General features: G+C 42.5%; 1 protein-coding gene and 2 long non-coding RNA genes across 3 annotated transcripts; 1 reads left to right on the top strand and 2 right to left on the bottom strand.

The window, feature by feature from the left end:
• Positions 1-56,443: 56,443 nt before the first annotated feature.
• Positions 56,444-62,086, bottom strand: LOC123636409. The gene is made up of 3 exons (XR_006734520.1): positions 62,063-62,086; positions 61,687-61,804; positions 56,444-56,547 (listed from the first exon to the last, which is right to left on the bottom strand). It is a non-coding gene; the product is annotated as an uncharacterized LOC123636409 (long non-coding RNA).
• Positions 62,087-124,381: 62,295 nt separating this feature from the next.
• On the bottom strand, positions 124,382-139,511 carry LOC123636408. Its single transcript, XR_006734519.1, has 4 exons — positions 139,373-139,511; positions 125,152-125,256; positions 124,742-124,878; positions 124,382-124,480 (listed from the first exon to the last, which is right to left on the bottom strand). It is a non-coding gene; the product is annotated as an uncharacterized LOC123636408 (long non-coding RNA).
• A 5,384-nt stretch (positions 139,512-144,895) lies between these two features.
• MBOAT2 (membrane bound O-acyltransferase domain containing 2) lies at positions 144,896-272,471 on the top strand. The gene is made up of 13 exons (XM_045549001.1): positions 144,896-145,062; positions 193,541-193,686; positions 201,152-201,229; positions 233,584-233,679; positions 242,824-242,879; positions 247,714-247,768; positions 252,846-253,029; positions 257,545-257,737; positions 262,133-262,236; positions 266,231-266,295; positions 267,707-267,839; positions 270,214-270,365; positions 271,690-272,471. Exons 1-13 carry the CDS (start codon positions 144,988-144,990, stop codon positions 271,913-271,915), a joined length of 1,563 nt encoding a protein of 520 aa, XP_045404957.1. The 5' UTR covers positions 144,896-144,987; the 3' UTR covers positions 271,916-272,471.
• Positions 272,472-288,358: the final 15,887 nt, after the last annotated feature.

The following is a 288,358-nucleotide window of genomic DNA, read 5'->3' as shown; positions in this document are numbered from 1 at the left end:
GAAAGATGGAATCAGGAGAGAAAGGTACTATCACATATTCTAGCAGGGTTGATATAAGAATTAGAGATTATCTAGGTAAAAATACCTGAAACATAGTAGTTGCTCAATAAAATATATTATTAGTTGTATATTTTATATCCTATCCTTGAAAAACTTATGTGATTCTATAAGAAATAAATCTTCCTTTGGTCACTTAAAAAAATGGTCAAATAAGGCCTTGTTAATCTCTCAGGAAGCAAACTCCCAAAACAGAGCTAAAACAGAAGAAAAACATACTCCCTCACATTATTCATGCCACTGGAGGACCCAACTCTCTGCTGCTTCTCTGCCTCTGACGTCTCTTCCCCTGACTTGTTTTTATTCCTCCAGCTGGTAATTGAAGCTGTCAGAGTAGCCTCATGCTGGTCAGTATCCCGTTGATGAATTCCAGCTGGGACTAAACAGCCCGTTGCTGACTTGGAGAGAGATGGGGGAGGCCCTCAGGAAGAGCCTGCACTCTGAGGCAGCTTCCAGGCAGTTTGGTTATTGACTCTGTGTCCAGGAAAGTCTTCCAGGCCATGCATTTAAGGCCCTGGCCTGAGGAGTGGAGCGGCTACAGAAAGCTGCCTTGAGAATAAGCCACTGAGATGAAGTTAGGATACACTGCGATTCCTCTCACAGGGCTGAGCATTTCCTGATGCGTTAAAGAGAAAATTAGAATCAACTATTGCTCTGGTTGTAGGTCTCTTAGGAAAGTACGGTTGGTCATCTCCATCACAAAGCCAGGAGCCCTAAAGTCAAATAATATAAAGGGATCCAATTCAAAGCCAGTCGGCCAACATTCACAGATGACGTACCATGTGCCAGGCACTGTGCTGGACTCTGGTGACACGGTGCATGCAGGGGTGCTCAGCCTTCATGCCACCCCATGCGAGGGGAGCACAGAAGCAAAGGAGGTGTCCTGAGAGGTGTTCTTTGGCCGTAGAACAGGGGGCCAGGGGGGCACGGAGACAGAGGCCCTGAGCTAAATGGGATATCCGCTACTTGCTGCCAAGATGAGCTGGGTGTCAAGGGCCTCTACAACCTCCCCACAAATAGATTTTCTTCTAACTCTCTAGACTGTCTAATTTATTTCTTCCTGTCGCTAAGTCCTCCAATAGGTGCTGTCCAAACAGTCCTGTAGTCACGATTCCATCCGAGCAGCAGCAGCCTCGTTTAGAACACACTGTTCAGGGACGATCTTCTTGTGAACTTTGAATCCCCCACTTCTCAAGCCTGCTCTGAGTGGCTCTTTCTCCCCCCGAGAGCCTTCCTCGCTGCTGTCATCACGCCCAGCACAGGTCCCTGCGGTCACACGGGCCAGTGTCAATGCTCACCTGCTGGGGGTGTGGTGGAAACAACCCACCCCATCTGTCGGTGCCTCTAGGCTCAGAGGCATTGCTGACACTTGCCTAATCATGAGGATTTCCAGGAACCCTTTTAAAAGCCTAGATTCCAGAAGGCCCTGCCATGGGCCTACTACATCAGTCTTCAGCGGAGGGGCCTGGAAATCTGTATTTTTAATATGTGCTTAGGAGATTTTACATAAAGCAAATTTAGGAAGCTTTATCTATGTTTTTAGAGGAGAAACTCAAACCCAAGGATTTTGGATTTCTTTACAAGTGTGAGAATGTGTGGGGCAAATCTAGAGGTGAGTGAGTTTATAAGAGTTTATAAGTGAGTTTATCCCTTGCATAGAACACAGACTCTTTCGGGTCTCTGGGGAACCACTGACAAACCCACGGGCGGAGAGAGAAATGTCCTGAGGGATCCGAAAGTGCCGCACATTAATTCTGAAAGTGGTTGCTTGACCACCACCCAGAGAGTGGTCGCTTGGCCCGTAGGATTTGGATCTGTGGTTACTTTTCTGACTCTAAGCAGAAGTAATAACCCTTAGTCACATAAGAGACCTAGTCATGGCTCGAAACAGAGACTTCATTTTCTCAGTTCTGTGGAATTCCCAGGGTCTGCAAGACCGTATGTGTGACTCTTTGCCAAGAGTTTAGGAGTTGTTTTCTAAGGTCTTTTAACTTAGTTAAAAGTTGGGGAGCAGTGTCTAGTGAACTTCGTCGGGCAGCCCAGGGGCCAGATATCAGACCGTGAGCCCCCTCGAGATTTGAAGCCAGGCCCTCTTCCTCCCAGGGTTCCTTTTTCTGTTGGTGTTTTTAAAGCAGGGCTACACCCTGGTTACATTTGCTGCAGCGTTCCCTTCCTTCCTCTCCCGGACTCTCCCACTCTGCCTGAGGTTCTAGGCCAAGGCTGACCTCACTGGCCGACTCTGCATTGCATTTTGGTGAGTCCCACTTGCCAGTGCCAAGAAGCGAGCAGTGTAGTTTGTTCAGGCCCTGCTCAAACTTTCCGTGCGGCTCAGAGCATAGCCACTCCGGGCCTGGGCTTCCAGTCTGCACCAGGATTCTGTCCCGAACCTGCTACTTGGCAGAGCCTAGAATGTGGCAGGAGGGGCCCTGGCTGGGCCAGACCCGCGGAAACAGCCGGTTGGGCACTCGGGGTCAGTCTGAGTGTGCTGGGGTCGAGGCACAGCAGAGCAGTAAGGAGGGATTGGGGGCAGGATTGCCAGTGATCAATGCCTCCTTTGTGCCCTGCTCCCGAATGTGACACAGCAATCCAGTCTGGAGCTCTTGGAAGCAAAGAGCGCTCCTTACAGATACCTCCTCACCACCCTGAGTCAGGTCGAAAGCTGCTGATGCTGTAATAGGATAGGATTGGTGCCCTTGGTTGAGAGGGTCTCAGAGCCCACCTGACTTGCAAACTGGACTACTTGTGGTTCTCACACTTCTAGGTCTAAGAGTCCCCAAGCAGGGCAAAAGAACCACAGATACTCCAGCTTTCTTGCTCAGAAAGGCTGACCAGAAACAACAGAAAACATGGCATTCTTGGATTGAGAGCCCTGCCAATGTCAACCCAAAGTGAATTCATCATTCACTTCATGGTTCTATAAATTTAATTTACTCTTCTTCTTCATCTTTTTGTCCAACCAGAAACTTTGGCACCATTCTAAAGTCCTTTTCCTCCCTCGTCCTGCAAATCCAGTCACCAGATCTTGACAATTCCGCTTAGTAGCCACAGAACTGTTCCCCTTATTCGGTCCCCATGTCCCTGCATTTCTGTGAATGTAGTGCTATAACAAGTCTTCCCATCTCCAGCCTAGACAGCTCTCCAATTCATCCTGCTTACGCGTGTGCCAGAATTATCTTCCCAACGTGATTATTCAAAAATGCAAATCTAGTGTGGCACTCCCTTAAAAATCCTTCCGTGACTCCCCACAGTCTGTGAGTAAAATCCTGATTCCTTAGTGTGCTATATAAGGCTGTTCAGCCTGATTTCCCATCAAACTTCAACTATATCCAGAGATACTGTCCCATTTAGCTCACGCACTCACTCATTCACTCATTCTCAGTTCCTGTCATGCATCAGACCCTGTGCCAGCTCCAGGAAGCTACAGTCCCTGACCCCCTAGCGCTGGCCACCTAGAGGGGAGGGCAGACTCTAACAAGAAGGTACAATCCAGTTCAGTGGGTGAACGTACTGGGGATGACACCCAGCGTAGGGCCAGGGAGAGCTCCCTGACCCAGAGAAGTTAGGGAGCAATGAGGAGCTTGAGCTGAAAGTTGGTGGTGAGAGACAGTTTGTGCAAAGAGTCAAAGGTGAGAGAGGGCTTAGTGTCTCCACATGCTAACCAAAGGACAGTGTGGCCTGTGACTGACGACAGAGAAGCCAGAGAGGCAAGCAGGAGCCTGCACATGGAAGAGCTTAGAAGATTCCGGGTTAAGACTGTGACTTTACCTAAGGCTAGTGGAGAGCCACAGAACCATTTCAAGCAAATCTGCATTTTCAAAATATCTCTCTGGCTGCAGTTTGGGGAACAGGTGGAACCATTCATGGCTTCCCAAATGACTTTCACCCCGGTGCCCTAGCACAAGCCTATCCATCCCTCTGGGAGGCCCCCTGCCCCTCGTCTAGCTGGTGAGTCCTTTTCCACTTTCCAAACTCAGCTTGAAATCTTTGAACTTCACGCAGCACCCTCCCCACTGCTAGGTCCAGTTAGGCATATCAGGACCCATGCGATTCGATTCCTTGCTTCTGTTTCATGTCTTCTCTCTCCATGGGAGGGGTCCTATCTCCTCCTAGACCCAGAAGTCTCACAAGGGCTTCAGGTGCCCCAGATGCTTGTTCTTTCACACATAAGACATTTCAGCAAACAGGCTCCTAAAGGAAAAGAGGAGGATTGTAAACATCCTTTGAATCTTTTGTGGTGGGGAAACCCTTGGCTTTGTACCTAAGTTTGGGCAAAGGCCTGATGAGGAAGTCTGAACTTACGGTGGGTTTCACTGAAGTGGCCCTGGGTAGGTTACGCAGAGTGCACAGTGCGGGGCTCTGGGGCCCCTCCCGCCAGAGTCATCATCCAGCTTTGGCTGGGGGACGGGGCGGGTGGCAGCAGAGAATCTAGAGGAAGGGGCACCTTCTCCCAGTCACACCAATAGCTCAGCATGGTCTGGAAGCAGTGAGGATGCTATGTAGTTTTGATCAACTAGATGGGGTGTGTCTTTAGTGAAGATATAAGAAACTTGGTTTAGTTTATAATTTGTAAGCAGCTTCCAGCAGATTTCAGTTAGGATTAACTGATTGAAGGAAGAACGGGCTTGTTTTGGGGGGGAAGGGTTTTAACATCAGCTAGACAGAGGTGTTTGGTTCACATCATCCACCCCATGCTGGGGGCTAAGGCTCTGGACTCTTGCAAGCAGTAAACACCCTTGCTGAGGTTACAAGCAGTTTTTGTTCCTATGGGCACATGGGTGAAAACTGAGATTCATTCATTCACTCAGCATATTTATGAAGCATCTCTTTTTTGTGCCTGGCAACGTGCCATCTACGTTACATGTATCCTTACAAAGCCCTTATTATGCACGTTCTGTAATTCCTATTGCACCACGTAATAAGCTAAATAGGAAAGGCTGTGTCAGGTGCTTAGAGAGGATTTGGAAATGCAAAGAGGGGATGAGAGCCCCTCTCGCTACACCCTGCGATGGTGGTTCTAAAGCTGCTTTTGAGCTCTAACCGTTAGAAGGATGTCAACATCAGGAGGTGGTGCAGATGAAGGGAGGGGCAGCAAGGTTTAATTATGCTTGGATCTCTCTTGGCACAGACCCATGAAGAAGTAATCAAAATCCTGGCCCCTGCTCCAGTGGGCAGCAATTTAAGAGGCAAACAAATGGCCCCATACCATGCAAGCACACACAAGGTAGGAGAACATCAAATTAGCAGAGCAACATCCAGGATCAAAAGTAATGTTTGATTTTATCTTTATAAGCAATAAAATGTGAAGCCCATTCTTGAGCAGCAATCAAAAAGGCAGACTGCTGGCTTGTCACAATTCTTTGGAATTTTATATCATGTCAGTTATCAGAGCATTTCTTATAGTACAGACTCCACACCTTGCGGTGGGGCAAGGTGAGTGTGCAAAGTGAAATGTGGGTGAAATATTAAAGCCTGTGACACAGCACTTGGCCCTCAAGCTGTCCTGCCTCTTCCAAGCAATGTTCGGTTAAAGACTATCCCAGGGCTCTTGTGGGAAATGATTCTGTTTCTTTGGAGATCTGTTTTACATGAAACCAATTATGATCCTGCATCTAATGTGGGGTGGTGTTGTTGTGAGTACTGTTTCAGTGTGGTCGAGTCTACGTCTATGGGGTTAGTTACTTGCAGTTCAAATTTATTATGCTTTCAAAAATACCTGTCACACATGATTGCTTTAAATTTTATTATTTGATAGCCATCTATTGAACTGAGTTTAATATGTGTATTAAATAACCATCAGTTATATCCTGATGACGATCCCTTTAAGAAATAACCTGTTACAATTGATAGTTCTTATAAAAAGTGAAAATAGTTTTGCCTGGGTCTGGAGCAGGCGTGGCCCAAGAGAGAAGACCAGTCTGTTTCACGGAAGCATTTTTAGTGCCGAAAAGGACTGTGGCAGCTCCTATGTCTTCAGAAGGCTTTCTTGAAGTGACAGGACTTTAGGATAGGAGAACACCTGTGATGAGGAACAGGAAAAGGCCCTGGGGGAGATGGACCAGTTTCCTAAGGGAGAGTCTTCTAATGACTCAGGTCCAAAGCCATTTGTTCCTGCCATGTTAGCAACTAGACTGTCCCTCCTGGCCTGCTGGGGACCTAGACCAGAGGGACGGATCCCTGAGGACGGAGCTGAACAGGAGGAGAGACGTGCTGGTCAGGGGAAGGCCAGTGCTGTCGTGTGGCCAGCTGTCACCTGACTGCTGGCTGGAATGGCCAGGTAACCAGGTGGACATTATGCCCAGAGAGAAAGTCCAGGCCACTAATGTTACTGGTTCAGTGGCCTTACGAAGGACGAGGACTTTCCAGGACTAAGATGGCTGAGAAAATAATAAATGAAGCAAGAGCTGCCACTTTTAACCCCAGAAAGGCAGAGCTGCTTCTTTATCTAAAACTATAAGCACAGTTTATTCTTGTCGATTCGTTTTGGGGTCAAATAGTTTTGGACATTAAAAAGGGAAAGGAAGTAACATTTGTGAGCACCTACTATGTGTTAGGTGCTTGACATGCATAATTTTTATTTAATGACTCTAACACCCATTTTATGGATGAAGAAATTGTGGCATGCGGTAAAGTTCCCCAGCCGGTAAGGACAGAGCTGGGACTACAAACTTGGAGTCACTTGACCCCAAAGCCCACATGCTTCCCACTGTCCCTGTGCCTTTCTGCGAACAATCTTTTCTAAATCTGATTGCAGCGGCTGGAGGCAACAGTGCAGACCCCACCTTTGCTGCAGACAGTAGGGCAGCAGCACCTGTGCTGAAGTAATGCGTCCCTTTAAGTTTCTAGAAATACGTGGCGTAGCATTCACACTAAGCCAGCTCCACATCACATCTTCCCCATCAGCAAAAACAAAACAAAACAAAACAAAACAAAACAGACTCATGAATCAGAAGGGAGAGCAGCCAGCTGTCTTCTATTTACCTACAGGAAGAATATGCCAGATTCCGCCTGGGGTCCATACGCTTGAGGAAGGCACTTCAGAGTCCTCCTCACCAGAGTCCCCCAGGAGCACCTGGCCAGGAACAGGGATCCAGCCACCTGGACTCCTCTCTCAGAAGAGGGGCAGCGCCTGCGGGTTGCTCTGCAGCCCAGCCCTCCTCCCTTTCCTGGCCAGGCAGCTCGCAGGAGAGAATACCTTTGTGGAAGATTAAAGGTCAAACTGAGTCTAGAGTCACACAGCTGCTTTTCTAGGCTGACCAACGTGGTGCATGATCTCAGCTGGGCCTCGCCCGCCCGGGCTGCCCCGGCCCCTCAGCTGACGCGCCTGCTCGCTGGTGCTGCGCAGAGAGGGGACCCGTGCCGCCTTCATGGTTGTCGGGCAGACACCTTTCTCCTTCCCTGCTATTAAAGTTCTGGGTTTTCGCTATTCTTTCCTGGGCCCAGATGGTTCGGCAAAAGTCACAAACTAGAGGAAAGAGCCTGGGACGGCCACAGAGTGGGTCGTGGGCTTGCAGCAGAGCCACTTGGGGCCCACGTGCCCTTGGGAAGCCCAGACTCTGGGCCCTGGGGAGGATGAGGCAGCCAGGCCAGGCCTGGCCCGGCCAGGGAGGCAGCATCAAAGTCTGGCAAGGTCTTTGCCAAGGACCCGCTAATAGCTTCCATCTATCATCTGGGGAAACGATTTCTGGGGTTAGATAATTGACTTCTGTTCGTTGTGACAGATGAAGTTTTAAACCGCCCGAGTCCACACCTGTCTTTTTCATTAGTGACAGGTTGTGCCTTGGGAGGGCAGCCCCGTGGCAGGAGGGAAAATGTATACTCAAGCTTCCATCCCGTGCAGGGGAGCAGGCGGGGCCCGACTGAGACCCCAGCAGCTATTACCATCGTTTAGGAACCAAATTCCGATTGTCTTTATAGTTATCCCAGGAATATTTGATGATCCCAAGGTTCTAATCCAGACAGTTAACACTGCTTATGTTAACACAGAGATTGTTAATGCTTTTACACAGTGTATCCATTTTTATAACAGTTGTAATAACCAATATGCATATGGCATGTTATAGTTTACAAAATTTTACTCTGTCATCCCGTGAGGCAGGAGGAGCAAGGAGGGCACCATTACTGTCCCCTCTGAAATTCAGAAGAGCGAAGCGGTGTGATCAGCGTCACAGAGATAAGAAAGAACAGAGCTGGAACTTGAATCCCGTCTCTTAAGTACTGTCCCAAACACCATCGCTCCTAATCAACGACTTGCGAACACACCGTGGCATTTCTCACTGCTTTTTGAACAGATGTCCAGACTCGACATGTCTAAGCTAAACTCACGTCCCCCTCACCACCCCTGCCAGTGTCCCTGCCGCTGCTCATGGCATCACCCCTCTCCTCTGCTCCGCATCCAATCAGCTCATCCCCCACCTTGCTCTGCGGCCGAGGGAGCCATTTTCAGGTTACTACACCCCCAGCCCCATCTGCAAATTATTTCCTTCCCGTTGAGAAGACAGAGTCCAGGAAGAGCAGGGCTGCCAATAGCCCTGAATAACTCGCCGCTTATTTGCCTGGAATCAGGGCCCTGTGCCAGAGGGGTGTGTCCTGTGCCTTTCACCGCTGTGATCTTGTCAGTGGTTCCTCTTTACCAACCACATGGGATTCCCCCAATTTAAAGAAACTAAAGAGAAGTGACCCAGTGTTGCAAACCACCCACGTTTCCTGGAAATGTGTCTGTCCCCAGGACTCAAAGCTAGGCTCCGGGGTCACAAAGCCAAGGCAATATAAGCAGCATGAGATTGATAGTGCCCGTAAATGTCCGAGCACTTCTCTATGCTTAGAGGGGTGCCGTGCAGGTCAGAGCTGATGGATTCCTGTTGGTTAGTTGTGCATGTGTGTTTGTGTGTGTGTATGCATGCACGTGTGTGTGCATGTTAGGAGCCCATATATGTGTATATGTATATGGGGGGACACTGTCAGTTCAGACCATTCTCACAATGAATTGCTGAGTCCTAGAGGCCTCCTGGATCCTTGCCTGCTTTTTCTGCTACTCCACCCAGACTCACAGAGACGGAAGGGCTTCTGGAGCCTGGGACAGCCAGGTGAGGCCCGTGGAGATTGTGTGGCTCTCCCCTCGGATTCAGATCCTGCTTGTGTCTGCTAAGGGCCCACTCCCGTGGCTCATCCTCCCGCAACCGTGCCAGAGAAGCATTAACCTCAAACTGCAGAGCAGGCAACCAAGGCTCAGAGAGGGGAAGTGACTTGTCCAAGGGCACACAGATCCTAAGGGGTAGAGCCTGGATTCAAATGTGAGAAGTTCTTTTTTTTTTTTTTTTTGAGACAGAGTCTCACTTTGTTGCCCGGACTAGAGTGAGTGCCATGGCGTCAGCCTGGCTCACAGCAACCTCAAACTCCTGGGCTTAAGCGATCCTCCTGCCTCAGCCTCCTGAGTAGCTGGGTCTACAGGCATGTGCCACCATGCCCGGCTAATTTTTTCTATATATATTTTTAGTTGTCCAGATAATTTATTTCTATTTTTAGTAGAGATGGGGTCTCGCTCAGGCTGGTCTCAAACTCCTGACCTCAAGCGATCCACCTGCCTCGGCCTCCCAGAGTGCTAGGATTACAGGCGTGAGCCACCGCGCCCGGCCCAAATGTGAGAAGTTCTTTCCACCACACAGAGCCCAGACTCTGTAGCCAGGCTACCCCGTTTGCACCCCAGCTGTGTCCCTTACTAGCTGTGTGGCCTTGGGCAAGTTACTTAATATCTCTGTGCCTCAGTTCTTCATCTAGAACCCTATGAGAATTAAAGAAATTACTATACATACATCTGTGTTTAGCACATAGTAAGTGCTGTATAAATGGATTCTTATTGTCTTAAGATGATTACATCACACTGCTACTGAAAATGATTTGCCCGGAAAAACAGGAGACTAGAAGAACACGGAACCCCAGTAAGGTTAGTCGCCTTGGGAAAGCTGGTCTTCCCTTCCCTGCCTCGGTCGGTAGGCTCCTCACCGGTGTGCCCCGGCCCAGGACAAGGTCAGCCTGGAAGCTTTGGCGGGTTTGCCCTCACTGGCCTAAATTAGATGGTCTGATGGCTGTTTGGAAAAATGCACTGCATTCTTTATGTATTTTCCCCATCAAAACATGTCTGTTTCGTTCCCTTTTAAAGGGCGCCCGTGAGTCATTCGGCAGGAACAAAGAAGCTTCAGTCTGAAACTTCCATGAGAACACAGTTTAAACAGTGTGGGCTCACATGATTTTTCTGAAATCTGAAAACATGCCTTAGAGGTGCCGTTAAGTACCTGATAGCAGCTGTTCTCTCTCGACAGCTGGATTCTAAATGTAAATATTATTTGTCAGAACGTGTCGGAATCATTTGCATGCAGATGTAGGCAGCCAGATGATGGGTGTGTTGGGGAAGCCATTTTAAAGCACTTTCTGCTTATTCTATCTGAAAGAACACAGCGTGAGTCCCCACATTGGTTCACTATCTCTTCTTAGGGCAACTCTCCTACTCTCCTGTGCTATCCCCAAGTCACCAAGTGAGGCAAAGACCCCAAAGCCAAGGGGCTGAGAGAAGAGCCCGAAGCAAAGTCCAACAAGTCTCCTGAACCCCTGACACCTTCACGCCTCAACAAAGCCCCTAAGGAAGTGACTTCTGAGCCGAAATCTAAATGTTGAACCAGAGTTAAAGGGGTGTGGGAACATGGCAGTCAGAGATGACCTGGACAGAGGCTGAGCCCGCCACACTCCGTTCCTCTGAGCTTCTGCCCAGGACCCCACTTTCTTCACCACCTTCTCTACCAGTTCTCCCAGGCTCGGCTCGGCATGACCTCCTCTGGGGGCCCTTGGGCCTCTTCCCCTCACCCAGACTGGGGTCATTATCTCGCTCTGAAGTTCCCTCCGCCCCTTGAACTCACCTCTACCTGGTGGCTGACTGCTCTGTGTTTTCCTTGTTCACCTGTCCATCTGCACCAGACTGTGAAGCCCCTTTGGGGCTGAGGCGCTTCTTCCCCGTGGCGACTGACCTCTCAGCTGAGGGCTTCAGACATCGTCCCCCGTCACAGAAAACCTTCTTGAGGTCACCCGAGTCCGGTGATCGGTAACTCAAAGGGGTACGCGTTCTCGGTCCCCTTTTCTCAAGGCCATTCCTAAGGCCAGGCAGCGCTCAAGGTCCATCCCCATTCTAGGGTCCTGGGCTTGGCTGGAACCTGTTGTGGCTACATCCTGCATCACAGTGGAACTCATCTGCCCAGCCCTGCTCCCGTCACTCCCTCACAAGGTGTCGGTCCCTGGGGGATTCCCTCGCAAACCTCCTCCAGGAGAATTGTTCGGTGTGTGTGTATTACATGGCATGTATGCACACACACGATGTATTACATACAATGGATGCCGTGTGTATGTGTTACACAAAGTGTATATAATTAATGCATCACATACAGTGAATGTTTTAAGGCATTAGGGCTTAATGCGTTGGAATCCTTGTGGAAGGGCTGCCCGGGTGTGTGTACCCACCTTTCCGGCCTAGAAAGTCTGTCTGAGAGTTCATGCCCAGCTCCTCTGACTTGGGTCTGCTGCCCGTGGCCCACCCTGGAGGTGCCACACAGCCCCCCTGTCCTGCTCTTTCCCTGGCTCCCTTCACATCACTCTTCTGCTCCTTGGGCCCCTCCCTAGCTGCTGTCTTGGGCCTCTGGGCTGTGTCGCCATGGCTGTCCTACAGGTTTCTCAGCCGCTCATTCTGTAGTTGTCTCACTGACTGCAGGAGGGACTATTTATCTAACCCTGGGAAACCTCGTTGAGTTGGCAGAAACGGACTGCTTCCCGATAGCATCAGGAAGAGAACTTCCTCCATGGGGTGTCCTCTTCCTTCTATTCTACAGAGGCAGGGCCACAGTCTCGCAGATAATAGAAAAGTGCATTCTTTGCGCTTTTGCTTTTAACCATTTAATGCCCGCCACAAGTGGGTTACCTCATCACATCAGAAGATTTAAAGAAAAAAAGCTTTGACAACTAACTTATGGCCTGGAGGCAAATAGTAATGGCTTACTTGCTGAGTGGGGATTTCTGGTGCTTTGGGCCTGCCCGACCCCTGATTTCCATCCAGACCTTTAGATCATGGTCTTGGGATGTAAAGTATTTTGACATTCCTAGACGAAAATCAGCGCAAGATAAATGTCCTATGGTAAAAAGAATGCTCAGAATTTCTACCTTTCTGCCTATCTCATGGGAAAACAAATCGCCTAGATTAAATACGAAAGGCGTATCTCACGCAGTGTTAGAAGAGTCAACGGGGCATCTCTTTAGATTTTTCAAATGTTGGTCGACTCACAGGAAACTATGTGAAGTGTTGCATGTCCTTGTGTCTTTGAAGTCACAGTTGACAGCACAGCCCAGAGAATGCCGTCCTTCCAGTGACCGGCCAGCTAATGATGTGCTCAGGGACACAGACTGGAAGGCGCTGACTTATTGTTGTGCCGAATATTGACGGAGGGTCAAGTGGACAGAGCTGAAAGCACAACATTGAGATGAAAGGCTCTTGTTCTGCAAACAGACGTTGTTGATAAAAGGCAGGCAGAGCAGCAAGTGGCTGACAGATTTCATTAAATCCTAGAGCCGGAAGGGAACTTTAGGGTCACTGCGTCCCGAGGACACTGGCATTTAGTGACTTCCCCAACATCAGGTAGGCAGCAGAGCCATGGTGAGAACGAGGCCTCCCGGCTCCCCACCCAGGGCTCACTCTGGCCGGCCGGCCCCTGCCTGCTGACAGCGGCTGTGCCCGGTGGGCTGTGAAAGGTCACACGTTGACTCAAACAGGCCAGGGAGGAAGAGGCTCAGGTCCCTTTCCTGACTAACTTTCCCACTTCCACTAACTCATCGTGTGGCTTTGGGCAAATCACATCACCTCTCTGATTAGGATCCTTTCTCTGTGAGTGAGGACACTGGCTTCAAGATCTGGCTCTAGCCTTCCAACCCTCGCCTTCTAGAATTCTACTTTCCTAATATCCATCAGGTTGACCTTGCTGCACAAGCAAACCAAGAAGGAGGTGGTGACAAGCCCAGTTCTAGCCTTGGGTTTATGAGGCCGCAGGGGTCACACATTATCCCAAGTGGTGCGTGGAATTCTCAGGGCAAGAGGCATTTAAGTCTCTTTTATTTCTCTATGCTGCACAGTGCCCTTAGGATGGAGAGTGACCTCTTCATTAGACAGTGGACGAGGGCTACCTGTCACTTGTGCTCTACTCTCTTCTTGAACATCCCCGACTCCTCCCCATTCAAATCTTAAAATGCCTCAAGAGCAGCTGGCCCTGGGGCCATGGGAGAAACAGCTGCTTGAGCCCAAACCAGGAGCAGATAGGAGCTGCCTGCTCTGCTGTGATTCATGCCAAGAACCTAGGACTGGCACTTAAGAGAACTGGTTCTGGTCCATTTCTGCAATTTACTAATTTGAGGAAGTCCCTACGTTTCCCCTCTGAAACTAAAGGAGAACCAGCTCTCGAGATGTTCAGGCCGTGGCCTGTCCTTCAGGCCCTTCCTACCTTCTCCCCTCTTGGGTACAGAGAAGCTCCCATCCCTGCAGGCTGGTTCCCAGGCTCTGGTGTCAGCTGCCTTCCGGGGCGCTTGGCCAGTGGGAGGCTCTGGTGGGAGACAGGAGGGGGTTAGAAGGCAGAAGCCCGGCTATTTCTCCCACAGGTCTGCCTGGAGCCGCCTGCCTGCAGCTAGGGCAGGTCCCCACGGCTCCAGCTGCAGCGAGTGGGTGTGCTGTGGCCCTAACCTCTGCCACAAGACCTGGCCCTGCCTCTGCTAATGTCACCCAGAGTGATAGTGGCTTCCTGTGGTTGCCAGCCTTTGGATTGCCTCGTGGTTGTCTGTGAGCCAGTGCTGCTCCTCTGTCTCCTATCCCTGGTGGGTCCTGACTGATGACCACAAGGTCCCCCCCTCCCAGAGCCAATCTCTGTCTTCCAGAATCCTCTGTGAATTGATTGCTCTTTAGCAAATCCCTTCCTCTCTCTAGACTTCGGTTTTCTCATCTGGAAGTGAACGCTCTGTCCTTGTGGTCTTCAGTCGCTTTTCAACATGAGAGCTCTATTCCTACAACTAATCCTGCAGGCCCATGCTGAGGATTTAAACTCACCATTTAGTCCAGTGGGTCTTAAACTGCAGCGTGCACAAGCGTCACCTGAGGAGCTCATTGAAAATGTAGGAATCTGGGCTCCAAACCCTCGGACTATGATGCAGTCGATCTGGGGTAAGGCTTGAGAATCTGATTTTCACCAAGCATCTCAGGGGATTCGGGCACTGGCCCTCGGCTGTCGTTCTTCTGGTGCCTGGGGCTCCAGAGGCCGGGAGACGGCTTCAGGAGGAGCCGGGCGGCACTGCTGGGCTGTGCTCTGAAGGGTCGACCAAATTCCTTCTCACCCCTGCCTCTGACTCTTGCACCAAGCAGGTGCTTCATTTCAAGCAAACAGAACCCAAATCTAGCTGACGGAAGTAGAACGGGGCTTGTCTGCCGACGAGGGGAGACGCACGGACTCTCTGGAAGGGCTGGTGGGCCAGGCCCAGGCTGCACAGCCGGAGGGTCCTCCAAACTGCAGGGCAGCAGGGGTCTTCCCAGGACACTGCGGCCCCTGGCTCTGGTCAGTGGATGTGCCAGGAGGCCACCACTAGGGTAGAAATTTGATCTCACAGTTAGCTGCTGCCACTGCCAGAGGGAATTCTCTCTGCTCCTTTCCTTATGAATTCGCAGTTCAGGATCAAGGCCACCTGCAATGCACAGGCTACGAGGGATGTGCATGTCTGGCTTTCAGCTTCTAAAAACAGAAGGGGCTTTTCTCACGTGAAGACTCATAGGTGGGAAATTCTCTAAATACAGGCAGGGCATTCAGCTGTTGTAGGGCCACAGAGAAAGAATTGCCTGCTGCGTAAACCTTGTTCCCACCCCCCATCCCCTGCCTCCCCGCGCCGCCCCCCACTGCCCGGCTTACCTTCCAGAGACACGAGGCTTCTGTGCTGCAAGGGTAAATTGTTATAACAGAACCTGAGAACAAAGGTGTTAGATTCTCGATTTTAAAGCTGTGATTTTTTGTTTGGCCCTGGATCCATATTAGAACCAGCTGAGAGATTTAAAAAAATACCCATGCCTGGCCCAGCACAGACCCAGTGAATCAATATCCCTGGAGCTGGGGCCTAGATACCAGTATTCAAATAAAAATCTCCCCATGTGATTCTAACATGCATCAGGGCTGAGAGTCACTGCTTTACAGTTTGAAAAGCTGTGACGGAGTTGTGAAACAGGGTAGGAGGGCTCAGAAGAGTATGTGGTTGGGCAGAAAGAAGTATAAGTTCTTCCCACCCTCCCGGCGCACCAGGGAGGAGGGCACCATTGTGGACCTGCCCCTACCCTCCTCAGGCTGAGCCCCAGGACGGGATAGGGCTTGGGGGAAACTTCCAGATATGTTCATGATCGAGGGCAGAGGGGCTGCTTGCAGCTGCTGAACAGCCCAGCCTGCAGTGGCCTTCCAGCCTGCCCCTGCCCCTGGGCGTGGAGAAGCTTTTGCTCGTGTGTCTGGACGTTAGAATTAGAGGTCCCGGAGGATCCTTACGGCCTGGAAGGAGGAATGTGGTAGGAACCTCAGGACTGATGGCTGGGTGGGCAGAGAAGTTAGGAGCACAGGCTCTGGTGCTAGAATGTATGAGCCTGAATCCCAGACCCACCACTTCTAGGTCTGTGACCTTGGGCAAGTTACATAACCTCTCAGTCTCCTCATCTGTGAAATGGGACTAATGCTGTTGCCCACCTGGTAGGGTAGTTGTGAGGGTTACATTGGTTGGTATCTGTGAAGCATGAAGAACTGTGTCCAGTAGGCGCACAGCTAGCTCTGCATGGGAGTGTCCTGCAGAAATACACACGTGGGCAGCAGGCGTCTTTGTGATACCAGTGCAGAGGGAACCAGATGCCTCCCCTCGTGCCCTAATGCTAAAAATGCCCCACGGAAATTAGCTGAAACTCTAGGGAGAAAGTAGGGAGCAGAAACACATAAATTATCTAATTTTATCATGAGTCAACCGAAAAAATTTCGAATTGGCAAGATTTTATTTTCTATGACTAAGAGGAATGGGGGCTAAAGATAGCAACTAAGTCTAGCTCTCTAAAACTAAAGAAAGATACATTTTGCATACCTGAGTATGTGGCTTAAAATATCCATTCTCCACATTTTCTCTGGAATTATAAACTTACAGGAGACTTTCTTTGGTCACCACAAACACAAACACATTATTGATATCTTAGTCTGTTTTATGTTGCATATAACAGAATACCTGAAACTGGGTAATTTATAAAGAAAAGGAATTTATTTCTTACAGCTATGGAGGCTGAGAAGTCCAAGGTTGAGGGGGCACATCTGGTGAGGGCCTTCCCGCTGGTGGGGACCCTGCGCTGTTGGACGGTGGTGCAGGCATGACATGGTGAGGGGCTGAGCTCACTAACGTGCTAGCAGAGGGGACAAACATTTGAACCATAGCATTCTGGTACAGGAAATATTGATGTTTATCCACTGCCATGTTCTCTAATAAAGCAAAAGCTTATATGTGACTAAAATATCCAACCACCAGAGAATGTCTAAAAATATGACAGTTTTCAACATGTAGCCTTTTAAAAAAATGATCATTTCTAAGAGTATGTATAAACTCTTAGAAAAAAATACAATTTTTTAAAAGCAGACTGCAAAAATATAAGCAGGTACTATGGCAACAACATGGCAATGTTCATATGTGGCAAAGAGTGGAAGACATGTACAAAAGTGGAAATAGTTTTTGTATTAGAATAGTGAGATTATGATTATTGCCTCAAAAATTTACTTTCATGTTATTATATTGTTCTTGAAAGAAACAAGTCCTTTAGGCTCTGGCCCTACCTGCATTAAGGCACATGACATGGACTGCATTGGGAAATTCTTGATGTGCGGAGTCCCCGTGGGAGAACTCTGATGGGAGCTTCTGACATCTGTCCTCAGTGGCCTGGACAGTCACTCTGCAGGACTCTGGGGTCCTTGCCAGCCCTTCTCTGTGGGGGCCTGGAGTAAAGAGCTCTGCCAGAAGCTACTCCTGCCAGCATCGAATAACTGTGACATTCCTGATCGGTGGAGAGGTTTGGATTATTCTATAAAGGATGTTGGGTAAACATGTCTATCTATTTTAATTAAAAGTAAAAATATATGTATATATATGAAGGATGTTGGGGAAATTAGCTATCCACTTGGGAAAGATAAAATTTAACTTCTGTGTTATGGTGGGTTTCTTATAAACAGACCCTGGGATGAGGACTGCTGAGAAGGGGGTTTATTAAGAAGTGCTCCCCCGTAAAACTCAGTAGGAGGGCAGGGAAGCTCGGCTGGGAAGGACAGAGGCCAAGCAAGGGTGTGGGGTCAGCAAAGGCCCTGGAGGGCGGCTTTGGCTCAGTCCTGGAGAAAGCTCTAGAGGCAGCATAAATCACAGAGGGGTTCAGGCCACCTGTCCCCTGCACAGGTTGGCTGAGGGCATCCCTGGGGCGGGGGAGTCTCAGCACGCCAGGAGGCTGCAGTGCTGACAGCATGTGCTACAATGTCTGCCGCCAATCATAAACAAAAATAAAGTTTAAATAAATTAGGGGTTTAAATGTGAAAAGTAACTATAAAATTATAAGAGGAAATTTTAAAAAATTTTGTGTAGGTTAAGTTTTCTAAATCATAAATCATGAAGAAAAGATAATCTAGTAGAAAAATGGGAAAATAATACAATAGAATAGGCATAATAAAATAAGAGAAAGACAGAATTAAAATGACCAATGATGTGAAAATATGCTCATCTCCACAAGTAAAAATGCAAATTAGAATAATGAGAGACCATTTTTTATTTATAATATTGGGAAAAATATTTTTAATGAAGTATGTTGACTATTGGAGAGTTTATAGGGAAGTGATAATTTTTATGCACTCTTATTGAGGGCATATGTTGGTACAAACTTTTTGGAAGGCAATTTTGCAATATCTATCAAAATTTCAAAAATGCATGTCTTTTGCACAGCAGCACTACTTCTATGAATCTAGTCATAAAAATACATACAAAAATGTGCAATAGATCTAATGCATGTATGTATGCACTGACATAAAGCACAATATAGAATGTACAGAGGTATGTGTATACTCATGTGTGTATGTGTATGCTAGTAATAACAGATTTTATAGTAGCAAAATATCATAAACTAAATGAATAATAATATGAAAATAGTTAAATAAATTATGATATATTCATATAATGGAATGTGATTCAACCAGTAAAGTAATACAAATCTAAGTGTACAACTGTTTATCCTATTTTTGTTTTTAGAAAGCTATTAACTACCACATTGAGATATCACTGAGCATCAATCAGAATGATTAAATGGAAAATCGTGGCAACACCCAATGCTAATGAGGACTCAGGTAAGTAGAATCTTTCACGTATTGCTGGTGGGAATGTGCAATTGTACAGCCACCCTAGAAAACAGTTTCGTAGTTTCTTAAGAAACTGAGCATGCAACTACTGTACGACCCAGCAATTGCACTCTGGGGCATTTTCCCCAGAGAAATGAAAACTTATGTTTATACATAAACCCGTACACAAATTACTCATAATAATTTTATTTATAATAGCCCCAAACAGGAATCAGCTTAGGTGTCCTTCCATGTGAACGTTTGAATAGAACATGACACACACACGCTACGGAATGCTACTCAGCAGTGGAAAGGAACAAAGTGCTGATACATGCAGCAACTTGGCTGAATCTCTAGGGAATTCGGCAGAGTGAGAAAAATCAATCTCAAAGACGATGGGGCAAGGGGGTGGGGAGAGAGGTGGGCGTGGTTATTAAAGGCCAACAGGAGGAATCCTTGTGGTGTTGGAACACTCTAGGATCTTGACTCCGGTGGTGGATATGTGAACATAGAAAGGTGATAAAATTGTACAGAACTTAGTCCACGCCCAAACCCACACAAATCAATACAAGTAAAACCGGCAAAACTCTGACAAAGACCGCTGGGTTGTATCAGGGCAGCAGCCTGGTTTGTGAGATTGTGCTATAGTTTTGTGAAATGTTACCATTGGGGGAAACACCATGACATCTCTCGTGACTGTGTGTGAATCTGCACTTATCTCAATAAAGATTTCAATTAAAAAATCTATTAACTATGGTGTGTATATATGTTTACATCTGCACCGCAAAATTTGAAAAGGTGAAAATGAAGCAGTTAGTGGTTACTTCTGAGCTACAGGATCAAAGGGGAATTCTTAATTTCATACACATTTTACGTGAATTTTTACAAGCATAATTTACTTTAGTAATTAAAAACAAAGTTTGTTTAAAAAGTAAATAAACCATTTGGTATTCATAACAAAGTTACTGAAGTCTAGCCCAGTAGATTGATAAACTAGTCTAGTTTATGAAAAGAACGACAAGGCAGAGATTTCAGTAGCAAATGAGGACTTCCAGGTCCCTGGGACTAACTGCCGCACCTCCACCTGGGTTAGTGCTGGTTGGCTTCGGGAGACACGTGCAGCCAGCACCAACGGCCCAAAGGATGCTTGTATTTCACGAGTGAGAAGTAGTTGCTTGTCTTCGTTCTTCTGATCTCACATCCCCTGAAAGCCTTCAGATTATTTGTTTATTTATCGGCTAAGTCGGTGTTTGCATTTTCCTGTCGGGTCCGTAGCCTCACGCTGACTTTCAGCCTCCTCTCCCCAACACCAGTCTCGCCCCAGAAAGCCTCCTCCACTCCATCTGGGCCAGGTCCCGCACTGCCGCCAAACGTCACGTTTCCCCTCCCCCTCAGGGGTTCCCTCTGCCTGAGCGCTCCTTCCCACCCTTCTGCCAGATTGTTCTCTCCTCTGAATTCCCACGAGCACTTTCATCCTGCCCGGGGCTGAGCAGCGTCTGCGAGACAAAGGCCAAGTGTGCGGGACGTGTGGGCCGCTGGATGGAAACTGTGAGGGGCTCAGACAAGTGCTCAGCTCTCAGGGCAAGGGCAAGGTACCGGGGCCCGGCCGCAGCACCAGTGTCCACTCAGACTGCAGGTGGGGTGCGCCCGGGAAACCCAGCTTTCACTGCGTCCAGTCTGAACCAACAGGGTCTTCCTCTCAAATCCCACCTCGCCTCTGCGGGAAAGTCTAGTTCAGCTTGTCTGGCTTTGACAGCTTGAGCTAAGAATTTCCCTAGGCACATACCATCTTTGCCAAGTGGAGGGAGGCACGTGCATGTTTATTTCCAGATCTCAGGAAGGTGGTGTTGCCCTAACAGGTAGAGGGTAAGGTGATGCTGTTCCACTCCTTCAAGGCGCTGCGAGTCTCTTCCATCCATCCCTCCATGCTGATTTGTCTTTGCAGCTGCAGAGCTTTGGTTGTGATCAGTTTTAGGGTCAGGCCAGTGTGCAAAACGACTGCAGTTCACATTTTCCAAAATCCCTCAAAACAAACAAAAATGACACCTTCTTCTGTCCCCTAGGATAAACTCCCGGAGGAGCACTGTTTGCTAGGTTTCCTGAAAGGAGGTGTCTGGTTTTTATTTAGGGAAGAGCAGAGCTTTCTTTCATTAGGGGCACTGGCACACAGATACACCATCAGCGGGAAGGCTCCCTGTTTGTGTCGCAGCCTGTGGGGCGTGGACAGAGTGTATGGGGTCACACCTACCGGGGTGGGGCCTAGGATGCTGTCTTCAACCAGCCCCGCAGAATCTGGTGCTCGACAAACTCTGGAAACCACCACCTGAGTGTTGTTTCCCGAGAGCAGTACGGTCATGCTGGCACTCTGCTTAAGCACCGCCTCTCCTGAGAACAAGCCCTGATGTGACGCACTTTCCACTTCAGTGGTGTCAATACTGCTACCACGGCTGGTTTCCAGCCACCCACCACTGCACGTGAACTTGGGCAGGGGGCACCATTTGCACTTGCGAGTCTCGGCTCGAGCACAGCTCTGCGAGTGTCCCAGGACTTGCTCTAACGTAGAGATTCCTTTTCAGCTCCCAGCCCGACCTGTGAGGGGTGAGGGAAGGAGACGTCATGGCAACCAACCCGCAGCAGCCGGTCAGTGGCCAAAGGAACAACGGGAGAGCCAGTTACAGAGGTGGTCCAGGATTGAGGTGGTCCGAGATTGAGCACAACATGTGGGATCTGGGATCTTCCCCTCCAGGACTGTTCGCAAACTCCAAGACAAAGCTGTCTCTCCTGCTACGAGGAATCCTCCCCAAGGAGGAGGAGATGTCATCCTCCTCATCATCTGGCCTGCAGCGATGAGGGCGGGAAGGGGGAACACAGCTCCAGCGGACCTCCGGGAACTGACAGTTATGGAGATTATATCCCACATCACATGTCAGCGGTTGTGTCTTAGTCCTACTGACAACTCCATGAAGAGACATTAGACCACCGAGCCTAGAGGAAGCTGAGGGAGTGGCCCCAGCTTACCCAGCTGGTAGAACAGGTGACATTCCAAGGACAGTTCAACACAGGGGCTGTTCACAAAGGACCCAGGGGAGAGTGGGTGCGGGGAGACAGCCTGGACGCTGCAGGCTCCAGGGCTAGGACCAGCAGGCCTGACGAGGGGAGGGCAGGGAGTTGCCAGAATGTGGGAAGTGAGAGTGGCGAAGGCCACCCGTCCGTGAGACAGGAAGTAAATTCTCTGATCTCACTCTCCTCCTCCCTCTGATCTCCTACCTGGGCTCCCCCTTGGCTAAGCCCAAACAGAAGCCAGAGGGCCAGAGAGACCAGGCCAGCCTCTGCAGGCGGAGAGTGGGATGGAGGGGGTGGAGAGGGAGGTGGGAGTGGAGCACACAGGTGTACGGAAGGAGCCCTGGGCGAGGCCCCACCTCGATGCTATCTTTGTGACCTTGGGCAAGTCCCTTGTTTGCAGGCCTGTTTCCCCGGGTGTGGTAAGAAGAAGGCGGACAAGACGCTTTCTAAGAATTTTTTCCTATTTAACATGATCATCTTGTTGCCTCGTTAATGTCATTTGGCTACTCCCTTCTCAGATTCTAGAGACTGAATTTGACTGTACATAACAGATACCAAAATTAACAGAAGTTTAAAGATAGGGATGTCTGTTTCTCTTATGCAAAAGAAGTCCGGTGGAGAGTGGTCTCAGATGGATTTGGCAGCTGGTCAGAGACCCAGTCTCCGTGGGTCCTCCCTCACAGCCACACCCAGCGTGGGTTTGTTGCCCTTCGTGGTCACAGAATGGCTGCTGGAGCTCAGCCCTCATGTCCATGTTCTGGGAAGAAGGAGGGGGAAGGTTAAAAGGCAGAAGGGTATTTCCTGGAAGCCTCACCTAAGACCTTTCATTGAATCTCCTTTGCAGGAACTGTGTCCCAGGACCATACATCATTGCAGAGTGGCTGGGAAATTTAGCTTTTCAACAGGCCACATTGTTTCCTTGGATTAAATCTGGGTTTGGTTAGTAAGGAAGAAAGAAAGAATGATTATTGAGTTGGTCTTTCTCAATCACTGTCACAAGATACTAGTCCAGAAGAGAAGCCAACGGCTAATAATAGCCCCGGAGGAGAAAGGGACTCAACACCCAGGACTTGATTCATTCCCCAGCAGGTGCCGGTGTGGCCTGGTGACCACGTTACTGGGTCAAGCTTCTAGGGGAAGCTACTGGCTCCTCCTGAGGCCCTGGGTTCCAGCTGGCACGCTGCCTCCCAGCAGTTGCCATCCTGCCGTTCTGCCCCACATCTGAGCCGTCCGGCCTGGAACTCCGAGTATTGCCACCCCTCCCTCTTGAGGACAACAGGCATTGTATAATTGGAGACTCTTTGAATGAAATTGGTTCCTTTTTAAACTCTAAAGTGCTTGATTTGTTGATTTAAAAAATGACTTGCAAAAGGAGCCCGGTTTGGTGGAGTGAAAGGGACTTCTCCCTGGCTTTGGACAGATTTATTCCTCTCTGGCCCCAGACATGACAAAAGCCGGCAGATGGAGACAGATGTGACACGGAGAGCACAGCCAGCGCTCTTCCCAGAAGTGGTTACAGCCAAACCTCGGGGGAAAATCGATCTGATGCAATTTTTAACTAATTGATGAATTGCTGTCGAAAGTCCATTCATTAAAACACGCTGCTACACTGATGGAGCCATAAAGCTGCCGGAGCCCAGCCGGGGGGCCGGGAAGCGGCCCAGGGGGAAGGGCGGGGCCTGCAGGACAGGCCCAGCGCTTTCCCCGTGGGAAGGGGGCGGGCTGGGGGGCAGAGGAGCCCACAGTCTCACTCTCAGTCCCGTGGATAAGCGTATTCAGGGACTCTGAAGCCCTTTTAAATGGAGAGGCTAACGCCACCCGACAGGATTACATGATGTAATGTATATAAATTGCTGCTGCATAGGGGATTTATCAAAATCTGCTTGTCATGATTGAATCTTAGGGGTTGAGTTGGGAAGGAAGAAGCAGGGGTCAGGCCAGCTCTGTGAGCTCTTCCATACGTGCTGTTGTTAAGTTTCCCTCCTCTTGTGAAGGAGAAGCCAAAATCGCACTGGCTCGTTTGGGGTCCAGATGGTGCCATGAAGATGACATCCCTGTTCTGGTCAGTAAAACTTCAGTAAAAGGATGCTTTATCCACTAACCTTGTTTCCCTAATCGGGGGAAGTAGCTGAGCTAGTTAGTCATTAGACACCTCGGTATTCTGATGAGGCTTTGGGGACAATGAGGGCTAGAGGGAAACCCAGCCTTTTGTCTTTTCCCACCATTCAGGAGCTGTCGGGTGGCAGAGACCCCTACCAGGGCATCTCCGGCTGGGAGCCCTGCCCTGGACCCATCCTGGCCAGCTCAGGCTCAGTCTCTGCTCGCACAGGAAACCCCACCGCACCCCTCACCAATTCTATCCATCCCCAGCTTGAAGATGTGCTTTTAGTGAACCAGAGAGAGTATGGGGACAGGTGATTGGGGCCATTTCCTTCATTGATTGCAGCACTCAAATATAGTCCTCCTTTCCTGGTGAGCGAAATACGTCGAAACGGGCAAGTAGGCAGGGAGGAGGTAAGACAGGGCCCTGGGGTGGGTGTGTTGGGGTATGTATGTTGGGGCTGGTGGGTGTGTGGGGGTGTAGCTTGGGTATGTGTGTGTTGGGGTGTGTATGTTGGGGCTGGTGGGTGTGTCAAGGGTGTAGTGTGGGTATGTGTGCGTTGGGGTGTGTATTGGGGCTGGTGGGTGTGTGGGGGTGTAGCGTGGGTATGTGTGTGTTGGGGTGTGTGTATTGGGGCTGGTGGGTGTGTGGAGGTGTAGCGTGGGTATGTGTGTCAGGGTGTGTATTGGGGCTGGTGGGTGTGTGGGGGTGTAGCGTGGGTGTGTGTGTTGGGGTGTGTGTATTGGGGCTGGTGGGTGTGTGGAGGTGTAGCGTGGGTATGTGTGCGTCAGGGTGTGTATTGGGGGTGGTGGGTGTGTGGAGGTGTAGCGTGGGTATGTGTGCGTCGGGGTGTGTGCCCCGGGTGGGGGTGTGGCAGAGCACTGAGCGTCTGTCCGTGGGCTCTGAGCAGCTCCCTGGGTCCGTCATCCTGGATTAGTTTGTGGTCAGTCCCGGGGAGGCTGGCATTGAGGAACTGGGCATCAATGTGTCCGTTCTCCCTACTTCCATGACTCCTTGTCTGTAGGGGAAGCCTAATATTTTCTTCTTTACATTATATCTGTGTTTATTGAATAGATAATATGTTCACTTGTTTCAACATTTCAAAAGTACCAGAGTATGACAGCGAAGAGCCTCTCTCTTGCCTTAATTCCTAACGACCTTAACCATCCCTGGTTCCCTCTCCAGAAACCAATTTCCTGGGCATCCTTCAGACATACTTGCATATTTTTCCCACTTATTAGTCCCTATGGCTGCCTAACAAATTGCCCCAAACCCTGTGGCTTAGCGTCCGCTGTGCCGCAGTTCCTCTGGGTCAGGAGAGTGGGTGGCTGGGCCGGGTCCTCCGGCTCAGGGTCTCTCGTTGGCCACAGCCACGCTGATGCCGGGAGTGTCCCCTCTGCTCACTCGGGGCACTGAGAGGCTCGGGTCCCCGCGGCCGCAGCTGCTTGGGCCTCGCCACAGGCAGTTCCCGACCAGGCAGTGGCCGCCCTCGGAGTGAGTGGGAACGAGGGTGACAGAGGGCAGGTCTGACTGCAGCCACGGTCGGGTTTGACCTGGTCTTACAAGTGTCACCCCATCACCTGCACAAGCGCGTGTCAGGGTCATTGGAGACCACTGAGGAGGCTGCCTACCACATCCACCTTTTTTGTTTCTGAAAACGGTAATAGATCACATTCTGCATTTTTCTCTTTTAACATTTCTTGAAGGGTGTCCTACCACAGTTCGTGAAGAATTTTTTAATACTCGTGTAGCATTCCATGCACCGTAAGTATTTAACCATATCTCCACTGATTGGCATTTAGTTTTTGTTACAAAAAATGCTCTAATGAATGTTATTTCATGCATGTCTGTGATATCTGTGGGATAAATTCCGGGTGTCATTCTCATTCCTCCTTTCCCTCATCGCCACCCAATCCGCCACCACACCCCTTGCACCAACCTCCAAAGTGAGCCTGGGCTGGCTCCTGAACCGGCTCGCAGGGCTGGGGTCTGGCCCCGTCTCACCTCGCCGCTCCTGGTGTGCACCTGCCCGCGGCTTCCTCACACAGGCCCTTGATTCATGCCTGGTGTTCTCACCAGGTCTGTCCTCTTGTCCTGGGCCAAACACTCCTTAACATTTAGGATTTAACTATGCATCACGACCTCCAGGCAACCTGTGTGAATTTCCCTGGCTGAGTTGAAGGTCCCCCATCAAGGTGCCTTGATATCCGTGCAGGGCTGTATCCTGAACGTGGAAGCTGTTTTAGAACCATCTGCTGGTGGCACGTGTCCGCCGTGGCTGGAGAGCGCCTGGGGGCAGAGGTCTCGCCTGTTCCTCTGAAGCTTTAGGGCCTCGAGTGGTGCCTGGCACCTGGGCTCTGCACTCTGATATTTGATGCATGAATAATGGAATAAATATGTCCCAGAGATAGCCATTTAAAGTCGAATTTTCTTTCATGATTTGGGACAAACAAAAGGCACAATTAGTTCTGAATATTATGCTCCCAAGCCTGCTGAGAAGTGTAATTTTATCTCTAGAGTTTCCCCCTCAGGTTCTGCATCTTTTTCCAGACAGTACTGGGGCACAGGTGTGGCCACTCGAGAGCTGCTGCATTCTCGTCCTTTGCCAGGTCCTCGGCAGCCACCTCCTCCTCCCCAGGCTGAGTGACAGGGCCAGCTGCCGGCTCTTCTCTGGACCTGGACAGTTTGGCCTTCCCCAAGGCCCTTCCCAGGGCTGCCAGGGCCATGCCACGGCCAGCTGCAGGGCGGCAGAAAAGCAGTTTGCCTCAGTGGCCACTGGAGCCTGTCCTCTCGGAGGAAAAGAGACTGATAATGACCTTCTTGGAGCCAAAATTCTAGGGGTCAGCATGTTGAGGAGCAGTAGGGCAGGTGGGGAGCGAGCTCCATCCTGAAGGGCTTGGGATTGACCCTCCCAACTCTGTCCCCACCTGGAAGTGTGATCCTGGGCAAGTTGCTCACCCTCTCTGAGCCACCATTTCTTTAGCTGTAGAACAGGTTTCAAAGACAGCCCAGCCCACCCTGCACCAAGCCTCAGTCAGTCCACGCTTAGAACCTCGTTCCGCCCCTGCAGAGCGTGCATCACCGTGGGTTGTAATTTTATATTCATTGGAGTCAGTCCCCTCTTGGCCACCGTATCCAATTTCCACACTGGAGTATGAGCTCCGTGACAACAGGGGCCGTTCTGGCACAGCCTTGGTCACTGCCTGAGCACTGGGCACTCCACAGATATCTGTTGGGTTGACAAACACTAGTTCCCTTCCCCTCGACTGACTTGGCACCTTCCTCTGCACCCAAAGATCCTGCACTGGCTGTTGGAATAATCACACTTTGCATTCACGGGTCCTTCCTCCATGCCAGCAGTAGTTTAACCCACATTTAATCCCCACGGCCACTGTGAAGCAGGTACTGTTGTCCCCATCACACAGATGAGAAAACCAAGGCATGGGGAGATTAAGTAAATTGCCCTAAATCACACTCTTTGCAAGTAGGAAGGCCAGGATCAGAGTGATCCCTGGCCTATTCCAGAGAGAGGTCCAGTTTATGACCTCCACATCCCTAGTCTCTCCGAGTGGAAGCCGCCTCCTGCCTTGGGGTGCTTATCGAAGCTTCATGTTCTCTGTAGCTGGCTTGCCCGGGGGCGGCGGGACAGGGAGCCCACCGATGGGGTAGCGCTCCCAGGGGGTCGGCAGGAGCTGGTCAGCCCTGTCCAGGCCAGCACAGAGCGCAGAGCCACTGAGGGTCCCCCCAATCCCCGCAACCAGGGGGCTGCCCTGGAGATGGGAAAGTGGCCCCAGGGACTTTGCCTGGTTAGTGTCACCTGCTCTTTACAGGAAGAACCTGTCCCAGCCTGCTCTTCCCAAGGGGCTTCTTAACGCAACAGTTGCTCAGACAAGAACACCACAAACTCCCGGGAAACCCTCTCCTTTCCCAGTTAGGCAATCAGTAGAGCAGTGGCAGCAGTGACTGCGGTGGGCGTGGGGGCCCCAGAGTACCCTCCCTGGCTGGCAGCAGTTGCTGGAGCCTGGGTGAGCCCGACACCCCCGCCCTTCGCTCTTGGTGCTGCCTGAAGGGCTGCGTGGGGACTGTCATTCCCAGGCCGTGCAGCCAGCGCCTTAGCAGATCAGACACTTAAAGCCCGTCTGGCCTGGGCTGTGTGCAGCAGCAACGTGTGGGGAGTCCCCGTCAGCAACTCAGCTCCCCAGGCTCGTGCAACTCTCATCGGTTGTAGGCATCACTGTCCGTGGAGAATAGTTGGTAATTTTACATTCGTTTTGTGCCAAGGAAGACTGCTCTGGGCAGTGGCTGTGCTTGGCATGAACTTCAGTGTTGGAAGCATTCATTCATGCTTTGGTGTATTCATTGGATGCCGTTCACTAGCTGTGTGGTCTTGGACACATTACCTAATTTCTCCAAGTTTCCTCACCTGCAAAAGGAGGATATGAAAAGTACCAACCACGTAGGGACGTAAAATTGCGATAATGCTTGGGAAGTGCTTGGCACCAGGCTTGGCACGCAGTGAGTGCTCGGGGACACTCTGTTAAGACTGAATGCGCACTGACCACCTGCATGTGCCAGGGATGGGGTGCGCCAGCGTGTGCAGAGGTAGAGACACGAGCAAGAGGCAAAGAAACTCCTGGAAATCAGCAGCCACGACAAGAAAGTGGGCAAAGGGTGGGAACAGGCAATTTATGGAAGATTCCCCCAAATGAAACAAGCACAAGAGATGCCCAAGTTAGTTAGTAATACATTAAAACTAGGAGATAGCACTTAAACACTATTAGGCTGGAAAGACGTAGACCCCCTGCATACGCCCAGGTGTTGATGGGGGGCGGGGATAAAGCAAGTGCCTAGGCAAGAGGCTGCACTTCTCGGGCCGCTGTCAAAGCAAGTGCACCTTTGTTCTGTGACCAGTCGTCCTACTCCTGGGGGTAGAGCTCCGTGAACTTCTCACCTAGACCCATAAGGGGCATATACGAAGGTGTGCCCTGCAGCTTTGTTTGTGGCAGTGGCAGTTTGAAAGCAATCCCGGAGAACGGACACATAAAATGGTTCTACCCCACACCGTGGAGACTGCACAGCAACGACAGCTAGGTAAGTCTGCAGAGAGCAAAAGGAAGGTGTCTTGAAACACCGTGTTGAAAGACTATGGTAAGAAACAGAGTGGAAGATGTGAAACAATACCATTTATAGGCATCACACGTACACACACAGGAAACCCCAGTAATAAATACTTTGCAAGACCCCCCAAAAGATATATGTTATTCATGTTAACATTATTGCCGCTGGGGAGAAGGGAACTGGAGTGGTCTACGGAAATCCAAGAGATAAAATAGGTCATTAGAAAGAAGGGGTCTGGCGCGGGGCAGTGCTGGTATCGAAGAAGCCTCTTGTACCTGAAGTGCAAAGGGAGGGGGAAGAGCATCGCGTGCTGGGGGAGCTGGCGCTGAGTGCCCGAGAGCAGGTGTGTGGGGAGGTGCCTGGCGGGGCTGGAGCAGGCAGGGCCAGATCTTGCAGGCCATGAGGGGCCGCTGAGTCATCCTACCTCACTGAATGATGTGATCAGACGTGGAAGATGGACCAGAGCTGGGTGCCAGGTACAGCGCCGTGGGCACAGTCCCACAGCTGCTCTACGTTCCCCCTGCCCACCGGGCACCTGTGCACCTGGGAGGGCCCACGCCGCCCCCGGCTGGGTGGGCCCTGGCAGCTCAAGCCCCCCAGCACATCCCATTCCCTGGCTGTGGCCATCGGTTTGGGGTTGGGCACGTGGCCCAAGAAGTCCAGTCCAGGTGAAAGTCAGGGCTCCTGCCTGCAGTCCTGGCCAGAAGCTTCTCTCTCTCTCTCTCCCTCTCTCCCTCCTTCTCTGATTACAGTTGTCTGTGGCTATGAAGGCTGAAATTGCTGTCTCGCTACCAGCCACACGTGAAGAGGGCAAAGCCAGGGGCCCTTGGTGAACGGAGCCAGGGCTGGGGCTCAGGCGGGTGCTGCGTCCACGCCAGCCCTCAGGTGAGGTGCTGGTTGCACCGTCATGGCACATGCGTGGTGGGGTGAGGACGGCTCTGTGCGGGGAGCATGGACGGAGTGTGGAGAGACAGTTAAAAAAAGGAGCCCACACAGGAGACCAAGAAAAAGCCACGGAGGCCCATGTGGGAGGAGCTCCGGGGATGGCCGGGAGCTTCGTGCTGCCAGGCTGCTCAGTGGGACCCAGCAGATAGAGAAGGTCCTGGGACTTTAGGGCCACTAGCGAGTGGTGGGGGCAGGAGCCAGGCTTCTGGGGCTGCAGTGCGATTTGGAGTTGGGGAAGCAGAGCTCAGGGCTGTGAGGCTGGGGCACAGTCTGGGGTGCAGGTGGGGGGGACAGGTGAGGGGGGCTCTGGAGGCCTGGCCCAGGTGTTCTCAGCAGGGAGCCTGAAGTCCACGGGCTTCTCAGGTTCAGCATGGCCCAAACCCAACCCAACCGCTTCTTCCTCCCAACTCCCTGCCGGGGCTCCCAGCTTCCCAGACTTGAGGTCTCGGACTCCCGCCTGCTTCTCCTGGTAGGAAGAGACTGGCCCACGGCCTAACAGGCCTCTAAGCTGGTCTTGGCCACTAGGAGTTGAGAAAGTCACCTCACCTTTATGAGCCTGTTTCCTGGTCTGAAGGTGCAGGTGGAATTCCTGCCTCTCTCGCCCTTCCCAGCTGTGGTGCCAACCCGCTGAACTGGTGGGTGCGGAGGTGCTTAGAGCTCCTGCCTGGGGTGAGCTCCCACCAGCGTCCTCCCCCTCACCCCCCCCCCTGCAGGCTTCATCACCTCCCACCTGGCGCCTGTCTCCAGGCCACTCTGTGCCCCTTTGTCCCACGATCTGGCTGGAGAAAGCTGTTCTTATCCTACCCTTCCTGAAATGACCGTGACAACGCCTTGCGTTATCAAAGCATTGACATCACACTCACGTGTGCCGGGTGCCGTGCTGAGCACTCTGCAGAGATGAGCTCAATCCACAGTTGTAGCACGGCAGGTGAGCGCTATAACTCGGTCTCGTGGATGAGAAACCAAAGCATGTGGGGCCAGATAGCCTGCCCAAGGTCACACAGGTCGTAGGGCAGCACCAATTCACACCCAGCTGCCCTAAACCATCCGGCTCTTCAAACTAAAACACCTGCTCCATCTAGATGTTTCTCCTTGTTTTCTCACTGAAAGTCTTGTGGGGCAGGTATGGTTCATTCCCACTTTCATAGGAAGAAACGGAGGTGGAGAGTGCAAGTGACTTGTTGAAGGTCAGGTGGATGGCAGTGGTGGCGCAGCCGAGATTCAAACTGCCTCCAGATTCCAAACTCCGTCACATCCTCTGGTCTCTGAGGCACTTAGGTACAAGTTTATAAAAATTCAGATGGCAGAGCTCAGCCAAGGGGGGGAGAACTGTTGCTAGGGACACCCAGCCAAAGGAGGACGCAGACGGGAGGGCTGGGGTGGCAGGGACCCGCCGGGCATGGAACACGGTACTGTGTACTGTGTGCTACGTGAAATGCCTGTCGTCGCGTCTGATCTGAGGCATGACTTCCAGGGAGTCCTATCCCTGTGGCACAGAAGAGACGCTCAGAGAGAGGCAGTAACTTGTTCAAGGGCTCACAGCTGTAGATGGTGGGGCCTGAGAGTGGAAATTCAGGCTCTTTCTGAAGCTCCACCCAGTTCTCAAAACCAGAGGTTCAGGTTTTGCCACTTGGTTTTGACTGATTAGACACGGTCTCTCTTTTGACCACAGCTTGTCCGTCTGTCTTTAGTCAAATGTCTCAGCTCTCCTTTGCTCCTGAAAAGGTATGTGTTAATGTCTCCGTGAAAGAAGTGGAGTTGACACCTTCTACCTAATGAATTCTCTGTGTGCCGCATAATGGACCAAAGCACCTCTGAGCAGGTGCTGCACCGGGAAGGGGAAATGACGGGTGGCTTTTGTGTCAGGAGGGCTCCCTGATGTGAGTGGAGACGGGCCCGGGGCCAGGAGGCAGTCGGAGCCAGACAGGCCCGAGGCGAGGGGTCTGACTCAGGCAGGGGGTGCGATGGAGAGAAGGGGTCAAAGTAGAGAGACCACTGGGCTCGGAACCGAGGGCATTGGGGCGAGGGAGCAGGAGGAGCCAAGGTGACCCCAGTTCCTGGCCTGGAGTCCCTGGGGGAGCGCTGGGGACTGGGGGAGGATGACTGGGTCCCTTCCAGCCATGCTGGTCTGAGGAACCTGGGCATCTGGAGTGGCCAAAGGTGTGGGCTGGACACATACAGACGTGTGGGCATCTTTTTTTGTAACTTTTATTTTTAAATAATTGCAGATTCAGAGGAAATTACAAAATATGTACAATTAGGTCTCATGTGCCCTTCCTCTGGTTCCCCTCAATGGTTATTATCTTGCACAACTATAGCACAGTATCAAAACCGAGAACTGGACACTGGTAGCATGCACAGGGCATATTCACATTTCACTGGTTTGAGATCTCGCGCGCGCGCGCGCGTGTGTGTGTGTGTGTGTGTGTGTGTGTGTGTGTGTGTGTGTGTAGTTTTATGCAATTTTATGACCTGTAGATTTGTGTAATCACAGCAATCATTTATCCCTATTACTTTTTTGCCGAACGGCGTACTGGTGTCTTGGAGGCATCCTTGATAGATACTTAGGCTGTGGACTGGGAGGGATTTCCCAGGAGAGGTGCGGACAGAGAAGAGGCGGCGGCTGGGGCAGCAGGCGGGGTGGGGGGACAAGACGCGTGCCCGGCCCTGGCCCCGGGGAGTCTGGGGGGGAGGCGGGGTGTGGGGGAAGAGACCCGGGCTCCCCTGCGCCTGCCCTGCTGTCTGGGGCCCGCTCTGCCCCAGGCCTGGGGCTCTGACCCGGGCTTCTCAGACAGGCCCATTCTCAGACCTCCGCCCACCTGTCCCCTCAGTCATAGAAACGCCGGCACGTTGGTGCCGCAGCTGCCCTTCCCAGAGAGGAATCTGTATCTGGGGTGGAAAACGGTAGCTGTGTCGTGTACTACGTCAGTGCGGTGTGGCACCCGCGGCCGGGGGTCCCCGCTGCGGGGAGGGACACTGGGGCCTTTGCACCCCCGGCACAGGGCCGGGCGCACAAGCGACACTCCGTCGTGGCGCTCAGTTGTTCGCGGTCAGACTCCACCTTCTGGCATCTTCTCCAGCAGTGGGGAGCACGGCCACGCTGGGTCTCCCAAGAGCCTCGGCCAGTTAACTCGTACTGAGCCAGGGAGGACGCTTTTCCCCCGAAGGGAGGTGCCCTATTCCTGAGTATCGATTTCATGCTCTCTCTGTTTCTGTTCCGTCGTTTGTGCACGAATTCTTTCATCTGTGAACGCTGAAGCTTGAGATTGTGGCAATCACAGCGCGCGACACACGCCCGACGGAAAGCACGCCGTCCTTGCTCGGGCGGAGGCGGTGCCTGAAATGGCGCGGCGGCGCCCTCTGGTGGTCGGCAGCAGCGCTGCACCCCCGGTCCCCGGGCCCGCGGCTTACCCAGCCCCAGCGGCCGCTCTGCCTCCCACCCCGCCCGGGGACAGCCTGTCGTGAGAGAAAGACAGGCCTGGGAGACAGACACCAACGTGTGTGGACCCTGCTGTTTGTGCATCAGGGGCTGTACTGGCTGATGAGGGCCCAGAGACAATCGGGACATGGGCCTTGCAACCAAGCGCTCACACCGTGTGGGAGGAAGAAACAATGCCAGGAGCTAGAGACTGGGCTGGGCAGCTCGGGGTCGAGTTCTGGCTCCGTCCAGTACCGGCTGTGGGACCTGCAGCAAGCTACTTAAGCTCTCGGAGGCTCAGTTTTTTTACATGTAAACATGAAAACAGGGATAATAATTACTCCCTGGCACGGTTGTTGTTCAAAGACATACTTCGTGTGGCATGTGAAGTACGTAATAGATCACCAAGTGAAAGGCAATTATTCTTATTATTGATGCAATAACAACTGGTCAAAGAAGGGAGTACTGGGAAGTGTGGGGGTTCACAAATGAGGAGACATTTCAGCTGGGTTTTGAAGGATGAGTAGGAGTTTTTCAATCAAAAGGGGAAGGGCATTCTGGATGGGTGAACTCTGTGTAGGAAGGCCTGGTAGTAGGTAGTACTATAGCGCATTTGGGAAGCTCTAAATATTAATAGTTTAGTCAGGTCTGAGCCTAAGGTGGGAGAGATGAAACAGGTGGAACTCCAACTGGAATAGGGGAGCTTGATCCGTCTCTCAAGGAGTGGGCTGCAGAAATCTGTATTTAGTAAGGAAGTCCCCAGGGGATTCTGAGGCAGACTGTCAAAGGCTCAATGTCTGGAAAGCATCACTGTACCTGGCATTCTGCACAATTCTCTCTAATCCATGCCACAACCTGGCAAGATAGACATTATTGTCCTTATTTATACAGCAGACAGCTGAGACTCAGAGAGGTTAAGTAACTTGCCCAGGATCACACAGCTAATATGAGCCAAGATTCAATCTCTGGTCAGCTTGGCTCCAAAACCCACCACACAGTGAGTGCTTGGTAAAAGCCAACTATTACCCTGTGTGGTAATATTCTTCAGGCCCAGGCTGCCAGGTGTGCTGATGTTTCCCCGACTTTAATCCTGCCAGGATTTCAGGAAAGACAGGGCAGGGCCAGAGAAGCACACTCATGGGCCAGGGTCTGATGCTGCATATGTACAGGCTAGGGAGGTTTTCCTGGTTAGAATCGCTCACTGGGCCGGGCGCAGTGGCTCACGCCTGTAATCCCAGCACTTTGGGAGGCAGAGGCGGGAGGATCGCTTGAGCTCTGGAGTTTGAAGCTGCAGTGAGCTAGGATGATACCACTGCACCCCAGCTTGGGTAACAGAGTAAGACCTTGTCTCAAAAAGAAAAAAAAATTGCTCACTGGAGGAAGTGAGTCCTGCTCTTCTCAGGAATTTGCCAGAGACAATTTTGTGGATGTGTGTATAATTTTTTGAAATTTAAAACAATCTCAAACTTATAGAAAAGCTTCAACTGCAGCACAAATAACGTATTTTTCCTGGAATCATTGAGGGCAAGTTATCGACACCCCCAATACTCCCTCACCCCCCCCCCCCCCAGTGTATTTCCTGCAAATAAGGACTTTCTCCTACACGGCGGGTCCTACCACAATGTCCACCCACAACCGGGAAGTTAACATGGTGCGTTGCTGCTGTTCAAGTCCTCCGGTGGCCTGTGACTTCTTCCTAGTAAATGGATCCAGTTCAAATTGGCATGTGGCATTTGGTTGTCACGTCTCCTTAGTCTCCTTCAGTCTGAAGCTGCTCCTCAGTCTTTACTTGAGTTTCGGGCCTTGACACTCTCGAAGATTGAGGGCCAATTATTTTGCGTCCCTCCACTTGAGTGTGTCTGCTACTCCCTTGGCATCTGCTCCCAGGTTATCTGTCTTTGGCGGGAATATCTCGGAAGTGCTGTTCGACTGGCACATGATTTCAGTGTGTCCTATTAGTGACTATGTTCACTTGGGTTCTTTGGCTAAGTGGTGTCACTGGGCTTCTCCCCGTCAAGTTACTCTTTGCCTCTGGGAATGAGTGAGTACTTTGCGGGGTGGTATGTGGAAACTGAGTATCCTGTTGCTCAGCAGACCTTCAATGTATTCGTTTATACCAGTGTGGATTCCTCTTTAATTCAGTGGGTTCTAATATGTTACTATCCTTATTTGTTTGATGCTCAAATTGTCTCAGATTTGGCTAACAGGGAGCCCTTGAAGCTGGCTTCAGTGTCCTTCCGACATGCCCCCTCGTTCTTTGAGTGCCATCTTGCTTTCTGGGTCCATAAGATATTCCAGGTTCATCTTGTACTGCCCCTGCCCCAGCACTGGAGTCAGCCTCTCTCCCAGGGAGCCCCAGTTCCTTCAGTGGAGAATAAAATGTAAAGTCAATATCTGAGCATGAGCTGTGCTCAGTGCTGTGGGCAGTCACTGACCCAGATCCGCTCAGCGAAATATGTCTGTACCTGTGTGGGTAAATACACACGTGTGCATGTGTGCATTCACATTTATGCCTGTATTTCTACATCTAGCCATACATTTTTATATTTGGATCAAACATTTACTTATTTGACCAAGCCCCCTTTAGTGTTAAAGCCTCTAAAAACAATCCAGTCTGACCTCTCTGCTGGGCAGGTGAGGGATCTGAGACCAGGGTGTGGGAGTGACACGGCCCAGGCTCGAGAGTCCCAGCCAGGAGGGCAGAACTCGAGGGAGAGGCGGGAAGCACGTGAGGCCGACCCGACCCTGAGGGTGAGCAGGCTGCGTCCAGACAGATGGGCTTGTCTTCGGGGGTGGCAGAGTGAAGACCGACGGGAGGATGTCATGAGAAAGCAGGTGCTGGCCCGAGGCGAGGAGGGACTTCGTAGCAGTCAGAGAGCCTGAGTTGGAAATGGGGGGCAGAGCTGCGAGGGGTGAGCTCGCTGACTGACTGCCCCGGGGGTGCTGCCTGGGGACAGGCCCCCGCTTTGGCCTTTTCAGCTCCAACTGCTGTGAGCAGCCCACCCCTGCCCCAGTCGGCCACCTTGAGGACCCTGAGGGTCCTGGGTCTTTATACACAGGCCTCATTCCTAGCTCAATTCTTCTAGAACTCTCTTCTGCTCCAGGATCCTCCAGGGCCAGCTCACTCCCCTGAGCTCCGAGCACCCAATCCCTGGGACCCTCGGGAGCCTACTCTCCCTGCTGGATTACCTCCCCACCCCCACCCCCGTCCCCTCCAGCCTGCGAGCAAACTCTCCCTCACCCTGGGCTGTCACCCAGTTCAGAGGCGCCACCTGCCACGGGACTGGGTGTGGGGGAGTGTGGGACTGGGGTGGCCTCCCCCACAGGCTGCGGAAGTGCAAGGCCAGTCGCGCAGCAAGTTCCCCCGCCCCTCCTGGGGTCACCCAGACTTGTACCCCTTTGGGGTTGAGCCTTCCCCACTTTGGGGTTGAGAACCCCTCATTTAGTTTTATTTAATTAATTAATTATTTTTAATCCCAAGTCATCAAGCAAGGACTCCCTGACTTCTTGAGGGCGTCGGCCCTTTTGAGTCTATCTGTGGAGTTGCAGGTGGACTCCTGTGTGAGAAAGCTGTGGCCCCCTGTGAGGCTTCATTCCGAGTGTCCCTTCCCTCTGGGTGTCCCTCTGCTTCATCTGTCCCTCTGAGGATGTGGCCAGCCAGGTTCTGCCACAAATACCGAGGTGGCCAGGAGGTGGCGCTGGCGTGTCGGAGCCTGCACACTTCAGTGCAAATTAAGCTCAGAGGCGGGAGGGGTGTCGGGCACAAGGGAGGGGTGGGGACTGGGAACCAGAGGACGTGTGGTCCACCAAAACCATTCTGCCTGTGTGTGTGTGTTAGCAAACACACATACACACCAGCACACATGTACATCCTAGACACTGGTAAATATATATGTACACACGTATCCACATATGTCTATATATACACACATACATGCCAGTACATTTATGCACACATATGTGCATGGTAGTATACACACACGTATATACCAGTATATATATATACACACACACATATTTACAAACCAGCATATATATCTAACATACATAATATATACACACACATACGTACATACCAGTACACAGCACTACATGTATATGTGAATGTAAGCACGTGCATATACTGCATGCGTGTGTGTATGTGTGTACATATGCACAAGTCTGCACGTATGTGTGTGTGTGTATAAACACACATGCCAGTACCCAGGCTCTGCAGTTTGGGGCTCTGACTTCTGGCCTCTGAGGGTCGGGAAGGCAGCAGCTGCTCCCCGATCACACAGTCTGACTCCAGATTTCCATTCTCCTCGAAGATTTTTTTGGGTCACTTGTGAACAAGATCTTGGCCTCACTGGCTGCAGAGCACACCTCTAAGAGGTATCAGATAGAGTGCAGCTGGGGGTGAGATTTTCATAGCAATTACAGAGACACAGTAAAATATGCCTTCAACCACACAGGTGTAATTTATATGTTTTCAAATTTCATATGGAATGACTGTGGTTTTCCCCTGAAACAAACATTACTGACCCCTGGGTAGGAAATCAGGGTGGGTGCTGGGGGGAGTCTGGCTCCCGCCCCACCCGGCTGGGCAGCTTGCAGGTGGGTGTTCTGAGCACAGCGTGGGCTGCGACTGGGCACCCCTAGGAAGAGCGGTCAGTGTGCAGTGCTCTGTCACCACAGGGTTGATGTGTGGGTCCCTCCGAGGCGGAGAGGAGCCAGGAAGGCAGGAGGGGCTTGCGCCTGGCCTAGTGGCTCAGGCCTCCAGGCCACCTGGCCGTGAGCTCGGGACTGCACCAGGCTGGAGGGCCACCTTTCTCAACAGTGACACCCCTTGTTGGTGGCCACTACAACAGACTTGAGTTGGCTGGTTGTCTCCTTGAGGTGGCTTAACCCTTTGGGCTGAGAAGGGGCTTGGCGGTCTTGGAGTTATCATGGAAGGATAACCCTGAGTTGTGTTAGATCTAATCTGAAAAGCAGGAAAATGTGACCTTATTTTATGCTCCAAACAGGTGACGCTGGAATCTGGTTATAAATGTATCCATGCCTTTCCTGCTTGCCAGGTTCTTTGCTAGAGCAAGTGTGAGTGTGAGTGTGTGTGGGTGTGTGAGTGTGAGTGTGTGTGGGTGTGTGCGTGTGTGTGAGAGAGAGGGTCCGCTGGCCCAGGTGAGTGTTGAATGCTCAGGTCTCTGACGTATATTCTGGAAGAGCAGGCCTGTTCCCTGGAGGACACGTGGGGTCGTCTGGTGACTGGCGGGCCCCGTGAAGGAGGACTGACCGTGGGCATCTCATCACGGACAGGCTTCCTCCAGGCAGTGCCGTCTGGACAGGGTCGGGGAGCTGCTGTGCAGAGAGCGGGTGAGCACATGACTACACGTGAGTGCTGCGACTCCCCGTGCAAGTGGAGGCCCCGGGCACACCCAGCCTGAGGCTTGAGGGCAGATGTGGGGTGGGAGTCAGGCATATTTTAATAACAGAAGCGTCTGCCTGCCACGGAGTCAGTGTTAAGCTCTGCAAACATCTTGCAAGCTGCTTGTTCTCTTCTTTATAGAAGAGGCTTCTGTCTGACTCATGATTGAATTAAATGCTGCAATCCTGCTGCAAAGAAGTTAATGTCCTGGCTGTGCTGGAACATTCCTCAACCTTACTGGGTACGATTCTTAAAGATGCAGAGCTGAGGAGGGGCTGGGCCTTTCTGTGTGAAGAAGAAACAGGGGTCAAAATCGGAGGTGAGCTCGTGGGGGCCTGTGCCCTCAGGTGGCCTGGCTTTCTGCAGCAGAGGAAGCCACTGCAGCCTTTGCCCCTGGACAAATCTTGTGCCTGACACCTGGAGCTTCCCCCGGTGCTTGCGGGGGGCACCCGGTCCTGTCGTAGCGGAGGACAGGTGGAGGGTCAGCAGAAGGCTGCCAAGTGCTCTCGTCCATTCGCAGGCTTTGTCTTGGGCAAGTCATCGATTTCTCTGAGCCACATTTTCCATCTTTGTCAAATGGGGATTAATGCGACCTGCCCTTTGTCCCCCTGAGGCTGTTGGGAGGCACCCTGTGTGCGTGGAAGGGCTTGGTAAACAGCAGGCTGCACACCTGGTGTGGGCCATTATGCTCACACAGCCTGCGGGGACAGGTCGCGGAGGGTCTGGGGTGGGGCCGCCACTGATATCCCAGTTGGAGAGTGGGGCGGGGGCTCCAAGTCCCTGCCTGCTGACACCGCCTCCTAGAAAGTTCCCCTTCCCCAAACATGTCTGGGAGTTCTCGAGGGATGTAGTGCATTCAGTTCTGCTAGACTGCTTGTGTTCAAATGGGAATTTGTTCCAACACAACTGATAGATTAGGGAACAACTGGAGCATGACATGAATTTCAAAGTTCACATTTGCTCTGCACAAATTTGTCCTCAGAAACACGAGGTGAGCCCAGGGGACAGCACCCAACTGATCCAAGCTTAGGAATACGCAAGTGCAGGCACACACCCCAGCCTCTCCCAGTTCACTGAGTGCGTTCGAGCCACACCCACCCACCTCTGCTGCTAGAACTTTCCCCGAATTCCAGATCACCCTTCTTTCCCCAGCTCACAATGCCTACTTCCTTGAACAGACCGCAGGTCTTTTAAAAGGCAAAGTACCATATTTACTGCAGCGTTTATATATTTCTTAACTATTTAACGTGTAAAACTGTGCTAATGTTTTTATTATGTTCCTATCTTTTTTAGATGCATTAATGACCAAGTCCCTAACTCTGTTTTTCTCATAAGCCAAGTGGTTTTTATCACACAATTCTGCAGAGCACAGTGATTTTTACCAATGTCTGTGTCGCAGCATAACAGAACTATCTGTGACTTCATGGACTGGTCCAGGGCCTCTGCTGCAGCCAGAAGACACCCAGGTGTCAGGACCCTGCCTTAGGTAGCACTGGCTGTGCAAATTTTGCACAGTTTCTCTCACTGGGGGATTTCCCTGGGGGGACAATGGCAGTCAACCGCCACCAACTACCAGGTGCTGCTCTGATGGATGCTGGTCACTCACTGAATCTTCATGGCAGCCCTGTGAGGTTGGTACTCATAATATTTTTATTTTACATATGAGAAAACTGAGTCACAGACAAGATTGGTAACTCGCTCAAGGTGACATAGCTTGTAATTGGGAAGCCAGGATGTGAGCCGGCCCTACTGGGCAACGCCCACTCCATACCTGGGGGGGGCGGCTTTTCCTGCGAAGGACCAGATGATAAGTATTTGTGGCTCTGTGGCCAGATGGTCTCAGGTGAGGCTGCCCTTACAGCACAAAAGCAGCCATAAACCATGTGCAAACGAATGGGCAAGGCTGCATGAGGATGAAACTTTGTTTATCAACACTGAACTTTGAATTCCTCATCATTTTTGTGCATCAAGAAATGTCATTCTTTTAATTTTTTTAACAATTAAAAAAATGTAAAAACCATTCTTAGCTTGTACAAAAATAGGTGGTAGGCCTATGGGTCATCGTTCACCTGCGTGGATCCCTGCTCTAGAGTGAGAGAATTGGTCAAAAGGTGCCAGCATTTGAATGGGTCTCGAAATGTTCTGGAAATGAAACCAGGAGGCACATATTTACATTGTCAGCAGGGCTTTTGGTGTTTTAATTTAATGATAATTATTTTTAATTACTTGTTACTTTAACAGTTATAAAGCAAAGCCTTTCCTCCTTTGTTTTATTGGACTAATACACATAGTTGTACACATAATGTACATAGTTGTACAAGTCAAATAGTTATAACACTTCTAACAAAAATAGCCATCCTTGGTTTCACCCCTTCACGCCTGAATTCCACTCTTCAGAGGCAAGCACTTTCAACTCCTTTAACGGTGATATGGAATCTCCCCCCATATTTCTAATAATGTGATTCAGTACTTTTTCTTGACTTTTTTTCTATTTTAGGCATTACTGATTGCCTTCCTACTAATGAAGATCAGATTTACTTTCCTTATGCACAAGGAGAGCAGGGAACTTCACCCCAAAATATGTGGTGCCCAACAGGCACACATGTAGCCGTGGTAAGTGATTATGGTTATTTAAGGATGAAATAAAATATTTAATAAATATCTTTATTTAAATATTTAAATAAAATATTTAATTTTTGTGTAATTATTTTTGAAATGTTTACAAAGTTGTTAGAACACGAATACTTCAGTTGTTTGTGCCTAACTACCTAATAAATGGAACCTCTGTGAATTTCTTCTGGCCTAGAAGTGCTGTGAAAAATTAATGGAACATTAAAAGTGCTATCAAGAGAGATGGTTTGGGAGCCCCTGGATTGTGGCTCACAGAGAGCACTCGCTGCTTTCCAGCAGCAAACGTAAATCCTTTCTGGGTGACGATAACATAGCCAGAGACTCAATTATCTCTATAATTTTCTACACACAGGGTTTGAGAGTCAGTAAAAGAAACCCGGCGTAAGAAAAGATATAACAGGAGTGAAAACCTAGGGAGAAGAATTAGACAATCAGACAATAGAAACAGACCCCCAGGGGGGCTTGATAATGGAATTATCCATGATGAACATCCCCAAGGAATTTAAAAGGCAAGATTCAGAATTTTTTGGCAGAGAACTGGAAAGTATAAAAAAGAACCAAGTGGAAATTCTCACATTGAAAGGTACAGTAGCTGAAATTAAAACTCAGTTTGAATTTGAGGCTGACAGCAGAAAAGACGGAACCAGAAGGCATATGAGAAGAAAATCACCCAGAACAGAGACAACAGGGTGGAAATGCAGAAATGAGTTTAAGAGAATTATGGGATGTTGTGAAAAGATCAAACACACATGTCGCTAGAGTCACAAAAGGAGAGGAGGAAGAAATGGGGCAGAAGCAATATTTGAATAGCTGAGAATTCACCAGAACTGGCTCAAGGCATGCAGCCGTGGATACAGAAATCTTTACAGACTCCAACAGGATACAAAGAAAAGACGCCCATCCTGTTATCAGAGGGGCTATTACTGCTCCATTATATTCTCCTTCCTAACCCTTTGTATTTTTGTTGTCCTTATTACACTTTGTCCTCATATAGTTATCGATGAGTGTATTAGTGATCTAATGATTTGTGACAAATAATCCCAAAACATATTGGCTAAAAACCACAATAATCATCTGTTATGTCTCATGGTGTCTGTGGCTCAGGTACTCAGGAGAGGTTTCAGCTGGTGGTTCCGGCCTCTATGAGCCTGTAGTCGGCCGTCAACCAGGGAGGCTTTGCTGGGCCGGTGTGTCCTCTTCCAAGGGGGCAAATTGGTGCCAATGATTGACAGGAGGCCTCAGTTTCCCTTCACATGGGCCTCCCCACAGGGCTGCCTGCATGTCCTCCCGGCATGGCAGTGGGCTTCCTCCAGAACAGTTGAGCCCAGAGACCTAGGTGGAGGCTATGATGCCTTTGTGACCTTGACCTGAAGGTCACATGCTGACATTTCTGCCCTATTCCATTGGTCACACAGGCCAGCCTTGTTTTTTTAAATTGTGGCAAAATATACAGAACAAACTATGTCATTTTAACCATTTTTAGATGTGCAATCCAATGGTAGTAATTATAGTCACAATGTTGTGCAGCCATCACCATATCTGTTTCCTTCCTTCCTTCCTTCCTTCCTTTCTGTTTTCCTTTTCTTTTCTTTTCCTTTCCTTTCCTTTCCTTTCCTTTCCTTTCCTTTCCTTTCCTTTCCTTTCCTTTCCTTTCCTTTCCTTTCCTTTCCTTTCCTTTCCTTTCCTTTCCTTTCCTTTCTTTTCTTTTCTTTTCTTCTTTTTTTGAGACAGAGTCTTGCTCTGTTGTCCAGGCTAGAGTGCCGTGGCGTCAGCCTAGCTCACAGCAACCTCAAACTCCTGAGCTCAAGCGATCCTCCTGCCTCAGCCTCCTGAGTAGCTTGGACTACAAGCATGCACCACCATGCCCAGCTAAGTTTTTCCATTTTTAGTTGTCTGGCTAATTTCTTTCTCTTTTTAGTAGAGATGACGTCTTGCTCTTGCTGAGGCTGGTGTGGAACTCCTGACCTCAAGTGATCCTCCCACCTCAGCCTCCCAAAGTTCTAGGATTACAGGTGTGAGCCACCACGCCCGGCCACCATATTTATTTCTACAAATTTTTCACTACTCCTCACAGAAACTCTTTACCCATTAAGCAACAACTGCTGTTTGCCCTCACCCCACCCCTGGTAACCTCTAATCCACTTTCTGTCGCTGTGAATCCTGCCTGTCCTAGGTGCCTGGCACGTGGGATCCTGCGGTATTTATCCTTCTGTGCCTCTCTTATTTCACTTAGTGTGTTTCAAAACTTCATCCAGGTTGTAGCATGTGTCAGAATTTCATTCCTTTTTATAGCTGAATACTACTCCATTGTATGGACTTACCACATTTCGTTTCTCCAGTTACCAGATGGTAGGGCAGCCCCATGTTACAGAGGGAGGGGGCTCCATGAGGTGTGGGCATCAGGAAGTGAGACTCACTGGGGCCCCTCCTGGCAGGTGGCTACCATGGTGAGATTACATGTCCAAAGCCAGTCTCCCACTAGAATTCACCCTTCATGAGGCCAAGAGCCCAGTCTGCATTTGCTCACCATTGTGTCCCACTTCCCAGAGCAGGGCCTGACACGAAGCAGGTGTGCAAGACTGTGGAAGAGGCAAGTGACAAATGGGGGAGCTTTCAGAGGGTGACGGCCTGGATTGCTGGGGTCTAGCAATCCCCTGGTATGAAGGAACAACAGAAAGGACTGGGTCGGTTTGACTGGAGTGAGAGTGTGACTTCTGGGGATGAGGTGGGGATGTGATCGTGGTCAGCATAACAGAAATGCAGAGGTGGAAGGGACCCCAAAGACCACCCAGCCCAACAGCTGTATTACGTTTCAGATAAAGAGGGAGTATCAGTTTCCTGGGGCTGTTGTAACAAAGTGCCACAAACTACGTAGTGTGAAACACCAGAAATTTATTCTCTCACGGTTCTGGAGAATAAAAGTTCAAAATCCAGGTTTTGGCAGGGTTGGTTCCTTCTGAGGGCTGTGAGGAAGACTCTACTCCCTGCCCCTCTCCTGACTTCTGTCACTTTGCTGGCAATCTTGATGTTCCTTGGCCCATGGACACATTACCTGACCTCTGCTTCTGTTGTCACATGGCTCTCCCCTGTCTCTGTGTCTCTTCTCCTCTTCTTACAGGGACACCAGTCACACTGGACTAAGGGCCCACACTGCTCCAGTAGGACCTCAACTTAACTACCTCTGCAACAAACTCATATTTTCAAATAAGGCCACATTCTGAGGTCCTGGGAGATAGGAATTCAATTTGTATTTTATTTTATTTTATAATTTTGAGGAAAAGGAAACAGATGTTTATTACTTTGTCAGCAAAGGAGGAGGATGGAGACTACTGTCTGAAAAATGACAGTGTCCTAATAATAAGCAGAAATACAGAGCTTTTAAAGGCCGGGTTCTCAGTTTAGGCAGTTTCTGTTCAACTACAGTTGATGATTCTAATCCTCCTATCTCTGCTGAAGACAATTTCATGACCTCTACCCAGTGACCTCCACACAGGAGGGGCTGAGCCACCTCCTGTAGCACAAACAACTAAAGACTCACCTGCCCCTCCCAACCACGGGCCTGAGGCAGGGGTGCAGGTGTTAGTTCTCAAAAAGGAGTGGAGGATGTTTTAAAGAGACAGAAAATATTTTTGCCATTTTTTCAGGCCATTCCCTCTCTTACACATTCCTCACTGTCAATATTTCCCTTCCATATCTATGGGAGGAGGGGCGACGTAGTCATCGAGCTCTTTCCTGCTGATTTGGGGTGATGTCTCAGATGGAAGGTTTGTATCTGTGTATGTCATTGCAAAGCTTTGGCAGGATATTTACAACAACAGATTACCAGGTGGAAAAGGTTACGAGCAGTAACTACAACGTGAGGATTGGTGAGGCAAAGTGGACTGTCACCTTGCACACGATGTCTGACGCAGGGCCGGGCTAGGAAGGGACATGGGACCTCTGGGTGCAGAGCGATTAGTTGCACCCCGTAGATGATGCGAGAAATCACACACAGCACCGAACAAGGTTTAGGAGGACAAGCGCATCAGCAAGACAGATCAACAGAAGAGGCAACAGCCCCGGGGAAATTCTCACTAAGGAGCTGTCTCTCCATCCTATAGACAGAACGAATAATCAAAGAAAGGTTTGTAAAAATATCAACATTTTCATTTTTTTCCTTCTCCTTAAATATTTTAGATTGCCTAAAGGCTGGCCCCTCCATGGGGGCCTTGGGTTCTCTTCTTCCATGGGACACCTCTTTACTCTGGTATGACGGACTCAAGGTTTCATTTCTGACGATTTCCACGAGGTGCAGGTGTTACAGGTACTTCATAGGGTCCCTTCCACTTCTCTGCCTTCAGCTGGGGTGGGGACCTGCAGAGGCAGACTCATGCACGGTGGTCGCACCCGACCCGCTCGTCTGACACACTGCTTTCCTCCGCTTTCTCTACTCGTGCTTATGTTGCCACACTTACCTCAGGCTGCTAGGCTTGGTCTCCCATAAGCTATTTCTTGGGGGCTTAACTTAACCCTGCTTCTGAAGGCCACCCGTAACCCAAAGGAGGACAAGCAGCAATGCCGTATCCCACTCTCCTGCGGCAGTTCCGGGCTGCAGGTATTTTCCATTCTAGATGTGGGACTCTGTGTACTTGCTGGGCTATCTCTGCCACGGAAGGGTCCCTTATCACTCTGTGTGGACCACGGGAGCCTATGAACATCTTGACGACCTGTGGGGTGATCGAGTCCACCGTCTCTAGCTCCTTGGGGAAGAGGCTCACCAGGTTCCCACGGAGGCGCCACTCGAATCAGCATGCCTTTTTTAGAAGACAGTTCAAGCTGTGAGAGGGAGAATATGACCTGCTTAACTCTCACACCTAAGTCACTGCATTTGCAGAAGACCCAAGGCTCACTTCTGTCCGCCCCCGATGTCTAATTCATGCCAAATGATCATTCTTCTGCGTGAGATTCTAGTAGTATCCGGCTTGTCTGCGGTTCCTCTGTACCTGTTAGTCAGAAAAAGTCAGGCTTGCCTGATGGATGGAAAGAGGTTAGCTAGGTGTCAGTGTAGTGTGTTGTTTTCTGCAAGACAGCACCAGGCACTACAAACTGGGGAGAAAACATAAGAAAATTCTAAAGAAAAGTGAAGCTCTGACACCCTTGCCAAAGAGCCCTTCGGCTTTAAGCAGATATTTCCACTCCCCAGTACCTGGAGGGAGTGTTAATGGACCTAACTGTCCCTGCAGTTGACCCTTGGCAAGCGAGACTGTGTTTCTCAGGCAAAGAAGAGGGCTGCAGTGTCAGCCAAGAGATCGCGGATCTGCAAAGTCGGAAATGCTGACGGGTGCTGGGTCAGCTGCCCGAGAGATACATGTGCACAGGGCAGGTGCTGGGATGCCGGGTCAGGGAAGCTCGTGCCCCGGCCAGGAGAATCCACTTCTTGCTGGAGCCGGAGAGTGGAGTCACTCAGTGGTATATCTGCTCTGTGCTAGGTGTTTGTGTGATGCGCTGGCGTCAGGGATATGTGACCTCTGTGGTCACAGTCACACAAGGACCTGCACTTAGAAAGGCCCTGGGCTCAGTTTGAAGCTCTGCTGTTGCCGTTTTGAGATTCTCCATGATATGTGAACCAGGCGCCTGCATTTCCACTTTGCACCAGGCCCCTGCAAAATACGTAGCAGGCTGACAAGGCGTCTGTCTCAGTCTGTCGTCCTCACTACTTGGTTATTTGTGGGGCAGTTGGTGCCATGGACAGTCTTAAGCCCACACTCTGATGTCTCAGAGAGAGAACCCACAGCCAGAGGAAGACGACATGAAGCTGGAGGTCAGGGCCCCTGAGACTTGAGTTTCAATGCTGCCAGCAACTATAATGGCCACAAGATCTTGAACAGGGCATTTAGCCTCTCTGGGCCTCGGTTGTTTCATCTGTAAAATGGACATGCTGATGATAGCTCTGCCTACGTCAGGGAATTGCAGTTCCCTGAGAGTAAGAACTCGGCTTTTGCCGTTTGGACCCCATGCAGAATCCAGCGCAGCACTTTGCATTTAGTAGCAGTGCACACTTGGTGACCATTTAAAACATGAGATAATGGGGGGGAATCTCTTAGGCAAAGCCGCGTAAATGGCAGACTGGCATTACGCGTTGTCATAACACACTACCTGATGTCTTGTGCAAATTTGCTATCTGGACTCTGCTGCTCTGAGGTTTCATACAAGAGGAGACAGGGCCTGCTCACTTTGGGATGTGCCCTTGAAAATCTTTCCCTGTGGATGCCTGGAATGCCGAAACGAAGGTCTTACAAGAACACACAGGGCCGGGCGTGGTGGCTCATGCCTGTAATCCTAGCACTCCGAGAGGCTGAGGCGGGAGGATCACTTGAGGTCAGGAGTTCCACACCAGCCTCAGCAAGAGTGAGACCCTGTCTCTACTAAAAATAGAAAGAAATTAGCTGGACAACTAAAAATATATATAAAAAATTATCTGGGCGTGGTGGCACATGCCTGTAGTCCCAGCTACTCAGGAGGCTGAGGCAGAAAGATTGTGTGAGCCCAGGAGTTTGAGGTTGTTGTGAGCTGGGTTGACGCCATGGCACTCTAGCCTGGGCAAAAGAGCAAGACTCTGTCTCAAAAAAAAAGAACACACAGGCCCCGCCCTCTTGTCAGCCAAGTTTTAACTATCTAGGTCTTCCCTTTGGGTGGTGTCATGATTATCATAGGGACAACCACCTTTTGGAATGCAAACCACGTGCAAGTGTTAATTTAAGTCACACCACAACCCTATTATCACCACCTCCATTTTACAGGTGAGGCTGTGTCTCAGGGGACCTGCTCCCGTTTAGCAGCGGGGAGGTAGCAGAGTCAGGCTGGAACCCAGGGCTGTTTGGGACCCTGGTCGTGGGTCCTGTCGCCCATGCTGGGCGTGCCTTAGGTTCAGTGTGTTCCCTGAGATGGGCTTTCCGTGGGTTTTCACCGGGGCTCACTTAGCAAGATTGCCTGAGATAGCCAGTTTCTTGCGTTTTAGCCTCTCATGTTTCCCGAAGCTTCTTAAAGTGAAACGTGCTAGAGAGACTCCAGGCAGCTGTGCAATCTCCTCGGAGAGTCTAGGGAACTTTATAATTTGCTTACTTATTCGGGTAATAGCTTGACTGAGATATAATTCACATACCATACAATTAATCCACTTAAAATGTGCAATTTAATGGTTCTTACTGTATTTAGAATTGTGCAACCATTACCACAATTAGTTTTAAAATATTTTCATCACCCCAAAAAGAAACCTCACACCCTGTAGCAGCAACACCCCATACCCCTCACTACCAACTACTCATCAACTTTTCTCTCTATGGATTTGCCGGTTCTGGGTACGTCGTGTAAGTGAGTCTTACGGTACGGGGCCTTTTGTGTCTGGCTTCTCTCACTTAGCAGAATATTCTCAAGGTTCAGCCGTGGTGCAGCCTGTGTCAGGTCTTCTTTTCCAGGCTGAATCACAGTCCGTTGCATGGACAGACCATGTTGTTTGGTCCATTCATCATTTGATGGGCATTTAGGTTGTTTCCACTTTTGGGCTATTACGAATCATGCTGCTACGAACATTCATGTACAGGTTTTTGTGTGGACATGTGTCTTCATTTATCATTCATTTTTATATGATTGTTTTCTAGGAGCCAAATGTGGCCTCTGGAGGATCGTCATGGAGGACACAGAGTAAACTATAAATCTGCTTGGGCTCAGGTTTCTCGTCTGTAAGGCAGGCCCGGGAGGAGCAGCGCAGCGTGCGTGGAGGACAGGTGTGTGTCTTTCTGGGCGTCGGGCTGGAGCGAGGGCGGAGAGAGGCCGCTACCAACAGAAAGAAACTCTCGGGGAGAGGAGTGCTGGCCCGCCAGCCTCGTCCTCTCTCCTCTCCCAGTTTCTTCTTGCTGAGCTGGCAGAAGATTCAGGTGAGAAGTGTTCAACTTGGGTTCAGGCCTCAGGTTGGCACCGTTTGACTTGGCAAGTGACTATGGGATCATGCCACCCGTGAGTCAGCCAGCAGGGACTGCCTTCCTCTTCCCACAGCAGCCCAGGACGGCCCCCGGATCTGCAGAGTGGGGAGCTGCTACCAGAGATCTCACCTGGAGAGCCAAGAAATCGTAACCATTCCATCTTTTACCATCTGCCGTGGCGTTTCAGGATGACAGACATCATCTGGCTCCTTAGGATGACCCTAATTTGGCCAAAATCATTTGGATTCTTCAAATGCAGCTTGGCAGAGTGGAAAAGAGGAAAGCTGTGACATTGGACAGACTTGATTAAAGCCCTGGATTGGTCACTTATTAGGTACATGACCTTTGGCAGGTCACTTACCATCTCTGAGCCTCGTCCTCTTTATTTGTCAAATGAGGATAATGATTCTTACCTGGTGGGATTGCCCAGAGCATCAGAAGAAGAGCACTAAGTGCCTGTAGGGCGTAGGTAATCAGCAGGCAATAAATGGTAACTGTTTCCCGGTGAAGAAGGCTGGGGGCCTGCTTGAGGCATGCCTGGCTCGACCGGTCAGTCTCGGCTGACCTGCAGGCAGAAGGCAGAGGACGAGGAGGCCTAGTCTGCTTTTCCACTGGATGCATCTTTTCCACAAGTGATCCTTTCACTACTTCTCCATAAACTCATGCATCTCAAAGGGACTCTGAATTTTAACTTGATGAGTCTTAGTAAGTTTTATTGCATGTCTGAGCCACATTTGATTATTTTACAAATATTTATCCACGTCACCAGTGCACACTGGCCCGTTTTCTAGGCCTACCTCTCTGGCTGGTGTAGAGAAAGAAGCACATTTGAAAGATACATAAGACGCAAACACTCTTCACAAACACATCTGAGACTGGGGGGAAAATGTGCTCAAGGGACCACAGATGTGGGTTTTAAAGCTGATGTGCTGCTGCTATTTCACTGTGTGAACGTAGGAAAGTTGCGCAAACTTTGATTCATAGCTTCTTTTCATTGGTAAAATGAGGGCGTAGAATGAAGTGGTTTTGAAGACGCCTTGCTAGCCCTAACACTCTAGAAGAATGTTGTGTGATGATCTGGAGCAAGCTGTCCTCTGCTGCCTAAGCACACACCTGTCTTCATTCCTTAGAGGGTGGGGACACACAGCTTGGTATCTGGGACGAGCTGTTTAGACTGACCTCCCTGGTTTCGCTTAATCACTGAACATTTACATTTTACTTGCACTGATGGCTTTCTCTCAATGTATTGTGAGACTTCACGGTCGGCACCAGGAGAGGTGAGATGCATTACACCTGCACCTGGGCTAAGAGTGGGATGAGATCCTTTTTTTCTTCTCTTGCACACAAGAACATCAGCCTTTTTTTTGCAGTTAAATTAGGACAATTTGACTGGGTTCTGCCAATAGAATATAAATGGAAGTGAAGCATGCCACTTACAGGCCTGGTCATTATCCCCCTGAATGACCACCTGTGTCTTTCTTCTCTCTCCTTTGTGACCAAGGAGGTCACACACTGGAGATGAGATAGCAGAGCCTGGATCCCTGAGTCATCAGTTGGGAATTGCATTAAAAAACCCTAAGTGTGTCCAAGAACTGAAACTATGAAACTACTAGAAGAAAACATTGGGGAAACACCCTAGAACATTGGTCTAGGCAAAGATTTTTTTGTGTAAGACCCCAAAAGCACAGGCAACCAAAGCAAAAATAGACAAATGGTATTTCATCAAACTAAACAGCTTTTGCAAGTAAAGGAAACAATCAACAAAGTGAAGAGAAAACCCACAGAATGGAAGAAAATATTTGCAAACTCCCCATCTGACAGGGATTAATAACCAGAAAATATAAGGAGTTCAAACAACTCACTAGCAACAAAATAAATAATCTGATTAAAAATAGGCAAAAGATCTGAACAGACATTTCTCAAAAGAAGACATACAGGCCAGGCACAGTGGCTCACGCCTGTAATCCTAGCACTCTGGGAGGCCAAGGCGGGAGGATCGCTCGAGGTCAGGAGTTTGAGACCAGCCTGAGCAAGAGCAAGACCCTGTCTCTACTAAAAATAGAAAGAAATGATCTGGACAGCTAAAAATATATATATATATAAAAGAAGACATACAAATGGCCAACAGGTGTATGAAAAATGTTCAACATCACTAATCATCAGAGAAATGCAAATCAAAACAACAATGAGATATCATTTCACCCCAGTTAAAATAGCTTTTATCAAAAAGACAGGCAATAACAGATGCTGAGAAGATGTGGAGAAAGGGGAACCCTCGTACACTGTTGGTGGGAATGTAAATTAGCACAGCCACCATGGAAAACAGTATGGTGGTTTCTCAAAAAACTAAAAATAGAACTACCAGCAATTCCACTGCTAGGTATATATCCAAAAGAAAGGAAATAATATATCAAAAGGATATCTGCACTCCTGTTTTTATTGCAGCACTATTCACAGTAGCCACAATGTGAAATCAACCTAAGATAAATGGATTTTTCACTTTAATGGAAAACGTGGTCTATATACATAATGGAATATTATTCAGCCACAAAAAAGAATGAAATCCTGTCATTTGCAGCAACATGGATGGAACTGGAGGTCATTATGTTAAATGAAATAAGCCAAGCACAGAAAGACAACTATCACATGGTTCTCACTCATATGTGGGAGCTAAAAAAATTAGATCTCATAAAGATGAACGGTAGATTGGTGTTTACCAGAGGCCAAGAGGGTAGTAGGGAAGGGAGGACAAAAAGAAGCTGGTTAATGGATACAAATATATGGTCTTGTTTGACAGAAGAAACAAGACCTAATGTTAGGTAGATCAGTAGGGTGATTACAGTTTACAATAATCTATCGTACATTTCAAAATAGCTAGAAGAGAATTATTTGAATATACCTAGCCTAAAGAAAACACAAATATTTAAGGTGATGGATATCCCAAGTACACTGATTTGATTCTTACAAATTATATGAGTGTATTTAATTGTTACATGTACCTCAAAACTATGTACATCTATTATGCATCAATAAAATTTTACAAACCCTAAGTCTGAAGCTAATGTGCATATTGAAGTTGATGTCTATTCTCCTAGTAATATTCTCTGATCCTCTTTCTGTCTTTTCTTCTCCTGTATATGTGTGTGTTTTAAGGAGTTAATGTCTTTAATATGTAAAGAGCTCATTAACAATCAAGAAAAAAATATTAACTCTCTAAGAAAAATGAGTAAAGGACTTACAAAGTTGAACAAATTATAGAAGTAATTAAAATAGCCAAAAAACTCTATATATGTTTTACACTTTCAAATAAATAGAATCATAAAAACCAAAAATAAGCATATAAAAATGTGACTTAATTATTGATGAAATGCTATTCCCAAATACTTTTTTTTTTGCAAGCTGATTACATTTAAAAAATTACTATATGCAGTATTAGTGAGGACACAATGCAATGGTGTCTGTTTCCAGGTTATTGCAGTATTTCTGGAGAACCCATGGTATTAATTTTATGCTATCTTAGATAAATAAAAGAATGTAAGTTTTGTGAAAGCAGGGACTTGGTTTTTGTTCACTGCTGTGTCCTCAGTCCCTTAGAACAATGCCTGGCACAGAGCAGACGTTGATATAAATTTGCTGAATGAATAAGATGGTAGAATCCTAAACATTCATTAGGCCAGCAGTCTGGGGAAAAAGTTGACATTCCAAAGGTAAAGAGAGGAGACATGGTTTATTTGGTAACAAGGAGTAAAAAGGAATTCATAATTCTTCGTCTCACTTCTGGTGGCTGAACTGAACTGTGACAGTCAAACAGATAGCACACAAGAATTCCCTTGCAGACCCTGGTCTTGTGCAGAAATGCAAAGATGCCTGAGTTATATGACTTGCAATTATTGTTTTCTAGACAGAAGTGCCAACTGTTGTGCTTTCCACTGTGCCAGTGGTTGCTGCGTTCTCCTTGTCTTGGGGTTTCATGGCAGGAAACAGGAGTTATTGGAGTTTGTGAGAAACATGGGGATGTGGGCAGGACCCATGCCCCAGCCAGCTCTGGGGGGAAGTCTGCATTCCAGAAATTTTCATCTGTGAACATGGCCTCATCATCACCGGCAGCCTTGGCCTTGGCCTGTTCTTCAAAAAGCAGCTGCTGTCGTAAGGAAACACACAGCTCAGTGTAGGCATTGCACGCTTCCGTCTTCAGGACAAATAGCTCAAAGCACTCGGTCAGACCCTCTCTAGAGTGGGGTCCTTAGAAGGGTGGTCATAGATGAATGTAGATTGATGCACTTCACTTCCAGGAATTCCTCAACAGGCTGATGCCGGGGTCTGGCTGTGGTCCGAGCTGGAAGGCATCCAACAGCTTTTGCCACACAGATGTCATCAGGAATCTTGCGAGGTTCTTTAGTTTTGAGGAGGCTGGCTCCTGGCAGCTTCTCCACAGAGCTTTCTCAGGCCCGCCCGCCATGCTGATTCTCCATGTCCTAGGCATGGCTCTCCTGGCCACCTGGGTGACAGGTGTAATGTGCTTCACCACTCCTGAAACCATCTCCTCCGTGATTTCTGTGGTATCACGATGGTCTGCGTAGGCCACGTAGACCTCACAGGTGGTGAACTCAGGATTGTGAGTCAAATAAATCCCTTCATTCCAGAACCAGCATCCAACTCCACAAACCTGGTCCATGGCACCAACTACCTTATGGAGGAGTTATTATGAGCAATTCTCTTAAGTTCATGCCCTGCTGGTTGTGATAAGTGATGAAAGGCTTGGCCCCAGCGCCCCCTGGACTGACATTCGTCATGGAGTTTCAACCTTTAGGAATCCCAGCTCATCCGAGAAACTTGTGTGATGATCTTAGAGCAGAGGGTACATTTCTGCCTCACGAAGTCATTCCGGATCAAGTCCCAGTATCTCTGACGACACCTTGAGGCCGAAGTGAAGGGGAGGTAACTTATGCTGGTGGAAGACAGCAGTGTGACCTTGTGGGGAGTGACGCGGAGTGACGCGCAGCTCACCCTCCTAGGTTTCCCGGATTCTCCTGAGCTCCAATTATGTCTCCCACAGCCATCTGTTATCAATACGAACACATTCTTCTTGTGATTCCTGGAATTGGCCATGACCTGCAACTTGACCCCCTTTCTCAAAGGTCACAGAGGAGGAGCGTTACCCCAGGATCTACCTGCCACTTTAGGCGACGTCAGTCGGGTGGTCCCCAGGCCGCAGGTGACTGTGCTCTTGGATGAATCGAGCAAGATGTCATTGTGGAACTTGTGTGGGTTCCAGTCTTTTGCCGGCCTTTTGCTGGTGGACGGCTGGACTGCGGATCTCGTGGTGTCTGTTTTGTCCGGCTCTCCCCAGACCCGCACGGCTGGCAGTGGCGGGTTGGTGGCTGCGCAGCCCGGCTTAGCCACTTCCCACTGGGCTCTTGCTGCTCAGCACCTTCTCTGCCACCTTCTTCGCAGCCTTCCGGCGTCTCTGTAGCTCCTTCTTGCTCAGTTTCAGCTTCTCGTCGTCTCCTTTCACCTCAGCCCCTGCCCCTGCCTTCCTGGAGGGCCCCACCCTACAGTTTTGGAGTGTATCATCCAAAGTGGAATTACTGGGTCAAAATATATACCCATGGCCTTCATGTTCATTCCACAGAAAGGTCAATACAGTATTTTCAGGGTCGCCACTTAGTATGAATGTACTGTTCCACCAATGTCCTACACACATTAATTCTTTTTTTGTCCTAATATTTTATTTTGAGAAATTTCAAACATGCAGAAAAGTTGAACTAATTTTATAGTGAACACTCACCACCTACATTCTACCCTTAATATTTCACCATCTTTGCTTTATCACATATCCACCTGTCTACCATCCAGTAACTCCCCTTACTTTTTATATAATTGCAGAACAGGTACACTTCCCCTAAATAGAGTTCGATATGTTTTCTAGTTTTTGCTTTAAAGGTAAATTCATATCTAATGAAGTGCACATGTCTCGAGTACACCTTCGCTGAATTTTGGCAAATGCACACACAAACCCCTGGCATGATAGAGAATGTTCCTGTCACCCCTGAAGACCCCCTTGGGCCCCTTCCTAGTCAGTCCCTGGCCCCATCTAGAGCAATCACTATTTTGATTTTTTTCTACCATAGATTAGTTTTTTCTGCTCCAGAATTTTATGCGAATGGGATGACACCATATGAAATCTTTCGTGTAAAGCTTCTTTTATTCAGCATGATGATTTTGCAATTCATCCACATCATTGCATGTATCAGCAGGTCATTCTTTTTATTGCCAGGAAGTATTCCACTGCATGAATGTGCCACAATGTGTTTATCCACTAATGGACATCTGGGCTCTTTCCAGTGTTTGTTTGGATAAAATGGCTATTAATATATTTGTTTGAATCTTTTTGTGAACTTGAATATCTTTTCCTACTTTAATAGCTAGTCATGTTACCTTTAAATTGTCACCATTGCCACATCTTTAATTGCCAGTGATGCCGTGCATTATTCCCTCTGATGATAATAATAATCCCATTTCTTGAATGCTCACTATGGTGACAGAACTTCTAATTTGTCCTCATAAGAATCCTGCAAAGTAGGTATAATTATATCCATTTTACATATGAAGGGACAGACGCAGGCTCATGAAGCAAGTTGGATGTGTGGACTGTGACTCATCGCTGGGGCTGGGGCTCTCCCCAGGCCCCACCATGGCTCCCTGGGGCTGTGACAATGGCCCCTGAGCAGACCACCTGGATTGTCTTTTGCTCACTTGCTGGAAGGGCATGTAGATCTGTGCATTATGCATTTCTACCAATTTTAATTATTTTGGCAGCATGTTGTTTGCAGTTATATTGGTGACTTATTTCCCATTATATTGTTTTCTTTTAAATATATGTTTTGTTGTACCAAGATTTACTTATTTGAACCTATCAATTTTGTCTGATGACAGGCTCAATTTTTCAAGAGCCAGAAATTTATCTTTGCTCCACTGCTAGCTAAATATGCAGTTTTGTTTTCTTCTTTTTTTGCATGCTTTCTGTGTTTTGCTTTTTGGCACATTGGAACTGAACTGCCATTTACAGCATGAGATATGGAGCCACATCCGTATGCGAAATACTCATTCAATAAATAAATCACAAAATGGAAATGCTACCTTCATTTTCTACATGGGAAATAGAAGCCAAGAGAATGGAAACCTGTTTCCTAGAGTTGTACGGGAGGGTCAGTAGGCGAACTTGGTTTTCAGCTCAGTGTCTCCACCTCTGAGCAAGGTCTGAGTTGCCCACAGACCACCTTGGAGGAGTCTTTGTCCACCAGACCTGCTTAGAACAGCGCGGAGACTCGCACAGCGTGGATTCCTGCTAAGGCCTCACTCTTCCTCCATCTTTACTTCTCTCCTGCTTCCTTTCAGGTTCAAAAGTTTAGCAGTTTCTAAAGTCAATAGACAAATAAGCGAGCTCAGATCGAGAAGGGGCCCCACAAGGTCTTTCATTCATTTATCCAGCAAACACTGGCTGCGCTAGGTCTTGAGGGGACTCAGTCTGGAAGACCAGCTCCTGACCACGTCCGCTGAGGGCAGCGGACATACGGACCAGCGACTGAAGTACCGCGGGGAAAGTACGGTGAGGGGCGTTCGTCTGGGGCTCAGGGTGGGGGACCCGCCCCACCTGGGGAGCCATGAAGTGTGCCCTGGAAGAGGTGGGGCCTGGGCCAAGGCCCTGAGGGGGAGCTGCAGCGTCTGGGTAAGGGGGTGGACAAGCACAGGGAGCAGCCCGAGGGCACAGCCCCAGTCCAGGCAAGGAGATGAGAAAGGGGCAGGTGCGTGGGATGCATGGGGCACGTGGGGCACGTGGGGTGTGTGGGGTGGAGGGGCTGTCACAGGGGCTGTTCCACCTGGGGAAGGCAGAGCAGGAAGAAGGTGCAGTGAGCTGATAGGGACTGCCAGGCCTCTATGTCTGGTGCAGAAGCTCACGTCTCTCCCAGGCGGGCTGGGAGCAGGACAGCCTGGGCTGTAGGAAGAACATTCTGGCTCTAGAGGAGAGGGTGAGTTTGAGGAAGGTACCAAGCTACAGACACCGAGTAGCCAGAGATGTTAAGGCCCAAATTAGGGTAATGGTAGGAATGGAGAGAAGACATATTTTGGAAATAAAAGCAGCAGGACTTGGTGATAGCATCAGGGAAGAGGGAAGCAAGAGTGAATCCCACATTGGCTGGGAGGATGGGGGCTTCCGAGTAAAGAAATATTAAATAGGACAGGAGTTGTGTGTTTTGGGGAAAGACCATGAATTCCATTTTTGACAAGTGAGCTTCAGGTGACTGCAGGGCACCCGCGTAGTGACCTCTAAAAGGGAGGTGGACAGGAGAACGGACGTTATCAGCAAATATTTGGAGCAAATATTGAATCTGTCAACAGTTGAATCATCCCAGGAGAGTGAGTAAAGGGGAAGAAGATGCGGCCAGAGACAGACTCTTCATTCAGGGGCAAATGGAAGAAGGAGTCCTGGAGGAAACGGCCCCAGGGTGGGAGGAAACAAGGGACCGTGGACGCCGGTGGAGTCCCGAGCTGCGAGAAGGAGTTATCGAGAGGGCTGCGCGTGGCAGAGACGGCTGGAGAAATGCGCGCTGACAACCGTGTTCTGATGGGACACGGGACTGTCCCAGGGTGCTGGGAGGGGTGGGTATAGCACAAGTCAGACTGCAACCGAGTAGCAAATGCGAGAAACTCCAGGTGAGACCAGGAACATGGACCTCTCTTTAAGAGGTTTGCATGAGCAGAGAAGGAAGGACAGGATGTTAGCTGTGGAGGGTTAAGGGGAATTTTCTTTTTAAGGCTGGTGAAAAGCTGAGCAGCCTGGAGCCGAGAGGCTGAGCTGGAGGGGAGGCTGGGGAGGATGGGGGAGAGGCTTGGACCTGAGCCCAGATGAAGTGTGAGACAGCGGAGGGGCCATTTATAAACGTTTATAGGGCGTGTAGGGGCAGAGAGGGTGCTTGGTGACTCAGTGTTCTGGGCTGGGTGGTAGAGACTCCTCCAGGCGTGAATGGGGGGCAGCTGACCCAGGAAACAGGCTGGCAGCATCACGGGTACCAACACCCGCTCCTCACAGCACTCGCCCAGCCGGGAAGAGCAGCAGAGAAGGGAGCTCACAGAGTAGCAGGTGCAAATCTTTGTCCTCAAACTCTCATGAACAAGAAATACCAATCGCGCTGATAAATGAGAAGTGCTTACATCTGAGGGGGACCCACTCTTCGCCAGGCGTTATTCCCAATAGTTCTTGTGGGTCCCCATTCCAGCTATACCAGCTGCTCCCACATTATACCAGTTTGTGGATGAGGAAATTGAGGCACAGAGAAATTAAGGGGCTTGCCCGAGCTCACTCACCTCTTAAGTGGAGGAGCCGGGGCGCAAACTTCAGGCCGCCTGTCCCCAGAGCCACCACACTTTGCCATCGTGCTGATTTTCTTTACTTTTCTGTGACTGGTCTCAATGCCTACTTGGTCCCCACTGCATCGGGGGGCAGGAGGGTGATCTCAAACAGAGCAGGCCTCTTCCCAGTGCTCCCCGCCACTGCCCCTAGCCCCCGCCCCTGTCCTTAGGGTTGTGGTTAACTCGCCAAGCCGAGCCACAGGGGTGGGCATGTGTTTAGGGTGAGGGGACGAGTGTGCACGGGACTGTGCTGTGTGTGCACGGTGGGCAGCGACACTCTCCACCCCTGTGGGTCTCGGTTGCAGGGCCATGCAGGCCCCAGCCTCGGCCTCCTGGCCCCGACTGCGAGGGCGGCCGGGTTCCGGCAGAATAATTTAGCTCCTCCGTGCCCCTCTCAGTTGCTCTGTGAATGTTTCCCTCTCCTCTCACCTTCCCTGAAGTTCTGGAAGCTCCACCCTCACCACCACGTCTCTGCTGCCCATCACCGTGCTGGGCAAAGGGGACACTGTCCTGCTACCTCCCCAGGCCTTGCCTGGGGACAGGCCTCTGTTCGCCCCTGCTGTGGGATTCTTTAACCACATTTGGGATTTCTAGCATGAGTCTCTCCCTCAACACCCTTTTAAGTCAGGCTTAAATTAAAAGGTCTGGGCAGAGAAGATGTAAGTTTGTGATTCCTCATCTTCCTTTTCTGTCCTCCCATCATTCCTTGTGGTCCTAAAATGCAGGCATTAAATTTTATCTCTCTACCTTCTTTAAGAGTGTGTCACGCTGTATTTAATCTTTCAGGACTCACTCTTCTCACTTACTAGTAAGTTGATAAGCTTCACCCAGGCTGTTCTGTGTCGCTGCAGTTCGTGTATTTTGACTGCTGTGTGAAGTCCCACGTGTGGACGTGCCTCCGTGGGTTTATCCAGCCTCCCGCTGCTGGGTGCTTGAACAGTCTTGCTATGAAGACTTCTGTCTGAAAGTTTTTCCAAGGTGCATAACCTGCAGGTGTTCCTCCGGGAGCTGTTCACCTGTTTTCCAGAGCGGCTGATTTACACTCCCACGGCCAACAGGTAAAGACAACCTACGGATCCACATCTTCCATGTACTCGGCATCGTCAGACTTAAATTTGTGCCATGCAGTGGGGTGAAATGGCAGCTCACTGTGTCCTGTTCCGTTTCCTGTTCACCTGCCCTTCAAGGCCCAGCCCACAAACGACTTCGCCCAGGAAGCCCCCCGACCTGCATGCGTGTCCCCATCGCTGTTCTGGCGGCCACTTAACCGCGTGATGTCGTCCACCACCTCCCCACTAGGTTCTCAACTCCTAAACGTCAGGGCACATAACATTCTTTTCTGACTCTACCACCAGGTGCAAGCACAGTGTATTGTACACAGTAGATCTTTCAATTAATTGGAGTTATTTGAATAAAGCAGAATTCTTGTTTATACTGATCAAGGAAATCAAATGTCACCTTAGAGGGAGGCAGCGGAGTCCCAGAGGGACTGGGAATAGGAAGCCGGGCCACCAGCTCGTGACTGCAGGTTGGAGTTTGCCAGGTGAGAACCCAATTAGCTGCCCTCTGAAGGCCTCACAGCAGCAGTTGTTTGGAGAAGTGTGACCGTGTGACTTCTCCCTGCGGGCTGGGAGCCAGGGCCTCTGGGGGTCAGCTGATGTTTTGCCCAAGAGGCACAGTCTTTGCCTTCTGTCTGGAGGGGATCGAATCACCGGCTCATTATAGCCCTGTTCTGGTCACAGGACCATCTTCAGAGGCAGCGAGGAATGTTAGACTCAGCTCTTGCACACTGGAAACGCTCAGCCAGGAGCGTGGGGGAAACTTCCAGTGAGTTCCAGTCTGTGGCACCGTCCCCTGTGCCATGACACCCCACATGCCGTGTGCCAGGCCAGACAGGCTGGGCTGTGGTGGGTTGCCTGGTGAAGGCTCTGGCCCTCAGCAGAGGCTCAAGGGAAGTGAGGACTAGGCCAGGATGCCCAAGCCCCACCGTGCTGCCCCTCTGGTTAACTGGAGGCTCTTTGTCAAGTGCATCTGCATTCCGCCGGGGCCAAGGGAGCCTCTTCCCTGCGGCCTCAGGTCCGGAGGACAGACGTGCCTGGAGAACAGGTGGGGAGAGGAGGAGGGGAGCGTTCCAGAGTTTCCTCTTCTAAAGCCACACTCCTCCACGTGTGTCATTGACCGGGATTCTGCCCTGGCCTTTGTTTTCCTGCCTTCTCACTACAACCCCGGGAAGCCTAAACAGGAATCCCACTGTTGTTGCAGGATTCTGTTATGGTAGAAGCAACTCCCGTTTTCATAGGCATTGGCATTTCAAAGCACATCCCCATCCCTTATCTCATCTGATCTTCCCGCGGTTTTCTCATCTCCAGCTTCCTTGCTGGTCCCCAGTTTGTGCCATTCCTGTTTGAGTTCATTGCTGTGACCTCCAACAATCCTCCTCCACAGGCCCATCGCTCTTCCTGTAGTGAGGGCGGGCGTCCCAGCAAGTCAGCCGTGGAGGTGCTCAGACTACTCTCGAGTGAAGTGAGGGGACTTCCTGTCCCTGAGTCCCGGGTGCTGCACAGTCACCCTGCAGTGAACTCTCGCAACACAACAAGGCCACCATTATTTCCACTTAACAGATGAGAAAACTGAGGCTCTGACAATGAAACAGCCTGCCCGGTCTACCCAGGAAATGCCAGAGTACAGAATCAAATCCTCCAATGTCTAGCTTCTAAACCCAGGTTCTTTCCATTCCTGAATTCTGCCTCACAGTCTGTGGTGAAGATTAAATGAGATTTTTAATGCAAAATGCCCAGGACAAAGCCTGAATCCCAACAGGTCCCGGTGAGCAGCACTAAAGCGGTCCTGCACGGATCTGTCCTCTCTTCTCCCCGCCGCCTCCCAGGTGAAACACAGGGGCCGACTTTTCCCCTTGTGATAATTAATGCATGTGCCAGCGTGTTTATGGAAAATAGTGTACTCCGTGTCTTTCATCTCTAAGGGCCCAATCACGTTTGGCAAGCAGGCTCCCCATGCAAGGCCAGGTTCTTTCAGCCAAACAAAGGCAGGAAATTATCCAGGAAATTCTGACAAAGAAAGCAATTACTCCGGTCTGACGTATATGGGCTGCTCGTGCCAAAACTGGGCCTCTTTGTCTAAATTACCTGAGTGATTGTCTGTGTAGACCCTGGCACATTCAGTTATTTTTCTTATTGGTTCTTCAACTGAGTGGGTGTCCACAGCCGTCACTCCTCGTCCTGCACGTCCTTGGTGGCACTTTCCCTGTAAGTGCACACAGTTGTTGGGGCAGAGGGGAAAGACCTCGAGCCCCTCCCCCACCAAAACTTTGGTAGTTGTGCCCGTGGTGAGGGTCCCTCCGTCTTCCTTTCCTGGGGTCTCTGCCCACGGTGGCCCCCCGGGCTCTTCTGTTCTGCCCACCCCGGGTGCCCGTCTGGGCCTGGTGAGCCTTCTGCTAATCCCTGCCAGGGATTATCTGGCCTGGCCGACTAGCAGCATTTTAGGAATAATAATGCTCCTTACATTTCTGCGACACTTGGCTTTCACATCCATTATCTCATCTGATCCTCACGGCAGCCCTGCGAGACAGGCATTAGCGTTGCCATTTTAGATGGGAAAAAAAACAAGAAAGAAGGAGAATGGGTTTATCCCGGTCACCAGGCCAGTGGGGGCAGAGCCAGCAGCAAAGCAAGGGAGAAAACTCAGAACTAGGTTTTCTGACTCCGGGGCTTGTTCTCCTCCCACTCCCACGGCCTAGATCTTTCAAGAAAGCAACCAAAACCCAGACGAGTGGATTTTCAGTGGAGGAATTTCCGGCCCCCATGACAAGGTGCAGGGAGCTGTTTTGGATGTGTGAGGCCTTTCTGAGCTTGTCCAATGACGCCTCCCAGGCAGCTGCCTCCTCCAGGGGTGGAGCTGGGCGGAGTTGGGTGGTGTCACAGCCCCCCCCCCCACAAGATACCACCTCCCTGCAGGGGGTTGGGATCCTGGGCAGTGAGTGGAGATGCAGACACATACCACGCAAGCCACATGCTCTGGTGACAGCTCTTCCTGACAGTAGCACATGGAGCAATCGTGCTTAACATCTTCCAGCGCAGAGATGCTGTGTCAAGATAGAAACGAGGGGCAGCTGAAACCTGGCTAATTAGAGCTGGCCGAGCACCTTTCAACAGGGCTCGTAAAGGTCTTTACAACCATTAATTAATTCTCCCCACCCTTGTGAAGAGAAATTATTTTCTCTGCACCAAGGGAAGGCCCCAGAGATAAAGCAACAGCCTCACTCGCCACCCCACCCTCATCCCGCCTCCCTGCATGTCCCATGGTCATCCTCCAAGGGGACCATCACGCAACCAAGCCTCTCAGCTTAGGGCGGTCCTGACTGGCTGCTGCTCTGGTCCAAGTTTTCCATGCTCAGGAGAGATTTCAGTCCCAGCTCACCTCTGGGTAAAGGGCCCACTGCAGACAGGTGTCTAGGCTTGGGCTGCTTCTCTCCTACTCCTTTCCTTTTACTTTTTCTTCTACATTTTTTTTTTTTTCCGAGACAGAGTCTCACTCTGTTGCCTGGGCTAGAGTGCCGTGGCGTCAGCCTAGCTCACACCAACCTCAAACTTTGGGCTCAAGTGATCCTCCTCCCTCAGCCTCCCAAGTAGCTGGGACTACAGCTGCATGCCACCATGCCCTGCTAACTTTTTCTATTTTTAGTAGAGACGGGGTCTCGCTCTTGCTCAGGCTGGTCTTGAACAATCCACCCGCCTCGGTCTCCCAGAGTGCTAGGATTACAGGTGTGAGCCACCGCACCCAGCCTCTTCTGCAATCTTTAGTGGAGAATTTATGTCATTTACTCACCTGGATGCTGGAAACAGTGAGGGCTTGGTTGAGTAACAAAACTCAGGTGGTTTTACTTGTAAATAATTTCTCATGGTCATTTTTGTGTCGCTAAGATAATGACCTTTTCCCATGTCCCTCAGCTCAGTCTCCTCCAAAGCTGAAGACCTTGGAATTGTGACAGAAGTGCTCTGTGAACTGTAAAATGTCACATGGATGTCAGTTCTGATTAGTATCCACCTGCGTGTTGGCAGAATTGCTCCTCCATTCTTCGTGCTGCACATCCATGGAATTATGGGATGGTTTAAGACGCCATAAAACAGCAAACTAAAGTGAAAGACAGAGATAAGAAATTACGATTATGAGTTTTTAGAAAATTGCTATCTGTGCAGTGCTAAGTGACGAGCTGCCTGGGGGAGTTCTTGTGACCTTCAAGGATTTAGGCTCTTGAGACCGGTCCTTTGTCCTCACATTCCACAAGCGCTAGTTGAGTGTTCCTCTGGGCGGGGCTGTGTCAGGCCCCAGGGCACAGTGGTCAGACCCAGAACTGGCCTTTCAGTCCCAGCAGAGAAAGGCATCACGGGTCACATGTGACCAGGGTTAGCACCAGGAAGAGGCGTGCACCGTGTTCTCTAACATGGCCAGTCTTCCCTTTATTTTCTAAGGGAGCTGCCCATAATTTCTTCCACCTCGCTCCAGTGAGTTTAAATTTGCTGAAATCTGTGTCTCAGCCTCTAATTTTCAGGTCCTGATGGTTTTCAACAATAAGCTGAAAGGCGCTTTCAGATTCCAATTTCTTAATGAGAAAAAAAGCCAAAACAAACCAGTTCTCCTCAGCCTCCAAAAGGCCCTTTGCTTTCGAACCTCCAGCTCCGCTGCAGACGTGAGGCCCTGTGCCCTGCAGCTTGGCTCCCGCAGCCAGGGACTCTCCTGAGCCCCACACAGGAGCGGGTCTTCTCCGTTTCTGCACAGCTCCCAACGGCCCCGCCAGGCTCCCTGGGCCCTGTTTCAAATTCCGCCCTTGGACCTCATAAGGTGGCTCCTGGCCCCTCAGCCCCACTCCGTGGCTTTGACCTTCCCTCGCTCCTTGCTGGCAGCCCTGGGAGGCTCCCATCTGGGAGGAGCTGCTCTGGGTGACTGGCCCGCCTGGCTGAGGGGCCCTTCGCAGCCACGTGTCACCCCACGTCTCTCTGCCTGGCGAGTGGTAGCAGAACGAGCACCCTCAGACGTGCCTGGCTTTTCCCGCAGTTCAGTTTCATGCTGGCCCACTTCTTAGGGACAGCATCACTCTTCTCCGTCAGTGCTCACCTTTGGTTGCTCTCGCTGGAGAATGGGGTGTTGGCTTCTACCTGCTGCTTCCCCTCCATTTCCAACCGGCAGCCTTGGGTCATTCCCGGAAGCTTTCCTAAGGGATTTACAAAACAGGGAGAAAGCTGATCACACAAATTGGGTCATTCTGGTGGTGCCCAAGGAAAACAGTTGAGAGGCAGGAGCAGGGTGGCGGAGTGGAGTGGGGGCAGGGAAGTGCTCAGAGCAGCACATAACTTTGCTCTGGGATGTCGTCCTGTGCAGGCCTGGCTGCTAAACCGGCCTGTTGTAACCTGAAACTGGTTTTATCTAGTAGCCACTGAAACAACCTGCTGTGACTCCAACAATAGTTTTACCCACTGTCATCACTGGCCAATCAGAGCTTGCCAACTGCCCCCCCCCAAAAAAAAAACGTTACTAGTGCCAATGAACTTTCAAAAAAATATGTGATGTTTCTCCTTTTCATAAAACCTTCAACTTTCTCTTTGTTCTTCAGACACACTGAAGAACAACCAGTCTGTGAGTATGTCCCAAATTGCAATTCTTGCTTCCCAAACAAAACGTTTTAAGTGAAGAGATTTGGCTCTGTATTTTATTTAGCTTCAACCACAGCGATGTAGTCGCTCTGCAGTGCTAATGACACACCAGTGAAACATTCGTGACTGTGCATTTTTACAGCCACCTGCCGGTGTTCTAGTTAGCATTCATTGATGCTCACTCTGTATCATGCAGGCCATGAACTGTGTTACCTGCATGATCTCGTGTAACTCTCACAGTAACCCTTCTAGTGTTACCTTCTCTTTACATACGAGAAAACTGAGTCACAACCACGTTTGCTCAGTGACCCAGAATCACACAGCTTGTAAGTGAGAAAGACCAGATTTGACCCAGGGAGTCCAGCCCCATGCCATGCTTTGGGCCACTGTCTTGTTTGGCATCATTTCCAACGCTCCTTTCCTCCTTGAAGTACAGTTGCCAAGCCCTGTCTCCATGGCATCCTCTACGGGGGCAGCTTGCCGAGGAGGTCTTGGATGCCTTAATACACGGGAAGAGCTAACGGAGAGTAAAAGGAGGTAACCCTCTCCTAGGGAACTTGAGGGGGTCTGGGTGAGGGGAGGGGGCCTGGGAGCCCTTCAGACCCTGCTGCATCAGGGACTGCCTTTCCCAGTCTCTATTCTGAGGGCTAGAAATGCTTAGACTCCCTGGAAACAGAAATATAGTGCATGAGCCTGGATCCGGTCTCATCGCTGGCATCTACCAGCTGTGGATCGTTAGAAAATCACATCTGCACTCTGAGCCTCAGTTTTCTCATAGGTCAAATGGGCTTGCTAATTTGCAAGTCATTGTATGGGTAACTGAGATGAATAGGTACGAAAGCTCTCGGTACCCTGTGATGTGCTGCCTGAGTGCCATGAGGACAATTCTTTGTCATTGGGTGATTAACAGGGAAGACACTGTCTTAAAACATGACCTCATGGGCCCCCTCGCTCTTGGCGTTTCTTTACATATCTGGGCCCTGTTGGGTGGCTGCAGGTTACCAGGTGTTCTCGTTACCTCAGCAGGGGAGGTGGCAGAGTAGGAGAGAGGACAATAAGGGGGAACCCTTTGGCTTTTTTTGTTTGTAACAGTCTAGGCCTTGTCATGAGGGAACCTGCTTGGTTGAGGGAAACGTTCTGTATCACGTTCAAAATGCTTCAAACCTATGCGTTTTCTTGTGTGTAAGTGACGTCTAAAAATTCAGATCAAAACAAACCAAACTGATGTCCTTAGAGGAAAAGAAAGGACTCAGGGCATAGACAACGTATTTCATAGAAAATACGGGAGGGCAAAGCACGGCTAAGAGCCGGGCTTCCCCCCCTCCGCCTAGGCCTGGGTTAGCGAGAAGCAGGCGGGGAGCATGGTGCTCAGATGCACGGGTTCTGGAGAAAACCGGCCGAGGGACCCATTCCCTGCGCTGTGAGCTCAGGGAGGCGCTGAAATCCCAAATAAGTTTGTAACACTTAGGAGTAGTGGCTTCTGGGAGAAGAAATGGCATGGGGTGACCAGGTGGACAGGACATTTGTCCACCTCCCAGAGTTTTCTGTTCCTGGCACCACACAGGAGCTGCTGAATCATGTCCGTGGGTCCAAGAGTAACATTAAGAATAACTGAGAGTGGACACAGCCCAGGAGGAGGCCCTGTGGACAAATTGTGTGGGCGCTTGGCCACAGGTCAGATGCGACCATGGAAGTCTCTGTTAATACCACGAGTTGATATTAGTTGATACCAGTGTGAAAAGATGACAGTGAATACGCGATATCCCCTTCCCCATCGCTTCAGAACTGCCGTATAATTCCCGCCCCCATCACCCTGCCCTTGGAACTTACTGGAGCCCCAGAGAAAGGGAGGCAGGGAATGACAACATGACTGAGATTAGTTATTAACGGCTCAGAACAGTGGGAGCTAGTAATGTAGAAAAATAAAGTCATATTTGTTGCATAGTCGTGTTTGATTTCTGCGAGTCATACCACTTCACTAAATTTTCTTAGCTATAGTTTCAAATCTACAGAGAGGGTCTCTGCAATGTCCCCAAAGTGCTCTGAGAGCACTACACAGCTTAATTCATTTAAAGTGGAAGCCTGAATGCCGTACAAAGCGTTTTCAGAGGTAAGAAAGGGATGAATGACAAGCTAAGAATGCTTGTCATCCAAGCCTTGGTAATGACATTGTGTATTTCTTTGTAATACTTGCTTCAGCCTAACACAATGGTTTTATAACCTACCGTGGGGACTGTGCATTACTGCCCTAGATTTTCTTAATTAACGGAGGTATCTTGGAATATTTGGTTCCTCTACAGAAACATCATTTCTTTTCCTAGCCCAAGCCTTTCCCAGGAATCCATGCTGAGCTTGTCTTCCCAGTGGAGATCCGATGACAAAGGACAGCGGCTGGCTGCCCCCGCAACTCCCGGGCAGGCTCCCAGCTGCAGAAGACCCTTCCTCAGCATGGGATTTTGCAGTGTCAGTGTCAGGAGAATGGACGTGTGGCCGGAGAATGACGTGGGGGCAGCTAGAGCCCCGGATCAACCTTTAGCAAATCCTGCAAAGATGGAAACAAACACAAAAGAGGAGCCAAGTCATTTCAAAGTCTCAGTCACACAAATGAAACTAACCAACAGCAAACTGCCCAAGCCAAACTCCAAGGTCAAGAGGACGACTTGCTGTCTAAAGCAGCTGGAGTGTGGTCGCCTGCGTTCTGCCCACCGGCAAGGCCGAACCTGCTGACTCTGGGTCGTCTCCTTTGAAATGGACACAAGGCGCACCCACCCCATAGTGTTACTACGAGGGTTCAATGAGAACCTCACTTTGTGTCCAGAGTTACCTAAGGAGATAATAAGAATGTCAAGAGCCAGGTCACAGTTGCTTTCTGTGATTATAGCGCTAAAACATTAAACCTGTTTAGGGGTGCGTGAGTCTGTTAACTCTTTAGAAGTCCCTCCGGAACAAGATATCTCGGGGGGTAGCCATTCCTTGCGCATTGGAAATTCTGGCCTCCACGTGTTTCATTTAGCTAGGAAAGGTCACTGTGTTTCCAAATATCTTCACATCTCTGGCTTTTTTCTCATTCATCCATTGAACACACATTTGCTTGCTGGTCTGGGATCACTGAGCCTCCATCTGGAAAATTATCCCCATCTCAGACTCTGAAACCCACCGGGTGCCCCATGAGAGGCGTATGAGGAGGCCCAGCCAGCCCTGCTTGCTGCTGGACCCCGCAGGAGGGCGCAAGAAGGTCTGGCTGGCGTGGGGGCTCAGGAGGCCAGCACTGATGCAGGGGGCTCTGACCTGGAGCAGTACGGGGCACAGAGCGGGGAGGCCCGAGTCAGGTTTAAAGCCTTGGGGTAGTGTTTGGGGCCTGAGCTAAGAGGACCTCACACTAGGCAAGGGGAGGAGAAGGAAGGTGCCCGCAGCTGAGCAGAGAGCCCCCTGTCAGCTGCCAGCTGTGCCATGTGGGCAAGAGTTGGCCTGGCCCAGACACAGAGGTTTGGGGCCCCACCCCTAGTGGGGAGTCCTGTGGCTAGTCCTCTTTGACTTTGATGCCCTACTGCTCCCCCAAAGCACCACCTGTCCTGCCTCTTGGGCCTCCCTTTCCTTGCGCCTTTCCTGACACTGGTCTGCACACTGGGACCTCATCCCACACCATCAGCCTCATCCCTATTGGGGCAAATTCCCAGGATCTTGGTCTTATTCTGACTAATGGGCCTTGTGTCCTGTCCCCTATGGACAGACTTCCAGCCCCAGGTCCTCCTGGGTAGCCCGTGCTGTCTGGACCTGCCTCCAGGGCTGTCCGGGGCGCAGGGTCCTGCCCATCCCCCTCCCCGGTGTTTGCAGTTTATTCTCTATACACACCCCTCAGTCCCGCTCCCAGAGCGCACCGTTCTTGTCTTTTATGACTTTGAGCACAATCTTTGTATTTGTGTTTATTATTCAGGTCTTTCCTACTAAACTGTCAACTTCATGAGAGCCAGGGCTACGCTGATTCTCTTTTCCTTACTGCTAATTTCTTAGCACCTGGCACAACGGACATTCGTTGAATGAATGAATCCATACACACACCCTTTCTTTCTAAAAAGTAATTTTAGACAGCTTTCTTTCACATCTATTATTTCCCTTGATTCTTGGACAACCCCTAAAGGGTTAAAGTCCATTTTAAAGGTGAAAGAAGAGAGGCTCAGAGAGTGTTCACGAGTCCACGGGCTTAAGGCCACATGGCGTGGTTGGGCAGGGCTGGCTGGAACCCAGATCCCGGGACTGTTCATTCTAATCCTGACGGGCAAGTCTTGCGAGCAGACGGACACACGTGTGCACACGCCTACAGTCACACACACATGTGCACGCACACACAAGGAGGGGACAGAAGCGGCTGGGCATGAGCACAGGCTAATGCACTATAAATAGTCACAGCCATGACACTTCCTTTAAACAACTCCCCCAAGAGCCCCAGGGAAGATGCCTGCCGAGTTTGACATTCCTGACATTTCAGTGTCCACAAACCATGGCGACCACTCACAGCTCTAGAACAATCCCTGGGGCTGCTGGGCAGGCTGAAGTCTTGTTACAGGAAGTGCCCGAGGGGCTGGAGAAGAGACCCTACAGCTCCCAGAGCCTCCCTGGGGGCTTCTGGCCACCCCCTTGTCTCCCTACCACCTACCGTGCCGGCCCAGTGATCCCCAAGTGGCCATTTTAAATGTCTGCATCTCAAACAGCTGCCCAGGTAGAATTTCAAAAAGAATTCCCTCTTTTTTGGGGATAATGGAAAAGTTGATGTGTCTCAAGTTGCTCTCACTGTCCTTGCTGCCCTCAGTGAAGAGGGCACGGGTGGTCTTTAGCTCCTGGCTCTCAGGCCTGCAGAGCGTCCGCATCGCTTCTGTGGGCACAGTGGCTCCTGTGGGCACCGCCGCCCACAGAGCAGCACCTGCTGTGGGCAGAGCCCGGCCCTCCCTCCACCTCCACCCAACCTGCTCTCTCCGGTTTCCACCCGCCTGCACCTCGGGGCTCCGGCTCCAGGCCCAGCTTCGGGGCCTGCTCTGGCCCCTCCGGTTTGACATTTTCCCAGATGCCCACCTCCCACCCTTGACCCGAAGACCCCCATGGGTCAGAGCAGTCAGGGCCTCCTCCATGTGTTTGTCCTTGCTGCTTACCTGTTCTGGCACTTTCTGGGCAGGCCCTCCCAGGGCTGAGTCACAGGTCTTTTGCCAGTGGTGTTCCCTCTGATAACATCGGAGACACTCCTTGTTGACCAGCAGGAGCTGTGAGAAGCCAGAAGCCAGCTGCCAGGAGCCGGGGGACCCAGGGGCAGGCCTGGCTGTCCTGCTGCTGTCCTGCCACGGCCGCTCCTTATCTCCCCCAAGCGCTGCCGCCCTCCCAGGTCATTCAGCAGTGCAGAGTCGCTGCACAGGGCACTTCTCAGATCCCTTCTGCTTGGCGGTTTTAATATGATTTAAGCTGTTCCCACACGTCTAGGCTCCCAGGAAATGTGGGTGACCAGCAGCCTGTCCGGGCCGCCTTCCACACGTCTGTGCTCCCCAGTTCCTCTGGGCTCCTTCCCACCCCTCACTCCAGAGGTCACTCTCCAGGGGTCTGACTTGAGGCTGACGCCCTCACCTGCTGTCACACAGAGCTACTTCCCCGCTGGGAGGGTGGCAGTGCCCAGCCCAGCCAGTGGCCGCCAGGGCTGCTTAAGCCCTGGCCTCCTCGTGGGGCGGCCGAATCCCTCAGAACCCCCAGGCTGGGCTACTCGCAAGGTGCCCAGAGCCCAGCACAGCGGCCGCCTGCTCTTTCCTGCCCCCTGAGCTTCTCCACGGTGGGGGCGGCAGAGGCCAGCGTGGGCCTCGTGGAGACTGTTTGTCGTTTCACTTCCTGGCCGCACTGCCAAGCACCCTCCAGCCTCCGGGGCAGCCGGGCAGGTTCAGCTGAGGATTCGGACACTGCTGGCTTCCTCCTCAGAATATCAAGCAGGCCCGGGCCGCCAGGGCCAGCGCCGCCTGTTCTCTCGGCTCTCGCCCCGCGGGGCAGGGGGTGGGGCAGGGGTACTGGGTGACTGGTACCTCCCAGACCCAAACCACTTCAGGGTGGTGTTAGGGCCCCAGGAGTGGACGAGTTTATGTCCACTTGACGGTTTTATCCCGTGGAGTGTTAAAAGGTGTGTGACAAGAATAGCAAAGTCAGAAGTACTCATTTGCGGGAGTGGGCAGTCACACCTTGGCGCCTACTGTCTCTATCAATCCACTGCTCCCTGGCAGAGCACTGCGAGCACCCTTCCAACCCTTCTGCCCAAACTTCCCCAGCTTCAGAGAGGAGCAAGGTTTGTTCCAGAAGAGTATCCAAGTTCCCCAAGCGATCCCATTTCTCTGAAGTTTCCCATCTTAGTTTTAGGATTTCTGCAGCATTTCTCTGTCCTACTCTTTAACGTATCCATGTTTGCTTTTATATAAAAATAATGTTTTCAACCTCTCACTGACCAGTCAAATTACTGATTTCACCCCAACTCTTGGAGCAAAGTCGGCCCACCAGGAAGATACGCCACATCGCTCTCTGGCCTAGCTCCCCAGTCTGAGAAGCAAGGAATGAACATATTACCATTATTACTTCCTCCAGGTGTTACTACACGTGCCCACTTACTATAAGACTTTGCACACGTCACCAAGACTGCAATGCATCAAAAAGAGTAAGAAAAAAAAAAAGACTGCAATGCACCCCTGTCCCTTCCCACTCTCTTGCTATTGCTGGACACACTACCATTCGTTTTCACATACAAAGCTGAAAATTTGGAGCTCAAAATGAGAGTAAATTCTCCCACGAGGGCACCTGTTTTCAGCAAACGTTAGCTATGTACGCACAGAGCAGGAATGAGAGACTCTAAGGAGATGGGTAAGGGTCTGGGGTAGATGACCTGTTAGAGCCAGATTCCCTCGGCCCCGGGAACAGAATGACAGAGTCACTGAGGCTGTAAAAGGCAAAGGAGTTTATTGACTAGTTCGAACTAGGGTCCAAGCCCCGAGCACCAACGCAGTGGTCTCTTTCTATGGGCAGGGACCCCGCGCAGCGGGAGTACAGGTCTTTTATGTTTTCTTTTTTTTTTTTTTTTTTTTAGCTCTTTATCGCAACCAAGCGTTAGGCAAGCCATCCTTGTATACAAAAGCGGACTTTGGCTATTAGCTATTAGCTATAAATTAAGCAAGCAGGCCTTGTATACAAAAGCGGACTTTGGCTATTAGCTATAAATTAAGCAAGCAGGCCTTGTATACAAAAGCGGACTTTGGCTATTAGCTATAAATTAAGCAAGCAGGCCTTGTATACAAAAGCGGACTTTGGCTATTAGCTATAAATTAAGCAAGCCATCGCAGAATTAACTAAAATGTTGTTTCAGTCCTGTTCTACATTTTCCCCCCTTTTCTTTGTTTATACGAGCACTCCTGCTCGTATTTGGTTTATGGGCCTCTTATGTCTTTCATTTCTAAGCTCTGGTACTGCTGTCGCAAAACCATTAATTGTACAGTGTTAACCCGTTCTTTTACAAAGGCAACCAGCCTATTTAGGATATATGGCCCGAGAGTGAGAATGAGCAGGATTACAATTAGGGGTCCTAGTATAGTGGAAAGCAAAGTAGTTAGCCAAGGGGAGCTATTGAACCATGACTCAAACCATCCTTCTCTTTGTTCGCGCTCACGCTTTCGCTTTGCTAGTCCCTCTCTGACTTTAGCCATAGTATCTCTAACTACTCCAGTGTGGTCAGCGTAAAAGCAGCACTCTTCTCCAAGGGCCGCACATAGCCCTCCTTGTTGGAGGAATACAAGGTCCAGTCCCCTCCGGTTTTGCAGCACCACCTCAGACAGTGAGCTTAGGGACTTTTCTAAAAGGGAGATGGATTTTTCAATTCTGGTTATGTCTTCATCTACGGCAGCCCTTAGATGGTCAAATCCTCTATGTTGCATGGCTAAGGCTGAGATGCCTGTCCCTGCTCCTATTACACCCAGGCCAAAAAGGGTAGCCACGGTTATTGCTGTAAGGGGCTCTCTCCTTTTTCTAGCTAACCTGGCTCTGCCTGTGCCCTTTGTCCATGCATCGTATACTATATCTTCTTGATGGTAAATAACCTTAGGGAATACTAACACCTGGACACAGAATTCCTTAGACTCATTAAACACAGACAGGCTAAGACATGGAGTCAGGCCTACTTCAGAACAGAGCCACCACCCATTGAGTGCTGGAACGATCCATTTTGTCTTTACAGTCCGGTTTACCAAAGGGTGGATTTTGGCACAGAACTGTGTATGAGTGGGGGTTACCTTTCCTATACAGATTCCACTCTTGGCAACTACCTGAAGTGTTAGCCCGGGGCCCTTGTGGTCCCATATGCAAGATCCAGGGGCTTCTTCCTCTGAGTAGTTGAAGGGAGCAGTTAATCCAACTGCTTCATAGAAAGGGGGTCTAATATCATAGCATAACCAGCAAGCTGCCGTAGCATTGGGGTCGGAGCGATTTAAAGCCCCATATGCCGCGATCAGCATTTTCCATAAAGGGTCTTGTGGCTCTTGCACTTTCCATAGAAGGTTCTTTGCTACCGGAGCCTGTGTTCTGGGGGCCACCTGAGTTGCCTCTGAAGGTATAAGTGGGGTGCTGGTGGGTTTCTGGGTTGTCGGGCACTGGGTATACTGTTTTTCTGTCAGCACCCTATTGGGCCCTACAGCGCCTTGGATGGGAGAGACCCGCAGCTTAATTTGTATTACAGTGCCTCGCCCCCCTTTGCTGTGATCATAGAGGGTGAATCCCCAATATAATCCCGTGACCCACCGTCTGTCCTTCTTTCCTTCCTCCGTAAACCTCACACGTACTAAGTTACAGTCAGAGGCATACCTGGTTCGTGAGCACGGCCGGACAAAAGACATTTCGATGAGAAGAGATTGGACCTGCCATTTCCACTCTCCATCATTGGTGGTCACACATCTCCAGGATGCACAGTAGAGGGACTCAATTCCCCCGCATGTGCGTCTCATTTCCCCTGTTCTAAATCCTGGACATACAAAAAACCCATTCCTACTTAACTCTATCCGGGCCTGGCGTCGAGTAAATTCGCCATCTTGGCGCCACACCATCCCCACCCCCGCGGTTCCTCCTATCCACCTGTTGTGCTTTGCAGGGTTATAGTCCACATCAATGCCCGGTAATTGTTCTAAGTTGAAATATAGGTCCGGCCACCAAGTGTTTAGTGGGGTCGTCCCTGAAGTCCTATTATAAACTTCATGGGTTTCCAAGTTAGTGATTTCCCAGGTGAGGTTATAAGGCACGTGGGGATTTGGATCAGTCACTAGCGTTCCCACAAGAGTCACAATTATAACAGTCACCACAAGCATCTTTGTTCCAGGCACTTCTATCACTGGGCCACACGAGTCAGTCTGGTCTTCAGGGGATTCTTTGGATCTGCTGAGGCCCTCCACTGATCTTGCTGCTGCTCCTGTTCACCCTTGCTGGCAGGTCTCACGTGAGAGTGGTGTATCCAGGTTGCCACACCATCAACCTTTAGGGCAGTGGGGGTGACAAGAATAATCTGAAAAGGTCCCTTCCACCTGGGCTCTAGGGTTTTGTTATTATGCCTTTTCACCCATATCCAGTCTCCCGGCTGGTAAAGGTGCCCAGTATCCTCTCTCTTCCCCTCTTGGGTTGTCTGGTAAAAAGCTCGGAGTGCAGGCCAAATCTGGCCCTGGACTCGCTGTAGAGCCTGTACAGCCTGTAGCACCTCTTTTGGGGCTTCAGGCGCAGCCCCAAAAGTTATTTTTGGCACTACTGGTGGAGGAGCACCATACACAATCTCAAAGGGGGTTAGGCCTAAATGATAGGGGGTGTTCCGCGCTCGGAACAGGGCGAAGGGAAGGAGGGTCACCCAGTCTCCGCCAGTCTCTAGGACCAATTTAGTCAAAGTCTCCTTCAGGGTTCTGTTCATTCTTTCTACCTGCCCTGAGCTCTGGGGATTATATGCACAATGTAATTTCCAATCTGTCCCCAGTGCCCGGGCTAGTCCCTGACTAACTTGACTTGTGAAGGCTGGTCCATTGTCAGACCCTATGCTCTCTGGCAGCCCATACCTGGGAACTATTTCTTCTAATATTTTCTTTGCCACTATTAAAGCAGTTTCTCCTTTAGTAGGAAAGGCTTCTACCCACCCTGAGAAGGTATCTACCATGACCAGTAAGTATTTGTACCCATATTTCCCTGGTCTTACCTCTGTAAAATCTATTTCCCAAAACAACCCAGGTTGCCTCCCCCGTTCCCTGGTACCTGTATGGGTCCCTCTGACCTTCCCCGGCTGCATAACCTGGCAGACACGGCAGTTTTTGACAATGTCCTCTGCCGTCTTCTCTTGTGATTTGAATCTGAGTCCTGCCGTGGCCAGCAGCTGTAACATCTTCTTTTTGCCAAGATGCGTTGTCTGGTGCAAGTGCCCTAGCAGGTGATTCCCTAAGGCCTCAGGGACTATCAGGCGATGTTCTCCGTCTTGGAACCAGCCGTCCTTGTTCGGCGTCGCCTGCAGCTTTTCTGTGGCCCACCTTATGTCCGTGCTGGAATAGTCCGGTTGGGGGGGCATCTTTCCCATCCCAGGGGGCGGCAAGCTTAGATGCAGAACATCGGTTAGTACCGGCCCTTCCGCAGCCCTTTTTGCCTCAATGTCCGCGGCCCGGTTGCCCCTGGCCTCAAGGGAGTCCCCCCTCTGGTGCCCCGGGGTATGGACTACAGCCACTGCCTTGGGTAGCAGGATGGCTTCCAGTAATTGGAGTATTTCCGATTTGTGCTTAATTTCCTTGCCTTCAGCTGTAATGAAGCCCCTTTCCCTATAGAGGGCTCCGTGTATATGTACTGTCCCGAAGGCATAGCGGCTGTCAGTATACACCGTCAGCCTCTTCCCCTGGGCCCGACGAAGGGCTTCTGTCAATGCAACCAGTTCAGCCTTCTGGGCCGAGGTCCCCTGTGGAAGGCGTGTGGCCCAGATAAGCCTGCCTTGCTCATCTACTATGGCCGCCCCTGCATACCTGTGTCCGTCCTGGACGAAGCTGCTCCCATCCGTGAACCAGATCAGGTCGCTGTTTGCGAGGGGGCGGTCTCGCAGATCACTCCGGGCCATCTGGGTCTCAGCCAGGATCTCAAGGCAGCTGTGTTCAGGCATTGTTGGCACCGGATCTGGCAGAAGCGTGGCTGGGTTCAGGATGGCAGGAGTCCGGAATCCGATGCGAGGGGCGTCTAACAGAAGCCCCTGGTAGTGAGTCAGCCTCGCGTTTGTGATCCATCGTCCCGGCGGCTGCTTCAAGATCCCCTCTATGGCGTGAGGGGTGGTGATGTGCAGACGCTGGCCCAGGGTGAGCTTGTCGGCATCTTTGACCAGCAAAGCAGTAGCTGCAATGATTCGCAGGCACGCAGGCCACCCTGCTGCCACCGGGTCTAGCTTTTTGGACAGGTACGCTACTGGCCGTTTCCAAGGTCCTAATGTCTGTGTAAGCACTCCCTTGGCTATTCCCTTTCTCTCATCTATAAACAGGTGGAACTCCTTTGTGAGGTCAGGGAGCGCCAAGGCCGGGGCCTCTAACATAGCTTTTTTTAGGGCCCGGAAGGCATCTTCCATTTGCATAGTCCATTCCCATTTCTGGCCCACTTTACAGCCTTCATATAAGGGCCGAGCTTTTTCTGCAAAACCTGGGATCCAGAGACGGCAGTACCCTACTGACCCCAGGAATTCTCGCACTTCTTGACATGAAGTTGGGGTGGGAATCCCTAACACAGTCTGTTTCATTGCCTCAGTCAGCCATCGCTGACCTCCTTTTATTTTATATCCTAGATAAGTGACTTCTTCTTTGCAGATCTGGGCCTTTTTAGCACTGGCCCGATATCCCCGTTCACTTAGCACCCTAAGCAGGTCCTTAGTGCCTTTCAAGCAGGTCTGTGGGGTTGGGGCAGCTAGTAGCAGATCATCTACATACTGCAGCAAAGTCACTTTTGGGTGGTTGGCACGGTATTCACCCAAATCATCATGAAGGGCCTCATTGAACAAGGTGGGTGAGTTCTTAAACCCTTGAGGCAGCCTTGTCCAGGTCAGTTGCCCCTGAATTCCCCTTTCCTCATCTTGCCATTCAAAGGCAAATATTTCCTGGCTGCGCGGGGCTACTGCCAAACTGAAGAAAGCATCCTTTAAATCCAGGACAGTGTACCAGGTTTGTGTCGGGGGAAGGGTGCTTAGCAGGGTATAAGGGTTGGGAACCGTAGGGTGGATGTCTAGGACCCGCGCGTTGACCTCCCTGAGGTCCTGCACAGGCCGATAATCTTTCCCACCCAGTTTCCTCACTGGCAACAACGGAGTGTTCCAAGCTGACTGGCACTTTCGGAGGATTCCAGCATCTAGAAGCCTTCGAATGTGGGGCATTATGCCCATCTTGGCCTCCTGGGGCATAGGATATTGCCTGACCCGGGCTGGTTCAGCTCCTGGTTTCAGTTCAATATAGAGAGGCGGCCGATGCTTTGCCCATCCTGCTCCCCCTGTCTCAGCCCAGGCTTCAGGAAACTCATGAAGCCAGTAGCTCATTTCCCCTTCCTGATTGACCTTCATGGGCTGATACAGTCGGTACTCGTCTGCCTGAGCCAAGGTCAAGATTTGAGTAACCCGGGGGCTACTGATAAGATTGCCTTTATTATCAGTTATTATTATTCCTTCTTCTTCAAAGTAGATACGGGCCTTTAATTTTGTGAGTATGTCCCTTCCTAATAATGGGGTGGGGCATTCTGGAATGACCATAAAAGCATGACTCACTTGCCCCGAGCTCAAATCTAACTTTCGTTGAGTGGTCCATTGGTAGGGCTTAATTCCAGTCGCCCCCTGTACCCAGCTAGTCTTATTGGATAGTTTTCCAGTAGTTTTGGTAATCACCGAGTATTCTGCCCCTGTGTCCACCAGGAAGCTAACTGGGTTCCCCTCCACTTGCAAAGTTACCCTGGGCTCGGGGAGGGGCACCGAACCCCGTCTTCCCTATTCACTATCTTCTCCTTGCCCTGCTAGTAAGACTCTCTTAGGCGATGCTCTGCTCCCTGGGCCCCCTTTTTTCTTGGGACATTCTCTAGCCCAATGTCCATGCTCCTTGCAGTGGGCGCACTGATCCTTGCCTATTCTTTCCCTCCAGGGTCGTTCTTTGCCATCTGCCCCTGACTGTCCCCTTCCCATGGCTGCAAGTAGGATCTTAGCCATCTCCTTATTTGCCTTACGTGCCTCACCAGCCTGGAACTTCCTATCTTCCTGTCTCATTCTTTCTAACTTTTCTTCTGGCGTCTCCCTATAGTTATAGACTTTTTCCGCCACTTCCAGCAGGTCTTTCAAAGTTTTCTCACTCAGCCTTTCTATTTTTTGCACTTTACGCCTAATGTCCGGGGCTGCCTGGTTAACAAAAGCCATCATTACTGCCGCCTTGCTCTCTTCTGCAGTGGGATCTATGGGAGTGTACTGTCTGAAAGCCTCCATAATCCTTTCTAGATAAGCCGCTGGACTCTCCTCGGGCCCCTGCCGAACATCCCCTACCTTAGCCAAATTGGTCGGCTTCCGTGCCGCCGCCCGGAGACCGGCCATCAGAGTCTGGCGGTAGACCCGGAGACGCTCCCTACCTTCAGCCTCATTGTAGTCCCAGGGCGGCCGTTCAAGGGGAAAGGTCTGGTCGATGACCCGAGGGTTGACAGTGGGCCTGCCGTCCTCTCCAGGAACTAACTTTCGAGCCTCCCCCTGGATTCGCTCCCTCTCCTCCGTGGTAAAGAGAACCTTAAGTAACTGTTGGCAGTCGTCCCATGTGGGCTGATGAGTGAAAAGGACAGAATCTAAAAGGTTAATTAGATCTCTCGGATTATCAGAGAAATTTGCATTTTGAGATTTCCAATTATAAAGATCACTGGTGGAGAAGGGCCAGTACTGATGCGCCTGCTCCCCATCCACTCCTGGGGGTCCCACGGCCCTCAAGGGAAGCGCCCTCACTGGTTCAAGATCTGGAGTTTGTCCAGTCCGTTGTCTAGTGCCGTACGCCGGCCCCCCCGTCGGAGGCCCCGTCTTCCCCTGGGCCGCAGGAGCCGCAGGAGCCGCCTGGGCCCCCTGGGCCACCCTGGGATCATAAGGTGGGGGTGTATGCCACTCTAGGTCTATTAAATCTGGATATAGATTAGAGTCTGGCAGCACAGGTGACCCTGTGGGCTGAGGATCCTGCACCCCACTCTTCTTTATCTCTTTGGTAACCAGGGCTTGTGTCCTCTTCCTTGATGCTGGCAGGAGGGCCCTTAGCCAAGGTGGCGGATCCTGGACCAAGTCTTGCCAGACTATAATATAGGGGGCTTGGTCCAGATGACCGTGATGACCAAAGACTATCCCTTTTATTTTTTCAATAAGCTCAGCATCAAATGTTCCTTCCTGTGGCCATCCTACCCCGAAGGCTGGCCACTCTGCCTCACACAAAGTGATAAATTTATTTTTCTTTATATCCAAGGAAAGACTGTGTGCCCTTTCCTTAACATTTTTGAAATGATCAATGAGGATAGACAGAGGCGTTGTCTGAGTCTGACCCATGCTCACAAGGGTATCAGGGGAGGGAGTTCTTTCAGGTGTCCGCCTGGCTGCGTCCCTCGCGGGAACTTAGGCGCGTCTTGGCTAAGGTGTACCCGTATAAAGCCCGGGCCCGGTCACTCCTTTTTAGGGGAGTGAATCACCGTTATGCCGTACGACGTCGCCACAGAAACGCAGGTTAGGACCCACTCAGATTCCGTAGCCGTAGCCGTGGAACCTCATACAGTCACACTTCATTCACTCAGTCAGACAGACAGACTTTACCTCTTAGAAGGGAGGGTCGATCCGGAGCCACGCTAGGACTCCCACTACGACCCAGTAGAAGAATGTAAATGCACACTTCTGTGGAGTCCTCCAAGACTGGGGTGTTACAGTGTATAGACCGACACCAAACACCAGGGCTAGTGAACAGAGGAGGAAGAGCTGCACCCAGAACACTGCACCTTCCAAGACCAGGCGCGTCATAGAAGCGAAAAACACAGACGAGACGACAAAGTAACGACAACGGGGGAACAAACAAAGACAGAATGACAAACAGCGGCCCCGGACTTATCCCCGCTCGGGGGTGCCTCCCGCAACACACAACTTAGCCGGCTACCGTTTGGATTCCTCGTCAAACGGATCCACCTGGTTTCGCCTTTCTAAACACCGTTTCCATCAAGTGGCCCCGGACTTATCTCCCCTCTCGGGAGTGCCTCCCACTGACTGCCGAGTGGCCCCGGACTTATCTCCCCTCTCGGGAGTGCCTCCCACTGACTGCCGAGTGGCCCCGGACTTATCTCCCCTCTCGGGAGTGCCTCCCACTGACTGCCGAGTGGCCCCGGACTTATCTCCCCTCTCGGGAGTGCCTCCCACTGACTGGAAACCAAAAAAAAAGCAAAACCAACCGTGGGGGTGACGGACGTCTCCTGTCACTCCCGACCAGCGACCCACCAGCGCGTCCGCCTAAGTCTTCTGCCGGTCTCTTTCCAGGGCCCAATCACCTACACCGTACGGATTTCAAGAGTTCCAACTCCTCCTCGGATCCGGATTCTGTTCCGGGGGATTTGGGATCCCGGACGAGCCCCCAAAATGTTAGAGCCAGATTCCCTCGGCCCCGGGAACAGAATGACAGAGTCACTGAGGCTGTAAAAGGCAAAGGAGTTTATTGACTAGTTCGAACTAGGGTCCAAGCCCCGAGCACCAACGCAGTGGTCTCTTTCTATGGGCAGGGACCCCGCGCAGCGGGAGTACAGGTCTTTTATGTTTTCTTTTTTTTTTTTTTTTTTTTAGCTCTTTATCGCAACCAAGCGTTAGGCAAGCCATCCTTGTATACAAAAGCGGACTTTGGCTATTAGCTATTAGCTATAAATTAAGCAAGCAGGCCTTGTATACAAAAGCGGACTTTGGCTATTAGCTATAAATTAAGCAAGCAGGCCTTGTATACAAAAGCGGACTTTGGCTATTAGCTATAAATTAAGCAAGCAGGCCTTGTATACAAAAGCGGACTTTGGCTATTAGCTATAAATTAAGCAAGCCATCGCAGAATTAACTAAAATGTTGTTTCAGTCCTGTTCTACAGACCCTTAAGGGGTCCTTCAGTGCTCACAAAGGAGGACTTCAGGACCACACAGAACTAGCAAAAGAGCTGGAGGGTGGCCTGCGGGGGAGCCACATGCTCATTCTGCAGCTGCACACCAGACACCAGAGCTTCCTACTCCGGCGGGACTCAGCAAACCCTCGGCTGCTCAAGCTGTTGTTTCCGAGACTCCGGCTCCGGCCCTCTGCAGCTCAGCGCGGGCCACACGGCGCGTCTGAAGAGCCCTGGCATGGGGCTTAGTGCTCGGTAAACGTTTGACAAACCTGAACCTGAATGCAGTAGTCAAGTGACCCTCTGGGGCTCAAGGTAGGAAGAAGGGCTGGTTTTGTGTGAATGACCGTCCAGGTGACAGCAGCGCAGGTCATCGCTGGAAAGTTGGGTCCACCGAGGTGAGGGTAGCGGGCACGTGATGGTGTGGGCAGACACAGGGCATGAGGTGCAGGTACGCTGGCTCAAGTGGCAGGGAGGGGAGGCTGGGCGGCGGGGGCCAGGGGGTCCTGGAGGCCTGTGCTTGCCAGGCCTGGAGTCTGAGTCTCCTCCTGAAGGTCACAAGAAGCCTGTGGGAAAGTTTACGTGGAGAAATTTCAAGCCGGATTTTTAGCTCAGGAAGTGCCCTCTAGCTCGGCTTGGAGCGAGGGGATTAGCAGGAATGGAGACGGGCCGGGGAGCCAGCCACGAAGCTATGGCAGCGAGCGGGTGAGAGCCAGCAGGGGCGTCAAGGGCATCCCGAGGCCTCAGAGAGGGCCTCATGGTCACCATCTCCAAGGCTGGTGGGACGCTGGCCTTGGTCACTGCCACAGTTGGGTATCTCTTTGATGTTGTTTAGTATTCTTCTCTAATCTAAAAAAATTCTCTTTTGCAAAAAAGGATGATGGGGTTGTTTGTTGTTTTCAGGTTTTGAAATCCTTCAGAGGCTTGTCACACCCTCCCTCTCCCTCTCAGGTGAACAAAGTCACGAGCACCAGGGCTGGAATCTCCGCTCTCTAGCCTTGATGGGCCAGGGGCAAGATGCCGTGTCCCCAGGCTGTATCACAGCCCAGGTACTGGAATTAAAGTTTAACTTATCAGCAGTAGCTGCCGGTCTAGCCCTCTGTTTCCCCCAGCCAAGATCTCCTGACTCCCTCATTCTTGGGGCTAGCTGGGGATTAATGCGTTCTCGCCTGGAAGTTCAAGAGAAGAGCAAGATTTAGGTCAGTGGGGGTCCTGGCAGCACGCTCCTCAAACCAGAAGTGCCATGGGGCACTGGTGACGATGACATCACCTACAAGCCAGGGCTAGACTGGTACTCTTGCTGGGACCTTCCCCTCAGCCAGAGTTATGTCTCCAGCACCCAATGCGGGGCCTGGGTGAAATAACTGCTCGCAAATACTTGTCAAATGAATGAATGAATGAATACGTGTTTTATACCTGGGAAAATCAATCGACATAATTCACCATACCACAGACAACAGGAGAAAAACCCTGTGATCATCTCAACAAATGCAGGAAAAGCACATGACAGAATTCAACCATTTATGACAAAAACTCTCAGCAAATTGGAAATTGAAGGAACTTCCTCAACCTCAAGCTACAGTACTAACATCAGACAAAGCAGACGGTAAGTCAGGAGGCATTACTAGAGATAAGGAAGGATATATCCTAGTTATAAAGTATTCAATTCACCAGGAAGATGTAACAAGTTCAAAAATTTGTATGCTCCTTAATAATACAGCTTCAAATTATAAGAAGCAAAATCAAACAGATTATAAAGAGAAGTGAACAAATTCATAACCATAGCAGGAAAACTTAATATACCTCTTTCAGTAAATGATAGAATAAATAGGGGAAAATTAGAACAAATATAGGTGACTTGAAAAACTTACGTAACAAACTTGATCCAAATGACATAGAAGAATATTTTACCCCGACAGCTACAGAATACACTTTGATTTCAAGTGTATATGGACCTTTTGATAAAACTTGATTGCATGCTAAGTTATAAAACAAGTCTTAAAAATGTAGGCTGGGCGCGGTGGCTCACGCCTGTAATCCTAGCCCTCTGGGAGGCCGAGGCGGGTGGATCGCTCGAGGTCAGGAGTTCGAGACCAGCCTGAGCGAGAGTGAGACCCCGTCTCTACTAAAAATAGAAAGAAATTATCTGGCCAACTAAAAATATATATATATAAAAAAAAAATTAGCTGGGCATGGTGGCACATGCCTGTAGTCCCAGCTACTCGGGAGGCTGAGGCAGTAGGATCGCTTGAGGTTGCTGTGAGCTAGGCTGATGCCACGGCACTCACTCTAGCCTGGGCAACAAAGTGAGACTCTGTCTCAAAAAAAAAAAAAAAGTCAAAGAATTTAAATCACACAGACTATGTTCTTTATTATTAAGCTTTAAATCAACAACAAAAACTCATCAAGCTATATACTTAAGGTGTGTACACTTTTCTATGTACCTGTTATATTTTCATTGAAAGTTAAAAAATGTTTGCCCTTGCCACTTTATAGCTTCATAATATTGGACAACCTAGGCTCTCTAGGCAAGCTTTTTAAATTATTTGTTGAGTGGGAATTATAATAGTTTCTACCTTGTAGGATGTGAGAATTAAATAAGGTATGTTTCATAAATAAGCACTTCGTTCAGTGACTGGCCTGTACTACAGGCTTGATACACATCCAGTGTTATTAGGAGCTAAGGTCACTTAGATAGTCGGTGATGGGACTGGGATTAAAATCAATGCAAACAAGGTACTTTCCTATCACATATTCCATATCACACAGCTGATTATTAGGTCAACTTTAAAGGAACGCTGGATTTAAATAGCATTTGCTATGAGTCGTCATAGTCTTCACTCTCAATTCGATATTTTACAAGAGATCAAGCATATTCATTCCCTCCAGTTCACAATTTCTATGAATATCTTTGGAATCTCAAGTGTTTTAGTGTACTTACCCTCGAAGAAAAACCTAAGTAAGCCCTAAATATCCCAATCACAAAGTTAGAGAACTGTTCAGATTTTGGCCCCATCCAGCCCCGAAAGGGAGAAAGAAATCCAGCCGAGCTGGTGCCTGCGGCCAGGGCCAGCCACTAATCACCTATCAAATTACTGTGTTTATAGAGCAGCACTGTTTAGTGTGACTCCCTTGAATCGGATTGTAACCAAGACCTCATTAAGTGGCATAAAGAAAAAAAAATTAAAAGACGCGTTAGCTCCCAAAAGGAATGTTTGGGAAAGTACTCAAAGACGAAGCAACTGAAAGAGTGGTGTGTCTTATTAATTTAACATCAACAGACTTGTCCAGTAGATTTTATCACAGCAAATGCACTTTTGGATTCAATCAGTGGTTCTTGAATCTTAACAAAACGGGTCAGCGAGAGTTAATTCTATCTGGTTCCTGAGCAGCAGTGTAGAGGGGCCCAGACCGGGTTAAGAGTTCGGGTCCCTCCTCCCACCTCCCTTTTTATGAGATCATGCCATTGAGATGGCTTTGAAGAGAGAGAGCCTTGTGTTCTACTGAACTCACCACTGAAAAACACAATAACACTACTGAGAATTAATACGAGACTTCTGTTTCCCGAGAGGGTTGAAGTAATTTTTAACTAGCTGTTCATTCGGACTATCTGGAGCTGGTTAATTTTGTGACCAGCCGGGTTGGCAGTAGGTGAACTTGCGAGGAACAGGTCTGGATTCAAACCCTAGCTCTACCAAATCACTACGACCTTGAGTGAGTCATGTGCCCTCTCTTAGCCTTGATTTCCCTTTCTGCGGGGTAGGGATAACAGTAGTGCCAAAGCATGAAGGAGGTGGACTATACTTAGGGAGGCTGTTTTGTATTCCGCGGCATGGACCACACCAGACGGTACCCAGAAGACATGGCCCTCTCCTTAGACAGAGCAAGGGCAGACAGAGATGGGAGAAAACCCAGAACAACATAGGGATTTATAATTGTTCAAGAAGTAATGAAGTTGACAGATGGGGACACAATAAATCTCCTCCAGTCAGTAGGTAAATCTATGTAGTTAGTTTATGAAAATGACTCTACTACATATTTATTTTCTTCCTTTTCATTTTATTTTTAGCACTGTAATAACAGTAAACCAATACATGCAAAAAATAGTCCTTCTCCTTAGTTCCCAAAGGAATACAAATCAAAGTAAACTTGAGGGAACTTTTTACACCAAATTATCAAAACATGTGAAAAGCAATAATGCTGCTTGTGGTGAAGGTAAGATGAAACTGGAGCATACAGCTGGTGTCCTGCAACCTTATTAGAAAGCAATGTAGGCTGGGCACAGCGGCTCGTACCCGTAATCCTAGCACTCTGAGAAGCCAAGGCTGGAGGATTACTTGAGGCCAGTAGTTCAAGACCAGCCTGAGCAAGAATGAGACCCTGTCTCTACCAAAAATAGAAAAATTAGCTGGGCCGGGTGGCACATGCCTGTAGTCCTAGGTACTCAGGAGGCTGAGGCAGGAGGACTGTTTGAGCCCAGGAGTTTGAGGTTACGGTGAGCTATCATGACGCCACTGCACTCTAGCCTGGGTGACAGAGGGAGCCCCTGTCTCAAAAAACAAACAAACAAACAAACAAAAAGAAAGCAATATACTTCTGTGTCTTAGTCTGTTTTCTATTGTTATGACTGAATACGTGAGATCGGGCAATTTATAAAGAAAAGGAATTTATATCTTATAGTCTGGAGACTGGGAAGGCCAAGGTGGAAGGGGTACATCTGGTGAGAGCTTCTTGCTGGTGGGGACTCTGAAGAATCCCGAGGTGGCACAGGGGGCTGAGCACGCTAACATGATTGCTTGAGTCTCTCTTCCTCTTCTTACAAAGCCACCAGTCCCACACCCATGATAGCCCATTAATCCATTAACTAACGACCCAACCACACTTTCTAAAAGCTCCACCTTTCAATACTGCCACATTGGGGGTAAGTTTCAACACGAGTTTTGGAGGGAACAAACATTTAAACCATAGGATTGTGGTAAAGGAAAATATTGATGTTTGTTCACTGCCATGTTCTCTAATAAAGCAAAAGTATGGTATGATGGCAACAACATGGCAATGTTCACACGTGGCAAAGAATAAAAGATGTACACAAAGGGGAAAATAGTTTTGTATTAGGATAGTGAGATTATGACTATTTCCTCCAGAATTTACTTTCATGTTATTAGGTTCTCTTTGAAAGAAAGCAATCTTTGGAGGAGCTATGGTTTCTTGTTCCTCATTCTTGGGTGTACATCTTAGTGTCCCATCCTAACAGTAAAAGTCACTGAAGAAAACATTTCTCCCAGCCTGATTAGATAACACAGTTAACGTTTATGCAGACATTCTAGTTAAAAAGGTCAGTGAGTTGAAAAGTGGACAAATTATTCACATTTTTCTTCATATTTATTTGTATTCCACTTTGATCCTAGGAGGATTTAAAGGCTGCAGAATTTACTAATATGAATAGTTAATTCTCTCGGTATTAACAGTAACTGTGTGCTCCTGACTTTAAGCATGTCTACAGTCGTGAAGTCTACTTTATTTAACCTGGGATTGTTATTTTTACCTAAAAAAAGTAAGGCTTTTAACATGGATATACTGTAGCATAGCCAAAAATAGAACTAAAATTAGATTCCCTTGTAAAGAACCCAATTGTTAAGAAGAAAAAAAAAAAAGCAAAAAGATGTCACATACCTCCTTCCAAAAGCATCATTATCCAGAGGAAGGAGCTTTTTAACTGCACGTGACACCCTAAGGGACAAAATGCTTAAACTCTTGAATATTTCCTAACAAAATGCTGAGATTATTTTTGTTTATCTTCTCATATCCTCGTTCGAGTTAGTCCTGAGTTTTTACCCTCAAGATATTTCATGAAATATAGGTGCCATGTTCCTGTCATTAGTGCTTACGTATGAGAAGTACATTCACTCTCTTAGCTGGCAAACAAATCCCAGGGACTTAAATTGCATAATGCAACACGTATAATGTCATAGCTGTTATCCACTTAGCCCGGAGCCATCAGGAGGAGGAATAGGATATAACCACAGCCATGGTCAGCAAATTCAGCGTATTTTGTTTTGACCACTGCTGTTCTCACTCTGCACTCCCTGCTGGAAGAATCTCACATTCCCTCTTATTTTCTGCCACTACCTATGCACTGATGGCCAAACTCCTCTCTACATATGCTCAGTCTTCATATCGTACAGCCAGGTTTTGCTGAACGTGTGGAATCCCACGGACACCTCAAGTTTCATTCATCTGAACTGGACCCATCTAGATCTCAAACACATTTCTGCAGGGCCTTGTTTACACAAACAATTTGATTAAATGTGTATTTCAAAATCCATGGGCCAAGGCCGGGCGCGGTGGCTCACGCCTGTAATCCTAGCACTCTGGGAGGCCGAGGCGGGTGGATCGTTTGAGCTCAGGAGTTTGAGACCAGCCTGAGCAAGAGTGAGACCCCCGTCTCTACTAAAAAATAGAAAGAAATGATCTGGACAGCTAAAAATATATAGGAAAAATTAGCCGGGCATGGTGGCACATGCCTGTAGTCCCAGCTACTCGGGAGGCTGAGGCAGAAGGATTGCTTGAGCCCAGGAGTTTGAAGTTGCTGTGAGCTAGGCTGACGCCACGGCACTCTAGCCCGGGGAACAGAGAGAGACTCTGTCTCAAAAAAAAGAAAAAAAAAATCCACAGTCCATATCATTTTATTGATTTATCAACAAAGATTTGGAATTATTGGCAGAAAAAGAGGGTGTTATGTTTTTGCTAATCATCCAGTTAGCGTACACGAAGAGTCTTTGCAGTGTCCAGGCACCATCTCTTCCCACGCAGGTCCAGGTCATTGTCAAATGTGCCTTTGCTGGTTAGTGTCATATTTCCTATCATAAGGAAAACGTCGCAACACTGCTGTTGCTCACAATGCCATGGCTCTTTCGGACCTGTTAGTATTGAAACTACAGATCACCTTGGCTCTGGAGTTCCCTGATGCCATTTGTTTAATGCTGGGTACATCGTTACACATGACCCTGCATCCTCCATCATGACCCTTGCAGATATTGGCTTCCAGTGACTCCCTAAAGGCTGTTACTATGCTGCGTTTATGATGACCACAAATGCAAGTCTCACCCAGAGTGTGCAAGGAAGTGTTTTATGGTCATCTTAAAATTACTGTTTGAAATTTTGTGGTGTAATGTACATTTTTCAACCATGTCTTCTCTTGATTACCTTGGGCCGCGATAGCTGTATTCTTAGAATGTGATCTCTTTCAATGCTAACCTTACCCGTTCCACAAACTGTCACTAGCAGGAGTGGGAAGGCTAGGCAAGGGGCAAAAAGAGTGGCCCTATTTACCTAAAGAATGTCCATCCCTCATCTGGCATGGCTTGAGACTGACCTGCCAGCCCACCTTCCTGTGCGCCCCCAACCCCCAGGGCACACCGACAAGCCTCTCCCAGGGCGTGAGTCTTTATGAAGCCTGGCTATTTTGTCTTCAATCTTTTTTTATGTCCTAACTAATAGCGACTGAATTATCTGGGATTATACACGTTCCTTGCCTATTAGGACACACGTCCTCCCACGATGGCCCTTTATTTAGGCTTTTAATGGTTCACAGTTTATAGATGCAGCTTCGGTGCTTAAGGCCTCATAGCTTTTGAATTACTTGCAGAATTTCGAGGGCTCCGTACATGGGGGAAACTGTTTAACAGAATCGCTTTTTGAAATACGGTGGTAGAAATGAATTGGTGCCGTTTTTACGAATCAGATTAACCGGGGTCACGTTGCCTATGGTACAAGTTCCACACAACCCAGGTTGGGCAGAATAATTTATAAATCTTTGTTCCCTCACAGATAAAATGTAGGCCTTTCAATGCTATAAGAGCAATTTGGTCCAATTCGCAGGCCATTACACTGGCACATGACCCACAACTATCTGTGGAACAATTTTCAGTATTACCCATAATGATTTTCAACATGTCAAAGTGGGAAATCGGACTCACAGCCCTTGGAAAGCCTCCAGGCTGAGAGAGAACTTTTGACAGCAGCACGGGGACCGGGTGCCTCTGTCACTGAGCCTGATGTCGGGCCTGCCCAGCCATCTTCTCAACTGGCCGATCACAGGAACTGCCTTGTTCTGTGAACTTCATTCTGTGGCGCCATCAAAGTTAACAGCATGGGGCTTGGCAGAGCCAGAGGCTTGTTCAGCAAATATCTGCCTTCATGAAAGGGGAAGAGCGAAGAGACCCATTCCTTGTGTGTTTGTCCTAACCTTGAATTACTAAGGGGCTGCCTACAGGGACTGCTCAGCGTGTGGCCTAAGCAGCCAGCATGAAAGGAATCCTGCAAGGCTCGAGGACCTCAGGTTCAACAATCAGAAACAGTCACACCTTTTCCTAACTGCTCTAAACCTTGAGACATGGTGATCACAATGGGACGGCAGTGTGACTGAGAACAGGTGCAGTTAGGAGAGATTATAAACTTACTTTAATGGCAAAGGGTAAAGAATTGGATGGAGGTCGTGACATGAGGCAGAAGCCCACACAGACATAGTGTGGGTTTCCCAGAACCCCAGTCCAACCAGAGGATGGTATCGCTGCCCAGCCTGAGGCTCCCCCAGGTGAGAGGAGCGTGTCATTCTCACGGCGAGGCCGTGCTCTACCTGTACCTGACTTCGGAGACTCTGTCTGCATGCCCAGCTCCTCCCCAGAGGGGAGGAATTGGTACAACCCGGCCCCCAGCACAGACAGTGTTTACTGCGACTCTGGATGCGCCGAGAGCAATTCTCTGCACGTCCTGCTGCATCACTAAGCAGGTCCAGACCTCCTGCCTCAGCTCCACTCCTGCACCTCTGTGGAAACCATCTTCCCATTGTCAAAAGGCGAAATTACAACACATTTCGTTTAAAGATCTTAATTGGCTTTGCTTTGCAATTCTAGAATTGTGCAACACCGTGTGCTATGAGATAGGATGAGTGTTCTGCTGAGCTGAGCAGAGGCGGTCGGCTTCGCAGTCGGGAAAGGGCTGAAGAAAGCAGACACGGAGAACAGAAAGCCGGTGACTTTCCAAGGTTAAAGCAGAGGGCACTTTCTTATCGTGCCGGCTAAACTGGCCTATTTGGGGACTTGGCTATTATCTCTCTTTCTCTCCTGGTTTTTTTGAAGGTCAAATAAACAACCTCGTTTCAGCGGCTTGTTAGTGTCAAACTTCAGCACAAGTGACTCTACTTTGGTTTGGGCTGTTGGGCCCAGTGCAGGAGCTCAGTCCAAACCGGTGGCCTCCTGTGCATTTTATTTAACGTTGTAAAATCTCTCTGGGCCACAGAGCAACTGTAGCCACAAAAATTCAGCTCATTCTGAACTGAGGGGCAGGAGCTGTCGGGGCAGAGAGGGGATGATCCCTTTCCTCCTGTCATAGGGGCCATGGCTGCCACCTCTGTAACAAGGACAGGTTAACAAGAGCAAGGCATAACAAATTTATTTGATACAGTTTTATGTGACATGAAAGCCTCCAGAATGAGTGACCCAAAGACACAGGGAAAATTATCCATTTTTATGCTTAGGTTCAATGAAATACATACAGACAGAGCTGTGCAGAAGGATGATTAGACTAAAAGGGTATGACCTAACGCTAATAGACTGGGCGGGGAAGCTCAGCAAGGCCTGTCTGTCCAGATTCTTCTTGGCCTCTTTGTGCAGCGTTTCTTCCTCCCAGGTATGGGGCAGGACCCCTCTGGAATGAAGGTCTTAATTTCTTTATGGCCAGCTATCACACAGAAAGGGGGTGAGGGAGGGAGGGAGTTACAGTAATATTTTTAGGCTTTATATGGCTGGCTTTGGGGGAAAGGGGTTCTGGTTTTTATGACCTGCCCTGGGGAAGAGGGATTCCAGCTTCTACGGCTTGCCTGGAGGAGAACGAGGGGTGAGAGGCAGGAGGGCAGGAGGAGGTCAGCGAGAGACTGCTTCTGAGGCTGCTTCTTAGGCTTTAAACTTTGGGGTGTTGTTTTCTGAGCCCCAGTAGTGCCAAATGCCTTTGCTTTGTCCCTTCAATGTACAGGCAAAGGGAGGTGGAGCCTTGGAGCCTCCAGTTTCTGTCCTCAAGACACATTCCCATCTCCTTTTCCCTGGGAAGACCACTGCTCAGCCTCTTGATAAAAGCACGGGACAAGGAGAAGCATCAAGATGTCGAACGGCTACAACTGCCGCGCCTGCCAACAGCAGGGAAATCTGAATAACACGGTGACGCCACAGACGTCAAGTCCTTCAGCCAGAGGAGATGTCACTCGCACAGGCTTTTCAGCCGTGATCTCCAGCTCAGCTTTCCAGGCAGCTAGGGATGAACCAGTTCTGTACGGACAACTGCGGGACACCAGGCTAGGCGTGAAATGACTCATTTAGAAAAGGAGTTTTCACTTGTGGGAGAAGACAAGGTATAACGATCAACCCAGCACGGTGACGTGCCAGTCACCGTAGTCAGGGGCTTGGGGTCTATTACGGCAGAGGGTGGGAGCTGCATTCTAGGTAGAGAATGGCCACCACCGATGGATGGGATGCTAAGGCTGTTTCTTCCACCTGCAAAGGGACAGGTGCCCATTTTCATCTGAGTCCACTTGGACAACATGTCACCTAGTGCAGGGTATCCTCATTATCTGAACAATCATTATTCCGGTCACTACAGTTTTTTAAGGACTGTACCGAGAAGACTATTAGTATTTTGTTATATCAGGAAATACTCATTAAAAAACTGACCACTTGTAAAATCAGGCCCCATTCAAATGTCACTCCCACTTAATATTAGCATCTATCCCTGATAACTCTAGCTACATCTGCATATCTCACAAATTGTAATTATATATGGAAATATAATGCACATACATGCAAATTGCTTGTGTAGTGATACTGTAAACTTTTCAAAAGATATGCGATTCTCATGAATTTGATAGAGTGAGGTTGAAGAATGCTTAATACTCAGTGAAGGTCAGTTGATGTCTAAAGGCAAACACGTGGGACAGGAGAAGGATTTGGATAACAAAGGACTAAGCTAAACCACCGGGAAGATTCAGGAAGCTCTGGAAAGGTTTTGCACATGTGCTTCTCTTTAAGATCATTTTTGGAAGGCAAATGGGAAGTAAAGGATAAGGTTGGTTGTTATGGGGAAATAATGCCAATAAAAGCAACCAATGTTTAGTTCTTTCATTGTTCATTCTAAGAGGTAGATTGTCATCACCACTATAAACAAAAGGTATATTTTCATTTCCTGAGAAAAAGTTCCAGTCAAATTTTCACTATTTTCTGTAAAAATTTAGTCCCTGTTTTATTCTTTAGTGATTCTTCTAGTATCAGTTATCTTCAGATAATGATATTATAATGATACATATTTGACCTGACACTTAGAATGATATTTAGAAAGTATTAAACACAAGCACGGAAAGGTAACTTTTTCGCAATTACTCTTAGTCAACCTCACATTCTTTTAATCAGCACATCCAAATCATGAGTGAATTTAGATGAACACTAATTAAAAGTTTCTAGATTTTGATCTTTATTGTCTAGGACTGCAAGTAAACTGAGGCTATCAGGTGAAGTTAAGTAAACCTCTTATGACTTGCAGTGCTGCAGAATGCCAGCTTGATTTTTGGCTTTGCCACTAATTAGCTGTGTGACCTTTCACAAGTTACTGCTCTTCTCTGGGCCTCAGTTTCCATACCCACAAAATGTGGAGGTTAAAATAGATGGATGGTCTCAATTTTGGTTGGACAATTAAAGTCACCTGGGGGGATCTTTAATCTGTGTTTTCTTTTAAAAGCTCAGAGCATCCTCCCTCTCCCTCTCCCTAGATAATCGAATCAGAATCTCAGGGGCTGGGGTCCCAGCAGGTGAAGATGTTCAAATTCCCCAAGCGTCTAATCTAGCTCGGACTGAGAATCATTGAACCAGGTGGTTCTTAACGTTCATTCCACTTTTATCATTATTTAATCTTCTTACAGTTTAGTTTTAGTCCTAGGGATATGTATAGGTGCAAAGCAAGTGTTTATATAACCTCATTCCGATTAGGTTTTAAGCCTTTGTCATAAATAGCTCTCTGAGAAACAGTGAAGTTTTGGGGGCGGGGAACACTACCACTGTTTTTGCCACATTTTCTGTGAACACAGTATTCTCACCTCACACAGATCCATGTTCCAGTGAAATAGGATGCTGCAGCCTTCCCACAGAGTGCCCCACAGCTGCTGTGACTAACATGAGGTGACAGACAGAAGAGGAGCAAACATGGCGACACCCTGGATTGAAATAACCTCAGACTTTCTTGGCCACAGTCAGCCCTAGGGCTCCTGTGTCATCCAACTCCCCTGGATTGTGCATAACTGCCCAGGGAACTTCTGAACAGGACAGTTGCCGGGCCCGGTCAGGTCTAAGGCCACTGCTGCTGGCGGTGCCGTCGGTTCGACCTCAGCACCAGCCCACAGTCCTGCTTTCACCACGGAGCGTGCAGGTAACTGGCCTGAAATGGATGCAGTTGAAATCCTGTTGTTGGATTCCCAGCCTTTTTTTCTCTTGGAAAACGAGACTGTTTTCCTATTATTTCTGTAGAAATTGAAAGAAACTGAATGATAAATGATTTCACAGCAGCTTCTTGTTGTGACCAGTTATCACAGTCCCGGTGACAAAGACGCTGACCTTGACCGAGTTTCCGTCAGGCTCCTCTGAGCCTCCCTTCGCCAGGCCTCGCTCGTGGGCCTTGTCTTAGCCTGCCCAGCTTGGCCTCAGCACGAAGTCCAGAGCCCCCAGTACGTGAGCTAAATCTCTCTGCTAATAAGCGATAACTATAAATCAGCAAATCTTTACAAACCTCCTGCTACAATATCATGTTGTATTAGCGCACTAGGGCTGCCATGACAAAGTACCATAGACTGGGTGGCTTAAACACGGAAATTTATTCTTTCACAGTTCTGGAGGCTGAAAATCTGAGATCAAGGCATCGGCAGGGTTGGTTTCCTCCAAGGCCTCTTTCCTTAGCTTGTAGATGCTGTCTTCTCCCTGTGACCCCCACATGGTCATCTCTTGGTGTGTGTCTGTGTCCTAATCTCTTCTTCATATAAGGACATCAGATATAATGGATTAAGTTCACCCTAATGACTTATTTAACTTAATTACCTCCGTAATGACTATTTCCAAATAAGATCACATTCTGAGGCCCAGGGGGTTAGGACTCCAACATGTGAATTGGGGGGTGGGAGGATAAAATTGGGCCCATAACACATGTGTAGCATAGAATTTACTTATAATTTAATGTAGGATGGAGATCTATTGATATTTGCCTACAGTTTGTTTTTGTTGGGATAGACACATCTGGAATAAATTAAAGTAAAAAGTTTCTCCCATCCTCTGGATGCCTGAGCTCTCCTTTCCCTCAGAGAGAGCCACTTGTTTGTTTTTACTATTTGACAGGATAGGAGAGAATATTCCAGAACTGAGTAGGACACCCTGGAAACGATTGATCCCAGGGTTTTGTATTTGGAAGGACTATGCCCTAAAGGGAATTAACTATATTGCCCAAGAAAGAGAAGGACTCAAAGTTTGGGGGGTTAAGGATTTAGGAATAGAATGGTTTTGTCTGTGTATGTGAAGTGGAGTCTTTGAGACGGGGGAAGGGCAGGAAGCAGGGACATGTGAAAGAGGAACTTGGATGGCGACACTTGCAGGTAAAAGCTTTGGCCACAGAAGTCTCTACTGTGGAGCTTGATATCAGATGTCTTGACAACCTTAGCGTAGCGCCCATCCTCCTTTTCTTTTCTTTTTTTGTGTGAAACAGGATCTCGTTATGTTGCCCAGGCTAGTCCCAAGTCCCGGGCTCAAGCCATCCTACTGCCTCAGTGTCCCCAGTAGCTGGGATTGCAGGGGCACACCACCACACCCAGCCCCTCCTCCTTTTCTTGTATTTAGGGACGGAACATGGAAGAGCTGCGGTCCCCAACCCTCAGGCCTTGGACCAGTACTGGTCTGTGGCCCGTTAGGGCCCGGGGCCACAGACTCCACACCACCTCCCCGCCAACCCCAGGTTCATGGAAAAATTGTCTTCCATGAAACTTAGGATCGGAGGTCCCCCCACACACATAGCAGGAGGTGAGTGGGGCAATGAGGGAAGCTTCCTGCGCTGCTCCCCGTTGCTCGAATCACTGCCTAAGCTCCACCTCAGCCTACCCATCTGTGGAAAACTGTCTTCCAAGAAACCGCCAAAAAGGTTGGGGACTGCTGTCGAAGAGTGTTAGCAGGGCATGTGGCCACTGAACTAGATTGTATAAGTTCCCAGCCTCCTTGCAGGTAGGTGTGGTCAAATGACTAAGCCTGAGCCGACAGGATGTGAACAGGAGTGCTCTGAATGGCTTGAGTCACCCCTTGGAGACAAAGCAGTGAAACCTGGAGTCTCTCTCTCCTCCTTCTCACAGAACATGGACACGAACAGTGGTGAGTCAGCTTTGACCATGCAATGAGCACAGCATCCTGGGAGGTGGCAGACACACCAGAGGAATGGAACCTGGGGCATCTACCTCCCTAATCCTAGACTGCTCACCTTTGGACCATTACTTGAGAAAGAAATAAACTTTTAACTTTCTGGAGCCACTGTGTTTTAGAACCTTTTTGTCACAGCAGCTTAGGATGTACTCATATTTTATATCTAGCAAGTGAGAAATTGAGTCAAACTTTCTGTCATGGAGAAGTTCAAATCATTTTATATCTGATAAAGTGCTAAAACTGCTTCCTCCTTAAAAAATCTGTTATACTTGATTTTATCTTTAGACCTATGAGAAACTTTAAGTACATTATATTTCATGAGGGACAGTATCTTCTTGGACTAATATATAAAAATATTTTTGGCAGAGGGAGGAGAAAAATTTATAATTAAAAAAATTTTTAATACATTATAGAAAACTTAAAAAGATGATTAAGAGGAAAAGTAGAATCAGCTCAGAAGAATGATCATCAATATTTTGTGTTATATTCCTTCAGGCTGTATTCTATGTACACATAGAATTTTATTGTTGAAATTGGAGTACCTGCATACACAGAATTGCATTCTGCTTTTTTTCCTTGTGACATCATAGCATCAGTATACAGTATTCTAAGACCATTAGAAATTCCTGAAAAACATAATGTTTAATGGCTGCATGATATTTCTTCTCATAGCTAGTTTGTATTTTATTTGATCACTGCCCTTTTACTGAACACTTAGGTTGTTTCCCACTGTCTTTGCTATTATACATTGCAGTTGACAGTCTATAGGGGATAGATGTCAAAGATGTAGAACAAAGGAAAGTCAGAGAAACTTTCACAACAAAGAGGAGCCTAAGGAGCCAGCACAATTAGATACTTATTATGTGGTATCCTGGATGAGATCTTGGAGTAGAAACAACGCGTTAGGTAAAATCTAAGAAAATACAAATGCAATATGGACATAGTTAATAATAATATGTCAATATTGTTTCATTAATTATGACAATGTACCTTACTAATGTATGGTATTAATAATGAGGGAAACTTGGTGTGGGGTATATGGGAACTCTCTGTACTATCTTCACAATTTTTCTACATATATAAAACTCCTCTAAAACAAAAGCTTATTAAAAAAACACAAAACTTGTATGTTGCTGGTACTCAACCCATTAAAGTGTTACAACAGCTAGAATTTAATTTATATTTGGGACATCATATCATCAAGATGGTGGAATAGGAGCTTTCTCCATCATCTCCCTGGGAGAGCTTCAATTTTGACAACTATCTATGGATAAGAGCACCTTTGTGAGAGTGTGAATCCAGTGGGAAAGTTCCAGCACACTACTGGAACAAAAAATCCAAGAATAGATGCATTGAAGAGGGAAAGAAAAATGGTTTCACTTTACCCATATCACCCCTCCCCCAACGTGGCACAGCTGAGTGCTAAGAGAGACCTCCTTGGCTCATGATTTCTCCAATGGGGGAAATGGAGAAAGAAGTGAGTGAGCACCCAATTCCCCCATCTGTACAGGATGCTGCCCAAGAGATCCAGTTCTTTTTGCCTCACCCAGAATACAAAGGTGATCAGCACAGCTGAGTGGTTGAGAGAGGCTGGGAGCAGGGATGAGAGGCCAGGAGCAGGGAAGAGAGACCAGGCACTCTACTGATTACTATATGGACTCCATGAGGAAGCCTACCTACCAGCCATTTGGAACACTTTGCCTGTGGATCCCCCCAACTGGCCCATGACACCCCAAATGCTCCATGTTCCCCACTCCTTAACTGGCTCCCTGAGCACCCCCTGCAGATAGTGTATGTCCTGCATAGACAGTCAGCTTGACTCTGCAGGATTGGGGTAAGGCACAAGAACTTGAGCACTGCCTAGGGAAAACAAATGGGAGGCTCTTGGCACCTGGCCTGGCTTTGTGGGATTGAAGGAAGGCATACCACCCTAAGAATTTGTACCTTATCCCCTAGGGAACAAGAGTTGTGGAGCTGGAGCATCCACAGAAAAGGTCTAAGAGTCTTAGAACTCCTAGCCACACTGATTGGTGAAGGCAATTCTCTCCCAAAGCCAGTCCATAAAGACTGGAGGAGGTGACCGTTTCTTCTTCAAATGCAAAGACAGCAACATAAGACTTCAAGGAACATGAGAAATCAAGGAAACATGACACCACCAAAGAAACACAATAATATTATAGTAAACAATCCCAAAGAGATGAAGATCTATGAATTGCCTGACAAAGAATTCAAAAAAGAATTTTTTAAAGGAAACTCAGTAAGCCACAAGAGAACACAGATAGACAACTCAACAAAAATCAGAAAAATGTGAACAAAATGGGAGGAGCAATAAAGAGACAGAAATCATAAAATAACTAAACAGAAATTCTGGAGCTGAAGAATTCATTTTTTTTTTTTTTTTGGGACAGAGTCTCGATTTTTTGCCCAGGCTAGAGTGAGTGCCGTGGCATTAGCCTAGCTCACAGCAACCTCAAACTCCTGGGGAGCTGAAGAATTCAATGAATGAAATGAAAAATGTACATCAAGTGAAAAATATGGATTATAGTTTAACATGCAGCATTTTTCCCTTTGTAATGGCTCATAACATCATGATGCATCTTATAATCAGTTTAAAATGGCTTAAAATGTTTAATAACTGATGGAAAAAAGATTTATAATTTAAATTTGCAATTTTCTTTTGGGGTTTGGTATTTTTCTTATTAATTTGCATTCTTTTAATATATTAAGAGTATTAATTCTTTGTCCTTAATTTATGACAAATACTTCCCCCAATTTCTTTGCCTTTTAGTTTTGATTATGATGTTTTGTTATAGAGTACCTTGTCTGGGGCTCCCCACTGAGCAGGCTTTCAAGGTTGCTGGTGGTTTTTCTGTCAACTGATCCCAGCCAGGGAGCAAAGGTGAGGGAGGGGTGGTGGACAGGGAAGAAGAGAAAGCCAGTACAAGGATGTGGTGTTGCATTAACTATGTAAGGACAAATAAAAATTAAAAATAAGAGGCTTTTTATTTTTTTATTTTTTATTTTTTTTAAGGCTGGTCAAGTGAAGCAGTGGGAGTGGAAAGGGAACAAAGGAATCTGTGACTGGTTGTGATCAATTAGTTGTAAACACTGCTGCACTCGGACCAAGCAAGAGGCTTTTTTTTTTAACCTCAATACTTACTAGGTGGACTTTTAAATGTGACAATCCCTCCATCACAAGTGCTTGAAGCCTGTCAAATTCTAACAATAAGAGCTGAATTTCTTCCCCCAACCTCCCAAATAAGAGGCTTAATTCTCTCTGTTGAAAATGAGGAAATGGATTCCTCCTTTCTTTTCTCGGACCATTTGCCTTAGACAATTTGTAATTGTAAGTATATTTTCATCTCCTCAAATATCCCTTAGAAGACTAGCTTCGGCTTTTGTCAGCTGGCCTCTTTCCCCACCCCAGATTTATGGTCCAGGAATATCTTTCTAGAGGAGCAAGTGGGAGCTATCCCTTTAAAATGCAAACATCAGAAGAGATCTCCTCTCTCTCTGGAGTCCTGTGGGAGGCTAGGAGACTAATTTTTGTGGGCTCCTTGCCCAGTACGCAAAACTATTTCCTGTCATAAAGATATGAGAAGTTTATTTTTCCACTGGATAAAGATAATACTCTTACACAGATGTTCACCGCAGTTACCAGGTGAATTTAGGATGAACTATGTGTGACAAACGGTGGCATCAAGTCCTCTTACTTGAGGACTAATTTTTGTTTACCTTGAGGGCATGCATGCAATGGGTGGTATCTGCTTGACTACACAAGGCAGTGAGCTTCCTTTCTGTCTTTGCAATCTCTTAGTGGATTGCGTGCGTGCATGATATTCTGGTTTATTTCTTAATCAATAGTAAATTTGTCTACTTTCTCTATTATCTTTGTAGAGAGGATTTCTGGGCTGGGAGATTTGGTTTTAATTATATTTTCCCAACAACTACCACTGGAGGTGTCAGTCTCGTGGGATCATAACAAGGGAGGATCATGAGAGCCTTGAGGAAATGCCTCTCAGAAATGTGCAAAAAGTTCAAAGGGAGAGATATTTATTTATTGGCTCCCACACCCGACCCCACTCGTCTAGTGGGGTGTTAAGCCCCCATACTTGTGGGCTGTGCATGCTGAGTGCAGAGTCTCACAGCTCTCCCCCACCAGCCAGCAATAGCAGCAAGTAAGTGGTGAGATGTGTGGGCCTCAGGCAAGATTCTGTCAGGGTGCACCTGTGCAGAGCTGGTCACAATGACAGCAAAGCTGGCCCCTGAAGCCATGGGCTGGTAAGATGATTTGAAGTGGAGAACAAGAGGTGCCTGGCGCTTGTAGGCTTGTTCGTTTTTGAAGTAGCAAAAATTTTAGAGCAGGTTTTGCTTTGACCCTAGGATGTCATGATTTAACAACTGATGTTTCTTTATTTGGTAATGTTGCCTCTCAGGTATTTGCCTAGAAATAACACAAAGAATGTGATGGAGAAGCAACAGAGCAAGAGTTAATACACTACAGCATCGCACAGGGTTTGAGAGCTGCCGTGTGCCTTAGAGGACTGTGTGGAAGGCACCAGCCAGTCGTGGGACCTACGTGAAACACAGATTCCCTTTGCAGTATCCCATCTCTCTGTCACTGGCTCTTTGCTGCCACATTTTGCTTCCAGAGATTTTTGGTGGCAAAGAATTCCAAATAATGGTAACAATTGTTTTCTCTATCGAATGTTACTATTGTTAATGGTCTTATTTAAATTCTTTTTCTAATACCACTAGAAAATTGAGCAAGTGAAATATTTCAGAATCTCGTCAAGTTGAAGATTAAATTGGACAAAATAAAGTTATAATAAGATTAGTGTTTTATTGCCTGTATAAGGAAACAAGATATGGCTTGTTTAAACAGACCTAAGTAGAGAAAATCAAGATCAGTTTTAGTGTAGCACAATGAGATAGATATGTTATTTAAACATACTCCTTTAACTATAATGAGTGATAGAACATTTGCTAGAAAGAGAAAAGTAATGTCATGCCAAATTGAACATATTAAGGAAAATATGAATAAAAATACTCAAAACAATGAAAAATAACCCTGACAAGACACCTACAGTGGCAGAAGCAGCAGAATTGCTTAAACAAATTGAATGAACTGATTATCAGCTACTTCTATAAAAGAGAAAAAAGGAAAAAAGACTGTTAAAAAGGAATGCCATGTACCTCTGAAAAACTGAGCTCACTATAAATGTTCTTAGAGAAACCTAAGACATCAGTGGGAGTTGTCAAGGGCAGAACCGTTGCTGCAAAGACACAGTGGGCTGAAACACACCAGCAAAGAAAATCCAAATTGCAGCTAAATTATGCAAGCAAATGATAAGGACGCCAGTCAAATGAACCACTCTAGATAACTACATGAGATCCAATCTAGTAATAATATTGATAACCAAAGACATCGGATACTGCAATTAAGAAAACTACTAAAGAAGATATTCAAGACATGAAAGACAGTTTATTTACTGATGTTGAGAGGTGTCTTTGTAAAAGGGACAGAGGGGAGCAGGGTTATTGTTCTGGGAGGATGGAAGGCCAGATTGAGAAATTAATGCAGTACCTTTCACTATTGTATCAGCTACTTTCCAGTGTCTAAAGTTAATGTCCTGTCTAGAAACAATGGACATTCTGGGAGATGCCCTGGAGCTACCTGGGTGAATACGGTGAAGTGTGGGACCCTGATCCCTCAAACCCTCCAAAAGTTTTTCCAGTTGGCATTGGGATGCAGGGTGAGACTATATACAAAGGCAAAGTCCTAAGCCGGCATAACTCATTATTCCCCATCAACATCATGCTTAAAATGCGTTCAGTCTTTAACATTTGCCATGCGTGACTTTTTTCGGTGCTCTGTCTACAAATGACTTTATCTAAGTATTTTTATTGCCATTTTATAGATGTGGAAACAGGTTCAGAGAGTAAAAACTCGTACAAGATCACTTAATGAGGAAAAGCCAAGATTCCCAAACAGGTCAGTCTGACTCCAGAGCCTACACTCTTAACCAGCATGCTATACAGCCCACTCAGCCTTTTGGACAGGGAGACTCTCAAATCAATGGGATTAAATCACTGATGTTACTTATAACAGTCTCCCCCGATGAAATCGATAGATATCCCACTCTGGTTACCCAAGAGTTGCCTCTCCAGAAAAAAAAAAAAAAAAAAATCCAGTTCTGGTGATAAGAGATCCTTGCCTGTCCCAGTGGAGAATGTCAACCTCTTTAGCCATCCCCCACGTGGCTACAAGGAATGAGGACAGTAAGTGGAGGAGACCTATTAGGAATGTAGCACACACACACACCTCCTCAGCCAAAGGGAGGTTCTTTACTTTATAATTCTCCTCTCAGATGTGGTGTTTAAGCAAACCAGAAAAAAACAAATCTTCCCAGTGGCCAAAACCTTCCAGGGAAGAGGAACTCGGCAAACTGATACTGGGGGATTGTCTGGCCCAAACCAAGGGCAAGGTGTGGGCTGCTGGATGTCCCTTACTTCCCTGCCACCCCTCTCTTTTGTAGATGGGGTATTGGTTGTGTTATCTCGTTCTTCTTTCCCAATAAAACATACCACATTTTCAGAACATAATGTAATTTTAAGATGTTCATCTAGTTTGATTAATCTTAGCCAAATTTAATGATATATTAAAACATGTATCTATTATCACCAAGTGTATCAGTTTGCTTGGGCTGCTGTAACAAAGTACCACAGCCTGGGAGGTTTAAACAAAGAAATTGATTTTCTCACAGTTCTGGAGGCTAGATGCCCGAGGTCAAGGTATTGGCTCACGGGGTCTTCCCTCCATCACGTCTGTGTCCTGATCTCCTCTTCTTATACGGAAGACCATTAAGATTAGGGCCCAGCATAATTACTTTTTTAACTTGATTATCTCTTTAATGACCCCGTTTCCAAATGAGGTCACATTCTGAGGTACTGGGGATTAGGACCTCCTCATTTGGATTTGGGGAAACACAATTAAGCCTATAAAACAAAGTAAGATTTATTACCATATAATAGTCTGACTCCATTTTTGATGTTTGACTGCTGATACATTTCAAGTCCTACTCCTCCCTGTTCCCCTTCTGCCCACATCTGGGAAGCTGATAAGAAAGCCCAGGTGCACTTTCCTTTGGCACCAGCAGAAAGTTGAAACCATATAAGCTTCAGCCTGTGCAGGGGTACCCTCAGCTTAGGCCCAGCTTCTAATCCAAATAAAAACCAAGCCAGGGCCGGGCGCGGTGGCTCACGCCTGTAATCCTAGCACTCTGGGAGGCCGAGGCGGTGGATCGCTTGAGGTCAGCAGTTCGAGACCAGCCTGAGCAAGAGTGAGACCCCATCTCTACTAAAAATAGAAATAAATTATCTGGCCAACTAAAAATATATATACAAAAAATTAGCTGGGCATGGTGGCGCATGTCTGTAGTCCCAGCTACTCGGGAGGCTGAGGCAGTAGGATCGCTTAAGCCCAGGAGTTTGAGGTTGCTGTGAGCTAGGCTGACGCCACGGCACTCACTCTAGCCTGGGCAACAGAGCGAGACTCTGTCTCAAAAACAAAACAAAACAAAACAAAACACACAACCCCCCCCCCCAACACACACACACACACAAAACGAAGCCAGTCTCCCTTCTCTTATCTCTCAAGCCATTTTTGTCCCTGCCTGGGAGCCTGCCCTGCTCTTCTCAGAAAGCCTCCTTATGTGAGTAACAAATCTTTTAAGACCCTCTTGGAGTGTGTGTGGTGTCATCAGTCTCAACATCCAAACAGAACTTTGCATAAAGGAGTTCCATCCTATAACTACCATGGGATGACCCAAAAGTAATATGCTACTAAAATAACACTTATAGAATCAGCTATAAAATTCATAATGTTTACATAAAATGTTAACACAAAACATGATTATTTTCATAGATGTCAAGAATCAATCTCTTCTTGACTAAAAAGTAAATATCAAAAACAATGGGAATGAAGTAATCGTTTCTTTTCATGACAAAGAGTACATATTTAAAAGTGATTCAGCATTATACTTAATGGAAAATACTAGCATCACTCCTCCTTCAAATATAGTAACAAAGCCAAGATCTGGCCTATCATCACCCTCTTTAGTAAGTTAAGTGTTTGTGCCAGTTATTAAGGCATTGTCTCTTAGTTCTAAACCTACTTTTCTATATGCTGCTCTGGGACCGTTGGGGCTGAGACTCTGCAAAAAACATCTCTGTTTGCCAGATGGCTCCATGTTAGGTTCTATCAAAAGGAGGCCTTATGGGGGATTGGAAGGCAGGAATAGAGGGAGGGGGGTTGGTCCTCTCCGTTTTGCTCTTCCTGTTGGTTTGCCCCAGCAATGGCTTTTCCCTCCAGCAGTAGTAGTTGGTTCCAATCTCTAGGTTTCTTCCTTAGACATGCAGAACCAACCTCAGTGCACCCATTTGGAAGCATAAACAGCAGTCAGCCTAATCCCTCCCCCTCACTATTTTCAGCCTCAACTCTATAAGACCACTCCCCCAAGCTCCTGAAACACCAGCAGTAGCTGATGGTGCCCCTCCTTAGACACCTGGGACCCAACTGTGTAGGTTCCCTCCTCCAAGTTTCTAGGTTCCAATTACCCAATCTCTTCCATTTATTCCCCCCATCTTCCTCCTATAATTATAATCTTATATTACCTCAGTGTTCTTTTTACATTTCCCATCCTTCAGTAAAAATTTAACCAATTTAGGCAAACCTTGTGTTAAATTTTTTCTGTGGTTTCTGTATTCCTGACTAGACCATGGATGATACAGTATTAGAAATGCTAGACATAGCTATTCAAGAAGAAAAATAAATAAGAGCTATAAACACAAGAAAGGGAAGACACTATCATTTTTTTAAATAGAAAATTCAAAGAAAATACATGAGAAAGTGACCAAAAAGAATGTGTGTTTATAAAAACTGCAGGATATGAAGTCTGTAAAAATATTTTTATTCCTATATATGTTATGTGCAACTAGAAAATACAACGTAAAAAAATCCAATTCATAGCAGCCCAGAAAACACAGAGGGAGAAAGAGATATAAAAAACTCACCACAATAATAACAACCAACATAGCAGCAGTAGCAACAACAAACTCCTATTCAAACTGAGCCTGCAAATCAAAATTCCAAAGCACAGAAAGAAATGTCAAAAAGTTAGCCAGAAAAATCAATAATGAAAACTTCTCTCATAATTTCATCTCAGTGAAGTTAATTTTGTGAAATAGAAGTCTTTAGAAATGTTTAGCATTCTTAAAGAGATAACTGAAGGAATAACACTAATTTTTAAAGAATAAAATGTTGTTAAATAAAAGCAAGCAGAAATGATAAAGAAACAGATTCATATTAAAAATGCAAATTGAAAAACTTAGAAATAAAATTTTAAAATTAAACAGACTGGCCGGGAGAAGTGGCTCACACCTGTAATCCTAGTATTTTGGGAGGCTGAGGTTGGAGGATTGTTTGAGGTCAGGAGCTCAAGACCAGCATGAGCAAGAAGAGTGTGACCCTGTCTCTACAAAAAAATAGAAAAATTTGCAAGTGAATTTCTGTAGTGTAGTGGTTATCACATTCGCCTAACAAAAAAATAGAAGAATTAGTCAGGCATGGTGGCATGTGCCTGTAGTATCAGCTACTTAGGAAGCTGAGATAGGAGGATCACTTGAGCCCAGGAATTTGAGGTTCCAATGGGCTGTGATGACACCACTGCACTCTAGCCCAGGCAAGTGAAAGAGAGACACCATCACCAAAAAAAAAAAAAAAAAAAAAAAAAAATTAAGCAGGCAGAAGAAACTCTAGAGGGACACTGTAAAAAAAAAAAAAAAGATTCATTGAATTGACAGTTATTACAAGGAATTCACCTGGAATGAGGCACAGAGAGGCAAAGATATAAAAATGTAAAATAACAATGAATAACTATGGAGGATAAATTGAGATGCTCAAATATACATCTCATCTGAGTTCCTGAAGAAGAACTTTGAAGAACCAGCAGGGATGAATAAATGAAATCATAGTGGCTGAAAATTTTATAAAATGAAGAAATACCCAAATCCTTGGATTAAAAGTACAGTTTCTCCTTGGAGAAAAAGATAAAGGGATTTAAAAAAAAGTTATTTTAACAGAAGGTAGGAAGAAAAAAAAGGAAGCAAAGAAAAATAATAAATGGAAACAGACCTCTGAGGAGGGATCACTACTCAGCGGGTGCTGGGATCCTCCAGCTTGGGGTGGAGAATGAGGGGAGAGGACAGAGTTGGTTCTGCAAACAACGGGAAAATCGCAAGCTGGATCCAGAGAAGGAACTGCGGCTGCCAGGGTGAGGCAGTGTTGCTGGGGTAACGTTCATAGGAACAGCAAGCAGACAGGAAGTCACACGGGCAGTAGACAGGAGGTCACACTGGAAGTAGACAGGAAGTCACAGGAAGCAAGTTGGAAGAAAGAAATCTCTTCTTCCAGAGTTATAGACTTCCCCTAGTTCCCCTATTGACAGAGTCAAACATGGAGCTGTTAGCAAATCAGAAATGTGGTTTGCAGAGTCCGAGCTCCAGCATCACAAAGGAGAGAGTAAAAGGGTGAGATTGAGCTAATAGCTAACAACTAAACAGCTGGCGCACAGATTTCCTCACTGTGCTCTTCCAGCAGTCTTCAATGAATTGTAATCTTGCTCCTGTGGGTTTTTTTGTGGTAAAGCAAAACTTAAAAGCAGAAGTTAATAAGCTCTTACTGAAACTGATCATAACAAAATCCTTCATGTAAGGACTTTCCTTGCTCTTCCTTTGTAATGCCTTACTTTGCTGGACGTGTACACACACCAGGTCAAGCTAGAGTTGGGGAAAAGCCTTGTAACTATGAAAACCCTCTAGCTCACTCTCCAACTCCCAAATATATAGGGGTTATGTCAACATGATAGGATGCTATAGGGATATTAAAATGACAAATGTGCTAACTAATGTCAATATTCAGACATATGTAAAATAAAAAAAATTTTTAAACCCACAACACAACATCTTAGGTGCACCTTATATATGACAACATAAAGTTTATAGATGTACATGAAAGGATTAGAAGTGAAATTGGAATAATGTGAATTAAACTGAAATAAGTTATTGCAGTTTAATCTTTCATTTTTCTTCCTATAAAGTTGTGCCAGGTCATAACTTTTTTAAAAGAAAAAAAAGATATGAGAAAATTTTCTCATTCACATTTCCCAAACTGCTTTCCTCTCTGATCTCAATGTTCCTTTTAATGTTTTCTTGTATCTTCTTTGAACAAATAAAGTAATGTTGGTTTTGTCTGACCTATACCCACAGCTTTTTAAACACGTTGTGCTTTTACAGCTGCTTATTCTAATATTAACAGGCAGAATGGAGTTCACCCTCTGAATTAATTCTCAAAACAAAATAAGATTGAGATGTACAATTACAGAAAATTCACTATAAAAACTATGACTATCCATCATACCGTGTATTGTTTGTTCCTTTGGTTTTTCAGAATAATAGCATTGCCTGACTTTGTTCTGCTGCTTTGTGCAGAATGAGGCATGATGAGAGTATTTTGTGTCCTGACAATAGAACAAAATGGGGAGAAAAGGCAAAAAAGTTCTTCCTGTGAAAATGTTTTCCTTTGGCGGGAAACTGTCAAGGCCCTGGTTGCAGAGGCACAGAGAGGACACAGCCGTGATGACCCGGTCCTTCTCTCAGTCAGAAATGTGCCTTTTGGGACTGATCAAGGTACCCTAAGGAATGGGGAGAGGGGCAAAAGACCACTGAAGCAGAATGATCTCGACTTTTCTTTTGCTGCGCTGGATGTCATCTAATGGATGTCCTTGCAGCCACCCTCTTTTTCTCCACATTGTGTCTATTGTTCTTCTCTTTACTTTTCCCATCTATCTTAAAGGAATATTATTCTAAAACTTCAATTCAATATATTAATAACAAGGTAATATGAGGTAATTGCCATGTGCAGGATATCCCAAATTCTCTAAAAAATTCCTTTTCCAGCCACGCATAGTGGCTCACACCTGTAGTCCCAGACTTGGGAGGCTGAAGCAGGAGGATCGCTGGAGCCCAGGAATTTGAGGTTGCAATGAGCTGTGATGAGGCCACTGCCCTCCAGCCTGGGCAACAGAACAAGACCCTGTCTCAGAAAAAAATTCCTTTTCCCTTTGAAACTAGCCTCAGTTTATTATGTTACATGCAGCTATAGTAATCCTAACATACGTGCTTATTTCTTGTGAAATGAAGTTCAAACTCTTAAGAACTGTGTCCAGGGTTCTATATAATTTGGCCTTCACTCACCTTTTTGACTGTATTTCTTATTGCTTCTTAATTAAAACCTTTCTGCAACCCGCTTGCTGTCCTCTGTATTTTGTTTTTTTATTCCTAGAGGTTATGTTCATGCCCTCTGTATTTCCAAACCCACTCTGCTCATTCCCCTGCCAACACCACCATTGTTCATTTAAATCTTATCTTCATTGCACAAGCTCTCTTAAACCCCAGTCATCTTTCAAAACCCACTTATTCCAAAGCTCTCTTTTACAATGGAGACTACCCTTCTTTGGATTATCTATAGCACTTCCTATTTGTTCAATTTACTTGGCATTTGTCATATGCCCTCATGAATCATGACTCTTTTTTTCTGTGTATGAACAGAACAGTAAGATCCATGGGCTCAGAAACCACATCTTTTGCTTGTTTGTGTTCTGAAGGAGAAGCTGAAACAAATGCTTTCTGATTCACTGCTGATGCCAAGACATTTCCAAAACAGACACCTGTGTTAGTCTTTGCTCCAGGTGATGCAATATAACCCTTGCACTTATTCACCAAACCCAAGCTTGCTGCGCACATTCTACGTGCCAGGTACCGGCGATGTGGAAGCATAAAGGGATCCTCCTGGCAGACCTCCCAGCTGACTGTGTCACAGACAGTCCCCATGCAGCCGAATCCAGAGCCCAGATTATTCAGAACATGCTCCTCCAGGTAAGAGAAGGTGCGAGAGTACTGAGAGAGAGGGAGTATTCAAGAGTTCACGGTTTTCAGTTGCAGGTGTTTTGTGCAACCAACAAGACTTCACACCTGTTGGCGCTTTAGAGGGGATAGATGCATAGCATTTCTCCAGAATGCTTTCTTTTGAACTCAGCTGAGAAACAGAGGCAGAACCCAGACTGATGGAAACACCACTAGCTTGATCACTATGAAGAAACAGGATGAGGATGTGGCCTAGATTTGTGGCAAGTGGGAATCCTGTCATTCCCCTGAAACAAACTGATCCCACCAATGGCCTCGCCTGCAGACAGAATCTGCCCAACTAAGCTCACTGCATCCCAGGAAGCAGACCAGGATCTAAGGCAATCAGCCTCTAGCCCAGGTGAGAAGTTTGGGAGGAACAGAAGATAAATTACAGTTCCCATACGCTGCTTCTTGAAACCGTTGATGCATAATGTCATCTCGGTGTTCCTCTCTGGGACTCTGCAGAGTCACAGAAGCAATGTCTGGTGACACATTACCATCTGGGAAGGCATCTGGAGGGGCAGAGAGTGGGAGAAAGTTCTCAAGGGCAGTGTCATAGGAAAGACAGAATGAATTGGATTTAAATACCAGTTGTCTCATTTATTCACTGTAACTCTGTAAATAATTTCACCCAATGTCGTTTTCTTCTGTGAAATGGGAATTTTACCTTACAAGGTTCTCATACAAGATGCACCTGGTATATTATAGATCCTCCAAGAAACGTTTCTAAAATTTTCCTTTTAAAGGTGCCTTTGGGTCTCTAACTTACCTTCTAATTAAGTAAATAATTTCTTCCCTAGTGATAAAGAGATACTAGCAATAATTTACTACAAAGGGGAGATTGTATAGATTAGTTGACCTTATACCTAAGCTTAGGGAAAAGAGTGAGAACACATCTAGTTTGGTTTAATTGCTCCCCAGCACCTGACAAAATTCAGAATTTGGGAGTAGTTGAGATGGGGACAGTTGATAGCAAATATATTTTAAATTACAGAAGTGCAAAGGCCTTATGGATTTGTCCAGATTTCATCCTGTCACACTGTGTGTTTCAGAGATCTCAGACATATTGACACTATATGTCATAAGGGGGATGCATAGTCTTTAAGACGATAGTCACGCACCTGGAATGCTAGATTGTCCTTCTTAATGACATTGAACTCCAAGGGTATGATCATCTTGTGTGTGCCTACCCTCTTGTGTTAATTACTGTGATGAATCGTTTTGCTCTAAGAGATGATGTTCCTTTAATTGTTAAGCCAACAGAAAAACATAAATCTACCCTTTTTTTTTTTTTTTTTTTTTTTTTGAGACAGAGTCTCACTTTGTTGCCCGGGCTAGAGTGAGTGCCGTGGCATCAGCCTAGCTCACAGCAACCTCAGACTCCTGGGCTTAAGCGATCCTACTGCCTCAGCCTCCCGAGTAGCTGGGACTACAGGCATGAGCCACCATGCCCGGCTAATTTTTTTGTATATGTATTTTTAGTTGGCCAGATAATTTCTTTCTATTTTTAGTAGAGACGGGGTCTCACTCTTGCTCAGGCTGGTCTCGAACTCCTGACCTCGAGCGATCCACCCGCCTCGGCCTCCCAGAGCTAGGATTACAGGCGTGAGCCACCGCGCCCGGCCTAAATCTACCCTTTAAGAACAAAGAGCATTTGTAAATAGAACTTAATATTTGTTTTTTTTTGATATTCAGCTAGATACTTACAATATCATTTAAATAAGCAATCCCCAAATAAAAATGCCACTTTAAATGCAGGTAAACAAAGCAGCATGAAAATTAATAAGTAAAAGAATGATGATTTCAAAATCATAAAAAATGACATTCTAGCAAAAATAGTAATCAAATTGGCTCAAAGCCAGCTAGTCATCTGGACTATTTATTGCCAGACTTTCCCTTTGCTATCCAGTAGTTCTTTGATAGAATTCTTCTCATTATCGGTGGTGTTATTCCAGGGCATCTAAAATTGGTGATCTGTCAGTTGAAAGATTAACAGCATAAGATCTTTATTTTATTCAACAAACTCTATTGACTATCATGTGACCTCAGTAACCTCAAAGAAATTACTCTCCAAAGCAGGAAGCAGACATACAAATTGGGACTCCAGGGAGAGACAGTCCCTGCGTCACTTCCATTTTTTGAGGCTCCTGATGTACTAAAAATAAATAAATAGAATAATTATAGTTAGGAAACAGGATTATAAAAATTGAGGTACACTTTAAATGTTTGCACTTAACAACACAAGTCACATGATGGAAATCTTCTTGTAATCCTGTCAGTGTATCTCTGTAGCTATTTATATAACCCAGGCAGAGATAACACCCGACAGCTGAACCTGAGGCCCTTTGTAAATAGGCCCCGATGTGCAGATAGTACGAGGGCTCAGCCACGTTTGGAAGAGAGATACACAGCATTTCCGCTGACTGGAGTCCTTTCGGTCTGTGTTTATGTGGGTCAAAATAAATGAAGAGACGAGATGAATATCTGGCTAATTCAGGTAACGTCATCCTCCTCTAATGCTGCTTTTAAAGGAAAAGCAAGAGCCTTGAGCCTGGCTTAGGAGGGCTGGATGCGTTGGATGTGCGATGGGGACAGCTGCCTGCTGGCCCACACAAACAGTGTTGCCCTGACCACATCACACCTCACGCCTCTGCCTAGCTGCTGTTGCGATGGGGACCTCCAAAGCCACAATGTGTCCCCCACGCAGGTTGGACCATCATCCACACCCACACATCTCTTCCCATTAAAGCTTGGAACACCAGAGAGCCAGGTCACCTGGCAGCTGGAGTCACCCCAGGACCTCCAGACCAGGCAGGATGGTGGAAGAGGGACAACTCTGGCTGTGCCTGACTGGATTTGAATCCTATCTCTCAGACATGTGGCGTTAGTTACTTAATATCTACATTTCAGTTTCCTACACTGTAAACAGGGATAACCACGATCGTAGCCACCTCACTGAGCTGAGCTGATTAACTTTAAGTTGTCTAGCTCATAGTGAGGTTTCTCTCAAAGGTAGTAATTTGTGGTGAGATACCCATAACTAGTTTGAGCATTCATTGATGATTCTTGCCTGAATTAATTATTCGTATGATAGTTTCAAAATGGTAATATTCCACCGTTCTCTCTAAATTTATTAATTACATTAGAAGACCTTTCCCTTACCTTTTATGTATTAATACTTGTTTGGTTAATTGGTGTGGATGAATGGATTCTTATTTTACTCAATGGATTATAATTTTTCTTTTTTTTTTTGAGACAGGATCTCAGCCCATGCTAGAGTGCAGTGGTGTCATCATTACAGCTCACTGCAACCTTAATCTCCTGGGCTCAAGTGATCCTCCTGCCTCAGTCTCCTGAAAGCTGAGAATACAGGTGCGTGCCACTGTGCCTGGTTAATTTTTCTATTTTTAGTTGAGGGGAGGGGTCTCGCTCTTGCTCAGGTGTGAGCTACTGTGCCTGGCCAGTTTTCTTTTCTTTCTTTTTTTTTTTTTTTTGTTGTAGACACAGGGTCTCACTATGTTGTTCAGGCTGGTCTCAAACTCCTGGCCTCAAGTGATCCTCCCACCTCGGCCTCCCAAAATGCTAGGATTACAGGCATGAGCCAACATGCCCAGCTATAATCCATTATTATCATTATTCACCTTGACGTTCAACTTTTCCCAGCCTTTGTCCAGTGGGAGCTCCTTCACACTGTTTCCCATGTCCTTTTACCATGTCCCTATCATTCTTTCAGTACTTCTTTATTTGTTATGGCACAACCACAACCAGGTGGTCCAGGCTTATATTATACTTTCCCTGCCCCAGCCTTGTAATCAGCCATTCATTCAAGAAGTCCTGGTTCTGGCCGGGCACGGTGGCTCATGCTTGTAATCCTAGCACTTGGGAGGCCGAGGCGGGTGCATCGTTTGAGCTCAGGAGTTCGAGACCAGGCTGAGCAAGAGCGAGACCCCATCTCTACTAAAAATAGAAAGAAATTATATGGACAACTAAATATATATAGAAAAAATTAGCCGGGCATGGTGGCAAATGCCTGTAGTCCCAGCTACTCGGGAGGCTGAGGCAGGAGGATCGCTTAAGCCCAGGAGTTTGAGGTTGCTGTGAGCTAGGCTGACGCCACGGCACTCACTCTAGCCAGGGCAACACAGTGAGACTCTGTCTCAAAAAAAAAAAGAAGTCCTGGTTCTTTTTAGCGGAAAACAGTATATAGAACCCAACATCTAGGCACTAGATGTGTTTGTTGCTTTTCAGTGTAATCATTTCTAGATCTTCTCAGCAGGAAGAAACTAGAGAATACACACACATACACACAAATATAACTATACTGATGTTGTATCTAAGAAGCAGGAGTTAATGCTTATACTGCCGATTCTAATGCAGCACCACCGGGTTCTCAGCCTGTTGGCCTTACGTGCCTGTGTGTCCCTTCTCAGTGCTGTCCATACCGGTGCTAATTTGGTAACTCTCACCATAGATAGAGAGTTGTTCATGAATTGCTAACCCACACCACTGCCAAAACAAACCCTGCTAAACAGAGTTCAAGATTTGTTTGCAGTTGGCTTTGTCTTTATAGTCAAAATACTATGTTCAAAGAGTTCTTTGGGGTGAATTTTGTGATATGTTCATTATATCCCAATAAAGGTATGTTTTTTTTTTAAGTGACTTCGGTTGGCTCCCTTTTCCTTCAGTGTGGTCGTGCTCTCCATTTTAAATACAGGTAAGTTCATTTGTCTATTACATTTTAGGATTTTGCCCCCTCTATCTTATTGACTTAGTTTACTTAATTTTATTTAATTTTGAAGTATATAAACATTAATGTGGTACTAAAAGTCCGTACTATGCAAAAAGATGGACTCAGAGATAGGACTGTCTGTTCCACTAGATTCCCAGCTACCCCTCTGGGCAACTAATCTCAGTATTTTCTGTTTTATCTGTCCTGTGTTTCTTTTTACAAAAATAAGCTGATGATATCTGTACCTATGTCTCCATATATCTATATCTGTATGTCTTTCGTACACACAAAATAGAAAAATATATATACTCTTTAACCCTCTGGTTTTGTTGTTGTTTTTTGGTTTTTTGTTTTGTTTTGGTTTTGGTTTTGCTTAACGACATGTCCTAGAAATGACTCCATATTAGTTTGCAGATATTTTCCTTGTTCTTTTTCATACCTGTGTACTACTCCACTGTGTGGATATACCATCACATAGAATTTTAATGGATTTGCACATATTTCTCATTTGATTCTTGCAATACTCTGTGAGGTAGGTAAAATGTATGTTATTATCCCCATTTTGTAACTGAGAACATAGGTTCGGAGAGGTAACACAGGTGAGCAGTGACAGAGTCGGGTCTGAGACTCAGTCTAGAGCTTGAGTCCAGCTGTGCTGTTAGAGTCTTTAGATCTCTTAACCCTCCACTTCATAGGGTAACTCAGAATCTGTGAGCTGGTTTGGGACAGTAACCATTATTTACAATATGTGTCTAGGTTTAATGGTAATAATGTGTTCTGAGTTCCAAACAATCACTTTGAAACAAAATTTTGTAAAGTGAGCTGTGGAGGATCTTGAGTATTCTCCACCTTGGAAATTTGAGATGAGTTAATAAAGGACCTTGTGGCTGGGCGTGGTGGCTCACACCTGTAATCCTAGCATTCTGGGAGGCTGAGGCAGGTGGATCGTTTGAGCTCAGGAGTTCAAGACCAGCCTGAGCAAGAGTGAGACCCCGTCTCTACTAAAAATAGAAAGAAATTATATGGACAACTAAAAATGTATACAGAAAAAATTAGCCGGGCAAGGTAGCACATGCCTATAGTCCCAGCTACTTGGGAGGCTGAGGCAGGAAGATTGCTTGAGCCCAGGAGTTTGAGGTTGCAGCCACTGTACTCCAGCCTGGGCAACAGAGTGAGACCCCTGTCTGTAAAACGAAATTTAATTTAAAAATTAAATTAAAAAAGCATCATGCCTAGGAATGATGTATTCCAACTTCAAAATAGAGGGCTTCAACTCTATTATATGATTAAAGAAAGATAAATCTGAGGTAAATATATGAAAATATTACGATTTTTGTGGGGTACAAAGGTCATGGTTACATTACCACTATTGTGTGTATGTGAAGTGCAGAAAAGAAGGGAAGGAGGGGATGAGGCTACCTCAGTAATTACTGCAGACAGGATAATTATCTGGACAGACTGTTAAAATGCCTCAAAGTGAGAAGAAAGAGCTCACAGTAATGTGAAGTCATATCTTGGAAGATATTTTAAGTTCTTTGAGAAGTAAGGAAAGAAGGCGGTTGAGGTGCACTTATTAAAAAGTCAGAAGAAGGAAATGAATATTTATTGAGAGTGTTCTTATGTGGTTGACACTACCTCACACACACCACAGGTCAATTAATCCATAAAACAACTCAGCAAGTTATAATACATATTAATAGCTTTGAGGATAATAATATGTTATCTCACATTTCCAGATGAGCCAGTCAGAGCTCAGAGAGGTTGCGCAGTGTAAGTACACAGAGGAAGCTGGCTTTGAGCCCAGGTCTCCTTGACTCAAAAGAGAGTTTTGCACCATTCAATTCCATGTGTGCTTCCCAAGGGGAGGGAACACAAAGAGAGGAGATTGGAGTATATAACATTTCTCTTTAAGGATACTTTGTATTTACAGTAACTAACTGAGGGATTCAAAGCATTCTAGAGCTGTCACAAATTATTAATAATTCTTATGAATTGTTCTGACTCTATATGAGAAACTTTAAGAAATGTGAAGTGACACAATGGTTAAGTAATTTTCCCTTGATTAGAACATTAGTTGCAATGTGTGGAGTATAATTCTATTTTTCTTTCAGAGAATAAAAAAATCACGCTGATCACATCTGCCTTTTGAGGGATTTTTTTTTTGAATCATGATTCATTTAATTTTGACCAAATTAATGAATGAAAGAATGAAAACAGCATTTTCAAGCATTTTCCTGTGCTGTGCTAGATGCCTTCTGCAATCATCACAGAAATTGTTTGAGAGCTGATTGTCTTCATTTTGCAGATGAAGCAATGAAGGTTCAGAAATCAGAAGAGACTTAACACAAAGTGGCTCAGCAAGGAGTGCGAGGTGCTATTTCCAACCAGGACTGTCTGGCTTTTTCACATAATGCTTTTGAATAACCATGAACTAACCATTCTTAGGATAGAACCTTAAGCTGACTCTGAAGTACTTTTAAATTCTCAGAGGCTGCTAGGCTTTTCTTTATGAGGAGAAAGCAAGTGAGGGCCACACCACCCTGCCGCTCGTTGTAAGCTTTCGTGGAAGCTCTTTGAACACTGCACGGATATTTAATTGGCACAGCCCTTCTTCGTGAGCCCTCTGCCTGCTGTTTTAGGAGCCAGGAGTAAGCAGAGTTGATTTATGCATGTTATTATTGTAGTAATGTTAGTAATTTTGAGCATGAATTCAAAAATTTTACTTTTATCAAAGTAACACAGGCACATAGTTTAAAATGTTTCCAAAAGTCTTAGAAGGTTCATAATCAAAGAGAACAATCCCTGCCTATCTTTGCACTATCGTCCTGCTTCCCAGAAGCAAGTACAGGCGGTCCCCAGGTCACAGACAAGATACGCTCCTGAGAATATCTTTAGGTGGGATTTGTGCGAAACTCAGGTCCCTGATGAGCAGCGCATCCACAGTAATAATAACAATAGTGCTATAGTGGCTCATATGTGGTGTAATACAGTGTAATACAGTAACAATAATAATACCCCTGTACTGTAATAACAAGTCACAGAAACTACTGTTCTCTTTCTTTTATTTACAGTGGGGAGTGGCTAGGGAAGGGTACTGCTGAAGCAGTGCTTATTAGGAGGTTTGAAAAGACTCCTCCGTATCCACCCAGGTGACAGGGACCCAGACTCAGGACAGTAGGCACAGGGTAAGGTGGGGGTAATACTGCACGATCACCTCCCCATTTCCTGAGCAGCCTCTGAACAGCAGCCGCCAGATTGTTCAGAGCTCCCTGACACTCCCCTCCTCTGGGCGCTCAGTTCTGAGTCTTTCCTGGTGCTCTGCAGGTGAGAGCTATTTGTCATCTGTGTCCCCTTCCCAGGCTCCCTGTCCTCCACTCTGCTCAGGAACCTGGTGCTGTTCTCCGCACAATCAGCCTTCATATATTGGCTTGGGGTTTCAGAAGTCTCCTGACTTTATCAAAGATGGAATTTGTGTTTACAATTTTTATTTATTTATTTTTTGTTTCTTTGTTTTCTTTGTTTCTTTTTTTGTGGATGATTTTCAAGAGAAGGAGGTGGGAACATCTTTCAGTCTACCATCTTAAAACAGGAAATCCCCTGTTGAATTATTTTCTAGAGTTTCCCAAAGTAAGCAGACTGGCAAAAGAGACTAGAGGCCCAGTGGAAGAAAGTCAGTATACAAAAGGCTGTGAATTTTCTGCTGTTTATTTTCAAGACAATGTTAGCATAAGCGGCAGTCACACAACCAGTATAATGAGCAAATACAGGATGTTATGCTCCTGGAAGAGCAGTCTAGCACATTTCACACACTTTTCTTGAATCAGAAATTGCTCTTTACTGCAGGTGAAAATGCCACTGGGTTTTCAGTTGTTTTGGACAGAGTTCCATATTGTAGCAAAAAGAGAGAGATCTTTCTGAGTCTTTTCAGTCTCAAGCTCCTAAAATCTGATGACTTTTGAAACACAGAATGAAGACGTTCTTGGAAAGTCAGGTAGTATTATTGACAGGAAATCCTCAAAAGCTGGAGTTCAAAATGACTGTCCCAAGTAATCAATAAAACTTGGCAAACAAACAAATTGGCAAAGAGAAAGAGGCTGTACAATTCAACAAAGTCTTTAGACAAACAGATCTGCTTTTTGGCATGCAGAGTAAATTCAAATGCCAGCTTTCTATGCAGGTTTTGTAATTACTTTGCTTGGTATCATAGTTTGAGTTCTCAAAGTATTCCAGGAGGTGTCTCAAAATATTGTCATGGGTTGCAGTTGTTCAATTATTTATTTAAACTATTGGTTAGCCCAACATATTCATTTCAGATCTAATATTTGCATACTTCCTTGAGATAATCTCCTGTACTTAGTAAATCTTGTGGTTCCCTTGCCTATTTACAGGGTTTCAGTACTAACAAATGTTTCTGAGCTTCAGACTCACACCAGTAAGAGTGACTTTTGCAGTTCTGTACCCAGCAGAACAGATCCAATCCTATGTGCTTTATGAGTGAAGTGTCCAAAGGCAGTATTATATATATATTTTAGAAATTACATAGTCTAAAAACTAAATTTCATATATCGGAAGACCATTAAAATAACTTGAGCCATGAGATAAACACTTTACATGTTATGCAGCCAGGGTACTGGGATATCTTGAGATACTAGATGGCAGATGCTACACAATATGGATTTGGAAGAAGGTTAGAATTACTTCCATAATATAGCTGCCCCAGAGTAAAATGCTATCTCCAAAAAGCATGGAATCAAAAAGAAAGATTGTTTATTCAGCTGTTTTAATTGCACCCTTAAGAATATATCAGATGCCTTTAGGTGGTGTTTTTCTTTTTTGTCTTCCTGTATTTCCACGAATATACTGTCCATGTACTTCTTACATATTTGCATTAGGAATAATGAATTCTGCTTTGAATCCTTTACAATTCAAAAGATATAAATGAATTTTTTGGGAATTTATGACAGTAAATATTTGTGATACACTCACAGTAAAACAAAGTATTATCCTCTAGTTAAATAACAAAAGAAAAATTCTTCTGACATTTAACCTAGATCATTCCACCCTAAATTATGCGATGATCTCCTAAAGGTAAATATAGAAATTTTATCTCTCTAGACACTTACAAAAAAGAAAATCACATACTCTCTAGAAGATGCACTAAGATTCTGCCCCACTTTCGTAAGAAAGTAGAATGTTCTCCTTTTAACCAGAGTCTTTTATAATTCATATTACATTTTAAGGATCAAAATCTGAACTGCATCTTGGAATTTCCCCCAACTCTTTTCTTGGTGCAGTTTTAAATTGGCAGGAAAGATTTTGCTTGTTAACTGCCAAATAATTATTTCATCATAAGGCTCACAAGAGAAAGAATGTCTATTACCTCTGCTTGTGAGGAGACACCTTCCAAAAAGACTCAAACCCATTACACGAGGGGTGGAAAAACCCACAGATGCACAAGATTTGAATCTGGCAGGAGCACAAACGCCTTTGAGATATTAGATTTTCCAGTTGCATTGCCTAGCAGAGTGAGATTTGCCAAATTTGGAGACACTGGTATGTGTTTGGTATATGTGAATAGTGTTCTGTTCACAGGATTAACAAAGGTTGGGGAAGTCCTATGTTGTAGTTGGAAGAATGTCTTGTGAAATATTTAGGTCTTGGACCAACTGCCATAGAGTGTACATATAATCTTGGATAAAATCCCTAAATTAGGGCTCTATGCCTTTGACATGAATTTATCAAAGTCTGCTATTCTGAATCCTCTTATTAGATATTGTGAGAAAAGAGCACTGGATTAAGAGTCAGATATTAGGTTCTGGTCTGATCTTTGTCACCAACTGTGTGGCAAAGCATTGAAATTCTTTCAACTTCAGTTTCCTCATCTATAAAATGGTAATAATAATTGTTGGCTACTTAATAAGCTTAATTCATGAGATGATACATTAAAAGTATTCCATAAATTATAAAATTTATAAACACATAAGGAATTATTAGCAAACATAGTGCATGTAAAATTGTGTAAAAATCTCATACAAATACTATTTTTGAGTCCTTCACTAGTTATGCTGTCAAAGCCTGAGAATCCAGAGAACGTTTTACACTGTTCTATCTGCTAAACGCAAGGTAATAAACTCTGTAGAAGGTGTGGTCCTTGGGGACTTGTCCGTGCTAGTTACATCATCAGGGAGTGCCACATGGCATCACGGGAAGAAGGTCTGTCTTGGAGTCCAGAGACCTTGAGCTGTGCCAACTCTTTGGAGAACTTTCAGGAAGTTGCTGAGCCTCGATTTCTTTGTCTCTAACATAAGGGGTTGAACTACATAACCTTTAAAGTCTTATCCAGTTATAAAATTCTATCATTTTATAATTGCTTAAAATATCAATTGCTTTAGAGGGTTCACTAAAGTGGCTCAGAGTCTTCGTGCCACGTATCATATGAGGGGCTGTGAGTGTGATTGTGCAGGAAGCCCTGAGCTGCTTAAACACAGGATTAGGGAGAGGTATTTTTGTTTCACTGCCCAGAGTTGACCCTGCACAGCCAGGTGCCCACCAACTATAATATGAAACAACCTAGGAGCCACCATAACTTTAATAAACACCGGCAGTCCCACCTGCAGTACTGGGAGGTATGCTGTGCTGTCATGGTGTTCCTAGGAGTAGCTAAAGCATAAACCTGTATCAGGGGACCTGTTTCCATTGCTTTAAAATCACCTCCTACCTTAGAGCAGTGTCCTAAACCCCAAATCCCCAGGGGATTGATGAATTAAATCAAGCATTTTTGAAAATTAGATTTTATTTTTAACCTGTTCATAAAACAAAGGCATTCAAAATGAAAAAAACTTGTTGTTTTTGAATCAGACAGGCACTGATTTGAATTCTAGGTTGGAAGTTTACTAATGGGAGACTTTAGGTAAATTGTTTGACTTCTCTGAGTCTCGGTTTCTTTATCTCTAAAAATTGGATAATGGCTACTTTGCAGACTTGTACAAATGATGCATTAAATATCTGGTACATATTAGGCACTCAGTAAATTCATGGTCATTGCTATTAATTGATGAAAACATATTTCTAAAGTTTTGTAATTGTTAACTGCACAATTTAGGTAAGAATGAGTGTGAAGGTTTTCGGAATAAAAACAAGATATTTGAAAAAAATTTTCAGTCTTCATGAGTTTAAGCTATAAACTGATAGAGCCTTTATAATTTTTCCTCCTCCTGGTAGAACTTGTTCCCTGTTACTTGAGTTTTATTATTCCTTATTATATCACATGTTACAAGGATAAAGATAAGAGATTCTTCTGTTTTACATGTTATTTGATGTTTAAAACTTTTATATATTTTAGTTTTTTTAGTTTTTTTTTTTTAGCCAATTCCATGTCCTTTACACCTGACTTTTTCCATTGAGCTGTCTGAAAATATAAATTATGGCAAAGTTGATTCAGATCCAATGGTGTGCTGGAGTTGGCTCACATCAGTTCCTAGGAGTTGTGTTCGCACATCTACTCCTAACTCTGTATTCAGTGATATCTTGTTATTAGCTGAAATTGGCCATGGTTGCAGTATTTACACCACAGAAACCTACAAACACTACAAGTCAGGTCTCTCTCTTTTTTTTTTTTCCATAGCCAATTGTTAAACACAAGCATACCAATGGACATAAAATCTCTGTAATTTTTTTCCATATTTGAATTTATTATTTAAAATGTACCTTTCCAAATAGTTATTGTGAATTTCTCCTTAAAATGAAGCTTTATAAGAGCAGAGACCTTGTTTTATTTACTGATGAATCCCAAGTGTCTAAAACAATACATATCACAATAAATATTGGAAATAAGCAAAGGTGCTTTGGTAGCTTTGCCCCATAATACAGTCACAAATTGCTACTATTCTGAATCTCTTCAAATGTCCAAACTATCACTAGACTGAAGTCCAAGAGTATCTCTCTAAAACAGGAAAGGCCTACAAGGTTTTTAAGGAAAGAAATTGATTATCAGACACTGACTTCTACTTTAATGCAGCACGTCTGTAAAATATACAACTTGGAGCCAGACTTCATTTGGGAGAGTTCAGTACAATAAGTTATTCACAAATGACATCCAAATCATTTGAACAAGTTAATCTATCAAGTGGAATTGTTTGACATTAACTATCTGAATGCTAAAGAAATCATTTTGACTTTGAGGTATTTGATAATACGTGTTCTTCCAGAGAGGAACTAAGAGTATAAGTGGCTTCTAGAAGCTAGTTCTGAGATATCAACATATAAAATGGTGCTTTGTCTTCTTATTTTATGTCCAACGACAGACTGATACACCTCTGATCAGACCTAGGCTAAGTTGATAAAGTGGAAATGATAAAAGAATAAACATTTTTAGAGATATTAGTGATAAAAGAATTAACAACATGATAGCTTGGTTGGAAAATTTGGAAGGTGTTGTCAAAAGGTTAAGTTAGTATAAAATATTTCTTGAAGAGTGTAAAAGTGGAGAATTGAGAGTTTCCTATCGCCATTTGAAGATTTTAATGCACTGGGCTTTTCCCTATCTCTGCCCCTTCAGGGTCATTCTGCAGCCACCAACCATCCCACAAACTTAGAAGGAAGACAAACACTTCCAAGACCCAATGTCTTTGCCTTTGCCAACTTCCTTTTCTCAGGCACACCTTCTTTCTTACTATGCCCACCATGATTCAGTTCAAATAGTTTGTTAAAATGCACCTCCATAACATGAAGGAAATTAGAGGCTACAACTCTAAAAGGTTGAACTGTATACCAGACACCATGACATAGTGATATGGATTAGACTCTCAAGGTAAACTCTGAGTCCTAGCTTGACAATTTACCAGAGGCATGATCAGGATCAAGTGACTTATTCTTGCTAAACCTCAGTTTTCTTCTCTGTAAAATATGATAATAAAAATTCCCTACAGTGTTGTCAATATTAAATGAGATAGTTCACAAAAAGGGATTAGCCTAGTTCCCAGAACATAGTAAGCATTCAGTAAATGGGACCAATCATATCACAAGAATTCTACTTGTCCCACATTTAGCCCCAGGACTGCATTTCTGGAAGTGAGACCTGTACACAAGTCAGCACCGTACAGTGCTGGGGTCAGCATGCGTATTCCCTGTGAAGATGACTTCTGGCCTCATGCTCAGGCAACTGTGCTCATGTTCTCCTCCCACCCTTAGCAGTCACTGCATGCCCAGGCCATGGGCACTTCCGGCCACTGTTCATGTACTTGGTCATTCCTCCCAGGCTATTGTATGCTACCCTTGAGATGTTGCAGGACTTCCAACACCCTTAATTGCCTGCTTAACATCAACCTCTGTTCTCGCCACCATTTTTTTCCTCCTTGATGCAAAACTTGATTTTTGACATCCAGCTTGAAACGCTTCCACGACACTCCAGCAATATCTGCAGTGCTACCATTTGTATGGGGCACAATTTATGGGCAAATATGTTCACCAGGACATGAAACATTCATAGAAGGAGAGGTCACGCCTGAGTAATAAACAGATAGGTGAGAATCTTTCAAACCAAAGACATGTCGTTGGCTGACAGAGTGCCATGGACCCTGCGCTAAGTACCGTGAGTCACACGATGTTCAGGGAGAGCAGGGCTCCAGTGAGCAGCGTGGAATGGGGGGGCTGCCCTCCACGCTGTACTAAAACAGAGCGTTTCCCCACAACACTGCTCAATTCACTGGATAAATCTTAGGGCTATTAGGATACTAATGAGTCAGAGGAGACCAGAAAATAAAAAACCCTTCTGACTGTTTATCCGGTACTTTCCTGAGTGGATGGACTGCAGAAACGCTTTGTGCAGTAAGTAGAAAGCCCACCAAATACACTCCAGGCACTTTCTGTCCCCACTCCATTTGGTCAGATGATCCTCCTCCTGAACCTTGATCTTGATGATGATGATCCTTGTAATTCTACCTCTCGTCCCAGATGAGCTACCGTTTTAACCATTTTTTGGTTTTTTGTTAAACCAAAATCCTTTCTCTGTGGATCTCAAGTACATTCTGATTGTCACTAATTCCATTAATCTATTAGCTATGACTTCACTAATACTGTTTCTTATTCTAATAGCCCATTCATTTTATTTCTTGGAGCAGTGCTATCCAATAGAATTTTCTGAGATGATGAAAATGCTTGCTCAGTGTCTCTCTGCTCAGTCTAATACTTTAGCACTATCCACCGGTGACCACTGAGCATTTTAAATGTGGCTAGTGCAACTGAGTTTTAAGTAGAACGGAATTTTAAATTTTTTTTTTTTTTTTTTGAGACAGAGTCTCACTTTGTTGCCTGGGCTAGAGTGAGTGCCGTGGCGTCAGCCTAGCTCACAGCAACCTCAAACTCCTGGGCTTCAGCGATCCTACTGCCTCAGCCTCCTGAGTAGCTGGGACTACAGGCATGTGCCACCATGCTCGGCTAATTTTTTCTCTATATATTTTTAGTTGTCCAGATAATTTATTTCTATTTTTGTTTTTTAGTACAGACGGGGTCTCGCTCTTGCTCAGGCTGGTCTCGAACTCCTGACCTCGAGCGATCCACCCGCCTCGGCCTCCCAGAGGGCTAGGATTACAGGCGTGAGCCACCACGCCCGGCCGGAATTTTAAATTTTAATTAATTTAAATAGCCATATGTGGGTAATCGCTATCATAATTGGAAAGCACAAGTGTTGGGAAAACTCCCTGCCGGAACCAAGAACCACCCTTTGTAAGCAGAGAGCAAGCTCAGCCCAAAGAAAGAGGCAGACCAGTCCAGGCTGGTAGGCAGTCAAAGATTTACGCAAGAGGAACTTACATATGAGGTAGTCTGGGGGGGCAGCAAGACAAAGCAGATCTCTGCGCTTGCAAAGGACTCCTGTGTAGTCTTTTACACTATGAAAAGAAAAGAGAAAGGGAAAAAAAAAGTCACTGCCAGAGTGTTAAACCATCTGGTGGCTTTCCTTATCTATTTACTTTCTACTTAAAGGGATTATTCCAGTTCCCTACAATCTGGTCAGCATTCCTGGGGGTTGGGGGGGGGTGTTCCAGGCAGTGACTGTTATCTTGTCCTACTGGTAGCTGTGTCCTACAATCTGCTTTGCACACAGAATACATTTTCACTTCTTTCAACCCTAGTGGATCTTGTCTACGCACCCGTATCTGGGAGAGAAGGAAGATGGTAGCTAGAAGTCACGCGAATGAGATGAAGCCACAATAACCCCCATGAGGCACATCATTGATCACCGATCATCTCTCCAGAATATGTCACATTGAATATTCAGATGTAGCATCTGTGTAATTTGTAATAAGAATATAGATAATTTTTGGTATATTATGGAGAAAAAGTCCTAATAAAGTATAGTAAATGAAACCACTTAGTGGAAAGGCTAATATCAAAATAGACTAAAAGGAAGGTTTGGAAAAATACACTTTAAATGATAGAGAAGTTGGGAATACCTCTAGGGATATTCAGTTTAGAACCACTCTGATGTAAAATTGACTTGCAAATGTTCCAGTGCAAAAAGCCAAATCTGAAAAATAAAAGATCTATATGACTAACGTACCTGCTTGTGTCTATGGCCCACCCCAGGGTGTGGGGGACGGTCTTTCATTTGGGAAGAACACAGGCTCCTCAGGGCTCGCAAAAGGGCTCTCTGCTGCGTACAGATCTGGAACGGGAGCATTTGGACCTCCCTTCAGTTTACAATGCTGGTTATCTGTCCTTCACCTACTTATTAGAGATTCAAATTATGAATTATCTGAACACAATTTATGTCAAACACCCAGCTGAGACAACTGATAATTTGCCACGGGCCTTGTTCCTCAAGTTCCTCCAAGTTTTACCCCTGTATCAAGTCAAATCTCTAGAAAGCTTGAACTCAACTTTTATCCCTTCATCCTGGAAGAAAAGCTTCACAGTATGCCTCAACTCTAAAGGCCTAGTAAGAAACAGTCTTAAAGAGAACTTCTGTGCTTTCTTTGTGAAACTACTGGGGGGACACTGTCCAGCAAGCTACTCATTATTCTATCTACCCACTTGAGAAGTGGCTCTTAGCTACCAGAGCCAGAGAAAGTTTGTTTCATGATGAACTGGAATGTTTCATTTTCTAAGACAATGAAAAATACACAACCAGTCATGCTTCCCTCTTGGTCTCCATCCTGGAGAAACTCAGAGCTAGTTCTGTGCTTATTTGCAGTAGATTTTCTCAGCCCAACATTTCTGTTATGATTTTTCCTTATGTTCCCTCACTAATACTTGGTCATTTTATTTTTATTGTTATATTAATAATTTATTATAGTCATAACATTTCTGGTACTCTGCATCAAATCCATTTTGAAAGAGGACAGGATGTAAATGTAAATTCATGTATACCAATTCATTTTCCTTCTTTTCTCCCCTAAAAAAAATGGGCCACCTTCTTAGAGTTATTATTCTGAAACGCAGGGTTCAATACCAAGAGCCTAGCTCAGTATTTAAGACCTAGTTCTCATACCTCCTCCTCCAAAATGCTCCTTCCCCCAGCTAGCAGGTTCATCCCATGTTTAATGTCACCAGGGAGGGGTTACAAAGCACTGAAAGAGCAAACCTTGTCATTCATTATTTCCATCGCGACAGGTCCCATTTCAGGAAATACCAACGGAGTGCATGCCATTCAAAATGTGGACTTGTAGCCCAATTTTTCAAGATTTTATATTTCTTCTGTATTTCTCCACATTATCAACTAAAATCCTTAAGACCAAAAATCTTAATCAGGAGTATTGTTTTCAGGGAAAAAAATTCCATGCTTGCAGAAGGAATATTTTGCTAGATTGGGTGGAAGATAAACTTTAACTGAATGCTGCCTTACCTCTTTAATATATGTTCATTCTAATTATTTCAAAAGAATAACCTCTATAGTAAAACATTCTCCAAAATATATTTTGAGTCTGAGGTAGTTTAAAAATGAATTCAGATTTTTTCCCCCTGAGCCTCATATCTCTATTTGAACATTCTTATTCTGCTTATGATGATCAGAATTTAACATGAAATATAATCTGTCTTCTAGGTGATAAAAAGATGGAAATTTCTCAACTAAAGAGTTTTTAAATTAGATCTTTTCAGCCCATCTAGATTTGCAAAATGAAACAAGGGATTATATTGCTGGCTCTCACTGGGACACTTTTCCCGGAAGCCAAAGGACAATCTAGCTCACAAGAGGTAGGCAGAATGTCGATTTGGTTTAATGCAGACAAATGTTATGTGACAGAGATGAGTACTCTTGCACTTAGTTTTTGAACCCAGGCATCCTTAGATAGGGAAAATCTGGCTACCTCTCCTATGGCTCTTCCAACATTTGCTTTTGTTTTTTTAAAACTAAAAACCATAATTTATATTTTCTCTTGCCTGTGTGCACGTTAAATTACTGATTTGAGGGTACTGTTAGTTACCTGATATACAATGAGCATATTTACATTGTATGTCATATACATATAAGGTAAATAAAATACAAAGTGCATTACTCTGTTTATATTTCAAGAAATATAGGCCACATAGCAATAGGCTTTGAAGTAAAGGGACTGTCACTAGCAAAAAGTTAAGGCATTTAAAGATGGTAACAACACTGTAGTTACTGTCATGCCAAAAGTCAGAGTTAGCTAATAGATTTTTCTCTGAACAAGTATACTCAAGATTGTTCCCTTTGAAATTTCTAAAAGACTTAATTGACTTGAATGTTAAATATTAATTATCATTCAAAAAACAAAACAGAAACCTCAATAACCTGGTGGAGATGTTTCCCCCCATGCCTGAACAGTAGTAATACTGGTTTCACTGCTCAGAACTTGCAGCCTCAGCAGCTAGAGTACCCAAATTTTATTCATGGGTCAAAAAGGAACAACAAAACATTTCACTCCAGGTTTCTTACTTTTGAAGTTATTTGTACAAAGAAGTGGGTGGAAGCTGTGTGTACATGGGGAAAGGTCAAATGCTGTTTCTGGAGCCAGTACCATTCCTAGGATAGTCTGTGGGAATCGTAGCCACAAAATTTCGGAGTTAGAAAATAACTTAGGGATCATCTTCCAACTTCCTCATTTTACAGATGAGGAAAGTGAGACCCAAGAGTGACTCATTGGAGGTTAGTCAGCTAAATACTGAATAAATTGAGATGCAGATTACCTACTCTTTCTACTGTACTGCATTATATAGATATAATTCTGGACAGCATTTAGCTTTTAGTTAGGGAACATGAAAGGAGCTATAGAACCGATGTCATCGAATTATCAAAGCATAGCATTGAAAATAAAAACCAGTAATTCAAAGGCTGATGGGGGAACAATGTAAAGAAAGGATCAGGCCACTGACACTTGAACTCACTGGACAGTCTTAACAACACTGAAAAGGAAACACCCAAATATTCTGTGTCTCCTGACATAATACAATAGGAACTGCATATTACCACTTACGAAAGATTTTTGCCAAAAAAAAAAAAAAAAAATCAACTCCGAATCTGAATAAGGCTCTAGATCTATCAATTTAAATATAGCACAGGGATGCAATTGGCCAAATCCAGACATAGGAGAGAGGCCATCTTGGATCCTGTACTCTTAGTTCAGCCCAGCTGCCACCATGTGGATCAGAGACAAACCATTCCATTGAGCTTTGCCCCAAATGAAGATCTATAGAACGGTTGTTGTTTTAAGTCAATATGTTTGAGGGTAGTTTGTTACACAGCTATGGAAAACTGATACAAAGGAGGTGTGGTGGTTCATTTATGTCAGCTGGGCTAAGGGATGCTCAAATAGCTGGTAAAACATTACTTCTGGGTGTGTCTGTGAGGGTGTTTTTGGAAGAGATTAGCATTTGAGTCAGTAGACCAGTAAATAAGATCCATCTTCTACAATGTGGGCTGGCATCATCTAATCATTGAAGGCCCAAATAGAACAAAAAGGCAGAGGAAGCGGGAAGTCTCTCTCTCTGCTTGAGCTGGACCATCCATCTTCTCCTGCCCTGAGATATTGGAGCTCCTCAGGCCTCTGGACTCAGACTGATTGACACTACTGTCTTCCCTGGCTCTCCAGCCTGCAGAGGGCATATGGCGGGCGGGATTTCTTAGCTTTCAGAACCACGTGAGCTAATTCCCCAAATAAATCTCCTCTTATGTTTCTCTATATAGTCTACTGGGTCTGCTTCTCTGGAGAACCCTTTTAATATAGGGGGAAAGGTGAAATTCTTTCTCTCTGTTTATCATGTACATTCCTTGTTTGAATATGCTAAAACATTATTTTCCATTCTCTCTGCCTAGCAAAATTTCACCCCTCTTCAGAAAATACCCAAAGATCTGAGTACAGGAAATTGGTTGTTTCTGGATTATTTCTTTCCCCAGAGCTGAGGCAGAGTACCTCTGAGATGTGCCTGGATCTTATTGTTCCAGAAACGTCTCCATATGCTACAAAGTGAGAATGTGCTCAAAAAAATTATACGGGCATGTCCCAAGGACACAGATGCCAGCTTGAAGAGGATCCTACTGGGAAAATCTGGGACCATTTGCCCACCCAAATAATTAAGTACAATAAAGAATTATAGGCCGGGCGCGGTAGCTCACGCCTGTAATCCTAGCCCTCTGGGAGGCTGAGGCGGGTGGATCGCTCGAGGTCAGGAGTTCAAGACCAGCCTGAGCGAGACTCCGTCTCTACTAAAAATAGAAATAAATTATCTGGACAACTAAAGGTATATATAGAAAAAACTAGCTGGGCATGGTGGCGCATGCCTGTAGTCCCAGCTACTCGGGAGGCTGAGGCAGGAGGATCGCTTAAGCCCAGGAGTTTGAGGTTGCTGTGAGCTAGGCTGACGCCATGACACTCACTCTAGCCCGGGCAACAAAACGAGACTCTGTCTCAAAAAAAAAAAAAAAAAAAAAATTATAGATCATTTAAAAATAGAAATTCATGAGTTTAGATCAACAATAAATAAGAAAGAAAGGGAGGAGGAAGGAAAAAAGGAAAAAAAAGAGAAACAGATAGATAGATAAATGGGAGAGATGGGAGAGAAGGGCGAAGGCTGACTGGTAAATATGGTTGGAGTGCTGTAGCTGGAAAATCCCAATTTTGTAAACATCATTGTAAAGACTGGATCAGGCAATTAACGGCTGCTAAGTATAAGGGAAATAACTGATGAGAAGCAGGATATTTGTAAGTTCTTAATGTGCCAGCCCTAATAAAACTGCTTATTAGTTGCAAGGAAGAAAAATAAACAATAATTATAGAGTAGAAAGATTAGACAACACCTTGACCAGGTAATCAAAATGAACATCATCTGCGAAGGACCGATGGATATCATGGCCATCAGATATGACAGCCTGAAAAGGATACAACATTGCCTATGCAGTGGTCTGGCCAACAACACAGAACCCCAATGTGATAAAAGGAAATATCAGATAATCACAAAATGAAATGAAAGAAAAGAAAAACTAGAACTGTAGTCTTCATAAGTGTCAGCGTTATGAAGGACACAGAAAAATTGTAGAAATGTTCCAGATGAAAGAGGCTACAGAGAGTGCCTTGATAACTCAGTGCAACACCTGACCCTAGACTGGACCCTCTAATGGGTGTAATGGGAAAAATGCCTGACAGTTAAAAAATGCTATTAAATCAACTGACAAAATTAGAATATGGATTATAGATTGGTAGATTAGATAAATGCATTGTGTATAAATATAATTTATGAAGTTGATAATTGTAGTGTGGTTATTTAAGAAAATATCCTAATCTCAAAAAATATATAAAGGAAATATATGTAATTTACCCTTAAATGCTTCAGGAAAATGTGTGTGTAAAATAAATAAATAAATAAACAGTGAACACAAATGATGAAGGAAATGGGTAAAATGTTAACAGTAGGTGGGTCTGAATTTGGATAAAGGGTATACAAATGTTTCTTGCACTACTTTTATTTTTGTAATTATTTTAAGGCTGAAATTATTTCCAAAGAAAAGTTAAGAAAAAGTTGTACCATTCTAAGATATAGTCCATGAAACTATTTCTCCATCCTCAAACCTAAATTATCTCCCTTCTCTGAATGCCCACAGCACTTTACTCTTTTGTTTTTGTTTTTTAAATTATCATTTACAACCTTGTACTGCCACTTAGTTGTTTCAGGTTGTTTTGGGTGTGGAAGTCTGTATTTTGCCTTCTCAATTGCATGGTGAGTCCTCTGTAGGCTCTTTGTAACTCTCTCATGCCCCTTGTAGCATGTTGGCACAGGGTGGGTGCTCTGCATGAGGTCTGGCAAGTTCCGGATGCAAAGATTTGGCGTGAAGTCTCTGCTCTGCCACTCAATTGCTCTGTGAACTTGGCAAATTAACATACATCTCTGTGCCTCTGTTTTCCCATTTGTTAAATTGAAGGGCAGTAGAAGACTTTTCTTGTTCTAAAACCAATGGTTCAGTATTTGTTTAATTATGTTGAAGCAGTTTTATATTCTAGATATAGCATGTGAAATATTTTAGAGTTATGATATGAGTTCATATATATATACACATATGTGTGTGTGTATATATATAAAATGCTTAATATCATATCAGGCTGCAGCTATTTGAATCAATTTGACAGCCATTGCGGTACACTGAGACGCTGAGCTCCGTAGAGACAATGCCAGGACAAGTGTGAGCCTGGCAGGCACTGGGTGACTCTGTGCCTTGCTGAGGAAAAAATAACTAAATATGGGCAAAGGGGAACCTAAGCAGCTGAGAGGCGAAATGTCATCATATGCATTCTTTGTGTAAAGCTACCAGGAGGAGCACAAGAGGAAGCACCCAAATGCTTTGGTCACCTTCTCAAGAGTTTTCTATGAGGTGCTCAGGGAGGTGGAAAGCCATATCTGCTAAAAGGAAAGGAAAATCTGAAGACATGGCAAAGATTATAAAAAAGAAATGGAAACCTATATCCCTCCTAAAGAAGAAACATGAAAGAAGTTCAAGGATCCCAGTGCACCCAAGAAGGCTCCTTCCACCTTTTTATTCTTCTGTTCTGAGTATTGCCCCCAAATTAAAAGAGAACATCCCAGCCTATCTACTGGTGATGTTGCAAAGAAACTGGGAGAGATGCGGGATAATTGCTGTGGGTAACAAGCAGCCTTATGAAAAGGCTGCAAAGATGATACAAAGATATTGCTGATACTGACCTAAAGGAAAGCCTGCTGCAGCAAAAAAGGAAGTTGTCAAGGCTGAAAAAAGCAAGGAAAAGAGGGAAGAGGAGGAAGATGAGGATGAGAATGAGGAGGAGGATGAAAAAGAAGATGATGATGGGCTGCACACGGTGGCTTATGCCTGTAATCCCGGCACTTTGGGAGGCTGAGGTGGGAGGATTGCTTGAGGCCAAAAGTTTCAGACCAGCCTGAGCAAGAGTGAACCCCTATCTCTACAAAAAATAGAAAAATTAGCCAGGTGTGGTGGTGCACACCTGTAGCCCCAGCTACTTGGGAGGATGAGGCAGGAGGATCGCTTGAGCCCAGGAGTTTGAGGTTGCTGTGAGCTATGATGACACCATTGAACTCTAGCCTGGGTGACAGAGCGAGATTCTGTCTCAAAAAGGAGGAGGAGGAGGAGGAGGAGAATCAGCTGGTTCTATGCAGCTTTTTTTCTTGTCTATTAAAGCATTTAACTCCTCATAGACAACTCACTCCTTTAAGAAAAAAAAAAAATTGAAATGTAAGGCTGTGTAAGATTTGTTTTTAAACTGTGCAATGTCTTTTTTTGTATAGTCACACTACTGAATGTGTCTTTAGCTAGCCCTGTCCTGGTGGTATTTTCAGTAGCCACTAACCTCCCCTGGTACAGTATGGGGCTTGTAAATTGGCATGGAAATTTAAAGCAGGTTCTTTATGGTGCACAGATTAGTTACATATGGGGATGGCAATAGTTTGTTCATCTTCAGTTGTCTCTGATGCAGCTTATACGAAATAATTGTTCTGTTAACTGAAAACCACTCTGTAATTGCAAAACAAAACAAAACAAAAAATAATTGCAGCTGTTTTGTTGACATTCTGAATGCTTCTAAATAAACACAATTTTTTAAATTAAAAAAACTCAACAATTTTGGGGGGGGGGTCCAAAAGTCTTAGATGCAACATTTTGCATACATTTGTTGAACCAATCATAGATCCTTTTCTTGTTTTATTTTGGTGACATTTTTCTTTACCATGAGTACCATGATAATGATTTTAGACTGAGGCACCGAGAAAGCTGATTCCCTGACCCAACACACTTGAGTTGTCTTTCTCAGCAGTTAAGTTGGTTTTATATCAATCTATCCACACTCCATCAGCTTCCCTTGTGGCTCATGAAACATTTGCAAGATATTAGGTGAAGGTAATTAAACATGCCTGAGGTTCTGGCAGTATAACGTTCATTTAATAATTCTTCATTTTCTATCTTATTTTTGCCACTAATGATTTTGATCAAAGGCCCATAGAGTTTTAGTCTTCTTTCTCCCCCACTCTCAGGGTGAAAACTTGCTGAAATATATTGAAAGAGTGGTCAAAATGATCAGTTTTCAGATTGAAGCTATAAGAAGTCTAGTTTAAATACATATTTTGTTATTAAAAGATTAAAATAATGGACATAAAAGGAGGCCTTCTATTTTATTGATTAAAATAAATTCTCTACCAGGTGCAGTGGCTCGTGCCTGTAATCCTAGCACTCTGGGAGGCCAAGGCGGAAGGATTGCTTGAGGTCAGAAGTTTGAGACCAGCCTGAGCAAGAGTGAGACCCCGTCTCTACTAAAAATAGAAAAAGTTAGCTGGGCAACTGAAAAAAAAAATTAGCTGGGTGTGGTGGCCCACACCTGTAGTCCCAGATGCTTCTAGGGAGTCTAACGCAGGAAGATCGCTTGAGCCCATGAGTTTGAGGTTGCTGTGAGCCAGGCTGACTGCCTGGCACTCTAGCCTGGGTGACAGAGCAAGACTCTGTCTCAAAATAAAATAAAATAAAATAAAAATAAATTCTCTTTTAATTTGATCCTTGTCTATTTTATACCTATCTAACCGGCCAACTATATTAAAAATTTAAAAGCTGTCAGCTGTTTTTGAAAGTATTTGACCCATTGATTTAGTAACAAAATGTACCTTAAGTTCTATTTATGGTATTCAGAAACAAAATTTCAGATAATAAAAAATTGCGTTTCATTAAGTAACATGCTTGGCAATTGTCAAAGCTCTTATGACATGTATTAGAATAAAGTGCAAGTGGTGCACTTACACTGAGGTTAGGCACATAATAAAGGAGGTTGGAGTTCACAGAAACACATATGTTCCTATGATCTCCTCAGTAAATATAAGGATATTCCAATCTTCAGAGGACTAATATTCCTGTTCATTCTGATATGCCCAGTGATTAACACAGTACCTGACACCTGTAGGAACTCAGTAAATATTCTGTGAATAAATGAATCAATGAACAATAACCAATACTTACAGAAACCTTAATTTAATGAATTTTGTATGTCTTTAAAAATATTCTCAGACAACTCAGTGAGCTGCCCAATTATATTGGTGAGTTGATTTCATCTTAATTTTGCCACCTGTAGAAGTTTTAAAGGCAAAAGCAATGTTCTTTAAATTTCTAATACTAGGACCATTAAAGGTAATTCTGCTTATGCATTCAAGTGGAATCTGTTTTGTTTCATTCTCCAGATGGGGACATGGGTAGTGAGTTAGAATGGTCCTGACTGCAGAAAGAATATTTTTCTCCTGCATAATCCTGTGTCACCTTGGAGCCCTGGTCTTTCCCTGCTGCACTACTGTGCTTATGCTTTGTATTGGTTAGTTGAACTTATGTTGGAAATAATGGAAAATGTCCCATGATGGACCTTGTGGTTGTTCTCATTGCTATTTTTTAAAGGCTGACAAGAATTTTAGTTTGTGCCAAAGTTCTTAAAGCTCTTACAGATATCAAAAAAGCCATGGGTGAAAATATTGCTCAGAATTTCTACTTTATAATAAGGAATGGTGGCTCATTTGGCTATATTGTTGTTACTTCTTAAAAGATCTGTGATTTTGGGCTTGGGGAGGAAATGCTTGGTTTGTATAAAAAAATCAAATATATTACCCACATCATCAAATGAGACCACTGCCCAAGGTCAAAGATGTATTTCACTTTCTACAAGAATAAAGGGGAGAAGTAATATTTTCTGAAATTCATGTTCACATTATAATCCACTGCCTACATCTTCAGAAGCAGTATTGGCTTTTCTAAAACTAATGCATTTTCAATATGTTGGTAAATTTATAACTCACACTCCCCCTTTTAAATAAAGCATATGTCTTTTCTAGAAATTCAAGATGTATTTCAACTTGGAAGTCCAGGTGCTTATTATGAGATTACATTTATTTTAAAATGAAGGTCAATTTTTTTCACTAAATTGTTTGCCTGACAAAATGTTTATATCCCATGGGCAGGTACAGTGGCTCACACTTGTAATCTCAATACTTTGGGAGGCCGAAGAGGGAAGATTGCTTATGGCCAAGAGTTTGAGACCAGCTTGGACAACATGTGGAGACCCCACCTCTACAAAAAATAAAAATAAATTATCCAGGTGTGGTGGCACACTCCTGTAGTCCCAGCTACTGAGGTGGCTGAGGCAGAAGGATGGCTTGAGCCCAGGAGTTTGAGGCTGCAATGAGCTATGATCATGCCACTGCATTACAGTCTGGGCAACAAAATGAGACCATGTCTGTTTGAAAAAAAAGTTTACACCCCAAATCTTGACAAATATCTTAATTCAGAATAGGTTTATGTTTTCAAATCTCTATAAGGAGAAATTGGCATTGGAAATACTACAGCAAGTTTTTCTACTTCATTCACTTAAGATATATTTTTGTAAGAATGTCTTGACATAAGTATGACTTAGGAAAAAGTAAACTTGGTCCAAAACTTAAATCTGAACATTGCTCATTTGTAGTATGAAATATTTTAAATTATAAAAATGCATGTGTGTTTTATTTTTCTTTTGTAAATAAACTATAATTCTTAGTGCACAAATATTATTAATAACATGGGAACAAGTATTTGGAAACTTCTGATAGATGAATACGTAGTCTTTGATAGTTATGTTTTATGATATGTAAAGTTGTTTGATTTAGTGAACATTCTATTTAATTAGAACATGGTTCAAATGGATAATTTAATATGTGTAGACATTACTCTTAGTGACAAAGTGATTAAGTAACAAAGACCATTTAATTGGTGTTCTTTGTTACTTATGCTATTTTAATATAAATTGTGACAGATTTTCCGTAAGTAGATGAAATTCACTATTTTAGCAAAACCTACTCAGCAGGCTATAAGAATTAAATTTCCTTTTTACTTTGGAAACATTTAACATTTCGAGTCAATGATGAAGATGATTTTATGAGTTTGGCACTGATATTGTGAAAATCAGAAACAGGAGATGGATCTCATATTTCTTAATGTTCTCACTTATATTTCATAAGTGGTTGCTTTAGGGATTATGAAAACAATGACACACAGTGAGCTAGTTGATGGGTGCAATCTTTGTGCATAGGTTTGGGTGTGTTCTGAGTGGCCTGTTCACATTTGTCTCCTGTTTTATTGTACAAATCCCCTTTCTCATAACATGAACTTTTCTTATGTGTGAAATGCATTATTATCTCATGTTTTTATGTTTCTTCATTGCAATAATTTTCAGTGAGGGAAATGCCTATAACTTATAAATTCTTTTTTTTTTTTTTTTTGAGACAGTCTTGCTGTGTTGCCCGGGCTAGAGTGAGTGCCGTGGCGTCAGCCTAGCTCACAGCAACCTCAAACTCCTGGGCTTAAGCGATCCTCCTGCCTCAGCCTCCCGAGTAGCTGGGACTACAGGCATGCGCCACCATGCCCGGCTAATTTTTTCTCTATATATATTTTAGTTGACCAGATAATTTCTTTCTATTTTTTTTTTGGTAGAGATGGGGTCTTGCTCTTGCTGAGGCTGGTCTTGAACTCCTGACCTTGAGCAATCCACCCGCCTCAGCCTCCCAGACTGCTAGGATTACAAGCGTGAGCCACCGCGCCCGGCCTATAAATTCTTAATAATGAAAATACTAAATATTCATTTAACTCAAAGTAGGGATATAATTATACTGGGAGAATAGGGAATAGGGTTGAAGGAAGAATGGAAAAAGAGTTGTATTCTCATCATCCATAGTAAGGCTGATAATTTATAATGTTTAAAATGAAAAAGTCCTGAAACAGCAGTATAAACATCTTGTTTTTTGTTTTTTGTTTTTAAGAAAATGTGGAGGTCAATTCCAATAGAAACAGTTGTAAGGGTTGAAAGTGTTAACTATGGGTAGCAGAAATCAGGAGTGAGAAGAAGTAGGACAGGGAATTCTCTTTTTTGTTAAAATCTTATAGTACTATTTGTTTTTTAAAATTGTACATGTATTATTTTAATAAAAATAAAAGTGAAATGAAATTCAAAAAATAAAAGCAAGAGAAAAGAAATGCCTGTCCTGTTCTAAAACATCTTATTTGCTCCTTTCTTCATTTTCTTCCTTGACAGTCTTAATTTTTGTCTATGATTACTTTTACTTCTTCTTTACAGAAGACCTCAGATATACCATCCTTTGGCATAGATATTACACATATATATTATTATGGGTCTTAATTTAGATGAGCCTCTTAAAACTGAACACTGTGCTCCATGAATTCCCTTTACTTTCGAACTGTCTTCCTGGTCCAAATGCACTATCACTTGAATGGCCAACGCTGGCTCTCAAATACAAGATCTCAAAGTTGGCAGGTTTCTGAAATTTGCAAGAAACCTTAGTTACTCAGAAATATAGAGAAATATTTATATCTTTATTATACATATACAATCAATAAGAATTAACTCTGAGCATTGATCTTTATTTAATAACAAAAATGGGTCTAGTAATGTTAGTTGTCATAGTTACTATTAGTAGTATTAACTTAATATTACTGAACTTAACATTTTAACATAGGAAAAGGGTTATGGATTTATTATTTGGAAACTGAAAAGACACTTAATAAAACCTAGTTAAATTACTTGTTGTGGTATAACAATCAGCACAAGTGAATTATTTCTGTATTTTCTTAATCATAATGAAGTTCTTACCAAAATAAGAGATATTAAAGGCCTAAAGCAGTGGTTCTTAAACTTCGGTGTGTGCTTAGGAATTAACCATAAACACGGATGAAATGCCCTGACCTAGAAATTATGATTCTTCATGTGTTCACTATTGCCCAGGGATCTGGGTTGTAAATAAGCATCCAGAGAGATTCTGACAAAGATGGTCCTCGGACCCCACTGAGATGCACTGTCTTGTTGGGTTGTATCAGACATATTAATACTTGAGTTGATTTTATTTGTCTTTTAATTTATTTCTCAATGACACTCCAAAGAGAACAATTTTAAGTGCTCTCTCAGAGAAGTATCTAGGGACCAGTAGCTGAATTTATTTCACACAAAGAGGAATAGAGTAGCTTTATGCAGTAAGATCAAGTTCCTTGCTCTTGTCCTAGATAATGTAGGATAATTTCATTGGTTACTAGCTAGATGCTAACCAAACAAAGATAAATATTTGTGGAATAAAGATGGTATTTAGAGAAATACTTTACATAGGATGAAATCTAATGGTGCCTGGAATTTTCGAATTCATTAATCAGAGTAATAATTTTAAATGTGCCAAAAAGTAATACTGAACTCCAAATTATAAATTATGCATTCATTTGCTTAGTGCTTACCCATGAAGTCCTGATATAAATTATTGTTTGTCTTTTTAAAATCCTTTTCCTACTGTGTAGGTTGTAAAGACTCAGAAGAGATACTGACAGCTAAAAACAAAATAATCTAACTCACTACAGTGTATTTCAGCATTTAAGAAGAAAAAGTTTTAAACTAGTTGTCATCCTATTTACTTCTGTAAATGCAAAACTCTATGAATGCTTTCAGGTGAGGTAGGCCAAGAATTTATTAAATCATTTAATGTGCCTCTTATACTCCATATCCCTCAGTGGTTTTTCTCCCTCTCAATTTGGAGGGATAAGCTGACTAAAGCAACAATTTGTTTTTAACATACCTTTTATCTGGTATATGATACCTGTGATAAATATGATCACATACCATAAGACTTGCTAATCCTACAAAAATAATGGTGATGATGATGATGTATGTGATGATGGCTAATATTTATTGAGAGCTTACAGTATGACAAGATATTAAGTGTATTAAGTTACTTGAATGGCACAAAAAATCATTATTATTTGCATTTTATAGGTTAGAAGATTGAGGCCCAAAGAGGCTAGGTAACTTGCCCAAAATCAAATAAGTAGACTTCAAACTTAGGCAGTCTCCTTCCGGTGCCCAACTTCTTTAACCTTGTACTTTCTATAATCCTACCCACCCAATGCCTCAGCAAAGGTAAGGACAATATTTCAAATGGATAAATACTCCCTTGGTGGGTATTTCCATCTGATTACATTCTCACTTTGGAAGTGGCAACCCAGTATTTATAAATTTAAGCTTCCTTGGGAGCATTTGGTATCTCTTTCATGATAGGTTTCCCTTCAATTTTAATGTTTTGTGGTTTCAATAATAACTGCCTTGTGAGATACAGTATGTTAAGGCTAGGTCAGAATTTATACACAGAATCCCAAATAAGAGGGAATAACTATCTGCTTTCAAGTGGAAAATAAATTAAAAGATAATCTGATGAAATCGAAACCAAGCCATTATCTGATTATAAGGCCATTCCTTAGCAGGTACCGCATATTCAGCCAGATGAATCACCTGTCTTGGAGAGCAAGTTCTTTGGCAAGAGAACCAGGTTCCATGTAGAAACTACAGACTTCGTGGGTAGAGATGATTCTCGCTCCTAATTCTTTACTGGTTTGGGCTCTGGCGTTGGTATTGTAATCTGTAGACCAAAAAGCAGCATCTAACAAATGATATAATGGAGGAAGGGTTTAAGCAAAAAATATCAACAACAAAATACGCTAACACATTTACCCACAAAGAGGGACATCTGCTGAAAGTGATGGGCGTCTGGGGACCACACAGAACCCTTCAGTGGGCTGGAGAATAACCTCCAGCTTTTTCTTTGTTACAGAGCTGGCAACAGAAGACGGTTTCTGTGACTCCTCCCCCAGCAGCCAGACGAGGCTGTTTAGAAAAGCCGTGATATGTCAACATCTATCAAGAAGGGGACTCGTCTTATAGTTACAGATAAACAGAAAGAAACTGAAATAATAGGCAGAACAGAGAAAATGACACCTTACCCAGTGCAATGCCCCAAGTAGATAGAATAAATGCTGCTAATGATGATGGTGATTACGATGAAACCTGGGGTGGTTACAGTGATTACAATTAGGATGTTTCATAATTTGGACACAAATACTATTATGCAAACCTGTGGAAGCATGAAAGAGTTTGTACTTTGTTTTTGTATACCTAGGGATCAGGGGTTACAGATTGCACATTTATGATACAGGAAATAAGCATAAAGGGGGTGTTCTTTTGAGATTTGTCTCATTCATATAAAGATAAAAAAGCCAAATAAATCTATGAGGAAAATGAAATGTTTCCCCGAGATGCACAGATATAAAACAGAAATCTTCACAGGCCACTGAGAAATAATAGACATTTTTAAGAAGGAAAATTGATTAGATATATAATAAATTAGAGGTAGTTCTTAAAATCTGTATAGCAACTAGAAAGCAATGCTATTCTCAAACCGATGAGTAATAAATAGTTTTGTTTGCATCTTTTAGCCAAATAAACCTAGACTGACTGTAGGCTCAGGAAGATAGAAAAAGTCCAGAAACTCTTGAGAATTATATAATTTTAGAGGAAGAGGGGACATGTGAAATCATTTTTTAAAAGTCTCCTGACATATACACAATGAAATTGAAGATAAGTGATTTGTTGTTATGGTCCACGTCAGTGGTAAAGCCAGAAAATAGTAGAGCCAGGACTTCTCCCTACCTCTTGTTTAGCCTACTCTGATTTACTGATTCAACCGTGGTAGGTCTGAAAGAGTGGCATTCTCTATTCCATTTTTTGGTCTCGGGTTAGGGTAAGCTTGTAAGTGCTTAAAGATGGCAATCAGTTAACTGGGGTTGTTATGTGTACTGTTCAAGGCCCTGCATCATCAAAGTTATTCCAGGGTATACGGGCATAGAATAGGCAAAATAATTGCCTAAGAGCTCTAATTTCATGATACAACCATGTTTATGAAACAAAAGCAGCTTGGCAGATCACTTCTTCTGAGTGGTTTATTCAAAGTTAGAAATAAGTTGAGAAGGGAAAATTTCATTTTAGCAAGCTTTAATTATCATAGACATTTTAGGAGGCAGGGGCAATGAAGCCAGGACAAGCACACTGCTACTCTGCCATCCTATTACACGTAATCACCGCTCAGTGTTCTCACTCTTTGATCTAAGTTAGCAACTCTTGTTAACAATGTGGCTGCTGTATTGAAATCCCTTTACTACTAGTTATTATTTGTCATACTAATAGTACTAATAGCTTTAAAAATAATTTAGTCTATTATTAATTTTATGCTCAGATTCACAATACTCCTATGAGATAGGACAAATGGTTACCATTATCCATATTTGATAATGTAAAATTTAAGGCACAGAGAAGTTCACAGCTACATGGTGGAAAAGTTAGGGTTAAAGTTCAAGTCTTTTGACTTCTAGCCAACTTTCTTTCATCTAGATACGTTCTTTTGATTTTAACATTTAGAAAATGACCTTACATGGTACTTTTCTTTTAACACTTTACTCTCTCTGTTCTTTACAGCATCCCACACAGTTCCCCGAACATAGCAAGTACTCAATAAATGTCAGTGTTTTTAAGAATTAAGAACATGAGAATCCCTTTTTATAGGGTGGATGCTATCTGAGGTAGGACAGTGAGGCATTATATATAATTAGTTCAATTCTTTCCTCTTTCATCTCCATTTAGGAGCTTCTGGTCTAATTAGCAGATATTGGTCAGAAGCCCTGCAGACAATTTATGTTATCATCACTGAGTTATTAGCTGAAAATATTGGTTTCTAGTTTCTTCATTAAAAACATGAAGATGTGGTACTTTTTTTTTTTTTTTGAGACAGAGTCTCGCTTTGTTGCCCGGGCTAGAGTGAGTGCCATGGCATCAGCCTAGCTCACAGCAACCTCAAACTCCTGGGCTCAAGCGATCCTACTGCCTCAGCCTCCCGAGTAGCTGGGACTACAGGCATGTGCTGCCATGCCCGGCTAATTTTTTCTATATAGATTTTTAGCTGTCCAAATCATTTCTTTCTATTTTCGGTAGAGACGGGGTCTCACTCTTGCTCAGGCTGGTCTCGAACTCCTGACCGCGAGCGATCCACCCGCCTCGGCCTCCCAGAGTGCTAGGATTACAGGCGTGAGCCACCGCGCCCGGCCGTGGTACTTTTAATATGGGAAAAATTTTCAGAATTGCATTAAATTTCTTGGATGATTAATAGTATGTGTCAACTTGACTGGGCTAATGGATGCCCAGCTAGCTGATGGAACATAATTTCTGCATATGTCTTTGAACATGTTTCTTGAAGAGATTAGCATTAGAATTTGTAAACTGAGTAAAGAAGATCCTATCTCACCATTGGGGGCTGACATCATCCAATCCGTTGAGGGCCCAAATAGAATAAAAAGGTGGAAGAAGGGTGAATTCAGTCTCTCTGCGTGAACTGGGACATCCATCTTTTCCTGTCCTCAGATATTGTTGCTCCTGGTTCTTGGGCTTTTAGACATGAACTGAATTATACTATTGGCTCCCTTATTTCTCAGGCGTTTGGGTCTGAACTGGAACTATACCACCTGCTTTCCTGGGCCTTCAGTTTATAGATAGCAGATTACGGGACTTCTCAGCCTCCATAATTTTGACTCCAACTCTCATAATAAATCTCTTTCTACATGTTTATATATAATCCTATTGGTTCTGTTTCTTTGGAGAACTCTAATATAATATTTCTTAAGTTTTACCTTCATATAGGCACACTTTTATAACCTTATGACATGTAGTAGTGGTACCATTGTTATGCATGAAGAAACTAAGGCTTAGAGAGGTTAAGTAACTTGCCCAAGATCTTGTAGCTAATAAATGGCAGAGACAGCAAAAAATCCAGGTCTGTTTGACTCCAAAATCTAAGCTATTATTATTAATAGTTGCTATACTGTATTTTACCTATAGCTTTATGACTCTGACACAGCTAAATTTTCCCAGATAGCTAAAATCTTCCCCATTCTATTAATAGATATTAAAGTAAATAATTTCATATAGTCACCCCCAAATAGAGACTATGTTCTGTCATTTCCTACTAAAACAAAAATTCAGACTAAAGAAACTCCTTTTTGTAGATATTATTTGTTCCAGCTCAGAGAGTGTATCTTTATGCTGCTTACTTTAGGTTGCAATATGTTCCGAACACCCACTTTTTAAGTTTTTAAAATGGTATTTCAATTTTTCCTTCAGTTTATATGTTCAGCCACCTGTACACTTCCTCTACACTTCTCTGAAGAAAGGAAAAAATAGTTTTTTCTAAGATTACATTAACAGAGACGTCCAGATTATTGGGAAAATATATTTTAATAAGCAGCTCATTGAACAGATTTGCTTTCTAATTGATGTCAACTCTCATTGGAACACTACCCCAGGTGAATACTGGTCCTCGTTTTTTGATTCTTCCTTCTGTCCTCTACTCTGTTTGGGCTGAGAATCTACCAAACTAGGGTTAAGTTAACCAATGGAAGAATATTAGGCAGGAAGGGACTGTACTGATTAGTTTCAACTGCCTCCTTTTCAGAGGCAGCTGAAGTCCACAAACTGGTTTACTGAGGTGCATTTATATCTGTGCTGTCTCATTATTTAAGACTCTAGATTAGTCATCAAGTAAATGCTACACCTGACAGCTGATGGGAATTTCCAGAATGGGTTTAAGTGTGAGGAACAACAAGGCCTAGTGTTAACAGGTCAGTTCTGGAGGTAGATTACTTGGATTCCAACTATTTATCGGCTGTGAGATCTTGGGCAAATTACATAAATTTTCTGTGACTCAATTTCCTTGACTGAAATTGAGGTACCATACTATCTATCTCACGTGGTAATCGCACGCGGTTAAACTCTCAATAAACGTTAGTTATTTCTACCCAAATTTCAAACTGTCCAATCCTTGAATTTTGAGCTCTCCTGATACTCTACTCTGGCATTTTTTCTCTTTTAAAGTCTTCTGAACAAAAGTTGATGCTTGCATTTTCAAGACACTCAAATGATTTACTTTTATTAAGTTTGGGGCAAATAGACTATATATGACAACCGCTGCCCCCGCCCCCCCCGTCCTTTGAAGGTATGTGGACACAGCAGAATTCAAGTTGAGAGGAGAATGAGCTCAAGGGTTGACCAGATGCTTAGAAATAACTGTCTCAGGAGGTCTGTGGGACCTCTAATGAGGGCGGCTGGCCATCAGAGAAACAAGCGTTAACACAGCAATGGTGTGACCCGTTTCCCTGCCGCTCCTGGAAGGCCCAGGTGGGGCTCGAGGGTGACTGAAGGGTCAGACCACACTGGAAGTGTTCTCAAGTTTGGGCTTTTACACAGCACTCTCAAAGACAAAGGGATTTCTTAGCTAGGTCAGTTTTTTGGTTTGTCGTCCTACTGCTCCCAGCCCCCAGCTTTGTCCCCAACTTCCCCAGGCGCTGGCTCGATCGCGTCCCTCACATCGCCCCTTTGTCTGGCCGCCACCTCGCGCCCCTTTGTTGTCCACTGTCCCTCCCAAAGAGGGGTAAGGGGGCCGCGACACCCTCCAGGGAGGAGAAATATAGGGGTAGGGAGGCAAAGATGCCCTTACAAGTTCCCACTCGGGCACGCGCTCCACGCCGCCGCCGCCGCCGCCTGCCGCCCTCCGGCGGCAGCCCGGGCCCCCGGCCGGGGTCCTCGGCACGGGGGAGGGGCGCGGCGCGGCCGGCGCCTTCCGATTGGCTGCGGTCGTCGGGGCGCCGCGCCGCGATTGGGCCGCGGGGCTGTCTGGCGCGAGAGCGCGCGAGGTGGGGAGGGGGCGCTGGAAGCTACTGGAAGGCGGGGGCGGGGGATGCGGCGGGGGAGGTGGGGGCAGCGGGGCGGGGCGGGGGCGTTGGCGGGAGGAGCCGCGCGAGTGCGGGGCGGTCGGGGGCGGCGGGCGCGGGCGGCCGGCAGCAGGCGGAGGGGAGGTGCGAGGCGGGCGCCGCCCCCGGCCCCTCCCCGGCCCTCCCTGCGCCGATCTCCGACCGCGGGCGGCCCAGGGGCGGACGCGCGGCTGCATCCCCATCCTTGTCGTCGCCCGGCACAGCGCGAGCGGGCGAGCGGCGGCCGGAGCGCGCCGGGTGGAGCGCCGAGGCCCGGCCATGGCCACCACCAGCACCACGGGCTCCACCCTGCTGCAGCCCCTCAGCAACGCCGTGCAGCTGCCCATCGACCAGGTACCCCGGGGCACTCCGGCGTCTGGGGCGTCGCGCCCTCGCCGCCCCTCTCGGCTGCGGTGCCACCCGCCCGGGGGCCCGGGAGGCGGGTGGGGGCTGGGGCCGGGCGCCCGGTGCCACTCTGCCCGCCTCCCTGGAAGGGAGGGGGCGTCAAGCCGGTTATTGTCCCGGAGCCCGTTGCTCCGGGCTGCCCCCTACTCGGCGTGCGCCCCCGGCCCTAGGCGGGGGTGGGCACGGCGGTGCCGGCGACAGCCCGCTGGGGAGGGCTCTTTATCTAGACGTGCGCGAGTGCATGCTTGCCACTGCCGTCCGTGGCCGCGGCGCTCGGCCCTGGCGACCGGGTCCCGGAGCCGCCCGCGGGGCACATGGACAGGGGAGCAGACAGGGTGCGGAAGGCCGTGGCCGCGAGGCCGGCGGGGCCGCCCTGCCCGCGTGTGGCGCCGATGCCGGGGTGCGGGCGCGAAGGGCGCCTCGGAGACGGCGTGGATGGGCGTGAGGGGCCGGCGAGGCTGAGGCGGTGCCGCACTTTGGGGACAGTTTGCGTCCAAGCGTGGTTTAAGAGAAACCGAGAGGCAACAGTTTGGGGAAGGCAGAGAGGTGATGAGGAAAATCAGTGAGAGAATCCCAGGATTCTAGCTGAGAAAGTTGCAACCTTGTGGATTGGAACAGCCACCCTGCGTCTGCCTCCAGCCCTCAGGAACGCTTTCGACGACGTCTAGGGAAGGGTGGCATTTAAATGAGGCCAATCGAGTTTGATTGTTTCCAGGGCCTAGGGATTACCGAGAAATAAACTGTATTGTGATGGCAAAAGCAGCGCCATTTTTATTCAGAAAAGAAAGTTTGGGAGTATTTTGCCGTGAGAGTGAGATTTTGAGGAGTTGTTGATGGGGTATATTTAGATAATGCTCTAGCCCCAGGCTAAAGGTAATTGGAAATTTTACTTGCAAGTGTTTTTGGAGTACTTGATCTAGAAGTGTTTGTGCTTCACAAGGGATACTGGTTCACTGTCCTTGGCTCGGATGTGTTGCTGTTATTTAGTCTTCAGGGATTTCATGTATAATACGGGATTCCTCCATGTCCAGACTGCTTTTCATAACAGCAAGCTGGAAAACTAACATTATGATACTAACTGCTTTGTGCTTTACTGTTTTAAATAAAATAGACTTAAGTATGTCGGAATTAAAAAATTCTGCATTCTGTTGAAATCTGAGTACTTATATTTCAGTCATAACTTTTGGTTAATAAATAGTAAAGTACCTATCCCCCCCACCAACATATCTTGAACAGTAGTTATAATGTGTATCATTCTAATAAAGTACCAGTAGTGAAATTTATCCTTTATTTTAAGAAAATATTCTTCTGTTTATTAATAAAGATCAGAAGTTGGGGTTTTTGGTCTTAGCCCTGTGGAGGATTCCCACTGTTTTCCAACCTGAAGTGCAGTGTGTGACCTTTTAGCGTATTAAACCTCCGACTTAAATAGGTTGCTGTCAGTGTACTAGAAAATACAGAGTGGGTATTTGTTAAAAAATTTTTCTTGCTGATGAGCAAGGGAGATAGGCTTATACCTTTACATTTCTTTTTGGGAGACAGATACATACTTATATTCTCTCTCTCTGCCATAGACATGCTCTTGCCCTACCATGATGAAATATTTTCTTTACTGTGCTAATAAAACTTTTTAATTTATATAATGCTTGTAACCTTTTAAAGTGACTTAATAATAATGAACCATTTAAACATCTCAGCAATCCAGAGGAAGTCTTTTTCAGTAACGAAATAAGCAGGAGAATCAAGGGAAAGTGACAGGATTTAAAACATTTTTGACTTTCCTTCTTTATTGGCTAATGGTCTTACCTTGGTACGTTGGGACCACTATAAATTTGTATAGCCACGTATAACCCTGAATTTATGTACCCATTTGTATAGTACAGTCATGTGCCACATAAGGTTTTGGTCAATGTGGGACTGCAAATACAACAGTGGTCCCACATGGTTATAATGGAGTTGAAAAATTCCTATTGCCTTGTGATGTCATGGCTATCATAATGTAGCACTATGCATTACTCACGTTTTTGTGTTGATGCTGGTGTAAACAAACCTACTCAATTGCCAGCTGTGTAAAACTATAGCACATAAAATTATGTATAGTACATAATACTTGATAATGATAAGTATATTATTTGTTTATAAATTTATTATACTTTTCATTATTGTTTTAGACTGTATTCCTTCTGTTTATTAGAAAAAAGTAAGCTGTAGAATAGCCTCAGGCAGGTATTCCAGGAGGTATTCCAGAAGAAGGCATTGTTATCATAGGATGTGACAGCTCCTTGCATGTCATTGTTCCTGGAGACCCTCCAGTGGGACAAGATGTGGAGGTGGAAGACAGTGATATTGATGATCCTGGCCCTGTGTAGGGCTGAGTTAATGTGTGTGTTTATGTCTTAGTTTATAATGAAAAAGTTTTTTAAGTAAAAAAAATGTTTTAATAGAAAAAAGCTTACAGAATAAGAATATAAAGAAAAAATATTTTTGTACAGCTGTACAATGTGTGTGTTTTAAGCTGTTACTACAAAAGAGTTAAAAAAAAATAAAAAATTTATAAAGTAAAAGTGTTACAGTAAGTCAAGGTTAATTTATTATTGAAGAAAGAAGAATACTTTTTATAAGTCTATGTAGCCTAAGTGTACAGTGTTTATAAACTCTACAGTAGTGTATAGTAACATCCTAGGCCCTCACATTCACTCACCACTCACTCACGGACTGACCCAGAGTAACTTTTAGTCCTGCAAACTCCATTTGTGGTAAGTGCCCTATGCAGGTATGCCATTTTTTATCTTTTATACCACATTTATACTGTACCTTTTCTATATTTAGGTGTGTTTAGATCCACAGATACTTATCATTGTGTTACAGTTGCCTACAGTATTCAGCATAGTAACATACTGTACAAGTTTACAGCCTAGGAACTATATAGCTTAGGTGTGTAGAAGGCTATACCATCTAGGTTTGTGTAAATACAGTCTATGATGTTAGCACAATAACGAAATTACCTACGTATGCATTTCTCAGAATGTATCCCCATCATTAAGCGACACAAAACTGTATTTGAGTTGTTTCTTTTCTCTAAGCCAGTGTTAAGAATATTGCATTAATACCACGGAGGTCTTAACTTTTCACAGTGACAATCAGTTGTTTCTTTGAAGCATCTAAGAGATGACTTTTTGTTGATGAAGCTCTTGGAATCAATAACAGCTCATTTTGTAAAATTAGATGAATAAATGTTTCGTTATTTTAGAATTGAGCACAGTAGGACATTTTTATAACGCATAAATAATTTAGTCAAAATTAAGAGAAAACCTAAGAATTGGTTGTAATGAAATAGTGTGATTCAACAGCAAAAAGACAAATCAGGAAACGAAAAGTGTAAAAATAAAACTTGTTAGTATGTTACTTTGGTATGTGCTAATAATGTTTTGAAAAATTAGGAAATTTTAAAAGCAGTTGTTTGATGTCATAGGAAGAAAAGGACTTCAGGGTAAGAAAAAGTTAACTTTATGAAATGATAGAAACTATTGGTATATATGGCATATAAGAATGCACCTTGTAGGGCAAGGTAGCAGAGAAAGGAGGAAGTGTTTTGCAATAAGGCTGAGGCCAGTGAAGGAAAAGGAGTAAACGATGTTGCCTTAGGCTCCTAGTTTGTTTAATCTTTAATGAGAATTCCAGACTGACTTGAGGTAGCCATAGTATTTGTTCAGTAGGCCTTAAATTTAAATAAAAATATAAAATCTATTATCAAGTGAGGTTACCTGATGTTTTTTAAGACAGGAGGTCTAGCATCTGATGTTTTTCCCTTTGTTGGCCTTGCTTTCCAGATGACGTTATTTCTAGGGTAAAGTTTAGTAGGTGGTTATGATTAAAGGGATATATGGAGAGTGGGTTTTGAGGAAGGAATTGAACTAAGGGAGAGCTGTGCCAAGAAAAGGGCCTACCTAACATGCTACCTTGAAGATACCAGATAGCATTGACCATAATTGTGTGTTTTTTTTTTTTTTTTTTTTAAGACAGAGTCTCTCACTCTGTTGCCCAGGCTAGAGTGCCGTGGCGTCAGCCTCGCTCACAGCAACCTCAAACTCCTGGGCTCAAGCGATCTTCCCTCCTCAGCCTCCCAAGTAGCTGGGACTACAGGCATGTACCACCATGCCCGGCTAATTTTTTCTGTATATATTTTTAGTTGTCCATATAATTTCTTTCTATTTTTAGTAGAAACGGGGTCTCGCTCTTGCTCAGGCTGGTCTCGAACTCCCAAGCTCAAACGATCCACCCGTCTTGGCCTCCCAGAGTGCTAGGAGTACAGTCGTGAGCTACCGCTCCTGGCCGATTGTGTTCTTTATTAGTCGCTGATGTGCTGGATTTTTAAGACTCCAAAGCGAGTACCAAAATGAAACAAGAGTGAATATTTAAATGTTCCAAATCAACTTAATTTTTAGAGTGTTTTTTCCCTGGTCTTAACATATCATATGTTCTGTTACATCCCCTCTTTCTCCCTCTCTTTGTGTTGTTTTTAACCATTTTCTGTCCATATTTCTTATGATGCTGTAATTACTACTAAGAAACTGGTTTAAATTTCCCTAGTGGTGTGATATCCAGGATGGCATACTTGGCAGAGGCCAGTTTAGGGATGAGTTTGGCCTGTATAGAGTCATTGAACAGCCCTGTTTTGGGGCATGGGCCATTGTTTTAGACATAACATGCTGAACTCTTTGGGCAGAGAGAATCAAGGTACTTTGAAAGGTTTGGAGGAGGAAGAAAAAGATGGTTGGGGGAAGGAGGAACTGGTATATTACTAGTCCTGCAAAGTCAGGTAATAATTATAATGCCTAACACTTTACAGCTTTCAAAGCTGTTTCACATACCTTATATTATTTAATCAAATCCTCACAACACCTTGTGAAGTCAGGTAGAACTCATGGTATTTAGCTTCAGGTGTGTGTGTGTGTATGTTATTGTACATTTGAATAAAAAGGTCAATTTTAGTTTATAGTCTTAACGTGTGGCAAATAGTTTTGGTAGATCATTGTTTTAGATCTGGGCTGTCAACACATTTTTAGAGGGGGAAGTAGAGAGCAAGAACTTCCAAAGGCCCCTGAAGTCAACACTGAAGTGCTGGTGGTTATGGTTGAAATAGGAAAAATGGGGTGTGTTGGGGGGTGTGTTGTGTGAGAGAGAGAGAAGTGTGGAGGCTTATGAAGTCCTTGTTTCCTTTTTGGTCAGTTTGTTGATTGACCTTTTCTATATACCTCCCCTCCCCCGGGGGGGGGGCCTAACCTCTGCTGCCCACCCATGGAAAAATTGTCTTCCATGAAACTTAGGGGCCGAACAGCAGGACGTGAGCAGTGGGGGTGGGGGGCCAAGCAAAGCTTCCTCTGTATTTACAACCTTTGCTCCCCCATCGCTCTCATCACTGCCTGAATGCCCGTCTCTGCACTGCCCGCCCTCATGTGGAAAAAGTGTCTTTCATGAAACTGGTACCTCGTGCCAGAAAGGTTGGGGACTGCGGAGACAACCAATGAAGTGAAATAATGTGTTAGGGAAAAGAGTAGTTTATTTAAAACATAAACTACTTTAATTGTCCTACAGGTCTGTACCGTGATGAATCCCATTTTATAGATGAAGGAATAAGTGAGGTTCTCAGCGTTAAGCCTTTTAAGACTATGACTTTTTAGGAGAAAAAGGTGAATTGCAACAAAATAAGCAAATGAAAAGTTTATTTTATTTTAAACTTGCCATTTGAATGCTCTAGGTTTAAGACATAAATATTTAATTCATTTGTCTCTCCTGTCTACTTTTTACACTCGTAAGGAGCATCAGTCCTCTTGAGAACCCTGAAATACTGACACAGTCTGTTGTGGAAGATTCCTTTTAATCAGGAAGGCATATGGGACTAAGAATCTTGAATCTGTATTTTAGGTCCTGTCAGTTAACAATTTTAGATATGTCACTTCACATAAATGAGTTTCCTCCTATGTAAAATGTGTTTTGGGCTTAGCTTTAAAATTCTGTGATTCTGTGTCTGGCTTATTAGCTGCTGAAGCTTCTCCAAATTCTTTTTGGACTAAGTTGGAGGGAAAATAAATAAAAATTTAGGGGAAGAAAGTGACTACTAAATTTTGAAGAAATTTTCCAACAGTAAAGAGTTGAAACTGCCTCTCTCTTTAATCTGAAGCAACTAAGCAAAAAAATCACATGCCCTGACAATTGCAGTTAATGTAGGTTTGTTTCTCTTATTCCATTCTCTTTATGAATAGGAAGTAGTAGGGTAGTGGTATAGTGGAAACGGCACGATTAGATCTGCAGCCAGACTCTGCCAATCTTGGTGCTATTTGGCAAATTACTGTATTTTTCTTCAAGTCTCAATTTCCTCATCTATAAAATAAAGATGACAATAAATAGTACCTACTTGTAGGTTATTGTGAAGATTAAATACATAATCTATATAAAATGCCAGGCTACTAGGAGATTTTCATTGCACAATCCCTTCCTTTTTACAAATTATGAAATACCTGGAATTTATTTATATTTTTATTTTGAGAAGTTAACATCTGTTCATATGTATTCCATTTTTAATCTGTAGGACTTCCATTTTAGGAAGGGAAATACAAGGTTCAGGTTTAGTCATATGCCCACACAGTGAGTAAACTAGGATTAAATTCTAGTTTTGAATTTGGAGTCAAAAGTGGTTTTTCTGCCTCGTTACTGCTTGAAAAGTTCTTTGTCTCCCTGCTTTTTTATGCTTCCTGTGTTACTGCCTCTGTAGGTACAGGTAACCTTAGTTTCTGCTTATCGGGTCCGTCAGGGCCGACTTTCCAGGGAGATAATCGAAACAGCTCACACACAGCAGTTTTAACAGTTGGGATTCTGCGATAACAAACTTGGTAAGAGTCCTTCAAAATAAAGCAAGCCATAAACATGACCCTCAGCACAATGATCATTTAATGATGTTATGAATGGCATGAGTGAAAGTGAAGTCAGGCTTTATTTACTCGGTATGTTGTGTGTGTAAAGGGGGCAGGGCAGCTGATGTGTGGACAGAATAAGGATTCAGGAGACGAGAAGAGGCATCAAGGATGTTGCTTATCAAAATTCTAACCATTCTTTGAAATCTGTATCCATTGCACCTTGCATGTGATTTTTTTTCTGAATCTCATCTGATGGGTCTACTTCCTTATTTGAGCTGCAAGAGTGTTTTGGATTTGGCATTGTTCTGGCATTTGTGTTCTGCTTACTGTTATGTGTATCATTCAGGACTCTGGTAGGAAATAGATTGCACTAAGTAACCTCTCTCCTAGCTTTTTGAAAATACTCAATAGGTTATTGTTAACTTTAGTCACTCTGCAGTGCTATAGAGCACTAGAGCTTAGTCCTCCTATCTAGCTGTAATTTTGGATATATCAACCAACCCTCTCCCTATCCTTCCTTCCCCCTACCCTTCCCAGGCTCTAATAACCACTATTTTACTCTCTATTTTAATGAGCTCAACTTTTTTTAGCTCCTGCATGTGAGTGAGAACATGCGATTATGTGCCTGGCCGGTTTCACTTAACATAATGTCCTCTAGGCTCATCCATGTTGCCACAAATGACAGGATTTCATTCTTTTTTATGGCTGAATAGCCTTTCATTGTGTCTGTATACCATATTTTCTTTATCCATTCATCTGTTAATGGACACAGGTTGATTCCCTGTCTTGGCTATTGAATAGCACTGCAGTAAATGTGGGGGTATAGATACCTCTTCAACAAACTTATTTCCTTTACTTTGGATACATACCCAGGAGTAGGATTGCTGGATGATATGGTAATTCTGTTCTTACCATGACCTTACCTTTGAGAACGCTGTCTGATAGGCTTAGAATCTGAAGGATGGCTTGTTAAACCCTCCACCCCCACAGACACTCACTCTTTCCAGACATGCTAAGTAAACTCCCCAGAGCCATGTACCTAGAAGTGGTGAGCTGGATTTAAATCCTGGCTTGCTGCTGCTTGAAGTACTTCCATACTCAATTATTTAAAGTTTTCCTCAATACATTTTCCTACCTTTTAACTCTTTCCCTTTGATTAAGCTATTTCTTCTGCCTGAAATCTCCTCTGCCCTTTTTGGCCTGGTAAATCCTTATTTTTCAATGTTCAGCTAACACCTGTGCCTCCTTGATGAAGTGTTTTAAGATTTGTCGCATCCTTTCTTGTCACTGGACTCCCTTTTTGGGTGTCTTGCATGTATGATATGCCTGTGCATGCTGCACATACATACTCTTCAGTGTGTACAATACTTCTGCCTCAGGCTGCAAGCATTCCAGGTGGGCTGATAACTTGGAACCCCTTCAAAGGGCTGTTTCTTACATCCTGTGCAGCATTTCAGGATAATGAGGCCAGTGCCATGGGGAAGCACTGAGAGAAGAGATATGGCTGGTAGTCCTGCTCTGCCTCACTCCTTGGCTCTGGGCTCTAACCCGCCCATCCCGTTTCTGCAGAGCAGAAGCCCAGCGTCATCCATATCTGTCTTTCTTAGGAAGGAGTTAATGGGAGCATTTCCTGTGGGGTCCTTGCCCCTTTCCACTGGCTTCTTGTCAAATGTGAGTATCCTTCCAACTCCAGGAAGCAGTGGTACTAGAATCTTTGCTTGGCTACCGTGTTGCCTCCTGCCCCTCTCCCACTTCAGTCTGCTGTGACAGCATCTGGAGCATTTAATTTTTTTAATTTACTTTATAAGTCTCCCTACCAGGCTATAAATTCCTTAAGAATAGGGGCTTCTTCTTACTCATCTCTGTATCCCTTCTGCTTAGGGCCGTTCTTGGCATGGAGTATGTGGGACTAGAGTGATGACGAGCGTAGACTGGCTCAAATTCTGTCACTTGTTAGCTGTGAGCTCTCAGCAAGGTACTGACCTTTTGTAAGCTTCAGTTTCCTTGTCTATAAAATGTGGCACGTAGTAGGCCACACCCAGGAGGGTGTGGTTATCATTGAGGAGATGATGCAAGCAGAGGGCAGAACAGGTGCTTTGGGTATTATGGACTGTTTAGTACTTTTCCAGGGGTTGGGGAAGACATGGTATTGTATAAGACTTCAGCCCATCCCTCACATCCTTCAGAGTCTAGTAGAGCATTTTCAGTCATCTATTTTACAAGTATTTTAGTGTCTAGTGTACTCCAGATGGTGTGTAAAAAAAACCTACAGGGCACAACGAAGAAAGTGACTGCAGTCCAATGCAGTGATTTTCAAACTTGAAACACTGCAGCTCCTTGAAGGGGGTAGCCTGGTAGAGGGAGGCAGGTCCTGCCAGAGGGGGTTAGGAAAGCCAGGTTCTAAGGGGTGAGGTCTGGTGGGGTTGGGCTGAGTGCTTCCAGGGGTCTTTTCCTGGGAACTCTGTACTTTCCCCATCTTCCATTGGCGCTCCTGTTCTCCTGGGCTAGAAGGCAAATTGGAAGCCAGGGAATCTGTGGAGGCCCACTTCACTGGATGAGGAGCTGCTCTGCTGACTGGGCTCCCAAAAGCAGGTTTTGGTCACTGTGACATACTCTCTCTGGCGGCTAGTCTGTGTCTCTTACTGGCTGTGGAGCCTTGAGCATTAAGATGTCTACCAAAGGAGAGCACAGCAGATGTCTCTTGGGTAGAAGTAAGTGATATAAACCTTTGTGGCTGACTTTTATTTTCTTCAAGTAGATTACTTAAAAGGATGCTGAAGACATGCAGAGTATTGGAGAATTTAGGGGTACTGTGGCTGATTATTCAAAAAGAAAGGAAGATAACTGTGGGAGGTACGGGTGTTCTCAGCTAAATGATTACAGTGTTAGGTGATAAGGGATAGTTGGAAAGAGAAGCTTTATCGGCGTTTTTATCAAGAGATTCAGATGAAAGAAGCCTTTAGATTACACAGTTGTCTTTATCCATAAAGCACAAAGTAATGCCACTTTTAGTGTCCTGCCCACTCCCCTTTAGTAGGGCCTTCCAAAAAGATTCTTTTGGAATATATTCCCATCCCCCATGTCTTCTAGCTATCCCATCCAATCCAGGGCAAGCCTGGCTTTTGGCCAACAGCAGGTGAGTCATCAGCAGATCCTCCCAGGGCTGCCCAAAGGAGCAGGTAAACTAGTGTCCTTGTGGAATGAGGAAAGCTCTGCTGAGCCAGGGGGCTGTTTTGCTGCCAGCCAGATGCACCACACTCCTGGAAAGTCCCAGGCCTCTGACCAGCTTGCCTTGCTCCTGTCTAAGCATTGAACAAAGATGTAACACTGTTTTAATCCATAATTCTGTATAAACTTCTTTAGGTTTTGGAGATTTTCTGTGCCAGAGTCGGTGTTTGTGGAAGGTCAGAGTTATAGATAACATATAATTCTAGTTATATTTAAATTGTTCAGTTATATGTACAGTGTATATTAAAATAAAATAGATAGCTACGTGCTTATACAAACAAAAAATTCTGACTCCTTTTCTTTCTGAAACTAAATTATAGGTAGAACTACAATACATAGGTGAAAGACATCCAAGTGATACTCGTTAAAACTGAATGGAGACAAGGAGGCTCTGCCTTTTGCAAAACCACTAGTTTCAAAACTACTTGTCTACTGGGTGCTCAATAAATAGTAATTAAAATGGAATGCATCTAATTTAACAGTATTAAATTTTAAGATGTAAAGACCTGGTGTAGAAATTAATCGTATGGATGTAAAATCGCCTGAGACCAGCAATTTTTTTTTTTTTTTTTTTAAAGAAACAGGGTCTTGCTTTGTTGCCTAGGCCGGAGTGCAGTGGCATGATCATAGCTCACACAGCCGTGAACTCTTGGGCTCAAGTAATCCTCCTGCCTCAGCCTCTGGAGTAACTAGGACTACAGGTGTGCACCAGTGCACCTGGCTGATTTTTTATTTTTTTGTAGAGATGGGTTCTCCCTGTGTTGCCCAGGCTGGTCTCAAACTCTTGGACTCGAGCAATCCTCCCGTCTCAGGCTTCCAAAGTGCTGGAACTATGGCATGAGCCACTGTGCCTGGCCCAGCAATACATGTTATCAATAATCCTTGGGAGTTTTTGTTTATTGTTGGATGTTGCTTAGCTAACCAGGTCATGGGGTTAGATAAGTAGCTTAAGCCCATATAAATTCCAAGTTCAAATGCCTAGAGGGTACTGGGCAAGGAACATAAATGAATGTAAATGTAGATGCATTAATTTTCTTAGGTGTGGACAGCATGACTATATTGAAAGCCCATGCCCAGTCTAAAGGGAATGCCCCTACTCAATTTTGCTAATGCTTCCTGTAAAGGAATGTTGGCTTGGTACTGGTGAAGGTGATTTTTCAAAGAAGATGGAAATCTAGATTTTTTTGGTGACATTAGGATTTTTAAAACTTTGGCTGTAATTTTAAGTTTTCTTTTTCTTTTCTTTCTTTTTTTTTTTTTTTAGCCCTAACAACATATCTAGGCCAGATTTAGCTTACTGGCCACCAGAAATTAGGTAGCAGTGTCTAGTAAAGTTTATGGTGGTCAGTCTAATCTGAAATACACTGTTCTGTTCTGAGACTTAAAAGGAACATTGACAAATGAGATTATAATCAGAGCAGGGCAGTGAGGACTACAGAATGCTTGGAAGCCATGTCAGGCAGTAGTTGAAAATGCATTACTTAAAATTTAGTAATTTTATCCTTAAATTGGTCAGGAGTATCCAATTAAATTTTATTTGACTAGTTCTTTTCATTTGGGGGAGGATCACATCTTGGCAATAATCTTGAAAGTTAATACCCCATTAAAGTGGAAGGTTGGAATTTCATATTACTATCATTTTATTTTTGCAGAGCCAGTATTACTATTATTAATTTTTCTATATTGTCAAGACTATTTTATGGTATGGGGCATTTAAATAAAATAAGTCTAGCTAGTGGGGAATAAAGTAATACTTGGAAAGGTCTTAATTATAAGCTCCTGTCAATATATTCTAGAGTATATATTGATTTTTGGCCACACTGTTTCATCTTGTGATAACTGTTCAAACTTTGGAGTTTAACTTTAATCTTCAGCATGCTTTGCTGTGAGTGTTAGCATGCTTTTTCTAATACTAGGACTGACACAGCTGTTCATATTAGCTATACCCCAGGAATAGAAGTGACAGAGATTTATGGTGTCTGAGTAGAGCCAAGAAGATGGAGGTAAAGGGAAATTTAGCTGGTACTTAGTATCTTTGGGGATAGTTAAGGGGTCCTTAGTATAAGATTATAATTCTGAGTGATATAATTGTAGTCACTGAACATTTCCTGTATGACGAGACTAGTAATGTCTTCTCCTTTTGTTCTTGGGAAACATTTTTAAAGCCAAAATTTCCAAGTTTACCAAAGAATATATTTTTAAAGCCAAAATTTCCAAACATTGAGCTTTGGCCTTCCATTAGACTTGAATGGAAATTCTGATATACTAATGAAAATTGAAGAGTGGAGTTTTAGGTATTGTTGAACTGTATGTATGTTATAATTTTTGTATGGATTGGAGGGATTCATTTCTAAAGATGTAGTTTCTTTTTAAGGTATAGAAAATATAAATTAATGGAGAAATATGTTCCAAAAAGGGTTTTGGCATAGACTCAGACTTCATAGGACTATAAGTAATCTATAAAGTAATTTTTTTTAAGGAATATTACATTGGGTAGGAAACACTTGAGTAGATTTAAAAAATTCTACTCAGAGTATTAAAGATGAAAGGATGTTGGGACCATTTCAACAAAGACAAAATACACTAGAATAGTGACAGAGGCTGGTCTTAGTTTGTTTTCCTTTTTGTATTAGTTTTATTGAAAGTAGGAACCACTAGAAAGTAATGTAAATATTAAACTATTTTTCATTATTTTGTCCCTTATTTCCAGATTTGGTTAATGAGTGATATTGGAGTTTTAGCTCTTATAAAAAGGAGAAAGGTAGTACATACAAGTCAGTGTGCCTTTGCTAGGTTGGTAACATGGGTTAGCAAGTAAATTAGCTGTTATTCAGTAAACAGTGTAACAGGGCTAGGTACAAAAAACGAAAGCCAGATGTTTTATGTATTACTGTAAGATTATTACCAAAATCAAGACCCTTCGATGAAACTGGGAATCAAGTAGGCTATGTAGTAGTGGTATAGAGGACAAACCTTTAAAAACGTGGCATCATTCTGAGAATTGTAGAATTAGAAAGTTTTACAGTCAATGTTGGTGATTGTAGAACTTTTTTTTAAAAGGAAACTTGATGGGTTATTGGAATCACTTTAGATGTTGGGAATTACCATTTGGTAGTAAAGATAGAAAGGGATAAGTAGATATTGTTTATTGAGTGTGTGGTATAGGCCAGATCTTTTATTAGGCCCTGGAGAGATACAAAGATGAGTAAGAGCTGATTCTTGCTCTTAAGCTTCTAGTCTAGTGGGAAGAGAAAGACTGATAAATACTAATATTTACAATGTGTAAATGTGTGTCAGAACACAGATATGTTGGAATTATTTTGGATAAGGCTGCTGCAGCAGAAGTCCCAACAACAAATCAGCGAATTTAAGATGATAAAAGTTTATTTTTCTCACATAACGGTTTTGATGTACAGTTTCACTTTCTGTGGTCAACTGCGGTTCAAGTTATTAAATGGAAAATTTTAGTTGAGCGAGACAGAGATACCACATTCACATAACTTTTATTATAATATATTGTTATTATTAGTTATTGTTGCTAATCTCGTACCGTGCCTAATTTATAAGTTAAACTGTACCATAGGTATGTACTTAAAGGAAAAAGCAGTATACATGGGCTGTGGGGAAAGTATCCAACCTTATGTTACAGTTCTCATGATATTAACAATGGCTGGATACTTTCCCAACAGCCGTCATATACTAGCTTGTATGCTAGTTCCGTGCTTTCCATGGTTTCAGGCATTCACTAGAGGGGGAGGGTCTTGAAACATATTCCCCACCTCGATAAGTGGGGACTACTGGAAGTGGTCCACATCAATAGATGGTTCTGCTCCACCGGGTCCTACAAAGACCTGTATTCCTTTTGATGCTCTGCTCTGCTACCTGCAGTCTCATTGTTATCAGCCTGGTGGAGCCTGGTAGGGCAGTGTTCCTTCAGCTTGAGCTGGTGTGAATTTCTGATTCAGTAGGTCTGGGTTGGAGCCTGATAATTTGCATTTCTAAAAAGTTCACAGGTGATGCTATTGCTGATGAGTTCCATCCATCCAGCAGGCAAGAAGGGTAAAGAATTTCAATAGTAATAGGTTGTCGGTTAGGGAAGGCACATATGTATCACTTCTGCTCATGTCCCTGTTTTGAGAGCTTTGTCATAATGGCCACAGGTCACTGGGGTGAGGGTGGAGGGCGGCTAGGAAATATAATGTATCTGGAGCCATGCCCAGCTATAGTTCTGTTACAAGGGAAGAATAGGGCAGGTTCCACCACACTCTGGAATCTTCTAGGGAAAAACAACTGTAATTGGCCAGGGGGTTGGATTGCTCAGGGCAAAGTAACGTTTGAGCTGAAATCTTGAAGGATAAATTTTCCTGGAATCCCAGAGCAAAAGTATAACTTATAGTTAAGGAAGCAGTGTTTATAACGTAAAAAAGGGTAGGCTTACTCATTCAGTATTTATTGATTGCCAGGCTTTGTGCTAGACCTTGAATTTCAGAGAGCAGAGGGTAGAGTAGGCAGGGTTGGTGAATTAAAAAAAAAACATGTTTCATGCATTAAGATTATGGTGACCAAGGTCATGGGTTCAGGAGTCAGTCTATGTTTAAATTGTGGTTCTACCACTTAGCATCACTTACAAGCTGTGTGAATTACTTGAGCCTCACTTTATCTGGGCATACAGCATACTGAGTATTCTGTAAATGTTAGCTGTGGCTGTCATTGCACCTTTTGTGCATACTACTCGTGTGAAATAAAATTTTCTCTGCTAAATCTCTGGTAGATGGTCATTTGGCTTCCACTTGAACATTTTTGCTGAAGCACAATGTGTTCGCTTTATTAAGGCAGCCAGTTTAATTTCTGGATAGTTGTAGTTATTAGGCAGATTGTCATCTAGGTGTTTGTAAACTTCCTGCAATAATTCAGAAGTGATCTGAATAAACTTACTTTTTCATAGTCACTTTTTCTTTGTATATTTTGAGACAGGATCTTGCTCTGTCACCCAGGCTAGAGTGCAGTTGTATGATCATAGCTCCTTGCAATCTCAAACTCCTGGGCTCAGGCCATCCTCCTGGCTCAGCCTACTAAGTAGCTGGAACTACAGGCATACACCACCATGCCTAGCTAATTTTTAAAATTTTTTGTAGAGACAAGGTCTCGGTATGTTGCTCAGACTGGTCTTGAACTCCTGGCCTCAAGTGAGCTTCCTGCCTCACCTTGGCCTCCCAGAGTGCTAGGATTACAGCCCTTGCCTGGCCTAAGATTGTATTTAAATAAGAGTTTATCAAATTAAATTTGTTGTTATAGGTCTAATGGCTGAGTGTTAAAATCAACATTGAGTTAAAGCTGAATCCCAAAGATTTGTCTTCAACTCTTGAAAGTGATTGACAGTGTCCTCTAATCATTTCTGCAAACATTTGTTTCCCTCTATTGAGTCAGAACAATCACTATCTTCCCTAAACATTCTAAGACTTGATTTTAGGTTTAATTAGTGAGTACAATATATGTATTAGATACCCTGGTTTTCTTTAACACCTTCCTTTTCTCTTCCTATTTCTTATATATTTTTATTATGTATGATTCATTATGGATATTATGTGTGAGTTTAGGGTTTTTTCTCCTTGTGAAATTGAGATGACAAAGCTAACTATTCTGCTTTTAATTCATTCTCAGATGTGTAGCATTTACAAATAGAGTGTCTTCTCAAAAAGGCCATTTTTCATGACTTAAATAGAACTGAATAACTAAAAATCAAATACAGTTCTTAAAGGTTATTTTAAGTTAGTATATGAAACAATCTTACAAATAATAGTGTTATGAAATAATCTAATCTTTTATTGCCTTTAAAAATATTTGACTCAAAGGATATAATGTTCTTCCTAAACTTAGGATATAAATGAACCCTTTATAAGTACTCATTGACTCGTTTGTTTCCCTGTTAATGGTTTTATACTCATCAGTTATTATATTATCTTACACTTGTAATAAAAAAGTTTATATTTTAACTGATAGAATATTAAGATATAAATCATATAAATGATTTTCACTCCAAGTTAAATGTAGAATGCTTGTCTATATGTATTTGAAAGTTAATATTCATAGCTTAATAAATATGAATGACACGCATTGTTTGTATTATTGATGTTATTTTGATGGTCAGAAATGTTGATACATTAGGCTGTCAAATGATCATTGATCTCCACAAATTTAGGAATGCTGTAATATAAATGATCAGGAAAGAGGCATCAGGCTGTTTGGCCTTTTGAAGGCCAAGACCCAAAAGAAAGCAAAACAGTGGATTTGGGCTGAATAGCTGAGGGCAAAGCCAAATTTTAGTTCTATAACTTAAAAAATGAGGTGGGATTATGTATTTCATAATATTTTTGCTGTTTGGGAGCTGATTCTTCTTTTATAACATGTAAATATGTTTGACGTTTGTGCATTTCCAATTTCATTTGTGTTTTCACTAATGTATTATATGTACCCTAGTAGGAAACTGAATTTAGTTTGTGTATTTTGTATCTGATTTAGAAAGTAATACATCTTTATTGTATACAATTTCTGAAATATAAACATGTATAAATATGAAAACTTAAAGATCACCTCTTCAATCCAGAGGCAGCTTTTGTTTAGAGAGAGAGAGTGTGTGTATTGTAACAAAATTGGACACATACTGAATTAAAAATTTTTGTGACCCACCCACTCACATTGTGTGGAAGCCTAGAGCACATGAGGCCGTGTGTAGGTGTTTGAACCCATAGCCCCAGGTGAGGTCTCAGATGGCAGCCAGCATCAGCTGTGTGACATGTGAGTGAGCGAGCCTTTAGATAATTCCAGTCTGTGGCTGATGCCAAGTAGAGCAGCAATGAGGTATCCATGCTGAATCTTGCCCAAATTGCAAATTAAAGAGCAAAAGAAATGTTGTTGTTTTAAGCCACCAAGTTCAAGGGTACTTTTATTTCATCAAAGTTTTCATTACACTTGATCTTAGCCAGAAGGCTGAGAAGCAGTCAGAGTTTTCATGTTGGCATTCGTATATTTTAAAAAAATGATCGAAATATAACTTACATGTGGTGAAATGCACACAGATCTTAAATGTGCTGTTGATCAGTTTTAACAAATGGATGACACTTGTGTAACTCATGTCCTGTGTAACCCCTGTGAATGTAAGTGTGAATAAGCAAAATATAGGTATTAGGTGATGAGTGAAAGAGATTAGGAGAAGTTTGGTTATAATTTAAATATGATTGGAAGCAATCAAATTTTTGAAAATAAACTTTTTATTTTAGAATAGTTTTAAATTTATAAAAAGTTATGACGATGGTACAGAGTTTGCATATATCTATGTACAGTTTTTCCTAGCATTAGCATGTTACATTAGTATATTCATTTGTTACAACCAGTGAAGCAGTACTGATACATTATTATAAACTGAACTCTATACTTAATTTTTTTAGTTTTTACTTAAGGTCTGCATTAGTTAGCTGCCATAACAAAATAACATAGACTGCAGACTGCCTGGCTTAAACAACAGAAATTTATTTTCTCACAGTTCTGGAAGTTGGAAGTATGAGGTCTGGGTGCCAGCATGGTTGGATTCTGGTGAGGACTTTCTTCCTGGCTTCCAGATGGCCTCTATCTTGTGGCATGCTCATGTGGCCCTTTCTAGGTGAGTTCTTCCTAGAAGAGCGAGTTCTCTGATGTCTCTTTTTATAAGGGCACTAATCTCACCAACCCTCCCTTCACGGCCTCATCTGACCCTGATTACCCCCCAGAGGTCCCATCTCCAAATACCATTGCATTGGGGTTTAGGGCTTCAATGTATGAATTTTGAGGGGACAAAAACAGGGTCCATGACAGGATCCTTTTCGTGTTCCTGGATCTTGTACAGGTTACCACATTACATTTCGTCATTGTTTCTCCCTGGATTCCTCTAGACTGTGACAGTTTCTCAGACTTGTTTTTTTTTTTTGATGACCTTGACAGCTTTGAGGAGTACTAGTCAGGGATTTTGTAGAATATCCCTCAAGTGGGATTTACCAAATTTTTTCTCATGATTAGCCTGAGATTATGGATGTTTGGGAGGAAGACCAAAGAGATGAAGTGTCATTTTCATCACATACATCAAGGCTATGTACTTTCAATATGACTGATCACTGTTGATGTTAATTTGATCACCTGGCTGAGAGTAGTGTTAGATTTCTCCGCTGTAAAGCTTCTCTTTTTTACCCCAACTTTCCATATTGCACTCTTTGGGAGGAGTCATTCTCAGTGGCCCAGGCATAGGGGAAGCTGTGGGATGTTTTGAATAGAGGAATTAGCAACTCTGGTTTACCTTTTTAAAAAGATCTCGTTAGTGCATGGAGAGCAGCAATGGGATCAGGGAGCAGCTGTGTTGTGCTGGCAGTAGTCTGGGCGGGTGATAGTGGTAACACTGGCTGTCCTGAGAAGTGGTCTTGTTTGCAGTATACTTGAAGGTAGAGCTGATGTGACTCATTGGTGGATTAAATGTGGATTTGAGAAAAAGAATAATGAAGGATGATGCTTCCTAAGTTTTTGGCCTAAATAGCCAGGCAAATAATTGGGCTGGCACTGGAAGAGAAGTGGCTTTTGAAGCATGGGAAGGGTTGGATATGAAAGACTTTTCTGGCCGGGCATGGTGGCTCACGCCTGTAATCCTAGCACTCTGGGAGGCCGAGATGAGGAGGGAAGTTCATTTGAGGTCAGGAGTTCAAGACCAGCCTGAGCAAGAGTGAGACCCCTTCTGTACCAAAGATAGAAAAAAACTTAACTGGGAGTGGTGGCAAGCACCTGTAGTCCCAGCTACTTGGGAGGCTGAGGCAAGAAAATAGCTTGAGCCCAGGAGTTTGAGGTTGCTGTGAGCTGGGGTGACTGACACCATGGCACTCTAGCCCAGGCAACAGTGAGACTCTGCCTCACACACACACAAAAAAGGGACTTTTCTTTGGGCTATCTTAAGTTTCAGATGCTTGTTAGACCTTAAGTAGAAATGTATAGATCATTGAAGATGTGAGTCTGGAGGTCAGGGTATAGGGGAGGGCTCAAGATGCTATTTGGGAGTTGCACATTTTATCTTTAAAGAATTCCATTGTGTTTTCAGAGTAAGAATTTGGTTTGATAGAGTTAAAGAGCCTGTGTTAATTTGATTTAGAATGATGAAAAAAATTAAAATCAAACTCTTTTTTTTTTCCTCAAAGCATTGTGAATAAAAGTAAGAATAAAATATAAGGGATTTTCAGTCAGCATCAGTGGCCTTTCTGTGTCTGACTTTGAGTCCCAGCTAATATAGCCAGTTAGGCAGTGGAAGATTCAGACTTTGATTTGAGTATCTTAAAGCTTTTGAGAAAAGGAATTGGAAATTTTAGTTTTTCTCCTGAGGAATTATGTGCATATATTTTTGAGCCTCAAAGACAGCCAGTGTGCCAGCGTATTACATTTTTCCCTCTCCAAGGGAAATCAGTCAGGAGTGGGAGGCCTCTGCACAAGCTGCCTTCTGATGTAGCTGCCAGCTTTCGTCCTTTTCCGGGCACAGCGCCGGCCCTCCGAGCTTCTTCCTGCTTCCTCTCACTCAGACTCCTCTCCCTTTTCTCTGACCAGTGGGGGCTGATTGGCTGTCCTGTCTTGACGACTCCTGTGTTGATGATCAAAGTAGGGGGAGTGAAGGATTTATATTTTTTGGCTCCATATTTAAAAGATATTTGGTAATTGTGTAAAATTATATAACATTTGACCAGTACCACTCATCACTTAAAGTTTAAATTGCTGTATAGAAATTGATCTATTATTATTTAGAAAACAGAATTTTAAGTTAATAATATTGGGAGAATCTATGGTTTTTTCCTTCCCTTCCCCCATATTCTTTATTTTTAGAGCTTTTTGTACTAGTTCATCCTCCCTTTTCTGGGAAGTTGATTTTGAAAATTAGATTTGCAGGAGAATATATACAATCACCATGTACTTTTAGAGGATGATGAATGCCACCCTCGTACTCCAGCATAAGGAAAACCTTTTTAAGGCCCCTATGTGTCCTTCTTAGATCTTCATCCCAGAGAGGAGTGACTTCTAGAGTATTGTATTTGTCATTTTGCTTGCTTTTCTTCATAGTGTTAACAACAAATGTATCTATGCATGTGGTAAAAAAAAAAAAAAATAAAAAAAATAAAATTTACTGTCTTAACCTTTTAAAAATGTATAGCTCAGTAATGATAGATATAGTCACAATGTTTAACAATAGATCTCCAGAACTTTTTTATCTTGCAAATCTGAAACTCTGTATCTGTTAAACAACTCTTCATTTCCCCTAGCCCCAGCCTCTGGCTTTCTGTTTGTGTAAATTTGACTATTCTAGAATACCTCATATGAGTGGAAACCTACAGCATCTGTCTTTTTGTGACTGGCTTATTTCACTTAGCATATCCATGTTGTCACATGTGTCAAAATTTCTTTCCTTTTAAAGGCTGAATAATATTCCATTTTATAAAGTTCTTGATTTTCATGTTATTGAATCTATAACATTTTATTCATGATTTGCAATTTTTTATACATAGTTTAGGAAGTTTTTTTATATAGTGAGATCATAAAGATATCCTCCTATACTCTTTTTAAAAAATAATTTTTCTAAATTTTGAAAAAATCTTAGACTTACAGAAAAGTTACAAGTACAATTTAGAGAACTTTTTCTTTTTCCTGAACCATTTGAGAGTAAGTTGCTGATTTGTTGCCCCATAACTTCTGAATACTTGCATGGTATTTTCCATAAAAAAATGACATTCTTCTGTATAATCTCTAAATGATCATCAAAATTAGGAAATGAGTATATTTCTACCATCAAATCTTCAGACATTATTCAAGTTTTACCAGTTATTCCACCAAATCCTGTTTAGCAATAGAATCCAGTTCAGGATCACAGGTTGCATTTAGTTCTCATGTCTCTCTAGTCTCTTGGTCTGGAAGAGTCCTTTTATTGAATTGAGAAGTATTCCTTCCACTTCTATTTTCTGCAAGGGATTGTGTGAAATTGGTGTTAATTCTTTTTTAAACATTGGTGGAATTCTCCAGTGAAACCACCTAGGGTCTAGAGGTTTTTTGTGTTTGTTTGTTTTTTTCCTGGAAGATTTTTAGTTATAAATTCAGTTTCCTTAACAGTTATGGGACTATTGAAATTATCTATTTCATATTGGGTGAGTTATAGTAGTTTGTCTTTTTATGGAATTGGTGCATTTCACCTAAGAAATTTCCATTTCAGCTAATTTGTTTGCAACTTTATTCTTCCTTAACCTTACATAAATTGTTTGCAATAGAAAATATCATCTAATATGTATTTATAAGAATAAATATATATTTTATATAATATCTATATCATATAATTAGGATCAAGTTCTAGTGCAGCTAGGACCTAAATGGCAGGCTGTACTCAGCACTGATGGGAGTGACCAGTAAAGTCTGTGCCTCAGTACACTTCAGAGTTTGCTATGCATTAGTCTCTTTGACATGCAAGTAGCTGTACTGTGTCTATACTGTACATACACAAACTTAATTCTATTTAACATTGTTTTCATGAGTTATTGTTCAAAACAGTGTGATACAGTGAAAATCAGATTAGATGAGGTCCCTGTCCTGAGGTTGCATAGACCAGCGATCCCCAACCTTTTTGGCACCAGAGACCGGTTTCATGAAAGACAGTTTTTCCATGGGGGTGGGGGGGGTGGAGGAGGAGGTGAAGCTCAGGTGATGATGGGGAGCGATGATGGGTGCGGGGGAGCAGCTATAAATATGCTCGCTCACCAGCCCACTGTGTGGCCTCCCCCTCCCCCAACAATTTCTCTATTGTGGGGGTTGCCAAGCTCTGTAGCCCGGTCCCTAACAGACCACAGACCGCTATCAGTCTGCAGCCTAGGGGTGGGAGACCGTAGGCTTAGAGTCTAGTAGGGGTTACAGAGAAGTAATTAGGAAGTCAGAAATCAGTGTGGCTAGTGTTCTGATGAGAAGGGAACAAGTCTCCATGAGGACACAGAGAAGTACCTGTTTTGTTCTCTTCTGCATGTCTAGCACCTAGTATAGTACCTGGCACTTAGTAGGTTCTCAGTAAATCTTTGTTGAATGAATGAATAACCTCAGAGCTGGATGATCATAAGATCACTTTAGGGGAGAACTTATGTCTAAGCTAAGTTAGTGATATCCACATAGGCAGTAGATGAATGGAGGGAATTTCCCCAGGTAGATGCAATAATATGCAGTGTCATACAGTTCTCTAGAGCTGACTCTTTGCAAGTGGGGACTGGTTTCCAAAACTGATTACAGACTGAAGGCTAAGAAAAAGTTATTCTGGCAAAAGTATATGTTGAACCAAGATTAGCTAAAAACTGGCATTTATTTTTATGAATTAACATTTTGGGTCTGGCTAATAATGTGTTTACTACTACCAGGTTTAGTCTCTAACATACCTTAAGGGTAATGCTTTCCAAAAGAATGAGAAATATTTTTTATGAAGCATGTTAACAGTTTTCTCCAGGCCTTACCTACTAGTTTTACTCAAATTACTTTTGCTTTGAAACAAAATTTTTCTATGCTAAAAGTATGTCCGTGATAAATCATGAGTTTACTAGTAATGGTAGCTGTTCACATGTGCCAGGTACAGTATTGAGATGCTTCCATGGGTTATCTCATTTAATTCTTTCCACAGCCTACCTGTGACGAAACCAAACCCAGGATTTCCATTTCACAGAAGAGATAACTATAAAGATTTGGAGAAGTTAAATAGTGTATCCAAGGTCACTTGGTAAGCCCAGCACTCACATTTGAACCTAAGTCTATCTGACTTCATTAACCATTGAGCTGTGTGTGCTCTTTCCAGTATTTCATGTCTTTTTATTAAGCAAAAGAGGCCCAGGATTTAGTTTTACTTGTGCATAGATCCTTAGAAAGTTCATCGGTTAAATAGGAAAAGTTTGTAATGAAATGAATATTAAGATTCTCCTGAAAGCAAATTACAGAAACTAGTTAGTATGGCTGCATGCAAATGCTCCAATAATATTATCCTCTTCATCTCTCTGTCTCCTTTCTCCCTCCCCCTCCCTCCTTATCTGACCTCCCACCCCCATTCTGCTTTTCTTTGAGTATTGGCCTGTTCTCTCCTGTCTGAAGAGTTTCTCTTTGCTATGATGGGTGATGGCTGCGGGCAGCTCCAGTTGAAACCAGCTCCATTCGTTCTCCCAGGAAGAGAGAGCATCTTTTCTGGTAGCTTTGGCAGAAACACCCTAGGGAGACCTCTTGGTTGTGGGGCCGGGAGGCTGTGACGGGGCTTTGTGAACTACATGGAATGGGGATGCTGAGGTGACAACATTTACATACTTCATCTTGCCAAGAGATGTCATTTGATGATTGAAAGCTATATATTATTTAAAGGTAATATACAATATATTTTAATAGCTTTATCAAAATATAATTCATGTACCACACAATTTACCCATTTAAAGTTCACAATTCAGTAGTTTTAATATATTCACAGAGTTGTACAATTATCACCACTGTCTAACTTGGGACATTTTCATCACATAAAGAAATATGGTACGCATTAGCTGTCACTCCCCATTTTTCCCAGCCCCTTCTGCTCTAAGTAACCACTCATCTAGTTTCTGTCTCTATAAATTTGCCTATTGTGGACATTTCATATAAGTGGAATCATATAATATGTGGTCTTTTGTATGTGGCTTCTTTCATTAGCATAATGTTTACAGAGTTTATCCATGTCTGAGCATGTATCAGTACACATTATTATTGCCAAATAATATTCTATTATATGGATATACCACATTTTATTTATCCACTCGTTGATGGACATTTGAGTTGTCACATTTTATCTACGATGAATACTGCTGCTGGGAACATTTGTATAGAAGTTTTTGTGTGGATTTAAGTTTTTAGTTCTCTTTAGTATATACCTGGGAGTTGAATTTCTGGGTCCTGTGGTAACTATTTCTAACATTTTGGGGAACTGTTTTCCAAAGTAACTACTATTTTGCATTTCCACTAGCAATATGTGAGGGTTCCAGTTTCTCCATATTCTTGTTGATGTTGTTATTTGTCTTTTTGATTGTTAGGCATCTTGGTGAATGTGAAGTGGTATAATGCAGAATAATTTTATAAAATGTTTTGTTTTTAAAATTACTGCCTGTTTTCCTGTCTTCTTGCCATGTACTGGAGCTCTCCCAATGGGTCTGAACCTGCTCCACCTCAGTCCAGCTGGCCAGGTGGGCAGACTGTGTTGACCAAAGGATCAGAAGTATATGTTTGTTTGTTTTTCTTTTTATTTATAAATTTCATAATTGGCAAATGTAGATAAGGGTTATTCTTATTTTCATATTAGGAAACTATGACATTAAAAAGATTGTAAATGCCAGAGGTTACTTGGTCAAGGCTGGAGCAAGAATTTGTATTTTGGGTTTATTGGGTGGTAGTGAGCTGCTTGTTTCAGATCTGCAGTTGACAGCCTGCTGTGATGGGATAGATGGCATTCATGTGGCACATATTTCCACTTGTGTACAGCATCATTTGTGATTCCCAGCAAACTAGTTGCATCTCTGCTGCTTTTTTCCCCCTTAGAAATGTGAGGTAAAGAGTAGTGTTTTGGAGATAATCTTTATATTAAAGTAAATTGTTCACAAACTTGATTATTTTAAATATCATTAGTATAAATTACCTGCAGCAGGCTGGGCGCAGTGGCTCATGCCTGTAATCCTAGCACTCTGGGAGGCCGAGGCAGGCGGATTGTTTGAGCTCAGGAGTTCGAGACCAGCCTAAGCAAGAGCGAGACCCCATCTCTACTAAAAAAATAGAAATAAATTATCTGGCCAACTAAAAATATACATAGAAAAAATTAGCTGGGCATGGTGGCACATGCCTGTAGTCCCAGCTACTCAGGAGGCTGAGGCAGGAGGATCGCTTAAGCCCAGGAGTTTGAGGTTGCTGTGAGCTAGGCTGATGCCACGGCCCTCACTCTAGCCCGGGCAACAGAGCAAGACTCTGTCTCAAAAAAAAAAAAAAAAAAAAAAATTACCTGCAGCACACCTCAAACCTGAGCTACTTTTCTATGATTCATAATTGCTGCCTTTGATTGCTTAATTATGGTGGCCTTTATCAGCTATGTAAAGTTACTGAACTTTCACCTGAGGGTTGGTGTAAATCTTTGCTAATCTGGCAGTCTGAAGTCTGGATGTACAGGTGGTCTTCTATCTGTGGCTTTCTTCCTAGCCCTAGAGCAGACACTGTTAGGAGTTTTAGTTGTGGGGTCAGCATGTCATGCATGACTCTTTGTTGAGTTCTGCCCCCTCAGCACACCGTATGTGAGAGAATCTGTGTTGATCTCTTGCCATCAATTTGGAACATGTTTGTGTATAGTTTGAAAGTCAAATACTTGTGATTTAGAATTACTGTTCAGTTCATGCTTAATATTATAATGGCATCAAGCAATAGCAAGAAGAGATTTGTGAGAGAATCTGTGTTGATCTCTTGCCATCAATTTGGAACATGTTTGTGTATAGTTTGAAAGTCAAATACTTGTGATTTAGAATTACTGTTCAGTTCATGCTTAATATTATAATGGCATCAAGCAATAGCAAGAAGAGATTACACATATCATTTTAAAGAGTGGTTGCTTTTTACCCAGTAGCACCTAGGTGCCTGGAGATGAATGCTTTCAAGTTAAATTAGGAAAGGATCACAATTCTTATTTGGGCTAATGCTTCTGATAGTCATAGTAGGAATGAATGAATGAATAAGTAAATAAATTTTATTAGCAAGTATAATAAATAGGTAAGCAGATTTACAAGATAATTTTAGATAGTGATAAGTACTGTAAAGTATTAGCAAGTTTTAGATACTTACTAGACAGTAAACATGGGGTTTGTCATAAGTGACTGGGGATGGTACTTTAGATTTTGAGGTCTGGGAAGCTTTTGAAGGTGTGATATTTGAGGTGAGATGCGAATGGTGAAATACGTGTGTATTCCAGGGATGGAAATGGGGGAAGTCTTGGCCTAGAGGTAGAAATAAGTTTGGTGTGTTGGGGAAGAGCAGTGTGATTGAAGTGCAGTCTATGAGAGAAACATTGTAGACTATTGTAGGCTAGTGGAGGTGGCCTCGTTCTTTTAGGGCAGAGCAAGGAGTTAGGATTTTTGTTTTAATCATGGTGGGCAGTCTGTTAGAATATTTTACGTCTGGGGATTGATGATCCCATGACTGTGGCTGCTGTTCTTGACTGAGGCAAGAGGAAATTGGGAGACCTTAGGAACCACTGTCTAGGTGAGAATGATGGCAGCAGTGGAGATGGAGCCTGGGGCAGCTTTGGAGATGTCCTTTGAGACTTAAGAATGGATTCCATGTGGAAGGTAGGAGATGAGCAACTGGGTTTATGATGGCACATTTACTGAGATGGGTGAGCTTGGGGGAGGAGGAGTTGGTGGTGAGGAAAAAGAGTTCCCCTTTGGTTACAGTAAGTTTTAGATACTTAACTAGACGTTCAAGTGAGGTGGTTTAGTGGGCACTTCAATAAATGTCTGAAGTTCAGCGGAGAGGTCAAGACTAAAATTGCAAAGTTAGGTGTCAGCAATATAGAGCTGACCTCACAGTCATAGGGCTGGATGAACTCCCTGGGAGAGAGTGGGCTCTTCAGTTGTCTTCTTTAAGTTGAGAAAGTTGGGCTGGATTGTCTTTAAGGTCCGTTGCGTTCTGAAAATCAGACATTTATTGAGTTCCAGAGAATCTCTGAGACACTTGAAGTGATGGTAATTTTCACTGTAATGCTTCTAGCTTCTTTTAAACCAGGAAAAGGATGAATGGGGAGGCAATATAGACATTTAAGTATTCCACATCTGTATTCATTCTAAAATTCCTAGCCCAGAAAGCATGATGTGTAACTTAAATGAAATATCCTTCAAAAGTGAAAGTATTCTCACTCACATTGTAAGGTTTATGGTTAAACCCAAAGATGGTTAATGGGAATTTATTTTTTTTTTTAATTTTAAATAGATTTTTTGAGGTATAAATGACAGACAATAAACTGTACATATTAAAAGTGTAAAATTCGATGTTTCGACAAAGGTGTCCACCCATAAAACCATCACCACAATAAAGATAATAAACATATCTCTTACCTCCGAAAGTTTACTTGTGCCAATTGGTGCTGTTTCCCTCCTGCCTCTCCTGCCCTCCACCGCCAGGTGACCACTGATACGCTTTTTGTTACTATAGATTACTTTGCATTTTCTAGAAATTTATACAAATGGAATCATACAATAGGCACTCTTTTTTTCTGGCTTCTTTCACTCAACATAATTATTTTGAGATTCATCCATGCTATCATGTGTGTCAATATTTCATTCCTTTTTATCGTCAAGTAATATCCTATTGTATGGATATATCAGATTTGTTTTTCCAGTCATGAATTTAGACTGCTTTCTTTTCCTCTTCAGCAAGGTCTTCTGAATTGCTGGTATTATTTGTGACCACCTAGGAGGCTAAACATTTAAATACACACACATTCATATCCTCCCCAACCACCAGCTCTCGTCTCTATAAAAGGAGTTCCTTGTTCTTGTGTTCATCCCCCTTTATCCTGTTCAGGGATGAGCTTCTTGGTTACTCATTTATCAGAGCAAGTTTGACAGTTTTGTGGATAGGAAGCAGACCCGTCCTTCCTTTGTGTTTGTACTGTGTGTGATTTTTGGGGATGTATGTTGAGCTTTATTTATTTATTTTTCAGGTGGACTATAATTCTGTATATCACCTTTAGTTGAATTTCATAGTTTAGCAGTTGTAGATGCAGTTAATCTAGTACCTTTTAATTTCACAAGGGAGCATAAATAAATTCCTTCTTAGTTTATAGGAATTTTGTGTAGTTGGTTAAGACTGAGATCAAAATGAGGTAAGCTCTCATGAACCTGGTAGGTAGAAGATAACTGCTTTTAATCTCTGGTGTCTTGATTGAATCACTTGCTTTCTGTTTCTGTATATTTGGAAAAGCTCACTACTTATTGGTTTTTGTGGATGATCTGAGAATATACTTAGGGATTTGTAAGTTAATCACCCTCTGGGAGTCTGGCTGTTTTTAATAACATCAGCTTTAGCAAGGAATGGGAGTTTATGGGATATCTGGGCTCTACCCTGGCAGTTCTCTGTGCCATTGTCTGGGGAGGAGAAGAGGATGTGTCTGACGTACAGGGCTGTCCTGGCAGAATAAGACTCCTCCCTGGCCGAACCTAGTGTGTTTGGTTTATGTAGGATTAGGATGGGTGGTAGCCATAGAATTCATAAGATAGGAAATAGTCCTGAGAGAGTCACGCCAAATAAATCCCTTTACTTTGTGTTTGCATGATGCCGGTCCTTTACCTAACATAAAATTTAGTGGTCATCCTTGTTAGTGTTCATTTAATTGTCTTCTTGCTGGCCTGTAAGTTTTGTGAGTACAGGGACAGCCATGTCTGTGTTGTTCATCCGTTGTACCCATATAAGAAGTGTTTATTGAATGTTTAATAGAATGTGTCTTTATGCATCTTGTATTTAATTTAAATTTCTAGTTATGAACTTTTTAATTGTAGCAATTAATACTAAGAGCTTTAAGCACTTGAAAGAAAACTAGAAGATAAATATGAACTGTTAATACTCTTAGTCAACTCCCCTTGATTTTAAGCAGATTCTTGAGGTGAAGTTAAAAGCACAGATGGAGCCAGGCACTCCACTCAGGGATTGGTAGGAATGCATAGATGAATAAAATTTGTTCCCAGGCTTTGAGATGCTCATAGTCTAAAGGGAAAGTAAGACTAATTAGGCCTGTAAGTGATGATTTAATATAAGCACTTATAGAAATTACTGTAAAAGTATTTTGGAAGCCCAAAAAGTATGAGTCAAGGTTTCAGAGCTTCTGGCTGGAGGAGCTGGGTAGAAGTGACCCCATTAAGTATAACTGGGGACCTAGGAGGAAAGAGGCTAATTTGGTAGGATGATGACTTAGGTCAGGGAGCAGGTGCAGTGATGAATTCAGTTTTGGATGTGTTCAGTTTGAATTTTGTGCAGAATGTTATTCTTGCTAGGTAATTTGTATATTTTTATGATGGTTTATCAAAGGCATTTTCTCCAATTTGCAGGTTTGAATTCATTTTCACTATTTGTAAGGAGGTTGTAGTCTTGAATTAAATGTTTTGTATTATCTTACCAAAGTTGGCTCTAATATTAATAGTAGTGGAGTTTAATTTACTTTCTGCTTGAAAGAGTTTTTCTGTGGTGATGGCCTAGAAATATTTGAAAATGCTAATACCCTTTAAGGTATGGTTGCCATTGGATAAAATTTAGTGGGATGAAACTAGCATTGCAGATTCAGTGTAGGGAGATGAGTTAATTACTATCTTAAATCCTGATGCTCAGTTTTTTGTTTGGAAATTTGAAAACAAGCATGTATCACTTTTTAAAAAAATCACCTATTTGGGAGTAAGATATTAAATGCCTATGGTACAAAATAGCAAGGGAAGTGGGGGGTACATGGTGAAAAATAAGTCTCCCTTTTACCCGATCCTTGACCCTGAGGGGCAGCCATTGCCACCAGTTACCAGATACCCTTCCAGAGATATTCCAGAGGGAATATTTATTACTTCTTGGAATTCCAGAGATAGCGTTTCCAGCAGTGATTAATTCAGTAGCTCAGCAATGTCATCAAGCCCTAGGTTCTTTAACCTTTCTGTTCTGCTTTCCTATTCATTCTTCTCAGGTGGCTCCCCACGTGGGTCCCAGGTGCTTTTCCCATTCAGTGTGTCTCATGTAAATTGCAGAGTCCATAGGCAAAAAGCAAGTCTCTTTATTGTGTCTGTTTTTTAAGAATCGCAGCACAGGTACATTTCCTGAATTAGTTGTTGGCAGTGATTGGGCGAGACCAGTCTCTGTTCGCCCCATGGGACTAAGCGAGGGTCTTTTCTTGAGCCAAATGGCTGCCTGGTTACTGAACAAACTCTGAGTTCTCTTAACAAGGGAAAAAGGACGGCTGCTTTAGATATGGGATATCTAAAGGATCATTTCATCTTGGTACTTAAGGGCTGCCTCATTTTTTGTGATGGCTGTTGCATGTGCATTCATTCCACTGACTTAATATACCATACTTAACTAGTGCCCTATCTTTTCCAGTTTTTCCTATCATAGCAGTGCAGCAGCACATATACATAAATGTAAGTACATCATCTCCCACATTTCCAAATTGTTCTCTGTCAGCATTGAATCAGTATGTACTTCCGCCAATAATGTGTCAGTGTGCCTGTTTCCTTATACACTTGACAGTGCAGTTTGCTTTTGAAGTTTATCTGATAGGCAAAAATGTTATTTTATTCTGATTTTAATTTCCATTTCTCTTATTATAGAGTTTGGGCATCTTTTCATGTGAATGAGTAATTTGTAATTCTGTTGCTGAGAACTGAGCACACCTGTTTGCTCTGCCTGTTTTTCTATTATGTGGTTATTTTTTATTATTGATTTGTAGGAGATTTAGATTAAGGAAATAAGGTCTTGGTGATATGACTTATATTAATATTCCTTTTAAGTTTTTTGTTTGTCTTTTGACTTTGCTTGTAGTGTTTTGCCAAGAGGGAATTTTTAATGTTTATGTAATGTAATTGTATCTAATTTTTTTTATTGCTCCTGACTTTTTTTTATTTTACTCAGAACATTTTTCAAATGTTTATCATATTCTGAATACCCATTATATGTTTGAACCTATATCTAGAATTCCAGTTATATTTCACTGATCTGTCTGTTCATCTGTTCATCATTCTAGCTTTTAAAAAAGGTGCTTTACTCTTCTCTGAAAGGGAAGTCAATCCCCATTATAAATTTCCTGGCTTTCTTATGTGTTTATATGTCTATATTAATTTTAAAATCAATTTTTCTTTTTTAAAAATCGTGTTGACATTTTTCTTGTATGGAGTTAAATTTAATGATTAACATTGGAAAATTAACATCTTTATGAGTCTTCCTATCCAAGAATGGTGTGCCTTTCCATTTAGTCAAGTGAAGCTCTTTGAACAGGAATAGCCTGCTTTGGACTTATGTAAGCCTCTGTTTCATTAGAGCCATTACATATTTTTTTGTGTCTGTCTATTAAAGTACCTATAATTAGTACATAAAGTTTAACAAAAAACTAAAAAGTCAGTGTCTGTATAACTATCCTGGGCAAAAAATAAATTACCAGCCCACAGAAGTTCCCTGTATCTCCCTATTGTAAACTCTTCTGTCCCTTCATAGGTAATCACTTTAGTGACTTTACTGATAATCATTTTCATATTCTTCTTTATGGTTTTATCTCTTATGTAGGCATCCTCAGACAATATGGTTTATTGCTTCCTTATTGGGACTTTTTATGAAATATGTTTACATGTTGTATGTAGTCTTCTGAATGGATTCAAGAGATGTATGGGTTCTTTTGCACATTACGTGTTTGGAGTTCAGTTCATGTTATTGTGAGAAGTTCTTTCATGGTCGTTGTTCTGTGTAGTTTCATGTGGTATGAATATACCACAGTATATTTAGCCATTTTCCTGTTAATGTTTTTTTTTCCTTGCATTTGGCTATTATGAACAACTTGGTGTTGAACGTTCTTATGCATGTCTCTCCTAGTTCCCATGTTATACATGTAAGTAGTGGAGTGGTTGGTCAGGAGTATCTTCAATCCTGTAAGAAAATGCTGAGCTGTTTTCTAAAGTAGTTGTTGGCTATGTATGAGAAATCCACTGTTCTACATCGTAGTCTATACTTGGTATTGTCAGACTTAAAAATTTTGGCAATTTGGTGGGTGTATAATGGTGTCTTATTTGGGTTTAATTTGTATTATCTCATAAAGATTTAAAAAATGGTTCTTTTCTTTGCCTTTGGGCTCTATTATCTCTAATTAACTTTGAGGTTGGTTTGTGGCAGATGAGGTTGGTTGATGAAGACACTTGTTTTCCAAATACAGCTGCACATAAGTTTTGCCTGGGGAATCCATAAAAAAAAGAGAGAAGAAATTCAAGGTCCCATTTTCGACTTGGAGAATAAAAAATTCTGGGACCAATATCTAAGAATCTATTTCTAACTAGCTGTCCAGGTGACTGTTAATCAGCTAGACTTAACACAGATAGATTCTAGCCCATGGCCAGTGAGACTGAAGGTGGTTCTCCCTGTGGAGCTTTCAGAGCCCCTTTGATCTTTGGCCTTGGGCTGTGTGCCTCACTCCTGCCCACTCCCCTTTCCCATCAGTGCAGGAGCTCAGAAAGACTGGCTAAGAATACAAATATGTTATCCAAAATCTACTTATTATTTTAAAAACATTAGAGCATATTTTTATATTTCATTGATAGAGATGTAAGTGTAGCATTTGATGTTTTGGGCTGCTTTTATTGATTTGTTGAGGATCACTTTGACCTGTCTTGAAATTTGTCTTTTCCTCTAAATTTATTAATTGTTGGGTTATTGTAGAATGCTTAATTCTGATGTAGAGGTAATTAACAAGCTCTTGTTTGGCATGTGTGACCATTTCTTCATAAGGAAAAAAAAATTTTCACTTTTAAATAAAGTAGATGAGATGAACCAGTGCTATCCAGTAGAAATACAATGTGAGCCACAAATGCTAACCACACATATAATTTAAAAATTTTTAGTAGACACATTAAAAAAGTAAAAAGAAACACGTAAAATTAATGTTTACAATATATTTTATGTAACCAGTATATTCAAAATATTATTTGCATATGTAATCAATATAAAATTATTAATGAGTTATTTTATATTCTTTTTTTGTTTTTCATACTCTATCTTTGAAGTCTGGTGTGTAATTAGTACTTAAAATTTATCTCAATTTGGAATAGCCACAGTGCTCATAGCCACATGTGACCAATGGCTATCATATTGAACAGTGCAGATCTGTTTGGAAAATTGCTCAATGATAAATGCATACCTTGATATGCATTTTGAACACCCCAGAAACTCCCTTCTTGTGTTCTAATAAGTGGAAGGAAATTTAAAGCTTAAAAACTTAGAGAAAATACACTATCTGTTGTAGAGACAGAATGTGAATTTTTGGATAGCATTTGTACGTTTTCTTAGCCATACATTAATTAAAGTCTAGGTACACTTAGTAAAAATGAGAAAATGATAAGATCAGGTTCAACTTGGGAACCACATGGAAAAAGTGTAAGATGGAAAGCCCAGAGGTTGAGGTCCTAAATCTGCCGTGCCTGCTGGTTCCTGTAAAGCGGAGGTAACACTGATCTCATATGGGTATTGAGAGGAACTTAGGTTTATGAAATGTAATAACATTTATTACACAGAATCAGAAAATGTTAGCACTGGGAGCACTAAGATACTTGATTTAAGTAGGAAATAGGTATAAATAAATGTTTTAATGTCGTAACAAGAACATTCAGAATTCCTGGTTTCTCTCACTCACTGATCACTGATATGGTCACACTTGAACTATTGTCTTTTTAAGTGTCCAGGTATTCATGTAATACAGTTGTATGTATAGTGCAAAAAGCAAAAGCCAAAGAATGCACAAACCATAAAGGAAATCGCTGTTGGAAAAAACATCATTCATAAAAAACAAGCCATAGACCGAGAGATGCTATTTGTGAAAGATCAGTTTCACATACATAAAGAATTCTTTAAAAAAAAAAAAAATCAATTTTGGAGGGGGCAGCAAGATGGTGGACTAGAAGCAGCCTGAGGGCACTGCTCTCAAGCAGAGGATCAAAAGTTGCAGGTGGTTGCCCACCTATGAGTGGGCCTTTTTGGAGAAAGTGCTGTGAATCACTGGAGAAGTGACGGGACACTCAGTGAAGGAGAATGTGACAGGGTGATCCACTTGGCAAGATCAGAAGGCATCTCGGGGAGGCATCTACATGTGGGGAAGGATAGGAGGAGAGAGCCCTAGGGTTCCACGCTCCTCCTGTGGACACTGCAGCCCAAGCATTGAGGGTTCCTTTACCAACCCAATCCATCCCCCAACCCCAGACTGATGAGGGAGCTGCTTGGAGCCTGTGCTGCAACATTGCACTGAAGAGTGGGCACAGCAGGGACCTGGTGGCTTCTGTTCCTAGGTGGCTGCAATTGAGGCCATTCTGTGCTCTTAAGTCCAGAGCGCCTGTTCTACGTAGGGCTCGCCTTTGCTTCAGCTGCCTCCACATCACCCCGGCTGAGCCGGGGAGGGAACCGGGAGAACAGATGCTCTTGTACATCCCATGGCTGGGAGCCAAGTACTCCTCACCCTCACAGGAAATTTGAGCAGAATGATTACCACGGGCACCATCTGAGGAGTCCCACAGCGACTGCCTCAGCGAGACCTGGGCAGCGGGGGAACCCCAGCTGCCAGGTGGCCCAGCCCCACAGCTCTGCCCCAGAGGCTCCTGTTCTGCTGCCCAACCCTGAGGCCTCAACTCTGAGGTTCCTGTGCTGTCTCAGGGCCTGCGGACCCACCTACACAGGTCCTGCACTGCTGCCTGTCCCTGTGGCCCTGCAGCCCCACCTATGTGGGCCTCGTGCTGCCTCCAGGCCCTGCGGCTCCATCCCTGGGAACTGCCATCAAGGTCCAACACTCTGCCAGGGGCCCCACTGGCTTTGAGCCACCGTTGTACCTGGACCTGGGTGGAGTGAACGTCCACAGCCCTGACACCTGTGACCACTGCCTAGGTAGTCTTGCCCAGCTGCCACTGCCACTGGCAGAGGGAGACCCAGGCAGAGCAACTCCAACAGTGCCAGCCTACGTAGAGAGGGACTCCACCCTCCCACCACTGAGCTTCCAGCAGTGGCCTAAGGAACAAGCCACCACTCTACATGAAGATCATCCATCACTAGCTTGGACTTTGACAATGACAGGGGAATGAGACAATACAGAACAGCTGCATTACAGGCTTTCAGTGTATCTGCCCTTCTTCTGCCAAGTCAGTCTTCAGGAATAGGTCAGAAAAGCCCTGTCAAGGGACCTTTCTTCCTTCTCACTAAGTAGAATTCCCAGCAAAGGAAACAGGTGTGTCACAAACCTGTCTGCCTTGAGCTGAGAGAAGAGGTTCCAAATGAAAAGAAACCAGCAAAAGAACTCTGGCAACATGAAAAGACAAGTTAGTGTGACACCCCCAAAGGATCACAGTAGATTTACAGCAAAGGATCCCAACCAGAATGAAATCGTTGAAATGTCAAAAATGAAATTCAGAATATGGATGGCAAATAAGATGAATGGGATTGAAGAGACGGTTGAAAACCAACACAAGCCAAAAAATATATTTTAGGACATCAATGAAAAAAATGAAAAAGTTGCTAGAGAGCTAGACAACATAAGGAAGGATATAACAGAATTTAAAGAAACAAGAATCATTTAGGGAATTTCAAAGCACAACAGAAAGCTTCAACAACAGACTAGACCAAGTAGAAGAAAGAATTTCAGAGCCTGAAGACAAGGCTCTTGAACTAACCCAGGTACTAAAAGATGCAGAAAAAAGAATGAAGAAGAATGAACAATCAGAGAAATACGGGACTATGTCCATTGGCTATGTGGGGGGGAAATAAAAAGAAATATGGGACTATGTGAAGCAAGCCTATATAGGGATTATAGGTATCCCTGAGGGAGAAGAAGAAAAAGCAATAAGCATGGAAAACTTATTGGAGGGAATTATGGAGGGAAACTTTCCTGGTATTGCCAGAGATTCAGATATCTGGGTACAAGATGGTGATCCAAACCAGGAAGATTCATAGCAAGTAAGACATCTCCAAGACACATAGTCATCAATCTGGCCAAAGTCAAAATGAAGGACAAAATTCTGCAAGCTGAAAGATAAAAGCAACAACTAACCTGCAAAAGAAAACCCATCAGGCTAATAGGAGACTTCTGAGCAGAGACCTTACAAGCCAAAAGGGATTAGGGCCCCATTTTTAGTCTTCTTAAACAGAAAAATTGCCAGCCAAGAATTTTGTATCCAGCAAAACTAAGTTTCATAAATGATGGAGAAATAAAGACTTTTCCAGACAAGCAAACACTAAGGGAATTTATCACTGCTAGACCTGCCCTACAGGAAGTGCTCAAAAGTGCACTATACATGGAAAAGCACAATAGATACCCACCAGTGTAAAAATACCTGAAAGGTAAAACTCATAACTCTTATAAAACAATAGCACAAGAGGGAAAACAAAACAACAGGGTATTATCCAATATCATGAACAGAACCGTATTCCACATAACAACACTAAAACTGAACATGAATGGCTTTAATGCCCCACTTAAAAGACACAGACTGTTGAATGGATGTAAAAACGTAAGCCAAGTTTATGCTGTCTCCAGGAAACACATTAACTCACAAGGACTTGCACAGATTCAAGGATGGAAAAAATATTACATGCAAATGGAAACCAAAAGCGAGCAAGTGTAGTCATTCTCATATCAGTTAAAATAGACTTTAAATCAAAAATGGTAAAAAAAAAAAAAAAAGACAAAGATGGCCATTATATAATGGTAAATGGAACAATTCAACAAGAACACATAACAATCCTAAATATATATGTACCTAACATAAGAACTCCCAGATTCATAAAGCAAATCCTACTAAATCTAAGCAAAGAAATAGATAGTAGCATCTTAATTCCCGGGGACTTTAACACCCCATTGACAGAGCTGATTGAAGCAGAAAATCAGTAAAGAAACACTGGACTTAAACAGGACTCTAGAACAAATGGACCTACAGAATATTCTATCCAAAAACTACTGGATATACATTATTCTCATGAGCACACGGGACATTTTCCAAGATTGATGATATCTTAGGCCATAAAAGAAGTCTCAGCAAATTCAAAAAGATCTCAGACCATAGTGGAATAAAACTATAGAAATCAATTCCAAGAGAAACACACAAATCTACACAAAGTCATGGAAATTAAGCAGCCTGCTGCTGAATGATCCTTGGGTCAATGATGAAATTAAGATGGAAATCAAATCTTTGAACTGAACAACAAAGGGGACACAAGCTTTCAAAATCTGTGAGATACAGCAAAAGCAGTCTTAAAGGGGGAAAGTTCATAGCCTTAATGCCTACATCAAAAAGACAGATCACAAGTTAACAACCTAAAGTCACATCTCAAGGAACTAGAAAAAGAAGAGCAAACCAAAGCCAGGAGAAGGTGAAAAAAACAAAAAACAAAGCTCAGAGCAGAACTAAACAAAATGGAAACTAAAAAACACACAAAAGGTCAATGAAACAAAAAGTTGGTTCTTTGAAAAGATAAACAAAGTCAATAGACCACTAGGCAGATTAGCTGGAAATAGAAGAGATAGGACTCAAATAACCTCAACCAGAAATGAAAAAGGAGACATTACAACTGATACCACAGAAATACAAAATATCCATGAATGCTATGAAAACTTTTTTGCACACAAAGTATAAAACATAGAGGAAATAGATAAATTTCTAGAAACACACAACCTCCCAAGCCAGAACCAGGAAGAAACAGAAATCCTGAACAGACCAATAAAGAGCAGCAAGATTGACACAGTAATAAAAAGTCTCCCAGCAAACAACAGCCAGGCAGATTCCCAGCCAAGTTCTACCAACCTACAAAGAATCGGTTTCTATCCTATTCCATAACATCAAGAAGGAGAGAATCCTCCCTAACTCATTTCACAAAGCCAGTATCACCTTGATACCAAAGCCAGGAAGTGAGACAACAAAAAAGAAAACTACAGACCAATATCTCTTATGAACATAGATGCAAAAATCCTCAACAAAATACTAGCAAACTGAAGTCAATAGCATATCAAAAAGATAATTCACTATGATGATGTGGATTTCATTCTAAGGATGTGTGGATGGTTCCAAAATAGGTGTATCAGTAAACATGATTCACCACATAAACAGAAGCAAAAGGAAAGACCGTATGATCATCTCAATAGATGGGGAAAAAGCATTTGATAAAATCTAGCACCCTTTCATGATAAAAACCCTCAACAAACTAGGCATAGAAGGAACGTACCTCAAAATTATAAAAGCCATATATGACAAACCCACAGCCAACATCATACTGAATGGGAAAAAGTTGAAAACATTCCCCCTAAGAACTGGAACAAGACAAGGGTGTGCTCACTGTCACCACTTCAATTCAACATAGTACTGGAAGGTCCTACTCAGAGAAGTCAGGCAACAGAAAGAAAGTACAGGGTATCCAAACCATGAGAGAGGAGGTCAAACTATCCTAGTTTGCTGATGATATGATCTTGTATCTAGAACACCCTAAAGACTCCACCAAAAGACTCCTAGAATTGATAAATTCAGCAAAGTCTTAGGTTACAAAATTGATGTACACAAATCAGTAGCATTTCTATATACTAATAACAGTCAAGCAGAGAGTCAAATAAAGGACTCAATACCATTTACGATAGCTACAAAAAAAAAAGAAAAGAAAGAAAGAAAATACCTAGGAATGTACTTAACCGAGGATGTTAAAGATCTCTACAAGGAGAACTACAGTACACTGATGAAAGAAATCATAGATGACACAAAGAAATGGAAAAACATCCCATGCTCATAGATTGGTGGACTCAACATGGTCAAAGTGTCCCTACTGCCCAAAGTGATTTACAGATTCAACATAATCCCCATCAAAATACCAACTTCATATTTCACAGATCTAGAAAAAATAATTCTAAGCTTCATTTGTAACCAAAAAAGAGCTCAAATAGCCCAAGTAGTCTTAAGCAAAAAGAACAAATCTGAAAGCATCACATTGTCAGACTTCAAATTATACTACAAGGTTATAGCAACCAAAACAGCATGGTATTAGTATAAAAGTAGAGGCATAGATTAATGAAACAGAATAGAGAACCCAGAATAAAACCATCTACCAACAACCAACTGATCTTTGACAAAGCAGAAAACAACATGCACTGGGGAAAGGAAGCCCTATTCAATAAATGGTGCTGGGGAAACCGGACAGCCACGTGCAGAATGAAGCAGGACCCCTGTCTCTTGCCATATATAAAAATTAATTCAAGATGGATAAAAGACTTAAATGTAAGTCATGAAACCATAAAAATTCAAGAAGAAAATGTAGGAAATAGACATTGGCCTAGGTAAAGAATTTAAGACTAAGACCCCAAAGACAAATATAGCAGCAACAAAAATAAATGGGACTTAATTAAATTAAAAAGCTTCTGTACAGCAAAATAAATAATCAACAGAGTAAGTAGACAACCTACAGAATGGGAGAAAATATTTCCAAACTATACATCTGATAAAGGGCTAATATCCAGAGTCTACAAAGAACTCAATTCAGCAAGAAAAAAACAACTCCATTAAAAAGTAGGCAAAAGATACGAACAGAAGTTTTTCAAGAGAAGATAGACAAATGACAAAAAATCATATGAAAAAATTTTCACCATCACTAATCATCAGGGAAATGTAAATTAAAATCACAGTGAGATATAACCTTATCCCTGTTGGAATGGCCATTATTAAAAAGTCAAAAAAAAATAGATGTTGGCATGGATGCAGAGAGAAAGGAACACTTATACACTGTTGATGGGACTGCAAATTAGTATAACCTCTGTGGAAAACAATATGGAGATTCCTCAAAGAAATAAATGTAGACTTAACCATTGTTGGTCCAGCAGTCCCACTACTGGGTGTCTACTCAAAGGAAAAGAAGTCATTTTATTAAAAAGACACCTGACTCATATTTATCACGGCACAATTCACAGTTGCAATGATGTGGAATCAACCTAAGTGCCCATAATTTTTTGAGTGGATAAAGAAAATGTTGTGTATATATACCATGGAGTACTACTCAGCCATCAAAAAGAATAAAATAATGTCTTTTGCGTCAACTTGAATGGAACTGGAGACCATTATTGTAAGTGAAGTATCTCAGGAATAGAAAAATAAACACCACATATACTCACTAATAATTGGGAGCTGAACAGTGGGCGCACACAGGCACAAAGAAATGTAGAGGACATTGGAAACCAAACAGGGAGGAGGATGGGTGAGGGTTAAAAACTTACCTGTCAGGTACAATGAATGCTATTGTCATGACAGGCATAATAAAAGCCCCAACTTTGTGTTATACTAGATATCCATGTAACAGAAACATTTGTACCCCCTTAATATTTTGAAATTAGAAAAAAATCAGTGAGAAAAATATATCCTGATAGAAAAATGGGCAAAGGATATAAACAGAATACTAAATGTCCAATAGACATGTGAAAAATGCTCACCCTGGCTAGTGATCAGGGGAAATACAGATTAACAAATAGTGAGATAACATTTTATATTTATTAACTTGGGAAAAATTAAAAGCTGACAGTACCAGCTGTTGTGAGTAGAACTCACACTGCTAGTGGGAGTATAAATAGGTACAAACTGTTTAGGAGAGCAATTTAGTAATAATCTCATTAAGTGGCCGTTGCTTGACCTGTAAGTCCTACTATAGGTATTCACACAGTAGAATATAATACAGGTCGGTAAATGAAGTAGAGCTACGTGTATAGATAAATGTCAGTAACGTAATGTCATGTGAATAAAAATTGCAGGTGCCTACATTCAGTTTTACACCATTTTTGTAAAATTCAAAACATTCAAAGCAATACAACATGTAAAATATACAAGTGATAGAAGTATAAAAATATACATGAGAATACTGTAACCAACTTTAGACTAGTAGTTACTCTTGGTGAGGGGAGTGGAAGGAATAGGGTCAGAAAGGAAAGCTTTGCCCAGGAGGCTTCACTGTACATGTAGAATTGGAAATATTGGAATATTTTAAGTTCCATGTCCTTCTCTATTACCTCCTTCATAGAGATGGCCACATCTAATGGATTAATGTCTGGCTTTTCTGGGCCTGTGCATATGAAAGCAGAACAGCACACTGCTAATAGCACCTGCTCTGGCATAAGGGTGCCTGGTTGTACAGGGTGGTCATGAGGATTACATGACCTTGTCCTTATAGGGCACATTGCACTGCACTGTGCCTGGCACACTTCTGGTGCTTGTTGAGCATCTACAATTAGTGAAGTATAATGTTTATGAACATACTACTTTGAGACCATATTAATGTCTAGCACGTAGTAAGTGCATAATAGGCTCATTGTAAGTACAGAGTAGGAAAGCGTGTTTAATGAATGAAAGTATATACATAGTTTGGAAATTTCTTCTATTCTGCAACGTGTGCTTTTCACTTAACAGTATTTCTTGGTGATCTTCCATGTCAAAACATAACAGACCTATGTAATTCTTTTTACCGCATTAAAAAGAAATGTGACTTAATCTAATTTTTAGTTTCTTTCTATGACTTGTGTTATTTTCTTATTTTTTTTTTTTTTTGAGACAGAGTCTCACTTTGTTGCCCGGGCTGGAGTGAGTGCCATGGCGTCAGCCTAGCTCACAGCAACCTCAAACTCCTGGGCTTAAGCGATCCTACTGCCTCAGCCTCCCGAATAGCTGGGACTACAGGCATGCGCCACCATGCTCGGCTAATTTTTTCTATATATATTTTTACTTGTCCAGATAATTTATTTCTATTTTTAGTAGAGACGGGGTCTTGCTCAGGCTGGTCTCGAACTCCTGACCTCGAGCGATCCACCTGCCTCGGCCTCCCAGAGGGCTAGGATTACAGGCGTGAGCCACCGCACCCGGCCTATTTTCTTTTCCCATTTTTGAATTGATGTTCATCTTTTTCCTATTGCATTTTAGTAGTTCTGTCTATACTTTGAATACAAACTCTGATACAGATTTCATTTATGTATATATGTCCTTTTTTCATCCATATTGTTACTTACAATGTTTTTAGTGTTTTTTATTACATAGAAATTTTAAATTTTTATGTAGTAAATCTGTTCACTACATAAAATTGATATTCTTGTTATTTATATAACATTATATAAGCTCTTATCTTCTTGTCTAGGACATACATAGTTTTAGTTATCACATCAAGTCATGATAAGCTAAGTTATACTACGGTAACAAACCATCCTCAAATCTCACAGGCTTAAAACAGTAAAGGTCTCTCTTGCTACTTGCCTAATCGTGGACGGGCAGGGGCTTTGCTGCTCATCATTTCTGTAACATTATAGACATAAAGACGACTCAGGATTCATGTCCTGGCAGTTAAGAGTTCTGGCCCAAAAGTGACACACATCACTTCTGCTAACAATTCACCAACCATAACTAGTCCTCACAAGGGATTAGGAAATATATCCTTCCATCTACCTAGAAGGAGAGTAGAACCAGATATAGGTAATTAGCCCTAATGACCAATATGGTTGTGTATGGACTGTTACTCTATTTGGAGTTTATTTTTAAATGTACTAGGCAGTATAATGTAGTGGTCAAGAATTCAGGCTCTTGATCCAGACTGCCTGATTTGTAACGAGTTATGCTAAACTGTTTCTATCTCTGTTTCTTCATCTGTAAAATGAAGATAATAATAGAATTTATCTCATAGAGTTGTTGTAAGGATTAAATAGATTGTAATTGTAAAGTGCTTAGAACAGTTGTGACTGAGGAGCAGATGCCAAGGAGCAATTAGATGAGTGGGAGTTGCTGCGGAGCATACCTTTGTGAGACAGCTGGAGGCAGGTAGGAGAGCTGCTGCCTGCTGGACTGACCCCTCTGAGGAGAGGGGGAGGGAAGGAAGGCTGGGTAGGAAGAGGCTCAGACAAAGCCACCCACCAGAAGAGAGTCCTGTGTCTTAGGATGGGTCCTGCATTTCCTTCCCTGCCACACCCATGTGCTGGGAGAGCAGCCTGTGGGAAGTGTGGCCTTGGCACAAACCTGGTGATGGGTATCTAGAGTGCTGCAAACAGTGGTGTCAGTCTTTTGTGCTATACACTGGCCAGGCATAGAGGGCCATGTGCTCACACCTCCACACAGTGCTTAGCACAGTAAGTATGCAACTAACATTAGCAACACAGTTTGGAAAACTGGGGTGTAACTTAATTGTTTCCAAAAGGAAAGCCAATTACCCCAATTACATTAATTGAATAATCTAGCTTTTTTCCTACTGATGGGAAATGGAAGTGGCTGCTTTTCTATAGATGTGAAATAGACCATATATTTAATAGTCCCCTGTTGATGAACACTGTTCATATTTGTTTCGGACAGTGCTGTACTAGACCTCTTTGTATGGATAACCCTCTTGTGCATTTGTATCACTTTATCTGGGGTAAACCTGTAGATGGTGAATTTCTTGGTAAAGGATATTACATTTTAAGTTATGATGGCCACTGTCCAATTTCCTTTAAAGAGCTGCATCAAGTCACAGTCAGATCAGCAAGGTAGGGTGCCAACTCCCTCGTTTCCTCAGCAGCACTTAGGTGAAAATAGTGCCTCACTGACTGTTTAATTTACACTTACGATTGAGAGAGAATATTTTTCAGATTTTATTGGATATTGACGTTTGTAAATTGTGCCTTTTGCCCAGTTTTCTGTTTGGTAGTTCATAATTTTCTTTTGGATATATGAGAGTTCTTTGTATATTACATAAATAATGGTCTTTTCTATCATAAGTTTTATAGATATTTTCCCTCACTTTTCATTTGTCTTTTTACTTTCATTTTTTGCATTTTTCCATACATAGTCTTTAACTCCTTATATGGTAAAATCTACCAGTCTTTTATGATTTCTGTTTTCTCTTTGAAAATGCTTTTTGAACTACCTAAATGCTTTTACATATTTATTTTGGGGCATTATTAAAATTTTTTTTGAAAATCTTTAAAAATAGGTTAATCTTGTTGCTGTTACTTTAAAGTGGCATAAATTACTGAGCAGTAAGTAGGCTTTCAAACTTTGCCCCTCGACACTAACTTAATTGTTAAGTTGAGCCAAGTCACTTGGTGTTGAGGAAAATACTTTCCTCACCACCTCATGTAAAACAAGTACCTTAAAGGGCAGCCTCTCTGGTATATCTAAAACTATTACTTTCATAGGTATTTTTATGTTCAACTGTTATTGAAAATCATCTTTTGTTTAAAATGAGGTATAAGTAAATCTTCAATTAGCTAAGATTTTTAATCCTTGCTTCTTCCTGCATCCTGCCTGACCTATAACAAACAAAACCAAACATATATTAACTCCACATAGGATATTTTTGATCGTGTTTATTGTATACAAAAAGTAGCCTTATGTTGATGTTTTGTGAAATAGGATGTTGTCTGGTAGCTGACAACATCTTTGTTTAGAATCTTCCCTGTGGTGATAGGGTTTGGTCTTCAGACATTCTCTGGGAGTAGAGGCCAGCCCTGCAGAGATGCAACTGTGGAAGAGCCTAGAGTCGGTCAGGCTTGGATTTCAGCCTGGGTACCACCTCTTATTATATGTGACCTTGAGCTCAGTACATAAGTTGGTTGAATAAAATGGGTGAAATAACACCTATTCTAAGGTTAAATGAGATAATCAGTGTGAAGTACCTAGTGCGGGATGGAAGTACAGCACATAAATCGTAGCCACGTTAGTCTCCAGGGCAAAAACTCCCTTACAGACTTTTGGAGGCATGTGCTTGTGTGGTCTTCTTGCCCTCTCCCTCTCCAGTGTTCATTTGCCTCCCCTGCCCTACCCCCCACACAAAAGAATGACTCAGAGTTTTGGTTTGGGAAAGTTTGACATTTAAGACCTTTCAAAACACTTATTTGCATGTCTGGGTGTGTATATATTCTAGTCTTTTCTAGTAAAGTGACAGCCAGAATTTCCCCTCTAAATGTCCTACAGATTTTTTTTTTTTTGATGTGAATTATGCTGCTCCCTCTTCCTTGAGTTTCTGCCATTGTCTGTCCGAATCCTTCTTATCCTTGGTAGCTCGGTTACAAGGCCCAAGTGCCAAGTATGCCTTTGAGAGGCTTCCCCCCAAGGCAGGGGGTTTGACTGCTCCTCTAGGTTCCTCCTGGTCTTCTAGCTCTGTGTCTGTGACTCACTCCCTTTGTTCTTTTGGAGCAGGACCACATACCATTCATCTTCATATCTCCTGCACAGTTATCCTGGCATTTAGTGGATAAATGTGTGAATTATTCTTAAGCTACATGGTTTTAGATAGGTCACCTAAACACTGAGGCTTAGTTTCCTCATCTATACAACGTGGCTTTCTGCCTCTGGACAATCCTCTTCAACTACTCTCCCCAAGGTCACCAATAAAGTTGCAATTGCCAAATTAGATGGCTGGTTTGGGGCTTTACACCCTGTGACATTTGACAATGACCACTGCTTCTTGACACCCCTACCCCTGCACCCCACCCCAGATCTACGCATTCTTACACTCTTGAGAAGACTGCTCCTCTGCTTTCTCTGCTATTCCTGGTACAGGTCTTTAAGATTCTGCCCTACGGCTTCTTGTCTTTCCATAGGTTTCCTTCAACTGTATCCATTATTCCCATATTTACATTTCCCCTGCTGGCTCCAGACCTGTGTTTCCAAACTGTGTTTGGAGTGTACACACTTGTCCGCTGGGCACTCTGAAGCTAAGCATACCCGAGTAGATCATTCGTGCCCCTGAAACTGCTCTTCCTCTCCGTATTTCCTGGTCTTGATTAATGTCGTCAGCATCCATCAACAACTTGGTGCCTTTTCTATTCTCAATCTCCTTATCTAGGGACCACCCCTGACAGTTCCAGCACCAAGTGCTCTTTGAATTGGCCCTCTCCTCTCTCTCCTTCAGCAGCTCCAGGCCCTGCTTGCTCAAGGAGGTTGGGACAGCAGCCTCCTGACCTGCTCTACACACTCCTTGTTCAATTCCTTCCTTTGTAGAAGTAGAGGGTCAATCGTATCACTTTCTTATTTTAAAAATCTTCAGTGGCTTTTCATCACTGTGGACTCAACTATAAATGCCTTAGCATGACATATTAATACAAAGCCCCTCACTTTCTGAACCTGCCCCCCATTCAACCTCATCTCCCACCATTCCTGCCCACAGTGTGCCCATTTGCACTTTCATGTCCACGTGCTTTCTTCACATGGTTTTTTTCTTAGATTGCCCTTTCCCTTACTGTCCAACATAGTACTTCTTGTACGTTGAGGATTCTAAAAACCTGTGCATTTATTTATTTATTTATTTATTTTTTTGAAGATATGGACTTTTGGCCTACTCCCACAGAGATTTTGATTCAGTGTCTGAAGTGAGGCCTGAAATCATTTTCTTGATCTGAAAGATGACAATGTTGAAAATGGATGATTACAAATATTCTATAAAATTCTATATGTATGTGGTCCTAGAATGCTTTTAAATATTTTGTTTCGTATTATATAAATATCCAAATATGGAAAGAAGGAGAGTCTCCTCAGAAGGTTGTGGAGATCAACTGGATTAGGAACTACTGCTCTGGCCCCAGCGTGTTTGTCACCTACTTTGTGACATCACCACTTCAGGCTCTTTCCTTTGTGGTGTTCTTAAAGCACTTTCTACTTAACCTTTAAAAAGGCAGTAATGTTGAACTTGAAGCTCCTTGTGTATATATTTGCATTTTCTGTTAGATTCTAAAGTCTTCTGGGCTAGTACTGGGACTTAGGCATTTTTAGATTTCCTATGCTTTGCCCATAGTAGATACTATCTACATAATCTGTTAATTAAATTAAGAGCTATTTGAAGGAAATTAAGAGATATTTGAAAAAAGTTTTTGTTTCTTTTTTTGAGACAGAGTCTTAGTCTGTTGCCCAGGCTAGAGTGCTGTGGCATCAGCCTAGCTCCCAGCAACCTCAAACTCCTGGGCTCAAGCAGTCCTTCTGCCTCAGCCTCCCAAGTAGCTGGGACTACAGGCATGTGCCACCATGCCCGGCTAATTTTTTTCTATATATATTTTTAGCTGTCCAGATCATTCTTCCTATTTTTTTAGTAGAGATGAGGTCTTGCTCTTGCTCAGGCTGGTCTTGAACTCCTGAGCTCAGATGATCCGCCTGCCTTGGCATCCCAGAGAGCTAGGATTACAGGTGTGAGCCACCACACCCGGCCTTGAAAAAAGTTTTTAAACTGTAAGGAACATCTACTAGATGTGAGTAGTTATTAATATCAAGAATACTAATTTTTTTCCAATGCTTTTCTTTTTGCTTAATTTTTTAAAAGACTTTTAGAACCCTTTAGGAGGGAAAAAGTGCTAGAACTTGTTAGACATTTTGCTTGTATTGAGTCTATTTCAAAAGAACAGTGGTTTCTTAGGCAATGTGCAACAATGTTCAACTGTTTTTCTCCTTGTAATGCAAGAAACAACGTACTTGTCTGTGTCTTTAGGCAGAGGTAATCTCTATGGAGATATCTGCATGTTTCCAGGGTCTTCCATGTAGATAGTGTGATTTGTTGATAATTTAGGTGCCTGAAGCAGTGACTTTTTAAATGTATATTTTTTGTAGGTTGCTAGTGTCAGTTGGGTTTTTTCTTTTATTTATAGATTTCAAGACATATTTTCCTTAACATTCTATGAGAATGTCTCATAAGAGAGAAATCGAGATTTTTATCTAGTACCTACCATCAGAGATTCTTATTCTCAGCCTTTTTACTTGGAGAGAAAAGAGCAGCAGCAGTCTTACCAATGTGTATTTCTCTTCTGCAGGTGAACAATAGTGTCATCCTAGAAAGTTATGAGGAAATTTAAAAACTGACATTGGTGGACGTGGGCTTTTTAAAGGCTGCTTCATCTCTTACCATTCTTCCCTCCCCCTACCCCCCAGCCAATCCTTGAGGTCCTTCAGAGCTAAGCATCTGGTTCCCGCTGTTCACAGTGGTCACGTTTAGGCCACAGCAGACTCCTCTTCACTTTACCTTGGGAAGGTCGTATACCCCACCAGATCCCAGGCCTCCTCCTCCCTTAGTCTTCGGGAGATCCAGGAGCTTGAAGCCTCCCCATCCCTTGTGAGGAAACTTGGGGCTCTTCTTTTCCACCACTTATAGGGTTGCCTCAGTCCTTAAGACTGACTAGTTTCTCTTTCCTTTAACCACAAGGTGTCATGCTTTTTGTCTCTGTGTTGCAAACCAGTTTCTTCCAGGTGCCCATCCCTGTCTCTCTCTCCCGCTCCCCCCTACCTACCTGTGGACACCACCTGCCCCTGCCAGGTGTAACACAGACAGTATTGGTCACTGGCCTATCACTTTGACCTGGAGGCTCATCCCTGGGAAGGCATCTGATTTTTGTTTTCGTTTTCTGTAAACTGGAAGATCTTAATTTTATATAACCTTGCTGTTTTTGTCCTGAGAATTTAAATGTAACGTCAAATGAAAAATTTGTGTCTGTGTTGCTAATATAAAATTTTAATTTTTCTTTACAGGTCAACTTTGTAGTGTGCCAACTCTTTGCCTTGCTAGCAGCCATTTGGTTTCGAACTTATCTACGTTCAAGCAAAACTAGCTCTTTTATAAGACATGTAGTTGCTACCCTTTTGGGCCTTTATCTTGCACTTTTTTGCTTTGGATGGTAAGTAATTTCGATCATTTTAAAATGAAGACTATTTGGATATATTTGAGAATTGAGTGTATAGAAAGATACATTATGTAGGGTTTTGTTCTTAAGAAGTTTTCTCTCAGGCTCAACTTTAAAAATTTTTATTTTTAAAGAGGGGGAATAAATAAAAGATGGGGAATGAGCTCTCTCTTTAGTATGGTCTTAGAAGGGGATTTACTATTTATAATTTATGAAAAAGGACACATGCAAAAAGGATATAGAGACATTTTATTCTGTCATGAGTAGTTCTTTTCACCTATTTTGCATATTTTTTTTAAATCTAAGGCAGATAAACAATTTAAAATGTGTTTTTGTTTGCTTGTTTTTTTCTCTGTTTAGGTAGCTTTTAAGAGTCTGGTAAAGCCAATAGATAGAACTCTATTGCCATTTTTTAGATTTTACCATTATTGAAAAGAGGCCTTTTCTTGGTTCATTTGTTTGTTCTTGGTGGGGAAGAATTATTTAGGATGGAAAGCTTTAATTTTGACTCTTCTGACAGTGTATGTGTTTTCTTCAGTTAGCTCCCTTTCTCAGTGGTCAGGACCACCCTGAGAGCTTTAACTGCAGAAATACTATATACCTCCTGTTTGTCAAAGGCCACTGTGGTTGTGCATGACAAGAAGTCAGGAGAAGGGCTCTCTGTCTTGGCGGCAGGACTCTTAATAGAAGCACTTCTTTGTGATTTCTTTCTGAGTTTTCCTTCCTTCCTGAGTGTTCATGCTGCTTGCTCACTGGCTCTGGTCTTTACCCACTCACAGCTAAGGATTTCTAGGTTTGCTCTACTGCGCATTGTTATTTGAGATGAAAATTCCCTGAGTGGATGAAAATGCACTCACTCGGTCTGTGCTTTAGTAGTTTTTTGTTGTGGGTGTAGAATCTGTGGGACTTTGGTAATACTTCTGTGTTTGTTCTATGATGTTTTTGATTATTATGAGGGTTGGAATACACTATTTCTTAATCTAATTTTTGCCTCTGGTACTTGCAAATGTGTCCTAGAAACTTGGTGAAAAAGTCTGTTAGGGGTAACTTAATTCAATCTGTACCATATTACCATACAACCTCTGACAGGCACTGCCCATGGTAGATAAGAGTTTAGTACTGAGATTTAAATATGATGTCTTAAGTAAGATCTAAGTATGGTCTTTTGGTTTCTCAATATCAAATTTATATCATCAAAGTTTTTTTAGGTGTCTCAGGTGATACTGTTTAAACTTCTCATAAGTCATGCCATGGGGTAGTGTATATATTTTTAAACTTTTTATTAAGGAGTTTTTCAGACACAGAAGTACAAAGAATAATGTAATAAACCCTCATATGCCCATTACCTGTAGCTTCAACAAATTATTAAAATTTCCCCATTCTTATTTTATCCTTTCCTCACTTTTTCAAGAGTATTTTGAAGCGTATCCAAGTCTATACATTTCATCCATAAATAACTTCAGTATTCAGTATATATTTGGGTAGTATGTTTTCAAGAAGAGTTGGGGAAGGCTTGTAGTTCAGATTGGCCAACTCCAGGGGACACCATTGGCTTTGTGCTCCGTAGAAACAGAGTAGAAGATTAAAATGTGAATAGTATCTCCTACAGTTGGGTAACATGTTGGTACTGCAAGATGAGGATGAATCTCTTTGCTTACAAATCTTCTACTGAGGAAGTATTGTCTTCTGCTTTGAAGCCTTCTTGGCTTGACACCGTGTTATAATGTCAAGCAGTCCTAAGTGTTTCAAATTATACATGATAACCAGGATTTCTATTTTTAAAAATGAGTTCTCTGTTCTTTTCTTAAAAGAGAAATCTTTCTGTATTTCTTTCTTTGGGAATAGGGATAGTTTATGCCTCTATACCATGTGTAAAATAACTCTCTGGTAATTGGAACTAGCTAATAGGAAAATATTCTTTTGATTTGAATTTCTGCAGTTTGTTTTTAGATTCAAAGGCAATCATATCTGCTCTTACCTTCCTTTTGGAAAACATGTTAGTACTCTGTAAATATACAGGCATACCTCAGAAATATTTGTAGGTTCTGTTCCAGACCACCAGAATAAAATGATTATTGTAATAAAGTGAGTCACATGAATACTTTTGGTTTCCAGTGCATATAAAAGTTATGTTTACACTATACTATAGTCTAAAGTGTGCAACAGCATTATGTCTAGGAAAACAATATACATTTGTTAATTTTAAAAAAACCACTTTGTTCCTAAAAAATGCTAATGATCATCTGAGCCTTCAGAATCTTTTTGCCGGTGGAGGGTCTTTTTTTTCAGACAGAGTCTCACTCTGTTGCCCTGGCTAGAGTGCCGTGACATCAGCCTAGCTCATAGCAAGCTCAAACTCCTGGGCTCAAGTGATCCTCCTGCCTCAGCTTCCCAGGCATGCGCCACCTGGCCCAGCTAATTTTTTTTTCTATTTTTAGTTGCCCGGCTAATTTCTTTCTATTCTTGGTAGAGACAGGGTCTCGCTGTTCCTGAGGCTTGTCTTGCTCTTACTGAGGCTGGTCTTGAACTCCTGAGCTCAAGCAAACTCCTGAGCTCAAGCGATCCTCCCGCCTCAGCCTCAGAGAGTGGCTGATGGAGGGTCTTGCGTAGGGTGGTGGTTGCTGACAGTTGGGGTGATTGTGACAATTTCTTTTAATAAGACAACAGTGAAGTTTGCCACATTGATTGACTCTTCCTTTCCCAAAAGATTTCTTTGTGGAATGCAATGCTTTTATATTTGATAGCATTTTACCCACAGTAGAACTTCTTTCAAAATTGGAGTCAATTCTCTCAAACTGTGCCATTGCTTCGTCAACTAAAATATGTAATATTCCAAAACCCTTTGTTGTCATTTCGACAGTTCACAACATCTTCGTCAGGAGTAGACTCCATCTCAAGAAACTACTTTCTTTGCTCATCCATAGGAAACGGCTCCTCAGCTGTTCAAGTTTTATCATGAGATTGCAGCCATTGAGTCACATCTTCAGACTCTACTTCTAATTCTAATTCTAGTTCTCTTGCTGTTTCCACCACGTCTGCAGTTACTTTTTCCACTGAAGTTTTGAACCCCTCAAAGTCATCCACAAAAGTTGGAATCAACTTCTTCCAAACTCTTGTCAGTGTTGGTATTTTGAATCATAAATGTCCTTAATGGCATCTAGAATGGTGACTGCTTTCCAGAAGGTTTTTAGTTTACTTTGTCCAGGACTCATCAGAGGAATCACTATCCATGGCAGCTATAACCTTACAAAATGCATTTCTTAAACAATAAGACTTGAAAATTGAAGTTACTCCTTGATTCATGGGCTAATGAATGGATGTTGTGTTAGCAGACATGAAAACAACATTCACCTCCTTGTACATCTCCATCAGAGCTCTTGGGCGATGAGGTGCACTGTCAGTGTGCAGTAATATTTTGAAAGGAATCTTTTTCTGAGCAGTAGGTCTCAACTGTGGTCTTATACTAGTCCAGTAAACCGTGCTGCAAACGGAGGTGCTGTCATTCAGGCTTGGTTGTTCCATTTATGGAGCATAGGAAGAGTAAATTTAGCATAATTCTCAAGGGCCCTAGGATTTCTGGAATGACCAACGAGTGCTGGCTTCAAGTTAAAGCCAGGGGCTGCATTAGCCCCTAACAAGAGAGTCAGCTTGTGCTTTGAAGCCAGGCACTGACTTTTCCTCTCTAGCTATGAAAGTCCTAGACGGCATCTTATTCCAACAGAAGGCTGTTCTGTCTACATTGAAAATCTGTTGTTTCGTATAGACAACTTTATCAATTACCTAGATCACTTGCTGCAGCTTTTACATTCAGCACTTGCTTCTTCACCTTGCACTTTTATGTAATGGAGACCACTTCTTTCCTTAAACCTCATGAACCAGCCTTTGCTAGCTTCAAAATGTTATTCTGTAGCTTCCTCACCTCTCTCAGCCTTCACAGAATTGGAGAGAAATTGGAACTTGCTCTGGATTAGGTTTTGGCTTAAGGGAATGTTGTGACTGGTTTGATCTTCTATCCAGGTCACTAAAACTTTCTCCATATCAGCAATAAGACTGTTTTGCTTTCTTATCGTTTGTATGCTCACTGGAGTAGCACTTTTACTTTAATTCAAGAACTTTTCCTTTGCATTCACAACTTGGTGCAAGAGGCCAGGCTTTTGGCCTGCCTTGGTTTTTGACATGCCTTCCTCACTAAGCTTAATAATTTCTAGCTTTTGATTTTCAGTGAGAGATTTGGGACTCTTCCCTTCCTTTGAACACTTAGAGGCCATTGTAGGGTTATTAGTTGGCCTGATTTCAACAGTGTTGTGTCTCAGGGAATAAGGACGCTGGAAGAGAGGGAGAGAGATGGGGGAACAGCCAGTAATTGGAGCAGTCAGAGTATGTACAACATTCATCAGTTAAATTCACTGTCTTATGTGGGTGCAGTTTGTGATGCCCCAAAACGATTACAGTAGTACCATCAAAGATCACTGATCCCAAATCACCATAACAGATACAATAATAACAATGAAAAAGATTGAAATATTGCAAGAATTGCTGAAGTGTGACACAGAGACACTGAGTGAGCACATGCTCTTGGAAAAATGGTGCTGACTTTGATGCAGCGTTGCCGGAAACCTTGCATTTGGAGAGAACTCACTACGTGCAAGTGCAGTAAAGCAAAGTGCAATACAGTGAGGTCTGCCTGTAATTGATCATTTTACCTACTTGTATTTAGTCTTACCTTTTTTTCTTAAAACCATCATCTGCAATTTCTTTTAACTGCTAATTAATTTATACTTTTATTTATATATTTAAAACGTCCTTGATAACAATATAGGCCTGGAATAGAGCTTAGACTCTGAAGTCAGACAGGCCTGCATCCCAGTCTGGGTTCCTTGCTCTGGTAGCTATATGACTCTGGATATGTTATTCAACCCCTCTTAGCTTCACTTTCCTCAGCTATGAAGTGGAAACAGTGATACTGTGAGGCCTAAAATCTGTAAAACTATAGCAAGAGGATAGCAGAGTGGCTTGTCATTGTAAGTGTGGAAATTACTCTGGGTCAGTCATCTTTTATGACCATCATCCAGTTGGTGATCCAGATTGGAAGTTTTTGTGTATTCAGTCTCTTTTTTAGAGTTTATTATTCAGTATTGAAGCCACTTCTTATTTGTGTTTTTCTCTCTCAACTGGAAGCTCTTCAAGGATGGAAACTGTCTCATTGACTCTTGTATTAATATTTCCAATGTCCAGTATAGTGTCTTTCAGAAAGTAGACATTCAGTAAAGATTACTTGAACAACTGAAGAGGTTCAATCTTTTTTTTAAACTTGTGCTCTTTTTGCTAAAAATAAACTTTATATCTGCCTTTAGTGTGATTTTAAATTCAAAATAAGTAAAATGTGATATCTAAAAACAAACTGATATTTTATGATAAAGTGTTCTTTTATTTTCAAATTGTTTAAGTACCTTGTGAGATTATGATACACAGTCTGTGGGATTCCCTTTTACCCCACTCCATCCCTTGAAAAATCAGCCAGTGGAAAAATTGCCCAGAAACTACTTGAGTTTTAATGTCAATTAGAGTACTAAGTATATGACCTTAGTTTCCTGAACTCTGAAATGGTAAGGGTTGGATTGTAATAGACCTTTAAGATACCTTCTGTCTCTAATTTTTACTTTTCAATAATGCTTATTAGTTGAGTGTTTACTGTGTGTTAGATAACCCAGTCAATACTTTCTCATTTTATCTCTTAATTCTAAAAAATCTTAAGTGGCTATTATGTATTTATTATGCTGATTTTACCAAGGAGGATGAGTAGAATAGATCAGAATGGGATTACAAAGAAGAGTAGAAGAGCAACTTGATGCTTTTCATGGAAGTCAATGAAACAGGTGAATGCAGATCCACCCTCTACTGATAATCTTGTATTGTCACAATAAGAAAGGCTTACACAACAGGAGGCTGCCCAAGTACTACTGTACTGCATCCAAAAGATGGCCAAGCTTCTCACATGAATGGTGATGCCAGGAGAATGGGCACCAAAAGGTGATGTAAGGCACCATAGCATTGTTTGAGAAGTGTGATTCTTTGCTTCTGAAGTTGTCATATATCCTTCATATTTCAAGGAAATTTACTCATAGAAAAGGAGAATTTCCCCCCCAAGTCTTCAGAAATGTTTTCTCTTTTAAGATGAGCACCTTTAATGAGTTCTACTCTCAATGTAAACAGCCCTTAAAAGTATCTAGGAGTCCTTTTTCACATTGTTAGTCTTGGCAATAAATGGGAGGTGGATAATTAATTTGAAAAGTGTATATATTTTTTTCTTAGCTTCTGTTTCCATTTATAGTCATAGGTTTTTCTGCTTCCTCATAGTCCTCTGAGTGCTAGCACTCCAGGCCAACATGGTTTTCATTGTGTGTTGTGTATGTTTGGGGCGAGGGTGGAGACAGGCAGACTGACATATTCTGTACAGTGGATAAAATAAGTTTCTTCTACAGGCCTGCCTTGGAGCCTGCTACTGATATATAATATTGCTATAGAAAAAATGTGTCCAAAATTTAAAATAACTTTTTTATGTTGAAGGTACCTGTTTATTCCATAATGTTTTGAAAGTAATTTTAATCATATATTGATATCCTTATTAATACTTTCAATCATGCATGATGGTTTGAAAATTTTATCATAAATTTGTTGATATCACCAAAGGGGAAAGAAAATTGAAAGAGTATATGTGTGCATACACATAATCTCAAGGATAGTTTTGACTGATTTTAATTCCAGACATCCTAATCGTGTCTAAATTTTGTGAAATGAGTGGATAAATTAGTTCTCTCATTTAATGGTGGGTTTCTAGAATATTAAACTATTAGAAAATACTGTGTAATGTTTGCCAGAATGTGTTATAGATACATTACAACAAATTCATGAATGACTAGATTTATATAAGAAAGTTTATTTGGCTGGAGCAAGCATGTTTTGACAATAAATAGGTTTGAGTGTACCTGTGTTTTTAGTAAATTCTAATATTTAATACTTTTTGTTGTTTTGTATCAACATTGTTAAAAAGATAAAGACAGAGTACAAAGCTGGTATTAGACAAATTAGTTTGGGAAAACAACTAATGTTCTTTCAGGACTATTCTGAAATCCATATTTATTACTCCTTTTTTTATCATTGTGCCTTGAGTTATGAAGAAAGCTGTAATCCTTGAGCCACATAACCCCACGCAGCTTTCCTGTAGCTAGGAGACGTGGAATGCTGGGGCACTGAGCTTGGCTTTAGGGCTTGATTTTGTTTTTCCAGGTTTTCTGGGGCCTCTCCAGGGTATTCACAGAATTTTAGATGTTGGAGATTTTATTCCTTATTTTTATCTGGGAATGTTCTATATCGTACATAAGTACTTTTTAACCTAAAATTAGTTCGACTTGTTTGTGACTGGGTATCCCTCTTCTAACAATGTTCTTACTTTTTATAGGTATGCCTTACATTTTCTTGTACAAAGTGGAGTTTCCTACTGTATCATGATCATAATAGGAGTGGAAAACATGCACAAGTAAGTATTTACTTTGTCCACATATAAATATATTTTTAACTTTAATAGAATTAGATCAAAATGGAATTTTATTTATTATACCAAAAATAACTCCGAATTGTGATAACTTTTTAAAGAAGAATTGTCATAGATACAAAAATAAAATCATTGGTATGCATCACTCTTCTATTTATTTAAAGCAGAGTTTTTCAACCTCAGCATTGTTGACATTTTAGGACAGATAATTCTTTGATGTTCAGGACTGACCCGCATTGTAAGATATTTAGTAGTGTCCCTGGCTTCCACCCACTAGATGCTAATAGTACCCTTCAAGTTGTGACAACCATAAATGTTTCCAGATATTTTTAAATGTCTCTTGGGGAGTGAAATTGCCTCTTGTTAATAAGCACTGGCTTAGTTCTGTAGGTTTGCGGTCCCCAACCCTGGGCCGTGGCTGGTACCAGTCCGTGGCCTGTTAGGAAAGGGGGCCACACGTCACTGCCTGAGCTCCACACCACCTACAGCCCTCCCCCCACGACACCCCACCTCTCCACCCCTAGTCCGTGGAAAAATTGTCTTCCATGAAACCTATCCCTGGTGCCAAAAAAGCTGGGTACTGCTACTGTAGTTGGTAGCAGTGGAGAGATAGAGTGAAGTGAATAGATTGGAGAGAGATTTCGAAGGACTGAATGATTGATGGGTGCAGGTAGTAAATGAGGTCTAAGTTTCTGGTTTAAACAGTAGGCTAGACGGAAGCACTGTTTTCTGAGGTAGGAAGCCCTGCAAGTGGGTAGCATGTTAAGGGGACAGAGCATTTCAAGTGGGTATATATTCAGCCCCTAAACAGTGTTTGGTGTGTAGTAAACTCTCAGTGAACTTTTGCTGAGTAAATGAATGCTGACTTTAAGGTATCTGTAAGACATAATAGGAGCTGGGTAGTTATGTAGACTTGCAGTTAGAGTAGGGTAGCTAGGCCAGAGATATAAATTTGGGAATAGAGATGGGTAAAATGTGTTTGGTTGAAAACCCAGGGACAGAGTGTACCAGCGGATCTTGCTGGGCTGATCCTTAATATCTGAGATGTGATGTATGACATGTGCACTGTATTTCTGAATTCTTAAGCACATATGGCTACAAGAATTTTACATAAGGAATCAGACCTTATAGCTTTTGATTATCTTTTTTCTGAGTCTCATTCTATTTTGCGCCTTCTGTGTTTGGCATTGTCAGTCACTTCCTCTGTTGAAATGTGCTGTCTTGTCAATTTCCGTTGACACTGCCTGTACAGGCTTGTCTCTTTCTTATGTAAACCAACACTTGCACGTTCTTGATGTTTTGATTTTAATTTTTAAAAGAGGAGAAAGAATACTTTGGTGTTTCAGATGAAGCAATTTTTATACCATTGTGACCCTATTTTTAAAATCTTGTACAGATGACAGGTTCAAAGTGATACTACAATAAATATCTGATGAAAAAGATATGTTTTTACCCTGTATAGTAGAAGGAAAATCTAATTAGATTACTAAAAACAGGGGATTTATATACTACTGCCTAAAGCAAAAGTAATGCTTTTAGTTGGAAGGATAGTAAATTCATGTATAGTAATAAGAAATTGTTTCTTTTTCTCAAAAGGAATTGCAGTCTGTGAAGTTAACTTTATAATATTTTAGACCTGCACTGTTCACTATGACAGCCTCTAGCCACAAATAGCTGTGTAAATTTAAATTAATTAAAGTTTAAAATTCAGTTCCTTAGTGACACTAGGCACATTTCAAGTGCTTAGGAAGTGACTACATTGGGCAGTGTAGATAGAGAACATTTCTATCAGAGCAGAAAATTCTGTTGGATAATGCTCCTTTAGAGACATATAGTTGTATAAAATTAGTAATGTTACTCTTTTGCAGTAAGTATTCAGGGAGAAAATGTTACTTGTATATATGCTGCTGATATTTAAAATAGAATTTCAGTGTTGGAATATTAATGGAACAAATTAGGGTAAGTAAGCATTTGCCATATGAATTGCTATTGTTGGCAATAAATACCAGGTGGATAATTAATTTAAAAAGTGTGTATTTTGATCTCTTTTTTTTTTTAGCTCTCTTCTATTTTACTTTATACTCATATGTATTTTTCTGTTTGACTTTTTCTTATTAAAATAAGAATTTTATTTCTTATTAAAATAAGAATTTTTCTTATTCTTATTAAAATAAGAATTTATTTTTTCTTGTTATCTATGTATACTCTTTTTTTTTCTCTTAAGCCTTTACATTAATTTAAAATGTTTAATGGGTCAGACCTTAAAATTTCACCCAAATACACTCCATGGGACTTCGAGCATTCCTATCTGTTGTTCAAAGTTATTGTTTGTGTATAATGTGGTCTGTTTATTTCCTTCAGTCTAGTTTTACATGGTATGTGTCAGTGGTCCCCAACCTTTTTGGCACCAGGGACCAGTTTCATGGAAGACAATTTTTGAGGAGTGGCTGTAAATACAGATGAAGATTTGCTTGCTCATCTCCTTCTGTGTGGGGCCCTCCCCCCTAAGTTTAATGAAGACAATTTTTCCATGGGACTGGGGATGGGGTGGCCCACAGAGTTCTGTGGCTGGGTCCCTAACAGGCCGAAGACCAGTACCAGTCCATGGACCAGGGGTTGGGGACCACAGGTATATGGACTGTATTTCAATAAGTATGCAGGGTTTAAATCTCTAAAATGAAGGATTTGGACTTTGGTACTTAACAGTTTTAAAATTCTTGCATGTCGCTGCTTTACGATTTTTTTCTTTTTTTCTTTTTGGTTTATGATCGTTATGAGTGTAGTTGTTGTATTTGCTCTAACAGATCCATGCGTAAATTAAAATATTTTAATATAATATAAACTTTATTTTTGTAGCTCCCTTTAATGCTCATATGTGTGCTTTATTGTTCTGATCCATATCTAGATAATTTATATTTAACACTTAATCTATTTGAGAAATCATTGCTTTTTCCTAATCTGTATTTTCATATATGCTTTGAAATTTTTGAGGAAAATTGAAAAATTTAAATAATAGAGACACAGAAAAGAATATGTAGTGATACAGTATCGTATTAGCCAGTTTGGGCTACTAACAAAATGCCATAAACTAGGTGGCTGATAAACAACAGTAGTTTATTTCACATAGTTCTAGGCTGGGCAGTTCAGATCAGGGTGCTGGCACATTTGGTGTCTGGTGAGGGCTTGGATCTTGGTTCATAGTCAGCCATCTTCTCTCTGTAACCTCCCATGGTGGAAGAGGCAAGAGAGCTCTCAGGCTGTCTTTATCAGAGCAGTGATCCCACTCATGAGGGCTCTGTACTCACTGCCTAATCATCTTCCAAAGGACCCGCCTCCGAGCATCCTCATAGATTAGGTTTCAACATATGGATTTAGGGGGAACAGAAGCAGTCTATAGCACTATATATTGGGATATTAATTCTCCTTAATTAACGCAGAAGTAATTCAACTTTCCCCAAATTTCACCTAGCATTTCCGAGAGCAGGGTTTGACATTTTCGGCTCTGCAGGACACACAACTTCTGTCACTATTCCACTCTGCTGTTTTAGGGCAAAGGCAACCATAGATGGTATGTAAACAGATAAGCATAGCTGTTTTTCAGTAAAACTTTATTTACAGAGATAGGTGGTAGACTAGATTTGGCCAACCCTTATGGTAAGCATGCTCTTGCCACAGGGATTTTAAGAGAGCAGGAGGCAGAGAGACACTTTTCCTACTAGCTTCAAAAATATGTTTAAGTTTGCTAAGTGGTCATTTTAAACTTGCTGTAGCACAAATAGTAGAACATATGAAATTTGTTTATTAATGACTTTTTATGAGTTATTGTCCTGAAGCAAGTGTTTTCTAAAAAGAGTTGAAATGTTTGCCTTCCTCTTGGTATAGCTTTTGTGTAAAAAGGAAGTGAAATAATGTAAGGCCTGATGTTTAACACTTAGAGTGAAAAATACTTATTTAAAACAATAGAAAGGGAATACTAAAATGACAGGTCATGAGATCAATGTATAAAACTCAGTGTGGGCAGGGCATGGTGGCTCACACCTGTAATCCTAGCACTTTGGGTAGCCAAGGTGAGAGTATCATTTGAGGACAGGGGTTTGAGACCAGCCTGAGTAACACAGTGAGACCCCTGTCTGTACAAAAAAATAAAAAACAAAATTTAGCTGGATGTGGTGGTGTGCACCTGTAGTCCTAGCTACTTGGGAGGCTGAGGCAGGAGGATCACTGGAGCCCAGGAGTTTTAGGTTACAGTGAGCTGTGATCACACCACTGCACTCTAACCTATGCGACAGAGTGAGACACTGTCCCCAATAAATAAATAAATAAATAAATAAATAAATAAATAAATAAATAAATAAAACCAGTGTTTTTTTAAATATCAAAAATGAACAGTCCAAGAATGAAATTTTAAAAATCCATTCACCGCACCAGAAAGAACAATATGCTTAGGAATAAATTTAACAAAAGAAGTGCAAGACTGAAAATACAAAGCATTGATGAGAGAAATTAAAGATGACCTAAATAAATCAAAAGATAAACCATATTTATGGATTGGGAGACTCAATATTGCTAAGATGGCAGTTCTTCCACATTTGAACAACAGATTAATGTAATTCCTGTCAGAATTCCAGCAGGCTCTTTGTAGAAATTGACAGTCTGGTCCTAAAATTTCAATGGAAATACAAAGGACCTAGTAAAGCCCCAAAAGAACAAAGTTTAATGACTTAACATTATCTCATTTCAAAACTTAACCATAAAGCTACAGCAATTAAGTTATGTACTACTAGTGTTGAGATAGACGTATAAATCAGTTGAAGAGAATATGGTCAAATAATTATTGACAAATGTGCTAGGGCACGAGTCATTGGGGGAAAGGATTATCTTCTCAACAGATGCTGCCGTAACAAGTAGATATACACATGCAAACAATAAATAAATAAATAATACATCTTGACCTTGCCTCAGAACATACACAAAAATTAACTCAAAATATATCAGAGACCTACATGTGAAGACAAAAACTACAGAATCTGTAGGAAAAAATAGGAGAAAATACTTTTGACATTGGATTAGGGGAAGATAAGACATTAAAAGCACCAAGAAAATAAGAGGAAAATTGATGATTTGGACTTCATTAAAATAAAAAAAATTCACTCTTCAGAAGACATGTTGAGAAAATAGAAAAACAAGCCACTATTACTAGGATAAAATACTTGCAAAAAATATATATGATAAAGGATTGTATCCAGAATATATAAAGAACTCTTATAACTCCATATTAAGAAAATAAACAACCCAATTAAGAAAAGGGCAAAAGATTTGAACAGATGTTTCACCAAAAAAGATATATAACTGAAAATTAAGCATATGAAAAGATACTCAGCATCATTACTCTTTTAGGGAAACACAATTTAAAACTGTGATGGGATACTGCTTCACACTCACAAACAGTGGCAATACCAAGTGTGGGTGACTATGTGGAGAAAGTGGGTCCTTCACATATTGCTGGTGGGCATGGATAATGGGGTAACCACTGAGCGAAAGCATTTGTCAATTTCTTAGAAAGTTAAACATATACTTACCTTAATAGTAATTCTGCTCCAAGAGAAATGAAAACATATATTCACATGGACACTTGTCTGTGAATGCTTATAGCAATATTGTTCCTCATAGCCCCAGTTGGAAACAACCCAAATGTTTATTAGCTGGTGAATAAACCTTGGTACATCTACCCAGTGGAATACTACTGACCAGTGACGAGGAACGTGCTGTATGCCACAACATGGGTAAATCTCAGAAACCACATGCTGAGTGAGAAAAACCAGACACAAAAGACATTAGTGTATATGATCCCATTTACATGAAATTCTGGAAAAGGCAAAATTGTAGTGACAAAAAGTAAAGGGGCTGGGGATGGGAGTGAGGATTGACTGCAAATGGGCATGAGGGAAATTTCTGGGGTGACGGATGGATTCTTAAACTGGACTGTGGTATAAATTCACTGAAATACATTGAATTGTACATTTAGGTGAGTTTTATGGCATGTAAATTTTACTCCAAAGCTATTTTAAAAGATAAACATTATAGAGGGAATTGCAAGAAGGAAGATAAATATTAAAATAAAACTGAGTCACAGTTTTGAAAATTGGTTCAAGGATTTTGTGTATTTTTTGATTTAAGAAAATTTCTAGGTGTTCATATGCATTGGTGGTTTTCTGAGTTTAATTGTAACAATGAAGGGTCAGGAGGAACACTGACCCTCAAAGGAAGGTGCCTTCAAAGGAAGGATGTGTAGATGTTGAAGGGAAGACGTGATAGCTATCTGTAAATGTTGGAAGGAAGTAGATGTGCTTATTCTTTGGAGTGCTAAGATGCAATACTGCCAGATGAAATATGAAAAGGTACATTTTTTTGCCCAAGGAAGGACAACCTCTGTTGGAGCAAGAATGTTTACCAGTGTGATTTGTGGAATATTGCATTTGTCATTGGAGATATTTAAATAAGATGCTGAGGGGACATTTTGGTTTGAATGCTGTAGGAGGTAGTGTCATATGCCTTCTAAATTTCCTTCTGATGATAATTCCTGACAAGCACAGGGGGAGCTAGCTGCTGGAGCCACAGAATGTGAGACACTTATGAATACCTTTTCTTCCCCATAAATCCATAAAAAATTCTAAATAAAATTAAGAAGTTCTATAGTTTCAAAATTGACTTTCTCTGTTTTCTTTGTCTTTTATGCCTTACTTCATCCATTCTTTCTCTTTGGATACCCAATACCTTACTGCTTCTTATGTCCCATCAAAACGTGGAAGAGGGCTGGGCGTAGTGGCTCACACCTGTACTCCTACCACTCTGGGAGGCTGAGGCAGGAGGATCGCTTGAGGTCAGGAGTTCGAGACCAGCCTGAGCAAGAGGGAGACCCCCATCTTAACTAAAAATAGAAAAATTAGCTGGGCATCGTGGTGCATGCCTATAGTCCCAGCTACTTGGGAGGCTGAGGCAAGAGGATCACTGGAGCCCAGGAGTTTGAGGTTGCAGTGAGCTACGGTTTTGCCACTGCACTCTACCCAGGATGACAGAGCAAGACTCTGTCTCAAAAGAAAAAAAAAAACAGTAGAAGAGGAGAGTGAGTGATCGTGTGCCCACTGAGTGCTTTACTGCACGAGAGGTGATGATGCCTCATTTCATACGTGAACAAATGGACACTGAGCTATTACGTGACTGTTTGCGGTCATGTAGCTAGGAAATGGTGGATTTGAACCCACATCCATCTGTTCTATGCTGAGCATGCCATTTTAAGTAATTTAATTTTGTTTGACTGAAAATCATTCATACTGTCACGGGCAATTTGCCCTTTATCTCTTTTTATGAAATGAAAAATGTATGCTGTTAAAGGAATTACTGATATCAACAGACAGAGGTGAATCTTTCTCCAGAGGTAGTATGAGGAAGTATAAGTGAGTTTCTTTCTCTGGGATTTCATATCATGCTATGTTTTGGAGACATCAAAAGTTTATTCTGTGTTTATGTATGTTTTAAGATTCCTCGGAGGAAATGATGGGCCATGTATCTTTTCCAACCTCAGATGACCTCCCTGTTCCTCAGGGATTGTGTGCTCTGGAAAGCAGCTACCAAGGCCTGTTTCCTGGGACCTGTGTGGTCCGAAGGTGCACGGGCATCTTTGGCCTGTCTCTCTGCAGCTGTAGCCCAGCTGTCCCAGCCCCGACCTCCCGGTCCTGGGGTCTCCCTTCATCCCTCTGTCCCAAGATACCTTTCCCGTTGGCTTCCCCCCCTGGAGTTGATTCTGTCTGACTCTATCCTTCAGTTTCGTTTGGCCTTAGCACTTACAGGACATCTAACTCTAGGCTGGGAGGAGTGAGCAGGCGGATTTACTTGAGGGCCCCTTTGCTGGGGCTTCGGGCCTCCATCGGGTTCAGCTGTAGAGCATGTTCCTCAGGCTTAAGACATGCGGTGGGGGAACAAGCGGACTCTGTCAAGTGTAAAAGAAAAGAATTGAGGTTAATTCCCTGAGATGCATGGATATTAGTCTCAATTTAGTAGAAAGGTCACTTCATTGTTTTATGGTGGACAAATTCCAGTAAGGGCCGTAAATTGTGAAATCAGGCTATTTGTTTATTGGTTCATTCATTCATCTTATTTATTAGACCATCTTCGTACTCCTGTTGTATGTGCTAGGCACTCTCTTGCAGCTTCTCCCCCCTCGAGTTCAGTTTGGTGGGAGGCATGTGAACGCGTGTTTTAATATTGTGTGCTAAGAACTCTGGTGGAGGAGAGTTTGTAGGAATAGCTAGCCCAGCTAGGAGCAAGAAACTCAGTGAGGACCTTTCTGGAGGACATAGTGCATGAATAGTGATACAAGGGCCTTAAGTAGCTGAAGAGGTAGCATGGAAGGACTTCATTGCAGGGTGAACAGCACAGGCAAAGGCATATAGGCATATAGGGTGGGGAGCGTGTGTGCGCACAGGCTTGGAGGGACGGGGGTGATATTGGCACGTTTGCCAGCCCCTCTTCCTCCCTGGCTGAAGTATACTGTTTGTGTAATAGTTTCCCTGTCCTGTCAAATGAGAAACAAATGCATTAAATATGTTCCATATGTAGACAGGACTAAATTGTTCTTTTATCTAGCATTTATCTAGTAGATATAATTTAAAAACAGACACACATGTGCCTTGCTCATAAGAAATGTATGATCTGGTTATGGGAACAATCCCTGTATGTGTCTTCATGCATGTCACAACTGCCAACGTTTAAATAGGGCTCCATTGGTAGATATAATCTGTGTGCCCGGACTTCCCTCACATGGAAATTTAGCTAAGTGGTGGCAATCATAATGCACATATCAATATTTAAAATTATCTTGCTTCTTTACTTCTTGGTCTGTCCTTCCCCTTTGAGTGTAAGTGCTTTTTGAGGTGGATCCTGTCTGTCTGATGTACTGCTCTATCCCAAGGGCCTCGCAAAGTACCTGGCGCATGATAGGTTCTCAATAAATGCTTGTCAAAAGAGTGAGTTTAGGATACAGCCTGTTTTTCTTTACCCTCTACCAACCCCTTGCCTAGTTTCCCATGACTGAGCTTTCTCCCTTTCCTGGAAAGCATTCTCTCTCTTTCTTCCACAGGCTTTGTTTAGTCTGTTCCTTCTGTCCAGAGTATTCTCCTTCCTTCTCCCATCTTGTCTGCTACTAGCTTCCAGATTTCACTTTAAGCGTTATATCCTTAGAGAGTCTTGCCCAGAATTCTCAGTCTAGGGGGAGGTGCTTTGTTACTACACACTCTCTCATGGAATTGTGTTCATTTCCTTCTGAGAATTTATCTCAGTTTTTAGTAATAAATGCATTAGGGAGTTACCTGAGTAATGTGTTTTGCCCTCATAGACTGCAAATTCTGAGATAGCAGTCATGCTGTTTTATTTTCTGAATGTAGCACGGTACCTAGGAGATTGTTATGTTCTCAGTGTTTACTGAATGTTTGAATGAATGAATGAGTGATAACATGACTTACGCATGACAGCACACCTGATCCAAGTAGCCTCCTAGAGCTCTTGCTTCCCGGCCACAGCCTCTGCCTCCTTCAGAGCCACTGGGTTCCGTCTCAGGGCCTGCCTGTGGGAGTCATGTGGGTAGCCACTGTAGAGTCCTTTGTCTCCTCCTCTGTGCCCCTGGTGCAAAGTCTGATCCCTAATTCTTGTACGTGGACCATCTCTTTCTGGACGGCTCTACTCTATTCCCAGGGAGAGTGGAATCAGGAACAGAGGGGTAGGGATACGGGAAGGGGTGAAGGAATGTAGGGAGCCTGTCTGTTTAGGTCATGGAAGAGGGAAGGGGAAGAGAAATGTGTTTCGGGCATACCCAGTTGGAATTAGGAAGGCATTTTCCCTAGAGAGGGTACCAGTGTGGCTGGGTTTTGTGGTATTCAATTGTGCTAAATAAGCTTTTATGGATGGATGTGGGAACCTTAGTGTCCTTTGTGTATTTTGTTCTTTGATTTTTAAATTTTCCATGGGAAAGATTTGTTTTGAGTTCCAAAAAATAGTCTCAGATTTTTGGAACTCAGCACAAGAGAACTGCCATTATTTAAACATAAACAGCAGAAATGTGGGGCAGTTAAAATGGGAAGAATGGAAAAGCCTGTTAATCTTGGCAAGTAATTTTCAACAGGATCACTGGGTGCTATCACGGGCGTTTGTAGTCCCAGCTACTCAGGAGGCTGAGGCGGGAGGATTGCTTGAGTCCAGGCGTTCCAAACCAGTCTGGGCGATTTAGTGAGAAGCTCATTGCAAACAAAAACAAAAGCAAACCAAAAAACACAAGGTAAATGACCTAAAGAAAAAATGTGAAAGATGTAAGTATATACAATAAAATTGTGTGTATCTACTGGATTGCTAGGCTATGTGTAGGATTATACTGTGAGAGCTGTAGGAAAGTGATTTAAAAGCTACCATCATATGGCTCAGCTAACCATCAATGTGAACAAACATTTATTGTGTGCCACAGTATTTCCAAAAACTCAAAAGACAATGGAGGTGTGGTCCTTACCCTCTGATATGCACAGTTGAGTTGGGAACATCACGACAGTCATTCCTGTAACCAATATTTGTTATGCTGCTGTAGGGATCCAGTGATGAATAAAAAAGACATACTGTCACTTCACGGAGCTTACAGTCAAACTGCCATCGCAGTGTGATTACTGCTATAGGAGAAGGATGTGCTGAGGGCTGAGGGAGAACTAACTTGGAAAGTAGTAAAACCCAGACTATGTGTCAGCCACCAACTGTGTATATTCAGTAGAATAAAACAGTCAGAAACAGGGTACAGATATTTGGTGTTAAGTATAATTATGCTAAAGTATAATTATTTTAAAATATTAGGAAATATTAAGATATTTTCCTCAGAAACCTGCTTTATTGATGATAGAATTGAACAGCAGCCTAGGACATGAGAAAAGATTGAATTCAAACTCTGAGTTATACTGGATAGCCTTAGTGATTGATTTTATGAGCACTGGTTTGGGGTCAGATATATATGGGTTTAAATTCAAATTCTGCTAAATTTTTATTAGCTTTAGGACCTTGGCCAAGTCACTTTACCTTTCTGGGCCTAAATTGGATTAAATCAGTGACTTAATTGAGGAGTATGGTGCCTACATGCTTCATTTTGTGGGCATATAGGTAAACTGTTCTTTGAATAAAGGGTTTGGCTACCAAGAAGCCTTCTGGATGAAATCCTTTCAAAGGTCATTTGTCCCAGCTACTCAGGAGGCTGAGGCAGGAGGATTGCTTGAACACAGGAGTTCAAGGCCAGCCTGGGCAAAATAGCGAGACCTCATCTCTAAAAAATAAATTTATAAATAAAGGTCATTCTTAGTTATAAAATATTTTGCTGGATTTTTCTTCCTCCTGATGGTGTCATTTCAAACCTTGTTTTAAGCATTCATGCTGTCATATTTAATACCATGTGCTGCAGTTCATTTTTTGCTTTTCCCCAGAATATGAACTCCTTGCAGGCATAATTTACTCTTTTTTGAAATCCCATTGTTAAGTACATAGATGATAGAAGCTCAGTAAGTAATCTGTTGTATTCTGTTCTGTTGAATATTTGTGAGTTCTTTCTTTTGAGTCTTTTTAAGTCTGTTTTTGGTTGGATATTGGTTCCCAGTGTTTATATAAGAGTTTTCTAAACAAATTATATTCATTCATGTTATTGGCCTGGAGTGGCATGCTTGATGAGTTGACGTAACAGTGCTTTGTTAGTGTTCTCGGCCTCTCTTCCCGCTTGCTTTTCTTCCTCTTAGCCTCTCCAGAGAGCGGTAGACGTGGTCACTGGAAAAAGTGGGGTGGGGTTAGGGAAGGAAGAGGCGGTTTGGGTTGATGTGGTCTTTGTCTCAATCCACTGTGACCCTGAAGAGCAGATAGTACTGGGGTCCACTTTCACCTGTTACCTGCTGGTACTAGCAACACTCCTGCAATGTGGATTCTTAGGTTAAAATGTCATCAGGAACTGCCTTAACTCTACAAGGAATGAATGATGATTTTGGAAATGCTATTTGGCAGGCAGAAGCCTTAAGTCATATGAAAATTTGACCTCATGAAGTTAATTAGCAGTGGGTAGTGGCTCAGCAGAAACTCTGTGGGGAAAATATTAACTTCTCTGAGGACAATACCATGATCCCCTGAGAGAGAGTAAAATGTGGCAGGAAGAAAAGTGGACTTCAGAGTTTTTTATTTTATTCTCTGTGTGGACCACATTCAAAAGTCTTTCAGTGGCTTGGAATAAACGTATTGGCCCTTTGGGTATTGCAGTGGTATATACAAGCTAAAAGTTGGATTTGCATTGGGAAACTGTGAGTAATCTTTATAATAGTTAATGTTTCAGTAATTACTGTGTATCAGTCATTGTGCTAAGCACATGATTACCACTTCATCGTAGCAATAGCCCTTGGAGGTATGTGTGGTATACCCATTTTACCAAGAAACAGAAGTTAGGTGGTGGGTCTGAGATTTGAAGTAGGTATGTCTGAATCCACCCAGGGCCCAGGCTTTTTACCATTGCACTGTATTATTATACTTCTAAGCATTAACCATTATGATTATGAGAATGTGTCCCTAAAAAAATACCCTAAATAGATTGAGGAAACATAGTGGGAGCCCCAAGGGTTCCTGCACAAAGGCAGGGCTGTGTATATGTTGATTATTTGTCCTCAGAGCAAATATGCAGATATCTCTATCCAAAAGAATGCACTGGCCTTTTGGCATATTGTGCTTAGAATGTGAGGTTCTTAAACACTCTCAATTCTTATAGGGAGTTATTTGGTGATAGGTAATAGAATGTCAATGTCCTGTTGGATTTCTGAAAAATATTTAGAACATAGAACTTTAGAACTCTATCAAAACCTGCACTCAGGAAAGGATAATATAATCCTTTATATACTGTTAGGTCAGTATAGTGTCTCTTTTGGAGGTACTGTATTTGAATTTTAAACTTTGAATTGTAAACTGAATCCTTGTTGGGAATGTTGCAGTCATTCTTGAGAAGTAAGGGAAGCATTTTTTTTTGTTTGATCAAGGGCTTTTATATGAAGTAGAGGGACTATATTAATGTAGGGATGCTGATAAGACTAACACATGTCCTTTGGTAAATAAAGACATTACTCTGGGTATTCCTGTTATGTCTGAATATATTAGAGTAAAAAGGAATTTACACAGATTACTCATGGGCCTCTGTCAGGTCAGGACTGTATAAAATGTTGATTTGATAGCTAATGCTCCAAATTAATTAAAAATCAAAAGAGTTTTGAAGATATTATCCAATTAGATGGTATATCTTTCTGGTCTTAAATAATAATCATATATTACTAAAATAAAAGCAGGTAGTTGTAGTAATTAAAACTAAGAATGTTACTCACTGGTAAAGTATAAAGACTCATCTTTTGTTTTTGGGTACTTCTAGAAACTAATCTTACTTTTACACTAAGATCATTATCCTTGTGAAAATACTGAAAGAAAAATTAGGAGCCCATGTGACTATCCATTAGAATGATGAACAAAATCATTTAGTCATTTGTGATAACGCCATGCTATTTACATAAAAACTATGGTCCGTGTTGAAGTTTTGTGAGGAAGAAAGCAAGAGTGACTGGGCTGTTTTTTAACTTTTAGTTAAGGAACAAGGAAATTCCTTTGGAAAATTAGGGCTTGCTAAATGATGAACTCTACCTGTGGTGTGATGCTTTATAAGTATATAGACTTGACATGTGCAAGTTTTATATTCGCTATGTTAGAAACAGTATGATTTAATGGAAAGAGTCTTTGGCCTTTGACTTTGGAATCTGAATGATGGAATGACTTATATGTGCCAGTCACTGTGTTGAGTGTTTGTTGTTGTTTTTTAAAACAAATACTGTATCTCATGTAATTGTTGCAACAATCCTGTGTAGGTGTTGCTATGTACTTGTACAGGTGAGGAAGCTGTGGTTCCAGAAGGTGAAGTCACTTGAACAAGATCACAGAACCACTGGCCGCTCTAGAAGTCTGTGAAATTCATCTACGTTGTTTGGGGGTTGTTAGGTTGCTTATTTACTGAGATTCTTTGAAAGAATTTTTTCTGTAAGTTGGAGGAACAGAAAGAGACCTTTACTTGCACACCAGTTAGCATAAAAATTTTGGTTTATTTTTTGCAAGAATAACAGGCACCATTGAGATGTATTGTGACTGGGTTTTTCTTAATCTTCTTCATCAGAATGTAGTGTTGGGGGCTTTAAAAAAAGATTTTAACCTTTAAATAAACATCTGAATAATAGTGATTTTAATCTATAGAATTGTAGATTATTTAAAATTATTCATATTTTTATAAGTCCTTTGAGGTTGATATTTATTAAAATGCTAATAAATGTAAACTTTAAAATATTATTTTTGTGTCAATTGACTAAAAATATAACTTTAAAATTCTTTTAGATAAATTAACTTTGTGTAGGGAAACCAATAGTGACTTCCTTCTACTTGTTGCTGGTTTATTAAACAGTCCGTATTTAGAGTAGTTATGATAAGACAGACAAAGAGGAATAGAGAAAATATCTAATGACCCGAAAAAACTCCAGGCATTTTGGTGAAGGACATTAGAGCAAGTGAGCCTGGCATCTATTTCTCATAGTGAAAATTCAGCATTTGCTTAAATTTAATGAAGTCTCAGAAAGGAGAGGAGATTGCTCGTCTTTTCCTGGCCTGGAATTAATCTTTGGGTGTTACAGAGTAGTTGTGCCTCAGTGTGACTTGCCATAGGAAGACAATACCATCTTCAGGATGGGTTAGGCACTAATTGCCTTTCAAGAACTTTTTTTTTTTTTTTTTTTAATAAATAGAGTCAGAGTCTTGCTATGGCCCAGGCTGGAGTACGGTGGTATGATCATAGCATAAACTCCTGGGCTTAAGTGATCCTCCTGCCTCAGCCTCCCGAGTAGCTAGGACTACAGGCTTGTGCCACCACGCCTGGCTAATTTTTTATATTTTTGTCTCACTATTTTGCGTAGGCTAGTCTTGAACTCTTGGCCTTAAGTGGTCCTCCTATCTTGGCCTCCCACAGAGCTGGGATTACAGATATGAGCCACCATGCCTGGACTCAGAAACATTTTTTAATCTTGTGTGGAACTCATATATTGTTGGAACGATTTTCTTTCAGAACTCAAGAGTGATTAGAGAGCTATTATTTAGGCTAGTATGTAACACTTCACCTTGTGTCAAAAGTTTTCTTAGACACTAGAGCTTTGAAATGTTTAGAAAGCAGGCTTAAAGCACTTTTGTAGCTTAGATTTTAAGACATGAAATGCTAAAGTGTTTGATCTACAGAGTTACTGTAATTATTCCTTCATAGGCATATTTAGCTTAGTAATTCGGTTTTTTCTCTAGTAAATTGGAGGGAGGAAGAGGATAATTGATTGAAAATAATATACAAAGACAGAAACATGTCATTTTATGTTTTCTGGTTATTTAAAACTTCAAATGAGCTTTTAAAAACCAGTCTATGATTTCTCTAACTTTTGACTCTCATTTCAACTGATTGCACTCGTATTTGCATTTCATGTAAGGATCCCATTTCTTGTTATATACTTAAAATCTTTTATCCTTTGCTTACATTTATTCTTTTTTTCCCACTATCTTCTTATATTCCTGTTTATTCTCATTTTCATCCTTACATACTTTTAAACATACACAGGCACAATTTCATTAATCTTTGAAAGACTCAAGAGACCCCAGGGAAACACTGGTGCTCCACTGAGACTAGTGGAAGAAGCCTAGCTAGAGTGACTTTGCTCTCCTATGTATTATGCCTCTACCAAAAGTATCCTAGGTATTCAGTGGTCACCCTAAATGTCAAGGTTCATCAGATCTTTTGGGAAACAATGAAAACTTTAGACACTTGGTGGTTTTCCTCATCTCCAGTCCCCTTGTTCAGTGGTAAAAACGTGCCCTGTAATATCTTTCTCCCTGTAGAACTATCTGCCAAAACTGCCTGTCCACTGTTTTCTAGCCTTCCTTCATGGTTGTGAACTCGCACTCGTGTCAGGTGGGCAACGTGATGCCATGGTGCCAGCCACAGTGGAAGCCCAGAGTGCCCAGCATGGTCCTGGCCCACACTGGGTACTCAGTGACTGTTGACCACATGCCGGGAAGCGTCAGCCAAGAGGAAATGATCTGGGTGTCACAAACCTAGCTTGAGGGCTGTGCTGGATGACCTCTTAATTAGAAAAAGAGCAAAACATGGTTTCTAGTCCTTTCTCCCCTCATGAAAATAGTGATTGAGATGTTAGATACTTTAAATAGTGTGTTCATATGTGGTCTTCTGCTCTCTCTTCAACACTTTCAGATATCCTAAGAATAGTTGAAGAATTAAAAATAAAATCCAATGAAAAGAAATAACAAAAGTTAAGGACTGAATAAGGTGAAAACTCTAAAGCAGTGGTCCCCAACCGTTTTGGAACCAGGGACCAGTTTTGTGGAAGATAATTTTTACATAGACTGGAGCAGTGGGGTGGGGTTGAGGGGAGCTCAGGTGGCGATTTGAGACTTGGGGACCAGCTATAAATACAGATGAAACTCTGGTTGCTCGCCCACCATTCATCTCCTGCTGCGTGGCCTGGCTCCTAAGTTCCATGGAAGACAATTTTTCCATGCACCAGAGGTTGGGGGTCGGGATGGGGGCAAGGTGGAGCTCAGGTGGTGATGCGTAGCCTGGTTCCTAATAGGCCACGGACTCAGAGAGCTTGAGTACCTTCCTCAAGTTTACACAAATAGTACTCATTAGGCTCGGCGTTTGAAACCAAGTCTGTTCAGTGCCAAGGCTCTGGGCACCCAGCTACTAAACCCATTTCTTCCCCAGCCTTATCGATAAGTGAATTTTCCATGGGAAAGTTTTAGTGTCCCAACTATTTTATTTTGGAGTTGTTTTCCTTCATTGTTATTGGTGTATATGCAAATAATATAAATTAATCTTAGTTTGAGCACTGAATTGGGAAGCTATAACTCTTAGTTCTAGTTCTTGGCTTAGTTTCTTATCTGGGCTTCATTTAATGCTTCCTGTAAAAAGTAAGAGCCATAGATAAATCAGTGGTTCTTAACCATTTTCCTTAACCCCAATACATCTAACAGAACATATTTTATTTAGTAGTAGTACTTTCTATAGCAGTAATTCTCACCTCTTTGGAGAAAAGGGTTAGATCGGATTTTTGGAGGACTGGGACAGTGATTCTGATTTATCTCACCCTTCCATCCCCACCTAACAAACGAAACAAAAAAGATGCCTACTGAATTTGATATCTTAATTTTCATGTCTGCTGACCTAGCAGGTAGAAAGTCTCCCACCTCCCTACTAGTACTTTTCTGTTTACTACTCTTCCAATCTTGGGGCTTGTCTGGCTGCTCTGCTCTTTGTCTCTCCAAATTGCTGTCAACTGCCATCCTCTAGATCAGTCTTTTGAAAGTCTAGTTTAGAGACCCCTCCCCCGCCCACCCCAGGAATCCCTGAGATCCTTTTAGGATGTAGGTGGTAAAGTCAAAACTATTTTTATAATAACACTTAGACATTACTTGCCTTTTTCACTTTCATTCTCTCATGAGTACACAAGGGGGCTTTCCAGAATCTACGTGATGTGTGTTACTGCCGTAGAAACATTTGAGAATCCAGTACCTGCTATTAAGTCAGACACTAAAGAAATGTGTGAAAATATAAGACAGTGCCATTCTTCTCACTAATGTTTTTTTGTTTTAGAAAATATATTTCCCTTTCATAAAAATGTTATTTATGCTGGTATGTAATAGATTTATTCTCATTATTGAATTAATAGATAATTTTAGAATTCTCAGTTTTAATTTCTAATATGGTAAATAACAATGGCTGTTTTTTATGTGGGTTATGCTTCTTTGGTTTCCCCAGTAATTTTTAACGGTATAAAGGATCTTGAGACCAAAAAATTTGAGAACAGCTGCTCTAGAATTCATTCATGCCTCATGGTAGTTGGCCCTGTGGTCTTCCTTGATCGTCTGGATGGTGGGCGACCCACCAACCTCTGGTAGAGGTTATCTGAGCTCCTCATCAGAGTTCTGTGCGTCCTTGCACCCTTGCTGTCCACTTCCTTGTGTGGTACCACTCTGCTCATGGAATCTGTAACTCCTGTAGCCAGCTGAGACCGCCCCTTCTATATTTGAGCTTCTTACTCTCTTGCTTCCACTGGATCCACCCAAGTTTGGGCATCTGCCTGGCACTGTGGTGGGTGACAAAGAGACACGAGAGTTGAGAGGCTAGGAAGGGCACCAGAGGTGATGTCCTTCCGCATCCACCTTGCCCTGTGCTCCTGGTTAGTGTCTTTCTGACTGCCCCTTCCTGTTACACACCATCTCTATGATTCTTCTGGCACTCCCAGCTCCCTTGCCTCATTGGCATTCCATGCAGCACCACACAGATTTCCAGTCCTGGGTGGACACAGATCTCTATTGTACTTGGGCAGCCAAGTGTTTGAGAGGGACACAACATGATGGGAACTACTACAGGTTCGTGATTTCTTACTTCACTTAAGTCTATGGTTCTTTTGAAAATTATTTTTCAGTTCCGTGTCCCATTCTTTTCAAAGATTAAATCTTAGCCACCTTCTTTAATCCATTCACTTTATCTCTGTCCTCACACACTTAGCAGACAGTAAAAATTCATCATTAAAAGTTTTAAGATGAAGATAAAGATAATTCTTGGGAGATAATCCTAAAAGATGTAGGGTAAAGATTTAAGAAGAAGCAGAAAGGAATGAAAAGGAGTTGGGAAAATGACCACTGGCAGGAGGATATGGGCGTAATGGTCTGCAGGTGTTCATTCCTGGGCAGAGAGTGTTCCTGCCCCATGCCTTGTCTTGCTCATTTCTGTACCCAACTCAGTGTATCTAACACCAAGCTCATCTTTAGCCTCAGATCTCTTCCTCCTTGTTTAATATGCTCTGTGGCATCATTCTCCATCTAAGGAGCCAACCCAGATAATTGGAATAAATCCTCACTTTTTCCTTTTTCTTATTTCTACATCTGTAGACAGTTTGGTAAGAACTGTGCTTTAGTTTCCTCTTGGGTTGTTTTGAGGATTTGACACTTGTAAAGCATGTAAAACAGCACCAGGGCATATAGTAAGCACTTAGTAAATGGTGGTGATTATTAGCTATTATCATTTCCCTCCCTATACACCACTTCTGCTGTTGATCTTCAGCTCCACTCATTCTTTTGTCCAGGTACCATCTTATACCTAGGCACTCTCGCATTACTCTGACAGTTGGTCCCCTTGGCCTCTGGTCTGTCCTGCGTTCTGCTGCATATCTGCCTGACCACGCCTCTCTTCTGCCTCAGACCCCATATTGGCTCCTTTTAGCTTGGCAGCTTCACAGCACCCTTTGTGACTGCCCCTGCCTTCCTTTCCACTCTCAGTTTACAGCACTCGCTCCTTAACTAAGTCAGGCCCAGCCATAATGAACCATTTGTTGTTACACACACACGCTCTACTGTTCTACGCTTGGTTCCTTTGTATTTGCAGGGCGCCTCCTGCCCCCAACATGAATTCCTGCTGGTCTTTCAGAGCCCTGTTGATCTGTGACCTCTGTGGTTAACTCCTTTCCCTCTTTTCTTAATAAAATGAATCGTCTCTACCTTGTACAACTTGTATACTTTACGTTTTTGCACGTATTATGCATACTTGTTTAATACTGCAGCTCGGGTCCAGACTCTAGATCTCATCCTTCTCATCCTTGCTTACCTGTCCAGTGGCTTGTCACATTGTCCAAGGTATTTGGTCTTTGTATCCTTAGTTTCCTTATTTGTAAATTAGGAGTAGTAATATTAATAATAACTACCTCACAGTAATGTAAAGATTAAATGAAATACCATATTCCATTAGTTATAAGATGCCATTGATTATAAGATGTACCATTATTTTACTCACCACTAAAAAGTTTTACATGCTACCAATTTTGAAAGGACTCTTGATTTCAAAGATAGAAAATGTGAAAATACGCGTGTATCAGATACAGTGGAGGGGCACCTGGTGAGTCCTGTGCGTGGGTTAGCCAGTACACGTTGGCTTCCCGTACTAGACTCTGAACTCAAGAGAGCACAGACTGAGTCTTGTTCAATGTTGTATCCTCAGAACTTTGCCAGATAGTTTTAGAGGATTGTAGTGTATAACTGAACACAGCTGGAATAGACTGCTCGCAAGCTGACCATTTAATTTTGTCTATGGCTGGAGGGCAGACTGGAGTGTGTGCTCCTTCCTCCAGGGCCCACTTTCTATCAGGCTCTGACCAGCTCAGCTTTTGCTCAGCATAGTGATGTCTTCTTCCTCTTCCCACCTCTTGGATCTTTTGTATTATGAGATATAAAGAACTGTAACCCACATAGTCTTTCTTGTTCCCCTTGCTTCCAAAAGGTTTTCTGAATTATTTGCATTGCTTTTTTTCTTTTCCTACTTTCTCTTTAAATATTTTTTCTCATTGAAGTAGAAGAATGATGAGTACTCTTTTGTGCAGGTGGGGTGGGAGATCAGAACAGTAGTACCCATTATTAAAATGTGGCCGCTGAGGAACAGACAGAGACAGGTTCTAATCCTCTCGTTGTAGACCAAGATCTTGGAGTTGGGGTGTAGTAGGGGTGATATAAAGCTTTTTCTAAACATGTCTTTCAGAGCCCTAGTTTTAGTAGCAGTTGGAAGATAAAATTATATTGTTTAGTATCAATAGCCAAAGCCCAATTTTATTTGTATATTTGAGTCAACTTTGAAATTTTTCTTTGTAACGAACAATTAAGTGACTTCATTAATCTTAATGAGGCAAATGTGAGAACAAAAGTTGGATTTTGTGGAAAAAAGCTGGACAATAGCTAAAGGGATTGGTTCATTTTTGTCATCTGTAAACAAAGTGAGAATAGGAACAAATTGAGTGATTTCATGTATCAGTGTCACTATTTGTGTGTGGTATAGTGAATACGGCTAAGTGCCTTTACTTTTTTTTTTTATGAATAGGGCTTTGTAAAAGAACAAACAAAATCGCTCACACTTTTATTATAGCTCATGAGATCTCTTTGTTCCAACTAAGAGAACACCTGGTCAGAAAAGGCAGATAACCAAGCAAGCCCAGATTTCCTAGGAATAGCAGTTTTTACTGAGGAACAGAAGATTATCTGCAAGTCTCTAGAAAGGAATTAAGTGTGTGTTCTGATCACCAGACACCAGAATCTGGTGTCTCTATATTCAGGGAAAGACCTGTTGAGACCTAGTCATTAGTAAAATGGGATCCTAGAGAGATGGTTAACTTGCTCTACAGAGGACCTTGTCATTCTAAAGTGACTGGGCACAAAAGGAGGGCCTCTGAATCTTGTATGAAGACAAAATGACCATCTCATGCTGGTAAAGCAGGCAGTTTTTTAAATTCTTCTATTCAAGTAGCGAACATAGAGATGATTTCCCATTTACAGAACCCAGTTTACTGTCCTAGTGAGATCTGGCAATCTCTTTTTACTAACAGACTTTACTAGGTATGGATGAGTTTCTGATTTCTGGATCCGTGTTGGCACTTTAGTTTACCCCCTACAGAGATAACGTTTCCATACTAGTCTACAAGAACCCATTTTAATTAATGGACTTTCCGGCTATTGAGTAATAAAGAGATCAACAAATTTTCTTTCCCACAAAACAGCTATGAAACTGGATGAACTTGTCAAAACCATAGGCTCTGGGAATTGACCAAAAACAAGTAACAATTTGAGAAGCATTTATTCATAAGAAACTGCTGACTTTGGGATAAGAACAGTGGAAATCTGTTGTATTCTTGCCTGGGGTTACCCTGTTCCCTATCCCTTGGCAAAGTAATTCTACCAGGGCAGAAAACCCTGTGCATTGGCTACCAGAGGATGCCTCCACCTCTCCCATCCTGAGGATGTGGTCCATAAATTTAACAGGGATGTCCTGGAAATGAGAGAGCCATAGAGGGACTTGATAAAATTCTGCATCTCTGTACAGAGGAGGCCTGAGAAGTCCTGGGGAAAAGTAAGAGCTGGGGCTGACTTAAAGAGGGACAGAACTTTGAATGAACTCTCCAACCCATGCATAGATCCCTCAGCAGAGACCAGAAGCCTTACTGGCTTAAGATGTTTGAGCACAGGGTCAAACAAACTCTGACTGATCATTCACTGATGCCTCAGATATGCAGACACATGGCTGACCTCTAGAGCAAGACTAAAAAATAAAACTAAGACTTCAAAAATCTGAGTAGAGCCATCAGCTGCCACATACCATTAGTGAGAGAGATTCAGCAGATTAAGTTCAAGCTAAGACACAAAAACCAGCACAACAATGCTGAAGAAAAAAGACAATGAAAATCCAGGATTATTATATTATCTAACGCATCCAGTTTTAAATAAAAAACTATGAGACACACAAAAAAGTAGTCAATTGAAACTGCCTCTAAATGGACCCAGATATTTGATTTATCAGACAAAAGTTATCATAAATACAGTCAAAGTATTGAAGAAATTAGGATCATGACTCAATAAATAGGGATTATCAATAAAAAATAGAAACTATTAAAAAGGACCAAATGAAAGTCTTAGAGCTGAAAAGTAAATAACCAAAATGAAAACTTCACTGTATGTGCTACATAGTGATTTGCAATGGCCAAAGAATCAGTTAATGATAGATCAAAGATATTAGCCTATCTGAAGAAAAATGTAAAAAATAATGAAGAAAAATTAACAGCACCTCAGAGACCTGTGGGATAGCATCAAGGCGCACCAGCATGTTGGTAATGGGGGTTCCAAAAGGAGAGAGGAGAGAGAAAGGGATATACAAAGTATTTGAAGAAATAATGGCCAGCAATATCCCAAATTTGATGTAAAGCATTAATCTACAGGTCCAAGAAGCTCAACAAACCTCAAGTAGGGTAAACACAGACAGATCTTCACTAGAATGTGTCATAGTCACACTGTTGAAAGACAAAGACAATGAGAACATCTTGTCTTTTTTCTCTTGAAAGGCAAAAACAGCTCACTGCAGATAGAGGAACAATATGATTTTTTATCAGAAACAGTGGAGGCCATAGGGAAATAAAGTGACATTCAAAATGCTGAAGGAAAGTTTTTCAAACACAAGTTCTATATCCAGCAAAATTATCCTTCAACCATGAAGGTAAAATAAAGGCATTCCCAGATAAACAAAGACCTAACTTATAAGAAATTCTAAAGGAAGTTCTTTGAGTTGTAAAGGAAGTATACTAGATAGTAACTTGAATCCACAGGAAGAAATAAGGATGGTAAATATGTGATTAAATATGAAAGATTTTGTGCATATATATTTTCTCTTAATTTCTTTAAAGGACACAAGACTATTTAAAGCAATAATTAGTAATGCTGTACTATTAGGATTATAACATATTACATATGACAATAATAGCACAGAGGACAAGGGATAAAATAGAGCTATATTAGAGCAAACTTGCTACATTTTATCAGAATTCAGTCAGCATTAATCTGAAGTAGATTGTGATAAAGCACATGGTAATCCCTAGACCAATCACTAGATAAATAACTAAAAAATATATATTGAAAAAAATCAACAGAGGAATTAAAATAATGTGCTACCAAATATTTGTTAAATACAAAAGAGGGTAATAACAGGAACAAAAAAGACCTGAGACATAGCTAAAACAAATAGCAAAATGGCAGATTAAATCTAATCATATAAATAATTGCATTAAACATCAATCAAAAGTCAGATTATCAGACTGGATTAAAAAACGATCAAGCCATATGCTGTCTACAAGACACACTCTTTAGATTCAAAGACATGAATAGGTTGAAAGTGAAAGAGTGGAAAAGATACATGCCATGCAAACAGTAACCAAACGAGAGCTGGAGTGGCTACAGAAAACACCACCAGAACTAATAATGTGGTTGGCATGGTTGCAGTTTGTAAGACCAGTGTACAAAATCAATTATATTTCTATCTTAGAAACTGACAGTGTAAAAACAATTTCATTAACAATAGCATCAAAAAGAATAAGATACTTAAGAATAAATTTAATGAAAGAATTGCAAGTACACTTGAAAACTACAAAACCGTCCTGTGAGGAATTAAAGATTAAATGGAGAAGTATTTCATATTTATGGGTTGAGATAAGGGTTTATATTGTTAAGATGGCATTAACAAGATGGCATTTGGTCTACAGATTTAATCCAATCTCTAACAAAAATTTTGGCAGCCTTTTTTGTTTGTTTGTTTGTTAGAAACTGACAAGATGATCCTAAAATTTATATGGAAATACAAAGGACTTTGAATAACCCAAATAAGTTTGAAAAGGAATAACAAAGTTTGAGGGTTTATACTTCTAGTTTCAAAACTTACTTTAATGCTACATTAATCAATCACTGTGGTATTGTTGTAAGTATAGATGTATAAATCATTACAACAAAATTAAGAGGCTAGAAATAAACCCTTATATGTATGGTCAGTTGATTTTAGACAAAGGTGCCAAGGTAGTTGGGAAAGGAGAGTCTTTTCAACAAATGGTGCTGGGACAATTGGATGTCTGTATGCACAGAAATGAACCTAGACCCTTACCTCATACCATACATAAAAATTAACTCAAAATGACTCCTTTAAAATGTTGAAAAGACAAGCTGCAATGAGAAAATATTTGCAAAACATATTTGATACAAGACTTGTATACAGAATATATACAGAACGTTTACACTTCAATAATATGGCAACTCCATTTAAAAATGAACAGAATTGCTGGTTAGATGTTTCATGGTTAGTATGCAAATGAAAAGATGCTCAGCAACATTAGTCATTAGGGAATTACAAATTAAAACCACAATGAGTTACCACTGTGTATCCACTAGAATGGATGTAATTAACAAGACTGACAATACCTAGCATTGGTGAAGATATGGATCATATGGAATCTTCATACATTGCTTTTGGGAACATAAAAAGTGTACAGCCACTTTGGAAAATATTTTGGTAATTTCTTGCAGGTTAAACATTGATTTACTATATATCCTGAGAATTCTATTGTTAGGTAGCTACTGAAGAGTAACAAAAACATATGTCCACACATGGCAACATTATTTATAATAGCCAAAAGTGCAAGTAGTCCAGATGTTAAACTGTGGCATGAATGGAATACTATTCAACAATTAAAAGAGGAACAAACTACTGATACATACTGCAGAATGGATGAAACTGAAGAACATGCTAAGTGAAAGAAGTCAGATACAAAAGACAACATATTATATGGTTCTATTTATATGAAATTGCTACAAAAGACAAATCCAGAGACAGAGAGTGATGAGTGGTTGCCTGAGGTTGAGGATACAAGTAGAAATTGACTGCAGGTAAGCACAAGGGAACTCTTGGGGTGGTGGAAATCCTCTAAACTAGATGGCAATAATGGTCACACAATTGTACACATTTGCTAAAAGTTGTTGAAGAAAACATTCAGTGAAACTCATGCATTGACCATAGTACTTAGAATAATATTGTGCACATATTGGTTTTTATGTCTGCTTTCTCTGCTGATGTGTGAACTTGAAAAATATCAAAGGCTTTCCCCAACATTCTTGCCTACACTATAACTCAAAAGAAAAGATGACAAAAGTTTGATGTGCTTTTTGTCAGTTAAGAATGCATTCAGTTGCAGATGACAGAACAATACTCCACCAGCTAGGATTCTCTCCTTAGGTTGTCCAGAGCCAGTGTATAATAGTAGCTCAGCAATGCTGTTAAAGAACCAGGTTTCTTCTGTTGTTCCACTGTGCTGTCCTTAGCCTGTTAGCTTCTTACCTCATGGATGCAGGGTAGTTGCTGCAGCAGCCATTAGATCCATATTCCAGGCAGAAGGAATGGCAACAGTGGGAAAAGCCACACCAGCTGTGTCTGTCTCCCCCCTTTTCAGGAAAACTATCTAGCACTGTACAATAGAAATGTGATGCAAGTCACAGGTATAATTTTAAATTTTCCAGTAGTCACAATTTAAAAACTAAAAAGAAGCACATTAAATGAATTTTAATAATATATTTTATTTTAGGTAATATATTCAAAATATTGTCATTTCAAAGTGTAATCAATTAAAAAATTAAGTTCTTTGTTTTTATACTTACTCTTCAAAATGTGGGGTATATTTTACAGTGACTGCTGTCTCAATTTAAACTAGCCACGTTTGAAGAGCTCAGTAACTACATATGGCTAGGGTATGCCAGCAAATGTTTAACAACTGGCTTTCTGGGAAAAAATATATATGTATAAATATACATACATGGGTTTATTATAAATTTTACAAATTTAACAGATTTGCTATTATTATTGTAAATAATGATGAAATATACAATATTTTGTATTGTAAATTCCATATAGCCAGTTGGTTCACACAGAATGCTTTCATTGATTATTTTGCTGAATTCTTACGGCTAACCTTTGGTTTTGGTTCGACCATGATTTGACCATATCAACTACAAATAAATGCTTGGTTACCATCCATTTCAATAAAGTAGTTGCTTATATCATTGGCAAACGAGTGTTCAGACATGAATGTTGGTTGATATTCTTGTTTATATTAATGAAGTGTTTTGTGTGGGGTGTTTGTTTTGTTTTGGGGTTTGTTTTTTTTTTTACTATTCACAATGTAATGGCTACAGTCATGATACACTTTTTGAAGTTTAATGTATATTATTATCATTTTCTTTATCACTATAACTCTAAATTAGAGTCAGCAAACTTTTTCCATAAAGGACCAGATAGTAAATATTTTAGGCTTTGAGGGCCATACAGTTGCTGTTAGGACTATTTGACTCTGCTGTTACCAGGCAAAAGCAGCCGTAGGCAATATGTAAACAAATGGGCGGGAGTGTGGTCAAATAAAAATGTATTTATAAAAATAGGCAGTGGGTGAGGTTTATAGTGTTTGCCAATTTCCATGGTCTGAATACTTCCACCTTAGTAAATTGAAAGATACTAATTTGACGTCCTTGAATGTGTACTTGGAGGGAAATGCTCAGTAGCACATCATTAGATGGTAATTGCACCATTACATCGCAAGCCTTTGTATTACAAACCTTTACTATACAAAACTTTGTAACAATTGTAGTAAGTGAAAAAAAGAAGGTGAACTTGGCATTTCAAAGAGTATGTACAAATTCTGATGTATACTATAAAATTACCTAATAAAAAAAGGCTGTTTAAAATGTTATCCCTATCAACTGTGTTTGAGAGTGCCTGTTTCCCTAGCCAACCTGGACAATCAACTGTTTTTAAGCTTTTGCCAATTGTATATTCGACAGATATTATCCTTCTGATCCTCATTTCCAGGTTATTTTCCTGATTATTCCTTATCTTGAGTCTCATTTATTTTTCTAAATGAACTATTACAATTTTTTTTCTTCTATAATTTGTTCATTTTCTTCTATTTTCCACTTGAATTCTTAATCTGTTTCTTGTTGGTTTGTGGAATTTATTTATAAGAGATGTTAACATACTGTATGTAGTAAGTAATTTCTATTACATACTGAATTTTCTGTCATCTGTCATATATGAATTTTAATGTTTATAAATATTTGTCAGACTTTATCTTTGTGGCATTTGTGATTTTTGTCATACTTATGAAGGTTCCCCCACTCCAGGATGTTGAGGATATTCTTTTATGTCTTACTCTATTACTTTTTAAGGTATTTTTTTTTTTACATTTAGATCTTTTCATAATCTGACTAGATTTTTGTACTTCTTTGTTTATTGTTTGAACTGGTAAACTATTATATATTTCTGAAACAAGAGCTAATTTTTTTTAACCCTCATTTACCTCATTCATCTTCCCACTAATTGCATCTGCCAACTTTATAATAAACAGAACTTTAACTTGAACAATGAGGTTTTTTTCTTTTTTGACTTTCTTCTGTTTTGTTAATCTTTTGGTCTATTTCTGAAACAATACTACATTATAAATCACCAAGGCATGTTCCTTTAGTACTGGGATAGGGCAAGTCTTCCTCATCATATGTTTATTTAATTTCCCAGAAGATCTTGAAGATCAGCTACTTAGGTTTCACCAAAAGTACTGTTAGAAGTTTGATTGGGATTATCATGCTAAATTTAGAGATTAACTTAAGGAGAGTGGACTTTAATGTTATTTGCATTTCAAAATAAATCTAAAAGTAAGTTAATGCCATGCTAATGCATATACCTTTTCATTCCCACGTCAAAACTTTCATATGTTTTCTCCCGTGAATTACTAGTGTTTCAAGGCTAACAAGATAATTGTTTCAAAAAACTTTGCTTAATGTTAAAGAAGCTTCTTTTCCCTTAGTTTACTAAGAGTTTTGTTATGTTGAAATGTTATTGAATTGTATTAAATGCCTTTCTAAGTATCTGTTATATTAATAACAATTTTTTACTTTGACTCATCACTATGATGATGTATATTACCAGTCCTATATATAATCATACTTGCATTTATCAAATGAACCCTCTTTAATTAGGGTGTCCTATTATTTTAAATTACTGTTACTTTTAGTGTGCCACATTTTTATTAAGGAATTATTCTAGTTATCTTGCAGCATAGTCGTCACCTCAAACTTAATGGCTTAATAATTTATTTTCATTTTTCATGGTTCTGTGTGTTGCCTAGACTTGGCTAGACAACTTTTGCTGCGGTCTTATGTGTTCTATTAAATGTTGGTTGAGGCTGCATTTGGAAGCTTGACTGCTTGACATCCAGGGTGGTGTACTCCTATGTCTGGGAAATCATCTGGGATTGCTGACTAGAGCCCATGGCTTCTCCAGACATGATTGCCGGGCTCTGAGGCAGTGTGTACCAAGAACAGATATTCTAGGAAGACCAGGAGGAAGCTGCAGACCTCTTGTGACCTATCCTTAAAGTTTCAGGAAGTCATTTTCACTGTATTCTATTGGTAAAACAAGGCACTGAGTCCAGCACAGATTCAAGAGAATTGTCTTAGTCCATTTATTGTTGCTATAAAGGAATACCTGAAGCTGCATAATTTGTAAAGGAAAAAAAAGGTTTATTTGGCTAATGATTCTTATGGTTAGAAAGTTCAAGATTGGGTATCTGCATCTGGTGAGGGCCTCAGGCTGCTTCCATTCGTGGCAGAAGGTGAGGGGGAACCGGCTTGTGCAGAGATCAATGGGCAAGAGAGGAAACAAGAAAGAGAGCAGGGCGGAGCCAGGCTCTTTTTAAAAACTAGCTCTGGAGGAAACTAACTGAGTGAGAATTTGCTCATTACGTCCATGAAGGTACCAAGCCATTCCTGAGAGATCTACTCACATGCCCCAGACACCTCCTATTATACCTCACCTCCAACGTTGGGGATCACATTTCTACATGAGGTTTACAGGGAATAAAGATCCAATAGCAAGAACCGTATTCCAATTCTTGATGTAGAGTTGGACATCTACTTGATGTAGAGTTGCAACAGGAATGGCAGCAGTCTTGGGAGATAGCCGTCTGGCCCCCTCAATTCACATATATCCTACATTAAAAAATATATGTATTTCCCTCCAAGATCCCCAAAGTCTTATCTTGTTAAAGCATCAAGCTCAAGTTCTCTCTGTCATCATCTAAGTCAGGTCTAGTATGGCTGAGACCTCTTGAGGTGGCTCCTCAAATACAGTTCTTCTTGAGCGGAGGACCAGTGAACTAAGAGACAAGCTTTTTGCCCCTCACAAACCCAATATCCAGTGACGAACAGGGATAGGATAATTGAAGTAGACACCTAGCCATGTAAGGCACTTAGCCATGTAAGGGACTTAGCCATGGTCCAGAGCAATTGTGAAATCCTGAAAGACGCATGTTACCAGTTCCTTGATTAGGGCCCAGACCTAGTCCCTTGAGTGGTCCTCTGTGGTTTCTGGCTCTATCCTCTGGGTTCTTTACTACACACCCTGAGCTAGCCTTCCTTTTTTGTAAGAAATGTCCAGATTTTGCAGTTGAATAACTTTATTAGCCTGCTAATTATGGGTAAAAAATTGGAACCTAAAGATCTCATTTCATTTTGAACTCTCTCCCTTTTAGTCCAATCTTAGTAAGTCCTTTAAAACTGTGGTCCCCAACCCCCAGTACCAGTGTGTGACCTGTCAGGAAACGGCTGCACATCACCACCTGAGCTCTGCACACACTCCCCGCACCCACGGCAGCCCCCGTCCAGCCCCACGGTCTGTGGAGAAATTGCCTTCCAGGAAACCAGTCCCTGGTACCAAAAAGGTTGGGGACTGCTGCTTTAAAAAACTATGTGGGTTTCCTAATTAGAATCCACTACATTACACAGAAACCACATCTACAAGTCTCTTTTAGACAGTCTCCTTTCTACTTTGGTCTGAGAGTTACAGTGGACAGCGCCCTTAAGGTTCTAACTTTTTTTGTCTTTCAGAGAAAGTCTAAGAGGTATGCCTTTAGGACTCTTAGAAACTATTTCTTATCTGAGGAATTCTATAAAAGTGTGCCCTTAAATCTTTCTGAGGGAGCATCAAAGACTACCTTGGACTTTATGTTGATTACTTTAAGAATATTTTACTGATTGGAAAGACTGTTCTGGGCCCTTCCTATTTTTTCTGTATTCTGTTCAAAACCAGAATACTTTTTTTTTTAGTTCATCTCTATCCATACATTATCATCTGCACTAAAAAAAAAAACAGTTGTCATATTCATTAGGTATGTTTTCTGTTTTCCACGTGACTGCAGGCAGCAGTGGTACCCAGTTACTGCTGCTGTATAATATGGGCTGCTTTTTCTCTAGTTGCGGTTTCCTTTCTGTCTTTCAAGTTTAAACTGGCTGTCTCCTCGAAACTCTTCCTGCTTCTACTCACTGTCCCATCATAAAGCCAGTGCTGTGTGTTTTAGTACACCTATTTCTGTTGTAATTATGTAACTACATCAAAACGTAGTTGCTTAAAACATATTGTTATACTGTATACTATATTATTTTGCTTATGATTTTGTGGGTCAGAAATTCAGGAAGGGTTCACCTGGGTAGGTCATCTCTTTTTCATGTGGAATCAGCTTCTTCACTCACATATTTAACCTCTTGGTCCACCCTTCCACCCCCCTCCTTTCTCTCTCCCTCTCTTTCTTTCTCCACATGGTCTCTCATCCTCCAGAATCTCTGCATGCAGTGGTCTTAGGATAGTCATACTTCTTTCATGACAACCAACTCCCAAAAAGCAAGAGGTAGAAACTGCCAGGCTGATTATGGGCTATGCCTGGAGCTAATAAAGTATTGCTTCTGCCATAATCTACAGTGTGGTTAGAAGGCCAGCCCAGATTCAAAGTGGATGGAGAAATAGCCTCCTCCTCTTGATGATGCCTTTGTACATTTAGCCACAGTTTCTAATTGTTGTGGTTTTATATTTTAGATATAATTTTTTAATCCATCTAGAATTGTTTTATTTATTTTTAATAGAGATGGGGTCTTGCTGTGTTGTCCAGGCTGATCTTGAATTCCTGGCCTCAAGCAATTCTCCTACCTCAGCCTCCCAAGTAACTAGGATTACAGTCAGAAGATACCATGCCCTACTCTAGAACTGTTTTAGTATGAGATGAAGGCATAAGTTTCTTGCCCCCACCCAGATTGTTATCTAATTAAGTGATAATCCATCCTTTCCCTGATAATTGCATTGGAGCCTCTATCCTATGCAATGTTAAATATTCTAGAATCTGTATCTGGGTTTTTAATCTCTTCTGTTGATAAGTAAATTCTTTTTCTCATATGATGTTTTTGATTATTGTAACTCTATCCCAAGCATCTTAAGTTTGTGAAAATCACTAAATGTTCATGCCTATAAAATATGAGTAAATGCCACCTGGTCCATTCTGAGAATGTACGCTTTTAGACTATTGGGAATAAGCTTTAAAAATCCTATTAAGAATTTGTTTAATGTATATCTTAGCCACACATATTTGTGCTAAATTTTGTTTTCTAGAAAGGAGGAATAAACAGAATTCATACCAATAATCACATTTTTATGCTTGTGATCATGACTTTCAAATACAGAAGTTGATATGTGGACGTCTTTCAGAAGGAAATGAATAAAGGCGATAAATGGATTTACCATTGAAAGTGGCAGGCAAATAAACTGAAGCAGATACTAGTAGAGAGTTTTCATAATTTGTTGAAGAAAAATACTCGTAGAGTAGATATAGTAGTAATATGTAATTTTTGAACCATATCATGTAGTGAATAAATTACTTTAAAATGTGCTTTTTAACAAACTGAATCTTTCATTTTTACTAATCCAGTTTATTTTTGTTTTCCAGATATTGTTTTGTGTTTGCTTTGGGATACCTCACAGTGTGCCAAATTACTAGAGTTTATATCTTTGATTATGGACAATACTCTGCTGATTTTTCAGGGTAAGATTAAAACTTTGATTCAGTAGCCTGTTTGTCTCTTCAAACATGGTAGTTAAAGGACAAAATATAGTTGCATTTGGTAGTGCAAGTGAAAAGCTATTATTAAACATTTTAGTTGAAAATTCCCTTATAAATTTAGAATTATCCTTCTTTTAAGTGGTCTTTTATAATGCTATGAAAGTCACAAAAATAGCATGTGCTTTAAATTGTCTTATATAAAATTTCTAAATATATAGCAATTAAATTTCTTACGACATTTTGGTATTGAAAGCATTTTGTAATTCTGGTAGAAATTTCTGCAATCATTTATAACTATTGAAAGTCAGTCCCCCGTGAGCCTGCACCTTTGCTACCCTTTCCTTCCATCCCTTCCTTTCCTCCCTCTCTTCTTCCCTTCTTCTCTCCTTCCCTGCCTGCCCACCTACCTTCCTGCCTGCTTCCATTCCTGAGTCCTTTATGTAAAATCATTTACCAGCTTCTGTATCGTAAAAGCTCATCCCTTGTTCTGCTTCTTAGTACCTAACGGGACTTTCTTTGGTTCAGAGGTCCTTGAGTGAGGTCGATCTGAATGTCCTAGAGAAGACACTTAAGCATTTATTTTACTTCTGTGCATGTCACTTCTGTGCAATGTTCTGCATTCAATATCAGTATTCAGTTGAGTAGTGGAAATAACTTCTGGCTTTTGTTCCTTCAGAAGGGATTCTTTGCCTTCCTGGTACTAGTTGGGTTTCTTTGTCCTGTAACAAAACTGGTTGAATGTCTGTTATGAGATAAATGCAGTACCAGCCCTTGTGAAGTAACTTGCTTACCATCTTTGTAAAGGAACAGCTGCTAACACCTTGGTACCAGGTGGGGAAACTGAGAATAAACCTTTATATTTTTTATGTTAGGCCTGATAACTTTTTCTGTTGAACAAGACACAGAAGGCCTGCTTTTCTATTAGTCTTGAGTCATTTGGACAGCATAAATAACAAGCAGTAAATCCAATTTAAGGATAAGTATATTGGAAAAACAAAACAAAACAAATCATGGTATCTCTGGAAAAATTTTTTTCTGCAATAGAATGGACTGGAATTGTATGAACTCAGAGAAAAATCACTCCTATGAAACAAGAGAATTTTAGAAGATGAAATATCTGTTTTTCCCTAATGAGATTAAAGTGGATTTTACTACACAGATTTTTTTTTAAAAAATAGGCTTGGATGAAAGGAGATTACATCCAGAACAAACAAACAAACAAACAAACAAACAAAACCAAGCCAAAGTCTTGCTTTAACTACATCTTGTTTCTCTAGTTTATATCTTGAGATTCCATGTATTGTAATATTTCTTTTAAAAATATTTGCTGCTTCTATTTTTTTTTTTTTAAGCACCAGATTTCAAAAGTAACTTAACCCAACCAAATTGAATTTATTTACAACTGTATGGATTGGTGTAAGTACAAATTTGTGTGACTCAGTCTTTGTTGCACCTTCACGGCTCCTCCTTTGATTTGATCTTAGTCAAACCTTTTTTATTTCCTTCATCTGCTATCCCAAATTCTTGTCAGTCTCAAGCCCTTTACCTACTATCTCTCTGTATTAGCTAGGGGTAGGCTCACTGCTATTAAGGTAATCTCAGTGGTTTCTCATTCACAGTGCAGCCCACTAAGGAGGGAGCCTGCACACAGTAGGGAACCAGGCTCCTTCCTTCTTGTGGCTCCACCTCTTGCAGGCTCCATGGAATCCTCTTGATTAAGTTGGTTGGGAGGGGAGAGTAGTGAGTGTGAACAGAGAGCGCACAGTGGCATGAACCATTGTGTCAGAACTAAGTTGAAAGGTTCTTTTTGGGCTCCTTTTTTTTTTTTTTTCTTAAATGGATGCAGGAGAAGAGAACTGTTTACAGGCAGACTCTACCCTTGATGAAGTGTTCAGGCACTGGGAACCCGTGAGTGTGTTATAGCACGTGAGCAGGGAAGATCATAACTTGATCCTAATTAGGTACATATCACAGCTATTCAAAGTGTTGGGTATCTGAAGAAGGTAGAATTGAATAAAGTGACTCATCCTTTGTGCTGTGCTGTCCCTTTGTGCTCTAGAGCTAGAAAGCAGAAGTGAAGCCCAGGCTCTTGGTGAGGAATTAACATGAAACTTCTTTTGTATGGGACAGTTTTACTTGCACAAGGTATGGAGAAACAGATTGTGTGTGTATATACAAATTGTTAGATTCAGGATACATTAAAATATTGATGAGATAAAAGGGACTTGCCTCTTAATAGAAGTTTGTATTTGCAGAAAGATTGAAAAGCTACTGAAGTTGTTGGCACTCATGTTAGCCTCAGAAAATAGATACTAGAAAAGTATAAAACAATTAAGTAGCTTTCCTTTATATCAGCAATAACCAGTATAACCAATTAGAAATATAATAGGCAAAGAATCTTAGTTTCAAAAGCAATAAAAACTATGAAATATCTAGAATTTTGTGTGAAAAGATATGTATAGGGACCTCTGTGTAGAAAACTATAAAACCTTACTGTAGGACATAGAAGAGTAACTGGAGAAATAAGTTGGTTATTTGGATAGTAAAATTCAGTATTGCAAAGATGTAAAATTCTCCTCATACTAATTTTTCAGTATAATGCAGGTAATATTGCAGTTTTGAGGGAAATAAGATAATTGAGTCAAAAGTTTCTCTAGATAAATAAATGCTTGAGAGTACGAATTTGATATAAAAACCTACTATTGTCTGTAAAGCAGGAGTCATTAAACTATTGTGGGACTGACAGAGGAACAGACAAATCAAAGAAGCCAGGATAGAGGCCCTAGAAACAGACTCATGCATGGATCTAAGAAATGAAAATTCAGAATAACAGTGATAGGATTATAAATCACTGGGGAAAGCCTGGCTCCATTCCCCAGTAAATGGTATTGTGACATTTGGAAAGAGAAAAGAAACGTGAATCTTTGCCTCATTTGTAAATAAATAAATTGTAGATGGAAGCAAGAAGAGATTTTTTTGGCAGTAAGATAATGAGTTCTGATTGGAAAATGTTGATTTCTGTGGTGCTTAAATGATGGCTTAATGCACACACCAAAAAAAAAATATGCAAGGGCTGTCTGGAAAATATCCAGCCATGTAACCATTCTCATTATATTAATAATGGCTGAATACTTTCCAGACAGCCCTCGTATGTGAAATAAATGTGCATTCAAGTCAAGAATATATCTGAGAGCTAGCCAAGTGGTATCAGATGTTGAGTAAATGTTTTACTGCTGGTTAGTCATATGTATTTTTTCAGCGAAGTTTATTGAACATGTGCTGTGCATTTTGCTAGGTGCCTGGAGCCTGAGCTAGGTGCTTGTATCGATGCGAGTTCTTTCAGGCATAAGAAGTGATAGGCCATTTGGTCTAAAAGCTATAAGTGTGATTGTCATTTTTATCACTCCTTTTCAAAAATCTGAATTGAAGTCCAGAGTCTGATTGTGGATATCTTTTGTATTCTATGGAAGGAGTCCTGGAAGGCCCCGTGCTGCCCTGGGTACTCACTCTTCCCAGTGTGCCCAGCGGCTGTGTTGTAAATAGGGTTGAAGTAAATTATTCAGCTGCTCCCGAAACCTTAGTGTTCCGTTTATCCTGGTCCATCCTGTGGGAGTGTCTCCCAAGCCCTTGACCTACATTTGGTTCAGGAAGCATTCTGTCTAGCTGCTGCTAGTAGATCAAGTTACCAAGGGTAAATAGACATGGATCTATTTACAGTTTGATTTGTCTGTTCCTCGTCCTACCTGAGCATTTATCAGAAATATGCAGTGTTTTCTTTAGACTGAAAAGCTGGTGAGTGGCCTGCAAAGCCTTCCACGGGGTGTCCCTGTCTTCTTTGGTACTTTTGCTCATCCTAGTCTCTCTGCTTGGAACACCCCTCCAACCGTATCTGCATGTCCCAGCCTCCCTGGCCCGAAAGGCCCAGATGAAGTATCTCTTGTTTGAGCTGTGTCCCCTCAACTCTCTCAATTTGAAGGTATTTCTCATCTCTCTACACATTTCTTCAAATACCTCACTTGGCACCTAACACTTTTTTACCTAGTTATTCACATACCTATTTCTCTCCTATTCTAGAGAAAAAGCTTCTCAGAAACAGCACTTCCCATTTAATTATTGTATCCTTTCAGTGCCATGTGCTTCATAGCAATTTATTAAACGAAGGTGTGGATGTGAGGAGAAGGGATACTGTTTAAGATATTTGTGATAATGCTACTTATTTAATCCACACAGTGGTGTTATTATTCCCATTTTGTAGACGATAACTTTTTTGAGAAAACTCCCCAATTTTCTGCAGTTAATACATAGTGGAGTCAGGTTTTAAGTTTTCTGACCTCTGTGCCCAGCTGCCGGTTCACCATGTCTCTACCTGCTGTCCGTCTTGCACTGAGGCATGCCTTCGTCCTCGTTTCCCTTCTTAGTCAGCTCCATCCTTTTAGTTACCCTGGTCAAAAAACGTGGTGGCATCAGGTCTCAAACCCTGCATCAAACACATTATCAAACCGTCCTCAAATCCCGTTGTCTTTACCGTCAGAATATGTCTAGAGTTGACTCCAGACCTCCTGTGCTGTTACCCTGGTGTGAGCCACCATCCTCACCTACCCGTCTCACCTGCCTCCTCAGCCCCCACCTCTGGCACCCCACAGCCTTTTTTTTAACCCGGAGTCAAAATGTATCCATGTAAAACAAAGTTACTTCTTTGCCTAAAATCCTCCAGTAGTTTCCTGTCTCACTCAGATCCAAGCTGGTGTCCTCACAGCACCCTACAGAGCTAGATCTGACCTCCTGCGAGCTGCCTTCAGCTTCCGTTCCTGTCTTCCCTATTCTCTGGTTTCAGTCACACTGGCCTCCTTACTGATCTTCCAGCATGCCAGTCACACTTCTTTCTACCTAAGGGCTGTTGAACTTACTTTTCTCCCTTCCCTGAAAATTCTTACCTCCGGCCTCCATATGGCTTGTTCTCTTTCTAACTATCACCTTCTGGGTGAGGCCCAGTCTCGCCCGTGTCCTGCACTCCCTACCCCTTTCACCCTGCTTCATTTGTTGCACAGCACTTAGCAACATCTGATACGCTATATGTTTACCTGTTTATTCATTTATAATCTCTTTCTCTCCAGTGCAATATAAATTCCGTGACAGCAAGGACTTGGTTTGCCTTATTCACACTATGTCTCCAGCACCTAGAGCAGTATTTGGTGCCTTGTAGGCGCTCATTAAGTACTTGTGTTCTGAGTGAGGGAGTGAGTGAATGAATGGATGGATGACTCAGACCAATGGCCTTTTCCATTATCTCTTACTGTGTATTCATTTGGCATTAGGTAAATGGAGTTTATTTGGTCTCAGTGGATCTTGTTGTTTGTGAATGTGGGGGGGTACTTGTGCACTTAGAAATGACTGAGAATGAGGAGTTGACAGTTGGCTTCTGTTGGTAGGTAACACGTGTCTTGTAGCAAGCTGACCATTTATCTGATAGGTGCATGTATTTGCTTTGTAGCATTGTATAGACATCATTTGAGTTTTAGCAGCCTCCTAGAGATAGTGGAACAGTCTAGAAAGTAATTGTTTATTTTTAGCTGCATTCTCTAATAATGTTTAAGTGCATTTGAGTTTTACTGTGTAATAGAACCAAATCCTATTATTCTCGATCTTTGTAGAGGAAAAAGTATGTCGTGTTTTTGAATGTTTATATTCCTTTTTTTTCTCATTTCAGAAAGTCTAGAGTTCTTTTAGTTTTTTACTTCAGATGAATTTTTTTATATTAACTGAAACTGTTTCATCAGTTGAAGTATTTATTTTAAATAGTTAAGATTCCTTATTTTTCCACATTCTTAGAGTATCATTGGAAGAAAATATTTATAATACCACTTACACGTAGTGATGTGCTATAGAAGGAGGAGGAAGCTCTATCCAAGGCTCTGACCTCACTCCAGGGGAAGTCCTGAAGCCTCTGCTTCCCCTGCCCTCCTCTTGCAGCTTCCAGCCTCCGTACTAGGGAAATACTAGAGACTCCGTGTGATTCCTGTCAAGTTATCTCAGACTTTCCTAGGGCCTGGGAAGTGCTTAGGTATTGGAAGTTCCATCAATACAAAGTCAACAGGTGATTAAAATGTCAATAAAGGTATAAACTAAATAATTGTGTGAGTCACTCTAGTTGTCCTGAAAACAGGTAGTTATGAACAAAATGTGCTGTTAAGAAGACCCTCTGCAGTTAATCTCTCAGTGCACAGTTGACTTGTTTTCCTTTAGGTGTCTTCTGTACGGTGGTTTCTGCCATAGTGGGATGAGGCATGTCCTTTCCCATTATGCTATTCTGTCTCCTGGTCATGTACAGGGCTCTGTATTGGACTCACCTGTCCATTTTCCCCTCCACTTTGCTTTTCTGAGCCCTCTTTAATCTACTCAACCCTTCTGAACTTTTCCTCTAATCCTATCCTTATTTTCATCCATGACATGCTCCTTCATAGTCACTCTGTAATAACTTTGTCTTCTGTCATTCTGTTTTTACATTTCCATCCCCTTGGTAACAGATTGAGCCAGAGGCGCTGGGGCTGCCACCCATTTAAAACCAAAGGGAATGGATGATAATGATCACCAGTAAGTGAACCAAAAACTGTGCAGGCATTTTTGTAAACCAGTCAGTACTTTGAGCATGTATTATGTGCCAGGTACTGAAGGCACAGAGATAAATAAGGCAGCATTCTTCCTGTTGAGTAGCTCATGTTTTTTTGTGGTGATAGAAAAGTAAACAGATAATTGCAGTATATTTTGATAAATGCTTCAAGCACAGATGGGAGGGAGTATAATCAACCTACAGAAGGAGTAATAGCTCTTGACTGGATGCTTACATTCAGTTTATTTGATAGTTTTAAAATATTTATTTAGCACATGTTTTGTGCCAGGCACGGTGCTACATGCTGGAGATTGAGTGGTGAACAAGACCATTAGGTTCCTTGCCTCATGAACTTTCTAAAAAGGGGAGAGATTTTAAAGTAACCACTGTACTTTGATAAATAAAACAACTACAAATGTGAAAACACCTTGAAGTAAACATACAAGAAGCTGAGATGAAATGTAAGAGTGTTTGTGTGTGTCTGGGCAGAGAGGAGCTAATTGAGGTGGAGTTGTCCAGTAGGCCTCTTGTACAAAGTGACTTTTAAGTTGAGACTTGAAGAAGGAAGAAATAGCTATCCTTGCAAAGCAGTTGCAGGAAGAGTCATCTGAGTGGAGGGAGCAACATTTGGAGAGTCTGGAGTATTCAGATTTGCTCCCTGCCTTCTCTCCATCTCTGTTAGGAAGCTCAATTCTTGTAATCAGCGACACAGCTACACACCGTCCGTTCTCCCAGCACAGCTCACTTTCATAAGAGGGCCTGCATCCTTTGCACCTGGATGAGTGTGCAGGGGCACAGGTGGGCACAGTAAGGACATACACTCAAAAAGCACATATTTCCATTTTTTTAACATCTTGCATATATATACCTTAGAGCTTAATATGTCACTGAGTTGATAAAATTTTAATAATTATTTTATCAGTTTTTATTATGTTTTAAGGCTACATGGGAATTAGAATTTAGAACTGAAGGGGATTTTGTAATTCACTGGTGAACTAAACTATGAAGAGATTTAGGCAGGGTGAGAAAAATGATTATTTTGCCCCAGGGAAATGGAAATTATAAGGCATCTTTATAATCCTCGAGGGCATAAAGGATATCTTGCAAAGCAGAAGCAGCAACCAGGTATTCAGAGCAACCTGGGGGATTAGGTTGGTTGAGAAATGATGTCCTGAGAGTGAGCAGCTATAAATGTATACTTGACCTTTAAGGGAACCTAAGAAATCTCCTCTTTGAAGTACTTCTAGGTTTAAGAACAGTCATCATTTATGAGACTTTGCCTGTTAGGTGAGGAGAATGAGCTGCAAGTGCTCAAGGGCTCAGGTCTGTGAATCTAATTTCCAGTGGTAGGAATGTTTAAAACAAACCCTTGCTGCTGTATCTTCTTGACATGTTTAAAGACACCGCTGTTTTGCCAGAGATGGCAGTGGGCACTAAGAAATGTGCTCTGAGCAGTGTGGACTGGTGGAGGGGCACAGGTCAGCACTTGACCTGCTGGGGTCAGAGCTTCCCCTGCCACTCTGGCCACGTGGCTGACCTCTCGGACCTCACTTCCTTGGCTGGACATGGGGATGATTCTGCATGCTCCACACTGTTGCGAGGATTCCACGAAACATGTGAACTCTGAACATGCAGAGAGCACGTTCTCCCTTTAGGCAAAACACGATTTCCTGATTTCAAAATATTAACTAAATAACTTATGACTAATTTGTTCTTTCATACTGTCTGTAAGCTAATGTAATAGTTAAAGGATAAAATGCATTCTGGTTGCTTTCGGTGTGTTTTTTTTTTTCTTTTCAAGTTATTCATTCATTTATAGTAATTATAAAGTATGGGAAATATTGCCATTTTCTTGAAATATGATTTGAAAGTCCTCTTTTCTTTAAAATACATCATGATTTCAGCACTTTAGATGGCTGTCTTTAGGGTCTTTAACCCCTGGGTGTCTAGTTCTTAGACTAGGGAGATGGAAGGCTGTCCTTTTTCTTTTCCTCTGTTTCCCTCATTCTGATGTGTTCCTCACCTCTCACATTTCCCATCCATACTCCTTTTATTTTCTACTCATTCCCCTTTTCGCAGGCAGCTTCACTTTTCGCCTTTACGTTCAGTCCTGAGGCAGGAGGCAGGAGGCGGCATGGTTAGTTGGAGGCAGTACTGAGTCCAGCTCAGGAGGCCCTGCCTGCGTGCGCTCAGGCCCGTGTGCTTCTGCCTGTTTCGTAGTGTGTGAAGCAATGAGCATGGACTAGGTCACTGACTCACTTGGAAGGTTTATTTTAGGGGTAAGGTCCTTTTGTTCTCCTTTGTTTTTTCTTTTTAAAGCAAGGGAGAAGGCCTGAATTCCCTATCTCCTTCCCCAAACACATAGCCCCTGGGTTATCTCTTTGAAAACCCTTGGGGGTCTTTTTTATGTTAAAAATTTCAAGATTTGTAGGCCTGTAAACAGAATAAACTCTTTTCATACATTGTAAGTATTGTTTTAACTTTCTTCTTTTAAAATATATTGTTTTATCTTGTCACAGCCCAATGATGATCATTACCCAGAAGATCACTAGTTTGGCTTATGAAATTCATGATGGTAAGAATTTTGAAATTAATTTTTTATTGCTGAAAAAATTCTATTCAAATAATCTTTTGCTTGAAATATTACCATAACTTTCTGCTATTAGAGTAAGGAAAGTGATGGAGGATAGAGGTGAGATAGGGAAATATATTTAATCTCTGCTTAGGGTTTTTAAAGTGTGCTTATTTTCCTTCAGTGTTTTATCTTAATTGTGAATTCAATTCAGTGACAAAAAGTAAAATTTTTTGAGTCAGGCCCATGACCCACATTAGTTACAATTTAAAATATAAAGGAAATAGACATTTGGTCCAAATCAAGTTTTATTAATTCCTGCTTCATCTCTGTGTTAAATTTTTATTATTATTTATACATTTCCCCCACCTCCTCTCCTTTATATACACACATGCATAATTATGTATTTATACATATTTTTATTATAAATATTTATATCTTCAGTGAATGGACATCTAGCCATAGGAAATGCTTAATAGTCAGGACTCCGAGTTGTAAGATTTAGGGCCCAATTTCTTCAAAGGTACAACGAGCATCCCTGTTAGAACAGTCGTTTGCATGTGGCCTGGGAGCTTCTGAGATGGGCTGAGCCCCACGGTGTACATCCACCTGTCCAGGGCCCCTTTCCCCAGCCAGGCTTCCCTCCGATTGTCAGAACTAGCCTGGGCAATATTGTGAAGAAAGAAAGTATCTTTCCTCTTCTTCCCTTTTGCTTCTAACAAACAAAATTAACTACTTAGTTTTTCGGGTAGGGGATGGAGGGAAGGAGATAGATTAACTACTTTTTAAAATTTTTCTAATACTTGTTTAACCAAGTGTGCATTTTAAACAGCAGCTCTGTTTGTGTCCTTCAGAAAATGGAGAAGCACCATTGAGAGAAAATTCTCCATACAGGAGGCAGCATGATGATGTGGAAGGAGGGTGGGCAAATGTAGGCTCAGATTCCATTTCTGCTTCTTACTGCTTCAGTTTTCTCATTTGTCAACTTATGATATGATCCATCCAGGAGAGTTTTTTCATAGGTTATAATTTATGTATAGTATGTTGTAGCTCTTGTATCCTGAATAATGAAATGGGTAGAACTCACCAGACCCTGATACTGGACTGTAGACATACTAGGAAGTGCTGCAGGTGAAGGCATACAGTCATCTCCAGGCGCTAACACTTCTGCATTGTGCTGCTCACAGGCTGCTCCTGTGACTCTGGAAGGAGAATGTAGGAAAGTCATGGATCAGGGATATAACTTTGTCCATACATCTAGAAGCATCTGATGACAATATGTGTTCAACTCAGAGTTAGAAGTACAACAGGACCCCATTTTGTGACCTGTTCTTTTAAATGGATTTAGTGGTAATTATCTCTTTAGGATAGTTTGGATGTTGATTAACCTTGACAAGATTTGAGGAATTCACACCCTTTAGCTTTCAAAGTGGTTCTTCCTCCAGTTTGATTCAGTACAGCCTGCTAGACAGTGTGCTATAAGCCTGCCACACCCCCATACCACCTGCCCCTTTATGCCCAAGGGAGGGATTGAACCCTATCCTGTGTTTTCTCAGCTAGTTTTACAGAGGAGGGGCTTATTATCTGTGTGTTGGGGGATCCCAAGACTACCCCCAGTTTGGTAATTCATAGCATTCAGCATGTAGTTGAATTCATGGCTAAGATTTATTATGTGAAAAGATTCCAAGCAAGGGCATCTGCAGTGAAGTCTAGAGAAACCAGGCACATGTTTCCAAGAGTCCTTTCCCAGTGGAGTCACAAAGAACACACTCAATTCCCCCAGCAACGAGTTGTGACAACACCTGTGAAATGTCTACCAGAGAAGCTCATTAGACACTCAGTACCCAAGATTTTTATCAGGACCTGCTTACATAGGCACCCCCTGCCTAGCATGTACCAAAATTCCAGGCTCCCAGAAGGAAAGCAGGTGTTCAGAATAAACCATAATGTTGGCACAGTCTAGGCATAGGGAATATTTTATATCAGTGTAGGGGACGGTTTACCAGCCAACTTTCCGGACACCAACCATGAGCTAACCTTACAAGCAGGGCCCTTCTAAGGATAGCAGTCTTAGAACTATGTTAATTCTTTTCTGCACAGTCTTTTTGGTTCTAGACCACTCCTAGATGAAACCAAATGTATTTATAACTATCTCTCAACTGCCAAGTAGCATCATTCATACTTGCAGCTTCAGGGAGCAGGTGTTATTTTATCTTGGAAAATTTCTAGACATGGTTTTTAAGATGTTTCATCACCCTCACATAACAGAGCCCACCTACCCTCTAGTTTTAAATCATGTATGTGAAATTGCTGAGGGCTTAGGATGATGGATGACTAAAATAACCTGGTAGTGTGTTTGGTCTGACTTGTAGTATGGCTTTTAGGGATAGTGTAGCTAGTCTTCTTGCTAGCAGCTTCATTGATGTCACTTCGTAATAGGAATGTGTCAGCCTAGCTGGGTACTTGTACGGGCTGAATATCCCTTATATGAAATGCTTGAGACCGGAAGTATTTTGGATTTACTTGGATTTTGGAATATTTGCATATACATAATGAGATACCTTGGGGATGGGACCCAAGTCTAAATAAAAAATTCATTTATGTTTCATACACACATTATACACATAGCCCAAGGGTAATTTTGTATAATATGTTTAATAATTTTGTTCGTGAAACCAAGCTTGTGTACACTGAACCATCAGAAAGTAAAGGTGTCACTGTGTCAGCCACAGTCTGTGGTGGTTTGGCATCACCATCATTCCTGACTCTGACTTTACGTGCAACTGATAAGCAGTCATTTTCTCATACTTACTCACATGTAAGTACTTACCAGTAAAAAATATGACATACTGTTAATAGGGTGAGAAAACAACGTGTTCAGGGTGACTACGCAGCACAAGCGCATCACCAGAACACCTGCATCGGTTATTAACCCGCAGCAGCAGGCTCTCACTCTCCACCCACAGTGTGACATCATGTTGGCATTCAAAGTCGTCTTGTTTCTCATCATATGTGGGACTGCATAATTTGTACTTGGATAGACTTCTAGCTTTAAAAAAGTGATATCTTTTCTTTAATTGGTTTTTCGGGATTCTATTGGCAAGTTCCCAAAGTTTGAACTGAGAAGGGAGGCTGGACTTGTGCATGTAGACTTTTAACATAGATTTGTTCTGTGAAAATCTATCCTTTAAGCTGTATATGTACTTTCCTTGGTTAGTTTAGAATTCTAAAATGATAATAGCCTCTCTGGTCAAGATGGCAGATTAAACTAAAAGTCCCACATTGTATCAAACACTTAGAAATGCTGAATTAAACATAATAAAATATTTTGTATATAGCAAAGCTTGAAATCACAAATGAAGCTGTTAACATGCTACTTGCCTGGTGAAAGGATAAAGAGATTTTTTAAAAAAGAATACTGATCCTCATTTCTAAAGATAGCTCTTGTTTTTTTAGGAAAGGGTAGACAACAATGTGAGTATCTGATACAGGGACAGAAAGTAGAATTGTCAGAAGTAGCAATTATCCTGTTGGGCTTACCTCCTAATGATGTTTTACTTTTTCCTCATCGTCAATCATCTTAAGTGGTTTTTTTTTTCCTTCTGATTACAAAAAGTAGGTATATGCTCATTGAAGAAAATTTTAAAAATACATGTAAGCATGAAGAAAAAATAAAGGATTGTCCATGTCTGACCCCCAAAACTCCTCAGAGCCAAACTTTTTTTTTTTTTTTTTTTTTTTTTTGAGACAGAGTGTCACTCTGTTGCCCAGGCTAGAGTGCCGTGGTGTCAGCCTAGCTCACAGCAACCTCAAACTCCCGGGCTCAAGCAATCCTCCTGCCTCAGCCTCCCAAGTAGCTGGGACTATAGGCCTACGCCACCATGCCTGGCGAATTTTTTCTGTATATATTTTTTTAGCTGTCCATATAATTTCTTTCTATTTTTTTAGTAGAGACGGGGTCTCGCTCTTGCTCAGGTTGGTCTCGAACTCCTGAGCTCAAATGATCCGCCCGCCTTGGCCTTCCAGAGTGCTAGGATTACAGGCGTGAGCCACTGTGCCTGGCCTTTTTTTTTTTTTTTAAAGAGAGAAAGGATCTTGCTCTGTTGCTCAGGCTGAAGTGCAGTGGCACAATCATAGGTGGGACTGCAGACACATGCCACTATGCCCAGCTAATTTTTTTTTTTTTTTTTAAGAGATGGGGATCTCACTATGTTGCCTCAGCTGGTCTTGAACTCTTGGCCTCAAGTGAGAGTGCTGGAATTATAGGTGTGAGCCACAGTGCCAAGCCACCTTCTTTTTTATTAATATTTGATTCATTTCTTTTATCTTCTGTAAGGCATAGTTTTCTTTTCTGTACAATTGTCAGAAGTAGATGTACAATTATTTGTTTTCTCATTCCCTAATTGTGGTATATCTAGGTTGTTACTTTTTTGTTTTTTTTTTTATATTATGTATAAGGCTGTGATGATCCTTGTTTATAAATCTCAAATCATTTAAATCATCCAACAATAGAAAAATTTAATGCCCCTTTTTGAAAAGTCATAGCATTTAGTATTAAGGATAATAAATTTGAATTTTTTAATTTATTAATAATTTCCTTTAGAGAGGAATTAGATTTTAGTGACTTTTGTTCCCTGACAATATATTATTTATCTTATAGAGATCCTTCACATGATTGTGTCTGTGTTGCCATGGGAAAGAAAGGAACAATCATTATGTCAAAATTGGGAATAGAGCATGAATTTCAAATGAGGAAAGCAATTAAAGTATGAATGGGAAAAAATGCCATTCTTGAGAGAAATCATAATTGATCAAAGTACCTATTTTTGTTTCTCAGGCATGTTTCGAAAAGATGAAGATCTGACTCCATCACAGAGGGGTTTGGCTGTAAGGTATGTGCCTTGCATCATATCCTGCTAGGGTTTAGCCTGTCTCTGCCTAGAATGCACATTGGTTATGTGGCTAAGTACTAACTTCTGAAAACCAAACCTTGCTACCTCTGCACACCTCCCTCAGCTGGCCTAGGCATCCTTCCTAAGGCTCCTATAACACCTTGCCTGTGTCACTGGACAGTGTGTACCTCCTGTGGACCACAAGGCTATCTGCTAAATTTTTTGTCTCTGGGAGACTGAGTTCCTTGAAAATAGGAACATAATATAGCCTTCATGACTGCCATGTAGTAGTTACTAGTAATTATAGCAGCTACCATTTATAGACCAGTAACTTGATGGCAGATAGTGGGCTAAGATATAATACTTGAATATAGCATGTAGATGCCACATTTGACATAATGAAGAACGGGTCAGATATTTCTCATTATTGAGAAACACATTCTGGGATAAGCTTCTACTTCATTTATTATAGGTACTCTGATGACTAATGCAAAGAATGGCTTAATTTCTTGGCAGAATTTATCTCAATCTAATATAATTAGAGCTCAAACACACATTTTACTTAAAGAAAAATTTCCTATGGAGTACCTTGTTTCTAAATACAGAACTAATACATGTATAGCTGATAGAATAATGAGATTAAGTTTGTGATAGTAGATACACCTACACTAAGTGTTCATCTTTGATCCAGGTAGCATGTCTTGGGGATCTTCTTATATTTTCCTCATCTGTAAAAATATTCTGTTGTGAGCTGAGCATGGTGGTACACCCCTGTAGTCTCAGTTACTTGGGAGGCTGAGGCAGGAGGATTACTTGAGCCCAGGAGTTTGAGGCCGCAGTGAGGTATGAACTGGCCAAAGTACTCCAGCCTGGGCAACATAGCAAGACACTGTCTTAAAAAAAATTCTATTTTGATACTCTCTATAGTCTTTATAGGTCAGTAAATATATACTTGAGTATACTTAACTGATGAGAGGCCAATTTGACCTGGGTTCTACGATCTCTAGGAGCCCTCGGGCCATCCCAGTAACTGCTCACCACAGCCTTTTAGCTCCTCTTTCCCCCTTTCTCTCACATAGCCACCTAGCAAGTCCCCAAGCTGGTTAAATCCAGCTCTACACCTGCCTGAACAGTGGAAGGAAGCTGGGTGGAAATACATTCAGTCTTGCTGACTGGACTTATTTTGAATTTGTTACCCCAAATTTAAAATTACAATCCTTAGTATTGCCAGCAATTCTGCTACATTTCCTTAGCCTACTCACTTTCCCACTCTCTTGTAAGATGATTTATTCTCCTTTCTCCCCAGACTTCTAACACTCCCTCCCCCGTACTCAGGATGGTATCAAAATTTTATTTTTTGGAAAAAATAAAAGCAGCCCACCATGAAATCTACCAAACTGCCTGAATCTGTAACAAAACACTCTACTTTCTTTCCTGGTATCTAAGCTAGGCCAATTTTTCACTTCTACTCTGAATCTACCTCCTCAGGGATCTTGCTGCTTCAGTTAATCTCCGTCTCTTGCATCATCAATCATCAATTGCCCGCTCTCTGCTAGATTGTTCCCACCAATTTAGAAGAAAAAGTTTGCTTTATTCCACACTCCCTTCTAGCTGCCACTCAATTACTCCACACTCCTTTAGAATAACACTCTTTGAGAGCTTGTCTACACTCTCTACTTCCTCACCACCTCCCGTTCTCTCGTCAATGCCCTGCAGTCAGGTTTTTGTTCCCACTCTTGGTCTGAAATCATTCTTTGAGAGTTGCCTCAGTCTTGGCACATTTTACCATTGGCTTCAGTTTGCCTGATGCTCAGCCTTTCGGCATCGCTGGCCAACCTGACTGCTTCATCCTGAAATACCTCCTTCACATGCCTTCCAGGACACATTGTTTTGATTTTCCTCCACCCTTAACTTGCTCCTTTGCAGAAGCCTCTGCCTCACCACTAACTTGATGTGCTCCAGAGCTCAGCCCTGGACTTCTCAATTTTTTCCAGTTGATCACAGACAGTCCATTGGCTTTAAAGACCATCTACATGTTTGGAGTCTCCTAAATTTGTATTCCCATCCCAACCCTCTCTCCTGAGCTCCAGCCTCATATCCAACTGCCCTTTCAACATCTTTCCATGGATAGTGAGAGCCATCTCAAATAAAGCATATTCAAAATAGAAGTTCTGATTTCTGTCTCTCTCTTCCCTCACTGTCCCCCGATCTGTTCCTCCACCATTGTCGCCCACTTACTTAATAGCAATACCGTTTATCACTAGTGGCTTGGGAAAATTTAGGCAGACGCTCATTTTCTTACTTCAAATCCATTTCACCAGCAAGTCAAGGTAGCCCTTTCTAATCTCTAATCTGACCGATTCTCACCATTCCCTTTCATTTGGTCCCAGTCTAAACCCTCACTTTCTACTTGGGCTACTGGAGTAGCCTTCCTAACTGATCTCCCTGTTTTCTCTCATGCCTTCCGCAGCTTACTTTTCACCTTGGAGCCAGAGATCTTTTTAATGTGTGTTGGATTATATTATTCCCCTCCCTTGATGACAGTCCTCCAATGGCTTCCCCTGTAATTTAGAATAGAAGGACACACTTTTGACTGCAGCAAATATGGCCCCACAGGCCCAGTGTCCCCCCCAGTCTCCCTCCTTCCCTCAGTCCACTTCTAACTGCACAGGCCACCTGTCAGAAATCCCCTCCCTTCCCTGCCATCGCTGTCCATCCCTTTGTCCCGCTTTGTCTTTCTTCATAATACGTATTGCTGTCTGATGTTACATAATATATTTACTTAATAGTCCCTTTCCCTACCCCTGCAAATGTTCCCATCACCTAAATAGTGGTTCCCACTGGGAGTGATTTTGTCTGCAGGAGACATTTGACAATGTCTGGAGACATTTTTTTGGTTGTCACAACTAGGAGGGGTGATGCTGCTGACATCTAGTGGGTAGAGGCTACGGATGCTGCTAAACATCTGCAGTGCACAGGGAAGTCCCCTACAACAAAGAGTCATTGGCCCAAAATGTCAATAATTCTGTAGTTGAGAAGCCCTCACTTGAGATAACACATAGTTGATGTCAAACAAATGTTGATGGAATAAATGAATGAGTGAATCTTTTGTTTAATGTTATAAATGAAATATTACAATTAGACCTAAGTTCTCATTTTAATAGCAAATATTATAGGTCATTACTTTAGTTCATAAAATAACTTGTTGTTTGTGATATAACAGTTGAGCCAAAAATTACTTCAGCCAATTTTGTAGTTACGAATTATCTCCTGTCCTTGAAAAGTGTGTTACATAGTTTGACTTGGTCTTAAAATAATTGGTATTGAGAATGGAGCTCTGCTGCTGGAGTACAAGGAGTTCTTTGTAACTCTGATTCCAGGTACTTACTCTGGTGCTTGCACTGTTTCAGCATTAAATAGAAAGAACTGAAAGAGAAAATCTACCAGAAATATTTTCTGTCATCAGTTTTGAGCCCTAAAAAGAAAATACGTAAGATACAACATTTTAAAATATGGGGAAAAAATTCTTCAAAATTAGAAAAGGAGTTTTGGTTGAGGGGTAACCTAGATAGTATCAGATGTGCAGGAAGCACTATGTTGTTCTATTGATTTTTTTTCATATATATATATAAACAATATGTACTAAGCTGGGCATGGTGGTGCATGTCTGTAGTCCCAGCTACTCTGGAGGCTGAGGCAGAAGGATCCCTTGAGCCCAGGAGCTTAAGTCCAGCCTGGACAATGTAGTGAGACCCCATCTCTTTAAAAAATAAAAGTGATGCATATTATATATAAAAATAATCTGTCAACTCTTGTTCACAAGGAATGTTTATGTTTTTAAAGGAGACAGATTTAGAGAGGAAAAAGGGATTTAACAAGTTTGAGAATCCTGCTTATTGTCTCCAGGTATAGGTTTTTTATTCGTGATAGTTTATAATTGACAGTGGACCTGATTAATAGAGCTATAAAAATATACACTTCTTATTCATTTATATAACACAGAAAGCCTAAATAGTCTCCTGTGTTAACTAACCATTTTACCCTGTTACTGGTAGATACCACGTGCCATTTGGACAGACTTCAAAGCAATTGAATTAAAAATATTGTGAGACATCCTTGACTCCCGTCTCTCTCACACCCTACATCCCATCCTTCAGCAGACCCCAGCTCTGCTGCCACTCTTCCAGACATTGTCACCTGCCTGGTGGCTGCCCCATTCCTGATGGGTCCACACACAGGGGCCAGAGTAATGCTTGGAAACATAGGTCTTTTAAAACCCCACTATGGTTTTTCAACTCATGCAGAATAAAACCGGATGTTCCTACCACAGCTTCAAAGGCAGGCCCCATGTGATGTCACCTCAGCTCTCCACCTCTCCTCCCATCCTTTCCCCGGGTTCAGTCTACTTCAGCCTCACCACCTCCTTACTGCTGGCCGTGCCCGCTCAGGGATCTCCCACTCATCATCCCTTCTGCCTGGAATCCTTGTCACAGACATCCACACGACTCCTCTCACTTCCTCCTTGTCTCTGCTCAAATGTCGCCTTACTAAAGGGCCCTTCTCTGACTTCTTAATGTAATAAAATACCTTCTCTTTGTAGCACTTAGCATCTCTGAAAATATTTTATATATTTTTTATTATCTGTTTTTTGCAACTGGTATGTAAGCACCACGAATAGAGAATTTTCGTCTGTTTTGTTTAGTGCTGTATCTCTAGACCCTGGAGCACGCTGGGCACAGTGCACAGCATACATTTGTTAAATGAGCAAATGATTGACTAGTAAGAGATGATACTTTCTGTGATAGCACATCTGTCTTAGATTTGTTTTATTGTGAGAAGTCTAAGTAGAAACCCTTCATATTTGTTTATAAAGATCTGTGTAGAAACTCTTTTATTCAAAACTACTGTTGAGCGCTATTACATCCAGATCTTTTAAATTCTTACTGTATGGATGCAAATGACAATTAAAGATTATCTTATTTTGGACATGGTAAGAGTAGTGAGTATAGATGATTATTATTTCTATCAGATTTACAGAAAGCTTATCTCTCACAAGTTGCATGTCTTTTTGTTGCAGGCGCATGCCAAGCCTACTGGAGTATTTAAGTTACAACTGTAACTTCATGGGTATCCTGGCAGGCCCACTCTGCTCTTACAAAGACTACATTACTTTTATTGAAGGCAGATCACACCATATGATACAATCAAGTGAAAATGGAAAGGAAGAAATACAGTGTGAAAGAACAGAGCCATCTCCAAATGTAAGGTCATGAGATTTATCTGGAGCCTTTAGAGCATGTATTGGTTAGTCTTATTTATTTAAAGATACTAATATTTCCGTGTTTTGAATTTACCTATATCTTTAAAAACATTTTTCAAGATAAATGACTCTTAATACTCTACCTAGTAATGATGCCTAATAGAAGTACAGTGATAATTAAAGAACAAAAATAAGGTTACTTGAGAAACTACATGCCAAATTCCTTAATGAGAATGATGCTTTATAGTTACAGAGTATTTTACAAGAAAGCCCTTCTCATGGAATTAGCCGACCTAATTTTCTGGGGTTTTTTTTTTTAAACCTGTGTCTTATGTTCTAGCAAATTGCAAACACTCTGTGTTCTCCTTTCCTTTTCTACCTTTCTCTTCTTCTTAATCATTACCTATTGAAATCTTACTCCTCTTTAAAGGTCTACTTAAAGTTTCACCTTTTTCACAAAACTGTTGCTGATTTGCATAATTAAGAGATATTAATAAGCGAACACTTTGACAGTTCTTGCCACATGCACTGTTTTTTTTTATTATTTATTTCAAAAAGTCACCTTTGCACTGCCCAACTCAGAGCTACAAGTACTACTGTGAGCACCTCACATGTTACTCTTCTCATCCTCACAGTAGTCTTACAAAGTAGGTGCTGTTATTCTACTTCATACTGTCACAGGTGAGGAAACTGAGACTCAGAGGCTAAGTAATTTGACCAGGATTTCCCCGGTTGGCAATAGGAGAACTAGAATTCAAACCAGTTCAGTCTGGATCCAAAATCTGCGCAAAATTGCCTCACAACTGAACATAGTTTTTACTTCTTTTGAACTGCTGGGGTACTTGGAACTCATGAGATGCTGCTTCATAAAGAAAGGCTGTGAGTCTTTGTGTAGGCTAAGTTTCTATTGGATTCGATCTGGTTGAATCTAAATGTTCCATGAAAAGTAATAGGCTAGTCAGAAAGGCTGTGAGACAAAGAGAAAGAATTAATGTTTTCTCTGAATGTGGGGCTTAGAGCAAAGCCCCCTTTTCCCTGCAAACCTACCATCCTCCATTTGTGTGTGCAATGAAGAGTGAATGAAGAAACGTGCACTCATTCACAAAAGCCATTATATTACCTCTTTTGTACTATGTGACTCATTGCATGTTTTAAACCAAAAAGGGGTTTTTGTCTTCATACTTCATATTATTGGTTCAGTGTTGATTGAGAAATGCCATATCAAACTGGGTTCAATTTCAGACTGATATCTCCAGGCTGACCACTAAAACCTTTAGAGGTCTCATGCCCTAAAAGAAAGTAAAGGTAATTATAGACAGCTTCTTAGAAGTTTATTCTGGAGTACTGGGAGGAGAATTAAATCTAGGAATCAAGACGCCGAACTCTCAGTGACCAGTTCAGCTTTATCATTGTATTAATAGCACAGCACTTAATGTGTGTGGCCCTCTCTGCAAAAGGAGAATCTTAATGTCTTCTCCATTTTAGAGAGGATATAAAGATCAAATAGTTTTGTAAAATATTTGAAGAATATCAAGTGCTATATAAACACGTGAGTAGTAGTAAATCAAACTCAACAAAGAATAATACAAATTTATATGTTGCTTCTATCACCTTACTCTGAGTTTTTATGAGATTCACTCTTATAAAATGTCATTTTCTTCCTCTTTTGGGTTACAGACATCATAAATCAGAGGTTGTTGCTAATGGCAGATATTCTTAATGTATTATCTCATTATTCTAATATATTTTTGTTTAAATTCCATATGCATATAGTTGACAAAGTCAAATAGTAGTAGTTATTCATAAATCCCTCTAATGGCATTTGTAAGCACTCTGTGTACCAGTGGGATTTGTAGACTCTTAGGATCTGAAGTAGGATAGTCACATAGCAAGCTGGCTCTTTTGTTGGGGACCTCCCAGTTGTCTTTATCTGTATCAGTTAAGACAGAGGTTTGACTGCTGAAACAAGGACCAAAATAACGGGCTTACACATGACAGCTCAGATGTAAGCTGTGCATGGATAATAGGGCAGCCCCATGGCGTTGGAGAGCCAAGCTCTGTTTTCCCTGTACACATTACTTTCGCTCACATCCCATTGACCAGAACCTAATCACACAGCCACACTCAGCTACACAAGAGGCTATGACATGTCGTCTTCAGCTAGACTTCCAAGTGCACAAGTAAAAATTCCTTTGCTCTGTAGGAAGGGGAGGATGGCTCCTGGGCAACACCTACCAGTCTCTGCCATGATGTCTATAAGTCTTTTCTCTGGGGCTATTTTGTTTTTTGAGTAAAAGATCCTCTGGTCTTCTTCCTGGGGCACACAAACTTGACTGCTGGTACTCTGGAGCTGGGCAGGAGAAGGGGACTGGTCATATCACCTCTCAGGATACAGCTGTCTCTGTGTTCTCCACATTTTCATTCCAGCACCTACCCCAGCCCTGCTCCAGACCCATGTTCCTAAGCCTGTATCTTCTGTGGTTACATATATTCTCTGGCTTCCTGCCAGAGATGGTGGGGGTATCCACCTTACTAAGAGATACATACCTGTATATCTTATATATATAAAGTAAGGTGATTTTATGTTTGTAATATATCTTATATATAATATATATTTATTTTACATATAATTTTATCTGTAATATATCTTATATATATATAAGGCATATATATATATAGAGAGAAAGGTGGCTTTATACAAACACACACGTCATCGACCCCCTTAAGCAGAGAGGCTATAGAAGCTTGTTTATACCTGGTTTTCTACTAGCCCTCCTCCCAGATTTAGTTTGCCCCATCCACCCTGCCTTCCATGATACCTGATGCCTGCATTGACTGATTCTATTTTGGGATTCTCATTGATACTCATGCCTCTCCGCCCCACCACCCCCCGCCCCCCCGTAGCTGAGATAAGGTTTATGTTACCTTAGTTTTCTTTTTTTCTTTTTAAACCTAGACCTAGAAACTTTGCATGTAGTCTAACGGCCACAATATTTTTTTTTTTTTTTGGAGATAGAGTCTCACTCTGTTGCCCGGGCTAGAGTGAGTGCCTTGATGTCAGTCTAGTTCACAGCAACCTCAAACTCCTGGGCTTAAGCAATCCTACTGCTTCAGCCTCCTGAGTAGGTGGGACTACAGGCATGAGCCACCATGCCCAGCTAATTTTTTCTATATATATTTTTAGTTGGCCAGATAATTTCTTTCTATTTTTAGTAGAGACAGGTCTCGCTCTTGCTCAGCCTGTTGTCAAACTCCTGACCTCGAGCGATCCACCCTTCTCGGCCTCCCAGAGTGCTAGGATTACAGGCGTGAGCCACTGCGCCCAGCCTACAATATTTCTTATTACATTACTCAGATGATATACCTCATTGTTAGGTTAATGTATGGGGTTGTTCTTCTTATCTCCCTTCATTTATAATTACAAATTTTCTCTAATTACCTTTCTAAAATCTCTTTTTTATTCAAATGTATAGATAAGATATTTGGGGGAGGCTTGAAGAAAGGTAGACTTATTTTATTGGAGAAAGGTTTAAAAGATAGCCAGGAAAATGAGAATAATGATAACTGCAGCAAGGAGTTCTTGGACAGTCAGTACCACCTAGCAGGAGCAACCTACAAATAAAAGGGTTTTTTTAGAAGTGCAATGAATATAGCATATGCTTTGAGCCATTCTTTTGGCACTGTTACATAGTATGTTAAAATGTGGATCTTCATTTATTAATTACTTCAGTTAATTTGAATATTATTTGGTTATTATATCAGGCACTCTAAACCCAAGTATTTTGTTACATACCTTCATCTGAATCTAGCCTTTTCTTTTTTCTACTTGTTTCTTTCCCTTCACAGTCTGTATAATCTCTTTTATACTAAATGAGGTTGAAATGTTCTGGCCTTCTAAAAATACAAAATACCATGAGTTGGCAATTTAACCTTACCATAATATTGCAAAGAATGGCCTCTTCTTTTCATCAGGGTCTTTGATACAAATCTTTAGTGTTCTCATGTGTAGCTCTTCTGATTTTATCATTCTTGAACAAAGTTATGTTAACTTTCAGATTTAAAGAGATGTATAGATTGTTTATTGTAAAACTAATGTCCATGAAATGCCTAGAATTTGGAAGATGTAGAAAAAGCACAATGGGGAAAAATGTCATTTTTAATATAAAATCTACTACCAAAATTAATATGAATTTTTTGGTATCCACTTCCATTCACACCTATACATTTATACTTGATTTTAGATTTTTTATTTCCTGAAAGTTGTAAAAACACAAATTGAGGTTTTAAAATGAGCTGAGCCATAATTCTTAGGTAGTACTTATAGATAAGGTTGGAAATGTTCATACAGTGAGACCTTGGAGGTCTTTAAATACTAAATGCAGTGTAGCTTTTGATTTTTTGACCAGGACAGTTACAGGCTGATGCTATATTCAGAAGACTAATCTGTTGATAATATGTAAAATGAATTAAAAGGAGTATGGGTGAAGTTTCTGAAATCTCGTCTTACACTTTTCAGATTGCAGTTATTCAGAAGCTCTTAGTCTGTGGACTTTCCTTATTGTTTCACTTGACCATCTCTAACACGTTGCCAGTGGAGTACAACATTGATGAGCATTTTCAAGCTACAGCTTCTTGGCCAACAAAGGTGACCTATCTGTATGTCTCTCTATTGGCTGCCAGACCCAAATACTATTTTGCATGGACATTAGGTGAGTAACATGTGAATATACTTTTCTGTTTGTGTGTTGAAATAAGTCAGTGGATCAATGAAAGGATAACAGATACTTACTGTGTGCCTGTTGTATGCTAGATTCTGTGCTGGCCAGAATAGATACTAATATGTATAAGACATAGTCTCTACCCTCAAGATGCTTAAAATATAATATGCTATTAAACCTTTCATTATGATATATGTTAGACTATTAACCATAATATAATATGCTTAGTACTTTATGAGCAATAAAATGATATTGGTGCACTGAATGGGGGTAGTCAGTTACGCTTGGCGGGTAGAGTAAGTATTAGAGAAAAGACAGCATTCAGTTGTGCCTTTAAGATTGACTTGATTTCAGCAAGTGAAAAGTGGCTAGTTCTGCACTCATAAACAAAGAGGCATGGAAGTGCCTTGCTTTCTGTGACAGGTGTAGCAGGGGCCACGTAGGAACTGGGAAGGAGAGGGAACTGGGAAGGAGAAACAGGGCTTTCACAAGACTTCGTCTGCTCTACAAAACAATCCATAAGAGCCTTCAAGCAGGTTGGTGGCCTGATCCTATGTCAGAAGAAGATCATTCTGGCCATATTTGGACTGAAGTGGAGAGTCACTTCACTGGATAAATTGAAATCTCTTCATATGTGTTGTCTTTTTTCTCACCCACAAGATTATAAACCCCTTTATTCTTGTGTCCTGCTGGACTTGTTTATATTTGGTACTAGATGAATATTTGAATGACTGCATGAAGAAGCACATTAGCCAGACAAGGCCAAGAAAAAGGTCTGGGGACTGGCATTTTACTGGTGGTTTTATTTTGATTGCATGAACTGTAGCTTGGGACTGGAATCAGTGTTTTTAGTCTTTTGTCATACAACTGCACACAGCATCATCAAAAGTTAATTTGACCTGGCATTTTCATAGTCAATTAAAATATATAACGTTACCATGTGTAGATTTTAAACTAATACTTCTTTAAAGGATTGAAAGTTTTTATTCTATCCAAATATGAACATCAGTAATGCCAAATAAGATTTCTGTAGTACATAAATTCTGACTTTCAACTGAAACTAGACATTTTTCCACACCAACCTAGACTTTTTAGGGTTTTGTAAGAAATGTGACCTGTTTGTTGAACCACTATAGTTATAGAAGAATTCTGCATGTTCTTCAGTTTGATTGGACCTCTAATTGTTGAAAATCTACTGTTAGTAGAATAAGGTCATTGAATTCATAAAGCTTTTGAGGAAAACATAAGATCTTTGTAAATAGGAAAAATGCATGAGTTATCATTAATTATTTCTTTGTTAGTTATGAAAATTAAAATGATTCTTAGGGGACTTCTGATCCCATAGCCCCAATATTTGGTTTGAAAAACCAAGAAAATGAGAGTTGATTCCTTTTCCCTGATTCCTCCTTAAGGAAATATATTAGAATATATAATATATGAGTAGCAATTTGAACTACATTTAAAGAATTTAAGTAATTCTTAGCCATAAGTCTATAAGGATATTCAATTCAATAAATACTCGTACTATGTCTGTACTGTCTTAATCAGTGTGAGTAATGGTTTAGGTCCTAGTAATGGTTAAACCCTGAAGTCTACGTTTTGATGTTGCGTCAGTGGAGAAGCTGATTGAAAGGCTTGGCACCTGTGTGCACACATTCATCTCTGCTCTCCACTGCCCTTTTTTGTTTGTTTGTTTGTTTGTTTTTGAGACAGGGTCTCACTGTATCGCTTGGGCTACAGTGCAGTGGCATCATCACCGTTCACTGCAGCCTCAAACTTCTGGGCTCAAGCTGTCCTCCTGCCCTAGCCTCCCAAGTAGCTGGGACTACAGGCAAGTGCCACCACACCTGGCTGATTTTTTCTATTTTTTGTAGAAATGAGCTATGTTGCCCAGGCTGCTCTCAAACTCCTGGGCTCAAGTGATCCTCCTGTCTTAGCTTCTCAGACTGCTGGGATTATAGACGTGAACCACTGTGCCCAGCCCCACTGATTTTTTTTTTCAGCTTATGATGGGGGTACAAAAGTTTAGGTTATATATATTGCCCATGCCTCCCCCATCCCTCTGAGTCAGAGCTTCAAGTATGTCCATTCCCCAGACAGTGCACATTGCACTCGTTATGTAGGTATACACCCATCCCCTTCCCCCACATCTGTCCAACCCCCAATTGGTGTTATTCTCAAATGTACACTTAGATGATGATCAGGGAAACCAATTTGCTGGTGAGTACATGTGGTGCTTATTTTTCCATTCTTGGGATACTTCACTTAGTAGAATGGGTTCCACTGACTTTTTGGTTCTCAAATTGGAGTCTAATGACTTCTGAAAGTCCAAAAATGTGTTTTTGGGAATCAGAGTTCCAAAATTCTTTAATTTGGTTTGTGCATTTTGATGATAATTTTTAGAAGAACAATGTAAGTATATTCTGGATCATGAGGATAATTACCTTGTTGATGTTAGTGTCCACATATGCATGTTTTAAGTTGCAGTTTTGTTGATACTAAGTGGCTACCTAGACTGTTTAATTTCTTAATTCAGGGTTTCTCAAAACAGGAATCAGAGGCCGGGTGCGGTGTCTCATGCCTGTAATCCTAGCACTCTGGGAGGCCGAGGCGGGTGGATCGTTTGAGCTCAGGAGTTCGAGACTAGGCTGAGCAAGAGCAAGACCCCATCTCTGCTAAAAATAGAAAGCAATTATATGGACAACTAAAATATATATACAGAAAAAAAAAATTAGCCGGGCATGGTGGCGCATGCCTGTAGTCCCAGCTACTCGGGAGGCTGAGGCAGGAGGATTGCTTGAGCCCAGGAGTTTGAGGTTGCTGTGAGCGAGGCTGATGCCACAGCACCCTAGCTCGGGCAACAGAGTGAGACTCTGTCTCAGAAAAAAAAAAAAGAACAGGAATCAGGTCTCTAGTCTCATCCCTGTGGCGGTGTCCTCTTTACCACGTCAAAAAATGATTTATTGGGATCTCAGCAGTTTTCCCCCTTTAACTCAAGTTTAGAAAACATTGACTTAGCCCATGTAGGGACAGGTTAAGGTTTAAATTGATGTTAACAGTCAGTTATTTGGAATCACAGATTGCTAAGTTCATCTTCACATTAATGATAATGTGGAAGCTTTCTCAGGAGTTAGGTTACCTGAGGTAAAGAGCGGGCTGTGATGGGAGTTGGGGAAACAGAGGTATGTGGAAGGTCGATGCCTGCAGTTTGATTTCCCCAGCTCTCTCTGCGTCACTGTTGACCACACCCTGGATCAGGCCTACTGTCAGATGAGAAGTTGGTTAGGAGTTTAGTTGCTTTCTGATCGCAGTAGGCAAAAAAGATGGAGAGAATGAACAAGTGAGGAAATCAGAAGTGGTGGCAGCCATGAGGGAGGAAGAAGTTCTCCAGCAGCCGTTTGGGCTGGTTTGCAGCCCATATTATTAATAGATTTTATTTTTAATCCTATTGAATATGAGTGCTACTATATTGATAAGCTTACCTTACAGGCTCATATTTATTTGACCAAAGGCTGCTGACCTCATTAAACCTGACAGGGGATGAATTGTGCTTATTTATTCCTTTTTCCCCAAGGTATAATCTTTTAAAAGTCTTGTTTGATGTACTAAAAGCACTAACAAGCCATGAAACAACTTAGGATCTAGTCCATGTAGGCATATTATATCCATCGGTTTTGATGGATTTCAGTTAGTCTATTCTTTAGTCATGACACCAATAGCATAAATCATAAACACTTTTTCAGTTGATTGGAAAAGGGCTCATTTAAGGCAGAAACTTTCCTTACAGCTTAATCAAATAGGTATATAGAGCAAAATTGACTTATTGAGCATTGTGATGAAAAGTATTAGAAAACAAATTCTGGAGACATATATTAATACATAGAGTGGGTTCTGGTGAACCAATAAAGAAAAAAATGGAATGAAAATATTATACTTGTTTATATATTCTTTTCTATAGTAAAGGTCCATTATGTGATTAAAAAGAACATAGTGATCTCAGGGCAAAACATCCCCTTAGTGGTTTCTTGACAGATGACTGAGTGTGCTCCACCATATTCCTCTGGAACGTTCTAGTATTGGGAAGTGTTTCCTATATTGAATCTTCTTCACCTTTAGTGCATTGGTCCTCCCCAGTTTTTAAACTCTACCTTGCTTCAACTTAGGGTTAATATCTGATGTTTTGTTGACTAACCAAATTGTTCTGGACGAGGTAGTTATTTTCATCGTATGTGATAATGTTTCTGACCGCTCCTAAAAATTAGAATGAATCTACTTTTCCTACTTAATAATAAATGATCATAATATATAATAACATACACCTTCTTGGAGAATATGGTAGATTGTTATGGAGGTTCTTAATATTTTTTTTTTCTTTGTTTGCTACAGCTGATGCTATTAATAATGCTGCAGGCTTTGGTTTCAGAGGATATGACAAAAATGGAGCAGCTCGTTGGGACTTAATTTCCAATTTGAGAATTCAGCAAATAGAGGTTAGTAGTGGTAAATCATTAAGAAATTATTATAGTTACCATATGATACTTTAAGTACTATAGTTTACTTTCATAGGTTATGATGTGATGTCCTAAGAGTGATATTGAAGGATTTTTAATAATAATACTCATTCTTCAGCCAATATTTATTGGTCGTCAACCATGTGCCCCAATTACTGAGGAGCCAGTGAATGAGATAGGTACAATGTGAGCCCTCAAGGAGCTTTAGTCTAGTTAGGGCTACAGAGTACAGAAAAATAGGTGATGATTAGAGGGCCATGTGTGTGTTTCTGAGATAGGAATCCAGCTTAGGTTAGGTGGCTCAGGGAAGAGGGTCCCACGGAAAATATGTCTTAAGCTGAGTCGCAAATGGTAAGTAGGAGATAGCCAGAAACGCCAAGTAGAGGGAGCAGTGTGAGGGGGTGAGAACGGGTATGTGGCTCATGTTGGCTCATGGTGTAGAGAGTAGTGAAAGAAGAGGCTAGAGAAGTAGAGGCCAGGCCACACACATTCTCAGGGGCCATAATAAGAGTTTAGAGGCCAGGCACAGTGGCTCACATCTGTAATCCTAGCACTTTGGAGGCTGAGGTGGAAGAATCACTTGAGGCCAGGAGTTTGAGACCAGCCTAAGCAACATAGCAAGACCTTGTCTCTTCAAAAAAATAAAATTTAGCTGGATGTGGTGGCATGCACCTGTGGTCTCAGCTACTTGGGAGGCTGAGGCAGGAGGATCACTTGAACCCAGGAGTTTGAGGTTGCAGAGAGCTATGATCGCACCACTGCACTGTGGCCCGGACAACGAGCGAGATTCTGTTTCAAAAAAAAAAAAAAAGTTTTAAACTTTCTTATAAGAGTAGTGGAGCACTGTGGATGGGTAATATATCCAGGCAAATGAGGTGATCATATAGGTGTTTTAGAAGGATCTGGCATGTAGAATGTGAATATGTTGCCCTCAAGAGGCAGAGATCTGTTAGAAGGATGTTGTGTTAATCGAAGATGTTGGTGACCTAAACTAGGATACTGGCAGTGGGGCTAGAAAGACTTAACATATTGGAGAGCTGTGTAAGAGACTCAGCAGAACTTGGTGACAAATTGGAATCAGCAAGAAAGAATGAGTTATGAATCAGGCGCAGAAGTCTGGTTTGAAAAACTAGGTTATTGGTGATACCTTTCACTTTAGAGAAGGAACAAAGAACAGGCACGGGTTTGAAGGGAAAGATAATGTGTTCAAATTTCAGACTTGCTGAGTTGTCCAGCAGTCACATGAATGAGCAGAGCCTCAGGGACACCTGGGATGGTAATGTGGGAACTTTCAGCATGTAGCAATTCAAGCCTAGGAGTGAGGGTGAGGTGAGATGAGAGTCTGTGAAGGAGCAGGAGCACCGACACTTGGAGGCTGGGCAAGGGAAGGCGATTCAGGAGGAGCAGCCAGAGAGCAGAGCAAAACCGTTTCACTAGCCTGTGAAAAGGATTATTCCAAACAGGGGAAATTACCAGAACTTTAGGTGAAAGGTTGACAGGGAACTTTATAATGAATGGATCATGCTGGACTCATCGATGAGCCTTAGTGTTACTAAAAGTGGGCTGTCAGGCACGAGGGGTCTGCGGATGTGATGCCAGGGGCAACATAGTGCCATCTCTGAAGTAGTCTGCCAACATAAGTAAACCTGACTCAGGTCTTTAGATCCTTCTAAAGTTAGAGGGGATACGGAGTATAGAAAACCAGAAGTGGGGAATTCTATGGCACATATGACCCAAGCAATTACAGATGAAAAGAGACTTGGCCACATGCACTATATGAACCTTTTTTTGGATCCTGATCAAACAAACCAACGGGAAAAAGACATTTTTTAAACAATCAGGAATATTTAAATATTAAATGCAAAGTGGGTATTAGATGATGTTAAAGAATTATTATCAATTTTGTTAGGTCTGATTAAGGTTTTTTACAAGCCCTTATTTATTGCACATAAATTCTGAACTATTTGCAGGTGAAATAAGATATCTGGTATTGGCTTTGAAATACTCTTAACAACAACGTCAGTAATAAAAATGGGGAAGGGGATGGGGAAATTGGTAATTGTTGAAGTTGGGTGATGGATACATGGCAGTGTTTCTAACCTTTTGTTCATTATTACCACCTTAAGAAGGCTTTGAGACACTTTTTCCCTCGTCATCCCCTTCATGAAATTTTAATACCACAGATATGCTGTATCTGTTGACTTACCATATGTGTATATGTGCTTTATACATAAAAAGTAAGTTTTTTGGCACCTTAAGAACCAATTTTTATCCTCTTGGGGGCGATATCACCCCGTTGAGAATGCATGGTATAAGAACAAGTGAAGAAAGGAGTTCATTTTTCTGAAGGAGGAAATGGTCTTCAGTGCTAGATGCTTCTGAGAGATCAAGTAAGATAAGGATTGGTAAATGCCCTTATCATTTATGGTTTTGTAACAACAGTTTCAGGGGAAGCATAGGCACAAAGGCTAGATTGATTGTACAACCTTAGGAGTTCACTCCCCATAAAGGGAAGGAGGGTGGAAATAGGGCAGTAGTTGAGGGGAACCAGCGATTGAGGGGAGAGCCTTTTGTTTTGTTTAATTTTGTTTTAAAGTAGATTGAAACATGTTTACTGATTAGGAGAATATTTGATGAGGAAGAATGTGAAAATACAGTTGAAGGACAGAGAGACTTATTGATAAATGAGGTCCCTGAGAAGATGGAAAGCAGGGAGGAATATGAGGTAGAAAGGAGGTATAGAGACTGACCCCGAGGAAGGAGACAGGAAAGAGGGCAGGGTCTGCGTGTATGCCGCTGAGTTGGGGCTTTGGTGGTAAGACTTTGGAGTCTGATGATTTATGTCATTTCCATAAAGTAGGAGGCCAATTTCCCTGTTGTGAGGGGGGGAGGAGGTGATAGAACCAGAGCTATAAATGGGGAACTTTTAAAGTTATTAGGCTGAACCCTATGAAATTGCTGATAATTACTTCTTTTTGACTTACAAAAGAAAAAAAAGATTAATTTCAAATGATTCAATCCAATATCTGTTTTCAAGAAGAGAATGAACTGTCTAGGAAAACAAGGGTTGTTTGGTATGATGAGGGTCTGGTTGAAATTGAGAACCATGAACTTATGACAGAGGCCTAGAATGTTATGTGATATTCTGCACTCAGGTGTTACTGGTAGGGAAGGTGGAAAATATGGCTGATTTGGAGTTAGGATTTTGATAGGTAGGTGATTTGAAAGGAAAAAAGAAACAAAACCATCAAAGATTCTGATAAGCATAGTAAATAATGGACCACAGAATCTAAAATGGTCAGAAGGAAGTGAAGACCAGATGAGGAGAGAATGACATAGGATAGAAGTAGATGGGCCCGGAGAACAAAGATTGGTTTCCTCTAAGATCAAAGAGTAGCTTTAGTGGGAGTAACTTGAGTGAGGAAGCTGGAAAGATGGGAGGTCCCAGTCTGGGAGATGGGTGTGCAGATCTACTCTTTCAGGAGTAGCGCAGAGCCCGGTGGGCCAGGATTCAGAGTAGCCAGGAAACTGAGAGACGGCAGCTGGGTGGGTCGTTGCTGTGGACGTCCACTTCACTCAGAATGGTGGCCGAGCCTGGTGGGGAGAGGAAGATACTGAGGCAGTGCTCCCTTCTTCAGTGTAAGAGGGAACACCATTGAAAGGGCGTTTGTGTATTCTCTGTCAGGAATTTCTTTAGAATAATTCCATGACAACTCCTGTAAGTGTTAACATGTAGGAGAAAATGGTGATAACCCATTTACCTCATAGATGTTCCCAACAATAAATAAACTCCTTTTATGTAAAATGATGTTACTATATTAGAAAAACTGTATTAAGGAAAGAGAAATCAGTACACTACCATCAGTGTCAAGTCATTTTTAATTTTATTTTTGTGGCATGATAATATATTATTACTTATATTTAAAGCTTCATTATTTTGTTGCCCAAAGACAAAAGTTCTATTGTTTTTCAGATGTCAACAAGTTTTAAGATGTTTCTTGATAATTGGAATATTCAGACAGCTCTTTGGCTCAAAAGGTATGTTCCTTCAAGAACAATCTTTAGATGTGCTTGGGCATCTAGTTCTTGTGGTTGGGCTTCACTGAGTTCAGATTCCTAATTAAATTAACAGTGTGTTGAGTGACATTGTGCCCTCAATGTTACCCAGGAAACACTGTTAGCATCCTCCTAAGCAAGGCACCATCAAATCAGAACTGTTTTGGCTTGAGTCACAAACCCAGCTGTTTCTGCTCTCTCAGCCTGCCTTTGAGGGCCTCTGCTGACGTCTGATTACCAGTGTCCTCCTCTGTAGCACCTGCTCTCATTCATTAGCAATCTGGTTATCTCAAAAAGGCCTGTACAACCACTATATATATGCCTTGGGTTTGCTGGAACAGTTCCTGTTTTAAATGTCAGTTCAGCAGCTCTTTATATGTTAGGCACAGGATACAAAGATGACTGGGACAAAAAGAGCCAGCCCCTGAAAGTGAAAGAGTTCACAATTTTGCTAAAGACACAGCTGTGTAATCAGACACAATGCTATTCCTATAGTGAGGATTAGGAGGAGAGAGAGCAGGCACAGTGAGGGCATAGACGGGAGTGAGGAAGAACTTCCTGGAAGTAGTTGATGTTTGTGCTGGGATTTTTGTCTGGAGTGTGTCCAGTGGACGAGGGCAAGGCACAGGCAGCCCAGGTGGAGTGACAGGTATGAAATACAGAGCTGGGGATTGCACAGAAACTCCCAGGGAGTCGCTCTCATTGTCCCTGTAAGCACATTGTCCTATCTTGAATTTATTTCATAAAATACTGACCCTGTAGCTTTCTTTTATGGCATCTTTTTTTAAATGACAAGTTGAATATTTTTGTTCCTTGAGATAGCCAGCATATATTATCATCACTTCATGGTGCCTTGCAGTCTCCCCGCTGGCTGCTGATTCTCTGAGCTAATCTGTTTTGTTCTTTTTTGTTGTTATTTTTAAAATTTGATACCTTAGGAAAAGCTTATTTTCATCTGAGTTCTCTACCCTGTTATAGGAAAACTTTAGACTAAGCACAGCCTATTTGCCAGAAAGAATAGTGTAATTAGGTCAGTTAAAAGTTCTTGATGTTTTTCAAGAAAGTAATGAAATAATATAGAATGAAAACAATTTTAATATTATTAAAAATTTATTTTTTGTAAATTATATAGACTCTCAAACACTAGAAATGATTTGTTATTACATATACCAGTAAGAAGATGAGAATTAAATTTATTTCCCTAAGTTTGACACTTAATAGCTATTAATATAACCTCCCTGAGATCACAGGTCAAGTTATTGCCTAAGATAAGTTGTATTTGTTTCTCTGGTTACCCTAAATCCTGTCAGGTAATGAAAGAATGATCACTGTGGGCTTCGTAAGCTCAGGTCGCTCACTCTTCTTGGCTCTCTGTGTTTTTCATGGTTTCTAGGGTGTGTTATCAGCGAGCCACCTTCAGTCCAACCATCCAGACGTTCATTCTCTCTGCCATTTGGCATGGGGTATACCCAGGATATTATCTAACGTTTCTAACAGGGGTGTTAATGACATTAGCAGCACGAGCTGTAAGTATCAAGAATTTTATTTTATAATTCAGTGGTCCACTTGAACTGTTATGAAGGCTGAGTAAATATCTTTTACAAGGTATACCTTACATCTTTGACTGTGATCAGCAAGGCATTATCCACTAGGTGTGAGGTGTATAACTGTGTGCATGTTTACTGAACACTCAACCGTCTGCTAGGCACCATGCTTAGTTCACATGAGGAGAAGACATGTTTTTATACACGGGGGCACTCACAGAATGTTACTTTGTCTTTATGGAGTTTTCTGAAGGAGAGATAAAAACTGAGTTAAATAAAGATGATCAGAATGGGTAGGTTTATTTTAGAAGTGTTTCGGAAATCTGTAACCCCTGAGTTGGCTTTTAGATGAAGAGAAGACCATGGATAGGCCAAGATGAGTGGATGAGCTGTACCCGTTGGTAGATACCACATTAGAAGTGGGGCGTGTCTGCGTGGTTAGAACCTGGAATATTACTTTGGGAAACAATCCAGAGATTAGATTGGTGACACGAGAGAGGAAAGGAAAAGTCCTTGAAAGTCAGTTAGAGGAAAGCGAAATGATAAAAAAGGTGTTTGAACAAGCTCATTATGGCTCTCATAGGTAAGAGAGCTTTATTAACAAACTAACAGATATTTGCTATTTCAATGTTAAGGTACCTTGAGGGTGTCTGAGGGAAACTTCAAGAAATACTCACTTAGGGCTATACCTTCTGGTAGTTTGTAGTCTAATTCAGAACATGAGGTGTATGTATGTATATATACATACAGCTTGTGTGTGTCTGTGTGTGTATGCAGGCTCATGCATCACAAGGCACATATGAAAGATTCCATGGTTTTTATAGATAGTAAGTACCATAGGTGTTCAGAGATGAAAGAAATCTCTTTTGGTTGGGTTGACTAGGGATGGCCTCATTAGGAAAGTGTTTGGATCTGGGCTTTGAAAGATGAAAGTTATTTTAATAGTGAGTGAAGTAGAATGGGGGAGAAGATGACATTCTAGGCATGGGAAGGATGTTAGCCAAACCAAGTTTGAAAGTGCATGGTTTATTTGGGGAATGGCAAGTAAATCTAATTGAAGCAGAGAATTCATGTATGCATAAATAGTGAATAATTTTGGAGAGGCAAATGGGGGAAGGGAGGACGAAAATAATAGAAGAACTTAAACACCAAGCTGGGAAAGAGCCTAGTCCTATTCTGTCTGTGATATCAGAAAGTCAGGCAAGGTTTTTAAGTGTGGGAATGGAATGCTGAAAGCCATACCTCAGGAAAATGGGTTTGTCATTGGTGGATAGAATGGGATCGAGAGTGAGTTCCTGTTGCGGCAGTGAGCTAAGCAAGAGATGGCAGGGGTCAGGCTTTGGTCTGGCTACTTTGGTCTGGCCACCATTCTCCATACTGAGAATGGTGGTCTCAGTATGGAAGAGCCATTAACCATGCATCTTGCATGCCTCTAGTCTCTGGAGGCTGAGGCAGAAGGATCTCCTGAGCCGAGGAGTTCCAGGCTGCAGTAAGCTGCGATTGTGCCACTGCAGTCCAGCCTGGGTGACAGTGAGACCCATCTCTAAAATAAATATATAAATAAATAAGTAGGTAAGTAAGTAAATAGAAACACAAAAAAGTAACCACTCACCAACTCACCTCTGAACAATTCGTGTGGCATCTTCATAGCGGGGCATGTTTCACCTATAAACATAAGACAAAGAAGAGTGAGGAATACAATAGAAAAAAAATCATGTTTGTCTAAGTTTGCACATTTCAAAACTGAGATGTTTTGATTGTTTTTAAAGCTAAACAAAAAGGCATCGAAGAAGTAGTGGATATTAGAAAACACCTTTTTTTGAGAAGCTCTTCCTAGCTTCCATTAATGAATGATATGTGTGTTTGCCATTTATTTAAGAAAGTGCTGTTTGGCCTAAGCATGGTTAGAGTACCTGTTTGTCTTTCACAAATGCAGAGCTGAAATAAGAAGTAACTTTGAAAGTCGATTAAACTTGATTTATGTACTGTAATTCACTAAATATGATTTAAGAAGCTCTAGGCAGGGTTGCTTTTAACTTTTTTGGGAAAACTTTTAACACAACATGAAAATTATAGAAAAGTTGCAAAGAACTCCTATATGCCCTTTACCCAGTTGTTTTCATTTTTCCTGTGTGCTTCCTCATCTCTCTCTCTCTCTCTCTCTCTCTCTCTCATGCATGTGTGTATTAGTTTTTGTGGAACCAACTTTTCCCTTACTGGTAGTGCAATTCTAGACTCCTACCAGCAATGAAGCAGAGTTTCCATTATTCCACATCTTTGAAACAGTTGATATCACCAGTGTAATTTCATAAATAGTTACTTTAAAGATACAGCAAATATTTTTGTTTTATTTCAGATGAGAAATAACTTTAGACATTATTTCATCAAACCTCCCCAACTTAAATTATTTTATGATGTTGGAACATGGATAGTAACTCAAATAGCAATAAGTTACACAGTTGTGCCATTTGTACTTCTTTCTGTAAAACCATCATTCATGTTTTACAGGTAAGTATTGCTCTAACAAATTTTTCAGTGGGAATAACTTTATTTTTAAAAAAAAGTTTCTTGCTTGGTAGAACTGAAAAATAATACCATAGCCTCATTTCCTGCCTCTAAATGCATTATCAGTTACTTTTTAATCCTAAACCAAGCAGTCTCAAGTTCTTTGTAGAACGACTCATACCACTCCATCCTCAGATGAGAATGTGCTTTAGACAGAGAAATGCCAGCTATGTAACCACTGTCTCAAATCTCTCATAAAGGTTTAATGAAGAATCTCATAGCTTAATTGTCCTCAACCTGTTTGGAAAAGATAGTTCTTTACAAAGAATTATTAATTATCTTAATATCTTTAATTAAAAGAAAATTAATTACTTATATTTTATTTATTTGCTTCCTTTTTACTCTTTTATGTTTCATTGGTACCATGGTGATCTCTATATTACAGAAATTGTTGTCTTGCATTCCATCTTTTTTGTTTATCTGCTTAATCTCTACTCCCTGACCCACCAAATTCTACCCCTCTGTATTAGATAGTGATATTCTTGAGATCAAAAACTTTATTCTTTCATAAATTTTTTATTACTCTAACATTTAGAATGACTTAGCAGAGAGTGTGTGGTCCATGAATTATTGAGTCAGATATGATAATAAGCATACAGTAAAACATTAAATCCTGCTAAAAGTTCCATTTTAACAGAATTATTACATATTTTTAAATGTGATTGGGCTTTTGGTTAGATTTTCTTTCCCAGGTAATTTGTTTAGAATCACTTGAATTTCCAGCTATAGAAGCATTTAGGTTACATTTGGTATATATTTTATTTGGGGGATGATGTTTCTAATAATGTTTTTAATAATTTGACCTTTATTTTGTGAAAGTAACCATCAAGAAGCAATATTGCTTATCTCTTACTCACCTTGTTAGAATATTTGTAACTTAGAGATAGTAAATAGCAGGGGAGGCCAGACTAGTAAGTCTTTACTATCCCAGTACTCTTGTATACTCATCTTTTGACTCTGTGGATTGGAGAGATTTTCAGATTGCTGTCGCTATTAATAAGTACCTTTTTGTTCTATTTAGCCATGACCTCATGTCCCCTGCAAAGAATGTAATAAGGATACCTAGTATCGTGCCCATCCAGCCTTTATAAATACCCCCTGGGCTACGCTGTAGAGTTTCCTGTCCTGAGGGGGCAAAATAAGAGAATAACACAGTAAATAAACACATCCTAAAGGGGGGGGGCAGTGGTGAGTGACGTTTTGACAAGTGTGCAGTTATTAAGGATTATTATCAAAATGTAATAAACTTTTTTCATTCTTTTTTTAGCTCCTGGTATTACTGCCTGCACATTGTTGGTCTCATAGTATTATTGTTTTTGCCGGTGAAAAAAACTCAAAGAGGAAAGAAAACACATGAAAATGTTCAGCTCTCACAATCCAAAAAGTTTGATGGAAGAGAAAATTCTTTGGGACAGAACAATTTTTCCACAACAAACAATGTTTGCAATCAGAATCAAGAAGTAGCCTCCAGACCTTCATCACTAAAGCAGTGATGGGGAAAGGCTCTGACGGCTATTTTTTGTATATTAACAGAAACCAATCTTAGCACCTTTTCAAGGGGTTTGTGTTTGTTTGAAAAGAGCTTAACTGGGGGGAAATGGGACGGTTATAGGTGGGGAATTTCCTGTATACCAGACTGGATATGGAGTGAAATAACCCCTCCCATGATACGTTCCTGTGGGCCACGCCTTATATAAAAATGTTTCCATATTTCAGTGGGCACTCACAACCTCAGCATATGTCCACAGGGTCACATTTGTGCCCTGTTGCTGAATGTACATTGCGTATCCCAAGGCACTGAAGAGGTGGAAAAATAATTGTGTCAATCTGGATGATTGAAAGAAATTAACTTTTCCAAATGAATGTCTTGCCTTAAGCCCTCTATTTCCTAAAATATTGTTCTTAAATGGTATTTTCAAGTGTAAAATTGTGCGAACACTATTGCAGTAGTTGATATTGTGTGCTGTAAAGAAATTTAGGAAGAATTTGAAACAGGATATTTAAGGATGTGGATACCTTAAAAATGCAATAAACATCTCAGTATTTGAAGGGTTTTCTTAAAGTATGTCTCAAATGACTACAATACATAGTGAAACTGTAAACAGTAATGGATGCCAAATTATAGGTGGCTTATTTTGCTGGAGAGTTTAATTACCTTTTGTCAGTCAGCCCTTCAAGGAGCAATTTCTTAAACATAATTAAAGGTTGGTAATGTGATATTTTAAGCTTATTTTGAGAGAGAGAGAGAGAATGAGAATGAAGGCAGGAATGAAGAAAGCACTGTGGCCTCAAGGATAACTTTGTAATACTTTGGACTTTTAAATGAAATTTATCAAGCATAAGTTATATAGCATTAGAAAGGGCTTATGAAAATAATAGTGTTAGATTGCTCAAGGATTTTGAAAGAGAAATCACTAGGTATGGTTACTATCTGGCTAATCAATTTCTTATCCATCACAATTTAATTTATATTTGGGAAAGTTTTAGGAAAATGAAAACTTAAAGTCACTGCATCTGAAAGGCATTTTTTGAGAGTAATATGAATTCATTTTCAAACTTTTAACTTCTCACCTTAAAATTTTGCTGTTAACTCATTAAAGTGAGTTTTAGGTTCTGTAAGTAGAAAAATTTGCTTCTATGTTATGGGCCATTTTTACCATGAGTAATCTTGCCTTGAATGACTTCAGTGTCTCCTGTGATCCTGGAGTATTGTGATGGTTGCAGTAGCTGAAAGCAGGAGAGGGGTATTTGATGGCAGGCAGTGGAGCTGGCCTCGCAGTCTCAGCCCTGTGGGAGGACAGGGGGAAGGCCTGACTTCACCCTTATTTGACCAATCTTGTGTTAAATTTATTTTTCTTTTTGCCTTAATTTTTTTAATGAAATGCAAATTGTCCATCTATGGTGAGATTCTCTCTCTCTCTGTGTCTCTCTTCTTTTTTTGGTCACTAATACATTTGCAAATGAAGAAGTTAAGGACAAAAACAACAGTCTGGCTTAAGCTATGTAATATTTCATTTAAAGAAGAAAGGAAAAGCAAATGTACTTGGAATTTTTGAGTTCTTAGTCAGCAAAAATATCAATGTATCTTTTTAGAACTTTAGGGATACCCTCCTCTATTTTTATTTTTATAAAAGTAAATTTTTTTCCATCTGATGAGGCTAACCCTTCCCTCTCAGGAAAGAATAGGTAGCTAAATAAATTTTCTCTATTCTCCCATACATGGAAGTTAAACTTGCTTTATAATGTGAGCGGATAGAAAAGAATGTTCATGGAAAGTATCTGGGCCCCAAAATGTCTCGTCAGTTTAATTAATGCTGCAGAGGATTTGATCACTATTAAGAGAAAGAAAACAAATTCAGAGTTTAAAGGACAGGCCTAGACATGTCATAAGTGAGAACGAGAAGGCTTAATTAAAACTTACAGGTGTTTTATTGTTGTTCAACCTATCTAGCCACTTACAAATAATCACCATTTATTTTTATACCTGAATATACTTTCTTAGCCTGTAAACCTAAATCACTGTTAACTTATTTCTTGCTCAAAGAATATGGTCACAGCCCTATTGTTTAGAAAGCAAGATATTTGATCAATTCTCCAATTACTTTGAAGATAATACATTACATATCTAGTTTGATTTTTATCTCCCTGAATCAACTTGTTATTTTTATAAAATGGTTTTTGGATGGCTCTCCTCTAATTTGGAGAAATAATCACAAATATGCAATCTAGAAGAAAAACTAAAGAAATAATTCTAATTCTCAACTTGATTTTTCTCCTCAAGAAAAAAATTTTTTGTGCTCTATAAAATGAATTATCTACTTGGAATGTTGTAAAGATTAATATTTTTCTTCTGGTACTTACAGTAGAAGACTTTAAAACTGGTATATCCACTACTGTTAAATATAAAGGAATTCATTATAGTACGGGCTTGCTTTTTTTTAATTATCAGAATAGGATTCAATGTACATTTATATTATTTTTCCACTCTTCACGTATCATGAAATCACTCCAGAGATGATCAATCAACATCATATTTATACTTTTGGTTAATTATATACTACTCAGGGAAAACAGTGAACAAAAATAGTTATTCTTCCTTCAGTTTCATTTTCTTGAAACAGTAACAGTTAATTTGATATGTCTCAGCTGTCACCATTTACAAGTGGCTCATTCTGTTTTTAAAAGAAGCATTTTTATTGGAACTCAGGGTAATTGGGGAAATTTATTTAGCTTCTAAAATATCCAGCATAATAGAGAAGATTTATTGGGCTTCAAAAATGTCCAGCCAGTGCTTATCAGCCACCACTGTCTACTTGGTTCAAAAGTATTTTTATTATTGGTCCCCACCATGTATGACACACACAGGATGACCACACATACCACTTGAGGAAACTGTGCAATAAAAAGGTTTCTAAAAAGTGAGGGTACGTTACATTTAAGCACTAATTAACCTGGGAGGAGACCTGGATCTTCATTCTGGTTCTGTCATTAATGAGCCATAGGACTTGGAAGAGTCACCTGTCCTGTCCACCTCAAGTTCCTTAGCCATAAGCAAAGGGGTTGGCTCCTAAGAGTCTAGGACGGATTGTGTATCATGAATGGAAGCCATTAGTAAGGTCTGGAGGATTCAAGGACTTGGGCAGATTCACAATCAAAACTATCGTCCTGGTCATTGATTTTCACTACTTGGATTCAAAACCCTGACTTTTCAAAAGGTTGTCATGGTATTGGTGGAAAACCTTTTAATCCATTAATTCTGAGGGCATGGCAACATACCCTTTCTACTGAATATAGTGAAATAATTTCTACTGAAAAAACCATGTATTCCTTTTGCTTTCTCTGCTTTGTTTGGTTTCTGTTTGTGTTATGTAAAATTAGAGAAGATATATGCTATTAAATATTTTATACAGATTGCTACTGAACAGGGTTTGCCACCATATAACTTCTCAAAATTTTTATTCAAAGATATTTAAAGCATATTTAATTTAGTCATACCTTATTTTAAACTACAGAAAATAACTGCTTTAAAATGTTGCCATTAAAATAATTACAAAACTTTACATGAGGACTAGGTCACACTTTTAGGACAAAAGCCTTTGCTATTTAAAATTCATGCTTTGTAAATATTTAAGTTGTATATTCATGAACAAATCTGAACATTTATACTTACTCTTTTGTTTCCTTATTATCAGCTGTTCATAATTATTACTTGGTTTTAAGAGTTCTACATTATAATTGAAAGAAAACATTACTTGAGAGAATAATTGCTTTGGAATGGTGCCTATTATTGCTGTTTCAGCTAAGGATTTGTCCAGAGTTTTAGATATAAGCCAGTATTCTGTGGGGTTTTATTCAGGCATTAGTAGCCCATCCTGGTGGAAATTTAATACATCAGATTTAACATAGGTGCAGAATTCTAAATAACACTGTGAAATGTAATCTTAACTGCCCTCAAGTACCTTATAAAACTGTTACACTTAACCCAGTGTGCATTTAGTGAGTGGCTGATCTTTATACAGTTACCTTAGATGCTGAAATTTCACTTTTCTACAGCCCTTGGTAAAAGTGGATTTGTATCATTGCATGCTCCTTGTGGTGAAGGAAAAGATTTCCATTTAGAAAAAGAAACTCTGAAATTTGAGTTTGAGGTATTAGAATGTAGAGGGTCTCTACAGTGTTTTTCTGCAATACCAAATAGTCAAATCTATTTATAGAATTTAAAATCTGTAACTCTCATTACAGAAGAAATTTTAAAATGAAATTTTCCACGTTGGTATTTTGTAGGAATGCTCTTATAATCAATGATTAAGCTGCTTTTTGAGGTCCTTGTACAGAGGATGCAGCCAATTACATTTTAATTGGTAGGCTGCTTAATAATGTTTTTATATGTTTTAAAATAATATTTATTTTAATAGGTTTTTAACATTATACAGACCCCAGTGGTAAAGAACTGACAGGCTCCATAGGTTAATGATTGGGAGAATTTTGTGAAACAGAGCCGAAAGACACATTTCTATGCCAGTGAATTTGTCTTTAAAACTGATAAACTCTTCTTTTAATCCAACTTTTATAAAGCAGAACACAGACAAGACCCAAGACCACCTGTTCCATAGGCGACAGTATAAAGATCCAGCCAGCACTGTCCAGCTTGCTCAGTGATGCAAAGCCGTCCCTGCAGACTTGTTTTATCAAATTTTGCTACTGTAAAAAGACATGGAAATACTATGATGAAAAGCCAAAAGTTACAGAGTAACATAAGTAAAATGACTAAACAGTTTCTTAATGACATGTTTGAAATGGAAAAAGTGACTGGCTGCTTTTTACTGGAGTCTTAAATGACTGCTTCCTTGCCCAGTCTTTATTTTGGGTTAACAACTTTAAGAAATTGATTTATTAATATTACTTCCTGTCCTTTCCCATTAAAGGGCAAACATTATGTTGAAAGTTTGACAGACTTTTAAAATATGCCTTTTCCCCAATTTTAAGTATTTGTGGTCTGTATACACGGACTTAGCAATGAAGTACATTTGCTTCTGACTTTTTATCACAACGAAAAAGGAATGAAACGTTGGACACAGATGTGTTCCACACCAGTCTACTCCATCTTCTCACATGCTCGCGGCTGCCCCTTGGAGTCAGGAGGGCGTGGTATGAGGCAATAGGGGTGAAAATGAAAATATTTCAGGTGAAATGAGTTCTTCCATACACAGAGTGAAAATGTGTCATTTCATTCCTGCCTGCCTTTAAAAGTTGTATCTTGATCTCTGCCTAGCAGTAGTTGAACCTCAGTCCCCCAAACACGAGGAGAAACCCAGCTCCAGCAGCCAGAGTGGACAGTATTTGCATTTGCCTTCCCGGGCTGAGAATAGAATGTGGTGTTCTGTGCTTTCTGTTTTTATTATTCCAGAATATTTTTTTAAAGAAGTGTTATTTTTCAACAGACCCATAAATTAGTTCTTGTTGTATGGTAAATTAAAATTACCACTGTGTCTGTTAAACTGTGATGTGCTAATTTCATAACCACTCCTTTCTAGTCTGTCCTCAGAGCTGCACTGGTGGCTTACTGCTGAGTTTTAAAGGTGTTTTAAACTTACATATAAATGTTTTTTTCTAATTTGTGTGTCTTTAAAACTGATTAAACAGTAGTTTAAAAAGGTGTGTGTGTGTGCGCACTGATTTCAGAGGCTTTTAATTCTATTTATAGAACTGAATACTGGGACTATCATGAGAGTTAATGGTCTTTTTTATTGAAGAATTCTTCAATATGGTAATCTAAATCTAAGTAATTGACTCTTTAATTGCTTAAAATTATTTAAAAGAAACTATTGTCATAAGCAGTTTGGAAAGTAATTAAAACAACATTAAATTGGTATATAGTACTGTATTCACTCCTAAAACAGACATTGAAAGTGAAGAAGACACTGACTTGGAAGGGTTGACCTTCCAGGTTCTACAGTTGGCCCTTTCCCGGCACTCATGTCTGGATCTGGGTTTTGCTTTTGAGACAGTGCTGGGCCTCCCACTAAATACTCCCTTCTGTATCATGATTATAGACCTAGGAGAACCTCGGAGTACGCTTGGGGGCTCTTCTTTATGCTGTTGTGAACAATTGTGGGGAAACGTCTATTAAGTTTTACTGTTGTGCAGAGATGCTGGGCCGCACATGCCTGCAAGGAAGTCCAGTCACAGTGCCTTCTCCCTGGAAGACCTTAGCGTATCATGCCAGATTTAAGTTACACCATTCTGAGATTCAGGGCCATGCTGAAATGGGGCCATGACCACAAGTAGTACGGGTACGGAATTCCTACCCATGTGACGGTTAACAAGAATAAGTCACTGCCCTTGTCCTCAAGGAGTGAGTAAGTAGTTACCAGGTAATAGTGCCTTATTAGAGACCTGCTGCAAGTACCTTTGCACTAGGAAGGGAAGAGTAAGGACTGCAGGAAGAGTCCGGGTAGTTCCACAGAGGACTTGGCTCTTGGGCTCTTGAGGAAGGCTTTCTTTTACTGGTCTGAGAAAGGATGTGAGGGGAGTTAGAAGAGAAGGAAAAGCTATGGCAAGAATTTTATAAAAGCCAGGCACAGTGGCCCACATCTGTGATCCCAACACTTTGGGAGGCTGAGGTGGAAGGATGGCTTGCGGCCAGGAGTTTGAGACCAGCCTTGGCAACATAGGAGACCCTGTCTCTACCAAAAAAAGAAAAAAAAAAATACACACACACACACACACACACACACACACACACACACACACGTATAAAATAGCTGGGTGTGGTGGCACGAGCATGTAGTCCCAGCTACTTGGGAGGCTGAGGCAGGAGGATGGCTTGAGGCCTGGAGTTCAGACAGCAGTGAGCTATAATTGCGCCACTGGACTCTAGCCTGGGCAACAGAACAAGAACTTGTCTCTAAATAAAATTTAAAAGAACATTTTATAAAGTATTCTACACAAATAGAATAACAATAATGGGAATGATGTAAGTTTAGATCTTACGCATCAACAATATGTGTATCTTTTTAGCAATGAGTTTCCCCAAATTAGGAAAAGGAATAATAGAAAAAAAAATTAGCCAATTTTTTAAAAAGGCTTTATGAAATATTTCAAACATATAGTCCAGTACAGAACAATGTAACTTTCCTGTGCCCACCTCTCAGACGGAACAGGTGTTACTGCTTTGCCACATCAGGTTCAACTTTCTTTTTTCGTAGAGATGAGGTCGGCATACCTACCTCCACCAGCCTTTCCCCTCCCCAGAAGCAACGCAATGCCCAGTGAGCCTCTGGGCAGCTTTGCATTCTGTTGCCTGTCTTTCTTGTGAGCTTAGCTTTGTGATTTAAAAAATAATTTTGTGTTATATTTCCTGTAGCTTTTCTAGGTGTTTGTAGCTTAGATTTTTAAGTCATTAAATATTGTATTCCTCTTTATTGGTAAAATCTTTTCTGTTTTCTTAACTGTGTATCTTTTATTCAAGTATGCTTTGATTTGCCCTTGTGTCTTTTTGTCACAGCATCTGCAGCAGTACCACTGGCATCTCCAGGTACAGGCTGAGACTCACTTCCAGCACAGGGCCAGGTCGTGATGGGTCCACCAGGGCCAGTGCGCCCGGGAAACGGGTGCCATTCTCTGACTGCCGTCCTTTTCTGTAGGGTGAACACGAGAGCAGCCTTAAAAAGCAGGCCTGAGATTTGAGCTCAGATGCCAGCTGTTTACAGCCATGACTGGGATAGTCAGCTGCCCAGCGCCCGGCGACCATGGAGATTTGAGTTCCTGTTTGCCACTCCACACTTCTTTACTGCATGAGTCATTAGGCTTGAGAAGATTATATGCGATTATACTCACGTTGCCTTAGGCTGAAGCCTCTGGCGGTGCGATTAAAAAGTGATGGAAACCTGTCCCACACCCCTCTCCCTTTACCACAGAACCTCCTAAAAGGGTAGTCAACACCTCACTCATCCCCAACCTCTAGGGTTCATCTTTGACCTCTTTGTTGCCGATTCTGGTGATTTTCAATCTGCATCACTTGATCTCTGTAGCATTTGTGTTAACTACTCTCTTGAAATTCTTTTCTTGGCTTCTTTGTAACTGTCCTCCCTTGCTTCTCCCGCTGCCTCTCTGGATAATCAGTCTCAGTCTCAGTCTCTTCCTCCTCCCAGACCACACACTTACCTACTCTCAGTCCTCTGTGCCGGTCCTCCCTCCAGCATGCATCTCCGTCTACCTAGCTCCCCTACCTCCAGCCCTTCCTCTTCCTCCCCCTCACTTTGACCAATATACCCAGCTCCCTGCTAAAACCTCCACCTGAAACTCTCGCAAACAGCTCTAGCCCAGAACATCTAAAGCTAAATCCGTCCTCTCGTTCCATCACTCCCAAAGCTTGTAATTCCTCTTATGCTCCCTGTCTCTTTAAATACGAATTTTCCATGGTTCCCAAAGTCTGTGACCTGTGCTCCACCTCCCGGGTAGCTCCAACTCCACTGCCCCTGCCTCCCAATTTCTCGTCTAGTTCATAGCACAGCCTCCTCCCTGGACTTCACTCTCTATGTCTTCCTTCAGCTCTTTCTCTAAAACGCAGCCTGGACTCATCTCTCTAAAGTCACAAATAAGATTTTATTCCCTTGCTTCAGAAGTGAAACTGCTCCCCAAAACCTTTATGCTAAATTCAAACTCTTAAGTAGGGCATAAAAGACATTTGTGATCTAACACCTGCCTGCCCTTTCTCATGCTTCTCTCTCCCAATTTCCTCCACTCCAGACACACATACTCACCCTGACGCTCCAGCCACGTGCAGTAATTGGGCCTCCACCTGGCGCTCTCTGTCTCCTGGTCTTCGTGCCGGTTGCTCGTTTGGCCCAGACTTCCCCTCCATGCCACATCCTGCCCACCTCTTCTGCCTGCTTCACCATCAGGGCACAGTTTCCATCAGGAAATATTCCATGAATCAGTACTGGGTGCCAAGCACTATGATGAATGCGAGGCCTCAGAGATAAGATATTTTTCTATAGGCAGCTTTTCCTGAGCCTTCCAGACACAAGTTCTCTGCTCATTCTTATATGCGCCTTACACTAACTACATGGTGTTGTACTTGTTAATATGCATATATTTGGTGAAAATTAAAAAATACATCACAACCAAAGAAGGAGGGAGAGTACTAAGTGTGGAACAATCTACAAATTCATGCATTATCTAATATTCACATCAGACTAACAAACTAATTCATTGAGCTATGGGACTTCCATTTCCAAGGGCTGCATTACTAGCCATTAGTTGCGGTTGACATAGAGATATAATTCTCAGTCTCTACATTTCATGATAGCCATGTTTTAAGTCCCGAAGGCCATGTTTAAGGCATGATTACCGCTTAACCATATGTATAATTTTTTTTTTTTTTTAGTGATGAGATCACTATGTTGCCCAGGCTGGCCAAGAGAGCCTCCTGCCTCAGCCCGCACACCCTGCACAGTGGAGTGCGCCACCATGCCCAGCTGCACGCAGACATTTCTGAATTGAGTATAAACAGAATCACTTAGAAAATCGATCATTGTTATATGTTTGCTAAGCTGAAATAACCTATAATCTCGATGCAAATAGATTGCATAGTCACACAAAGCAACAAAGTTTTATGAAAATTTGCAGTACAGCCAAAAAAAAAAAACCCTAAAAAGCTTAATACTAAGACTGAAGGGGTACTGTACACAAGATTAAATACTTAATTATTTAATCAGTTCTGCACACTCACTGAGTGAGGCTGTCCCTGCTCCTCATCTTTCTATTAGGCATGGCATAGATAGTAAACTGCATTCAAGTAAATAAAACAAAAAAATCACACCCATCATCCTATCACTGATAAACAATTTTAATATTGTATATTTCATTTTTTCCCCTACCGATAGAGTTGTGTTTTAAAAAATAATTTTGTAAACTTCATTTGGAATTTAACATATAAGTTGTCAAGTTGCACTTGTAGACTCTGAAGCAGTAAGAGGGTCCATGCCATCCATGTACTTCTCTTCCTCTACCCTGGTGCACAGTATTTTCCTGAAATAAACCTTCTTTCAATGGGACAGGAGGGCCGTAAACAGAAAAAAATTAAAACTCTTAACTTTTATCCAGAATAATAGAAAAGTAGCTGATGGAATAATTCAAGTTACAAGTAATATAAGGAAACTGTCTGTATGACTTATCACCTGACTCTCTGAATCAGTTTGCTCACAGAGAAACTGACTAGTGATGGAGAAGTAGGGAACTGTGTATCAACAATCATATGATCCTGACATTTTATTCCATAAGGAATGTGGACCATAAACCACAGCGTGAGTAGGTGGTGTTAGTATATGATGGTGCTCTTTATTGGAACTTCCCGTGTGAAGGGCTGGACAACTGGAACCTAATGCTGCTGCACTGATTGCGCGGAAGTTTCTTTCTTTGTCCGGAGTCACAGCAGTCAGTATAGTTAGGTTTGCCAAATCTACTCTACTTTTATCAATATCCAAACTAAAAGCCTGGTATCCCCACGTAGCTCTGTACTGTCCATCTTCCACCCCAACTCCCAAAACCCTCCCTGGGAGTTCATGGCACGGCATTAGTAGAGAAACTCCTACTTCCTCAAACTCTACCATTCACCTTTTGCTGTAATGATAACCCAGGTCTCTCCTGAGGACATAGCTTCCACTGTAGCCCTCGTAGGTGACAGCTGGTTTGTCTCTCATCCCACTCATCACTGGGCCCGCAGGGGATGTAGGTACACTCCTTCCTCCTTATTCTTGTATGCATACAATTGTTCCTTCTTCCTTCCTAAAATACCAGGGTTTAGAGGCTCAGGCCATCTGACATTGAACCATTCCTCCTTGCTCCTGTCATCTGCAGACTTTCCTAGGTCACTCCCAACTAGAAAATATTAGAATTTGGTTATTGTCTCTCAAACACAGCACATGATTCTTGAGGACTTCAATATCCTTATAGAAGAACCTTCCAGCACTCTGGCCTCTCAGTTGCCTGACCTGCCGTCCTCCAATGATCTTGTGCCCCTTTCCACATAAGCCACCAGTAGACACGCTTTCGACTTCGCTGTTACCAGTGGTCTCCATTGCCAGCATTCCACTCGACCACCTCCTAACTGGCCATCTCACTTCTTCCAGTATACAGACCCCATCGACTCTTTGACACCCATACTTCTGTTCCATGGATCTTAGCTCATGTGCTATTGAGGATCCTACTGAGACTGTGGTCTGTAATTCCACTTGCCAGTTGTGTGTGCCCTCAACTCTTTTGTTCCTGTTTCTCTTAATCAGATCCCCTGGCAAAGCTCAACAACCCTTCTTTCATCTGACCGGCTTCCTCCACTGCACCTGCACCTGGGCAGCTGACAGAGTCACACTGCATAGTCACCCTAGCAGTGCCCAGCCCCGTCAGGCAAGTCTCCATGTCACTCACTCTGCTTTCCCTTCTCTCACAAGACTATTTAATACCTTCTCTCCTCTCATCCCTCCAGCACATCCTCCCCATTCATTAATCATTAATAGAATAAGTTGAATCTACTGCTGTTAAATGACATGCTGACCTAAATTTTTAATGTATCTTTAGCAAGGAAAAATGGTTTGATCATTTATGATCTGATCAAATGATTTATGATTTGTGTTCTGGTCAAATGATCAGATATGATAAAATAAAGCTAAATTTTATGATGAAGGTAGGGGACAGGTGAAATTTCAGAACATGTATTAATACCAACTAGTGGATCTGAATCAGATATTTTTTATGGCACAATAAAATTAAACATTAACCTATAGTCTCATAGAATTGAAAGGGTTAAAAAAATCAACCAATCAACCTAATGCAATATTAACTATTCCAGCTCTTGTTCCTTTTATGGGGCTCTGTACTTGTGACTGAACTTTGGCTTTGGAGGTTAATAGGGATTCAACTTAGATTGGGTGAGATGCCAAGACCCTGGAAATGGGCAGAGATCCCAATTTCGAAGATGGGGAGGAAGGAATTGAACCTCTTGATTATTTAATGTTGCCTTAAAAAGTACTTTTGACATAAAACTGTAAACCCCAATTAGTGGGGTTGGGATGTCAATGCTGAAGAGAACTCCCTGGCTTTGCAATGCCTATTTCCACCTCGTGGTCAACATCATCCCCCAGCCCCTACTTGACCTCCCCTTCCTTTGAGGGCACAGCTCAACTCCCACCCATTCCCAGCGACCACTCACTCTTCCCAGCTACCACTTCCTTGGTTCTTGCCGATGCTGTCTTGTACGGGTAATATTTTCCATCAGTCTATCACTGTCTCCCTGATTAGATGTACTCTCAAGAAGGCTCTGAATCTTCAGGCTCTATTAGTGGGTAAGAATTTGATGATGAAAAAAGCTCTGGAGTTTGAAACAGCTGCGGCAAGGACATGGGTGTGCGTGAATGCATGTATTCGTGTCTGCCCTGCATGTCAAGCTTGTGATCCCTTGAAACCGAAGTGTTTTTCATATGAACTGATACTAACTCAGTCCTATGGCTTCCTCTGTCCTCCAGCCGAGTCTCTCTCCACCCTCCCCCGCCCCCACTTGAACACAGGGTTTTACATTTGCCCCTTTTCTGTTGCACCTCCTGTCTGTTCTTAATGCTATCCTCTTGTATGTTCCTTTTCTTTATGGTGTCATGCCTGGGTTAAGCAAACTTTCTTCTATGTATTTTTCTCCTATGTATTTTTTATGTAGAACCAACATGCTGATTAAAGGTGTCAGGGAGGCGACTGGCAAAGATATTAAGAGAAGTGATACCGACAGCCATCACTCACTAAGGCAAAAAATGACATCTGAAGAGCATCCCTGTTGCCCCTTCCCTTTTCAATAGTGAATGTTTAAAATAATGAGTTTGGTCAATAAAGTGTATGTTTTAAATCTCTGTTTAAGAAGTCAGAGATCTCTGAGCGGTGAGATTAGAGGAGGGATCTCTTGAAATTTTTATGTATTTTCCAAATTCTTTATAATGAACACATTTATTTTATAATCAAAGGAAAACAATTTTTAAAGCAATATAGTGTACAAAACATCTTGAGGTTTCTATGGAAAACATGATATACCATGTAACTGAAACCTGTAATAAGGTTGGATTGTTGAAATCATCATCCTAATGTGCTGATACTGTGGAATAAGGTGAAAGGGTATTAAATTATAGTGTTGATAGGGAGAGTGGTGAGGAATGGAAAGATAACATATTTGTCTTTCTGCATCAAACCACATGACAAGTCGAGAAGCCAGGCTCAAACTGATTTGAGTGATTCTGCTGCAGCAAAACCCTTAGGATGCATTTGCCAAAAGATCTGGGCACGAAATCCCAAGCTACATGAACCACGCCTGGAAAGACCAAAGGATGTGGCAAGAGGGATGTATGTGCAACAAACTGAGGAGAAGGCATTTTTGTTATGTCTTGCAATGGTTATGTCTTTGTAAGATACGAGTTTTAGAGCTCTTAAGTACAAAAGCAATACACAGCATTTGGCCTAAGTCAGGAAATATCAAAATAGATAATTTACTCTAGGTAACCATCATTTGAGGCTGGAGAATGCAGTATAGTAGGATTATAAAGCAGCTTTATTTTTTCCTCAGGACTGCTTTCTGCAAACTGCTTTCCATCCCTGGAAGACACTTTGAGGGGGGTGTCTCATAATTTTAACAATTTTTGTGGTCACATTTAGATCATAAAATATTATCTTACCACTTTTTGTCATTAAAAATTATCATTTTAGTAATCAAATGCCTGGCCCAGTATAATACTAAAAATCATGAATGTAAAATTTTTCCCCTCCCCAGTTCAATTCTGCAGTGGGGTAGGTGCTGGTGGGTCCCTCTGTGCTCGGCCTCCCACCTGCAGTGGGGCAAGGGCTGGTCTCCTCGTCCACCCACTTGCCATGCTTGGCGTCCAGCCCTCCCCTCCTCCTCCATCAAAATGTGGCTCAAGTAAAACCTGTTTTGAATAACATCTTTCCAGGCAATTATCAACACTGCTTTCAAAAGCATTCCTAGGCCGGGTCGGTGGCTCAAGCCTGTAATTCTAGCACTTTGGGAGGCCGACGTGGGAGGATCACTTGAGGTCAGGAGTTCCAGACTAGCCTCAGCGACAGTGAGACCTTGTCTCTCCTAAAAATAGAAAAATTAGCCAAGTGTGGTGGCGTTCGCCTGTAGTCCCAGCTACTCAGGAGGCTGAGGCAGGAGGATCACTTGAGCCCAGGAGTTTGAGGTTCCTGTCAGCTATGATAACACCACTGCACTCTAGCCCAGGAGACAGAGCAGGACCCTGTCTCAAAACAAACAAACAATCAAACAAACAAAAATTCCCAAGAAGGAATAGCTTGCTGGGAGGAAGAGGCTCGGGTAGCTGGGGGAGCTGTCTTATCCGTGTCTGGGACTGAATGGTCTGTGATTTCTGACATGGGGATTTGCAAAGCTCTTCACTGAGAAGCCCTCAGTGTAGTTCAGCAGCGCGTGGACCACCTAAGCTAGAACTCACCACTCCCCCTGCACCCCTCCCGCTTTGCTTATAGTTGTATTCCCAGTTCTCCAAAAGCGGCATTTGGTTGTGCTGGGTCACCCACACCCAGTATGGTCACACCTGGTGGGCAGAGCTCTGCCTAGGCATAAGCCTGGGCCTGCCTGAAGCCAGTCTCTCGGGCTGGCTGTGGAGCAGCAGTGTCACTGACCAAGCAATATTGCTGGAGACGTTACTAGGGAGAGAGGCTGGGGGTGAGGTGGGTTAAAAGGTGAGGGTGGGGATTATAATGAGGGCAGCCCTTCTCAACATGGAGTTTCATGGGGGAGCCACTTAAAGCTTCAGGAACTCCACCTCCCTGAATCACCATGTACCAACCAACACACTACAGGGAGATCTTCCAGTGACTTTTAACCCAACCTCTGTTATATAATCCACATTTTCCTTGTGTCCACAAAGCCACCAAGAAAACCCGTCAAAATGGCTTGCTAACTAATTCAGATAGTTCATTATGTTTGGAGCACAGGTTCCCATCCTGGGGCTACAAATCCCTATGAGACCACAAATTGCAGTGCCCATGTTGCTTTCACATCAGTGTTTACTAAAAGGACACTTACTGTCCTTTGCAGGTCCTCCAAAAATTGCTTGACCTTAAAAGGGGATGTTCATATTTGAAATTACTGATTTGGACACAAGGGGACCCAAACCAAGTCTGAGAATGGCATTTCATTAGAATCAGCTGGGGAGATAGTTTAAAATACACGACCCTAGGTTTTGCCCCAACAAGGGTAAAGTTTTGATTTTTAAAAAGGTCCGTCTGGGCACAGTGGCTCACACCTGTAATCCTAGCACTGTGGGAGGCCCATGTGGGAGGATCACTTGGGCTCAGGAGTTCCAGACTAGCCTCAGCAACAGTGTAGACCCCATCTCTACTAAAAATGGAAAGAAATTAGCCAGCCAACTAAAAATAAAAAAAAAAATTAGCTGGGTGTGGTGGCACATTCCCGTAGTCCCAGCTACTCAGAAGGTTGAGGCAGAAGGATTGCTTGAGCCCAGGAGTTTGAGGTTGCTGTGAGGTAGGCTGATGCCACGGCACTCTAGCCCAGGCAACAGAGCGAGACTCTCTAAATAAATAAATAAATAAAAAACAAAAAGGTCCACAGGTGTTTGTGATGTGCGCAGGTTGGGAACCATTGTATAGCATCCACCGGTGCATCTACCTGGCAAGCCATGAAAAAAGCCAACGAGTGTGGCTTCATGGGGAGTTGGTGTGGTGAAACAGAATTCCCTACCACCTAGAAGGAAGTCGGAAAGGGTGTGATTTCTTCGGTAATGGCATGCTAAGGCCAGGTGATGTTCTAAAGAGGGTGGGGGATTGAGGGTATGGTAGCATATGAGGACGGAGTCAGCCTTAGCGTGCCGGTGAGGGCAAATAGCCAGGTTAAACGTGCTTTACTAAACACACACTTTCTGTGTCCCTGCAGTGTCCTAGGCTCTGCGGAGTAAGAAGGTGAGTGAGTACAGGGGAGGGAACGACGCACTTGGCTTGAGTTCCACCAGGAAGATTCACAAAAGAGGTGACCTTTTAACCTGTATCTTCAATAGAATTTGTCCCTTGGAATCAGTTGGACAGGGCCGAGAAGAATGTTCAGGTGGGGGAACACTTTGCAAAAGAATGGAGATGAGAAGAAGCACGCCCCAAAGTTCCAGGAAGCCTAAATATTTGCCAGCCTTGGGGGCGGGTTGGCCAGGTGGGAGGGGGATAGTAGTCAGAGCTCTGGGGAGGTCTGGCAGGGGCCAGCTCCTGAAAAGCCTGCAAACTAAGCACCATCCGGGGATTTTTTCTAGGAAATGGATGCTACTGAGCAGTTCAATGAAAGAAGTGACACTATGTAGCAAGCTCGTGGAGAAATGGTTAGTGGGGCCACGGGTGGAGGCAGGGAGAGTAGTTGGGGG

The sequence above is a fragment of the Lemur catta genome, chromosome 4, assembly GCF_020740605.2.
Source record: "Lemur catta isolate mLemCat1 chromosome 4, mLemCat1.pri, whole genome shotgun sequence".
Classification (NCBI taxonomy): domain Eukaryota; kingdom Metazoa; phylum Chordata; class Mammalia; order Primates; family Lemuridae; genus Lemur; species Lemur catta.
Note: the sequence above shows the minus strand (reverse complement) of the source record. Positions and strands in the feature narration are given on the sequence as shown.

What these genes read in the sequence shown, in the direction of transcription:
- MBOAT2 (XM_045549001.1), top strand. Translation starts at nt 144,988, where the DNA reads ATGGCCACCACCAGCACCACGGGCTCCACCCTGCTGCAGCCCCTCAGC. An exon ending in GGCTTATGAAATTCATGATG is followed by an intron (nt 242,880 to 247,713) that starts GTAAGAATTTTG and finishes TTTGTTTCTCAG; the next exon opens with GCATGTTTCGAAAAGATGAA. An exon ending in GAACAGAGCCATCTCCAAAT is followed by an intron (nt 253,030 to 257,544) that starts GTAAGGTCATGA and finishes TACACTTTTCAG; the next exon opens with ATTGCAGTTATTCAGAAGCT.